The sequence below is a fragment of the Sus scrofa genome, chromosome 18, assembly GCF_054392235.1.
Source record: "Sus scrofa isolate SSC_HxYL_T2T_F1_AM1 chromosome 18, Sscrofa_HxYL_maternal_Yorkshire_Landrace_v2.0, whole genome shotgun sequence".
NCBI classification, from domain to species: domain Eukaryota; kingdom Metazoa; phylum Chordata; class Mammalia; order Artiodactyla; family Suidae; genus Sus; species Sus scrofa.
The window spans coordinates 50685160-50928952 of NC_139400.1; the positions used below are offsets into that span (position 1 = coordinate 50685160).

General features: G+C 45.0%; 3 protein-coding genes and 2 long non-coding RNA genes across 20 annotated transcripts in view; 2 read left to right on the forward strand and 3 right to left on the reverse strand.

Moving 5' to 3' along the window:
• Positions 1 to 39252, reverse strand: part of ITPRID1 (ITPR interacting domain containing 1) — a 299098-nt gene extending 259846 nt beyond the window's left edge. For 3 of the 4 annotated variants that reach the window (XM_085005890.1, XM_021079200.2, XM_021079198.2), the window contains exons 1-2: positions 39079 to 39252; positions 37206 to 37292 (exon numbers count right to left, since the gene is read on the reverse strand). The gene's annotated coding sequence lies outside the window, so the exon portion shown is untranslated. Of the gene's footprint in view, positions 1 to 28132; positions 28251 to 37205; positions 37293 to 39078 lie in introns of those variants that run through there. The other variant, XM_085005886.1, reaches the window with a different exon arrangement.
• Positions 31012 to 34303, forward strand: NEUROD6 (neuronal differentiation 6). Its single transcript, XM_021079215.2, has 2 exons — positions 31012 to 31151; positions 32471 to 34303. The coding sequence occupies exon 2, from the start codon at positions 32492 to 32494 to the stop codon at positions 33503 to 33505; it is 1014 nt and encodes a 337-aa protein (XP_020934874.1). The 5' UTR covers positions 31012 to 31151; positions 32471 to 32491; the 3' UTR covers positions 33506 to 34303.
• A 19488-nt stretch (positions 39253 to 58740) lies between the features above and the next one.
• On the forward strand, positions 58741 to 71394 carry LOC106508222 (uncharacterized). 5 transcript variants are annotated; one of them, XR_001304929.3, is made up of 3 exons: positions 58741 to 58920; positions 65801 to 65883; positions 68714 to 71394. It is a non-coding gene; the product is annotated as an uncharacterized LOC106508222 (long non-coding RNA). The 5 variants fall into 5 exon arrangements; XR_014834189.1 differs by having other exon boundaries at positions 68928 to 71394; XR_014834190.1 differs by having other exon boundaries at positions 69333 to 71394.
• A 31218-nt stretch (positions 71395 to 102612) lies between these two features.
• LOC146395035 (uncharacterized) lies at positions 102613 to 185324 on the reverse strand. Of its 4 annotated transcripts, XR_014833992.1 has the most exons (12): positions 185251 to 185324; positions 184576 to 184723; positions 160776 to 160956; positions 159520 to 159795; positions 147268 to 147362; positions 136273 to 136447; positions 133490 to 133537; positions 118200 to 118329; positions 116537 to 116643; positions 115820 to 115910; positions 115031 to 115182; positions 102613 to 103024 (listed from the first exon to the last, which is right to left on the reverse strand). It is a non-coding gene; the product is annotated as an uncharacterized LOC146395035 (long non-coding RNA). The 4 variants fall into 4 exon arrangements; XR_014833993.1 differs by lacking the exons at positions 102613 to 103024; positions 115031 to 115182; positions 115820 to 115910; positions 116537 to 116643 and adding exons at positions 147491 to 147644; positions 156222 to 156976; positions 177949 to 178036 and having other exon boundaries at positions 117869 to 118329; XR_014833994.1 differs by lacking the exons at positions 102613 to 103024; positions 115031 to 115182; positions 115820 to 115910; ... (1 more) ...; positions 184576 to 184723; positions 185251 to 185324 and adding exons at positions 147491 to 147644; positions 181209 to 181299 and having other exon boundaries at positions 117869 to 118329.
• A 2868-nt stretch (positions 185325 to 188192) lies between these two features.
• On the reverse strand, positions 188193 to 243055 carry ADCYAP1R1 (ADCYAP receptor type I). Of its 6 annotated transcripts, XM_021078469.2 has the most exons (18): positions 242816 to 242955; positions 232528 to 232666; positions 230931 to 231036; positions 219462 to 219569; positions 216936 to 216956; positions 215663 to 215704; positions 212927 to 213036; positions 212225 to 212322; positions 211652 to 211784; positions 210706 to 210859; positions 210269 to 210329; positions 209695 to 209764; positions 205091 to 205182; positions 201237 to 201320; positions 197095 to 197178; positions 193755 to 193884; positions 192348 to 192389; positions 188193 to 190806 (listed from the first exon to the last, which is right to left on the reverse strand). In XM_021078469.2, exons 2-18 carry the CDS (start codon positions 232576 to 232578, stop codon positions 190618 to 190620), a joined length of 1575 nt encoding a protein of 524 aa, XP_020934128.1. In that variant the 5' UTR covers positions 232579 to 232666; positions 242816 to 242955; the 3' UTR covers positions 188193 to 190617.
• Between the last annotated feature and the right edge of the window lie 738 nt (positions 243056 to 243793).

Here is a 243793-nt window from a genome sequence, read left to right on the forward strand (position 1 = left end):
TTTTGCTCTGTCCTGCGCAAACCAACGAGGACCCCTAGTGGCATGAATAGGATGGACATACAAGAACCAAAGGCAGTGCCTCTAAACAGCCCGACACCATTCAGAAAAGAGGTGTAAGGTCCAAATCTCCACCAAGATTCCTGGGAGAAGTTCAGCCTAGCATCTTACACAGAGGACTCAAACCATCAAGGGTGGTTCCACAACCATGGGAATGGCTCCAAAGATGACATTTCTCTCTCCCGTGGAAGACAGATGAGCATCTTGCTACCAGGTTTCCAAAGGAGGTTTCTCAGGATCTTAAACAACCCTTTACTGGTTTGGATAATTTCTCACCTTTTCTGTATTTGCTAATTACCTTATTCATCTATTTCTGTCCCCAGATGGAGCCTCAATGAGGGAGGGAAAGCAAGGGACAGAGTCATCATCAAAACGGGGGTCAGATTATTGGGCTTTAGCCAAGGATGCACCCTTCCTCGTGCTGGAGCATCCTCTCACTAGGCTGGGCACAGATGCCTACCAGCCTCCTACACTGCGGCAAATCTGAGAAGCAGGAATCTTATTCCTGCTCATTTCAGAAGCCCTTGCAGCCTACAGGCATGCATTCTGGAGATGTCCAGTGGGTGTCTGTCTTTGAAATGTGCACACCCTTCAGCCCTCGCGATGCCAACCAGACTGTTCCAGATCCTTGTATAGCAAGGTTTCTTTATTGGGTGTGCCCCGTGCCAACTGTGTCACCCTCTACTCCAGGAAGCTTGGGTATATGGAGTCATTGTTCTGGGTGGACTTGATCAAGAAACGGGAGGTTGCTCAGTGGTGAGGAAGCAGACTGAGTAGGTGGAGACTCGGTGGCAGAGCACAAACCCAAGAATAGAGATAATGAGTTCTGGACCAGCCTGGCACAGGATGAGGGAGTAAGAAGGAGGCAGAATTTGGCTTTACTGCTTTTTTTATCCCAGTTGGTAAAGCCATCCTCTTCTCCTTTACCTGCTCCTTATGTAAGGTACGACCCCAGTGTCAGGAGTCCAGGATCCCCCTAAATGCAGGGCCATCTCCCCAAGTCTTCCTCCCTGAGGACTGCCTGCTTATAAGCAAGGCTGATTATAGACAGATAACGTGGGGGAAGTGTAAAACAAAATAAGCTAAGTGCAAAGGGCAGATAGAAAACAGATTTTTTTCAGGGCTCCAACTGTGGTAGATATTATAAGCAGAACAGATTTCATATGGAAGACAGTGACAAGGAATAAACATAGCACCCAAAGCTAGTGTTTTCAAGGATTTGCTTCTTTGAATGTAAGTGTTTAACGAAAAAAAAAAATCACATTCTCATCAAACAATAGGCAGCAAAATCTCTCCCCCAAAATGGCAAAGGCAGATCAAACCTAGGTATGGGTTACCTGTATTTGCAGGACCTGCTTCAAAAATCCCATTTCAATTTGCTATGAAAGCATGTGCTGCCCTAGCTTTCTAATCTATGTTCCACGCTCAAAGGTTAAAGAGACTTGGCTGAATTTGTCTTAAGATATATCCTTTGTTCTGATTCAATCATTTATTTGAATTTAATATTTTAAAGGACACTTCAAACAGACTTCACAAAGCCCCGTTACCATCAGGACCATATTTATTATTTAATATTTAACTGGGGAGATTTGTCAAAACCCTTAAGAATTAATGGTTGCAAACTTGTGGAGTTAAAAGGTTTGTGGAGGAAACCACTTGTGAACAACAGAAGCACAATGCCCCCCATAGACTGGGGCCTCTCAGATTAGGCCTCTGTAATGTGAATAAAATTTGGGGATCGAGTGCCATATTGAGCCCATCTCCCCAGAAAAAGCAGGAAATGTAATTGCCTTTATTTTTATTATTTACTTATTTACTTATTTATTTATTGGGCCGCACCTGCAGCATATAGTTCCTAGGCTAGGGGTCAAGCTAGAGCTGCAGCTTCTGGCCTATGGCACAGCCACAGCAATGCAGGATCCTAGCCACATCTGCGACTTACACCACAGCTTACGGCAACACTGGATCCTTAACCCACTGAGTGAGGCCAGGGATTGAACCCACATCTTCGGGTACTAGTTGGGTTCGTAACCCACTGAGCCGCAACAGGAACACCCTGTAATTGCCTTTAAATAAATAGTCTAGTGTGCTTAACTTCTGAACTCTGAAGTTCAGCTTGTGCCCTAAGAAGGGAGATGAGAATGAGAGCAAAGCAACTTGAAAGGAAATTCTAAACAAAGTCTATTTTGGGTCTTCCGCCAAAACACAGGGGTTCAGCTCAATCCAACCATATTAAAATGCACCTCCGCCTGAAAGCTCTTTAGACTTGGAGGAAAATGTTTTTTGATCTTCAGGATCCATAAGTGGTATTTATGTTTTTATGATGCCGAACATCAAGAAGAAAACTGAAAGCCTGAATATCTCTATGCAGGTGAGTGGGTCACACCTTAGAGGTGATGAGCACAGTGGTTGCCGAGCTGTTGGTTCAGACACTCCTGTGCCCTAATGACCGACAAGGCTATTGAGTGGACTCTGTCTTGATGGCCTTTACTGTGATTCGATAATTTCAATTAACTGCCCCTACTATGCAAATTCCCTGAAAATAAAAATAGGTGAGTATCTGTCAGCTGCAGGCCAAGAATGTCACAGAATCCATGCCAGACAGAATCCATGCCAGACAGAATGCCAACCAGGTCCAGGCTGAGGAATGGAAAGCCCAGGCTGAACTTTCTGGCTCTTGAAGGATGTACTTTCCTGTGAAGAGGGTGAATCAGCAGCAGAGTCTCGCAAAGACCCCCAGACTGACAAGAGGAGGGTTTGGGGTAAAGGGTGGGCCACAGGAACAAACCTCACTTTTATGAATGATACCACAAAGTAGCATGGCTTACGTGCCACAAGCCTCTGCCTTAGCTTTTAGTTGGCCATTTGGAAGGCTGAGAGACACCAACTGAAATCATGATGGCGTAGGGGGCTGTACTCTAATGTGGCGCAGTCATGATCTCTAGGAGAGAGAAAGAGTGACACAGCTTCAACAGGGTGAAAAGAAAGCCCCTGCCAGTGGCTTCAGAAAGTGTGGATGGGACTGACAATGGGTGTCATTTTGCAACCTGGGCCACACATGGCCGGCCGGTACTAAATGACACAGAGAAGAAAGCCATGGGCTCCAGAATGCAATATTCTTCTGGCTATAGTTCCTACTTTCTCCTCTTAAGCATCTGGAACACTTATCTGCCAAAATAAAACTGCAGAAAATATAAGCTGTTTTGCTTTTCATCTGGAACTAAAACACATGTGATCAGGGATCTATAAAATTGCAAGGACGCCCTCATAATACTTAAAATAAACAAACATCTATCTCTGATCTACCCCCGAAGATGCAGAGTCACCAGACATATGAAAAGATTCACTTGACCAAAAGAAGCATCAGAGTCAAATCCCCAAAATGATACAAATGTATGACAAGAAACTTTTAAAAACTGTATATTCGCAGTTGTGTACTAGTATACATGACAATACATACAGTTGTAAATTCAGTATATTTCAGAGTTGCATCTCTGCAAGAAAAAAATAAGTCTGCTTCCAAGAAAGAAGGCTTTGAAATGAAAATTTTCAAATGTAAAGGTGCTAGTGAAGTGGTGAATAGCAAAATAAATAGGGCAGAAAACAGAGTCTATGAATTGGAAGACCAGCTTCAGAGCTTCTCCCAAAACTCAGTATGAGAGGATAAATATAGAACAAGCAGTAAATGGAAAGAGAAATGACATAGATGATTTATCTGCAAGATGTAGTATGATATGGTGGGAGCCTACACAAAGTAGAAATGTGTAGGAGACAAAATTTATTGAAATAACAATAGAAAGATTCCTGTGATTAAAAAAAATGCTAGATGAAATCTGGAGTTCATGGGTCCATTACACAAAATAATGAAGAAAGGCATACATACACACACACACACATACACACACACACGTTACAGTTTTCTATTTGAAATACAAAGAAAAAACATATATATAATAAGCACGTGTAATTTTTTTCTAATGTAATCCGGTGGAAAAAAAAAATCAGATTGGAACTCAAAGCCAGAAAATAATTGGGGGACTATGTAAAAAATTTTTAAGAATAACAAAAAGAAATTGCATGCCATTTATGTTTGAAAATGAAAAAGATTTTTCTCCTAATAAGCAAGGACTAATCCATTTATCACCTGTATACTTTTTATGAAAAATGTCCTCGAAAACGTATTTCAGGAGTTCCCATCATGGTGTAGCAGTATTGAACCCGAACAGTATCCAGGAGGACGAGCATTCAATCCCCGGCCTCGCTCAGTGGGCTAAAGGATCCGGCATTGCCGTGAGCTGTGGTATAGGTTGCAGATCGCAGCTTGGATCTGGCACTGATGTGGCTGTAGCGTAGGCTGGCAGGTGCAGCTCTGATTTGACCCCTAGACTGGGAACTTCCATATGCCCCAGGTGACGGCCCTAAAAATACAAAAAAAAAAAAAAAAAAAGCATTTCAGTTCATTAAGAAAGGTATCAAAGTAAAGAATTTAAATATATATCAAATATTGTTCAAAAGAAAGGGCAATGAAAGCAGTAAAGTTCAGTTAACAGCTAAACAATTGCTAATATGATTATAAAAAAATGCAAATGTCAAACATAATTCCTGAAAGAGGAGATACAAATTTTATTTCAAGAAATGAATCTAAAAACTCCAAATTATTTAAATGTCAAATGAGAACAGGAGATGGGAGGAGACAATAAAAGCAGAAATATCTCCTCTCACAGGAGCGCAGAGGTAAGGAAATTAGCACAAACTGATTAAACCCTAATGCTGATAAAGACTGATTCAAATATTTCAATAAAAAGATAATGACTATTGGAGAACAAGTGTAGAAATCTCAAACCACTACTGGAAGGAATTGTAAGCAACAAAGATAACAAAGGAAAAGGGAAGATTAACCACAAAATAGGATGACATATAAATATAAAAAAAGATCGAACTGAAAATATTTCAAAATATCCCCTAACACAGGACTAGCTGAATACACTGTGGAATAGCCATGCCACAACTGAATACTCTGCAGACATAAAAAAGATGTTGGGCATTTTGAAAGACTGACACCAACAAGTGACAGACACGTGCACACATACACACACACACACACAGCCACCAGTATGGAGGGGCTGACTCTACTTTTGTTAAACTGATACCAGGAGACACTCAAAGTATCAATCCATATAGCACTGATGATCACCAATCAGAAAACAAGCCTTAAAAACCGGTCCAGCTGCAGCATCAGTGTAAACCCCAGGAATGTTAAAGATACACTTAGAGGGATAGAGAGAAGTGTGAATGCATATAGACATGAACAGTTCTAGAGGTAGCTACAGATAAAGTCAGGTAGGGTATAACCCTAAATATTTACAGCAGTCATCTTAGGATTGCAAGATGAAGTGTGATTTTTATTGTTCTTCATGCTAAACCATGAATATAAGATATCATGTTTTAAAAGAGGAAGGATTTTACAATGCTTTTCCTGGAACCTAATGCATTTCTTTTCATGTGCACTAACACATGTTTTCAGAAAAGGTGGCTACAGTGTGGGTGAACAGAACACAAAGTTTCTTACAATAAATCAATTGGCCACTTGGGAACAAGAAATATTCAAGCTCATTAACATCATCCTTTAGCCACAAATGATCACTAAAAATGTGAGACCAAAAACAAAACCAAAACTGAATAATTTCTTATGTAAAACATGGGTAAGGAAAAGTAATCTGAAAAAAAAAAAACCCTTTTTCTTAGAAAAACATGACTCAAATACAAAACACATCTCATATGTGGCATAGGGTTTTTAATTATCTGAAGAAACATTTAGGTGTTTTCCATTTCACTATTGCACCTTCATAAAGCATTTATTAATAACATTTTTTCTTTCAAATGGAATTTTGAAGGTTTAGTTCTCCAGATTTCCGCTGTATCCTTCTGTATTCTTAAAATCTGCATTGCCATCACTTTTATCAGTCTAATTATGATCTGAGATAGTGCACTCAGGCTCTCACATTAAATAAATAATTAGCCCAGAGCTCCCCTTTGGGCCTGGGAGAGCACTGCCATATGCCCTGCAGAGTGGAAAGGCATGAATGCTCCCACACACGTAAACTCACTCGCTAAGTGTCTCACTGGCCTCTCCCGTCTTCCGAGACCAGCAGCTTGAAGGATTCTGGTGAAGAATGGCTAATCATCCAGAACGAGCCATGAAACATTCAAAAGATCGTTCCATCTTTGAGAAAGTAATCTCCAAATTATGTTCATATCAAAATAGAAAATAAGAGACGTGAGCTGTGCTGGGAAAGATGGGAGCTGTCACAAGCACGGGAAACACTTTGTATCCACCAGCCGATCAACAAGCAGTTCTTTCCTACAGACTCTTGGGCAACACTGCCCTGGCTGACAGGGTAGATACAAAGAAATACGTGAACTACAGTTTATTAACAGACATTGAAATAAAATAAGAAGGAAAAGGCATTTCAGAGAGAGGATGAGATTAGTTTCAAGAACGTTGTGCTGGAAATGAGCACGGATTATTTGAGAATGGCTTTTAAGTGTTCTGTCGGTGACTGAAAACATGGCACTAAGACGAGCAGCCAGACGGCCACTGACTGTCGGTGAAAAATTTAGGAAGTTGAAACTTCAGGAAGAGACGGAACTCAGGGAGGAACGTTTCAGGAGAGAAGAGAAAGGGATCATGAAGGAGCACAGGAATCAACTAGTGCGTGGAATGGAAAGAAGAGGCAGGAGGGAGAGCCACTGCTCTGCAAACGGTGGCAGTGTGATCCAGAAAGGTAGCCTTGTGCATGCTCTAGGCTAATCAAATGCTGGGATCGTCCATCCAGCCGTCTCCTCTGCCGGCAGCTCTCTGGGCCCTGGATCTCGGTTATACCTACTTGGAGCCCTGCGATCCATCAGTCATCTATCCTGGCTCTTTCCTGTGCCCTTCTCCTCCTCCCCGGTTCTCTTCTCCACTTACTGCCTCCCTCATCTCGTTCCTTGGTTGGTATTCTCATTTGCCATCACTCATGAGTCTTACTTTTTCCTGCGGTCTCTGTTAACCCTCAGAGTAAAGCCATGAGGTGGTGGAACTGAGAATAATAACGTCAATGCTGAGAATAAGAACAACGAATAACAATACTAAGGACTTTTCATTAACGATCTCGGGGACTCCTCACAACCACGTATGAGGGAGGCAAGACTGTCGTCTCCACTTCGTTGATGAGAAAAGTGAGGAAGTGGGATTTTTGAGAACCTGCCCAAGTAAGGAGGCTGGGAAGGAGAAGCCACAGTAGGAGTGAGAATTGGCACATCCGCTGAGGAGGAGAGGGTAGTGAGGTTTCAAAATTTAAAGGCATGTATCCTTCGATCTAGCAATTCTACATTTAGGTACCACTCTACAGATCTATCTCCATGTAGGCAAAGTGCTGTATGTACATATATGTAGTAGCTGAAAATTGGCAACAACTGAAATGTCCATAAGTTGGTGGTTAATACAAGTTAAGTTAACCTGTTCTCATACAACGGAAAATATACAGGCTTAAAAAGTACGAGGTAATTTATAAGTACCAATAGGTCAAGAGTAAAATGCAGAAGAGTATTATGGTATGCGGGCATTCATTTGTGTGGCGAAATACACACACACAAGTACAGTGACTACCTCTGGAGGGGTACATAGGAATTAGCTGTTGGCACTGGGAAAAAGACAGAGAAGCTAGGGGTCAAGGAAGAAGACCAATTTTTTATTGAACATCTGTGTACTTTTCTGAATTTTGTACCATGTACATGTGTCCTATGTTCCAATTTTTCAAAAGAACTCAAAAGTAAATAATTGTTTTAAATAATAAAAAGTAAAGTCATCCCAAGAGCCACTGAGGGGTGAGGACTGACTGCCAAGCTGGCTGACTGCAAAGCCCTGGCATCCATCGCAGTGCGGATGACGAACCCACCACTCCCATTTTCACAGACGAAGAAACGGACTCCATGAGGCTACGTGGCTTGCCCAAGGTTACAAAACCAGTAATGGGTGAGCCAGGGCTCGAATGCCAGTTGCCCAGCTGTAATGACAGCAGTTTCCCTTTTATTGCTCTATCATCAAATCCCACATACAGAAGGCACAATAGAGAGGAACAAGCATGGGAAATAGAAATTTCTTGTTGCGAAGAAGGAGGAAATGAAATGATGATTTAAATCTTAACCGCCATGGAGTGGATGGACTGGGAGTTTAGGGTTAGTAGATGCAAACTATAGCTTTTGGAGTGGATAAGCAATGAGATCCTGCTGTGTAGCCCTGGGAACTATACCTAATCACTTGTGATGCAACATGATGGAGGATAATGTGAGAAAAAGAATACACACACACAGACACACACACACATTCGGGTCACTTTACTGAAGAGCAGAAATTGACAGAACATTGTAAATCAACTCTAATAAAAATAAATAAATCTTAACCATGGGTCCCTCCTCTCATCTTTTTATTTTCTTTTTTTTTTTTTTTTTTTTTTTTTTTTTGGTTTTTAGGGCCACATCTGCTGCATATGGAGGTTTCCAGGCTAGGGGTCCAATCGGAGCTATAGCCACCGGCCTACACCACAGCCACAGCAATGCCAGATCCTTAACTTGCTAAACGAGGCCAGGGATCGAACCTGCAACCTCATGGTTCCTAGTCCGATTGGTTTCCACTGCGCCTCGATGGGAACTACCATCCTTTCATATTCTGATCAGTGAGTATCACTTGGCACCTACCTGACAGTAAAGGCAAGAATGTACATGAGTAACAGTTCTTGTCACCTTAAATAGACTTGAGGTCCTTAAAGGCTGCAGCCACTCGTTCATTCATTCAGCAAACACTAACTGAATGTTCTATCTGGGCAAAGAACAGGGAGGTAGATCAAACTCTTATTCTCAAAAGAATTCACAGGCTAATTGGGAGAGACTGGTTCCCATTTGTCACTTAATATGTCACTCTGTCTCCCACAGTGAACATAGTAGGTCACCAACAAGAATTTACTACATAAATAAGTCTGATTGTGCACAGGAGCCCTCCGATATATTGTGAGAGATAGTTTCCTCTCCTAAGAGCGCCTCCTCGCGTCATCCTGAACCCCCTTCCCCGCAATAGAGTCCTTCACTGAATCGCTAAACCTGAATGATAAAACTTTTCATTCAAGAGCATAGAATGCAAGATGGTAACTTTGGCTTCAAAAAACAATAACAACAAAGACTCTGAAAATGCTGGAGCCCAAGCTAAAGTATTTCGCAAAGAAATGTGATTCCCTCTCTATATTCTCATTTTATTTATAAGTGTTTTGCTGCAAAGTGGGTGAACTGCCGAGCTCCATGTCACAGCCTGCAGCACAGCAAACGGGCTTTTTCTGAAGCTCATAATGTGATAATTAAATTGCTAACAGGCACCTTAGTGATGGCATTTGCTGAAGATGTGAAAGCCCTCTCACAATTGCACCTTTCTGGAGGGGACTCGTCAGTGGAAGCACAGTGATCAACTCAGGGTGTCTTTTTATATATATATATATGTATATTTTCTTCCATGAGTACATTAAATTTTTATGTGGAGCGAAATGGGACAGGACTTGTTTCCCTTCCACTGCACAATGATTTATTACCCAAAAAAGACCGCAGAACTAATTAGCAGAGTAATTAATTAATATAAATTTGCATATTTGCATTTGCAATTAGTGCAGCCGACTGATTAGTCTGAAAATGAGAAGTTTGACTCATTAGATGTTAGTGTCTGCTGGACCAGAAAGCGGCTGCCAGATGAGGCGGAAAAGGGTGGAATAAGCATGTGTGTTTCTTTTGTTAGAAGAATGGAGAATATGCTCAAATATCTGGGGCCAGATATCAGGGTTCACAATTTAAAAAAAAAAAATAGTAAATTATTTGCTTCCATTTCTGCGACTCAATGTTCCTTGCCCTTTTGCCTACAGCAAGTTATTCCAACCAACCCTGGAAGCCAATGTGCCCCTCAGACCAGGCTCCTCCTATTCCCCAAAGGCAGAGGGGTCTCTGTTGTTTGTGGGTGAGCGGGAAATCTGTCCTAGTTTGATGTCCCAGGAATTTGACTCCTGCACCCAACTCACTGGTTCTGTCAAAACAGTTCTCTAGTGGTGATGAGGGCCCTCGGGGGACTGGTGCGTAGACTCCCTTCCCTTCAGGGGGTTCTGACTGCCTTCTCTTTGTTCCTCCAGCTGATAGCTGAGCTCAAAGCTCTTCTATCTAGTTGACTGAGTGAATCCATTTCTGCAGGATGACATGGAGCAAATAAACTATAAACATACACACAGACACGCAGACTTCAAATAACAGACATTAAGCACCCACAGTAAAAGGAGGGATTTGCTTAAAAAATTTCCAGAGAGGTTGGGAATTAGGGTGAATGAGAAACAGTGTCTTGATCTGACTTCACTAAATCTATTTTCCAGGTAAGGATGCACACACGCAGTAGGAGAGAACCTGACTTGGTACAAATACTTTCTTTAGCAGTAAGGGATACATTTAGTCTCAAGTCAAACCAAAAAGGAAATAAAAAATTATTTGTTTTCTTAACATTCTTTCTAAAAACGAAACGAACTGTATATACTTTCCTTGGTGTTCGTGTATAGATACCAAAAGAAATTTCTAAAAATCTGTCACATCGTCTCAATCCTATAGATTCTTTGTAGATGAAAATTACCACTGAGCTTTGTTAATTTATTAGATAACTTTCTAAACCACACAATTAGTGACGTTGTGGATCAACTCCTATCCTCAGGAGCTGGAGAGATTTTAGCGAGGAAATATACATGCGTCTTGCTCAGAGTTGTACTTTTATTCATCCCATCTCTTTCTTTCACATTACACTTTCCAAGTTCCAATATCATCAGATGCCTACCCTCACCACCACACCCTGAGCCAGTGCCTCTTCCTTGCACATGCCAGGGGACAGCAATCCCTGTCTTTCAAACTTCTTCATACCTCACCTCCCAACTCTGCCCACAGAGCAAGTTCCTTGCTCCATCTTTTATCCTCCAAAGCACTTTGTTCTTCCTCTGACATACTACTTGTCAAACGGTATTACAACCATTTCTTTAGACCTTTGCTCCACTTCTTAGACGGATCACCTTTTTTGACATAGCTGTCTTATATTTGCATCTTCATACCCCCGAGCCTGGCACACTAGCTGGTACACAGTAAAAAAAAAAAAAAAAAAAAAAAAAAAATGAAATGAATGCTTGTTAAGTCACTGCACGTATGAATTAATGAAGGCATTTATGATCTGACCACAGAGCACTATCAACAAGGGATTTGCCTACAAGTTAAAAAAACAAAACAAAACAAAACAGCTCTAAAACATACACAAGGAAACAAGTAACTTGAAATGTAGTCGAATAAAACAAAAGAAAGTAAAAATGACCAGTGGATCAGCACAGTCCCCAGATCAAACTTTTACTTGGAGTCTGTACTTCATTTGCCTTGGTTTTTCCCTCTCTTGGTGCTTAACGAAACATCTCTGGTGCTTAATTGTTTGGCATTTTAGAAAGAAAAAAGTTATTTTCACCCCTGAGATGAAAAATAAGACTTAAACAAGCAGATTGAATGTTATTTTCAACCCATACCTAAAGCTGACATGTGACCAATAGTCCTAAAGAATTGGAGCTAGTGAGTACAGTTAAGAACAAATTTAAAAAAAAAAAATTAGGGGGGAGGCAAAGGCTTAATGTGATATTTGAAGCCACAATGAAAGGAAACAAGTCTGTCTTGATCAATTACCAAATATTTTTTTGTTCGTGTGTTTGTTTTGCTGTTAGTTCCATAGTCAGGTCCTTTTCAACAACCTTCCTATCCCCAGGGCAGACTTCTATGACAATGACTATAATGTAGGGCCATGTGATCAAGAAGTGGAATTTAATAAGACTACCTGGAACTTAACCAGATATTACTTCATTACATCGACATAGATGTCATCATAGGTCCTAAGAAACACACTTAAGAGTAAATTCCTGGTTATAAGCTTTTTCTTTCCCTACGAATGTCTATACTGGTATATAAAATACTATACTGGTAGTCACGCAGTCATTTATTTGTTGGTTTGTCTGTTTTACAATTTATTTCCCACTTACCTCCAAGATTTGAAGTAGTGATTGAGTCGAACCTTTTTATATCCTTAGTAGAGCAATTCGCCATTCAAAAAGAGTCCTTGTTTCCTAACAGTGCCATAATACATATGATGAAATATATCTTTGTATTTGTTTCTATAAACTGCATGGTTTATTTTCTGGAAATGTATCATAGATATATTGAGAGGATACTAGCGACGATAATGGATGGCAATACCTTCTGTCTTTATCACTGGAATAGAGGGAAAATAAAGTCGTATCTCAGAAAATGTACGGGAGGAATAGCTATAATTGTCCATTCCATATTTGCACGTTGAGAAAATGAGGAGTAATTTTTATACTTGTTGGAAAACATAAATTAGAACTTGCTTATCCATTTAGTCATCTCCAAATGAGACATGAAAATATACTCATGCACGACTACAGTCCAAACATGGCATTTCTTTTGTGCTAAGATTTTGGTTTTTTTGTTTTTGTGTTTTAAATTTCCTATTCAGACAGTGACCAGAAACAAAAGAGTTTTAACTGTGAGGGGTGCTCCTTATATTTAGGAAGTTACAACCCCAAAGGGACACACAAAGCTCCGGTAATGGCAGAAACTTTTTTGTGTGCTCCGGTAACTTAAACTGATTTTTTGAAAAGAATCATTCCAGATCACTAGTCCATTAGGTGAATTAAACACTTTGGCTATTTCAGTAAAAGACATTGCAGGCTTTTAACATTCTTTTCAAATTCGAAAAGGGAGGCTCTGATGCCCCTTGCAAGGCCCAAGTCTTGAGAAACTGCACTTCTCTGTGGGTTTTGCCTCCCTGGAACACTCACTGAAGGGCATACTCTTCCTGACCACCGACCTTTAACTTCTAAAATAGTATTTTGTGAATTCATCCTCTCTCTATCTTTCACAAACTATAAGGTTTAATAGCGATTAACACCAGACCACAGCACTTTCAAATTAACGATAGCCCTGCCAGTTCTAATTGGTATTCTAATTAGCCCAACCGATTCAACTAATTAAGAACATTAAACTTTTTAACAAAGGCTATCTTGCTTTGTGTGTTGTAAAATGGAATCTAAGACGGGTGGAGATGGTGGAGAGAAGGGGGATAAGAACCAGCCTGGATTTCCATTATAGACCCGGAGAAGCAGCAAGGAGTTTGGAGAGCAGGGGGATGGGCTGATGCCCCTGCTGATGGAGTAGAAGTTCAGAGCGCCCTTGGTATCCAAGGGTGAAAACCAGTTCATGCAGCAATGGTACCCTCCCTGAGACTTCTCAGAAGTGGTGTCAAGGGTAAGCCCGTTCTGTGCTGCTTCACAACGAAGTGGCACCATAAACCCTGTGACCTTTGTTACCATGAAGAGTGGGGCTGCACAGCTGAATCTCTGCAATTTCGAAATGTGTTTAATTGAAATCTATTTTCAAGAGCACTCTGTGCTCCGGTAAACCTGGCAATGGAGCAGGAGGAGCAGCGCAGGCTATCCTAGGGGCTGGCGGGATGTACAGTGAGAATCAAAAATGTGGTGCCAGACTTGACTCTCCTGTTTTTCTCACATTCCATATCTAATGTGTCAGCAGATGCTGCGAGCCCTTCCTTTAAAAGAGATCCCAATTCTGGCGGCCTTTCATTTTCTGTACAGAATGGCTCTCATCCAAGCCACCAGGGCCAAAACGTAAGGGGATTCTCGCCCCCACCCCCCAGCGGGTACACCAGCGTTCACAGGACCCCAGTGGTGAGTGTCTCCTCCAGTTCGAATCCCAGATACCCCACTTGCCTCCCCTCCATCACAGCTCTGCACCCACCCCATCTTTCACCTGACGCCTGCACTTGTCCCAGGACTGCCTCCGTTATACTTGGCCCCCTTAAAGAATATTCTCCAACAGCAGCTCAAGGCCCTTCAGTGACTGCCTATCACATGTAAGAGAAAGTTTGAAACTGCAAGGCTCACCCGAGACCCACAACCAGATGCCTCTTTGGCGAATCTCCCATATTTTTCTCTCCCTTGATCATTATGTTCCAGGCATATCAGGGCTTCCTGAGGTGAACAAAAGTTGGGGTGGGGGGGGTCCACCCCAGAGGAGGTACACAGTCCGTAGAGAATTTTAAAACACTTAAAATACTGACATAGTCGATCTGCTTTCTACAGCCTTCATTTTACTAGCAATTGTAAACCATGCCAGGGAAAACACGCCTCTCAGCAAAAAACAATCTCTTGTTCTAAGTCTGTTCTGTCCAATGTCATCGCTATGGAGCACTTAAAATGTGACTGAAGTAATTGAGAAACTATGTTTTTATGTTTACATTTTAATTTAAAGTTAATTAACTGAAATTTTAAAACTCCAACTATCAGAAAACTTTTAAGAATGTTTTCTAACAACTTGTGTACGTGAGTCTGTATTTTAACTGTACCTTTTACGAAACCTAAATATAGATCGAGTATTTGTGATGAAAATTTAATATACAAAAGGAGAGGTGCTATAATGTAAAGTATGCACTAGACTTCTACCAGTACAAAAATAACATAAAACACCTCATTAATAAATTTTTATGTTAAATGCAAGTTTGGCTATATTGGAAAAAGTCAAATATCTTATTAAAATTAATTTCACCTGTTTCTTTTTTTTTACTATGTATACCAGAAATTTTTTTTTTTTTTTGGTCTTTTTGCCTTTTCTAGGGCCACTACTCTGATCAGAGCTGTAGCCACCGGCCTACGCCAGAGCCCCAGCAACTTGGGATCCAAGCCGAGTCTGCAACCTACGCCACAGCTCACAGCAACACCGGATCCTTAACCCCCTGAGTAAGGCCAGAGATCGAACCGGCAACCTCATGGTTCCTAGTCGGATTCATTAACCACTGAGCCATGATAGAAACTCCCAGATAGCAGAAAATTTTTAATTACACGTGTGGCTCATAGTATATTTCTATTGGAAAGTGCTGGTCTAAGTTCTAAACCTGGATGTACAAATTTCTGCCTATAGGCAAAACAACCTATCACCTATTTTTGTACAGGCCAATAGCTAATGGTTTTGCCTTTTTAAACAGTTGAAAAAAATCAAAAGAAGAACTGATATTTAATGACATGTGAAAACTGTATGGAATTCAAATTTCGATGTCCATAAATAGTTTTAGTGGCATATAGTCACGCTCATTTGCTTATATACTGTCTTCTTACACGTTATGACAGTAAAAGAGACCTTATGACTTGCAAGGCCTTTAAATTTTTACTGTCTAACCTTTTAGAGAAAAGTTTATACATCTCTGTTCTAAAGAACTGATTCAGTTGCTTTTGAGTTTTCATATACGTTCTAGATGGAAATAAGTTCAGAAAACCCTTAGTTACACAGTTGGCCCCAACACACACACACACACACACACACACACACACAGCTAAAAGCCAGGCACAACATGGATACAAACAAAAAAGGCATAGATATTTTATAGGATTATTGTGACAATTGTTTAATGGAATAAAGCACCCAGTAGAGCCTAACAGTAAGCACCAAATAAATGCTTTTCAGCCCAAAAACAGCCTCCAAAGGGGCTTATCACAGTCCAAGAGAAGAGAGATAAGCAAGCAGGCAGTTGCAATTCCATGTGCAACTGCAGCATTCCAGGTACTTATAAGGTAACATCTAACATAGTCTGGGGAAAAATATCAATTAACAGGCCTTCAGAAGGACGCTGGTATTATTGAGGCCACTTTGCAACATAAGCATCACTCATTTCCAGTTTTGAAATTTCTGTGCATTAAAGTTCCTCAGCACTACTTAGTGGTGACGGAAATTTAAATCAGAACTTTTTAAATGAATGTATTGTTCCTATAACTAAAAGTCTGGGGTAGATCTTGGGCTTCAGATGAGGCTTGATCCAGGTGTTCAAAAGCTCATTAGGGACCTGCTCCTCACCGTGTCTTGGGTTCTCTCCCTCTGTGTGTGCATCCTTCTCTATCAGCCTCTCCCCAGAAGTAGCCAAGATGGCACTAGCAGCTCCAGGCAGACATTCTTCCAGTTCAGCAGCCTCAGTGGAAAATAAGTGCCTTTTTCTCATAGTTCCATCAAAAGCCTGGGGCTGGTTCTCACTGGGCTCACTTGGGTCACATGCTTATCCCCAAGCAAGTTCTCCATCCAGGGAACAGAATTTGTTGACGGGCCGGGGTTGGGCCCTGGGTCTAACCTAGATCTGGAGGTGGAGTGAGCCCCGTGGGAAGCACGTGGACTGAAAGTGGAAGACGGCTCATCCGCCAAAGAAAAGAAGAACATTTTGCCAAAATATAAGGAAATGATTCTTGGCATTCAGAAACAGATGGCTACTGCAAGTAAGCAAAAATTCAAAACAATAAATCAACACTGGTCTAGAAACTTAAGAAAATAACTAAAGCTGTGATTTGTCAAATAAGAACAGCCTCTTTTGCATTATTCAGAAGTTATGATTAACCAAGTAACTGTTTTCATATAGAGAAAGGACAAAACATATAGCAGATAAATTAGCAGATAAAATATGTTTGGCCAGAACTATTTTCTAGGACTCTGCCTTCCTTAAAGCTAACACTCAAATGAAATAAGTATAATTCCAATGACAGAGAAATACATTAGTCTTACATTTTTTTTCATTTTCATTTGAAATCTCCTTAAAAATGATTCTAGATTTTGTGCCAGCTATTTCCAAGAAGCCATATTTATACATTGGGGGTGTGTGTATGTACCTATGTAATATGTATGTATGTATGTATCTCTGTGTTTGAGCTGGTAAAGCAGAAATAAATGAAGAAACTGTTTCCTTTTTAAACTATGTTTTAAAGTAGACAATGACAGAGCATCATTTTTCATCACCATTTGCCAGGCCAGGGTTAGAGGGGTACAAGTGAGCACTTGCTCCAGCACAAAATTTAAAAGGGCACCTGTTACGGACTAAATATCTATACCCCTCAAAATCCGTATGTTGAAACCCTAACTTCCAATATGATGGTTTTTGGAGATGGGGTCTTTGGGACGTAAACAGGGTTACTTAAGTCACGAGGTTGTGTCACCAAGATGGATTAGTGGCCTTATGAGAAGAAGTGACCACCTTCTCTCCCTCTCCCCCCCTCACTCCTCCAGAATGTGCTCAGAAGAAAGGTCACATGAGGACACAGTGAGAAGGCGGCTGTCTGCAGGCCAGGAAGAGTGCTCCCCTTCCCCAGAAAACCAAGTCCACCGGCCAGATAATCTTGGACCTCCAGCCTCCAGAACTGTGAGAAGTAAATTTCTGCTGTTTAAGCCACCCAGTCTAGGGGTTTTGTTTTGTTTTGTTTTTTGGTTTTTGCTTTTTTTGCTACAGCAGCCTTAGCAAACTAAGATGGCATTAAAGTCAATATAAATAAATCAATGTTTTAAAAACTCAAAAGTGGAGTTCCTGTTGTGGCGCAGTGGAGACGAGTCCGACTAGGAACCATGAAGCTGCAGGTTCCATCCCTGGCCTCGCTCAGTGGGTTGAGGATCTGGTGTTGTCATGAGCTGTGGTGTAGGTCACACATGCGGCTCAGATCTGGCGTGGCTGTGGCTGGCGGCTACAGCTCCAATTAGACCCCTAGCCTGGGAACCTCCATGTGCCGCAGGTGCGGCCCTAAAAAGACAAAAGCCAAAAACAAACAACAACAACAACAAAAAAAAACCCTCAAAAGTAATGCAAAAATCCACAATGACTAAAATACCAAAATTCTATGTCTTCTGGGGCCCAATCTAATTACTTTGCTTCTGCTTATGACTTATTAGTATCTAAAGATAGTTTTGATTATTTGCCTTTGAAAATTCTTTCTGGGATTTCCTGGGTAAGGACTCTTAGGATCTTAGCACTGAGGAAGTTGTGCCCACAGGGGTGACTTCATGGATGTGTCCCCTGTGTGGGCACTAACTCAGAAGGGCCCTGCACTAAGAAGCACCCCGTGCTTGGTTTAATAATCTGCTGTTGCCATCTTGAAATTCTTAACAATTTCTTTTTCTTTCTTTCTTTTTTAAATTTTATTATTATTATTATTATTTTGTGTTGTTTTTGTTTTTAGGGCAGCACCTGTGGCATATGGAAGTTCCCAGGCTAGGGGTTGAACTGGAGCTGCAGCTGCTGCCTACACTACAGTCACAGCAATACCACATCTGAGCCGTGTCTGTGAACTACACCACAGCTCATGGCAACAATGGATCCTTAAACCACTGAGCAAGCCCAGGAATGGAACCCACATCCTCATGGACACCAGTTGGGTTCGTTACCACTGAGCCACGACAAGAACTCCCTCTTAACAATTTCTGAACAAGGGTCCCCGTGCAAACTCAGTTTGTTCCCTGCTGCTAACTATGTAGCTGGTCCTGTGCATCTGCTTTAGGTGCCCTTCATTCAACGATAAGATAAAAAATCTATGGTTCCATAGACCCCACACTGTAAACTCCAGCTCTAACTAAGTCTACCTGAGTAGCAAAGGGAGAGTGTAAAACCCTGGATATAAGAGAAAGCTGGATTTCACCGTTCGGAGTCTACTCATCACAGAAGCCATTAAGAACAAAAGAAAAGAGAAAAGTAAAGTAAATCAGTGAGGCAGGTTCAAAACATCCATCACACTCATCATACGTAAAAGCATACTGGTTCTTAGCAAGACACTGTGTGTGTTCCATCAGAAACTTCAAGTCCTACAAGATACTCCAGGAAGAAAGCGAGCCAGCCACTCCGTGGTCTAACAAATTTGGGACATGCTTCTAACCTTTCCTGCTCTTGGAGAGTCATAATGTGCTTTAGCATGTGGAAGAATTAAGAGAGCCCCCTTGAAAGGTGGCAAACGCCTTAGACCATGCCACTCTTTTTCTTATGTTTCCTACTAACAGTCTACAGAGAATTCTTTGGGAAACACTTTATTAGTGCAGAGCATGTTAATCAGAAAGTGTATTTTATGAGGAAAAAGAAATTAGGTTCCAAGACTAAAGGAAGCATACAGAGTTGCCAGGTAAAATACAGGATGCTCAGTTAAATTTGAATTTCAGAGAAACAATGAATACTTTTCAGCAGAAGTTTGTCCCACATATAAACATGTCTGAAATTCAAATTCAACTAGGCACTCTGCATTTTTATTTGCTAAATCTGGCAATCTTAGTAGTATACCCATTCTGCCATGTCCCACAACCAGGTGTATTTCATATGGAAAGTGGGTGGCTTATGAAAACTGGAGGCTGAAGGGAGTAGAAGAGGAAGACACTTCTAAAAGGTATTCCTAAGGTCCTTGTAGGTTAGTGGGTAACTCCTGAAGCATGGAGATTCTCAATCATGTAGAGGTTTAAGAGATGCTGTTGGCCAGGTGCTATCCCCAATGACAGGTGGATTTCTCCATTAGGAACAGTACACAGGCATAAAAAATATGAATAGAGTAGAATAGTCCACTTCTTATATAGCAACATAATCACCATGTAGAATTTTTTAATTTTTACTACTTTTTACGGAGGACAGGGTCTGTGAAAGCAAAGTGTCGAAGGCCCACAAAATTCATAATTCCATGCTGCCCAGAGATTCTGCATTAAAGGCCACACCACCACATCTATACAATTATCACTTTTATTTAGCTATGACTGGAATTCCCGTAGAAAATAAAAATAAGCTTTCAGTCTCCTGAGGAATAGTTAAAAATTGAATACTCTAAGGCCTTCTGAGTTACATTTCAGAATTCCGTTTTCCATCTGCCTTTTCCTACTGTAGAAAAATTATAATTCTTCCAGGTAAGAATGTTACCCTCACCCAAACTTCCAATGGGCTAGTATGTTTCTGTTGCCATCACGACCAAAAATGTCTAGTGCCATTTTGAACCTTAAAGAGACAGATTTCTCCTACAGAGCCTTACAAAGGACACTTAGCCCACTGTTAGAGGGATGTGTCTACAAGAGTCGAAATGTCCCTAAAGATCAGGAGCCTCTTGAGGACAGGTGCCATGTTTAATTGTCTTATCACGCCAGAGATTCAGCAACTGCACATGTTAAGCACATGCCACCTTTAGGTGTCCTCTCTGGTCTTTAATTCCAAATGCATAATATATTCATTTACTTTCATTTCATTTTCTGCCTTGATTCTCTCTCAGCCCCCTCCCAACATGGACTGTTTGTAAGAGACATGCTAATCTAGAAGGCTTTCCGCTTTGAAGAGAGCGCTGTTATTAGTATCGTGGATTTCCCATTCCTTAGCAGTCCACCAAACGCATGCGCTGCCTCAGTGGCCAAGTAACCAGCAGGGCCAGATGGAGCATGACGAGGACAGTCCCTCCCCTTCTTTTTTATGTCAACCATCTCCCAAAAACGGGAACAGGGGACAAAGAAGAGCTCGCGTGCTGCAAGTTATCATTGCCACCAACAAGCCAAACTTATATCCCATGAATGGTAGAAAATCCAGCCTGGGGAATGTTGAATCTTTGAATCAAAAGGATAATGATATATTTCTTCCAGAAAAGGACACTGGCCAACAAAGGAATTCAAAGCCATGTGCCACAATCTTAGACTGGATCTTGTACCAGGATTGGTGGCCAAAAGGAACTGCAAACTGCTTAGTGAAATACTTACTTTAGCTTTTGAAAGAAATAATTAGCCCTGGAGCAGCCTTTTTGGATAAAAAGCCAGGAAAGATATAGCTAAGTGCAATCTTTACATGTAGACTGACTAAAATTATGGATCATTATTTCCACAACATAGTTTCTTGCTTTCTAAAGGATTTTTGCTGCTTAAGGAATTATATAATCTACCATCTAACTTAGGGTATGTGGTGGCATAAAGCTCTTTATCACTGACTTAGTACCTCGTTGCTTAGCCATGATGTTAATGAAGCAAAGATCACAGCTTTGATTGACAGATGGGCCTCACTGCTCTCAGGTGTTCTGCCACAAATGTGCTGTAACTGCAACTGATCAATTCAATTCTACTATCGATATTTATTGAGTCCCTACTAAGTACAAGTCAGCGTGTTGTGTGACATAGGAACTGCAAAATAGGAGGAAACAAACAGAAATCCAAGAGAGTTTTTGTCCTCACAATCTAGTTGGGGAGACAGATGCATTCACATATAGCTTCACTACAAAGCAAATTATGCTGAGCACAATAATAGAAGCACAACGGGTAGTGGGAAATCAGAGGAGAAAGATTAATTCCAACCCATGAGGATGTGAATGGATCGCCATGAATTTATTACCACCCCAGGAACAACAACTTACCACATATGTTATAATAACAGTGGGTTCGGATTGCTATTTTAAAACACAAATGAAAAATATATTGTAATTAGATGAGATTTGCCAGCCAAATAGAGCAAACCAACCAGAAGTCTAAAATACAAAAAGACAAATAATGATTTGAGCTTTTTCATTTTGTGTAGGATTAGTCTGCTGCTTATTTGCTTATTTTATTGCTATAGGTATAAATGATTTTTTTTTTTTTAGTGTGATCTAGGGGTTATAAGATCTACCTGCATATGGCAGATTTCAGGGCAAATACGTGCAGTCCTTGGAGAATGACAGGACCATGCCTGTGTGCCTTGGAATTCATGGCATTAGCAAAGTTAGCCTTTTAACTTAATGCTTTAGTTTCCAAAGTCATCTCATGGGCTTATGTCTGCAAGCATGTAAACATTAGGACTATAAATGCTTTCTGACTGTTTATCTTCTGGGTGTGCAGTGTATTCCTCCATCAAAGCCACTAAGAAATTTAAAAGTAGGTACAGACAAAGGGCAAAGGCTTCAGTGTTTCTATAGGAAAGAAATGCGGTATTCAAGTTGGGGGAGGGATGGATTGGGGGTTTGGGGCTGGCATATGCACACTGTGGTATATGGAATGATTGGCCAACAGGGACCTGCTGAATTTCACAGGGAACTCTACCCAATGTTCTGTGATAATCTATATTGGAAAATAACCTTAAAAAGAATGGATGCGTGTATATGTATCACTGAATCACTTTGTTGCACAGTAGAAATTATCACAACATTGTAAATCAACGGTACTTCAATAAAGCTTTAAAACAATTTTAAGAAAAGGAATGGACTATTCATAACAGAGAAGGTCAAGTCCAATAAATATCTGTAGTCTGACTCAACATTCACTCAGAAGTTATTTGTCTTTAACATTTTGCTGTCTTTCCTGACCCAAGATGCTAGATTGTAAGCAGAAGGACATAATATTTTCAGAATAACTGGTTTCATTAACAACATAATATATGCTCTCCATCTATACCCTGAAATGCTCGGATAACCAGAGGACATCGCCATAGACATGAGCCTTTCCTTCACAGAGAGTTGAGAAGTTACTTCACATAAATGCCTTACTTTTAAACTCCTCCCACTTTTATTTTAAAATGATCCATCCAATAATAATGCAAGGCTCACTATGTGCAGCTATTGTTCTAACCATGTACATCCAACAATCTACAAGATCAGAATATATTTATGCCCACTTGACAAATGCAAAAACTGAAGCATAGGACCTTGCTCAGAGCCAACCAGCAAGAAAGTGGCAGAACCAGGGGTTTTGGTTTCAGACACCACATACCAGTCTGCTTATGCATATGAGCTTAAGCTACTATACCACTCTGCCTATGTGTATAATCCTCAACGCTGTTGTCAGAATTATATAACACATGCAGAAAAGTTAGTACAAAAGGAAGTATTAAAAGTATTGGTCAATAGTAACATTGATCAAAATGAGTCAATAATTTAGCCATCAGGTTTTAAAACTTAAAATCAATACTTTCAGTACAAGCATTCTGAAATGTTAAAACTTTCTGCATAATCTTAAATGTGCACTATCTTCCTAAAGGATATTACATAAACATTACATATTCATTTGTTTGATACTCTGCACCACAGTCTGACCCTCATGCATCTCAATGCTTTAAGTTTGTTAGTATTACTGCCTCAACAGGACTCTTGAGTCATTGAAGGTAAGGACTGTGTCTTCTGCTGTCTTTCTCCAACATCACAGTGGCTTGTTGCATAGGATTCCTTCAATAACTACTTGTAGATCTGGTACCAGACTCCATGGCTTTGGGATAATGTTATTGATCTTGCATAATGATTTGAGAAAGTCTGTGATCGTCATGTAGTAATTAGTAAAGCTAAACTCTTTCTATATGGCCTATTCTAAATTCCTCTTAAATTTACACATGCGGAACACAGGTATGCATTTCTATTGGCTATATACCTAGGAATGGACTACACCTAACATATATATATTCATTGAATTATTTATACTGGACAGCACTACTTAATAATAGCCCCAAACTGGAAACTATCCAAACATCTGTCAACAGTAGAATAAAGAAACAAACTGTGATACAGTCACACAACTGAATATTATACAGCAATGAGAGTGAACATTATACAGTTATGTGCAACAATATAGATAAACTGCACAGACAAAATGCTGAGATAAAGAAATTGGGAGTTCCCTTCGTGGCACAGTGGAAATGATTCTGACTAGTATCCATGAGGATGGAGGTTCGATTCCTGGCCTCACTCAGTGGGTTAAAGATCCAGCACTGCCATGAGCTGTGGTGTAGGTCACAGAGGCGGCCCGGATCTGGCACTGCTGTGGCTGTGGTGTAGGTCAGCAGCTACAGCTCCAATGTGACTCCTAGCCTGGAAACCTCCATATGCCTTGAAAATGACCCTAAAAAGACAAAAGGAAGGAAGGAAAGAAGAGAGAGAGAGAAATCAGGTCCCCCAAACTGAATGACTGCATTTATACGATGTACAAAATGAACAAAATGAAGTGATGCTCTTAGAAGTAGGGCCAGTGCTTCCTCTTGGGGAGAAGCAGTTGGTACCTGAAAGGAGCAGGAAGGAGGCTCCTGCTAATGTTCTGTTTCTTGATCAAGATCTTATTACACCGATGTGTTCAGTTTATAAAAATTCACTGAACTCTGCACTTAGGTCATTTGTTGCTTTTCCGTCTCTATTATACTTCAAACAAAAACAATTATCTCCCACATATTCACAAGCTCTACTCAAAGGCTTTCTTCATTCCCCTACCAACAAGCTCTCTTGTCACAGTAAGCTCACAACTCTTTTCAATTAGAATATTGTGGATGTGTTTTGTGCTAATTCAACTCTAACCTCCTTGAGAGACGGGGCTCTCTGTTATTTAGCTTACTTCTGGGGCAACGTACAAAAGTAAGTGTTTGTTGAATGAATGAAAAAGGATGAAGGAATAAACGAGCAACTCAACCCTCGACTCTTCTGGACACAGCGGAGTTCACGGTCATAAGTATCATGACCACTGTCAGGTAACCTCATCCACGGCCGGCCACTGACCCGCCTGGCTGGGCACACTGACCTACAAGACAAACGCAGCGTAAAAAAGCTTGAGTCACCAGACACATTAATAGGGCAATTCTTCATTCTTTGAATAGATTCATGGCTGAGTTTTATATTTGATCTAATATTTATTATTTATTCAGGATTTTTGTGTACTAGAAACCGTTCTCGGCAGTTCACTGACATGCGATCATTTATTTAATTCTTAAAGGAGTAACATATACGTTGTTAAGAAACTAAGATTTGGATTCAGACAGACATAGGTCCAAATTATGATTCCCCCACGTAAAACGCTGAGCAGTCATGGACAGACGGATTAACTTCTCTGAGCCCCAGTTTCATAGAGTCTACAATGGAAATAGTCACATCTACCTCATTGCGAGACTCCCATGAGACAATGTACACTTGACCCTTAAACAACACAGCTGGAATTGCATGGACACATTTATAAATGGATTTTTTGCAATAATAAATACCATAGTACTGCATGATCCACTGTTGATTGAATCCGAGGATCTGGAACCATGGAGACTAAGGAATTGTGTCTATGGAGGGCTCACTATAAATTAATCATGGATTTTCTATGACAAGGAGGGTTGGCAGCCTTCCCCCCGCCTCCGTGTTGTTCAGCTGTATTTTAGGCCTTTAGCCTGGTTCTTGGCAGATTGCATATGAAAGAGTACTATTCTCTGGTCATCGTCGGGACCAGGGGTTAAGTAAACTTCCCACACCTAATCCATGACCATCCATCCATAAGTTCTGTTGATTCCACCTCCAAAACATATTTCCAGGCCTCCTCTCTCCATTTCCATTATCCCCACTCCAATCCGGGCCACAGCCAGCCCCCTCTTGCTCTGTCCATTCTCACAGGCTTTGCAAATTTTCTTCCTGTTTCTTCTTTTCCTCTAACTCCTCTCTTGAAAGCAACCAGAATGATCCTCAAATTGCCTTAAGCCCTCCAATGTCTTCCTTTGAAATGAATTCTAAATCCTTTACCAACACAGACTCTCCGACGATCTGATTGCATTCAGATCGTTCCAGTCTCCCCAGAACATTAGACATCTCTCATGCGCTCTTGCCTCTGCTGCTCACGCTTCATGGCTCAGCATAACAGATGACTCAGTAAAAGCTTCCTAGACACTGTAACCCAGTGGATCCTCCCATGATTTTCTATAGCCACCAACATGTAAAGTACACATTTCTGTGGTTACCTGTTTATGGTCTGCCCCCCCTCTAAACTGCAAACTTCCCAACAGCTTTGCCATGACTGTTCTACATGCCTTTGAAGAGCCATCACTAACCCAGTGCCTGGAACAAATATCTTCATTCGACAAGTATGCAATGCCTTTCATGAACACATACTAGAATTACAGATTAATACACTCAATGCATAACTAAATGTATTGTGTTAGCAAGTGAGAATTCCTATGGAGAAAAGCAAAACTGGCAGAAAGTGAATAGGGAGAGATGGATGAGTATGGGCGTAAAATATAAACTAGGCTAGTAAAGGGAGACCTCCTTGATAGGGAACATGTGAGCAGAGATTTGAAGGATGTGAGAGTGAACCAGCGGGATATTCAGGGGATTCCAGGTAGGGGTAAGTGCAATCGACCTGAGGTAGGAGTGTGCCTGACAGTGTGAGGCATGGCCGAGGGCAGGTGTGGCTGGAGCTGAGTGGGTGGAGGGGAGAGTAGTAGAAGGTGAGATCAGAAAGGCCAGAGGAGGCCTCTGTGCCTCTGTAAGGATTTGGCTTTGACTGAAGGCGAGGGGTTTTCAGCACAGAGGAATACGATCTGACTCATGTTTTAACCAGATGCCTCGGAATGCTGACTTGAGGACTGTGTAAAGAATATAAGGAGCCAAGAGTGAAGGCTGAAGGCACAGGTGCCATCTAGGCCAGGTGAGAGATGGTGGCCATTTGGACCAGGGTAAGAGCCATGGAACTGCCAGAAAGTGGTCATACAATTACTGCATATAATTTTAAGAGTTTGAGAGAATTTGCAGACATTCGGTTCTAGGGTGTGAAAAAGAGGAGTCAAGAATTACTCCAGAGTAGATATTCAATAAACCTTGTTGAATAGATGAATGGATAAATAAATGAATGACACATAGATATTAAACAGCAGGAACAGACTTAAAGCAAGGTTAAAGAGGCCATCAAAATTCTTGTTGTGATTTGTAACTTTTTACAATCTGACAGAGGGAGCATTTCTTTAGAAAAATTCACATATGTACATACACGCCTAAGATTTGCACATAATCTTAGGAAGCTCCAGAACCTCTTAAAATCCATCCAGGAATTCCCTATGTGAAGAGAGCCTGTATCATACAAGCTTCTAACATAAAACGTGACTTTCAAGATGCAGTTTGCAGAAAACTTTTGCCAAGAATCTCTTCATAAAGTACTCACTCCAATCTTACAAAATGGATTCATGTAACAGGAAAAAGACAAATTGTACTTCTGTTTTCTACATTTATAGATAACGACTACAATACATATTGTAGGAATATAACAATAATTTTGAATTCAGTATCATAAAAAAATTAATCAGGAACAAGAAAACATTGTTAATATATGTAAAAGCCTATAGGAAACTACATTTTCTTAAAGAAAGATCACGAAAGTTAATAAAACATCATTTCTTTACTAATGGCTGGAAGGAAATTAACTCAGTCTAATAATCCTGGTTTTCTCATACTGGCAGAAGTTTTCACTGGCAGACTTAGATGACTTTATTTAATAATGAATTTAATAAATGCAGTTTGGTGGGTAAAATAAAAAGTATACTCCACAGAGGGAAAATGAAAGTCATTTCTGGAAAAGACAGGGGTGTTTTGTTGCAAAGGATAAGGTCGAAGACTGTAGGTTGCCGTGTTGGAAGAGCAGCATAATAAACAATACGCTGTTTTGCATAATAATAGTACAATTCAGTCTAGTCTTCACTCTGAAGGAAATCTAAAAAGCAAAATCCAAATGTTGCTTTATTTCCAGATTATCTGTGTAGTCTAAGTTTTTACACATACAAATGAAATATTTAGACTTCTGTGTTTATATTTTTAAGCCCTCTAGAACTTCAAGGGGCATAAGGTTGCTTTGTGTTTTGCCTTATAATTTAAATACCTTTATTGAAATCCCAAAGGCTGTTTCCCAGGTCGAACGCCCTGCCACAGCCATAAAACTCAAGTCAATGGGGATCACAGAGTTAAACCTCAAGGGATTAACAATGGGCTGGCTCACAGGCTTCCAGGCTGCCCTGAAGCATTTGTCTAAGAGCTTTAAAAAAAAAAAAAAAAAAAAAAAGAAAGCAATAGAAAAAACTGTCTAAATTCTATCTCAGGAAGCACCCTACTTCTGAGGAAAAAACTCTGATCCTAAGACTTTGCTGCCTGATCCCTCGTGGGTCTGCCTCCTGCTGCCTTATACCCTTGGAGAACTGAGAAAAATGCCTGTCATGTTCCAAACTGATCTCTTAAGTAATGAAGGAATAGTGAAAAAGAGAATCAACAGAACTCCCATTCGCTGAGACACAGGTACCCAACTGGATGACCTAAAAATAACAACATTTGAGCTTTAATTTAGACTTTAAGCCTCTGCTGCCTTGCAACTGAGTCAAATTATATCTAAATTTTCTCTGGGTCTGTTTTTTAAGTAAAATATGAATACTCACCCAGTAAAAGCAAGACAGAGGCAGACGTCAGACACTGGGCACTTAAAAAAAAATCGACTATAAAATGTCATGGCCCCAGAAGCAAAGATCGCATCAGTTCAATCAATATCGAACTGAATTACAGAGGTAACTTTGCTGTGCAGTGACTGCTATAAAATGAGAAAACATGTTATAGAAATGGTGATGATACACTCCTCAGACTCTGAGTATTTGTCTATAACTCGGGATGCATTTGTGTGTGGAGCACTGGTGTTAACATGCTTTCTTAGCAGAGAGTAGAACAGCCGTTATGGTGTATGTTATGAATGCATATTAAGAGCGCAGGCATTTGCATATCTGGAACTATAGTAGAAAATGCATAACGAAATTCCTTTTTGAAAGATTATTGTACAAACACACTGAATCCTTGCTAAATCTTGACATAACAACTTTTTGTTACCACCGGCTTTTATTTGGGGGAAAAAAAAAAAAAAACTAAGATGTTCAAACAAAAGATTAATATTCAGAAAAACCTCAACACAGATTCTATGCCCCCCTCACCACATCACTACCACCACCAAAGGGTTTTATTTCACGTTCAAAGGCAGAAATAAAACAGCCCCAAATGTTTTCATGGAAAAGCCATTTCTCATCTGTCTGCACATCACAAAGATAAAATATAAAATCTATCCTTGGGATGAGCTACATCGGTGATAATTTTCTACTAACGCACTGTTATCTATTTCTTTGATTTTGATTTGCACGTTTGTGATGCCTGTAATACAATGCAGCTTCTGGAGACTTTGGAAGTTTAGAATATGATGCAATATGCAACATTCATGACAGGGCTGGCTGCTCTGTGGCTGGTGACTCTGCTACTTATGCTCCTTTACATTTAAAAAGTAAACCGTACGTGAGAACAAACAGAATTCAGCATCTCGTCTTCCTATAGAAATTCTCTGTGCTGATACAAAAAGTGTGTGTAGTTTTTGAACCAGAAGCTATATGAAATATACTCTGTGCACCCATTACCAGAACTATGCCCTTAAACATACATTTTGAAATGTTTTTGGTGTGTCTGATTTTTTAAAAAATATGAGCTAAGCCAATGTACCCACCTATTTCAAGTTATGAATTTATATAGCCTTCTTTCTATTTTAAATTTGCATTTTTTACTAGACCATTGAGAGAGAGAGAAAAAAAAATGACCCCTCCTTTACTTAGCATGATTCTCCTTTTTGCCAACTTCCCCATCCGTTCTAGCACCGTCCAGGCCAAGTCAGGTAACTTCGAGGGAGAACGGAAATGAGGGGGGTATGACAGGAGATGAACTGCATTCAGCCTGAGGCCCCCGATGCCAATTTGGAACCAAAGTGCATTAAAGCAGCAGAATTTTAAACCTCTCAAAACTGCGATTTATAAGGGGAATGCTAACACAGATTCAACAGTTACAACTCTGCCAGGGATTACTTTAATACCAAAAGCACACTGTCTCACTTTATAGAAGGAGATTACTCAGTTGTCAAACAACAAAGGTTGTGTTTACCTTTTTAAACTTTTGATTTTTTTAAAGTGCACTTTTAACTTTAGTGACAGGCAATTCTAAAGTCCAATATCCTTTTGTTTGGGGGGTAGGGTGGAGATGGTGGCAGGGGAGCCGAGAAAAGGAAAGGAAGGTAAGATTTGCCTCTGGCTTCACAGTGTGTTTTATCTGTAAGGCTTTGCCAGTTTTGCTTAACTGTTTCTACCCTGCTTTTGTTAAGAAACCAAAAGGGAAAAGCAGGGGGGAAAGATAAATATGAAATAAATCTGACAGAGAAAAACAACTGGACACTGATACAAGGAAGAGAAGATATTTAAACTGATATTGGTGGAGAGGGAAAAAAATGTGAGGGGTGAGTTTTAGGAGAAAGAAAACAATCTGAAAGCTCCAAAAGAACAAGAATGCTAACCTTCGATTAAAATACTCAGCAGAATGCCGGAGAAAGAAAGACAAAAAGCTAAGTGATAATTTTATGTTTATCGCGTATGACATGAAATGGACAGGAACAAGCCCATGAAGGCTGTAAAGAGAGGCACGATGAGAGTGAAGGTGTGACTTTTGGTAGAGGACTCAAGAATCTAGTTTGAAATCTTTCACAGTCGACTTGCAGTTGTCTCTGCATTTTATACAGATATACAAAGAATCGCTCTGAAAAGTTGCTGAAAGACACCAGCAAGTGTAGAAAGGGGAGCATGTGAGGATGGCTTTCACAGACCCCAGATGGAGAAACTGTTCTTTTATTCCAAATTCTTAAGGAGCGCAGAAGTCTTACATGTTAATAAGAGAACACACAGGCACACACCCATAAGTTACATGCCATGAAACAAAACAAGGAAATCAAGAGACCTTTGTTGATCCCCGTTCGCTTGCACACATTCTAGTTTGGTTAAGCATCTCAAGACCATTTTCCTGATTTCAGCTCCTTTTCACGGCTTGCTTTCCCTGGGTACCCAGGTGCACAAATGGGATGGTGATCTTTACAAAACATCAACAACGACAAAAACCCTCTCGCTCACACAAAAGCCCACCTTGTAAATGAATTGAATATTAACGACTCCCTAATAGTTGCACCGTTGGCAGGGCGAAACTGAACACTAACACAGCTATTTCTACAGATTGCCAGTGAAGCCGAAGCAGCTCGAGGAGAAACGCACCTACTGTATGTGAAAGGCTGGTGCAGATTTTTTTTCCTATCAGTCTAACCTTCTGTGTTGATGCATGAATGCTGGTACCCACTTACAGGGATGCCAGATGATCAGTGCAGAATGAAGGTCCCAAGAGAGAGGATCACATGGTTCTCTCTGCCCTGTGACGTCACTAGCAGATGGCATGGGTACCAGCTCTGGCAGTTGGCATCAATGTCACTTTTTAGAGATCAATGAGATAGTGCAGATATACACAGATCTAGAGACTCCAGGAGACGATGCGACACTCAGCCTGAAAAGATTTGGAAGATCCAAAATGAAAACTGATTATTGAATGAAATTAAAACCTAAGGTAATATAAATAAAGATATACTTCAGTTGATGCTGGCTTTGCATGCAAGTATTTAAAGATACAGTGTCACTATCTTATAGTATTTATATGCTCTTTGTCATCTATAACTTCTTATCATATTTCATTCTTATGATGTAATTATCACATACTTTCACTGCTATTATGTAACACTGCAAGTATGTGGACATTAGTAAGAGAGTGTGTGTGTGTGTGTGTGTGTGGTGTGTGTGTGTGTGTATGTATTGAGAGAGCTGGAGATTGTTAAATTAAAAGTCTCTGTTTTAACGTGCCTATTTGTTTGAAGACTTTAGATGAAAATACTTGCTGCTTCGCCAAAAAAGCCAAAATTGCATTTGAAACACAAATTATTTTCCCCTTTTATTTGGGATTCTGAACACACGTGCACAATTGCAGTCAGAATCCTTGGACCGTTCCTGTCAGATATTAGCTAGAGGGAGACTTCTGTGGCTCGTAGAACAAAAACACTAAGAGAGTGGTTTTTTGTCCAGGATGATTTGAACAGCAGTAAGCAGATAATTACATTTAGAAAAATGTAAAATATAAAAGCAGTCTCAACATTTTCTTTAATTAAAAAAAATGTCAGTGATTAAAATATTTATTTATAAGGTTTATTCCAAATTAATCTAATCCTTCCCCCACCTTTTTTGGGTGAAGGTTAGGAAAATAGTGCTCTTTTGAATATTTCTTTACTGACTAGAAACAAACCAGTTTTTAAATTGGCTCTGATAATTCTTTTCTTTAAATTTGTATATTCCAACTGCCACTTATCTAAATTCACAATTACATAATACAGCAAATAAAGTTTAGGCTTATTTTCTTTCTAAAAAATAAGTCTCCACAAATTTATCAGCTAATGGAGAGGTAGCACTTTTTATTTTGAAAACTGGTGTCTCTTCTCATTTTGTACTCAGGGGAATTAGAATTAATGAAATTCTGCATTGCTATATCATGTTTTGCATTTGCTTGAATTCCACAGTCCTTTTTGTGTATTAAAAAACAGTTTAAAATCAAAGAGAAATGGAGATGATAGTGGTGGCATTACAATAAATGCTTCATGTTTTATTTTCTTCTGATAATTTGCCTGTACAAATTAATCCTATTGCATGAGTCAATGTTTCTTATATTTGCTAGTCTGCACAAACTTGCACAAAAATTTTAATTAATGTGAAAAAAATTAATTCTGGAATCATTTTTTTTCCTCGTGTTTTTGTACCCGATGATTAAGTCATTAAATATGTTATAAGTGTATAAACTTTAAAAATGAAAACACTTTAAATATTGTGCTGGCATTTTTTCAGGTAATTTAAGATTAGAGAACCATGTTAACACTACCGTTTGATGAGTCTGTTGTAATGCCAGAATCCCAGATGTGCAGAAAGTTTTCTAGAGAATGCGAGGACCAGAAGCAAATTAAGAAACCCGAAAGCTTTTCCAAACAGATTGTCCTTCGAGGAAAGAGCATCAAAAGGGCCCCTGGAGAAGAGACTGAGAAAGAAGAAGAGGAGGAAGACAGGGAAGAAGAAGATGAAAATGGGTTGCCCAGAAGGAGGGGTCTTAGGAAAAAAAAGACGACCAAGCTCCGACTAGAGAGGGTCAAGTTCAGAAGACAGGAAGCGAACGCGCGGGAGAGGAACAGGATGCACGGCCTCAACGACGCTCTGGACAATTTACGAAAAGTGGTCCCCTGTTATTCTAAAACCCAAAAACTGTCCAAGATAGAAACTTTACGACTGGCCAAAAACTACATCTGGGCACTTTCTGAAATTTTGAGAATCGGCAAGAGACCTGATCTGCTCACGTTCGTCCAAAACTTATGCAAAGGTCTTTCCCAGCCAACTACAAACTTGGTGGCAGGCTGCTTGCAGCTCAATGCCAGGAGTTTCCTGATGGGTCAGGGTGGGGAGGCTGCGCACCACACAAGGTCACCCTACTCTACCTTCTACCCGCCCTACCACAGCCCTGAGCTCACCACTCCCCCAGGGCATGGAACTCTTGATAATTCCAAGTCCATGAAACCCTACAATTATTGCAGTGCGTATGAATCCTTCTATGAAAGCACTTCCCCCGAGTGTGCCAGCCCTCAGTTTGAAGGTCCCTTAAGTCCTCCCCCAATTAACTATAATGGGATATTTTCCCTGAAGCAAGAAGAAACCTTGGACTATGGCAAAAATTACAATTACGGCATGCATTACTGTGCAGTGCCACCCAGGGGTCCCCTTGGGCAGGGTGCCATGTTCAGGTTGCCCACCGACAGCCACTTCCCTTACGACTTACATCTGCGCAGCCAATCTCTCACTATGCAAGATGAATTAAATGCAGTTTTTCATAATTAATGAGGAAAATGAAAATAAACAGTGGTCATTCACCTCCCCCGTCTAATTAAGACAAAGCAGATGCTTGTGGGCTGAGTAATTGGCACAACTCTATCTAAGGTGTTTACTAGTTTCTGGAGTGTGTTTCAACTATTGTGAGAATTTTCTATGTAAAAATAAATCTCTTTTCGTATGAGAACTTCTTTTCCTTTCCTTTTGTGTGTAAAGCACTGTGATTCTGTTTCTACTGGAAGAATATTTTTTTCACATATTTTCTTTTAAATTCACTTAATTTGTTTGAAAAAGGTGTCTAAGAATATACTGTTGAATAAAGACATGCACACAGCATAATTCATGTCTACTTCAGTTGTACAGTAATTATAAAAATGCATGTTATTAAAATCAGATGAATAAAATGATGTGTTTATAATTATTAGGAATTCTATATCATGTATCTCTGAAAAATTGAACATTTAAAACACTGAGAGTAACACTAAGCTGACAATGATATTGGATGATGCATTTGAGGATATACAACAATATAAAAAGCTATGCAATTTTCTTTTTATTAAGGACAAATCTAAATACATTCAATTGGTAACTATTCCTCTTCAAGTGTTTGCAGATGGGGCAACATGATATTTGGATAGGTGGTGTCATAATTTTGGAGCAAGTATTTCAATCCTAAAGAAGAAAATTTTCAGCACTTGTTTTGTATTGTTCAGAAATTATCTGTACAGGTTTGTTATCACAATGTATAATTGTGTTTTTCCACCCACATTTTTAAAGCAATTAAACATAGATATTTCCACTCGTAAAGGACATCTATTAGCTGTGATATTTTTGCATGATACTTATTATTTCCTGGTACACAGCTGCTTTCTGTCTCCAACACTCCCTCCTCCCCATTTCAGAAATATTTCAAAACCGGACGAGATAAAACAAATTTCTTAAAACAAAATGGCCAAAGCGCTTAGAAGAATTTTCTTTTTTTTTTTTAAGTATCTTAAATGAAAGAAGAGGCGCCCGTGAGGGTTAAACATCCTGGGGAAACAATGATAAATCCTGATAACCTTCAGCTAGAGCCGAAATTCGGTGGCAAATTTCCAGCAAACACCAGAGTGCCTGTTAAAACTGGAAGGTTTTACTCTGCCGTTTAAATAAGTCTGGCTGATTACAGGCTAAATTCTGTGTGATTATAAGTTTAAACCCTACTTGAACAGCGCAAGGGAGCTCACCCTCTAAGGCAGAACTGAGTCCCTTCTAAAATAACCACCAAGGTGGCAGTGACCTCACTCCAGATGCCCTGGAGCGCAGGGTGCCTCCCTGGGGAGAAGGGGGACAGCTGTGAAAGCTGGTGAGGCTAGTAGAAATGGGTCCAGCGGTGACAGGACCGCGGCGGCCAGGTGGGCCGGAGCAGGGGGTCTGAGCTCCACGGCTGCACCCACGCTGCCCACTTGTACGCCCCATGAGCACCGCCTGTCCCAGCGCAGGTCCGACGGCACCTCGCGGGCGGTGCTGGGAGGAGGCGGCGGCGGCTTCCCAGCGCCCCCAGTCATCAGGGCGCAGGGACACGGGCTGCACTGCCCAGGTTCGGCCCGCAGTGGGCGCCCTGGGGCCCGGGGGCCGCCGCTCCCTTGCCGGCCTCACGGTTCAGGAACCCGCTGCGCCTCCGGAGGAGGGGGCCGGCCCGGAAGACCCTGCCTGGAATGCAGCAGGAGGCGACCTCTTGGTGGCCAGGCCCCGGGGGGCAAGAAAGGGATCGCCCCTTCACCCGCGCCGTCTGCCACGATGGGAGACACGTGGTGGCGGCGGCGGCGGCGGCGGCAGCGCGGTTTGCCTGAGTTTGGCGAAGAGCTGCCCGGTCCTAACCCTCCGCGACTGGCGGGGCTTTTGAGCCGAGGCCGAGAGACGGAGCGTCCCGTGTCCCTCGGCTCCCCCTCCCTTAAGCCCCCGTGCCTGTGGCGCGCACGGCCGCCGCGCTCCGAGGGGCAAGAGTGGCAGCACCTGCTGGCGCCAGGCTCGGCGGGGAGCAAACGCGCCCTTCTCAGTGGATGTATGAGCACGTGCCCATTCAAACCCCGTGAGGGCAGGAGCAAAGGGCTGCGGGAAAGACAAGGAATTGTCTCCTCCGGGAATATAGAGAAGTTTGCCTAAGGTAGAGAGCCGTCTGTCCCCTGGATATGTCTCGGATTGTCTGGCCTCCTTAAGGCCCCTCAGACTCTAAGAGTCTGATCACTGTTCACCCTGTCTGATCAAAGAGCAGCAAAGTGAGGAAGCATCTGGAACTAGAAGAATCTGTGGTGGTTTGTTTGTTTGTTTTGTTGTTTTTTGATTTTTAAAAGGCAGTTCTGTTGAGTGTTTAGCAGAATAGGTGCAGTCTCCCACCACCCTGGCTCCAAGGTGACCTGCATTGCCCCTGTTCAGTGTCTTACTGGTCCAGACAGCCTTTGAAAACCTCATAGTCTTTCCAGGGTCACAAACTCAGCTGGAACTAGAGATTGCAACAGGAGATGCATTCTCCTGCCTCCCTTCTGGCAATATGGGAGAGCTACGAAGAAAAGCAGCTGGCTGAATGTCTGGGGAAGAAGCAAACATTCAGAAGAAGCGTCTCATCTCAGAGCTTTGTTCAAAAGGATTTCAAACAAGAGTGGGATTTGGAGGCACAGACCCCAGAGATAATGAAATTTTCCCCATAATTTGGATGCACAAATCTGATGTGTGCTCTCTCCTTCAGGGGACTGAGGAGATCCAGGATACTCCACAGTGTGTGAGCAGGATGTGGGGGACTGATCCCTCTGGCTTAATCATCCTTTAGAGCCCACAGATGACCCTGGCCTGGGAATCACCCAGCTGCCCCTTTACACTCACGAAGGGCAGAGTGTCAGTTCTCTTCCCCACCAGGGTCCTCCCTGCTGCCGACTGACTGCAACCCTGAGAAATCAAACATCACAGATGCAATGCAGTGTAAAATCCTACCTTTTAAGGTATCACTCCAGTGGATGAGGAAATAATATAGAACAGAGAGTGCAGTTTAGGATCAGGAAGACTTGGAGTCAGACAGATTTGGGTCCAAATCCTGCCTCACTGCTAACCTCTTATTGCAGCCTCAGTGAGAGAGCACACAGCACCCAGAAGGCTTGAGGTCAGGATACATTAGCTTCTTGCTCTCTTCCTGGCCTCCTGCTTCCCTTACCTCCCAGCAGGAGAGGATGAGAGGTCCTTCTGTTTTCTGAACACTTTCAATAACTCTGTCTTTCAAATTGATGAGGCATCTCTTCTTTTGAGCTGAATTATGTGAATCTTATATTTAACTTCTCAAAAGCTGGTCTTTTCTCCTTTACCAGGATTAGGATATATATTTATTTATTTTATGTAAGTGGCCTCAACAAAATAAAGATGTATTTCTTTCTCACATAAAATAAGTGGTAGGTAATGTAGGACTTGCACGACTGTTCCGGGTCACCAGAGGCCTTTCTACCACTAGAGGCGCTCTTTCATCAGAGGCTCCTTCTACCTTTTTCCTCCACTAATATTAGTATGGGAGGGACTTCCATGTTCAAGTTCACCTCATGGTCCAAAATGGCCGTTGAGGTTGTAGCCATTCTGTCCTCATATCAGCTAGGAAGAAAGAAAGGGGATGGCAAAAGATGCTCCACTTACCTGATCAAACATTTTTAGAAAGTATTTGTGAAAGCCCCAGTGAATGGTTTCTACTTACATTTCAACGACCACCTCTAGATTTCAGAAAAGCTGGGCGATATATCCTTTTTATTGAGCCAGCTGCCACTGGGAATAAAACCAGGTTCTGTAAATAAGGAGAAAATGAGCGTTGGTGAGGAACCTAGCAATCTCTGCCACGCCCCCCCCCTCCTAAACTCTGAAGCCTCGAGCCTGGCCCTCACCTTATATACTGTAAGAACCACCTCTACACCTGCCTCGTGCATCACAGGTGCTCCATATAGTTCTTAATTGTTTTTAAACATCCTCATGACAGTTCAGGAGGGAAATGTCCTAAGACAGGTCTCCCATCTGTGTGCTAATGAGATACACTGCACATCAGACTTCAACTGCACCAGGGCTGCAGGACATCCACCCCTCATCCATGACCCTTGAGGGACTGTCCTGAATCACCCTGGTAATTGTCTCCCCACACCTCACTGCTCCTGGCCCGCAGCATGATACTCTCATGTTGCCCACAGCACTACCTGCCTCGCTCAGAGAGTTCAGTCTGCCAAATAAGAGACTGTCTTATTTTCCTTTCAGTAGAGCGAGCCCCATCCCTTCCCAGCTATGTGTGGCCAGGTTTGCGTACCTCTTTCCAAAATCAATGGCGTTAACTCTGCTATCCACAAATTCCTTCTCTCTGAGATCTTACACTTTCCCCAAGTATTCTTTTTTTTGTTTTTACTATCTCTTTCCTCTTTAACGACACACATTCATGTTACCAAATGCTCTCTTAGGGTCCGCCAGCCTGTAGATTCTAAATATGTTTGTTCTTAAGTCCAGTTCTCCTTCCCCCACTGCCAAATGAAAGACCTCAGGCTTCTCACTCAGTTTTGAAGGCATGGAAGGAGGGTCTCATCTACCATTCCTGGTGCCACCTGTGCCTTTTCTCAGCCATGTCCCCATGCCCAGGTTGCCTATGCTGATGCCACCTCCACTGAAGCACTGTGCAGTTGATGTTCCACTCCAGTAGCCCACCTGGTGGCACCAATGCACCTTTGACCTCCATCAAATGTCATCTGGGCATTTGTGCTCTCCCGTGGAAACTCTTTTCTCTCTCTCATCACCTGACTGTGGGTCTCTGGCATATAAGTAAATACCTGGTCTTATTTTGAAGAGAGGGCAAAGTGCTCGAGCTTCTGATAAGGGTCTCTTGCTTTAATCTCTTGGCCCCAGGGCACACAGCCACCCAGGAAGCTGAGTCAGGGAAAGTTCCAGCATAGCCTCATATTTTCTCAAAGCTACTACAGCTTGTCTTCTGCATCTGAGATGTTCTCTATTTGTGGGGTACCCTCTCTTTTCAACAGGGAACATATTCCTTAATCAGGCTTCCAATGAAAACGCAAATTAGGATAAGGTTGTTCAAGTTCGTCCTTTGATTAGGTACGTACCAGGAAGGGGAGAATCTACACCCTGTCTCATGCTGAAGAATATAACATGATGCTCCAACCTAGGCAGAAATCCATCTATGTATATTTGGCTTTCTTCCCAAACTGGAGAACCAAACCCAAACAACAAAACACCTTTCTTCATTTTGAAGCCCTCACCTAGATTTTTGCTCTCCTTCTTTCCTAGTCAAAGGTCTTCAAAGAGTATTTGACAGGGGGAGTTCCTGTGGAGGTGCAGCGGTAACAAACCGACTAGTATCCACGAGGACGCAGGGTCAGGCCCTGGCTGGATTAAGGATCCTGCGTTACGGTGAGCTGTGGTGTAGGTCACAGACATGGCTCGGGTTCTGCGTTGCCGTGGCTGCGGTGGAGGCCGGTGGCTACAGCTCCAATTCTACCCCTAGCCTGGGGAACCTCCACATGCCGCGGGTGCGGCCCTTTAAAAAAAAAAAAAAAAGTATTTGACCTGGGGCGTCTCACCTTGTTTAGCACCTGCTCTTGGATGTGTTGTAGTCCTTCCTCCACCTCTTCCATCCGAGGCTGTGTATGCTTTAATATTTACTCCTAAAATACCATTTGAACACAGAATACTGACGTTTACAAAGGAAAAACAAACGCTCTGGGCGAGCCGACAAGAACAGGGCGCTCTGGCTCAGCAGTCCCGGAACCAGCGCCGGTACGCATGCGCATGCCCTGCAGGCCTAGGAAAGGGGGAGGGGCGGGAGGAAGGGGAGGGGCTCCTCCTCCAGGGCTGGTCACGTGGTAAGGAAGGAGGCGGAGGTTCCTAGCTCAGGGAAATAGGTAGGTAGGTAGGTAGATAGATTGATTGATAAAAGAAAATACAAAGTGTGTAAAAACCACTGGTAAAAACAATGGGCGTATCAGGTTGAAATACTGACTAGCGATCTCATGCGAGGCCTTGGGTGCCAATTAAGGGAATGTGGAAGATCACCCAAGGGTGAATCCAAGTCGAAGGGCCCAACTTCCTCCAGTTCCGCACATTACTGGGCAAGTAACACGACTTTGCCGATTCTTCATTTCTACTTTCTGGTAAAATAAAGATCATGGGAAGTAATACTGTTTATTGACGTCCAGTGACTGTTATTCATCCTTATTCTCTCTCTGGCTGCCCCTACCCTCCCAAGCTATTAGCTATTGTGGGTTTCCTCACACTTTGGGGTTTTGTTGTTGTTTTGGCAGCCTCACGGCTTTCTGAGTTCCTGGGCCAGGGATGTGACCTGAGCCCCCGCAGCTTTCCTCCCAAACTGGTTAACCCTTAACCCACTGTGCCAGGCAGGGGAGCTCCAGAGACACTGCGGAGGATCCCATTGCACCACAGCAGGAACTCCTGGTTTCCTCACACTTTTAACTCCTTTCTCCTTTACAAGCTGTTACTCCTCTTACCATTCCTCAGCACTCTGCACCCCTTCCTTGTCTTGCGGACCCCACCTCTCCTCCCCCACCTCCTCCACATGAAAACTACCAGGTTTGCACTTCAGCCCACCAAACACCTTCACTTGAATAGCCATTGTCCTCTAAAACTAAAGTGTCTATGATGAAACGCTCCCCAAAACACTACCCACTACTGCCAGCCCTATCCAGAACATTCCTAAAGCTTCTTGTGAAAAAACTCTCCAAGCCTTCTTTGGTTAAATGAGCATGAATGGGAAAAACATTTTGTAGAAAAAAAAATTAAATATTTCTTATGTTTCTTGCTCATTCTGGCCATTGCCCTTTCAAGTTTGTTCCCAAGTTCTGTTCATTTCCCCTTAGGCATTCACACCTAGACCAATTTACTGACCTCCAAGCTATTCACCACTTCCACTCTTCCTCCTTCTAGTCCATTTCCCAAAGCTAGATTAATCTCCCCAAACTATTCCAATACACCAATCCCTTTCATGGCTCTCATTTTCTATCTGATAAATGATACCATTTTTCATTTGTCTAAATTCCCCATATTAAAATAAAAACAACTGCTGATGTCATAAAGGACTTTAGAGTTTGCAAAACACTTTTTCACATATTCACCTTATTTAATCCTAGGAACTTTACAATGAGGTAATAATTCCTATAACTCTTATTTTATTTTCCTGGAAATAGAATCCATAGAGTTGTGTCACTTGCCCATGGGCACAGAGCTGCTAGTCACAGGTAGACAAAGGCACTCCTCAGATTTTTGCCCCTAAGTTGGCACCAAAGGCTTATGTTTGGGATCTCTAGTCCACTTTTTCAACCTGATATCCTATTTCATTTCATCAACGGTTCTCTCACTTTTTTAAAAAGTATCAGTGCACTTTGTTTAACTGATTACTTAGGAGCCAGTGTATACAGGAAAATGTTTCTGACTTTGGTGAAGACAGATGTGGAGGGCCTAGAACCATGACACCCCACCTCTGCCCCAGATCCTGAGCTGTCTCTGAGGAACAAGGTCAGACAACTTCTGCTCCATGGAAACACATCCTTGGCTGAACCTGTTTACCACACATCCATCCATCTTTGGGTCTTGCACTGCTCCACCTGTTAGAGATCTCTCCATTTCTGTTCTTTACTATCTTAAAATTCACACGTCCTTCAAGACCACCTCCTACATGAAGCCTCCCAGGTCCCCCTAGTCTGTAGCAGCTTCATGTTGCTCTGAAGTCATACCTGTATTGTTTTAATTACATGATTTCAACTAAATTTTCACTGTGTAGATATTAAGTTATATTCCAAATCTTATTTAGGTCATGTATTGCTATTTAAGTTAGACATCTGACTAGATGGTTCACTCCATGTGAGCAGGGGCAATGCTTAATCTTCTTCGTGTCTCTACAGTGCACGCACTCATTAAGTTCTTGATTCGTTGTTCGTAATTAGGGATATAAGCTCTAGTTTTATCACAGAATAACCTCAATTCAGAGGCAAAGCAGCATGGACCTTTCATACCCAACAACTGACACTGAGCAACCACCATAAGGTTCAGATTTTCACCTCTAAAGTGAGAATAATAACACATATGTCATAGGGTTGTGAAGATAAAATGCAGTCATTTATGAAAAGTAAATTTAGCCCACTTCTTAATTCAGAGTAAGCAAGCAGCTGATGAAACCAACTATTATTTCTATAATTAATGTAGTATAAATGTATTAACTCCTGCTAAATCTGAACAACTTGAACAATATTTTTCAAAGTACAGGTTAGATCATGGCAGTATGTTGCGATACAAATTTAGTCTAGTGGACTTAACCAACATATTTTTAATAGAATAAAAATAGAGTCCCTCACACATAGTGAAAGTAAGTACTACTTCATCTGAAACTGTCTCAGATACACACACTAGGTAATATATATTTTATGACACCAAATGTCAAAAATGTTGGAAAGCCCTTGATCTGGAATATACCTATGGTGGAATAAATGTATGAAAAAGCCAGAGAACCCAAGCTTTGTAGACACCTGCACCCAAGCTTGTAAATCGTATTATATATTATGTCAGACGTCATCATGCCAGAAAGGGAAGAATTCCCTGTGTTCTCACCTGCCAATCTCCAGGGATGGCTTTTACAATGCAACGAGAATCACCAAGGTGCCACATCAGGGACCTTATTTCTGTCCATAGTTTGAAAAAGGCAGCAGAGCACTGAGAAGTCCGAGGGACAGATGCTAAAGAGCCAGGATCCTTTAAACATTAGGAAGAGGAGGAGGACCCCCGTTACGTTCAGAGAGACTTTACATTGGAGTATATAGTAAGAACCAAAAAAAAAAAAAAAAAGGCTTAAAGGACCCATCAGAATTGCCTGCAAGAATCCAATCAAATGCTGGATTCGGAGGTCAGGATTCCTAAGGTTTCCTGGGTATTAGAATCACCCTGGGGTTGAGTTTTGGAATACCAGGTCTCAGGTTCCACCTCCGCCTATTGAAACCTTTGCTACTTCTTTACCTGGTCCACATACATTCCTGGAGTGCCAACACTGGAGGTATTTCACATCACTAAACCATGAACCGCAATCTTGGGGGTGACAGATAAAAGCAAGTGAAAGGAAAGTTGAACTATCTTTTCAGCTCTCAGCAAGAGAGCTCTCTTGTTGGGAACAGACAACGGAAAAGAGCTAAGGAGGGCACGAGTCCTGAGTGCCCATTAGTGTCTGTGTTAGAGAAGAAAGAAAGTGAAGTCACGACATGAGTCACGCCAGGCTTTTTGCAGCAGCGTTGGTCAGGAATATCACAGGTGTATGATCTGCTGAGACACAAGGGCTTTGTTTTCCTTTCCAACATTTGAGCAGTCGGCACTCTATTCAAAAAGTTGGGTAACCCTGTAGAAGACCCTGAGATTTGTCATCGGAAACCAATGATCCCCAACCATTTTGGCATTCCTCTTGGTACAGTTCTGAAATACATCAGCTCTCAAATTCCTCTTGCTGAACATTCTGTATCTATTGCTTCACAAAATATAAAGGAATTAAATTAGTCATGAAGGATTTTGGTGCATTTGTTTTAAAATGTAAGTAACAGAGGACATCCTGGTGAATTCTGATCTGGGACAGTCACTCATCTTTTATGGTGGAAGAATCCAAACTTGGTGTAAGCCTGGGAGCATTAAATACAGATTTTCTTGGAGTTCTTTTCATGGCCCAGAGGTTGACGAACCCAACTAGTATCCATGAGGATGCAGGTTCAATCTCTGGCCTCACTCAGTGGGTTAAGTATCCAGCATGGCTGTGAGCTCTGGTGTAGGTCATAGATGCGACTCGGATCCTGTGTTGCTGTGCTCCGTGGCGTAGGCTGGCAGTTGCAGCTCTGATTCAACCCCTAGCCTGGGAACCTCTATATGCCACAAGTGCGGCACTAAAAGCCAAAAAAAAAAAAAAAAAAAAAAAGAAAAAAGAAAAAAAGAAAAAAAGATTTCCTTGTGACAATGTGTTAAATTAAAGGCAGTGCCATGGAGTCACAGTTAGGATTGTGGGCTTGTCATAATGGAAAAATTGATCTTTGCATATGTTCCACAAGACCCCCTCCAAGACTTGGAAAATAAAGGAGATATACCAACTTAAAATTTTTTTTTCTCCACTGCATCTGGAGACATGCAAATTCCCACTGGTGACTATCCAAGGGGATTCCATGTCACAGCAAAGAGGTTCTAGACAGGAATGCAGACAGACCGTCCAGAACCCCAGAGTTGTGGGCAAAAAGGAATATGTACCAGATTCTCATTTTCCTAGTTGGATACTTCATGGCTCTGCAGACATATTGCAATTAGTTTGTGATGTAATGGCCAGTGGAGAGACAGATAGAGATATTACCAACCTTCCTTCTAAAACACTAGGGGAATACTTGAGCAATTGCTCCAGGCCTGCAGAAACCTCAAAATGATGGGTCTTGGCCTTCATTTTTCCTGTCTCAGAAGGAAGAGAAAAGGAGAGGATTCAATGAGAGGAGATGTTCATTCAACGATTATTTATTTTGTTCCTGCTTTGTTGAGTCCTTCCCTGCTCTGGGCAGTGAGGATGCAGCGACATAGGAGGAGACCAGCACCACCGTCTCGTGGCGTTTCTAGTGTGGTGAGGATGCCTACGTGTCCTTCACCCAGGTGTTCAGTAGTGTCACCCTGCACCAGGTGCTGCAAAGAGGGTGCCAGGAAGAGGGTGGATACGGTGAGGAGCAGGCTACGTGTAGTCCATGCCCATTTGGAGTGTGAATAATCAAGGCCAAAAGAGCACCCACTCATTCTACAAAATTCTATTTCTCAACTGCTATTTTTCAGACACTGCATTAGTTGTGAAAGATAGAAAAATGAAAAAGACTGGAGTTCCCACTGTGGTACAGTACGTTAAGGATACAGCATTGTCTTTGCAGTGGCTTGGGTCACTGCTGAGGTGCAGTTTCAATCCCTGGCCTGGCACAGTGGGTTAAGGATCTGGCATTACCACGGCTGTGGCTAGGTCACAGCAACGGCTCAGACTCAGTCCCTGGCCCAGGAACTTCCATATGTCATGACTGCGGCCAAAAGAAAGAAAAAAAAAAAAAGAAAAAGACATTACTTTCCAAGAACAGGGAGTCTAAGACAGAAGACAGATGTTTAGATAAATATAAATTAATAAATCAAAAACTTTAGTGGAGAGGACAGAAATGGAGTCAGAAATGTGACAGGGCCACAGAGAGGGCCAGGAAGAAGAGTTTTCCAGAGAAGGCACTGGGCCAAGGTGAATTAGAGACATTTATTTCACAATGTGAGAAGGTATAAGGTAGTGATGCTTTTTCTTCTCCTACTGCTATATCCATCCAGATGGAGGTATGACACTCCTGGTCTCTCGTTAACCTCCTAAACCCTCTCTCCAGGGAAGGAATGTTCTAATCTGATTGGAAGATATTGGAAAAGAATATTGGGTGTGCTTGGCTCAGCATCTCCTACTTTCCAGGCAGCCTGCTCTTGCGTGTTCCCAAGAGTTCCCAGTTAAGGAACTGTGGGGGTGCAGTGGTCCAGGGTCTTCTGGGCTTATTCAGAATCATCTGTGCATTTCTAGGGTAGAATTAGCAGCTCACTTAGCTCACACTCTAACATTCTCTGACTTTAACTTTCTCAATTATAAAATTGATCTTTGGCTTCCATCTGCCTTATTTCTTATCTTATTAAGCAGCTGGATTTGAAGGGGAATGGGATATTATTTGTTGAGAAGCCCCTCCAAGACTAACGGAAGGGAGTTTCAGGCAGAAATGTTTGCCTAGAGGGGCAAATCACTTTCAAAATTGCAAGTTCAGTTTAACGGGGGTGTTTGGAGTAAGCAAGGGTTTATTCGAGGTGAGCCTGGATCGGCTGGCCCAGGCCTCACTGTGGGAAGGCTTTGCAGGTCTACGGGGGAGGCTGCTGAAGGATCTTACACAGAGGCGTACACCGGCAGATGCACATTTCAGAAGTAGCCCTGGGGATGCAAAGTGAGAGGTGCAACCAGAATTCAGGAACCCATCAGAAAAGAGCTCTAAAGAAAGATGACAGTAGGAGGGAAAGGAGGGGAGAGACCAAAAGGGAGAGGAATAGAGAAAAATCCCATGGTACTTACTGCCTGGACCTGGAAAATGAGGAAGAACTGTTATACACCTGTGGCTTGGATCAGGCAGGTTGGGATGAGGAAGTTATGAGGCTCTCAGTTTTTAAGTTGTTGAGATTAAGTGCTTCGTGGACAGTCATGGTCCAGGTATGCAGTAGGCGGTTCAGCGGCAGCTGTCTGAGTGTGGAGTTCAGGAGAGACGTTTGAGCTGCAGTTGGAGACTTAGGGGCATGAACAGGCTCAAACTCAGAGTGTTGGATCTGAAAAGAAAAGAGAAATAAGACCAGAGTGTTAATGAGTGTTTCCCTAAGTACAGCTCCTCCCCAGTGTCTCTCTAGGTACAGCCCCCCCTCCTGTGTCTCTCTAGGTACAGCCACTCTCCTGTGTTTCTCTAAGTACAGCCGCTCTCCAGTATTCCACAGGACAAGTTCTCTTTTTGTATTCAGAATTATTATCCCAGATTCCTTGCAGAATTACTGCAGGAGATGTAGCATAACTGTACCAAGCCAGGCTTTTGATTTCTGGGGAGGACCATTAAGGACCATGTAGACAAATTCAAGCAGGATTTCTAATCACAAGATAGATGTTACTGTAAAGTTTTTAAAAGGTCTCCGTTGTAAAGTTCTGTGTCATGAAATCAGATGGTAACAAGAAAGGGCCAAAACTGACCACTCTACACCGTTCTGTCACTTAAGCTGAACAATCAGTTTAGGAAGTGACCGGAGTGATTTTTTTTTTCACTTTCTAACCACGGGCATTCGTATTAGCAACTGTGAGAAGAAATAACAGTTACTCAATAGCACTTGGAAGATTTAATTAAATATTCTATGTAAATTTCTCAGCATGTTCAGCACACTACGAGGGCTCAAAAGGTAGTATCATTATTATTTGTGAAGCAGTTGAACATTTTTTTTTTGTCTTTGTTGTTGTTGTTGTTGTTGTTGTTGTTGTTGCTATTTCTTGGGCCGCTCCCGCGGCATATGGAGGTTCCCAGGCCAGGGGTCTAATCGGAGCTGTAGCCACCGGCCTACGCCAGAGCCACAGCAACGCAGGATCCAAGCCGCGTCTGCAACCTACACCACAGCTCATGGCAATGCCGGATCGTTAACCCACTGAGCAAGGGCAGGGACCGAACCCGCGACCTCATGGTTCCTAGTCAGAATCGTTAACCACTGCGCCACGACGGGAACTCCAGTTGAACATTTTTGATGATATAATTCTAATTACTTACAGGCAGATTACCTACAGTAGTATTTTTTTAAGTACCAGCTAGGTTTCTCTTTTCTGTCTCCTCCTCTCATTGCTAGTCTGTGTTATTCAGGGAAGGTGGACTAATTTTAATATTATCCCACATCGAATATAATTGAGAAGAAAAATCTGTAGCCAAAACAATACATTTTTCATGTCCTCTATAAACATTCATTATGTTATTTGTGAGTATAGATTTTTTTCATACCACTCTTCCCTATTGTCAGAAGTCCCCTTTGACATGGAGCCTAAAAACACAGGGGGGAAATTAGACCATCTGATTAGCTGTGACCCCACCCTCACCCCCACCCCAAATAACAGAGAGGAAGCTCCTCTGCATGGAAGAGGAAGGAAATGAATGTCAACGAATGCGCACTGAAACTAGTGTACGACCAGCACTGTGTTACACTTCTTGACATCTTATTACTCCTCTCAACAGTGCAGGGAGATGAGTGTGATACGAGGATTTCATTTTACAGACAAAGATGGAGGTTCAGAGCAGTGAAGCAACTTATTCAAGCAATAGATCGTGGACCTGGAAGTCAACCCACGTCTGCCTGACCAGGCTACCCAGGAACCTCGTTTTCCACTAGAGAATTACAGTAACTCTATATAAGGAGGCTTCTTCCAGGCAGGTCTCAGCTACAAGCTTCACGTGTCCTTTCTCAGTTAATCCTCCCAACAGCTTCTAAGGCACCTTCTCTTACTAGCCCCCTCAGGAAACTGAGAACAAAAATTAGCCCATGGAGTTCCCATTGTGGCTCAGTCGTTGGTTTAAGGACGTGACGTTGCCTCTTTGAGAATGTAGATCCCTGGCCTCACTCAGTGGGTTAAGGATCTGGCGTTACCGTGAGCTGCGGCATAGGTCACAGATGTGGGTCAGATCTGGTGTTGCCGTGGCTGTGAAGTAGGCTGGCAGCTGTAGCTCTTATTCAACTCCTGGCCGGGGAATTTCCATATACCTCAGGAGCTTCCATAAAAAGAAAAAACAAACAAATAAAAAACAACCAGCACAGAATCACACAGTTGAGAAGTGGTGGGAGGAAATTCTGACCCAAGGGAGCCTACCTTCAGAACCCATTCTTTCCACCAGCAAACTAAACAGTCTCACTTATGACAACCAACCATAATCTTCAAACTTTTGCACCGACACGAAAGCATGATTAGTTTCATTCCAGCAGGGGAGAGAAAGTGAAAAGCCATATATATGATAAATCACTTAAAAAATAGGAGGAAAATATCAGCAACAATTCAGTTCCTACCTGGCTGTACCAGAAGGGTGATGGCTACTGAGTATCAATACAGCCATTGTTCATCAACCACGTGGTTCGGTCTGAGCAAAAGTGCTTTCTCTCTAAAAATTTGGTATTAGCAGAAATAGTAAATGAACTCTTAAGCTTTCAAAATGATAATCTAGCATTACTTAAAAAGTCTACAAATTTGTTCCTAAATGTATTTAAATCTTACCAGCGAACATGATGCTTGGTTATTAAAAAGTAATTCTGGAGAAATTAGCTTGCAGCTACAAAATTAATATAATTCATTTATTACTTGCAACCACAAATCAAGATGCTGTTAACACTGCTACATGCAATTTAATATGCACAGTAAGTTTCCATATGGCTTCAATTTTAGGTTTCTGGTCATTCTACTGAGTCATTTACAGACTAGGCCAGCATGTCTACTCAGAGGGTGCTTGACCTAACCAGTGTGAAGCTTAGACTTTCAAGCCATGAAATTAAAGTTTTGGTTTATTTGTTATTTTTAATCATATTAAACAAATATACATTTTAAATATATAGGCTTATTATTATATTACATAGAGATTTTGTGACGGAGAAAAACTCAAAGCACACCAATATCCAGTGCAAGCCAAGACTCATCTATTTGTTTTGGTCTCCAATTTTCTTCTTCTTTTCACTGTTTTTCCTTAGAAGATTAAGGACAAGGAGAAAACACACATACACACAAACACACACTCCCCTGTTTGATTTAAGAACAGCGACAAAAGGCTTGTTTAGAGCTTAAACCTTCTTCTTCATGGTCTTGCCAGAATAATATGCCATCTATCTGGGTTTTATAGCTAGATTTCATGTCCCCACTAAAAGGAGTTTAAGTTCCCTAGCGAATGATACACAATTTGCATCATTCTCAATAAGAACTTTAAAAAATAATTGTACATCTTGTCTCACAGGCTAAAAGAGAACAAAAAGCCTGAAGAATAGGAAATATGTCTCTTGCTTGTGTTTTCCTTTTGTGTTTCATTTTCTTGGGAACATGTGACTCATGAGCCATGGCCACGGAGCACCCGCAGGGGTCTTTTGTGTGGGCCACTGCTTTCCTCCCTTCATCATTCCCACCTTGAAGACTGGTTGAATGGATCAGACAGCTCAACTACTTTTCTTCCAGCATTTGTCTGGGAAAGGGGCTCTTCCTCCATCATGATGAAGTCTGCTTATGTCACTCCACTTCACTCTAGAGTCTTGGCCAATTCCTTTTACCGCCGCTTTGAAAAGTTAAACTGAGAAGGGAAATCTACAATGCAGAAAAAAATTAGTGACAGATTCCTCAACTTTATATTTGACAATTTCACCTCTTTGCTTTTGTTATTTACAAGAAGGCTGGGTGATGGAGCGGGAGGGAAGGTGGGGGCTGAGAATACAAAGATGCAATATGTCTTGGCTCTGATTTGTACCGAACAACCATGCTTTCACTGGAAAGGGGGGCAAGGCTACATGAGGGAAACAACTCCAAAGAGTTTCTCTTCTCAAACTAATGCAAAGATGCACGCCTCTGTAAGAGACATCTGAAGTTTGGTCCTAAGCTAGAAAAAGTAGACTAATTAGAGAAGAAACATTTTATAAAGACAGGTGAAGAAAATTGGAAAGCAATGTTGATAACTGTTAGTGACTAGTGAAACAGGAACCAAACTACACCCGAGAGTTTATTTCACAGCTTGTTCTAATAGTGATGCCTTCCATCTGAATGATACCTGTAAGTGTTATTCTGCATGGATTATCACAGAAAACTCTTTGACATACTGTGGCAAATAATTGCAATTCCTGGCTTGGATAGGGAAAAGCAGAGAAGTTAGGTGACTCACCCAAATGCACATTGTTAGCAATTGGCAAAGTTTAAATGAGACCCAAGTCTTTCAAAAACCAGTCCCATGATCCTTCTATAGTATTGCTCAAAGACTCCTAAATTTCACTTTTTAGTAAAGCCATGGTGAAATCATGCTTTAAGGATGAGACCAGCATGACTTGCATGTTTGCAACAACATGTAGCATAATATTATTTGTGTTTTGTGACTTTTTTTTTTTTTTTGTCTTTTTGTCTTTTGTCTTTTGTTGTTGTTGTTGCTATTTCTTGGGCCGCTCCCGCAGCATATGGAGGTTCCCAGGCCAGGGGTTGAATGGGAGCTGTAGCCACCGGCCTACGCCAGAGCCACAGCAACGCGGGATCCGAGCCGCGTCTGCAACCTACACCACAGCTCACGGCAACGCCGGATCGTTAACCCACTGAGCAAGGGCAGGGACCGAACCCGCAACCTCATGGTTCCTAGTCGGATTCGTTAACCACTGCGCCATGACGGGAACTCCTGTTTTGTGACTTTTAAGAACTATGTTTCCTTAAAAGTTTCACTATCAACCTAAGTACTTAAGATGTTTTCAAACATTATAAACCTGTCTATCAATCTGAATACAGACTCCAGACTGTGGAAAATACTGGATCCTTACAGGAGACCTGAGGAGGCACTGGCAGGTTTGGGTGACTTATTATTGGAGCTGGGAAAAGAAATGGGTTAAGAAAACCTTAGAAGAAAGAAAATAAGAGAAAAAAATCTAAATCATGGATTCTCTTTGTCCTTCTCAATCTGAATATGTATTAACCATCTCTCCCTTGGCTTTCTGGGATATTTTCTCCATCACCCTGTAATACTGTATTTACTCATGTTACAAACTTAAGAATTCTCTATAGAGGTGGCCCTGCAAGGGCTCACTTTCTGTAGGTTCAACCAACCATGGATCAAAAATATTTGGAAAGAAATTCCAGAAAAGTCCAAAAAGCAAAACTTGAATTTGCAGCACACAGGCAACCATTTAGCCTTTACATTGTATATACAACTATTTACAAAACTTTTACATTGTATTAGGTATTAGAAGTAAACGAGAAATGATTTAAACTATACAGGAGGGTGTGCACAGTTACATGCAAATACTCGTCATTCTATGTGAAGGACTTGAGCATCCATGGATTTTGCTATCTGCAGGGGTCCTGGAACCAACCACTGGCAGTTACAGAGGGATGACGGTACATCCATGCCAAGCCATTCATTCTATCAAATTGTAAATCCTGGTCATATTATTGACCCACATGGCACTCAGACAGCACTTAATAGGGTGTCCTGCACACAGCAGGTGCTCAATAAATGTTTGTTTAACTGAATTCATTTATATCATATTCAGAAAGTACCTTATGCACTTTCCAAGTGCTAATCCTGTCACAGAAGATAAGACTGACTCTAATTTGTATTTAGTATCAGTTTGAAATGCTAATTTCTTGCCTGGTTTCTAAATACCGAGCATCAGGCCACCATGTGGAACCTGACGTATAAATAGTACAAAAAAGCACCCCACCACCTGAGTCAATGACAACTGTGTTTCATGTGTATTATTTTCTCCAGGGAACCCCAGGAAAAAAAAAAGTAGAATTATTTTTAATGTCTTTTAAATACTCTAGAAATAGCACGCACTGCCCCCTTAAGAAACCACTTATGTCAAAAGTTTGGTCTGACTGAGATCAGGCTATAAAACTACACGATTGGTATGAAGTACTAGTGAGTACACGTTCCTGGTTGATCATTAATGGAAGGAGAGACTCAGCTTCAAAGTGTGGAAAGCTAGGCAGAAAAATAATGCGGTGGAGGAAAATGACTCCCTTCTGATTAGAAAAGGACCATTAGGAAGGAGTCGCAGTGAGGGGCCCTCGTGGGGCTCTGATCTCTCCCTTGCAGCTTTTCCTAAGCAATGTGGGGCAGAGCACCACGTGGACCTGAGAGCGGAACAAATGACGGGGCCAGTTCCTCTTTTCGCAGAGAGACGGGGGCTGTGCGGTTGGATAGAGGGCACTGAAAGGCAGAGGAGAAAAAGAGACGAAAGGTGCAAGTCCATCATCTCCAAGGAGTGCTGACCTGATGGTTCCACAGCCTGGCTGTTCAGGACAACCTCTGAGAATTTAAAACTGTGGATCCCCAACTGCTTCTGTCCAAAGCTGTGTAGGACACAGAATCAAGGTTATGTTAAGAGGGGACAGAGGGCAGGTGCTTGACAACAGCTGACAAGTAGTGAGAAGGTATCTGTGTATGTGATGCTGTCCCCGGCAATGTGTCCTAATTCTATCATTCTCTAAGTATTATTTAACACAAATAACAGTGCTGAGAATTTTAAATAGCTGTGTAATAAAAATTCCCCATCCCTTTTAGTGTTACTGTTTCTCTCTTCCCAAAGAGAATAACTTTCTATCATCCAAATGTGTTTTCTTTTTACTAATATTACAGATTCTGGCTGTGTGAGCATAAGCCTATTGAGTCCGTGACCCCACCAACTGAAGGTGGCCTTACTCTGTGAGATCTTTCGTTTGCTCCATTGCTCAGGACTGGCCTGAAGGCCACAGGGTTTATTAGTCTCAGCCATGGTGATGAGGCACCCATCATGTGAGCAGCGGGGTGTGCCTCTACTTGCTAAAGCCCTGTAGTATGTGTCCTGCCTTATCAAGGCATTTTCCAGAAGCTGTGGCAGCGTTGGTTGTGCCTTCTCTGTCCCACAGGCCTGGGGATCATGGGAATTCTGAATGTGACTTCGTAAGTCCCTTCAACTTTTCTTCCCAGAGTCCAAAACTTTAGCAGACTGATGCTCCCATTCGCTTCTTTGACGCACCAAACAAAAGTTCCCAAACTGAATGTCCAGATTAGGCTTCAAAGTTTTGTTTGAATGTTTTAACATTTGAAGTTTTTTTCATATTAGTTTTGATAATACAAGGACTGCACAGGCATTGCAAAATATTTGTTATACATCTAGCTAACAAACTATTAAATAATCCAGAAAAAACTTTCCTTGAAAAAGATACATGTCCCCATATGTTCACTGCAGCACTATTCACAATAGCCAAGACACGGAAACAACCTAAATGTCCATCAACAGATGAATGAATTAAGAAGATGTGGTATATATACATGATGGAATACTACTCAGCCATAAAAAAGAACAAAACGATGACATTTGCAGCAACATGGATGGAACTAAAGACTCTCATACTCTGTGAAGTAAGTCAGAAAGAGAAAGACAATTATATGATATCGCTTATATCTGGAATCTAATATACCCACAAATGAAACTTTCCACAGATGAGTTCCTATTGTGGCTCAGGGGGAAACGAATCTGACTGGGAACCATGAGGATGCAGGTCTGATCCCTGGCCTTGCTCAGTGGGTTAAGGATCTGGCGTCGTGGTGAGCTGTGGTGTAGGTTGCAGATGAGGCTTGGATCTGGCGTTGATGTGGCTGTGGCATAGGCTGGTAGCTGTAGCTTCGATTCGACCCCTAGCCTGGGAACCTCCATATGCTGCAGGTGTAGCCCTAAAAAGACAAAAGACAAAAGACAAAAAAAAAGAAGAAGAAAGAAAGAAACTTTCCACAGAAAAGAAATGCATGGACTTGGAGAACAGACTTGTGGTTGCCAAAGGGAGGGGGAGGGAGTAGGATGGAGCTTGGGGTTAACAGATGCAAGCTATTGCATTTGGAGTGCATAAGCAATGAGATCCTGCTATATAGCACAGGGAACTATATCTAGTCACTTGTGATGGAGGATAATGTGAGAAAAAGAATGTGTGTGTATATATATATATATATATGAGTGTGACTGGGTCACTTTTCTGTACAGTAGAAAATTGACATAACACTGTAAACCAACTATAATGGAAAGAATAAAAATCACTAAAAAAAACCTATTAAATGGAATATATCTTATCCTCCTCTTTTGACAAATATGCTTGCATAATGAATGCAGAGACCTAGTTCAAATGGAGAATAGTCTGACTCCTTGGACCCTGGCAGTATAGGAAAGAGAGCTTTCGGGTGCTAACCTGCCCACCTTTTCTTCCCACCCCTGCCCGACTCTACTTGGCCATCACTTGAGCCTGAGAAAGCATGGTCCACTCTGCAAGGTCTGGCTGGCCCAGTGGGTCAGCCACCCAGGAAGCAGGCTCAGAGCCATTTAGGAACGGAATTCTGGGCCCTGGCACCTGGATCTTGGTCCAGAGTGTGAGCAAAGACTCAAGATGAGAGTCTGCCTGTGCCCCTCTGCCCTGCTCTCTGTCTCACATGGCCTCTCCTACTAGATGGAATTTTTAGGAGCTGGCTAAGGGAAGCTGACCTGGGGATACATGTAGTCCAGGGTTGCTGAGATATATTCGAGTGGCTCTCAGTCATTTCATACTATTGCTGGCCAGGTGCAGGAGTGGCTTCCTGCAATAGCCCTACTACCCAACTATGCTGACTTAATCCTAAATTGAGAAATGCAGCTGCTGCACCAGAAGTCAGGTTAACGTAGAGTATGTCCTATAGTATCTGGCCTAGTGTTAATTGGGGCGCGGTTGGGGGGGGCAGATAAGAAGCCGGAAGCTAGCAGTGAGAAGTCCTTTCAGTTGTCTTAAGTGGAGCTTTCAGTCTCATCCAGGTCTGGAAAAATGAAATTCTCTCCTGTCAGGAATGTATCTGATAAGACGGCATATTCAAGTATAAATGGGCCATACGTTTCCCCCTTTTTTGATGCAATGACACATCTGATGGAGCTAAAAAAAAAAAAAAAATACCATTTTAAATGCCTTTGTAAAGCCATTTTGAAATATTCAATAAAACAAGTGTGAAATTATAAAATCTTGATTTGAACATATGGGAAGTATATCTTCTTTGCTAATAATTACATTCATTTGTAAACACACACAATTTGGTTAAAAATGATGGGTCATTAAACAAAATGATATTGTGATCAACTCTGGTAAAGACTGGCTTAGCTTTCTACTCTATTAAAAATGCTATTAACAAACTAGTTGTTACATGATCAATGATTATGGAGTCAAAAATGCAGGGAGGGAAGGGTATTTTTTAAGTTGTCAACCAGTTAATTATTAAAAATAGTTTATGTGTGTCTGTGTACATATTTGGATCTCTTATTGTTTGTAGTATTTTCCATCTTTTTCAATAATCTGTAGTATGTTGTGACTTCTTTTCTCAACTTAAGTAAATACTCATTTTGGACCTAATTTTGTGCTTTTCATTTTGCATTCTTTATGTTAAAAATCTTCTGGCCAACCCCCACTTCAATCATATAAACCCCAGGCTCCACAAACCTAGGTCTGCCTCTGGGTTTAAGGTTGGAAGATATGAGCAAAGATGGGCAATCTCGAGCTTTGCAGGTAAGATTAAGGTCCAGAGAGACAGAGACAAGCAGAGAGTTTAAAGGGATAGGAAAGTATTCTTTAAGTCAGATTAGAAGGTATGAACATTGAGTAAAAGCCAATATATCTAGACTAATAGGAGGAAAAAGTCAATATAAACTAAGAAAATATTTGACTTACAGGTAGTTTAATATAAAGGTGCCTTATTTTCTTTCAAGTTTATAAATAAACTGAATTAATTCAATAACATATCTGGGTGTACATATCCTTTAGTTAATGAATCAGATAAAATTCATTTATTATTTGGGGGTATTTATTATATTTACATATAAATAGTAAATATACAATCCTACAAGTCTAAACAAAAACTGTCTTATTTTTTTAAAGCAAGGGCCATGCAAACATGAACTGTAGATTCGCCCCATGCAGACACCAATCCTAGATCCCTTGCTTATCATCTGTGTGATCTTGGGCAGGTGTTACTCCCTCTGGAGCTCAGTTTTTTTGTTGTTTTTGTTTTTGGTTTTGGTTTTTTTGGGCGTGGATTGCTTTGCCTAACAATAGCACCTGACTCATAGGGTTGATGCAAGGGTTAAATGAGTTAATACATGTAAAATGCTGAAAACAGTGCCTGACCCAGAATAAGTGCTGACTTCATGTTACCTCTCTCGTTAATCAAACACCTTCCTTATAGACCATGATAAAATTAATTTCAAACAATCTAGGATGAGCTATTACAAAACCAGAATCAGATGGTAGCCAAATAGGTTTGGCTGAACAAATTGTTTCATCTCTGGTCCAGTCACACTGTGGCAGAGACTTTGACAGGTCATGCGGTGTTAGGCTGATGGGAGAACATGGTAAGAAGGAGATTAAATTAGTCATAAGTGTAGCAAGGGATTGATATTATCTGTAACGCTCTAGGATTTCTCTGCATTGCCATGCTGACCAATTTAAAGCACAGCATTTATTCTCTCAGTCAGATGTCTGAATTCTAGATTTACACTGAGCGATTTCATCTATATGACAAAATAGAGAAAAGAATGACAAAAAAAGAAAAAATCTCTAAGCAGGTAATTGTCATGGCAATAAAACTAAAATAGATTTGTCATGTGATCACAGTACAAGATTCCAGGCACTATAACTGATATTCACAAATATAATATATATTTAAGAATGTTCTGCTCTAATGCAACTCTATCGCAAATTAGAAAGCTATAGTAAGAAAATATTAGCAATTCTCCTCTTTATCTTTACGACATATTCCTTCACTTGAAAATTTAGTTTTGGGTCTATAATAATGATGTTTTAGAAAGAGAAAGGATAAATGCTGGCATTAAGCAAAAGGCTCAGTATTTTTCAACCATAGACTCTGACTGTCTAGAGAATAACGTGTGATGTTCACTGCGCAAAGATTTCTTAAAAAGACTATTAGCACCATAAGCCTTCGTGGATTTTTAATAACATTTTCCTACTAAAATACAAAAGAAATTAATAGATGTAATTTAAACCATATTCAAAAAAATAAAGAAGAATTAGATAGTTCTTCTTAATGTGCTTCATACTGCATAATAAGCTTAGATAAAAAGCAGCATTTTCCTCAATGTTGAGTCAGGAAATGTGCAATGGATGGTCAGGGTCATGGGTATATATCCTAAATAAAATATATACCCACTGGAGTTCCCTGGTGGCTCAATGGGTTAAGGATTTGGCATTGTCACTGCTGTGTCTCAGATTACTACTGTGGTGAGGGTTTGATTCCTGGCATGGAAACTTTGGCGTGCTGCAGGCGCAGCCATAGATAAAATAAAATAAAATAAAATAAAATAAAATAAAATAAAATAAAATAAAATACAGCTCTCTAGTATATTTTGTGATTAATTCAATATGTTTGGAAGCCACTGGTCATAAGTGTGGGCAGTACTACAGTTAAATTCTGTTTTCCTATGTTATAGGCATAGTTATAATTAAACCAGAAGTAAGTACTGTAAAAAGAATAGACGATGACTTCTAGTTTGAGAAGGCGGAGGTCACTCTCTCCCAAAGTTCCATTTAACTGTAGCAAGAGGTCAAACAATTAAATACACAGCAGCAATCAACAGCTGGACAGTAAAGTATCAACAGATTAGAACAGAAAAAGTTTTCTTGAATATGTAACAGAGGAGGGAAAATACAGCTAAAAAACCTACAACCGCTGGAAATAAAAGAGAATTTTCTATGTCTTGGTGAGTTTCCCCAACAGAAACTCTAATAATTCCAAACTCAGAAATAGCAGAGTCTAGGAGAAGGAAAACAAGAGAGACTGTTTAGCTAACGAATTACGTGACAATAAAAAGAGCTACGGCAATAAAAGAGTTCCCACTGTGGTACAGTGGGTTAAGGGTCTGCTGTTGCCACAGCTGTGGCACAGGTTGCAGCTGTGGCTCAGATTTGATCCCTAGCCTGAGAACCTCCATATACCACGGGTGCAGCCAAAAACAAAACAAAACAAAACAAAAAAAAGCCAATCCCATAATCTTGTGCTTTTGGATTTGGCATGTGGCTATTTATTAAATCCCAGATCTCCCTCTGACTTCAGAATTCTGACAAGAGAGATTTAATAATTGGTACAGGGCAATAGAAGTATGCAGCATTCTAACAAACGTATGGTCACGAAGTAATTGGTCTCTATACCCAGAAGAAAAGCCACCTATAGACCTGAAAACAAAGCTTGACCACCACACACCTAGCATAAGCAGGGCTTTCCACATCAAACACAAATTCATGGGCACATAGGAAGTTTCGATTGAGCAGAGGAAATAACTTCCTAATAACATATAATATGAACAGACCACAAAGAATCACCAAACATCCAAGAAAAGCTCTAACATGAAAGAGATACAATATTTAGCAAACAAAAAACTATAGCCAGAAAACACAGAAGTAACACTGAAAACAAAGGAAAACTCCAAGTACACTATTCTCCAACAGATTTGTAAAGCTATCACATTCAGAAATTGAAAAAGAAATAGCAGGCTCTGAAAAAATTAGCAGTGAGAGCTCTTATCCATTAAAGCAGATTGCTAAGGGAAAAAAAATCAGTGCAAAATGTAGCCACTGAACATCCAAACAACTCTAGAGCAAAGTTCAAGTGGTGTTAGTCACCTTCTCTTCTATTAGGAAAAAAACAGCATGGGAGGGCTCGGGACATATTCAGGGCAGGGAGTCAGTTCGTTTGGCTACAAGGCAGTTATGAGCAGTGGGAGATTCTGCAGGAAGTGGGGATAAGGAGATCGCCAGGGAGAAACAAAGGTTGTCCCCGAGGTTGGCGAAGAGACAGGAAGGGAAATGTGGCAACAGAGGGAGCAGGTCCAAGGCAGCTGACTGGTTAAGCCTCAGCTGCCTTTATCTTCCTCTCACTCTGATGCGAGCTAATCCCAGGAGAGCCTACAAATGCAACGGAAAACATCTGGCTGGATATTGTGAGTGTAGGAGCAAGAACAAACTGTTTTCTAGCAGCTGCAGTTCTCTGCAGGTATGGGGTTGAGGATCCAGGGAGGCTGCCTGACCCACATTGGAAGGAATGTCTCGATCCTGGGTTCACTTACATTATAAGGTAAGGAGCTCACTAGCGACAGGCAAGAGCAATCACCTCTCTTCCAAAGGAACCCCACTCTGCAGTATTCCTGCTTCTGGGAGCAAACACCCTACCCAGCCAGAATTTAAATAACCTTATTTTTGTTAAGGTTTGATCGACATAGTGTTTCAGTGGAGGAACTTCATCCTGGGATAGAGCTGTGTAGACAACAGAGGTGGCATTTACACTAGTGTCATTGGTGAACAGGGTTAACAGTGCTGTGCCGGTAAGCGTTTAACAACAGGGACTGCAGGAAACAAGCCTAGATTGTAGCCTTTGCCAATTTTGTGTTGTAAATACTCCTACCATGGCTGATTTCAAGTTCTCAGTGTAATTGCTGCTGCATGAGGTGTTAAGAAGAGAGACAGAGCTAGATCTGGTGAATCACGGCATGTGAATCTCTCCCAAGTTGACACTGGACCTTCCAACACAAGCTCCATGACTTGCTGGGATTCTTCTGACTCCTCATGAACCATCAAAAAAAAAAAAAAAAAATCACACACACTTAAACATGATTTATCTTTCACTCTTTTGAAAATCAGCCAGCTCCTTGTCCACATACTTCAATAATTATTTGCTTAGTACTTTTTACCAGTAGACTGGAACTAAGTCCTTTAAACAGGAATTTAGACGAGAATATAGCTGTCTCAGAGAATGAGTCATAGAAAACCAACTCAGAAACCTATGAAAATGACACAAAACAAGGGAAAAAATCTTCCTCTGCTTCTAAAAAGCTGGAGACAAATCTGGACTCTATTCCACTATTTTCCCAGAGCTAGAAAGAAAGTAACTAGTTCATAAATTCCATCAGGAGCTTGGGGATTTTTGATGTAATGAGTTTTACAGTTTCAGAGGAGAATGCTTTGCTAATAATTATGTAACAGTAATTAAATCTGAAAAAGGCTGTACTCTAACTATGTTGATTTATTGCCGCTCCTACAAAGTACTCCTCGAGCGTGCATTGGAGTGTGCGCTGCCTCCCTCCAGTTTTCTTTAAATTCTCACAGAGCACTGGGTCACAGATGGTCTGAGCTGCTATATTTTCCCTATTAAATTCCTAATAATCTTTTTCTGAGGCTGAGTCATGGAAGCCTGGGGAGTTCTCATTTTAATTAGAAGGTTTAAGGAGCTAACTCTGTTTGAAATGTTCTCCTAGGAGAGATGGGTGCAGGTGATCCCATTCAGAAGAATGACACAGTACCATGGCCAGGACACATTTCCATATTAGACTGCAGCCTGCTTGGCTGTGCTCCTGTTTCTGAGGTTGCTGATGCATTGTCTGAAGCTGAAGAATAAACTTTGGAAAAGAGGATTATGTGAGGATTCTTCTTTTGGGGGGGACATTTTTTGGTATTTGGTCCCCATCCTTACTTTGCATATGGAGCAATGATTCAGGGACATGAAGTATTTATTATTCCCAACGAAGTTTTTAAATCATATCAATCTGAGCAGAAGTCACCAGGGAACATATGTGGGGACAGGTTGTCCATTTTTATTCCTGTAGTTTTCTCCCTTTGGCTCCCTTAGATCTAATTTTTATTTATTTTTTATTTCTTTTTTTAGTATTGAATTATAAACTGTTTCTTTATTATGGTCCGAAATCAAGTAAGGCATTAAATTTTTTTTTCTAAAATAATAACTACTCTTTAATAAATTCTTTTTTTTTACAAAATAAAATGCATATATTTAAACACAATTACATTCACACAGATTATTATAACATGGATCTTAAGAAACAGATTAAGTGACTCCCTCTGGAGAAGTAGAATGGAAAATATGCTGAGACAAACAGGAAATTTATTCTATACTTTATCCCATTTTGTATGGCGTTCATCTTTACTATTTAGTGTTATCTATTACATTTCAATTTTTCTTTAAAAATTAGCATTATATTAAAATTGTGTATATTATGCAACTAAAATTTATAAAGAAGAAAGCCTTATATACCATTAAATATTTTATATAGCATAATAAAAAGAATAACTTAACTGGTAAGAATAACAAAAATAATACACCCTCTGAAAATAAGTAAAATATAAAATGTGTAAATTGGTTAAAAAACAGTGTAACTATATAAATATGTCCTCACAATTTGTTACATCTTATTGATTCTTCAATAAAGGCATTACACCATTCTAGGTGATGTGATAAACAAGACATTATAGACTTTACATTGTACCATGGAGAGAAATGGTTATTAATAATACCATTGTAGAACTATATTATTTAATTGTACAGTTGCATTATTTAATTATAATTATCGTAAATTCTTTGATGGAGAGGAAATCAGAATCAGTTCTGAGAAGACTTCAGCATTCCAAGAATGATGTCAAATGACCCCCTTCATGGCGGATTAGGCACTTATTTACTATGAGATATATTTCTTTTTCAGAGATTCCTTCTTTGTGTATCAATTGTAGATTTTTGGTTTGCAGTTATTGTGAAGTTTTGATATAAGGGTCTATATATATACGAGATTGTTTTAAGTCATCGTTCTCTCTCTCTCTCTCTTTTTTTTTTTTTTTTTTTTTTTGTCTTTTTACCTTTTCTAGGGCCACTCCTGCGGCATATGGAGGTTCCCAGGCTAGGGGTCTAATTGGAGCTGTAGCCGCTGGCCCATGCCAGAGCCACTGCAACACAGGATACGAGCCACCGTCTACGACCCACACCACAGCTCATGGCAACACCAGATCCTTAACCCACTGAGCAAGGCCAGGGATCGAACCCGAAACCTCGTGGTTCCTAGTCGGATTCATTAACCACTGTGCCACAGCGGGAACTCCAAGTTGTTGTTCTCTTAATTGCAAGTTCATCTCCTGTGTCCTGCATTTGTACCCACCTCTTCTCATGATTTCTGATTTTGGTGGTATAATCGTGTGTGGATGATTTCAGATCTTTACTGTATATATACCTTTACTGGTGAGCTTTGTCATTTGTGGGATTTTTGTTTCCTGTTGCTGTCTTTTCTTTTCTGCCTAGAGAATTTCCTTTAGTATTTGTTGTAAGGCTGGTTTAGTGTTCCTGAATTCTCTCAGCTTTTGCTTATCTGTGAAGGTTTTGATTTCTCCTTCAAATCTGAAGGAGAGCCTTGCTGGGTAAAGTAATCTTGGTTGGAGGTTTTTTCCTTTCATCACATCGAGTATATCACGTCACTCCCTTCTGGCCTGCAGAGTTTCTGCTGAAAAATCTGCTGATAACCTTATTGGGGTTCCCTTGTATGTTACTTGTTTCTTTTCCCTAGCTGCTTTCAAGATTTTCTCTTTGTCTTTAATTTTGGTTAGTTTGATTAATATGTGTCTCAGTGTATTTCTCCTTGGGTTTATTTTCTATGGTACTCATTGTGCTTCCTGGATTTGAGTGAGTGGTTCCTTTCCCATGTGAAGGAAGTTTTTGGCTATCATCTCTTGGAATATTTTTTCTGTCCCTTTTTCTCTCTCTCTTCTCCTTCTGGCACCCCTATAATATGGATGTTGGTGCGCCCGTTTCACATTGTCCCAGAGTTCTCTAAGACGCTCTCCATTTGTTTTCAATCTTTTTTCTCTTTTCTGTTCTGCATGTGTAATTTCCACTAATCTGTTCTCCACCTCGCTTATTTGTTCTTCTGCCCTCTGTATTCTGCTGTTAGCTGCTTCTAGTGAATTTTTTATTTCAGTTATTGTATTTTGCATCTCTTCTTGTTTAAGTTTTATATCTTGTATCTCTTTGGTCAGTGTTTCCTGTAAGTTATCCATCTTTGCCTCCAGTTTATTTCCAATGTCTTGCAACTTGTTCAGCATCGACAGTCTAAAGTCTTTTTCCTGGAGGCTAAGAATCTCCTCATTGCTTAGCTGATTTTCTGGGGTTTTCCTTTCTCCCCTCATCTGAGTTATAGTTCTCTTTTCATTTTTATGGGTTTTTGGTGTGGTGACCTTTTTATAGATAGTAGAGTTGTAGCCTCTCTTACTTCTGGTGTCTGCCCCCCTTGTGGCTGAAGTCTGTATGGGAGCTTGCTGTAGGCTTCCTGATGGGAGGAGCTGATGCCTGCCCACTGGTAGATGGAGCTGATTCTAATCCCTCTGGTGGGTGAGGCTTAGTCTCTGGATGAGATTAGAGGCAGCTGTGTGCCTGAGGGGTCTTTAGGTGACCTGTTTATTGAGGGGTGGGACTGTGATCCCACCTGGATTGTTGTTTGCCCTGGGGCTTCTCAGCACTGACTGATGGGTGGGGCCAGATTTTCCCAAAATGGCCACTTCTAGAGAAAGGCATGCTGATGAATATTCCCAAGAGCTTTGCCTTCAATGTCCCGCCCTCACAACAAGCCACATTCACCCCTGTTTTCCCAGGATGTCCTCCAAGAACTGCAGTCAGGTTTGACCCAGATTCCTATGGAGACCTCGCTCTGCCCTGGGACCCAGTGCACGTGAAAGTCCTTGTGTACCTTTTAAGAATGGGGTCTCCGTTTCTCCCCGTCCTGTGGAGCTCCTGCACACAAGCCCCACTGGCCTTCATTGCCAGATGCTCCAGGGGCTCTTTCTCCCAGTGCCAGATCCCCATATGTGAGGGTTTGATGTGGGGCTCAGAACTCTCACTCCTGTAGGTGAGTCTCTGTGAACCAGTTTTCAGTCTGTGGAGCTTCCCACCTGGGAGGTATGGGGTTGTTTATATCACGAAATCGCCCGTCCTACCTCTTGATGTGGCCTCCTCTTTTTCTTCTGGAGTAGGGTATCTTTTTTAAGGTTTCCAGTCCATTCAGGTGGGGATTGCTTGGCTTTTAGTTGTGAATTTTGCTGTTTTTAGGAGAGAAGTTGAGCTCCAGTCCTTCTATTCTGCCATCTTAATCCTCTCTCTAGATCTAATTTTTAAATCTTCTAAGTCTGGGGACAAGCTCCTATGAAATACTACTTTTTGTGTTTAGTTTTACTAGTAAAAGAACATTAAAAATGTGTCTGAACAGGCAGGACAAGCTATTTAAAATAATACCTACAATCAACTGATAACCAGAGAGTGGCATCCAGGATGAGCCATATAACTGAAATCAGATGAACCTTGGGAGGTTACCAATGAGTTTGGCGGTTTGTAGAAAGGCTGTTCTAGAAGACAAAGCATGTGGAGCTAGGCACATTTCCCTGGATATTATAAATGTACAAAAAGAAAATGCTTCTTATAAGACAGCTATTCAAGTTTTGTCCACCCCAATTGCAAAGCTGGTTTCTCTGCTTTTGTAAAATAATGAACACTTCATGCTTTGAATGTGGCACCATCCAGAGAAGAAGTCAAACTAAACTGTCTCCACCTTTGTAGCCCCCTGTAGTTTTCATATGTGCACGTGTTCCAGAGCTGGCAGCAACTGCATTTTATAAAGTGAAAATGTCTAAGGCAAACAAATGCATCATTGAAAAAATAGATTTTTGGAAACGTAGAATACTGGCTTTTTAGTTAGTGGAGACCATGAAAAAAGATTTTTTTCCCCCTTTCACATGAAAATGGTGCTCTGCTCTTGGTCTGTATTTATTAAATTCTCTGACCCCTTCAGATTTGGCTAATTGAGTCATTTCGACATTTGAGAAGTAGCCTTACTCTGTTATTCTTAATCTCCAACGATTATTTTTTGTGTCTTCACATTTTTCATAACAATCCATTAGGATTCTCAGGATAGGTCCTAATCTTTATAGTCATAATTTTAAAATGTAAGTATATTTATATTATTTATATTTTTATTTTTATTCTGTACCTATTGAAAATAAAATTCAAAAAATAACATATAAAATATAACATATAGGAGTTCCTTTGTGATGCAGCAGGTTAAGAATCTGGCGTTACTGCAGCAGCTCAGGTCACTGCTGTGGCATGGGTTCAATCCCTGGGCCCAGGAATGTCCACATGCCACTGACATAGCCAAAAAATATACATAACATATATACATCTATATTTCCCACTGTTAGGCTATGTGTCATTTGACATGTATTATAGTCAAAATTAAATTGAGAAAGGAAATCATGGTTTCCGCTAAATTCTGGGTTATGTCTGAAGATTGAAAAAGGAAAGACATGGGCAGCTTGAGAATGTTATACTGAAAAAAAATTTTTTTGATGTCATATAAGGATTTTTTAACCTGGAAGAATACATTTTCTCTCAGATACCTCAGGGCCAAGCTGATGTTTCTAGAATGCACTGGCTAGAGCCATATGCTTAGTGATTCCATTCGTGAAATGTGTGGACAAGGAGCCTGAGAGCTGCCAGACTGCCTCTGTATGAGCAGGTTGGCCTGCGTGGTGGGTGTGGATAACATTGTAATAATAAAGAAAACGACACCCAGCACCGTCATTGCGCGAGAGATCCAACCACATTCACTTCCAAGGCCGACCATCTTTTCGCACCTCATTCATAACAGGGCTGGATAGGAAAGGAAGGTCTGCATGAAAGAGACAAATTAAAATGTGTGCGGAGAGACGGAACTGGAGAGAATTTCAAGGCGTTTATGCTTATTCACGTTCTTCATGACCAAAAGCTTCGTCTGGAAATTCCACCTCTCCTTGCACCAGACCTAACCCAGGGGAGGAGGCACGCTATCTGAGCGTTTGGCCAGGGCAGGAGTTAAGGGCACGATGCCTGCAGCCAGGATCTTGAAGGAGTTAAACAAGAACATGCTTCAGACTTCTGATTAATGGCCAGGGACATTCCGAGCTGCTTTGCCTACCTCAGCAGTACATGACTCATATGGCAGGGTGATATCTAATAACTAATCTTTGACACAAGAATTAAGTCATTTTGCAAGAAAGCAGATCATTAGAAGCCAAATTGAATTATAAGTAATACTATCTCTGTAGAGGATTGTAAATTAATTGGTTTTTAACAATAACATTTCTGTATTTTATTAAAGCAGTGCAAGAATTCGGCGAAGAAACGAATGTAGCAGATAAACAGGCCAGGTGCTGGGGATGCAAATGAAATCGATGACAGATGGTGAGTAGCACGCTCACTCACTGTGTGTGTATAATGGATAGAGGTAATCAAAGTCCTTTGTGAATTGGTGACTTTCTTTACATCAAGAACTTTAACACAGGCTTGCTTACACATCTCTCTACCCTCTGCTCTCAGCCTGCACTTGTGCGCGCATGCGTGCGCGCGCGCACACACACACACACACACACACACACACACACACACACTCCATCGTTACATACACATACATCCTAATTATAGCCTATGTTACTATCAGAAAGATGGGCTATAACTCTATTTACATAACACCACACACAAATATCATTCCACCAAATCAACCTGTATACACTAAACAACAGATTTTTTTTCTGAGAATACCACGCTAAGGAAACAAAGCAACCTGTTTTGATGAAAGAAGTTCTATTCAGTAAGCGAAGTGATACTTAGACCAAGAGCCTGGGCTTCAGTGGGAAAGAACTGCTTCTGGCTCATTACATTGCATTCCAGCAGAACCTTTAAAACATCAGTGAGCATTCCGATGGGTTTCCTTTTTACTTTCAAATAATGGTTATGAAGTCACAACACTCAAAGAAAATGCTGGCTTCAATCAACTTTTAGATTTATAGATTGTGTGCAGATCTGCCTCCTCTCCATTCTGGTACCAAGAAGGTTGCTTTATTTTACTGTGTCTTTCTAATAAAGACAAAACTCTGCACTGTTAATTCTAGGACACTCAGTTTTCTAACTTTATTCTACTTCTTTAGCATCGTATTGGCTACACCAGGTTTTTGCCTTTGCCTGTAATTTTTGTAAGTTTGCTAATATCTATAATTAGCTTGCTATAATTTTTATTTGGATCAGGTATAATCTACAGATAAAATTGGGAATAAAAGACACTTAAAAAAATTCTAGGACACAAATTCATATCCCATGTGGAATTCAGAAAATTGTTCTTCTCAGGATCATAACGTTATGAACACACAGCTCACGGAGAATTACCTTGCATGTGCTCAAATCCTATTTCCAGTCCTAGATTGTTGTCCTAGCTTTATTTCCCTCTTTCTGATGGCTTACTGGACATTTCTACTTGGATGTTTAAGTGTCACTTTAACATAAGAACACCCAAGATTCCATGCAAAGTCATTTTTTTTTTTTTCCAAAATCAAGTTCACATGGAAAGTGGTCCATTCTCCAGACTTAAAATTCTGGAACTTTTCTCAACTCTTCTCTTCTGTTCATATACAGTCGAAATACAAAACCTATTGATTTTTCCTTCTAAAATGCCCTAACATTCATCATTTCCTCCTGTCCCACCTTTGGGTTCTAAACTGGGCATTGTAGCTGGACCATTTCATCAGCCAGGCCAGCTGCATGGTTTCTTCCGTCTCTTTCTTCTCCCTCTTTCCCTAGGTCCCTCAAGACTAGCCTTCTCTTCGTGTTGCTTTCAGAGCTCTCTCTTTCCTAACTCACTCAAACCCTGGATGGCCTTCAAGCTTCTCCAGCCAGACCCAGTTCCCACTGGCTCTCACAGGGCACAGTTTGCTCCACTGGGGCCTGATTCCTGTGCATCGCCATGTTTGTTGTGGGTTAATCTCCCATGATCCATGCCTTCACCATGTTCCTTCAACCTTGGGGCCTTTGCACAGACTGTCCCTTTGTCTGGGATGCCTCCAACCCCTCTCCCTTTCCCTAAACTTAACAAGGCCTGCTTGAATTCCCTTCCCTGTGAAGATTTCCTTGACTGCCCTCCCCGAACCTCACACAGTCAGTCAGCAACCCACAATTTAGTTCGTCATCCTTTGCTTTTTTTTTTTTTTTGAATTGTTCTCTGGGAGCTTCCCATGTGATTGAGGTGGCCCACCTCCACTGGGAGTCCTTCCTTTGAGCAGAACTGCATGTTGTATATATCTGTGCCCAAGCCCCCTGGCACATACCCATGGTGCCTTGAAGCCACTGTACCTGCTTTCTTACTGAACACCTCAAGTATCCTTGCTCTTCACCAACACTTCATCATTCGACTCAGATCATCACCCCTTCTCTTTGTGCCCATGAGGTTTTATTCTAACCACAGACTCCTCCGACAAATGCCTGCTGTCTTTGACCGCTCTTCTGACTAGGTGCCCTACCTTAAGAAAGCCTCCCTCTGGCTCCCCTTGGTCCTGGGACCCTACTTTGGAATCCCTACTCTTTCTCCTTTGAGGAGTCTGCTCAGCTAATCTACCCCTATGAGTGTTGAGCAATAGTAAGTGCCTAATTAGTGTATGTTCATTAATGCATCGTTTATGGGAAAAATACACTTCTCTCCTGTGTTTTTAGACTACAGAGCCAGCCTGCCAGACCATTCTAAAGTGCACTTGACTTGCCCTGACTTTATGTAGATATATGTGCCTACCAGAACACCTCTATGCACCAGGCCTTAAATTTGATTCCAAGAAGTTAAAATGACATTTGCATTGCAGGATTCTGTGCTTAAGGCCGCAAAAAGCACTGGAGTTGGCCTGGTGGTACTAATTTTGTGTTGACTCTCCCTCAGGGAATAGTATGCTTTTGTACTGTTTCTGATTTCCTATTAGATGGCTTTAAAGGAAGTATATTATATCCTGAACCTAAAAGGATCAGCTCTTTAATAAACCAAATTGACCTTTCTGCTTTTTTCCCAAGGGGATTAGGGTCCTCCTCCGTGCCTTGAAGCCCCCTTTCTTCCCTGGAAACAAATTGATTTTGTGAATGTTTTGTTTGGATTTTTTACATGACAACCACATATACGGTGAAGAGTAATGACCAAAAGTCATACTCCTGGGCAACTGGGTATGGCCAGATGAGATGATAAATATAATTTGTTGAATTACAGAAGTAGCTCCTGTTCTGCTGGCTGTGTGTTCAGCTTCAACATCTTGGTAAAGAGATGATGTCACAGAGTCACAAAGCAAGTGGCAGACCACCTGTTAAGCACCCGGTCACAAGATAAAACCAAGAGCCCTGGGTTTATAAATGTTTCCCTTTAAGGCTCACAATTCCTATTTGAAGTTATACTATTTTCAACAAAATTTTTTTTATTACCAAAGCTCTATGTTAAGGATAATCCAACATCAGAAGACATGATGTTTCCGTACCTACCTAAGGCACTGGACTTATCGTGGTGGAAATGGGCAGTCTCACAACTCATGGATGATTGGAACATTAATAATTCTTTAGCACGATGGAACAATATTAATACTCTAAATGAAAGATGCATCAGTACACATGGCTTTTATGAGCCCATGTGAGAGTAACAGATATATTGGGAAACAGAAGTGTGATTTGATTGTTCTGACTCTAGATCATCTTTTTCACAACTCAAAACCGAGATTTTGATTCATTGCAATTGTAATGCTCAGTATTACCACCTCAAGCTCTTGCTGCAAATTAAATTTACTTATATCCCTTAAATATCCTCCCTCTCCAACAATTTTGGCCTTTCTTTTGCACAGGAGAAATTCTGCGACTGAGTTCCAAAATCTCTCCTTCCTAATGCATCTGTAAACAGCTGCAGCTCCCTGTTCAATATTGGCTGCAGCTGCCATAATGCCCCAGAAGGACAACCAAATGGAGAGAGCTCCCCTTAATTGCCTTGCCACCCCTGACTGAATTTATGTTTTGTTTTTAAGTAACATTTTGTTGCATTTGCATTACTGAAATTACCAGGTTACAGTAAACTATATTCCCAAATCAATGTCCCCCCAAAGAAAGCAGACGTGAACTTTATCACCAACAACAAATTCAATTTTCACATTACCTACTGACAAAGAGGCTTGTGCCAACAACACTTGCGGATTCCTGAAAAGTCCGCCAAACCAGAGGAAATCCACAAATCTCCGATTTTAATGTCTCATAGTTTTGCTATTTAACCATTGCTTTTCACCTCTCGGTAAAAATTAATCTTTACACTGTTTTGTTTCTGTTTCAAAATCAGATAGGGTGACACATAAAGATATTCCCAAATGGATCCCTCATGCATTGCTGGTGGGAATGTGCAGGCTCTATGGAAAACGGTTTGGCAGTTCCTCAAAGAGTTAAACATAAAATTATCATATAATCCATCAATTCCACTCCTAGGTACATACCCAAAAGAACTGTAAACAGGGACTCAGGTACTTGTACACCAAAGCTTATGGCAGCATTATTTGAAATAGATTAAAGGTGGAAACAACCTAAATGGCTATCAACAGATCAATGAATAAATGCAATATGGTTTATACAAATAATGGAATATTACTCAGCCATAAAAAGGAATGAAATTATAGTACATGCTACAACATAGATGAACCTTGAAAGTACTCTACTAGGTAAAATAAACTAGGTACAAGATGACAAATATATGATCCCACTAATATGAAGTATCTAGAATAAACAAATTCATAGAGATAGAATGTTGAATAGTAGTTATCAGAGGCTGGAGAGAGGGGGAATGGGAATTATTGGTTAATGGGCACAGAGTTTCTGTTTGGGATGATGAAAAAGTTCTAGAAATCGATGGTAATAATGGCTACAGTACTCAGTGGCATTGAAGCTTTATACACTTTAAATTAGTAACTGTTATATGTATTTTACCACAATAAAAATGTTATTTCCAAACCATCTAGAGTTGTGTTATAAATTTTAATGTGAATTCTAATAAATTAAGAAATAAGATGGGTCAAAACATAAAGTTTGAAGCAACAGGAATTTTATCTCTTAATTTTAAAAATCTTTGTTAAAGATAAAAGTAGAAGTAAGAAATGTTTTTATGTCTTTTGCTTCACTTTTCTCAATGATTTATAGAAATATATAACACATAAATAACATGACTTTGTTAAATGTTATACAACTTTGAATTTGTGACTTGTCTTTTACTTTATAGTTTATGAATTACTTTTACATTTTAATATAGAAACTATCTTTGTCATCTAAAAAGTCAAAAAAGGCATTTTTCCCTAATCTGAAGTCGAAAAGATAATACTAGGTATTTTCTTCTAAAACTTTTATTGTTGTACCTTTGATATATAAATTCAGTAATTGAGTTTTGTACATGGTATGAGGTAGGATTTAACTTCATTTTTCATGTATTAAAAACCAGTAGTTCCTCTACCCCAACATTCTAAACCACCCCTCTGTCATACATAAAAATTCAGTATACATGTATGTCTATTTCTAGATTCTCTCTTCTGTCCCATTGATCAGTTTCTCTATTCCTGCATCAATATTAATGTCTTAATTACATAGTTTTATAACAAGCCTTGACACAAAGTACTGCAAATTCTCCTACCCATCTCTTCCTCTGTAATTCTTTGGCTTTTCTTGACTCCATGGTCTTACACACAAATTTTACAAACAGCTTCTCAGGTTCCATGGAAAATACTCTTAAGAGTTTGATTGGAAATTCACTGAATTTATTTGGAAAGAATTAACATCTTTACACTGTTGGGTTATCCTATCTATAAACCCACATTACCTTACCACTTATTAGGCTGCTCTAGTGCTTTTTAACAAAGTTTTATAATTTTCTCCACAAAAGTCTGCACAGATTTTGTTAGATTTATTCTTATGTTCTTTATAGTTTATTGTCACTATTATAAATAAAAGAGTTTTTTCTTCATTTGCATTTTCTAACAATGCTTGGCATTTATTATTTTGTGTATTGATCTTAAATACAAACACTTGAATAGATTTTCCTATTATTTCTAATAGTTGGTAGACTATTTTGGGTTTAGTAGGAATAGTTCTATTGTCTACAAATGGTGACAGTTTTCTTTTTTCCTTTTTAATTTTTGTGACTTTAAGCTGTTTTCCTCATCTTATTCCTCCAACTAGAGTTTCCAGAACAAGGTAAAATAAAAACCATGAGAATAGGCGTTCTTGTCTTTTTCTGAAATAGAGACACCTCTTTTAAGGTTTTCCTATTAAAAATCATGTTGACTGAGGTTTGGGGTACATGTTCTTCATAGGTTTTTGAATATTTTCCTGGTTTATATGGGGTTTTAAGAAGATTAAAATATTGAATTTTATCAACACTGTTTTCCTCCTTCTATTGATATGATGCATATTTTTGACTTTAATATATTAATGTGAGTTTGATAATAACTTAGAATGTCTAATATTTTTAAAATAAAAATAATAATAATAATTCATGTGACTAAAACATAAAAAGAACTAAAAACAACAGCATGTAATTTAGGGAATAAAAAAACCAATACCCTGTTACTCTGAAAGTGGCCGGGATCAGAAATATTTAAGTCTCATAATGAGTTAGAAGAATTTGATCAAAAATCTAAAAATCTATATTTTAAATGGACTACTTAGGGAGTTCCCATTGTGGCTCAGAGGAAACGAATCTGACTAGTATCCACGAGGATGAAGGTTTGATCCCTGGCCTCGCTTAGTGGGTTAAGGATCTGGCATTGCCTTGAGCTCTGGTGTAGGTCTTGGAGGCGGCTCAGATCCTGCATTGCTGTGACTGTGGTGTAGGCCAGCGGCTACACCTTAGATTCAGCCTCTAGTCTGGGAACCTCCATATGCCACAGGTGAGGCCCTAAAAAACTAACTAAATAAATAAATAAAATGGAATACTTAGAGGTCATTGAATTACCTTCTATTTGAATTTCAAACTGTGTTTCTTGTTGAGGCACAGACATGTAACAATAATTTTGCACAGAAAAACAAGTTAATACAGAGCTCTAAGCAAGGATCTTCTCAGTTAAAAGAGAATTGAGGGTCACAAAAATTTGATTTGGACAAACCAACAATAAAAGACATTTGGGAACCAATTTGGAAAATTTGAAAGTTGGCTGAGTGTTACACAATATTAAGGAACTATCAATAATTTTGTCAAATGCAATCATGGTTTGGTGATTATGTACGAACATGGGCTCCTTTTTCAGACATCTATGTTTTTCTAGATGAAATGTCATCGTGTCCACAATTAACATAAAAATGCTTAAACAGAAATAAGAAAATTAATGAAGCAAATATGGCAAAATGGTGTTAGCAACTGTTAATGTTAGATGCTGGGTATATGATTGCATATTATACCTTTCTACATGCTTGCAATTTATCGTAAGAAAATAAGACAAAATTTTAGGCGTTAAGTAATAAGAGAAAATGTCCTGCTAGGCAACTCCTGAGAGAGCCTCAAAGTTCCCCGCCCTCCGATGTCTACACCCTTGTGGTCCCCTCCCCTTGAGTGTGGGTTGGACCTAGTGACTCACTTGTAATAAACAGAATAGGGCAAAAGTGATGGCCTATGGCACCTGAGATCAGATAGCATCAAGATTCTGGCTTTTGACTCTCTTGTTTCTCTCTCATTCTCTCTCTTTCTTTTCTCTCTCCCCACTCACTCTCGGAAATGCCAGCTGCCCTGTTGTGAGCTGCCCTATGGGGCCGGGGGTGAGAGTGAGGAGGGGGGCACCAATGGCAAGGAAGTGACTGGCTCCTCCAACAGCCAAGGAGGAGAGGATCTGAGGTCTGCCAGTAGCCATGAGTGAGCTTGGAAGAGGCTCTTCCCTAAGTGAAATTTCGAAAGACTGAGGCAGAGACTGGCTGAGCCGTTCTGCATTCCTGACCTGTGGAAACTATGATGGAGTAAAAGCTTGTTGTTTAAGCTGCTAAATTTGGTGGTGATTTGGCGGCAGCAATCAATAACTGACATAAATATTATGAGAAAAAATAAGCTAAACACATAACACAGCTAGAGATATTTTGAAACATAATTCAATTACTATTTTCAGGAAGGAGCTAGCTCTTCCTATTTCAGGAGTTAATCAGTTTGGTAGGAAAGGGAGGTCTATTTGGCAATAGGAAATGATCACTAAAAATTAAGAAATGCTAAGCTACCATTCTGCAAGAAAACACATCTATTGATTTAGGATTAAATCCATAAGTGTGTATAAGACACCTACAATTTGTGCAGCACTGTTGTGGATGACAGAATAAAAACAACATAATTAAAAGATAGCCCTTGCCATTTATTGAACTAGAGTCTATTGATGCATAAACTACTCATTGAGATTATGCTAGGCAGATTTTGAAGTCATTTTCATTCTTGAGGCCATCTGGACCCCTCACATGGAAACTCCAAATGGACAACACAGCTTCTAAGATTTAGTTAGCTTACTCCTAGAAATTAGTTTATATACTAGGAGGAGCTGCAATTAAGCACACACATCTGGCAATGTCTGTGTAGGATGGCGGCATAAGCATGGATGCAGAGGAATCAGTTTTCCAACTTCTCTTTTAAACAACCATGAAAACACAACAGTAGGAGAACATCTGAAATCATCATTCATTAGCAAACATTTATTGGGCACCTACTGTGTGCTAGAGACCCTGTTATATGCAGCCTAACAGAGGTGAATAAATTAGACATAGACCCTGCCCTCACTAAGTTTATCCTATAGTGGATAGTATACAAATAAATTATAACTGCTATGATGGACATTATGAGGGAAAAGTACATCAGGGGAGGACAGCTCATTGAGGAACCTGAATTTAAGCTGTGACCTGCAAAATGAAGAACCATGAGAATACTGCCAGTGAGAGCAGCAGCATTACCAAAGGCCTTGAGAAACAGCAAGAAAATCAGTGTAGCTGGAGCGGTGGAAGCATGAAGAGAGAAGATGACTAGAGAGGAAGGTGGACAGTTCTGTAGCAGGTCAAGAATTTTGCATTTCATCTGAAAGGCAGTAGAGGGGATTTAAGATAGAGGTAAACTACTCTGATTTATATTACAACTAAATCACTCTAGCTACAGTGTGGAGAAGCAGCATTTCATTTTTTTAATTTAAAAACTTTTTTTATAAAAGTATAGTTGATTCACAATGTCATACCAATTTCTGCTATACAGCAAAGTATGGCTCAGTCATACATATACATACATTCTTTTTAAAATATTATTTTCCATCATGGTCTATCCCAGGGGACTGGATATAATTCCCTGCACTATACAGTAGGAACTTATTGTCTATCCATTCTGAATGAAATGGTTTCCATCTATTAAATCCAAGCTCCTACTCCATCCCTCTCCCTTCCCCTCCCCCTAGGAAAGCACAAGTCTCTTCTCCCTGTCTGTGAATCAGAAACAGCACTTTATACATCTCGGGCTCATACTTGATATATCTTTCCTGTACTTCCATTATGTTCTTCTCCTTATTCTTTTCTTCTACATTGTGAAAGAATTTACTGAACTCATCTAATGTAATTCAATTTTCTGAAGCACCCAATTCTCTGTCTGTATTACAGTTTAGAATTTTGCAAATGCAGTTTCCATCTTCATATAGACTTTTCAAGTCTCAAAATTGCCCTTTCTTCCTGTCTCTTTTATCTAGTTCTGTGTGTACAAGATATCTTTTATCTTTTGAAAACAATTTTCTTGTGTTTTTTTCCTTATTTACAAAAGGCAAGAGATCTTCACATTAGGAAAAACTAGAAAGAACACAGGCAACAGGAAGAAAATACAGAGAGAGTTTAATAGCACACGTCAAAGATAATCAATGTAGGTCTATGGGATCATAAGTTTTGTGTCCTTTTATTGTCTATCTGTTTTCATTTAAAGCATATCACAAAAATCTTTCCATGTGAATGTTTATCTCCAATGCTTTTCAAAGCTGAGTAATATTTGCGTGTATATGCTGTCATTTTAAGCAGTAGCCTATTTTCCTATTTCCCTCTGAAATGCTGTGGTTTCCATGGGTATTTTTTTCAGCCCTTCCTTCTTTTTACTATATGTGACATATACTTTATGTTCTCAAGGAAGTGCATCTATTCTCATGACTTTAAAGATCACTTAAAACAAATGATGCAATCACAAAACTGTACCTTTAGCCCAAAACATATCTACTTAACTTCAGACCACTACGTAGCTATATGCCAGCAGATCCATACAGACATCCTACAGTATCACCTCTCAAATATGTCTCAAGTATATTAGAATCACCTGGAAGTTTGTTCAAACACAGATTTCTGGGCCCTACCACCAGGAGGTTTGACTCCTGGACATGTGAGATGGAGCCCAAAGATTTGCTTTCCTAGCAAGTTCCTTACTGAGGCTGCCTTTGCCTTGGGAACCACTCTTTGAGGACCACTGCCTCACAGACACTTCAGGCTCAGAATATGTCAAACAGGAAGCATCCTCTTCACCTCCAATGTCTTCACCCTTGCTTTGAATATTTTTTTTGCAATAAAAAATTCACATAAAAACATGTCCATATCATACAGCTCAATGTATTTATCATAAAATGAACTCGCATGTGTAACTAGCACTTAAGTCAAGAAACAGAACATTGCCAGCGGCCCCTAAGCCACTTCATGGCCCATCCTGCTACCCTTCATCTTCCAAACTGGTTTCATACACCATAAATCGGTTTTGCCTAGCACTGTGCTCATATAATCTGAATTATACAGTGTGTGCTTCTTTGTATCTGGTATCCTTAGCTCAACCTCATTATTGCATGTGGTGTCGTCTTCATCCATGTGTCGGGCACAAAACAACAAGGGTTACCACATTCTGGCCTTCCCCTTCTCCCCATTCTCACATCTCACCTATGAACAGCTCCATCAGCTGTAAGTCCGAGCTATGTTTTCACTCATTGCTATTATTAAAGCCTCAAAAAAATGTTCTAATCACTTGTCATGGGAACTATTACCATATTCTCTCAACTGGTTTCCTAGCCTCCTTTCTCTGGATCCCCCACTTGGTGCCAATTTGGTCATTTAAAATGAATGGCACTCTTCTTGACTTAAGAGTGAGACATCAGGATCCAGGATTCCAAATGTTACCACCTGTTTTCCTTTCTTCCCGCAGTTTCCCTCTTTCTCACTGCAAGTGGGAATGTTCCTCATGGGAGAAAGTGGTCAATTCCCAGCCAAAAACCTTATGGATCTTTCCTTTTACTACTCAGGAGAGCTAGCCCATTCCCCTTAGTTCCAGTTGAAAAGAAAAATCCAGGAGAAGGATGCTGATTGGTCCAGCCTGGGTCAGGTGACCAATCCTGGATTGCCAGAGTGGATCCAGGGCTGCAAGAATAGGCATAGTCATGGGAGACCCACATAAGGAGGGACATCTCCAATGCCTTTAATCACATCCTGGGACCTACTCAATCCATGTGAGTGGAGTTCTAGAAGGCTGAATTTGAAAGGACAGAGGGGAAACAAAGTTCAAAAATAGAAAGATGAAAAAAGGCTTGACTCATCAGATCTAAAAGGTCTTGGACAGGAATATTGAAAACACACGTTAGTCATATCATAATGACATTTCCAAATACCAAAGATAAATGACAAGTGAACCAGAAGAGCATTGGACTAAATACAAGAAGACGAAGAAATGTTCACAGAGTTATGAGGAAATACAAATTTTCTCTTAGAATTCTGTACTCAGAAGGTTGTGCAAACAAGAAGGGGACATATGACATTTGTGGACATTTCAAGATTGGAAAATGTGCCACCTTTGCCCATTTTCTGGAAAAAAAAATCTTTTAAGTCCTAGAGAAAATCATTTAGTCAATCACTCCAACAATAGCAATACCAGCAAAGACTCTGAGAGAGAAATAAAGATACTGAGATGAGCAATATAACCACTAACATATATAACTAAGCCTAACCAAGTGTGGTTAGTGGGGTTGTGAAGTTGAATGCTATTGTTTAGAAAAGAACCTTAAAGTCAAAGATATGAAGTCAAATTAAACTGAAACTAGAATTCTAAATTATTAAAATAAGTGGGAGAAGGGCAGGTAGAAGGTAAATAAAAGCATATTAATGTTCTTTTATTTTTTAATGGCTGGACAGTGTTACAGACAGTATTAAACTCTGGTTGTTTGAAGCTAAATTCCAATGCATGTGCTATAAAACTAAAATCAAATTGGCAAACTATAGCCCAAGACTAGCTGGATGTTTCTGTAAGTTCAGTTTTATCAGAACCCAGGCTGGAGTTAGGATAAGGCTAGTGAGAGGCAGAGTGTTCAGTGCAGATTCCTGTATTTATTTAAATTTTTGATAGTTTCTCATCATGGACTTTTTGACTTATTTTTGATTTTTTTAATATATATCATGAAAATATCCTTTGTCCTGATTACTTAGTTTTTAGTGCCCTCTTAAATTTTACATGCATGGCCTCTCTTTCTAGTCTTAGCCCTGCATCAAAACTATTTGAGAAAATAAATAAAACAGAGAAACTTGGTCAGTCCCTTAAGAAACAGCACTAAAGTTGGCACAAATGAACCTTTACACAGAAAAAAATCATGGACGTGGATATCAGACTTGTGGTTGCCAAGGGGGAGGGGGAAGGAGTGGGATGGATTGGGAATCTGGGGTTAATGCAAACTATTGCCTTTGGAATGGATAAGCAATGAGATCCAGCTGTATAGCACTGGAAAATATATCTAGTCACTTATGATGGAGCATGATAATGTGACAAAAAAGAATGTATACATGTATGAGTAACTGGGTCACCTTGCTGTACAGTAGAAAATTGAGGCGTTCCCGTCGTGGCGCAGTGGTTAACAAATCCGACTAGAAACCATGAGGTTGCATGTTCGATCCCTGCCCTTGCTCAGTGGGTTAAGGATCCGGCGTTGCCGTGAGCTGTGGTGTAGGTCGCAGATGCGGCTCGGATCCCACGTTGCTGTGGCTCTGGTGTAGGCTGGCAGCTACAGCTCCGATTGGACCCCTAGCCTGGGAACCTCCATATGCCGTGGGAGCGGCCCAAGAGATGGCAGAAAGACCAAAAAAAAAAAAAAAAAAAAAAGAAAAAAAGAAAATTGACAGAACACTGTAAACCAGCTATAACATAAAAAATAAAAATCATTACATATAAAAAAAAGCACTAAAGAGAAACAAGGGAACCACACACACACACACAATGAGGGAGAATTAATAAGCAAAATATATCATACAAAAGCTGATGACAAGAAGCAGAGGGAGTAAGAAGCTCAGAAAAAAATAAAGGGGATATTTTTCATTGATAATATATATACTAGTACTTTTCTACTTAATAAGCAATATTTATTGATATATCTATTAAAACATTACTCTGTATCAAAGAGGTACAGAGATACCATTTATCCATCAATATTGCATTGAAATTTATACATCAACATCAGTTGAAAAATAAGAAAATCCATTTAATTTTTTTTTTTTTTTGGTCTTTTTGCCATCTCTTGGGCCGCTCCCATGGCATATGGAGGTTCCCAGGCTAGGGGTCCAATCGGAGCTGTAGCTGCCAGCCTACACCAGAGCCACAGCAACGTGGGATCTGAGCCGCATCTGCGACCTATACCACAGCTCACGACAACGCCGGATCCTTAACCCACTGAGCAAGGGCAGGGATCGAACATGCAACCTCATGGTTCCTAGTTGGATTCGTTAACCACTGTGCCACAATGGGAACTCCCAGGAAATTCATTTAAAACCTTCAAGGTTTTCCATTGTTCTTAAGGTAAGATTAGAAGTTCTTTCTGCCTCTCTTAGGCTCTGCATGATCTGCTCTCAAACTCATTTTTTGAGGCCCTCTTCCATGCCAATCACACACTCTTCCTATGATCAAACATGCCAGACTACTCCCATAAGGGGTGTTTTCTGCTGAGCCATGCCCTCCGGCCACCACTGACCTTAACCCGGCTAACTGGTGATCCTTCAGGACTCAGCCAGAATCTCAGAACCTCAGTCTCAAGAAGTCTTCTTTTGTGTCCTACACTAAGATTCGTCATTCTGTTCTATGTCTTCCACCACCTTTCATCCTTCATCCCTGACATTTCTCATACATTGGTTTCTTTCCCTTTTTTTTTTTTTTTTTTTTTTTTTTTTTAGGGTTGCACCCACAGCACATGGAGTCAAATCAAAGCTAGGGGTCAAATTAGAGCTACAGCTGCCAACCCACAGCACAACCAAGCAACGCAGAATCTGAGCCATGTCTGCGACCTACACCCCAGCTCTCAGCTACACGGTATCTTTAACCCACTGAGCAAGGTCAGGGATCGAACCCGCATGCTATGGATACTAGTCAGATTTGTTACCGCCACACCACGATGGGAACGCCTCTCATACTTTTGAAATATTCAGTCTATAACGAAAGCAGTGGCTGTATACTGTTCACATCTTTTGAAGTGGTGACTAGCAGAGCCTCTGGCACATAGTACATGCCCAATAAAATGTTTGCTGTTGAAAGATTGCAATTAGGTCTTTACTATTATGTTTTCAAAATGTATTTACTATTCCTTTTCCAGTACCACAAGATTTTTACTGTAGTATTTTTGGTATCCATTTAAGGCTGATAGAGTAAATGTCTCCCTTTGGCTCTTTTTGAAAAGTCTCTTGACAACTGTCACATATTGAGAACCAGCTTGTCCAGGTCCAGAGACAAGCAAACAGAAAAGGCAACTGGGATTCTGACTGTAATTTCATTATATGTCTATATTCATCTGGGAAAGATCAACATCTGCATTATATTGTTTCAGGTCATAGCCAATGCATTTTCTCCTTCTATGGTTCCCCCCAGGGCATATGCGTAACATTCAGCTGGTTGGTGGACTTGAGGGTCTTTGGTTATGCTCATGGAAGAGGTTAGACAAAGAGAGTCAGGGAACACACCTCTCTCAGTACAATAGACAAATATCCCACAAAAAAGGGAAGAACAGTGGAGGAGTATCTCAGGAGAATTTTGACTTTCCTCGCACTTCATCCTAGGAGTTCTCCAATTTTATCCTGTCTTTGCAAGCTCTTTTTTTTTGGCTTTTTTGCCATTTCTAGGGCCGCTCCCGCGGCATGTGGAGGTTCCCAGGCTAGGGGTCGAATCGGAGCTGTAGCTGCTGGCCTATGCCAGTGGGATCCGAGCCGCGTCTGTGACCTACACCACAGCTCACGGCAACGCCAGATCCTTAACCCACTGAGCAAGGCCAGAGATCGAACCCGCAACCTCATCGTTCCTAGTCCAATTCGTTAACCACTGAGCCACCACGGGAACTCCCCTGTCTTTGTGAGCTCTTATACCTCCGTGATCTTTCCCTTCACACATACACCAAAGCACCCGAGCCATCAGCAGCATCATGGAACCCAGCCCCAGCCCCTACTATTCTACATGGACATAGAATAGCCGTGCTTCACTTTTCCCACCGGAAGTCTTATTTACAGAGGTATGTAATGGTTTGAAATCTGGCAGGCAGCCACGTTTCCTTAATCATGGAGATTTTCTAACCTAGCCAGGAAGACAAGCATTAAAGAACGGCAGATGTCTGGTAGTTCTAACGATCTGGCCTTAAGATGCCTTCAGGAATGAGTTGGGGGAGGAAGCATAGTTTGACAGTTTTCTGCTTCTGCACATTTTATTTTGATATTAGACAACCCCATATTTAATACTACTACAACCCCAGACTCTGTGTATTCTGATCTTACTTTCTGTCCTTCAGAAAACTTGCATACCACAGTGGCAACTCATCTTACACAAAGGTTGGTTTCCAAAAATCAGCACTCAAGGTGACAATAGCTTATGGTCAAAATTATCCTTGGAAAGCCTCCAAGTTGCTCCTAAAAAACAGTACACAGATGTAATATTTTATAATAAATTCAAAATAGTTGGCTTTTCTTCCAGTATTGAAACAGATTGCTGTTTCTTAGGTTGAACACCCAGTACAGGACTTGACCTATATTTGGGGTCTCCATTGCATGAAATGTACATATCTTTAAAAAAAAAAAAAAAGCATGTGTAGCACAAAGTTTAATTTGTATATAATAAACAGGCACATGATATGACTCCACAATATTCCTTTTATGTAGATTTTTTCTTATTAAATGTATTCCCAAGTAGTTTATAGTTTCTAGAGACATTATGAATGAGATCTTATTTTTTCATTTCAATTTTTTGTCGGTTATAGCTTGGAAATGGAAAAGCTATTGATTTTGTGTGTGTTTTTGTACTCCACCTGTTTGATAAATTCTTTCAGATTTATTAATAGTTTTCTAACTGGTGCTTTTACATTTTGTAGGTATACAATCATCTAACCATATCAACTGTTAGCAATAGTTTCTCTTATATTCCAATGTTTACACTGCTTATTTTATTTTCTTGTTACATTTGCTTGAATCTACAGAATGTTTAAAAAATAATGATGACAATAGATACATTATTGTTCTTAATATAATGGGGAAAACTTTTATCATTTTTCCCCAACTACAATTACTACTCATGGTTCCTGATAAACTATCTTTATAATTCTCAAGCTGTTTCCTTACACACCCAATAAATATAAATTCAATATTTATGATAAAGCATGAATGACTGCTTCTTATTTAAGAAGACTATACAACAATTGCTAGATAGGGTTTACCAAGAGGCAAAAGTATATTGATTAGGTTAGTTTAATTTGCCACGCTCTTGGGTTTTGGAAAATATACTCAGACTGTCTATAATAATAAGGACTTCCTTAAGGATATCCAAGAATATGAAGTAGCATAGACAGGGTCTCTGCAACTATGTCTTCATGCTTCCTAGACTGAGATGGAAAGTACATAGCAGAAGGACCTAGAAATATATGTCAGAGTTTCACAGATTGCAGACTAGTTTTAATTTCTTTCAAATTGCTGAGTGTCTATGCTTTTTAGAAAAAGATCTGATGCAGTGGGTTTATACTACCCAATACTTAGCAGAGTTTTACTGCAAGCCAATTCAGAGTTTATGAGCCCCCTTTATCTGACACTTAGATAAGCTTCCTTGATGCTAATATTTGAGTCACACATCCAATCATTTGTAAGCATATCTAACCCATGTTCTAATAGATATACTGACTAATGCAGAAAAAGCAACCAGTTTGGGCCCCTTTTTTAATGCACACGGCAGACTTGAGAGTTCATGAACATGGTAAGCATTCTACCCTCTGTATTAGGTTGAATTTCAGATGCTGTGTAGATGTTTAAAATAAAAGAGAATAACAAACTGGACTTTTGAAAGAAATTTTATTGTTTTATTTTAGCATGTAATTGAGAGCAACAAGCCCTATAATGACTTAAGTGTATAATGCCATGTGAGCTCTTTTTATTTTATCAGATCTTAAGGCATTAAAATAATATGAGCATTTATCATGTGGATTGACTACTACATATTGAGAAATAATTTTATTGGTATTTGGTTTATAAAATTAGCACCTTCTGATTTAGCTGAAATATATTTGATTTCTTCTGGTTCTCTATTACATTTAAATGGATTATACAGAATCAACATATTAACTGAGGTATTTGACTTAAGGCCATGTGCCTCAGTTTCTGTCCTATTTTTTTCTACCATAGTTATATATTTATCTTCTTTGAATATTTCTTTTTTTTCTTCTTTGAATATTTCTTTTTACATGCTACTTAAAGCAGCAAAAATCTCAATATTTTCCAGTATATCAAACAGCAAAATATTTAGTGTCTATACTAAAATTAATCAATGGTCATGCGTGTCATCATATAAATATTATTTGGGTATTTTAAATTGCATTCTATGTATAAAAGACTTGTTAGATCTGTTCTTGACCTCTGAGCCCTTTTGAAGGGGCTTAACTTCCTTGTAGCAGTAGAGGTGAAACCAACCTTTAAGACAGCAAGCTGCCCCAATTTCTAGACCCCCCAATCGAATTCTTAAATTAATACCCAGTCCTGAAATTTTCTTTTAATAAGTAATGGCCACCAAAAGAACTGTGGAGTGACCTGAATTCAAGAAAACACTGACTGTAATTCCATTGCTGGGAGAAACAGACACTGCAGAACCCTCGGGTTCACGTGCTTGCCTGTGCAGTAACATATCTCTTATTTGCCATCCAAGACCATCCTTCCTGCTCACCTTTGTCTTTTTCTGTTCTGAGTATCACCATCCTACCATCCACTCCCCAGACTTTTCCCCAGGACAGCAGGAAGACTTTGTGTTTCTCTATCACTAATTACCATCTCATTTATTTTAACATCACAGTCATGATTCAAGGTTCTAGAACTGAGATGATTGGAAGCAGTGTATACAAAGCTCAGGATTAGCTGCCTCTGCTCCACTGGTCTGAACAGTACCTGTGTTCTGGGCTCATATGACTCTTATAGATTGAAGAGTATAGGTACACAGCAGGCTCCTTAGCTAACCATTCTTTCCAATGTCTTCATTGAATTCATGATGACTGCTGTTATTTCCTGGTTATATGATCTTTGGCAAATTGCTTATGCTCACTGAACCTCAATTTCTTCATCAGCAAAATGGATATATAATACCACTGACACCAGAGACATTTTGTGAGAATCAGAAATAATGAACATTAAACACACAGCATGAGACTTGGCACATAATACTTGCTCAGTTTTTTTAAAGGGATGTTCCTATACAAAAATAAATACATAAAACTGACACAGGGCTTGGAATAATTCATGTCTCTAGCAGTCAGAATAGAAAATCATGTAATTCATGAGGCATTGCATAAAGTACTCAAAAGGATATTGCCTCAGTATCCTTTCAGTAATGGAAGAAAAAATAGCCCAAGATTAAATCCTGCTCTGGTACCATCTAACAAATCTTTTTTTTTTTTTTTTTTGCTTTTTTAGGGCTGCACCCTCGGGATATAGAGGTTCCCAGGCTAGGGGTTGAATAAGAGCTACAGCTGCTGGCCTGTGCCACAGCCACAGCAATGCTGGATCCAAGCCACATCTGTGGCCTACACTACAGCTCATGGCAATGCTGGATCCTTAACCAACTGATCGGTGCCAGGGATCGAACTTGCAACCTCATGGCTCCTAGTCAGATTCGTTTCTGCTGCACCACAATGGGAACTCTCCATCTAACAAATCTTAAAATCAAGCCTTGAGGAGTTCCCGTCGTGGTGCAGAGGTTAACGAATCTGACTGGGAACCATGGGGTTGCAGGTTCGATACTAGGCCTTGCCCAGTGGGTTGGGGATCCAGCATTGCCATGAGCTGTGGTATAGGTTGCAGACATGGCTTGGATCCTGCATTGCTGTGGCTCTGGTGTAGGCCAACAGCTATGGCTCTGATTTGACCCCTAGCCTGGGAACCTCTAGATGCCGCGAGAGTAGCCATAGAAAAGGCAAAAAGACAAAAATAAATAAATAAATAAATAAATAAATAAATAAATAAAATCAAGCCTTGAAAGGATAAAATGTTTTCCAAGTAACTTAACTGCATCCCAGAACAAAGCTCAAGAATATTTATGGGAACACAACAAGATCCACTACAAACCAAGGTAAAAACACAACCCAAAATTCAATAAAGAAATTACCAGGTGGAATTCCCATTGTGGCTCAATGGGCTATGAACTCAACTAGTATCCATGAGGATGCAGGCTTGATTCCTGGCCTTGTTCAGTGGGGTAAGGATCTGGCGTTGCCACGAGTTATGATATAGCTCACAGATGTGGCTTGGATCCTGCTTTGTTGTGGCTGTGGCATAGGCCTGCAATTTCAGCTCCAATTTGATTCCTAGCCTGGGAACTTCTATATGCCACAGGTGCAGCCCTAAAAAAGCAAATAAATGAATAAAATAAATTACTAGGCATGCAAAGAGGCAAAGATGGTCCATCACAATAAGAAAATTAACAAATATATTCTGAAATAATGCAGATAATAGAATTAGAAAATAATATTAAAGTGATTATTTTAACTATAGTCTATATGTAAAGAAAAATTTGAGCATTTTAAGCAGAGAATGCAAGATATAAAAAATCAAACAGAACTTCCAGAGATGAAAATTACAATGTCTAAGATGAAAAATACACTGGATAAAATTTATAGCAGTTCAGATAACATAGAAGAAGAGATGAGCAAACATGAAGACATAGGAATAGAAATTACTCACAATGAAACACAGAAAAAGACTAAAAGAAATGAACAGATAATCAGCAAGTGTGGAACAACTTCAAACACCCTAATGGATGGGAAATCGGTGTCTCAGGAGGATAGGATGAGGGGTCAGAAAAAATGTTTGAAAACAAAGGGCTGAAAATTGTCTAAATGCAAGGAAAACTACAAACCTGCAGACCCAAGCTCAACAATCCCAGGTCCAAGAAACCTGAAGCAAACTACATCAAGTAACATCATGTTTTCAAATTACTTAAAACCCCACGAAAAAGAGAAATCTAAAGAGTAGCCAGAAGAAAAAACTCACAGTATGCAGGGTAACAAAGGTAAGAATAACGAAAACCTTCTTGTTAGAAATAATGCAAGCCAGCAGTGAGTGGGACAGCATTTCTAATGTATTATAAGAAAAAAAAATTGTCCATCTAGAATTCTATATTCAGAAAGAAAAAAAAAAAAAAACTTTCCAAAAGTGAAGGCAAAAAACAAACTTTTGCAGACACACAAAAGTTGTAAGAAATCACCAGCAGCTCTGCACTACCATAAAAGTGAATTGAAATCCTCCAGGCCAAAGGAAAATGATCAGTAATAACAGGTAGAACTCTTGAGATGTACAGAGGAATAAAGAGCATCAGAAATGGTAAATGTGTGACTAAATTTAAAGCATATTTTGTTACTTATGAGATATCTTTTAAAGAGACTTGATTGTTCAAACAAAAAAAAATTAAAATAGTGTGTTGTGGAATCTGTAACATACGTACAAGAAAAGTATATGACAAAAATAGCACACAGGCCAGCAGGAAGGGATGATTGTATACAATAGTGTTTTTATGATTTTTATTTTTTCCATTGTAGTTGGTTTACAGTGTTCTGTCAATTTTCTACTGTATAGCAAAGTGACCCAGTCACACACACACACGTACATTTTTTTTCTCACACTGTCTTCCATCATGTTCCATCACAAGTGACTAGATATAGTTCCCTGTGCTATACAGCAGGATCTCATTGCTTATCCATTCCAAATGCAATAATCCGCATCTATTAACCCCAGATTCCCAGTCCACCCCACTCCCTCCCTGTTCCCCAACCCTCATCAATCCCAAGTCTGTTCTCAAGTCTCTGAGTTTCTTCTCTGTGGAAAGATTCATTTGTGCCGTATATTAGATTCCAGATATCAGTGGTGTCATATGGTATTTGTCTTTCTCTTTCTGCCTTAACTTTACTTAGTATGAGAGTCTCTAGTTCCCCATTCCGGTTGCTGCAAATACAATTGTGAAGTTTTCATTCTGTAGGTAAAGTGGTACAATGTTACTTGAAGGTAGATTCCGCTAAGTTAAAGATACATACTATCAATACTAAAGCAACAACTGAAACAGTTATAGTAAATGAGCCAATGAAGGAGATGAAATGGAATCACCAAAAAAACTTTGATCAAATGAAGGCAGAAAAGGTTGGAAACATGAAACAAAGAACAGAGGGATAATTATAATCTATTCTAAAGGAATAATCTGAAATACAAAAGTTAGAAGCCAAGGTGTTTATCATGGCACTACCCACAACACAAAACACTGGAAACGACTTGTCCCATGACTGGAAAAAGACTAGTAAACAACGTGAGGGAGTGCTATGCAGACACAGCGGAGTTTATGAGAAAGCTCAAAGCTCGCAACAGCGAGAGAAAACGTTGGTGTTATCCAGTAAAATGAACGAACGCAGAACCTAAAATTTTATAGTGAACATCACCTCAACTCTAAAAACCAGAATAGGAGAAAGGCCCGTAAAACCAGATGATGTGGCAATGGCAATTTTTTCCCCACTTTTATTTTTTCAATTTTCTCTAATAAGCTATAATCCTGTCCTAAACCAAAACAGTAACGACACACCTACACACATGCACACGCAGTAATTAAACTCAAATTTTGTCAGGTCCTGTGCTCAGTCCGCTCACATATTATTTCACGACCCCTCATAACAACCTTGCAAAAAAGGCATAATTTCTTATGTTTTTAGTTAAGGAAATTGAAGCTCAAGAGATTATATCCTTTGGTTCGTACCCTGAATGAGTGCCATATTGCTGGCAGGGACTGGTATCTTCTGCAGAGGTTTAATTCTTTCACCTGATTGTTGGAAACTAGGTACGTCTGATTCTAAAGACTGTTCTGTGTATTTGTCACAGAACAATGATAAAAAAAAATGCCAGGAGTTCCCGTCGTGGCACAGTGGTTAACGAATCCAACTAGGAACCATGAGGTTGCGGGTTCGGTCCCTGCCCTTGCTCAGTGGGTTAACGATCCGGCGTTGCCGTGAGCTGTGGTGTAGGTTGCAGACGCAGCTCAGATCCTGCGTTGCTGTGGCTCTGGCGTAGGCCGGTGGCTACAGCTCCGATTAGACCCCTGGCCTGGGAACCTCCATATGCCGCGGGAGCGGCCCAAGAAATAGCAACAACAACAACAACAACAACAACAACAACAACAAAAGCTACATAATTCTCTTTATTTTTGTACATTTAGTTTTCAATTTGGGAGATAAAAGATAAGGAAGATGAGCTGATATAACTCAACCAAGTTTTTCTTAAGGCTGCACTTTCTAAGCTCCACTTGTTAAAATAGAAAAACATAACACCTCTTACTTCCAATAAATACAAAAAAGCAAAATGATAGCTACAAAAATTGTTCAAGTTCTTATAGGCTTGAACTTTTCAAAGAAAGACATATCTCTACTGCTTAGGACCATAAATCCTTGGCCTGATGGAGTTTAAGACATTTCAGAAGACTCGATTCATACAACAAAAGAAATAAATATCACCTTGCTCTTTGGCAAGTCCCTCTGCTCTGAACTATTAACATATCGTGGATATTTTATACTGGCACTCATGTTTACTAAATACATGTATGGCCAATCATTATCCTTAATCACAGAATAATTTCTTACTGACACCAACAAAGCTGAAATTGATGCTAAGTACTTTTACTATTTATAAAGGCAGAGAAATCTAGTTAAAATACCTCCGGTATCAAACTTGAACAAATGATCTATTCCAAGATCAAATAACCTTAAGAAATCTGCACATCACTGAGATATTCACGGCTGGCCAGCATGAAGTATTTATATTGCATATACTTCAATGTCCTCAATGTGGTGAATCCTCTAGCTAAAGAAGTCTTATCTGAAGCAAAGAGAAAGCAGAATACTGTGATTTTGTTTTTGTTTTTGAATGCTGATTGCCTGGAGAGCAGACACAATGCTTCCACTCCTCCGAAAAATCTGAAGCCACAGAAACGATTTTCAAAATTAAGGGCAACTCACAGCTGAAAATTATACCTTTGGGCAAAGGGCCAATTCGGGATGCATTTCACTCTGATTTGGAGCGGTGCCAGAGTCCCTCGGTCCCATTTGCTGGGTTTTATGGCTAACGAACAAAAAGGAATCACAGAGTGTAGCTGAAATGTGGCTGCTCAAAAGCCAGTATTTAAGGTCTTGCAAAGACGCATGTTAACATGGAGAGTTGCACGGTGAGAACAAGAATCGCTGGGCATTCTCAAACAACCGAGCAGAACATGACTGTAGAAGGAACTGCTTCTCAGTGGAGCTTGCTAGTGTCCCTGGTGTACCAGTCAGCGGGCGGCGCACTGCAGAGGGGGCGCGGGAGGGGCAAGGCCGCGGGGGTGGGGGTGCGGGGACCGCAGGACCACATTCCGAGGGCAGCACGAAAGCCAGAACTTGTTCTAACAGCCTCGGAAGTTGATGAGACCCATTTCTAAAATAAATACATGGTATAATTTCACCTGATTGCCATGCTAAAATCGTTATTGACGTTCACCTTACACTTACCTAATGGCTAAAGATCAAGATAATTGGACTTGAGGGTTTTTGCAAATCAAACCCCCAGAATAACTTTATTAATACTACTATTATTTTTCAGGCTGCAGTTAAAAAAAAAATACTGACAATTGCTCATTGTGAACCTAAATTAGGGAACACATCTAGCTTCCTGCATTCTCCAACTTAAAAAGAGCTGGAGTTTAGGGTGTTTTTATTTTTGTTTTTATTTTTGTTCTTTGGAATAGTACATCTTTTAAAAGAACTGAGTGTAGAAGATACAGACGAAATGAATAAAAATTATTTTGTTAGCCATCACTAACATTTTAGAGTAATAATATCCTGCCATATATAAAAAGGATTTGTATATATATTTATGGGTTCTAATATCCTGCCATGTATGTGTGCGTGTGTATGAACATAAAAGGATATTTTTTTGTGAAAAAAAAGGATCATTCTTCTCTGCAATGTGTTTGGTTTTTTTTTTTTTCCCCTCTTAACCATGTATCATGAACAGCTTTCCATAAGACGACTATTTTAAGTAGGTAAAGAAAGACTTTGAATATCTCTTTTTGAATAGTCTTTAAATGGAATGTGAGTAACACTATTTAGTGGAAACTGCTTCTTCCTCAATAGGCTAGACATGATTCATAACTTAAATGGCTGTTGCTCTTGCAATATATAACATGGGTGTTAAAATGTTCAGTTTCTGGAATAAGGCCTTCAGACCCGTGTTGGAATCCCAATTCCTCCCAGCTGTGTAACTCTTGGAAAACTACCTAATCTTTCTGAGCCTAAGTTTGGACTTAAAATTTCATGAGACTCAAGTGAGATAAGGCATAGCAAGTGCTGAACCCAGAAATGCTATTGACAGGTAGCCCTTATTTATTTCTCTATGCTGTCTTAAAAATCATTTCATTGATCCTACCCAGCTTTCACTCCCCCAAAGCTCACAGTGATTTTCATTCGGGGTTGCAGTAAACTTACACCTGGATGCAAGAGATTTTCCATCTTCTAACATTCAGGCTTTTCTAATTGTTACGAGAAGTCCTTCTTATACCTCAGAAACATAGATTCAATTCAGGTAGGTTTTTTCCAATATAAGTATTAAACATTTTTGTTAGTATTTTCCCCAGGTAATCTGTATTTCCACTATTTTATCTATTTATTTATTTATTTATTATTTATTTATTATTTAGTCTTTTTGCAGCTGCACCCATGGCACGTGGAAGTTCCCAGGCTACAGGTCAAATTGGAGCTGCAGCTGCTGGTCTACACCACAGTCACAATGATGACGATGCAAGCTGCATCTGCGACCTACACCATAGCTCACAGCAACGCCGGATCCTTAACCCACTTAGTGAGGACAGGGATCAAATCCAAGTCCTCATGGGTACTACTCAGGTTTGTTACCACTGAGTCACGATGGGAACTCCTGTATTTCCACTATTTTAAATGTGACCATTATTCCAATATATTTTCACTGACAATTGATGGCACAGAGAAAAAAAGTTACTGTATATATTTTTTTCATATTACATGTATTGATTGATGGCAACACAGGATCCAAGCTTCATCATATACCTTACAGCTTTCAGCAATGCAGGATCCTTAACCCTCTGAGGGAAGCCAGGGATCGAACCAGCATCTTCATGGAAACCACGTCACATCCTCAACCCGATGAGCCACAACAGGAACTCTGATGATTGTCACTTCTGAGCCAGGCTTTAATTGTCCATGGGAGACCCTCCAGAATTCTGCTCTTTCTTCTGCTTCTGTAATCAGCAACGGTGGCTGCTCCGTCAGCCTGGCTGCCAGTGACCACGACGGTCAGAGGCCTTCATTGATTCAGGAAGGATAGTCATGTGATCCAGAAAGAAAGTCTGTGGCTTTAAGCTGCTGACATTCTGAAGCTGTTTGTTATTGCCACACACCCTAGCCTATCCTGACTGCTACCGAGTCTATAGCAGCTTTTGACACAAAAAGTAACTTCTCTTATTTGAAAAGGCTGTAAAATACTCATTTTGGGAGTAGCTGATGGCCATCATAACCTCTGGAATTCTAGGACCTAGAATGATCCAGAGCCTATCCACGCTCCTTGGATCTACACTTATCCCATTCAACAAACACGACTGTAAATTTTTAAGAGCATCAGAGGGTCTTATATTTTGCTTAGATCTTCCTCCTCACCCCTTGTGACTGTTATAGCAACCAGCTCGTATACATGCTCTAAAATTTTACTGGGCTTTTTATAATTTGTTTCTTGCCCTAAAAGCTTTGAATTACTAAATAACTAAAATCACTAACAAAAAAGTAAATAAAAAGGAAGATAAAATTAAGATTATATAGACAAAAGGAAACTGCAAATACACTGATATGCATAAATTCACAAACTCTAAACTCAACATGCTAATTTTTTTTTTTTTTTTTTTAGGGCCCCACCTGCAGCACATGGAGGTTCCCAGGCTAAGGGTCAAATCAGAGCTATAGCTGCCAGTCTACACCACAGCCACAGGAATGCGGGATCAGAGCTGTGTCTGTGACCTACACCGCAGCTCACAGCAACCCTGGATCTTTAACCCACTGAGCGAGGCCAGGGATCAAACCTACGTTCTCATGGATGCTAGTCAGATTCATTTCTGCTGAGCCAGGACGGGAACTCCTCAACACACTAATTCTCAAATGCCAGCCATGACAGAAAGAGAGATGGGACATTGCTAGTAACTTTTCTCATTGAAAAGGAGTCAGTATTCCAGGTTTTTGGAGGGAAGTACAGGGGATGATGGAGGAGTAGGAAAGCACATCCTAAATTAGAAGAAGAAATAAGGTTAAGCTAAAGGGAGCTCCACTTTGAATTTTTGGCCTGCAGAGGGAACTACATGTTCAATGCGGAGACTATCCTGGGCTGCCAAGCCCAAGTGCTGGATCTTTCGGAGAAAGCCACCGACCACATGAAAAAAATTCAATTTGATTTAAATGTCTAATTTTTATATAAGTCAAAATTGGATCTCATTCTTCTTTTTCCTTATCTAATCCTAAACTGACAAAGTAAATCAGGAAACCCTTATGTTAATGATAGCTGAGCATTAAAAAAAAATAAAGCTCTGATCACAGGGGATTGTTATTTCCCTGGCACAAACTACAATGAGAATTGCTATAAAACCGCCGTGCATAGCTTGTTGTTAGTGTGTGTGTGCGTGTATTTTAATGAAGCTGGTTCGGCTACAAACAACATCAGAAGATAATTTAAACACGTTTTTAGGTAACAGCTCTTTTCTTTCCAACAACAGAGAAGCTAAGAACACTATGAGAAATGAATACGAAAGAGAAAAAAAAACTAAAATCTTGTAGAGAAATGAGCAAAATGTATCAAATGGAATAATATAAACTTATTGAATACAGCGAAGTATTAAATAAAAAGCACAGAGGTTCAACCTACCTTCCTTTATTTATGCAATAAATCTTTACCAGGTGTTCTGCCAGGCACAGTTCTAGGATACAACAGTGAGGAAAAAGGGACAGAAAGCCCTGCCCTGGTGGAATTTACATTCTGGGAGATGAGGAAGGATGCAGGGATGAAACATAAAATACATCGGAAAACTACAGCAGAGATGGGGGGACAGGGGTAGGAGTGCACTTTGCTCCCAGCGTCCTGAGTAGGTCAGCAGTCAAAAGTTCAGCGCCTTTCTCACAAGGTGCGTCCAGCATCTGAAACTGTAAAGGCTTATTGTGTCCTGACTATTTCAATTAACGCCTTAGGGGGGCTGACCAAGCGTAAAGAAGGTGAGACTGCCACCTTGGAATTAGGTTTTCTTTTACTTGTACCGGATTCCTGTCAGAGAGGACTTCTGGAAGCTAAGAGGTGACTGCATAGCAAAGATTTGGTTTTGCTTGCTTGCTCTTCTTTCTTCATCCAGTCACGGGGCACGTAGTGTACTCTCTTGCTTTTAACTTCCTGTCATCCTTTTATCCATCTTCTAGTATCAGCATCCTGATTTTTCTTTGAAGAACTGCCCTTCTTCATTCTTGGTTCACATGGCTTGAGTGAACAAACCCCATCCAAACGCCAGGAGGGGACCAAAAGTCCAGAGTCTGGCCAATTGCCAGTATCACGATACCTGTGTTACCATAATGTTACCAGTGTTAGGGTAACATTTCAACTTCTTGGCCAAAACATTTGGTTCAGGGGTGTTGCTCAGTAGAGCCCAGGAGAGCCCTGAAATCCTGCCAGTGCTACAGGGAAAGAGGCATGCCCTCATCTCTGGATGTTTTAACCTGGTTTTCTGTAAGCTGTGGGTTGCCAGGGGCCATCATGAGGAAAGAGTCTGCCAGAGAATGAAGCCAACAAGGAGGAAAGCCAAGCTAAGGGACAGAGAGAGAGTCCCGGTAACCATGTAGGAATGTATGATCTACTACTTACATGTGACAAGATTTCCTTCATTCCAGTGAGCCAATAAGGTCTTTTTTTTTTCTTAAATAGCTTTCCCATCAGTTTATCTGTTAATTCATTTATTCAGAAACTATTTCCTAAGGACCTAACAAGCGGGCAAGGCACTGTTTTAAGTGTTGGTGATCTAGCAATTCACAAGACAAAGTTGTGCTGTCATAAAAGTGATATTGGTGAACCGATAACAAACAAATAGATCAATAAACATCTCACGTATGGCCAAGAATCAAAAACCGTAAAGAAAAAATGCACAGGTAGTGGGAAAATAAGTTTGGGGAGATAGCTCAGAAAGGGGCATTAGGGAAGATCTCTCTGAACAGATACCTAAATAAATAAGGGGTAAAAACCCTCTAAGTATTTGGGGAATGTGATTTTAGGTAAGCAGAGAGATGGAAAGTTCAAACTAACGTGAGAAAGTACTTTGAACCTCTGAGGAAGGAGGTAGAGAGCCATGTGGAGAAGCTGACATGAGGAATGACAATCTTTCTTTCAGGGACTCTGTGACCACCATTTACTCAACTTTCACCATATGCAAAACCAGTCCCTGTTTCCTTAGGCCTATCCATTAAGGATCTGGTGTTTTTCATTGCTGTGGCTGCACCCCTGGTCCGGGGGAACTCCGCATGCACTGGGTGTGGCCAAAAAAAACCCCAGAAGGAGATAGGACCTATGCAAAGACACGACAAAAACTGAGCCATCCATGAAACATACAACACCTTCTTTGACATGAGTCCTATGACTAAATCCTGAAAGTAGTGACCTTCATCTGGTTTCATCCTCAAGACCAGAAGGTTCTAAGGAGGCTAGTTTGAGTCCAGCCGTGCTGACACTACTGTTTGATTATTTAGTCACTGCCAGTTTTTGCTGCTTGCTTATCTAACTTCTGCCAATTGTACAACAACTCTGATTTTGCAGCCAATTCGTTTATTCATCATTTCCTGGCCTTCGTCAGAGTTACCTGCAAAGTGTAAGAAGGGTAATGTATTCAGATGATGGAAGTTTGGCAGAGTCTTGTCAGGGATTTTTTGAGAGAAAGCATGCATGTGGAGATTGGGGTGCTTGGTGAAAAATGAATGAACAGTGATCAGAGAGAAGAACATACAATCAAGACATTTTTGGCCAGAGAAGATACTCAGTGTCTTCAAATTAACCTCACACCTTTCTCCCTAAGTGCAAATCACAAAACTTTCAGCTGTTAATTGTTTCTGCTGAGTTCCCTCAACTGCCAACAATACAACACCACAGAGCACCAAGCCAAGTGTATGAGGGTTCTCCCTCTATTAACAGGGCCACAAAGAGCTCCTTTTTGCATTTTAATTAGTAGCCACATCCTGGTTCATTGCTTGGAAAAAGTAAAATTTTTGTTTTGTGAATTGATCTGAAGTATAGAGAGGAGTTGAGGATCTGAAGTATAGAGAGGAGATCAGATAAAATGGTGGAGTCAAAATGTTGGAATTAAAAATGGAAATCTAATTGCCATGTGTTTCTCTGAGCACCAGAACTTCTTTTATACTAGTTGTCAGATATTGTAGACTCATTCCAGGTATTAATTTCTCAGTAAAAGTATTTCCCAATACAAATAGCTTATTCCTCAGTCAAATACAGATAGAGAACCTTGGGTCAAAACAAAGTGAAATGGACCATGTTCAATGGTTGAAAGCTCTTTCCCCACGATTGGAAACAGCCAAGAATGCCTTCTTTATGGAGACAAATTGTTAGAATTCGTAAGTGAACTCAGCTAGGTCACTGGTTACAAGTCAGTATCAAAATCAATCATTCATATATATATATATATATAATCTAATGAATAACTAATCATGAAAATTACATAAATTTCTTAAACATTTTTCAAAATCAGAATAAATGAAAGAACAGAACATAATTATGAATTCGAAGCCTCAATATTGTTAAAGTGTCGGTCCTTCCCAAATGATCAAAAGAGTCAATGCACTCCTAGCCAACACCCAAACAGGACTTTTATTTGTGTATATGTAAAGCCCAGATGAAAATACAATGGCCAAGAATTGCAAAGACAGTTTTGAATATGAAGAACAAAACTGGAGCACTTAATTTCCTGTGTATCTTAAATTATTGGAAAGTCACAATACTTTAAGACACCATGGTATTTAATTGAATAAGTAATGGAACAGAAGAGAGAATCCAGAAACACATGCAACTTTACGCAAACACTCAATTTATGACAAAGATAAAACTATAGTGTGACACTGAAAGGATGTTCTTTTCAGTAAACAGTGCTGAGTAAACTGGATATCCATATAGAAAAAGAAAACTTCACTTCCTACTTCATTCCATACCAAAAAAAATCAATTGAAAAAGATAGGTGATCTAAAGGCAAAAGACAAAAAAATTACACTTCTAGAAAATAACATATAAAAATATCTTTGTAGCAACATGGATGGAACTAGAGACTCTCATGCGAAGTGAAGTAAGTCAGAAAGAAAAAGACAAATATCATCTGATATCACTTATATCTGGAATCTAATATATGAAACAAATGAACCTTTCCACAAAAAAGAAAATCATGGACTTGGAGAATAGACTTGTGGTGGCCAAGGATGGGGGGAGGGAGTGAGATGGATGGGGAGCTTGGGGTTAATAGATGCAGACTATTGCCTTTGGAATGGATAAACAATGAGATCCTGCTGTGTCGCACTGGGAACTATGTCTGGTCACTTACGATGGAGCATGATAACGTGAGAAAAAAGAATGTATACATGTATGTGTAACTGGGTCACCATGCTGTACAGTAGGGAAAAAAATAATGTATTGGGGAAACAAAAAAAAATAATAAAGTAGTGAAAAAAATAAAAATATCTTCATGACAGTAGGCAACATATAAAAATACCTTCATAACATTAAGCTAGACAAAAATTTCTTACAATGAAGCCAAGAATCACTACCCATCCAGGAGAAGACTGGTAAACTGGACTGATTAAAATATTACAACTTCCAATTATAAAAAAGGACACTAGTAAGAGAGTCAAAAGACAGGATTGGGAGAATATATTTGTAATACACATAGCTATCAAAGGATTCATATCAAATATCTATAAATAACTCATAAATCAATGTTTAAGACACCAATAACTGAAGAGAAAAATAGGCAAAAGTCTTGAATAGGCACTTCACAAAAGAGAACATCGAGATAGCCAATAAACATGTGAAAAGAAGCTCTACATCATTATTATCAAGGAAATGAAAATTAAACAATGAGCTCTAAGTACACACCTTTTTTTTTTCTTTTTCTTCCTTTTTTTTTTTTTTTTTTTTTTTTGTCTTTTTGCCTTTTTTGGGGCTGCTCCCGCAGTATATGGAGGTTCCCAGGCTAGGGGTCTAATCGGAGCTGTAGCCACCGGCCTACGCCAGAGCCACAGCAACGCAGGATCCAAGCTGTGTCTGCGACCTATACCACAGCTCATGGCAACGCCGGATCATTAACCCACTGAGCAAGGCCAGGGATTGAACCTGCAACCTCATGGTTCCTAGTTGGATTCGTTAACCACTGTGCCACGACGGGAACTCCCTAAGTACACACCTTTGAGAAGAGTCAAATTAAAAACACTGGTAATATGTGATAATAAGTTTAGGCAAGAATGTGTATCAATCAAAATTCTCATAAATGGCTGGTGGGATGGTAAATTGTCACAACAACATTGGGAAAACTATTTGGCAATATTTGCTAAATTTGAATATTTATATACATTGTGATCTAAAATTTTCATTTCTAGATTTGCATACCAAACAGATATGTGCACATGTGTTCACCAAAAGACATGGACAAAACATTATATTTGTATGATTCATAATAGGTAATATAGGTAAATACACCAAATGTCCACCAATAGTAGAATGGATAAACTACAGCGCATTTCTATGAAAATACCACATAGCAATAAAAAAAGAGCAAATTAATGCTACACGCAACAGTAGACAATGTTAAATGAAAATAAAACACAAAAAACTAGTACATGATACACAATTTCATTTAAATAAAATTCAAAAACAATAAAAAAATTAACTGTGATTTTGATTGATTATAAAAATGATCACAATATTTTGGTGCCCCTTGCATTGAGGTAGCATCTCCACTCTTGAAACCAGGCTGCCCTCCTGACTTGCACCAACAAATAAAATGTGACAAAGGGATATATTTATTACTTCTCAGCCTAGGCCCTAAGAAGATTTGCGACTTCTATTCCTGCTACAGTTGCAATTCTGCCACTAGAACAAGCTTCAGTCGGCTTGCTGGAGGGATTCAGAGGAGAACCTTGACACTCCAGTCATAAGTCAACCAGCCCGCAGGCAATCCATGTGCTGATTGCAGAGGGAGCACCCACCCCTCACCCCCAGGTTAGCTAAGCCTTGTCCACATCAACAGAACTTCCTAGCCAAGGTGAACCCAAATTGCCAACCCACAGAATTGTAAATGACTGTTGTTTGCAGCCACTGAATTTGGGGATATATCTAACAGATACAGTGTAGAAGAGCCCTGGTCGTAAGGGCTTCCAGGATATTTATAATATTCTACCTCCTGATCCAAATTTTGAGGACACATTTGCATTCACGCTAAGATTCATCAAGCTGGATAATTATGATATGTGTGCAGAAAGATATAAAGCATATATGTGCTTACTTCAATTTTAAAAGTAGAAATAAAATCTTCATGTGCTGATGTGGGACACTTTTTGGATTTAAGGAAGAAAAAAGCTCAGAAAAGGGTATATGGAATCTATAATTTGTGTTTTAAAAAGTCAAAGAATAGGTGTACATGCATATGTGTGTATGTGTGTATGATTTCTTTTCTTGTATACGCATCATTTACATCTTTACATATACATAAGAAACTCAGTAATACTGCCTCCAGGAGGGAAATAGGTAACTAGGGGATGGCATGGGAATAGAAACACATTTTACTGCTGATTATTTTATACTTTTTGAATTTTGAACCACACGAGCTTATTACCTATGCTTTAAAATTCAATAATAAAATTATAATTCCAAAAGACCATTCTCTCAGGTACCCTATTGTAAAAGACCACATAAAAATTCAGAGGAAGCAAATATCAAGAGAAATGCTAAACAAATACCCTACATGAGGTCAAGAGGTAGGATTTGGTATGAGAAATAAATGATTACATCTCTTTCACAGTTACAACTTGTCACCCAAGTCTAAATCAAGAAAAGTCACTCATTGGATCTTAATTGTTTTACATGACAGTTATATGGGCTTACCCTCAACAGAGTAGAATAAAAAGGCAAGAATTCTGAGTCCAGAGAATTGAGCAAAGTATTGGAAAAGACATAAGGAAGAGAAAAATTCAAGATTCCACATTAGGAGAAGTGGAGTATATTCAAAGGAATATACTAATGGTGTGCTCGTTCATAAGATTTTGAAACACAGTATAATTGAAATCCTTGAGGGTTACTGGAAAAGTCACCAATTTTTTTCAAGAGGTTTGAGAAAATGCTGTCTTTCTTAAGAAAAACAAAACCATTTATTTCTGTTGTTAATTCTGGACAGAGAATTTTGTTGGCTAGGGAGACCAAGAGATACCACTATTGCTGCCTTGAGTTTATTTTCTTTTAAAATGGACTGAATGCTTGTCTCTCCCACCCCCCACTCCATCACAAGGAAATCCTAAATCCCAATGTGATATGGTTATAAGTGTGGACCCCTCATGAATGAGATTACAGTTGACCCTTGAACAGTGAGAGTTTAGGGGCACCAACTCTCCACACACTTTGAAACATCCACATATAACTTTACAGACATCCCTCTGTATCAACAAGTTTCCCATCCAAGGATTCAACCAATGGCAGATCATATAGTACTACATTATGTATTTACCGGAAAAAAAAATGTATATAAGTGATTTGAACCCATACTGTTGGAGTTCCGTGATGGCTCAATGGGTTAAGGATCCAGCATTGTCAGTGCTGTGGCATGGGTTCTATCCCTGGCCAACAAACTTCCAAATGCTTCACATGCAGCCCCCTCCAAAATTTTTTTTAAAAACATACTGTTCAAAGGTCAACTACAGTTTGCTCCTAAAAGAGATTCTAGAGAGCTCTTTTGACTCTTCTGCTATGTGAGGACACAGCAAAAAGGCACCATCTATGAACCAGAAAATGGGCTCTCACCAGAACTGGAATCTGCAACCACCTTGATCTTGGTCCTCCCAGTATTCAGAACTGTGAGAAATAAATTTCTGTTGTTTATAACCCACCCAGTCTATGGTTCTCTGTAATAACAGCCCACCCAAATGGACTAAGACACCTTTCCTTTCATTGTTTTCTTTTTTAAAAAATAATTACTTCTTTGCTCCCATGGTATTGGCCCGTAGCCTTTGTTGGGGTCTTTCCTTCCTAGAAATCTGAACTGTTGCCAAGGGTGCAGACCACTTATATTGCAATTCCCAACTTTTTACTGCCTTTTGGACACCTAGATCTTTCCCTTACCAAGAATAAATGATCAAGAACAAAAGTTTTCACACCTTCAGGCTCTTTTTGGTCCCTATGTCCTGAAAGAAAAGCACATCTCTTTTCTGGATAATTGGCACCAGAACTTCTTCAGGTGAGTCTGTGTCTCTAATTACGTAGATTAGCCTGATACCCACCAGAGATGAAAGACAGAAACCTAATTTGATGAAAAATCATAAAAGTAATATAATAAACATTAAATATACAAGTTTATTTCTTGAAGCGTTTCACTTTCCTAAGGTAAATTTTCAGCTTCCCAATAATGGGCATAGCTGGGGTTCTGCACTGGGCTGTAGGTACCATGGCAAACCCAGGCTGCCATCTGGCTCCAAGTTCACGGGGAACTAGGAACGGGAGGTAGCCTTTCCTCCGGGGCAGACGATCAGACCTCTCCCATGGGTGAGCCTTGAGTCTAGATCCATTTCCCTCATCTTTCATCCTGTCTACAGCTCACTAATGGTGGTGATGAGTAGCTAAAGGAGAAATCCTCCTCCTACCTTTTATATTCTAATCGGGAAAGTGTTTTACTGATTTCTCCGCAATCCATCATGATGGCAGCTTTCTTGCCATCTCATGCTTGCACTTAATCCTGCCACCTTCTCCTGACACTGCATGTGAATCCTAGGTAGCGATGGAAACTATTTGTCTTCTGCTCACCACTGGGAGATCAAACTGTGTGCATTCAAATATGTGTGACTTCCATAATAGAAATTGCTTTACCATATATTATATTTTAAATTGGCTTTCATTCTTAAACAATAAAGAAAGCACAGTTTAATTATTTCAGCAAGGAATTCATTCTCTTTTCCAAATGTAATGTATTTTCTTGCTTCAAACTAGAATATATTTTCTTATTCAACCTAGACTTATGTGATTTGCTCATTAAATAATATTTATGAAGCATCTATCATGTGTCAGGACCGAATGTTTCAAGAGCCCAGAGCTTAAAATGGTAAAAAGTCACGCTTCCTGGCTCCGGGAATTTTACAGTCTACCAGGGAGACCATTATAATACATTAAGGCAATTGCTGTAAGTGGAATGTAGACAGCATGACAAAAAAAGTTTTTTGGTGAATCGAGAAAAAACTTTTCTGAAGAAAATCTCTAGCCAAGTCTTGAAGAACAGTGTGACAAGAGAGAGGGGCAGTGAAGAAGAGCTGTGAAAGGGGTCTTGACAGATAGAATGACAATTTCCGGGACAGAGCAAGGCAGGAATGAGGATGCGGAGATGGAGCTCCCGTCCCTGGTTCTCAGCACAGCCTTTGCCAATTTCTTAGATCTTCGAGAAACTTTGGTTGAGGAATTCTTACAGATCTTTGATTTCCACAGATTTGAATAAAGTTTTTGCTTCAGAAAGAACCACAGATTTTGAGAACCGAGTGCATTGCAAAAATCCCAGCTGAGGTATCACAATGATAGAAACACCTGTTCTAGACATGAAAATAGTTTTGTTGCTGTTGTTGATTCACTAGGCTGAGTATACCAAAACTTACTTCTTCATTTAAAAAATTCACAAATAGGAGTTCCCGTTGTGGCGCATGGTTAACGAATCCGACTAGGAACCATGAGGTTGCGGGTTCGGTCCCTGCCCTTGCTCAGTGGGTTAACGATCCGGCGTTGCCATGAGCTGTGGTGTAGGTTGCAGACGCGGCTCGGATCCCGCGTTGCTGTGGCTCTGGCGTAGGCCGGTGGCTACAGCTCCGATTCAACCCCTAGCCTGGGAACCTCCATATGCCGCGGGAGCGGCCCAAGAAATAGCAACAACAACAACAACAACAACAACAAAAGACAAAAGACAAAAAAAAATAAAAATAAAAAATTCACAAATAAATAATAATCCTCGCTTCAATTCCACCTCCTTAAAAATCTAAAAACCGTTTGGTTTGAAAAAGCTATGAATTTTTGTAGTCCCAGAAAAATCTCACAGAGAGCGCTGACTCAAACTGTTTACTGCAAAAGTACCACTTTTTTCAAATATTGCAGTAGATCATGCTAAATCAGTAAATTCAGATTTATAAATAAAACATGGCCATACCATCGACAATCATGGACTAAATTGTACATGTAGTAAAAAGGATACATTTTAAAATATGGGGTGGGTGGCATAAAAAATGGAAAATTATTAATTATGTAAGGCCTTGATGATAATTAAACACACGTACACACAAAACAAATACTCTCTATTTTGTATGCTACATGGTGTCTACACAGACATATCGAATGGAGACACGAAGGCTAAATAGTAAATATTCTCGAGTGGTTGGCAAGGAAAGGAGGGGAATTAAGAGCGGAAATAGGGAAGGAACAGCACTGAACAGCCACTGTCACTGTCACTGTCCCAGGTCAGAGCCTGTGGGAAGTGCTGCTGATCACATCTCATCAGGCAGGGCCATTGTACATGTCGCTCCGAGGCTCCAGCACTTCGTAGGTTTAGGTGGCCTCTTCTTCATCTGAATAAATCCAGAGCTTAGTGTGCCCTTCTGTCATCTCATGTATGAGTGAGAGACAACACTAAAGTCTCTGGGTTGCTAGTGCAATTCTCTGGAAGCAGCAGGGTTAGCCTAGGAACAAGGTACTGTCAAGAGGAAAGGGACATGCTAAATTCCGATTTTTAAGGTGGCTCTCTCGTGGGCTTCCCTTTTCTTGGTAATCAGGGAGATGCTGCAGGGAAGTTCAGACAGGCTCTGGTGGGTACTGGTTACATGCATTAATTTGCTCCTTGTGATTTTCAATGAACTGGACGCATGCCCGCTTGCCATTTCACATAAGATAATGCAGCCTTCCACAAGGACCCCCAAGCACTCCAACCAATATTTAACCTCTCTAGTGAATACCTGTACCCCACCTCCCTCTCCACACTCCCGAGGCCCAGACTCTGCTCTGAAAATGCAGCATAACCATTGTTAGTTTCTAACATACTCTGTAATTTAAGCATTTATCAGGTTTCATTCTGTTTGCTGCCCCTTTGCCCCTCAAAGGCAAGGATGTATGTCTGCTGTGTTTTCTGATGTAACAAAAGCATGGAGAACAGTGCACACCCAGAAGTATGAATCTTTGACAAAGAATGGATGAATGGAGTTCCTGTTGTGGCTCAGTGGAAATGAATCTGGCTAGCATCCATGAGGATGCAGGTTCAATCCCTGGCCTTGCTCAGTGGGTTAAGGATCCAGCATTGCCGAGAGCTGTGGTGTAGGTCAGCAGCTACAGCTCTGACTGGACCCCTAGCCTGGGATCCTCCATATGCCATGGGTGTGGCCCTAAAGAGACGAAAAGACAAAAAAAAAAAAAAAAAAAAAAAAAGAATGAATGAATGACCTCCTCTGTGCTCCCCGCCTTTAAATGGTCGCTTCCCTGGGATGCTTTCTTAAATCCTGAAGACAGTTCTTCCCTGGAGACATTGGCCTTGAGCTCCCTCAATTCTCCTACACATGGCCCCTTATAGAAACCTCCTCAGTGCTAGCAAATGGAAGGTCTCTTTCTGCCAAAGTCTCTTGATCCATCTGGAAGGAAGCCTTCCTGAGTGGAACTCATTTTCAAATAACCTGCAGGTCTGGTTCCTGCCATGGGACCCATGTCTGATCCATGAGAAACAGGCCCGTCTGTCCTGCCTTCCAGGGAGGCACAGCTTGTTTTCAATGCTGGCTGCTAGGCAGATGGCCCCTGCCAGTCTTTCATTTCAGTCTTCCAGGCGTGTACCATCACCAGCTCCCTCCATCTCCAGGCTGCAAGTTCTCCAGGCCCTTCTCAGGAGCGGTTCATAGAAGGTAGCACACCTCCCTCTTCCTCATGAGAGGATGCAATGGGAATGATGCCAAATTCTGTCACCTGGACGCCTTAGCCTCTACAATTTGATATATTCAAGATGTCACTAAAAATGTTCAGACACTGCCTTTTGCAAGTCCTGGGCATTTGGGATATACTCATACTAAAAAAAATCATGTTTATCTGAAAGGCAAATTTAACTGAGCAAAAGCTCTATTTTATTTTGCAACCTTATTTATAGTCGGTATGATTTCCAGTTTTCATAAGGGCTCTTTATGTCTATTGGTTTTTTTTGGCCTTTAGCCTCAAAATAAAAAGCAATGATGCCAAATAAGTCCACCCACAGAACAACATGCTAAACCATACAGCACTTCCCATGTGTCATGCATCTCATTCATATTATCTTTTGTTCCCTCCTATCACCCTGTATCCATACAACCAGACTTTTTGTTCATTTTTGTGTTTCCGCCTACTACAATGGATTCATCAAGGTTCAATTTCTCTAAAGCCCATACCTTAAAGAGAAGCCGAATTAAAATTTTTAGATGGTGGAGGTGGGCATTAATAATGTCAGACTCCAGAAACTCTCAGGCATATTTTTCTCTTTCATTGAGAATCACCTACTCAAATATTTGAATGAATTTCAAGCCTACTATACTTTGAGAAGTAGCCTGGCCTGGCCCTGGCCTGTAGACATCCCTTGAAGACTTTTCCATGCAGTGATCACTGCTCCTCCAGGGCAAGAAATGAAACTGTGCCTTCTTAAATAAGTGGATCAGCTTTAATAAGTGGATTGGCCTTTCTCAAGGTCTCATTAAAATATCTCTGAAGACACACAGAGATGAAAATTCATAACATCAGTGAAAACTAGAACAATGAGTTTGTTTCCAAGCACTAGGAGAATCTGATTTTAATGCCACTACAATTGGGCTCATAAGCACCATGCCACAGCAAGGGATACCATGTGCCTTGCTTCTAAAGGAAAAAAAAAAAAGTACACATGAAAGAAGGAAGAAAAATCCTGTTTATCCTTCACTGTATGATGCTTAGTTGAGAAATATATGAACTACAGCCACCAAAAACTAGCCTTCTAGTCCTTCACCGAGCTCACGTTATTTTTTAGGACAGCCAGATGGCAATTTCTCATTTCCCTCACCCCCACTTCACCCCTATCTAGATCCAGAGACTTCAACTCTTCAGAAAACACCTGGGCAAGACTTAGGTTGTGGGCTACCAGCATAGTAGTCTCCATAAATAAAACAAAATAGGCCTGACAGAGGATAGAAATAGAAGCAGTAAAACCAGGGCTATAGTTTTCCATGCGGTCCATCTGTTTCATGTGCTTGAGAGCCAGCGATGGACGTAGGAGGGGATCCCATTTCTGTCTGAGGGAGCAGAACTAGACAGGAAACGTGTGAGGCGCTGGGCTCACCAACCTACCTTCCATCTGTGACTCCAGGAAGGAGATTTAGCCCCTGCAGGAGTGGTCGGAACACAGGGGCTGGGATACCCTCCCATCGCTTCCAGGGTAAGGATGGAGCAACCCAGCTTTCTCTCTGGGTTAAGAGAAAGGTAATACCTTCTGAAAGACTCAGAAAAAAGATACCTCTAGACATTTTTGATCAAAGAAGCAAAAAAAAAATTGAGTTGTTTATAGTTCAATAGATAATGAGATAAAACAGAAAAAGAAGGTTAATGATAAAACAGATCTGTAAGCAATAAGGTGAGAGGAAAGTAGGGCTCACTGAACTAAGACACGGCTATAAGGAAACAAAAAAAAATTCAAAAAGCAAAATTAAGCCCTTACTTAAGGCAGAAATAGCAGAATTGGCATGGACATACTGAATAAGTAATATAGAGGACAAACTTGAGAATTCATTATAGAATAAAGAGGGAAAAGACAAAAATGGAAATGGGGAGAGAAAAAATGATGGATACAGAAATGCAAAGATCTGAGTGATGATCTCAGTGATGTTCTACATGGCAATACTGGTGAGTCAATTAAAACCTGAAGGATCACATTCAAGAATTTCCTCTACAGAGGACAGCACAGCAATGTTCATAGGAAGGGCATGGGTTGAGAGAAAAAATATTGAATGAGAAAAAGTTTAGATGATTAGAAAAAAATTGTCTAATCTTACCAGAGATTGCCACCAGAACACCAAGGAATGTCTCTAAGTCAGCAAGAACAAAGGAAGGAACAAACGAACAAGCAAAAGAATGAATGAACAACCCACCCAGAAAATGGGCAAAAAAGTTGTAAATTGAATTCGCAGAAAGGGAAGCCTGAATAATTAACAGCAACAGGAAAAGAAGTTCCACCTCACTGAAAATCACAGAAAAGCAATTCAAAATAAGACAGAACTCTTCATCCACACAAACAGCAAAAACAGGAAAGTCAGATTATACATATAAAGTCCTGATGAGGATGACGATAAAGAGTGAAATTACAGATGCCTTTCTGGAGTGTAATCTGGCAGTGAGTAAAATTTGTGACCACCCTTTGACTCATGAGCATCAGAAGCAGCAGCAGAAGGTGGAAGAGGAGACAGAAGCAGGAAGAGAGGAACGAAGGGAGGAACAAAGAAACGAGACCAGTGATAACTGAGCTGGAGGAAGACAGTAAAACAACAAATACAATGAGGAGAAATAAGCCAAACTGTATTGATTTTCTTTTTACTTGTCTGTAATTTTCACTTTTAATAATGTATTTTATAATATATATGGATTATGCATGAATTTCATAATGCATTATACATAAATATCAAAAAGAAGTTATTTTTAAGCCTCCATAATCCCCCCACCCAAGGTTTATAACTACTACTAACATTTGGTATATTTCTTTTGGAACATTTTCTATGCATAAGCACTTTCCCAAATCATTAAATATTCTTCAAAAAAAATGATTCCATCATTTTAAAAGATGGCATAGCATTGCATTAATTGAACACCCCATAATTTCTAATTTTGTCCCCATTAGAGCAAACAGAGCTATTTCCCAATTTAAACATTACAATTAAATAATTTTATGCCAATTTTGTCAGCAGCTCTGATTACTTTATTCCTGCGCATTTAGATATGGAATAACCCTGTTTAAATATTGTTAAGACTCCCTATTACCCTTTTCCTTCAAGAATGATGACAGAGATCAAAACTTTTTCCTACTGTGCGAAATCTCCCCATAACATCACCAATGCTGTATTTTTAAAAACGTATGCCAATTTAGTGAGTGAGATAGAACGTTCTTTGAATTTGCCTTTTTTATTAGTAGGAAGTTTAAATAATTTTTTTTTTTAACATTCACAGGCTATCTGTACTGACCTCCATCAAATCTGGGCATAAGCACCATCCTCTTGAGGGCTTCTGACACCCTGTGCAGAACTGCCACCTGCTGCTTTATGTCACCAGACCCCACACTCCCGATTCCCTTCTCTGCTCTCTTTAATACTTTTCCATAGCAACTACCACCTTCTTGGATACTTTAACATTTATCTATTTGGTTTTTTTTTTTAATTTTTATTTTCTGTGTGTTTGTCTCTTCCTACTTTCATGCAGTCTTCCTAAGAGCAAAGACCATTGCCTATATTGCTCATTGATATATCACAACACTTAGCCCATGGTAGGCTCTCAATCAACATTTAATTTTGTTTTAAAGAATATTACAAAATTTTCTTAGAAAATACCTACTCCTTCAATAGGTAAATGGAAAAATAAAGTACAGTACAGCCATGCAATGGAATATCATTCAGTGGTAAAAAGAAATGAGCTATTAAATTGCAAAAAGACACGGAGAAACCTCAAATATGTGTTGCTAAGTGAAAGAAGTCAGTCTGACAAGGCTACATACTGTGTAATTCCAACAAAATGTCACTCTGGAAAAGGCAATTCTATGGAGATGTTAAAAAAAATCACTTGTTTTGAGGGGCTCAAGGTGGGGTAGGGGGAGAGATAAATAGATGGCACTTAGAATTTTTGTCATGATACTGTAATGGTGGATACAAGACATAATGCACTTGTTGAAATCCTGATAACAATATGACACAAAGAGTGAATCTTAATGTAAACTGTGGACTTAGTTAATAATAAGGTATCAATACTGGTTCATCAGTGATGACAAATGTACCAATGCAAAGTGTTAAGTAAAGGAGAAACTGTGACGGGAGGAAGGTAGAGGGGCACAGGGGAACCCTATACTTTCTGCACAATATTTCTGTAAAACTAAAATTCTAAAAACTAAAGAAAATAACAGCTACTAATTTAAAAGCAGACAAAGTATCTTTACTTTTTCCTAATTCTCTTGTGTTTTGCTTCTTTACATTTAAATTCTTACTCCATCTGTAAAGTTGTATACAGCATGAAATGAGAAACTAAATATCATTTAAAAGTTATCCAATTTCTGCAGCAGCATCACCCACTCTTACATTTACGTATGATTCAAACTTTATTTTATATTGTTCTTTGGTATAAACATGCCTTTTCATAGTCTAGTATCTCTTTTGGATTATTCTTGCATGATACAGTAAGCTTTTAAGACCTATAGCTTTTATATACTTAAGTAATGGACATAATTGCATTGCTACTTCTTCCTAGTTGTTCTTCATTACCTTTTTTTTTTTTTTTTTTGGCTACTTTTACCCATTTATCTTCCAGCTGGACTTCAGAAACACTTTATAAAGTTTAAAAAGCATCGTGTTTAATCAATATCTTGATATGTCCTACAGTACTGAACGATTTTATTCAGAGATACATTAAATGTCTTAATTTATGGATCACCTATATATTAATTTTTTAAATTTGGGTTATTTAATTCATGTATATTTGTGAGGTTTATTCCTAGGTCGTTATTTTTTTTTTGTTGGTATAGTAAATAAGGGCTCTTTTCTTTCTCTGTAATATTTCCTAAGATTGCTCATACTCTTCATGTAGCACATTTAGTCATCTTCAATATACTTCTTTTTTAACCTCACTTATATTTCTCGTTAGTTGAATAGACTTGCCTGGTTGATTTTCTTGTATTTTCATAGTTGATCCATATTATCTAAAAAGTAGTTATGTTGTCTTTTTATACTGCTGCTTCTTTTTTCTTCTTCTTCTTTCTTTTTTCCTTTGTGGTCTTATTGCATTGGCTCTGCATTTATAGGATGATGTAAGTAATCATGGAGACAAATGCATCTTTGTTTCATTTGCTAATCTTAAGTAAACTCCTATAGGGCAACTAGTATTGCTGCATGGGATTAGCTCCAACAGGTACTGTGCACACACAACATACCTCAAAAAGTGTGAAACACATTTAGCAAGTGTTTTAATTGAAAAACATACCAGGACCTTTAACATTCTAATTAAAACAGTGAATTTTTCTGAGATAAAATATACAGTATTTTGTACTTCCTTAGCCATAGAATGGTTCAGAACACTTACTAATATTTCTCAGAAGCAGTATTCTGTGAAAGCCAATTTAGGAAAATGTCCATTGGTTATCACCTTAACATTGACTGTTGGTTTGAAAATGAGCTTCTATCAAGTCATACATTTATTTAGTTATCAAGTATGTATTAAGTCCCTATTATGTGCCAGGGCTGTGCTAACACTAAAGGCTCCCTGAAGTTCTGACATGACTTACAGACCTTCAGTCTAATGGGAGATAGAGATGAATAAATACAAATAACAACAGTAGGTAGTAGAGCGCCCAAGGAACCCAGAGAAGGGGAAACTAATTCAGGAAAGGGAGGCCAAAGTTGTCAAGGAAGTTTTTCTACAAACAGCGATGTCCGAGCTGACTCCTAATGGATGAGTATTAGAAATTTGGCGCATGGGGAGGAATGGAGTTTGCTAACAGAAATGGCTATTCTAGACAAAGAGGAATGTACAAAGGGCATGGATATGGCATATTTGAGAAACCGAAGGAATTTAGGAATAGCCTATAGAAAGAATTTAAAGCCAGGGAGTGACACAATGAGAGCCATGTTTTGGAAATACTTCGTGGAGCTGCAGTAGAGAGAAAAGAGCCAAGTGGTCAAGATTGCAGCCAAGGAGATCTGCTGAGAAGCTGATTCAATATCAAGGAAAACCCATGACACCTCATACTGGAAAATGATTAGAGAAAGGACATTAACCAAACAATTTCTCTAGTTCCTTTAGGTTGTATTGCTGCATTTATTCAGTTTATTGGAAAACAGACATCTGAGATGTCTTCTCTCTGTAGAGTGCCTTTAAGGAACTTTCAACACAACCCTATATTCACAGCTTTTCATTTGCAGTCAGAAGAAGAAAAACAGTATAGAGGCCCTTCCTTCATCTACTATAAAATTTTTACTGTGTATTTCGTGGTCTCGGATAGAGCCATGTAATAATCCATATTATAATTAACACAAAACAATATTCCTTACCTTCTAGGACTTTATATTTTATTTTACTGGAGTAGGGTATGACTATGGTGTTTTGCTTTTGTTCCAAGAAGCTGCCTACTCAAGTTTTAGCTCAATTACAATAGGCTTTTTTTTAGCTTATCTCTTCTCCTTTTAGCATATTTTTGTTCTTATTCTTTTCCTTTTTTATTAGATTTTATTTTTTTAATATGACAAACCTCAAGCTTTTTTAGACTATATTTGAGGGTGGAGAGAAAGAACTTCACACATCTTATTGTGGGATAATAATAACAATAATACTGACAAAATTGCTGTAAAAGATAAATATCCTTATTCAAGATTCAGAGATGCTAAGTAACTTTCTTATGAGCACATCTGTAGTAAATATCAGGGCCAAGAGTTAAATCTGTATCTTTCTTTCCCCCAATTTCACACTCTTCTATCTCCTTTCCCCAATGCCTATTAGTCAGGAGGACTTGAAGGGCTGAATTAAATATATGAACTTTTAAATTAAGTTTTGAATAAAACTATTATTAAATTGGAAAAATCCACAATGCCCACATATATAAAATTATCACGTTATAGACTATAAATATCTTATAATTTTATTTGATAATTGTGTATCAATCAAGGAGAAAAAATTAAGTAAACAAATAAACCAATTCTAAAAGTCAACATGACAGAACGAGAAAGAACTTGGCAAATGAAACCTATCCAAAAAAATTTTGGCAAAAATTAAAAAATACTGATGGAATTTAAATGATTTAGCCTAAGTTAGAAAGATGAGAAGCAATTTCAAACACATAAAATACACATTGGTCTGATAGATGGGGACACCCAGATTTCTTCAATTAACTGGGTTTCTTATAAGGCTATATGAGGGAACTGAAGAATTCAGAAAACTGTCCGGCAGCCTCACTCAGACACTGGATTGACTTTTGAGACACAAGCCAAGTGGAGCCACCTGTCTCTTTCCTCGCCATGGCAGGCCAACCTTGCTTCTCATTCCAGCGATCCATCATCATGCCATGCAGCTCCACACAGCTGCTCTGTATTTGCTGATACTGTGCTACCACGAGCAGACTCTCAGGGGAATCCAAACTGAGACACCCAGTGTTACCTATGCCCCTTGTATTTCACTCAGTGATGGAGATGTTTGTTTGTTGCTTTTTGATTGTACAGAAAGTTCCCTTGCACTTGGGGTGACCAGTCCTGGTCCTGTATGCCTAGGACTGTGGTGGTTACCAGACTTGGGACTTTCAGCACTAAAGCCAAAGAAGTCATGGACAAACTGGGATGAGAGGTTCGTCCCATCAGCACATTGCCTGGCTACACTGGTGAATGTGTGCAGCTACTTCCTTCTTATAGACAGGAGGCAAACAGCTGGGGGTTGCTCTGAATTAACCAGGGACGGAACAGTATCATTAGCACATGGGTTAATTAACTGGAAAAGAAGCAACATTCTTCACCCATGCTGCATGACAAGCTTGCTGAAGAAGGAGAATAAAGGGCCCGAGAGCCTGAGTGGACCATATGATGAGCCATCACTGCCTTGAGATGCTGACAAGTGGTTATCGCTCACAGTTATTAATATTTCCTAGCAATGCCTCACACGAGGATCTCACTATTTGCCAAAAATGCTGCCTTACTTCATGGGATGTGAAGAAAATTAAGACGTTCATTAAACCAAGAGTCACTCAGTCTAATGTTTAAGTCTTCAACATATTAAGGTATGGTAAGGTCTCTTGTGGCATTGACTAGCAGATTTTCTCCCTAGGTTCTGAAATGGGCTCTCGAGCATACCCTCTCTAAAGGAAAAGCAAAAGCACAAGCGATATTTTCATGATCTATCAAGACTCCATCATCAGGAACATCAGTCTAAATCTGAATGTTAGGTTATACCTGGAACGTCCCAGTGCTTCCACAGGATCCTTGGGTTGTAATGACGTATGAAAACACTTTGTAAGCCATAAAGCATCATGTAAGTTGATTAACCCATAATTCATCCATCACACATCATTGGAACGATTAAAATGATAACATTTTATATTAATGTGCTGGAGTCATTTTAATTTGGACTATGAGTAGGGATTTTTTTTTCTTTTTATCACTCATTCCCAGCCCTAGGAACACAAATGGCACAAATCAGGTAATCAGCAAATGTTTGCCTCATTAATACATAACCAAATAGACTAATCTGTGCTGCCTTCGGTACCCAGATCTGGCATCAGGGCCTAGTGGTTTTCTCACTTTCACTAGTAGTGCTTTGGTAGGCATGTTTTCTCCATTCTAGGTTTAAAGGAAAGGATATATTTCATTGTAGTTCTTATATTTTACTATAATCCACTCCATTACAAATACCTTAAACCGTGCCTTTCTTCCTTCAAAGGTGAAATCTATGTTAAATTACTTTCAGAATTTGTGTCTTGGGTAATACTTTTTCTCCCTAACAATGTGGTTTTTTTGCTTTTTTTTTTTTTTGTCTTTTTAGGGCTGCATCATATGCTACAAGCATATGCAAGTTTCCAGGCTAGGGGTCGAATCAGAGATGTAGCTTCCAGCCTACACCACGTCAAGCTATGTCTGCAACCTACACCACAGCTCACGACAACATTGGACGGATCCTTAACCCACCAAGTGAGGCCAGGGATCGAACCCACATCCTCATGGATACTAGTTGGATTTGTTACCGCTGAGCTATGACAGGACCTTCTGATAATGAAAAATTATGCAGTTTTCCATGTTTCCCATATGATGTCTACAGAATCTAATAACTTCACTTTAAGGTTCATGAAATCAACTAAACGTGCATGTTTCAACCAAATCATAAACCAATGGTGTGGACTTACTTAAACAATAGGAAAATTGTTTGAAATACGCTCTCCAGGATATAAACAGTATCAGTGGTATGCAGATAAGAGGCCTAGCTCCCTCTACTACCCGATAGTTTGGATTAGGTTTTCCTTACTGGTTGAGAAGCTGAAGCTCCAAACCCCACATGGCCAGTTGATCAGCCAAATCTGTATTCTGGTACCCAGTGTGTTTGTGACCAGCATTTTGGCTTCCCCAACAGTAACTTCAATACTGACAACAGAGCAACATGATCAAGAACATAGTTTGGTTTCACACAATCTAGACTCTGCCTCTTTTAGAGCATCCTTGGGCAAGTCTCCAAGGTGTTGATCACTCCCAGTGTAAGCCCTCCACGGATGGTTGTTGTTACTCTCTTCGTGTCTTTTCTGGACTAAAATACCTAATGTTACAGCTCATTTTCTCCAGAAAGATTTCCCGGTCCCTCTACACTGGGTCGGTTGTTCCTAGCAGGTACTCTCCTAATCTTTTACATTTCTCATAAAGTCGTTTTTGTTTGCCTCATCTCCCCTCTCCACTGCCAGACTGGAAGCCTTGGAAAGGCAGGGAATGCTTCTGTTTGTTTCATTCACCATTGTATCTCCAACATGGGGCGCCATCCCAGGCATACTGTAGGTCCTGGATAAATCTGATAAAGAAATGAATGGATGGATGGATGAAAAAATGAGTGAGTGAATAGTGAATGAAAGACCTCAGAAGTCTTCTGACACAGACTCTTTATTTTCCAGAAGTATTTTAAATTCAGGCTATAGGAAAGTAATTTCCACCTAGCTCCTAACTCATGACAATTTCAACATTTTTAACTCCTACCCAAGCACGCTTGAATTCACTAATAACTGAGTCAGCACAATTCATGTGTTCATATGGGATCCATTTGAGCTTTACGATGGTCTTGGTCTATTTCTTCAGTGTTGGCCTCTCCAAGGCCAAGCCCCAAATAAACCAAACCTTCTCCAGTAAAGATGGGACTAGCTTCTGATGGTTATCACAACTACACTATCACTAGGGTTGGAACCATTTCAATATCTGTCTTCCAATAAACCCTTCCAGAGGCCAGAAAGAAGAGACCTGCCCACACAGTTCTCAGACATGTCAACCCAAGAGGTACACCTGCCAGGAATGGTGAATCACAGCTGGGAAATTCAAGGCCTGGCCACTAGTTTGATGGGACACATCTAACTGCCTTCATCCTTGTGATTCCTCTTCCTGATTAGAGTCCATGGCCACCAACTTGGTCATGCAGCCAAGTCCCCCAACCCTACCTCAATGCTGGGGCTGCTGCCTCTGCTACTGCTGGGGGTCTCACCACCCCCAGCACTCCTCAGAGGAGGCCTGTGACCAGCTGGGCACAGACTCTCACTGGACATGGCTCTAGCCCCAACCATAGGTCCTAGTCCACCAACAACCAGATGGCCCAAAGGTATGCGTGGTACCAATAGGTATTTGCCCAACCCCAGTCTCCCCAGTTACTAGAGCTTAGGGAAGTAGGAAGTTCTAACACATTGATTCAGATAAAATTTCCCATCAGGTTGATGATTGGTGAAACAATCAACAGGATCAATGGGTACCACGAGATTTCTCACCTACACTCTTGCTCAGACCCAAAGTTTCTTTTCATTAGCTCTTCCAGGAAGAAGTTATCTTGCTGGTCCTCCTTGGTGACTGACTCCCAGGCTGAAGAAAAAGTCCATTCCATAAAGATGTGGTACACATATACAATGGAACACTACTCAGCCTTAAAAAAAGAACAAAATAATGCCATTTGTAGCAATATGGATGCACCTAGAGATTATCATACTAAGTGAAGCAAGTCAGAAAGAGAAAGACAAATACCATACAATATCACTTATATGTGGAATCTAAAATATGACACAAATGAACCTATCTATAAAACAGAAACAGATTCATAGCAGTAGCTGCCAAGGGTGGGGGGTTAGGGGGGAAATGTGATGGACTGGGAGTTTGGGGTTAGTAGATGCAGACTATTACATATGGAAGGTATAAACAACAAGGTCCTACTGCATAGCATAGTGAACTATATGCAATCTCCTGAAATAAATTATAATGAAAAATATGAAAAAATAAAGGATATAGATATATAGATACATAGATATGTATATATCACTGAATCATTTTGCTGTACAGCAGAAACTAACACAATATTGTAAATCAACTGCACTTCAGTAATCAAGAACCCCCCCAAAAAGTGTCTAGTCAACTGATAAGAACCCTCCCCCAAAATGTCTATTCTCTCTGATCCCTGTATCAATATACCTACCTCATTACAATATACATATTTTATTATGCGTACTATAATTATACTTTTAATTTTTATTATAATTTTAATAATTTAATATTATAATTATAGATACCTGTGTCTGTCTCCCATCTTAGACTATGAGCTTCTTGAGCGCAGGGAATACATATGGTTCATTTCTGCCCCTCCACTGGCTAGCACAGTGCCTGACAGATAGGAAGCAGGCAATTAATGTGGGCTGAACTGTTCCGATTTCATAAGGAAGAACAAAACTATAAAACTTCCAAGGGGGATTTGTTCATTGTCAAGGCCTAAACAAATGTTTAACATCAGAAATACAGTTTTCACGGGACGGTGGGATTGTCTAATGGTTCTGTTTCAGGTAGGTCCCCCTGACCCCCCCAAATACCTTTGAAAAATTATTTTATAATTAAAATAATTAAAAGAAAACTTTCATATTTCTTCATGTAATGTTACACTATTTGGAAAGGCATGTCAAAGACCCATAGCACCTTCACAATGGGATTCTAGTAGATAACCCTTCTCGATTCTAAACCACATCCTTTTCATCTTCAGGTAAAAAAAAAAGAAAGAAAAGAAAACAAACAAACAAACAAAAAAAATGAGGTGAAAAGTTAAAGTAGAATAACATTGCTGTGTACACAGGTTTTTTTTTTTTTTTTTTTTTTTTTCCTTCCCGGTGTTTTTCTCTTCAATGTGCGCAATTGTTAATTAAATATATTTCTGCTGGTCTTGTGGCCATATGCCTACAATATGTAAAAATACATTTGCGCTTTTTTTCCCCTCCATTCCTTTTGTTCCCAGTGCTGACTGCTGTCAGAGCGAGCGGTCCAGATTCCCGTGTGCTGGTATCCATGGGCTCTGCCTTGCCAAGCTGCCAGTCTGGAGCGTCACACCTTACTGCCTTTAAAGATTGCCCTGCAGAGATAGAGGGAAATGGCAATTTTTACATGATGCAGTCTGGCGACCCAGGAGATTTGAAGTCAGAACTGGTGCCAAGATTTACCCAGGAGAGCAAGCAGAGGCAAAAACAGAGAACCTGGGCCAAAAGGGGGGAAAAAAGAGAAGAAAGAAGAGGAAGGGTGGGGGCTGGGGAAACCAGAGTCAACTCTCCTGGGGAGAGGGGGTTCTCTCAAAAGGCTGGAACTCAGGTCCACTGAGCGGGTGATGGCCCTGTTATGAGGAGTCTGTGGGTTCTAAAGAAAGTCAAAGGGAAGAGGTCGGCTTTTTTTGCATGCCCTAAATTGTAGTAGATTGCAGAATGTAAATGAGACAATTATTACACCAACGCTCATCAAGCTGGGCTGGAAAGACTTCAATAGCCTGATGAATATGCATGCAAATTTGTTAATTAAGTTAATTATTCTGCTGAAAATTCATTTGTCTTCCAAGGACATTTTCCCAATGATTTTAACATGCTAGCGCCATTAGTCATGCTCCATGCTATTTAACATTCCTTTTTGTCCACTTTCTTTTCCCCCCACCTTTTTTTTTTTGTTATAATATTTTAAAGTTTTAAAAATAGTTGATGGGTTCTTTTAATTGACCCCTGCCACGCTGGAAGATGCCTAGAGCCAGCTCAGTAGGCAATCTCAGAAGCACGTTTCAATTAAATATTTCCTTGATATATAAAATGTCTGCAAAATGTCACATTGGTGGGGAGGAGAAGGGCTCTATCTGGGATCATTAAAGCTAGAATTCGAATGGTTCTCCATAGTGACTGTAAGAGCTAATGGGTCCCTGCTGTGGGCGATGTCCCCAGCTCTGAGCGTGGTTTGATCCATGGATTTACCTTGGTGTGGGAAGTACAGGGAGTCCAGCCTCCTCCATCCTCCTGCTGCAAAGCAAGACCCAGTGAACATGTGTGTTCAAACAGGAACCAGTCCTGTGATACTTTTCTGTCACCCATGAGGGCCCAAACCTGTTACCATGGCAACCAAGGGGACGAGTGTGTTTAAAATCACATCTAAATGGCAAATTGAGATATTTCAAAGAAACAGTCGAGTTTAATTTTGTTAGCCAACAGTGGCCCCCCAAAAAGGTAATAGAGTGTTTTGTTATTTTAACTGCATGTTCGTTTGCTGGGTAAAGCAGGTGTATGTAATTGAGGCCTTCACTGTGGGCCTTAAAATGAGAATCTTGGAGGGTTGGGGTGAGCTTTATTCAACCGGATTCTTGATCTTCAGGCACAGAGACTAGAAGCAGTCTGTACAAATCCCTCCCAAAATCTACGTAGAGAGATTATAGTTTCCCATCTCAACTCAAACATCTAAACGTGAGGTCTGACAGGTGCAAGTGTTCTTAGTGGGATAGTATAATAGGAAATTTGAAATCAAGGCTATTCCAGAGAAATCAGAGGAATGTGATTGCCAGCATACATGAGGGAACCATATTTTAAAAAGAAAGATTAATCTGTGCAACATGCCAGGGGGCTGCCACACGCAGGCTTAAAGGCTTCCCTTAAAGTCATTTACTTTCTTTAGAAGGAAGGTAAATTCAGATTCTCTCCAGCCTTCAGTCATCCCAAAAGAAACTCTCCAATATGGTTCAGGTTACAACCTGCATCTTCACGGTCAGGGGTGATGAGACTTGCTTGGAGCCAGGCTAATGGAAAAGGGATTAAATAACAAAGACAACACGATTTAATTGAAAGAGTTAAAGAAAAATTAATTGGCGTGTTATCTCTTTTGAGCCATTCGTATATATTTTATACAGTATGAATGGCACTGTGTGTCACATAGATCGTAAACCAATTAAAATGATACTTCAAACCCTCTAATTTCTATAATTCCATCTGTTTTAGAAGGTTTAATTAGCGAAGTTACAAAAGCCAAATATATTTGAATATTTTGAAAGCAGGCTGAACAGCAAAACCTGAAAAGTTCCCATAAACATTTAACCACACAACCATGTACATTTCATGGGCATGTACTTCAGATTAAAATATGAATTTTTCTAAATTTTGCCAACAATAAACACATCCAAAGAAAATTATGATCATATGTTAGGCTGTATAAATTAATTCAGGTGGTTTTTTTTCCCCTGTTTTTCATCAAACTTCCAGAGTGATTTCTTCTGATGAAAATCCCATGCCTGTCATTTAATCTCAATTGTGGGCCCAAAGGAGCAACAGCTTCATAAAATGAACATTATTGAACATTCTTCCTTAAAAATTTTCCTTCCATAGGCTTATAAGAGAGGCTTGACATTCTGCAAATAGAAGGGAATCTTTTTCAGAGAGATTCCAAAACGGTAACCTATTTTTGAGAAAGTATAAGGAAGTTATGTCATCTTTAAATATTGAACACAAAACCTAAAGCTACACAGTAAAGAATTCAACCCATGTCTCCACTCTTAAAAGAAAACATTGTTTTGAATTTTTTTAAATAACGGGGCAACATATAAGATCTTGCTGTATCCTCTGGTTTGGATGCTGGACTGCGCAGCTGTGTCTGATCTGGGGCCTCATATGGCTGTAGCCTCCAGTGACTGACAGAGTGACGGGGACAACGTGATGTACATACACTCTCTTATCAAAATGCTCGCTTTAATGTGATTGTGACTCAGTGGGTGTCCAGCTCTGTCTTTCCTTTCTACTGGATTTCTGACATATAACAAGGGGTAATTAATTTTCTTATATGCTTGTCTTTTTCATTACCAGAAATATGGTGAGCACCATTTATTAATTCTGCTCCTCGTTCGGACGACCCACACAGACTATCTTTGTTTGCACTGCTATTGTATACTGTTGACTCGGGGGAGGGGATGGCTGATAGAAGGAAAGGGGAATCAAACTTGACTATGGGAACAAACTTGAGTGGTAACTTGACCATACATCATGCCAGAAAACAACCATTTATTGAGGATATACTACACAAAGTGTGTTTGATGTGCATCATCTCTTTAATCCTTGCATCATCAACCATCCAATAAAAGCTTAATTAGCCTCATTTGACAAGTGAACAAAGCAAAATCCACCAGAAATGAAGTCCCTTGCTCAAGTCGTGAAAAAGAAAGAAATAAAAATTTCCAATAAGCAAGCAGCAGGGTGCAAGATGTGGAGCCAAAAAACATATCCAGATTGTTTGTTTTATCCCAAAGCATTTACGTGTTCTACTGTGCCTGGCTACCACTACCACTGTCTAGAAGCTCACCTTGCAAGTCCGGAATACGTCCAACACTTACTATTTTTATTTGTGGCAGCATCTACTTTAATCACAAGATACTCTCCGGACATCTTATCTTTATTTCATGTTCTTGAATTAATTTTTACTCTATGATGGACTTCGCATCTTTAAAGGAATTGTCTTCCACTTTGATGTATTCCGAGTTTTAAATTTTAAAAAAAAATGGGAATTTTCCCAAGAAAGAGGTTAAGTAGATTTTGTTTGTAAATAGTTCAGCAGTTGCAGGAGGCATCTGTTACTTTTTTGCCTCACCTGTGCTTCTCTTTCTTTGGATTCGTACTTCCTCCCCACCTGCCATGGGACTGTCATCAGGAGACCTAGCACCCCACCCTGCCCCTGTCAGAGTGGCGAACCCTGTAGGATTCACCCTTCACAGACGGAGGGAGGACCCTGCCTTTTCATATTAAGAGTAAGTTCGGAAATGTGTGGTAGGTACACACAAAAAGAGTGAGAGACAGTGCAAAGCTTAGGTGTTGGGGGCTGAACTGTGTTCCCCTAAAAGTCACATGTTGAAGTCCCGCCCCCTAGTACCTCAGAATTTGACTCTATTTGGACATAGGTTTGTTAAAGAGGTGAGTCATAAAATAAGGTTATTAGGCTGGACCCTAATCAATATGACTGATACTCTTTGAGGAGGAGGCAATCAGGACACTGACACACACAGAGGGAAGACCAGGTGAGGACGCAGCGGAGACGGCCACCTCTTTGCCAAGGAGGGAGACCTCAGAAGAAGCCAAGCCTGTGGACACGGTGATCTCAGCCTTCAAAGCCTCCAGGTTTGTGAGAAAATAAATCACTGTTGGTTAAGTCCCCCAGTCTCAGGACTTCATTTTGGCAGCTCTAGTAAACTAATAGGATAGGTAAAAGAAAACCAAAACTTTGACAATTCAGTGAACTGAAGTACCCCTTCCAGCTGGGGCCTGGGAAAGAGCTCATCTGGGCGGCTTCGGTAGTAGCCTTTGGAATAGAAAACGGCCACATGGAGCTAGAGGACCTGGATGTTTTCCCAGTGGGAGAAGCGTGTCAAGCCCACGGCTGCAGGAAGACAGAGGAGCCAGCGCTTTCCTTGGGCAGAGTGGAGAAAAGACCAAAAGTGGAGGTTAGGGCCAAAGGGGCATGCTTGGATTTCAGGCTGAATGCAAAGGAAAGCCACGGAAATTCCTTGGGGGGGCTGTAGCAAAATCGTTGCTGTGCGTGAAAAAGATTAATCTGGAAGTTAGGTAATAATTAGCTGGAAGAGGGAGGCATTTTGAGTTGGGGCAGAACAGCTGGCAACACAGTGCCATAGAGAAGAGAGAGGGAGTAAAGAAGAAGACTCCAAAAAGACAGGCACTGCAAGGGCAAGGTCAGTGGGACCCAGCAGATGGCTTTGCCACGGGAAGCAGGGGAAAGAAAAAGAACTGAAGAGCTGAGAGACAGCCAGAAGGTTCTGATTGGGATCTGGGAAGACGGGATGATGGAATTAACTACAGAAATAGGAAGAGAGTAGAAAAACGGGGCTGGAAAGAATGATGACCGATATAGGTCTAGAGCCACTGGGGACTGACAGTTCTAAAGTGGTTGGAAATACAGAACTCTAAGTATGTAAGTCAGGATGTATATGTGCTCATAAAAATATATATTATATATGTTATATATATTATATATATATATATATAATACACACAATCTTTATTTGGAAATGTATAATATACTGACTTTTAGAAAAGTTTGCTCATACATGCTTGGGACATTTACAGTCTTAGAAGTAAGGCTGAATTATCATTTTTGGATCATCATTGAAGCTGCAAGAAGGGATTTAATTGCTAAGAGAAATAATAGAAAAACAGAAGAGAGTTCTGGGCAAAGGACATGGGAATACTTAAGGAACAAGAGTCAATAGAGAAGTAAATGGAACATTTTCGGAGAGGTAGAAGAAGAGTTTTACTTGTTGAAAAATCTCTACTCAGCCACTGTAGTTGTTCTAGAACCTTGAAAAAAATTCTCTCCAAGTGTGTCCATTTAAATAATTAAAATTTGCAAGAACAGAAGAAAGGATTCCCCCTGTTTTAGACAACAGCATAGATCCATTTTAATCTGATTATCAGAAGAGAAAATAGGAATCTTAATTTCTTCTTGGTGATAGTAAATCTAAATTAAAGTATCAAAAATCAAAGGACTCAGTGTCTAGTAGCTTTTGCTAGCCCCTAAGTTTCCTTTAAGGGAAATAAATGTACCTTGATAAAATTTGAAGGAAAAATTCAAATATAGCTACGTAGAGTACTGGTCCTAAAAGCAATCCAATCTAACGCCCCCCCACCCCCACCCCAGGAAGCAGTAGAGTTTAAACCAAAGTAATCAATGGAGGTTATATTACTAAACATTGGTTTTTCATATGTTCATCCCATCAATGATAGAACATTGATACAAATATCAAAGCTATAAAACTACTCTCTTTCGGGCCATTGCCTGTCTCTTCTTTCTGCTTCTCTCTGCACAAGGCTGACCTTTGGCACTTGTGTTTAGATATTCTCAGTTATAACCACATGCAAGGACTGCCCAGTACCAACCTGATCTGCTGAGGGCAGAAGGGCAGAATCTGTCTCAACCTACAAACATGGTTACCAGGGTCTCATGGTTGTGACCCCATAGGAGCTGATGCTGAGGGGCCCCCCAAAGATAACTTCCTCATTGACTAGAGAAAGGCCTTTAAATTCTTTCTTTTCATTCCCAAAACCCCTGAGCTTGAAAGAGATAATGACATTTTATATAAGTGGGTTTATGAGCAGTTGTAACCTATAAAGAGAACTCAATGAACCTTCTGTCCATTTTTGGCTATTGTAGAATAGAGGCGCTCTCATATATTCCTAAGTGTCTGTATGATATCCAGAAATAATTGACCAATGTGAAATCAAGTTAATAAATTGAGTTTACTATTCCTATTGCAACATCTTTACCATTAATATCTATCAATCATTTGCTGACAACTACTTCACTGGCATTTTGAATAAACTTTTAAAGCAGTTATAAAATATGGGTTTAAAGAAAACACAGACCATATAATGCAGTTGAAGAAAAATGATCATTATTCCTCTTTGGCAAATGGGAAATCAATGGTTAGGAAAAATCAAAGGTTTTGTTTGCTTGGTCAAATCAATTCCCAATCACTGACCTGAGAGTCTCTGTAGAGGAGAATAGGATTTGAGAGCTACATCAACAAATACATACTGTCAATAAGTTTTTTATAGAAATAGAAAATCAGAGTCATGACTAGTAAAACAAAGGAAATGTGAAACTGATAAAATTCTACAGCAAAAACAGAAAGCTGGCCTTTCTTCTATGTTTCAGTAAATGCAAACACACTACCCCCAAATATGGTATTTTGACATATTGAATATTTTAAGTGGGTGGAGTCACTGAGACTTTCCTCCCACCCTGTGTGCCTGAAACAGGTCCTAAACCCTCATGGGAGACGTGCCTTCCCTACACCTGGAGGAAAAGAGAGCACCCTTATTGTTGAAGACAAAGGAACCCTGTTCTAACCAAGGAGCCTTGCTAAGTTTCCCCCAGTTTTCTATGCTTTCCTAATACCCCTTAACCTATCATATCTCTGCATGGCTGCCCAATCCGCATCAAAATCCAGCAAAAAAATTCTTCGGTCTAACTGTTTCTTCAGGTCTTCACCTCCTTATGAAGGTTTCCATGACATACAAAACTTACGTTTAATAAATTTGTATTCTTTGCTCCTGTCCATCAGTCTTTGTTAATTTAATGTTCAGACCGAGTCAGGGACCCTAAGATGGTTGAGAAAAACATTTTCCTCCCCTACAAAACCACCAAGAGAAGTAAGTTTCAAAATACACTTGCTAGTGCTCAATTATATAACTATGCTGACCATCGCAGGGATCTGGTTAAATGAGTCTGAAAGGATTGCCTTTCCACCTCCTTCCTAAAGTATAATACTAGTGCCCCTGGGGCTTACAGCAGCCTTCTTCTCTTAAAAAGTATAAATTATTAGATCAAACATCATAATCATAGTAACATGTTTCATTGCAACATTTCTTCCCATATAAAGCCTTTCTGCATGTTTCATGTCAAGAAGGGATTATTTCGAGCAATAATATATTTTAAATGGAAGGTGTTTGAAACCTATTATCTTTTTAAGCTATGTAAAGGCTGTATAGTGTTCCTGATAGTAAATTATATTATATTCCTTTTAAATAATATCAACTTTGAACTTGAGTATGTGTCTACAAGCATTGGTGACTCAAAGACAGCGGTACAAAGAATTAATATGCATCTGTTCTACGAAGACTAATTTTAGTTAAATTTCTTATCACAAGTGCATTGACAATGTTGCAAGAATAAAATGGTGAAAAGGCTGCTGCAGATGCTATTTGCATTGGGGCTGGAGGTGGATAACTGGGTCAGTCGAGTTCACATATTAAAGAATTGTCCGCCGGCTACTGGGTTGGCTGTCACAGTCTGTCTCAATCAAGTATAACTGTAGATCTCCAGAAAGCTGTTAGTGATCAAAATAAGAAATCTACATTTTATTTAGATTCAAAGAGCCAGTGCTAACATCAACTACATTTGATCACCAAGTGTGTGATAGGTGAGCATTCGGTTTTACTGTACCGCAGCTTGCTATGAAAACAAAAAGAAAAAAGAGAAAAAAAAGTCTTGGTCTCTTTGGAAATACAGATAGGTCTGATTATTTGTCTCAGTTTGAGAACAAAAGTGATGTCTATCAAAGGAACAAATGTTTCTCTGATGATGTTCCATCTCCAAATAAAAGGAAAAAAACAACAAACAAGCAGCAGCCAATATAAAAAAACAGTTGAACTCCATCACAAAAATTTCTGACTTCCATAATCAATACACATTTCCTGAAGACACACATGTTTTTCCTCATTGTCTATCTAAATGGCTCAAAAAATAGCATTACCATGGACAGACTTCCTTGTTAGAGGAAACAATTACTTGGTAGTACAGGTTATTTTAATGGACATAGCACTTTAAACGAAGCCATCACATCTGTTCCGCCTTCTAATTACAAATGCAAAAGAAATACAATTCACCAATGCATCATAAAAAAGTAAAACATAAGTGATTTCAATGCATATGTATGTTCCTTAGTCAATGCAGCATGCAATCTGCTATGTTTTTTACATGTTCTGGGCACAAATCAGATGGAAAACCTGTTCTCTGACGAAATGTGATTTCTTCTCCCTGGATAAGTTTGGTGCTTTATGGAAGCAATGGTTTGCACAAACCATTTGCAGAGTACACAGCAGCCCTAGCAAGTACTCCTAGCTAAACTCCTCCTGGGGATTCATATTTTTTGATCCATAGGATGGGTCACACCACTCTGCTGCAGGTCGAGTAACTAAACTGGATTAATCGAAAGCATAGGGGAGAATTTCCTTGATAGGTTAAGAAATAATTCCTTTTCCTCTCTTTCTTCCTTAAAAGAGGAAATACCAGAAGCATTTTATGGTGTCACCCAACTGTCCTTGCTCAAGGGGGCAACCAAATGACATTTTCTGCTCCCCAGTGACTGTTTAACGTATTATGTGAGCTCGCATATTAATGGCAGAATAGGCGTTGGTAACTGCCAATATTATGTTTTTTCAAAGATAACTTGTTTCTAGTAGAAGATGGTCCCATTGAAAGAAAACGTTTGACTGGGGTTAAGTTTGTGGACTTCTGAGTGGAGCAGAAAGGCAAGAATTTGTTTAGAGGTTGGGAAAGGCAGCATTCCCTACTCAATAAGGACAAAGCGTAATCAGAGGCCCATGCAATAAGCGAAAATTGAATTAACAATACAATCTTAAATGTTAGGAAAATGTTAGTCATTGTTTCTCTTCTTCAGTCAAGGTTGGATTCTAGACCAGTTTCTTTCACCTACTTTTCACCAGGGGAGGAAGTGTTGGGAGCAAGTATTTGGGCCTCAGTTCTTCCCCTGCTAAGAAGTAGGCATCTCAAAAGCAGAGACTATGTTTTATCCATCCACAGGTTCCATTACTGAAAACAGACCTATTACTGAGAAAAGAACTTGACAAATATTAGCCGGCAGTATTTTTGAATGAATGAATGAACATGAAAGTATGGGTAACTGACTTGTCTGACTCAATTCTCCTTCCAAAGGGCCATTTTATGTGGAAATATTAAAAACAAGTGTTAATACAGCTTTCTAGTCTGAGGGCAATTTCTCCACCTCGTTACTGCTAAATTTCAGAAGACTCTATGAGCGTCTCCCTCCCAGAATTGCAGAAGGATAAAATGAGATGGTATGTGTAAAGGATTTAAAACAGGGCCTAGGCCAAAGTAAGCGCTTGGTAAACAGCAGCTATAATTCTCCTGTTCACTTTTTTTTTTTTTTTTTTTTTTTTTTTTTTTTTTTTTTGTCCTTTCAGGGACACACCTGCAGCATGTGGAGGTTCCCAGGCTAGGGGTCTAATCAGAGCTGTAGCCGCCGGCCTACACCACAGCCACAGCAACGCCGGATCCTTAACGCACTGAGGGAGGCCAGGGATCCAACCCGCAACCTCATAGTTCCTAGTCAGATTTGTTTCCACTGTGCCACAAAGGGAACTCCTCTCCTGTTCACTTCTACCTATGCCCAAATAATGCAGCCAAAGCCTACTTATTTCTCATTTGATAGAAAATTAATCATTAATTATCAATATACTTAAAATCCTGATTTTATTGGCAGCACTGGATAAAGCTGAAGTTTCAGATACACTGAGTACACACATACACAGCATACATAATTAATAGGTGACAGATAATCATCAACAGCATAAATTTTATTGAGATACAACAGGGAATAAAAAAGTCTGGCCTTTAGAGCTGGCCAGCTCTGCCTTAGAGAATCCACTTGGTCTCTTCCTCTCTGTGTGAGCTTAAACTTGTCTAAGTCTCTGGGGATAATAAAGAATTCCATCTCATGGGCTTGTTGCCAGTGATTTGTTTATAGCACAAAGCACACTGTTCGGATCATTGTAAGCACTCAATAAATATTAGCTATTATTGGGAGTTCCTGTTGTGGCTCAGAGGGTGAAGAATCCGACCTGTATCCATGAAGATGCAGGTTCGACCTCTAGCCTGAGAACTTCCATATGCTGCAGGTATGGTCCTAAGAAGACAAATATATATATTGGCTATTATTATTTATCATGTAAATATATATTAAATATATTTAATATGTTCTGATTATTATAAATAAATATATATTTATAGAATATATACATATATTGTTATTTATTATATATATTATTATTATTGTCACAACCACCTGGCATCAAGTTTCATCACACACTGTCAAAGTTTTTAAAGTGAATTCTGCCACTTTCATGAGCAAGAAGAAAATCCTGATGGAGGTTGACAGATAAGGACACCAAAATAAACTATTTTCTCCTTTGTATACACAACTGGCTTCCTTTGATGTTAATATGAAATCTCCATGTGCATAGAAATGGGAAGAGACCAAATGCTCTTCACATCTATTTAGCCTTCTAACTTCAAAAGCAGAACTCCGAGGCAATCTGCTGCAGTGCGCTGTCCTCACAGCCTCCTGACTGGGTTCACTAATACAGCACTGGAGAAAAACTCTTGTCTTCAAACAGCAACAGTCTATTACTTCGTTGGCATAAAAGACATGTACACACCGAATATTGTTCTTCCAAGCTTCTTCGCATCCTCTCCATTCCCACTGCAACACCTTCATGTCATGAACATGCAGACTGTTGGTCTCCCGGAAGATGCCCTTTCTCTAAATGACCCAAACCTCAACTTACATGCCACCATCACCCTAAAACATAGTCCAATAGAATTAAGTCTCAAAAAATGTCATGATTTCCCAAGGACTCCAGAATGCAGAAACACATCCTTAAACTAAGGACTGGGTCTTCTCCATCTGCCCCTCCAGATCCACTCTCCGCTCTTCCCCACTCTGCTCTGCCCAGTAGGCTCATCTCCATAGCTGAAAACTAAGAGCCCTTGTTCTTTGGCTTCTAGCTGGGTTTAACCCAAAAGAAAAGCTTAAAGGTCCTGATGAGGACCTTGACTGAAGTACGGTAGGAGGGATCCACCTTATCCTTTCCTGACCAGAATATGGTTTTGGGAGGGGCCACATTTCTCTACTTAAGGTCACAGTTCTTGCCAGGCATCCTTTTCCTAGGCAGCACTTTCCATGTTCTGATAACAACTTCCTTCTCTTGACCGTTCAAGTCTAAAAGTGAAGATCACCTCCCTTATTAAACTCTTCTGCTTTATCCCATTAAAGTATGATATATGTTTCTTGCTAGGATCCAGACAGATAGAAAATAGTTCTAGACAACAGATCTTCAAAATGGGATTCTGGGAATGAGTTGTCCACACATTTCATGGAAGCACCAACTTCTTTCCAGGGAAAAAATAAGACACTGGCAGTCCATGACATGTGCTACCACCATGAACATTCAAATTATCACCATCTCCCAACTATTCCCCTAAGAGGACCTGGACAATGCTTTATCAAGATGTTTAGAAATGCATTGGCAAGAGAAGCACCAGCATCCTTGAAATTCCCTGAAACAGTGATGCAGAAGATAAAGATGGCATTGAACTTCCTGATTTCAAAGGAAATGATGGGGTCTCAGGGTAATAAAAAAACAGATGGAAAGGCTTAATCATCATATGTAATTACCCCAATAAACCGAGGAAGGGTTTAGAAACTATATGTAGAAATAGGTTGTCTTTGAGTGGAAGGAACAACTGTATACTTTATAAGGATTCTGTCTAGTCTCTTGCTCTCTATCCGAAGATAATCCAGAAGGATCTTGATTGACTTGGTATCCCACAGAATACTTCACTGGTCCAATTCATCATTGACATCGTCCTAATCTGCTCTGGAGAACAAAGACTAGCAAGATCTTTAGATGTCTTAGGAAGACGTCACATCAGTGAAGGTTCCAAGGGTCCAGTAGTAGGGATGCACAGCAGGCTGTCTCTTCCAAGTATGAGAAAAGTGGTTTATCTCGACTCACCTTCCTGAGAGAGCATAAAGTTTGATGGGCCTCTTTGGATTCTAGAAACCACATAGGTGTTCTACTCTGACTCAAGCTCTGGATCGCCTGTGAAGCTGTCAGTTTTTATTAAAAATGAGGCTGCCATTCAAACTGCTTAGGCCCTTGGACCTTCTGACCAATCATATCCAACTGGACTGGGAGTGTCTATGGCAGGTAGGAATGGATTTTTCTGGCAAGCCCCAGTAGACGTGTAGAACACCTCCCTTGGGGCTTGAAGTATGGTCATGCCCACTTCTACCAACAGCAATTCTCCATTAGAAAGCCAGATCCAAACTCTCTACCAGGCCTCATAGAGTCTGAACGCCTGATCAGGGAACATCAAGTGGAACAGTGACTGGAAGGACTAAAGCAGGAAACTGGATGTACACAGCAGCATCCCATTGTCAAATGGAGAAGGGTTGCTTGAGACCTGGCTCGAGCAAGTCTGGAAGGGACTATATGGAGCACAGATAGTGGCTCAGACTCCCACAGGACTAGCACCTCATTCTGGGCTCTCTTCTCAGCCAGAGCCAACAATACCCTGGAGATTTTTCTCTATTACTAGTTTACGGGGGAATGGAATTCATGGGCAGGTCTAGTGATGTGTTTTCTAGTCTACTGGCACAAGCCAGAGGTGAACGATGGTTACATTCCAGCCTGTTTAGGGGTAACCCCAAAGTCAGTGAAGGAGAAAAGTTCTTTTATGGAACCAAATTGTGGGCAGTACATCTAGTCGTCTACTTTATATGCAAGGGGAGAAGGCATCATTTGTGAGTCTATACTCATTCATGAGCAATGCTCCAAGGGTTTTCCAGAGGTCAACTTTCGGGAAAAAACAATATTGGAAAAGTGGTGGCAAGTAGGTCTGAAGAAAGAGGTGGGTAGGTAATTTCTAGGAATGGGAACAATGTGTGAAGTATTTGTGACCAACATAAATTTCTACCATTGAACATCCACTGAGGAGGAGGACTTCGATAATATCCTGGACAATGTGACCTGTGTGATGGTCAGCTTATTTTTCCAGCCACCTCAGTACTTGTCTGATGGTCCCATGTATAAAGTGGTCATGGCGGCAGAGAAGGTCATGCAGGGGTACAGGGATGGGGACGTTCCCTCCCAGCACTGATTTGGCCACCTCCATTGCTGGATGCCCAAATAGCCATCAGCAAAGACAACTCAGCCTCCACCTGAGTGGATTTTTCATAAAGCTAAACAGATCCACTTCAAAAGATCATTCTCTATTCTGAGATTAGGTCCTTCTGCCTTTTGGTGTAAAAATATTTTTATTTGATTGCATAATGATGGTAAGGTTTGTTTCTTTTATTATTTGTTTGTTATTCAATGTTTATACTAGGCAAAATAAAATATGACTACCTTATGTTGGTTTTTGGAAATTGTAGTAGCTGGTGAAATGCAAAGGTCTAGAAACCACTGATGTATTTATTGGTTAAGAACACTGGGGCCCTTGGCCATAGATGCCCAACCCCAAGTGCACTACTAACCTCTGGAGGAAATGTACTTAGCCTTTGCAGAGCTCTGTTTCCTTCTTAACTTACTAGGGTTTGAGAACAAGTTAAATAAGGCATGGGACAGAAAGTGTGGTTTTCACTCAGTATTTGGCACCCAATAAGAGCTCACAAATTTACATTATGATCAGTTTATTATTCCTATTGCTATTATTTTTGCTATTACTATTACCACATGGATCCGAAGCATAGCAGAAAAGAAGCTACTGAAAACTTTCTGCACCACATTGGGTATGTTATGTACCTCAGATCGCTGCATCACCTATTCCCAGGATGCAGTGGGACTTCTTGGCTTAGACACTGACCTAAGAATCAAGCAACTTGGATACCAGGCTGGTCCTCTCCCTAACTTCCTATGAACTATTGCATCCTTTCTCATCTGCGAAATGAGAGAATGGGAGGAGATGGTTTCTCAGATCCTTTAAAGCATTGACCTATCCGAAATATTTCCAAAATGGACCTAAACTCTCAATTATCTAAGCACTGACCTTGTTTGACTATTGGAAACATTTCCAGAATGGACCTAAACTCTCAATTATCTCTTTATCAGGAAAAGGGAATGCATGTGGAAGTAGCATGACTCAAACAGTCTGCTTTCTAGTCATTTTTAAAAGATAAAATTTACATAAAATTAGCCATTTTAAAGTGTACAATTTAGTGGCATTTAATACACTCGTAATGTTATGCAACTGCCATTTGTATGTAGTTCCAAAATATTTTCCTCACCCTAAAAGAAAGCCTTATACTACTGAGCATCACTTCCCATTTCCCCTCCCCCTACTCCCTGGTTCTATAAATAGGATTAACCCATTTTGGATATTTTATACAAATGCAATCATACAATCTGCAACTCCTTGTGTCTAGCTCTTTTCACTGAGCATGTTTTTGAGATTCATCTATATTGTAGAAAGTTTCAGCACATCATTCCTTTTTCTGGCTAATATCCTATCAGCACACATAGAATACAATTTGCTCATTCGTTCATCCATTGATGGACACTTGGGTTATTTTAGCCACTTCCTATTCACCCTCTGTCATTAATGATTTCCAGTGTGATTACTCCTTTTTTGTTTTAAATTTCTTCTATTATTTTGTAGTAAAAAACATTCAAGACCATTTGCCACATCAGTTAATGTTAAAAGACCCATATTCCAAAAATGTCTTATTTCAACAGATATTTGTTGGTACAACAGCATCCTCCGAGACACAAATCATCAAGCCTGAGTACCTCAGTGAAAACTTTGGAGGGTAAACAATCACATAAAGAGAGAACTTTGGTTCAGCCAATAAGATGGCAAATGGTCCATCTTCACGACACTAGCCCCCTCACCGGTGTGAGCTATTATGAGAGACATTTTCCCTGGGTGTGGAAGGGCTCTGTCACCTCTTCTATTTCTGGCTAGTCACTCGGTGCCCTCATAGCAGACCAATGGTGTGAGGACACTCCCCTAATTAGATAACCAACCCCCAAGAAGAATGAAGAGTATGGTCCCATACCAGAGATGATGGGACTGCTGATCGATTATGTGATTAGGAAGTAAACTAAGTCTGGGACCTCTCACACAGATTATCCAAATATAAGGATGACATCATCACTTGCTTTGTGGTGCGTTTCCCCTCCCCTTAGATTCTGCTGCTTCACATGAATCTTGTCTCTGATAAAACTGCCTCACCCAAAAAGTTGAGTTGAGTTGAGTTGTTCCCACACCTCACTGAATGGAATGGCGATCTGGCAATGATCCAGTTCATTTGATCAACAGAGCTGGTGGAACCAGATAATTTAAGCTCCAAATTTCCCCATTAATCAAAATAGTCTGATGACAGATACATCTGCTTTTACTTTGGGTAGTATAGACACAGCCTAATTGTGCATTTCCTAAAAACAGAATTGTATCATCTGTAATATTCATGGAGCTCTTCCTGCCCACATTTCTTTCCCTGCCTGTTTGACTGAACAGATAAGCTCAGTAATTAAAATTCATAATCAACACATGTTGAGTATTTTTCCTCTTTTCTTCTGTTTTTACAATCCTTTCCCCTGACTTCTGGGTGGTCTGCCAACTGTTCCACTTTTCAGGAGTAAACACTAGAGGTTATCCTTCCATGGCGCCACCATATTGGCCATCTTTCTTAACCCTTTCCTCCTGCCTCAACCCACCACCCCATCACCTCTGGAGGTAGAAACTTCAGAAACACTGACAACTCTCACTAAACCTCAAAGGCTTGTTGCAGCATAAAGTAGTAAGTAGTCAGAGAAACACAAAAATGGAGACAACAGAGAGAGTCAGATTTGAAGCAAATACACCGCTGGGTTTACGGCCATGATCTCCCTTTTCAAAAGATCGGGTAAGTCCTAGACAACTCATTAGGCTTGTGTCACTGGAATGCAACTTGGCCAAGTCAACCTTGCACCAAACAAGGTGGAAGGAAGAACTGGTAGGCAGCTAAGGTTGCAGTTAAGAGGAGGCAAGAGAGTCCTTTGTAAAATGTTTGCCTAGGGGCACAAAACAGATGCCTTCACAAGAGGAAGACCGAGCCTAAGAACCTTCATTTCTTTGGAAACTGACCATGCAAGGGCCATGCTCAGCTTGAGAAAACAAAACTCACATGACTTCTAAAGTAAACCTAAAGTAAGATTATCACCAACTTCCTTAACTGGAAACCAACTCCCAGAGACAGGTCTTCTCACAGAATCCTCGCATCCTTCCCTTCAACATGCTGTAGTTGTGTTTCTTCTCAGCACATAGGGAAGCTGTCCCCACAAACGGGTCTCTTGCACCCCCACAATAATCCTGCTGCTCCATCTTCCAGATGCAGCCATCACCAAAGTCACACACGGATGGAGCTGCCTGCCTCTCCCCCCTCTAGAAGCCCTAAAACCTTGCTCTGGACCATGCTTTGGCGCTCCAAGAAGTTGCTGGTTCTTTGAAATATGAAGCATTGAGTTTCAAAAGCCATCATTGCATAATCCAATTAGACAACCACTTTTCACTGGCTTGTGCATTTCTTCCAGACTTACCTTCACTGGAGCACATAAATGAAGATGCCTCCTCGCAGTTCCAGAAATCTGTGAAGGCGAGATGGTATTTTTAACACACTCGTTTTAAACAATGTCTGTGCCGTACCACTTTTGCTTTTGCTGTTGGCGCAGGTGAGGGGCTGCCTAACAGCTGAGCTCCGGATTCGACATGTGTGGCCCGGGGCGGGCCTTGGATTTTGCAAAGGGTAACGTTTTCACACGTGGCAAAACCCTCCAGTGTTTTCAGTATTGGTGGCTCAGTATAGCTCCTTCATGCGTATTTCACAGACAAACAAGAGGCTTCTAACAATGGAAACTCTATCACCTTATCTGTTTTACCTTCCTTCCATCTGGAAAGCCCTCACGCGCACGCGCACACGCGTACACACACACCTGGGAAGTTCACTTTCTTCTTAAACTCCGAAAAACTTTTAGGATTGTACAGAGAATCTTCCCGGAGTGGCTAGAAGCACTCTGCACACTCCTGAAGCCCTGAAGAAAATGAGGTCTGGAATCCTCTACTACAGCACAACCTGCCTCAAAGCAGCACAACTTCCTGAAACCCCCAGGTAGACAGGACAGGGACTTCCTAGCAAGAGAAGGCCGCGTGCCCACATCCTATGGGCTCCGTGGAGATGCGAGTGCAGTGCCCTCAGTCGCACTGCAGACAAACCTGAGATGGGGCAAGTCAGCACCTCCTCAAAGAAGGGCCACCTGCTTAGCTCTCTGGATAGTGGAAAATGGGACATTCGCCTCTCCCTGTGGTCCCAGACCATGCTACCTTTGGTGGGAAAGGGTTCCAGAACACACTTCTGTGGCATAAAGCCTATTTTGAACAGAAGCATTCACCTTTCTGAAATCCCTCTGCCTACAAGCAGAGCCTCCCAAAAGAATTCAGTTGTCATAAATTCTCTCCCAGGGCTTGCAGTGGGGAAGACTCTTACCACAGAGATGAGACACTGTCAATAAACACATCATATCTCCCATTTTTTCTTCTAAAGATCCACCTCGCCACCTATCTTTCCAAAACGTCATCTATTTTCCCAAAAGTGCCCTTCTCCCCTTTCCAGTCACCTATTTAGATGGTATATAAAAGCCCCAATTTCTAACCACTTCCTTGAGTTACAACTTGTGAAACTCCCTTTTAAAATCTGTCTTCTCACTTCCTAATCAGTCTTGTCAGTCTAATTTGCAGGTCCTCAAGTTCCGAACCTAAGAGGGTAGAGGGAAGGCTTTTCCTCCTCGGCAGTGGGATCGGTGTGTGTCTTCCATTTGCCCCTTCGGACCCACCTTCTCCTCTGCCCTTTGCTTCGCCCTAGGAGACTTAATGTATGCACTGCTTCAAGAGGCAGCCTTGGTCCTCTGGGTGCCAGCTGGGTCTGGCCAATAGGGAGTGTCAGGAATTGCTCAGAGAAAGAAGAATGAGGTCATGGCGTTTATTCCCCCCGTTTCCTCAGTGCTGTGGGGTCACCATCACTATGTCCCTCAACTGAAAGTCCAGCTCCTGCAAGGGAGCCCACTCAACTTCTCTGGCTGCCTCCTCTTCCTCCTGTGGGCCTGGGATGAGAGAGTTCTAACTGGCCCCTGGATTCCATTGTACCCCTTGCAGTTTCCTGCACCGCCCTCTACCTTTGTACATGGCTTCATATGAGCTCCTTCCAATTACCCGATCTGGATGTGCTTTCCTTGCCAGAACCCTCACTGATACATCGGGAAGATGGAAGACGATGCTGAATTTGGAGGCGAGCTTTCTCATTACTTTTAGGGGTTTTTTGGTGGCAGTGGTGGTGTGTTTTTGTTTTTGTTTTTTTTTTGTTTTTAGATTACTCTACAATGTCCCATTGTATGGATGTACAAGAACTTATTATCTATTTATTTATTTGCTTTTTCGGGTCACACCCATGGCATATGGAAGTTCCCCAGGTAGGGGTTCAATCCGAGCTACAGTTGCTGGCCTATACCACAGCCACAGCAACGCAGGATCCAACCCATGTCTGTGACCTACACCACAGCTCATGGCAACAATGAATCCTTAACCCACTGAGAGAGAGCAGGGATTGAACCCATGTCCTCATGGATGCTAGTCAGATTCATTTCCACTGCACCACAATGGGAGCTCCTCTCTCATTACTTTTGAACCTAAGCTCCACCTCTGGGGAGTTGCTGAACTGCTCCTGCTCCAGGTCCTCTCTCCTGATTTGGCAGCAGGGTCCCAGCCAACTTTTTCATGTCCCTTTGGAGCCCTGAAGCACCTTCCCTGCTCTTGCCACTCTGGCCACTGTCCTTGTGCTTATCACCAGGATGAGGGGAGTAACCAGGCAACACCACCAGCATTTCAGCACCTGGAACTAAAGAGCAGACTGACCTTCTCTAGCTGTTAGCAGAGAGCTGGTTACCTCTCCCCAGGACTGGGTGACAAGACAGTTGAGCCAGCACCCAGTGTGTGCTCAGAAGAGTCCTGCACAGTGACTTTGCCCGGGGTCCCAGCACAAAGCTATACTCTCTTTACATCCTCCCTGCAGAAGCCAAAGTCCCACCTAACAGGTAAAAGGAAGGCTTTCTCTTCTCTCATCACAAAACTCTCACCCAGCCGTCTTAGCCAGGATTCCCCCTGCTCCTCTCTCCAGCAGACCTCCCAGGAAGGGGGTGTCCCACCTAGGACACTACATGTTAGCCACCAATGCAGGAAGGAGACTCCTTGCTTCTGCTCAGGTGTTATCAGAAGAGGATGATAAGGCACACCTCTGGCCACAACACACTCACTTGCAATGTTTTCCTCTTACCTGAAGGATTCCATCTAAGCTCCTCAACCCGGCATTCAAGGTCCATCAGGATCTGGCCTCAATCTGACCTTCCAAGTATAGCTGAAACTCTTCATCAGGTGGTCGGTCAGATGATTGAAGACCTTATAGGCCAAGTCATGGGTCTTCATTCTCCTTGTAGGTGATGGGCCCTGGGCTGTGGGAGAGATACGATGATTGCAACAAAGGGTCACACAGAGCCCAGTGCAGTGGAAAACCAGAACAGAAGTAGCCTGAGTGGAGGTGGGATGGGGAGATTGGGAGGAGGGAGAACCAGGGCTTCCTTGGAAAGTGGTGCTCTTCCACAAGGTCAGGAGAGGTCATGAGTGAGCCTGCCCTCCCTTGAGAGGAGCATGTGGTGTGTAAGGAACAAGCTGCTGGCAGCTCCCAGGGGGAATCAGGGGTCAGAGTCTCAGCTGCTGCAGCCTCGTTACAGTGCATCCAGCCTTTTGCACAAGGGCAACCAGAAAACAGAGGGGAGAGAGGTGCAAAAGGGAAAGGAAGATAAAAGAGGGGCCAGCTCTCAAAAGTGAAAGACTCTGGGTTCTCCCAATGTCCTGAGCTTATTCTCACATCCTCCCTAACCTTCCTTGGCATTCCAGAAACCTGATCACACCCTGGAACTCAGTGAGTCAAAAGGACATTCAGAGGTCAGTGCTGGGTGGCAGGAATTCCAGGAGGTGCTGCATTGCTGGCATCCCCCTGCCCTTCTGCCAGCCCACGTGCAGACATGCTGGCAGGGCTGCCAGGGGGCGTCAGGAAGATGACACTGAGAGCCTTGTGTCCTGACCTGGAGAAACACAGCCACCTCCTTAAAGATATCCCCGTCAAAGAGGCAACTCACAAAAGAAGAACCAAAGGGTCAACAGCACAAGTAGTGCTGGACAACCTGACTACTGGCCAAAACATGCAAATTACAAGATATCATTCTCACCTATTAAACTACCACACTACTGGGGAGAGTTTAAAGAAACACATCCTGTTACAAATCACTGATGCTCACGTAAAGTGGAACTGTCCTCCTGGTACTTTCTAGTAAGTATCAAAATCCTGAAAAGTGGCATCCCTCCTGTCACCAGCCATCCCTCCTAGTGGCTCTAACCCAAATGACTAATGAAGAATGTGACCAAGGTACTAGCTCTCATCAGATGACTGTCTTGGGTTCTCAATCCTCCACATCAGAGGACTCAAAGTGCTATTTCCTCTTACCTCATTAATTACCAGCTGAGTGAAAAGAATATTGACTTTTTTTTTTTCTTTAAGGCCACACCCGGGCTAAAGGTAGAATCGGAGCTGCAGCTGCAGGCCTAGCCACAGCTACAGCAACAACCGATCTGAGGCAACGGTGGATCCTTAACCCACTGAGCGAGACCAGGGATCAATCCTGCATTCTCATGGATACTGGTCGGGTTTGTTTCCACTGGACTACAATGGGAACTCCCAGAACACTGATTTTTAAGAGGAAAAAAAAAACCTTAGTGGCCATCTAAACAAACGGAAGTCCCACTTTGGCTGACTTTCTGTACTAGGCCTTAGCGTCTGGCTTTGTTTTTACTGTTCCTTTCCAGAAACAGTGCAACTCTTCAGATTCTTTATTTTACTGAAAAGCTTTACATAATGTATATGACTAATAGTTTAATATGGATTTGGCCCATGCTGGGTCAAGTCAAGAGAGATTATTAGTAACAAAAATTCCACAATTTCGTGTGGCTTGTTACCACAAAGCTTGACTTCTTGCTCTTCCTACACATCCATATGGTTAAGAGGAGGGTCTGCTCCACCTGTCCTTATTCAGGGAGCCAGCATCCTGGTGTCTCCACATCTGGAGCATTACTGGCTGCCCAGGCAGGGGAGGGGAACTTGAGTGGGTACCACACCAGTAATTCAGTTCTCTGGCCGGGGAGAGACACCTATCACTTCTGCTCCTGAGTCTTAAACAAAGCAAGTCACATGGTCGTACAAATAATTGCAAGGGTGTGGGAATTGCCCTTCTAGCATATCTGGAAGGAAGAGAAGCAGCAATGCGTGAATCATCTTCACGTCTGCCACACAGGCCAAGGCCAGGGAGTTTGTCTCTAGGACATCAGACTTAGTATCGGACTGTATCATTCTCTCCTGAGATTTTCTGAGTGCATTAGGAAAAAAGAGGAAACAGGACCAGTTCCATGAACCGATGACTATTCAGTGATTACTGATGATTCAGTTCAGCACTGTACTAGGAATTCAGAAAATACAAAGAACTGTAATATTTCCGGGTGTTTAAATCTAACGGAAGAGGTAATACTTGGCATACAAAATAGAAGGGCTCCATAATAACTCCTGACAACGATACCAGACAGTGGTTTTTGAGCCTGTTTCAGATTTCAGAATCACTCAGAGGGTCATTTCAAATGACACATAATCAAGCTCCAGTGCCAGAAATATTGAATCAGCAAATAAAGACCAGGCACAAGAATTTCGATAAAATTCCCTGAATGACTCTGGGCTCATCCCAGTTTAAGAACCCTTGAAATATGAGAATCCAACACTCATGCTTTTAAGGGTATTAGAGACACTACAGAGAGGTTTAGAAGAAAAGGAACTTGCAGCCTAGAGTCTTATGGTCGGGAAGTTTTCAAGGAGAAGATAGCCCTGGGCCCATGAAGGAGGCATAGGATTGGGCTAAGAGGATAAAAGAGGTGAGGCCTGGCTAGTTCTGGGGTAGGTGTACACATATATAAATTGTGCTAGAGGGATAAAGAACATTTTAATCAAGTGAGAACTTAAGTCGCAATGATGATTGGAATCAAACTTTTCTGGAAAGTGAGTACTTCGTTTAGACCAAAACCCAACTCTCTAGAAAGCCTTTGAATCAGCATAGTTCCTCAGCACTTTGGACAATGACAGGCAAGTGATAAGCGCTTCATTAATATGTGCTGAATTAATTAAATTATTAATTAATCAATTCTGAATCGAGTAACTGAAGATCAAACCTCAAAAGTCTAAGAAGGTAATTAAATGGCTGTTTATGAATAATTGATATCTAACTTCTTGGGTTTTTCTTCTCCCAGAGATTAAAACAAGAAGTAATATGGCCCTTTCATTCTTTTTAATAATATATAAGCTGCTCCTGCTTCCATAAAGCATTCTCCAAGCTCACTGAATGAGCTGAAGAGGCCATCGAGATCTCCTAAAAGGTAGGAGCATGTTAGGGAGAAGCTGGTATAATAAAACGCTAAAAACCATGGCTGTTGAAGTGGAACAGGCCTTGCTTTGTCACTTATGAGCTGCGTGGCCTTGGATAGTTCAGTGAACCTCTTTGGAAGGTTGCTATCATAATGTCTAACTCATACCTAACTCACTCACTGAGAATTAAAGAACATCAAGAACATAAAGACAATTTTTAAAAATCTAGAACCATGACACGGCGAGGACCAAAACATCTGAACAATTACCTGCAACCATCCCCTGGGACACATGAGGACATCAAGACCTGCATTCATCTAAAGCAACAGAAAGACCCACATGATAAAACTCAAACGATCAAACCACACAGAGGTAAGGGGCCACACCCCAGTTGACAGTAGAGTTTAGATTTTATTAATGTATACAACTGCGCTAAAAATGCTGGATGTTTTGCCATATGCTTAAACTATCCTGCTGATAGATGGAGAAAACGCTCTGCATTTTGTTTTCACAAATCACTGAAACACAAATGATGTAGCCAACAAACTTTCTTTGCATTGGCCTGACCCGTATTTACAAGGTTCTCTGTTGGCCATACCTACCTCGTTCTCTTCCCAGCCCTGTGCCACTGGCTTAAACAAACACGTGCATCTGCTCATAAGAAACACACTCAGGTCTTTGTCTCTTCCAGGCAAAGAAACAAAACAAACAAGTAAACAAAAAAGGTTGATATGATAAAAACTGAGCCAACCATGGTTTTTGGCGATAGAACACCGAACTAGCTAAACTAATTTAAAAAATCGAAACAGACCTGATTGCATGAATGCACAATTTATTGGATACTAATCCAATTGAGTGGGTTCCTAGCTGGCCAAATAAAAGCAATAATAAGAATAGTTAGCATTTTTCAAGCCTTACACTATATGCCAGGAAATATGCTAAATGCTTCATATGGATTACTGTGCTGGCCACACGGCAGGCTAATAACATGGTTGCTTTATGCCCATTTCTCATAGGAGGCAATAATAACATTGAGAAGGTAAGGATTTTGCCTAAGGAAACAGCAAATCACTAGGACTCCAGTTACACTACATGGACCTCTTTTCCAATGCTTGGTTATTTCATTTGAATATCAGGATTGTCATGGGTATAACACACCTTGATTTAAAAACGGCCTTCGACAAATCTTCTGAAATCTTTCTGCTCAGTATCTGGACATTTTAGTTGGGTATGAGCAAAATGAAATAAATATATGGTACACTGATTAACCCTAGCCAAGAAGTGTTAATTACTATATTAGTATTCTTATTAAAGTTTATGAAGGACGGTGTCTAGTTAGGTCCTATATAGCTCTGTCTTAATCAAAATATGACTGACTTGGGATGAAAACACTGAAGAACACTTAACATATTGACATGTAACATATTTACATGCTAAAAATAATACTGTACATAATTATGAATAAGAAATTGAGAGCCAAAGACTCTCCAAAGGCTCATTCTTTTGTCCCACAAACATGTGCTCAACGCCTATAAAATGCCAGGCACTGTGATGAGTACTAGAAACAAGGCTGAGAGATGGTCTCTGTCCTCAAGAAATTCATAACCTGGCCAAAGACACTAATAGTCTGCAAAAGGAACAAGTTGATACTGATGAGACAAAGACAGAAGCTAGTTTCTGGACTCAAATAATGAGCCAAGTAAGTACAGGATGGGGAGTGGGGAATTAAGCAGCTCCCTGGCTCTTGAAGTGAAAAAAAATTTGTAGTTTATTTTGCTACCTGGTCCAGGATTCAAGAACCAGCTGTTGCTCTGAGAGGCACTCAAGTAGTCCTGGAAGTGTTCATGACAGGGACAGTGTTTAGAATAGAGCAGGTGATAGACCGGCATTCTGAGCAGACCCGATCTAATCTGAAGTTCCAGGTTCATTCTGGATGCCGAAACCGAAGAGGTGACGAGAGACATTTACAAACTGGAGAAGATCTAGAAACCAGCGGTGACTGGGATATTGATTATGTTCCCTGAAAAACGGCTGGAGGCCCGTGAAAGAGAATCCGGAGCTTTGGTAGCCGTCTTTGAACATCTCCAGACCCGACAGGTGAAAAAAAGATTCGATGTCAGCCTTTCTCTGGAGGGCAGACAAAGTACTAACAGGAGGAAAGTCACATGGCAAGAGCTTCAAACATCACAAATGTAGCAAAGTCTATAGGGAAAAAAAGGCAGAAAAGCCTAAAGGCGTGGTCTGCTGTTGGATTACCTTTCTCACTACTTGTTTATGGTGTTTGCAGAGAGAGAATGGTACCCAAGACAGTTCATGAGGAGGAGATGGCAGTGAGCCTCTTGTCAGCAGTTCACACCACAGGAAGCATTTTCATAAGCATGAAGCTGTGACTGGATGACCTGCGTGTGAATAGCACACAGCTAGCAGAACCACAGAGCGAGAAATGAAAGTCCCCATGAGAAAGTCCTGTTCCCTTGAACTTGAAAGAGTTACGAAATCCTGAGGATTCTGCCTTGAAAATGTGTCCAGGGGCAGACTCTTCCTCTCCAACACCTGCCACCTGGTCGTTACCACCCTACTCCTGACTCCTTCACCTGATTCCCCAGGGACCCTCCTTCCGCTTTAGTTAGACATTGTGAGGTTTTTGTACGGGGATGAGGAAAGCCACTCACAAAATACATTTAAGGAAGAGCACTCTGGCAGGCATGTGGGGGACAAACTGGAAGCAGTAAAATAGGGCACCCCAAGAGGAACCAGGGCTTTCCCACCCCGTCATGCAAATTCAGAGACTACCTTTGGAATGTTTCCAATGGTGATAATTAACGCCAACCAACATTCTCCAGATGCTTACCAAATTTTTAAAAAGTGCATCCTCTCAATTCACCACCATTTTACAGATGCATAAACTGAGGCCGGGCGAGGTGAAGGACTTAGGCCTCACCAATTGTTAGTGGTAACCCTTCACATCCCCAGCCCACTCCCCAGAACACAGATCATCCGCCTCCAAAGTCCACCAGGTTAACCCCTGCTAGTTTGCCATTTAACCACCTAACAACTGCGTCTGATGGCATTTCATGGCCTTTAAAGTTGACAGTCATTCATAAGATTTTTTCCTAATAATGAGTAAGATCACACGGAGTGGAAATAACCCTCGGTTGAGCCTTCAAGGGGGATAACAGGAGCTGTGGGTTTCTCTTCTCCGGGCCTCAGTGTCTGTAGATGGGGAGTTCAAGCAATGGGTATCGGAGGCTTCTCACAGCTCTGACATCTTATGGCCCCTGGATGCCAGGTGAATGCAGCACAGGCAAAAATTAGAGTTTATTAGAAAACATTGCTGAGCCGTCTCATCTGGATCTATCTTTTCTCCTTTGTTGTTGTTGTTGTTGTTGTTGTTTTGGGGGTTTTTTTTAGCTATTAAGAAATGAGGCTAACCCTAGTTATTCAAGAAGTTGGAGAAAAATTCGACCTTTTCTGCCCAGAAAAAACGCGTCTTCTGGAGAAGGTTGGGAGGGCACGGCGGGCTTGGGTGAGGCGGCGGCGCGCGGGACGACCGGGGGCTCTCGCTCCGCGCGCCCGGCAGGCGCTGGGAAGCCGTGTGGACCCGGCGCCGGGCTCTGCACGCGGCCAGAGCGGCGCGGATCCGCACAATCCCTGGATCAGACTGACCCCTAGGGGCAGCGCTGCGATCCGCAGCCAGGCTCCCGCGCACACAAAAGGAGCCGCCGGCGCTTCCAGCTGGAGCCGGCCAAAAAATCTGCAGCGAGTGCTCTCAGATGCAGACACCACAAAGCCAAAACATTAACATTTTGCTTGCTATTTATTCAGCTTCTCCGTCGTTAATTCCCCCTCGCCAAGTAGCCTCCAAATGTGTCTCTTTGAGTATCAAATTGATCACTTTGGATTAAAGTATTCCTTCTCAAAAGATACCTTAATTAAAATGTGTGTGGTAGAGGGGGGAGGGTGGGAAGAGACCTCGGTGCTTCTAATTCCTCTATGAAAAACTAGCTAAAGAAAAGGGGGATGGCTTTTTTCACAACACAAGGTACCAAGTAAGTTGTTTTCAAGTTCTTGTTTCTTTCTACTAATTGTTCAAAGGCTTTGGGTAATGATGACAATGATGATGACAATGGCAGGTTCCACTTACTGAGTGCTTACTATATGCTAGGCACCATTCTAATTGCCTTCATTTAGTGTACACATTGTATTGGGAGGCAAGGAATGCACAGAGAGGTTAAGTGATTTACCTAAGGTCACACAGCTGGCAAGTGGCAAAGTTAGGATTCCAGCCCATAGCCTCCTCTCCTAATTGCTGCACTGCAGTGCTGCAGCTCTCAAGGCACCTTTCAGACCTGAATTTACACACTCAACGACTTCAGCCATTAATAGCAAAATTTTATCAACACCTAGGTAACCTAGCACTCCAGGTTCACAAGGAAAAGTCAAGGATTTCTTTTACAGGATGAAAAGAAGTGGGATTATCTACAGGGCTAGATCACTGCCATGGGTAAGGACCCAACACTGGAGAATGATTCCAGTTATTTAGGGCATCATTTAAAGGTTTCTTTGGCAGTTCCTGTTGTGGCTCGGTGGGTAAAGGGTGTGTCTTTGTGAGGATGTGGGTTCAATCCCTGGTCTCACTCAGTGGGTTAAGAATCCAGCGTTGCTGCAAACTGTGGCTAGGCTGCAGCTGCAGCTCTGATTCAACCCCTGGCTGGGCAAATTCCACATGCTGTAGGTGCAACCATAAAAAGAAAAGAAAAACGTTTCTTTGGAGGAGATTCTTGGAGTTCCCATGTGGCTCAGCGGGTTAAGTATCCAGTATTGACACTGCAGTGCCTTGGGTCCTGTTGTGGTGTAGGCTCCATCCCTGGCCCAGAAACTTCCACATATTGTGGGTGTGGGAAAAAAAAAAAAAAGTTTTCTTTGGAGGAGATTCTTAAACTCTCCCTGGGTATCCTCATTTCTAGAATGAGAATTTTTACTAAAACACTTTCATCGTAAGATTCTTGTGAAGTTATGTGAGATGACTCATGTTAAGGGTCCAGCGCAGTGCCTGGTTCAGGAACCTGATTTTTCAGTGCAGTTGTTATTGTTTTTTAGTGAAAGCCTGGCTATGCAGGTTCAGAGTGTGGGAGAAAAAGATGTTTATGAAATTGGTTTCTACATGCAGGGTTCTCTTGGGAAGCCCACTACAGAGAAAGGAAAGGGAAGGTACATACCTCAAAAGCTCTAATACCAGGCAAAAATTTATTGGCAAGAGGTATCAGTGAGGTGGACCCTGAAGGAGCATGCGTGCTGAGGTGGGAAACAGACCCCTCCCCCTGAAGTCCTGCTATCATGCCCAGGGCTCGGTGCCGAAGAAATGGTTCTTGACATTGCCTGTGATGCATTCTTAACCCAAATTTCTTTTTTTTTTTTTTTGATGGTTTTTTAAAAATGATTTTTTATTTTTTCCATTATAGTTGGTTTATAGTGTTCTGTCAATTTTCTCCTATACAGCAAAGCAACCCAGTCACACATACATATGTACATTCTTTTTCTCACATTATCCTCCATCATGTTCCATCACAGGTGACTAGATATAGTTCCCTGTGCCATACAACACGATCTCATTGCTTATCCACTCCAAACGCAATAGTTTGCATCTATTAACCCCAGATTCCCAGTCCATCCCACTCCCTCTCCCTCCCCCTTGGCAACCACAAGTTGGTTCTCCAAGTCCATGAGTTTCTTTTCTGTGGAAAGGTTTCCTTGTGCCGTATATTAGACTCCAGATATAAGTGATAGCATATGGTATTTGTCCTTCTCTTTCTGACTTACTTCACTTAGTATGAGAGTCTCTAGTTCCAAGCATGTTGCTGCAAATTTGATCCAAATTTCAAACCTAACTTTGATCAGGCTTGTAGAACTCACTATCCACTTATGGATATACAGAAGAAAATATTAAACCATGCTATAGGAATGCAATCAGCAAAAAGCAGAAGGTGGGAAATTCCATAGGACAAATGATCTAGTTTCTTTCACTAATAAGTTGCAAGGCAAAAAAGAAGGAAAGTTGGAGTTCTCTTGTGGCAGAGCAGGTTAAGGTCCTGGTGCTGTCACTGCAGTGGCTCGGGTCACTGCTGTGGTGCAAGTTGGATCCCTGGCCGAGGAACTTCCATGTGCCACGAGCATGGCCAAGAACAAAAAAAAGAGGGTAGGTAAATATTAAAAGAGATTTAAGAGACATCTCAATGAAATACAATGGGTGGACCTTGCTGGAATCCTGACTTGAATAACCAACTATTTTAAAAAGTATTTAAATATTTGAGACCACTGGAGAAATTTAAACATTGATTATATTCTTGATATTAAAGAACGTCTGTAGATATGATCATAGTATTATGGTTATGCTTTTTTGAAAGAGTCCTTATCTTTTAGAGATATTTACTATCTTTTAGAGATATTTATACTTATGGATGAAACAGTATGGCATCTGGGATCTGCTGAAAATAATCTATTGAGGGTGAAGTTGAAACGCGATCAGCCATGTATGTATTGGTTATTGTTGAAGCTGGGTGTCAGGTATGTGAAAGCTCATTTTATTATTCTATTTAGTGTATACAGCTGGCCAGGAACAACACGAGAACTGCTTAGGTCCACTTTTACACTATTTTTTTCAATAAATGTACTCCACAATCCATGGTTGGTTGACTCCACAGATGCAAGCCTGAAAATACAGAGGAATCTTGGGTACGGAGGGCTGGCTGTAAAGTTAGATTCAGATTTTCCACTGCATGGAGGTCAGTGCTCCAAAGCCCTGAGCTGTTCAAGGATCAGCGGTATATGTGAAAACCTCCATAATATATTTTGTGAATGACTGATCTAACCACAGATAAAGAAGGAGCCAGGTGAAAGGACAAACATGGGCTCAAGAGCAGAGGTGGGAGCATCCAGGTAGCTGTAAGGAACAGTGAGCAAGGTAGACTAACAGAGATTAGCGAAAGCAAGGTGGTGCCACACAGGTTTGGGCAGAAACGACAAGAACTGATTAGGAAGAACCATGGATACCTACGTGAAAAGAGCAGCTTTTGACAATTACTATGTGCCAAGCATCTCGTTTCCCTAACACTCCTTTGTGTTAGATGAATAATTAATTCATCTTCCAGAAGAAGAAAGTGAAGCTTACAGAAAGGATGTGACTTATGCCAGCGCACAGAGTCAGCAAGCTGAGGAGCCAAGATCCAAACCAAAGAGCCTGACAGAAAAATCCACCGTCTTAACCATGACAGGGGAGCAGCGTGCACCCAACACGGGGTCTGGGCTGGACTTCCTGAGCTGTGTTTGGGGCAGATTCATCTGCAGGCAGCACACGAGATGGCTCGGAAAGAAAAGAGACTGGAGATGGGAAACCAAAAGATACTGTGGTTGTCTAAGTGAGAGACGGAGGAGGCTTGAACGAGGACACGAGAGAGAAAGCAAAGAGACTGATTACAGAAATGAAGGGAGGAAGGGCACGGCAAGGTCAAAGAGCCCACTGGATTCAAAGGACAGAGAAAGGAAACCACCAAAGCCAGCTCTGAACTTGGAAGAATATGAAGAAAGACTAATTCCTTCCTACTTCAGGTGCTGAGGAGAGAAGGACACGCGTACTGTTCCCCCTGATGCTCCCGTGCTTGGGTGCGCGATACTTGCGGTGGAGAACATTCGGATATCTCTTTACACACTGATGCTTTGTCTCGTGATTTATACACCATTATCTATTTAATTTCAGCTATGAAATTAAAAGACCTATCTTTTCAAGAAAAAAAAAAAAAGCCAACTTTGACGTACCTTTGGGTCTCACAATTCCAGGGTTGCCCTTGGCTTCCAGTCTTTCCTGGTGCCTTCTTGACAGATCCGGACGAAACAGCCAAACAGCCTAGAATCTGGTGAGAGAGAGGTTAAAATGGCCTCAAGTGAGAGGAAGAAGCTTCTCTGCGGACAGAAGATTGAAACTCTGATGCTCCAAGCATCTCTCCATCTTTGATGTATTAGACATGGAAGGAACACTCACTTGCTGTCAGCGTTAAGCCCAGAAGGGTGAGGTGATGAGTCCAAAGTCACACAGCTGGTTGCTGGCAGAGACAGGCCTAGAAATCTGGGTTCCTGCTGCCCTGTCTTATGTACTGCGTGTACCACTGGGCCTTGAGGATTCTAAGACACCGCACCTTAGGAGCAATAAAAACATTCCTAATAGCTCCTCCAGTGAGCTAAACAATTTCTCATATTTTTCAGATTAAGAAATCAAAAAGCAAAGATCAGCTTAGCTGTCAAGGCAGCAGTCGACTGAGTTGGTTGGTAAATGTTTGGACTTTACAGAGGTTCAGTCCCCAATTTTAATAGGGATGAAAATGATTAATTGGCATTACCCTGGGGAGGGCACCTTAGCCCCTTAATCCCATGCACAACACCAGCTCATCATGGATATAGTTTATGCCTACTTGGTGAACATATGAACTTGACTCAGTTATGAACTTGACCCAATTATGTCTCCAATCCATGACAAGATGAGCTTATCGAGGTTTTGTTAGTGTATTTTATTTTATTTTATTTTATTTTATTTTATTTTATTTTATTTTATTTTATTTTATTTGTCTTTTATCCTTTTAGGGCCGCACCCATGACATGTGGAGGTTCTCAGGCTAGGGGTCTAATCAGAGCTGTTACTGCCGGCCTACGCCACAGCCACAGCAACGCCAGATCCTTAACCCAATGAGCAAGGCCAGGGATCGAATCCGCAATCTCATGGTTCCTAGTCGGATTCGTTTTCACTGCACCACAACGGGAACTCCATTAGTGTATTTTAAAGGCCCGTTGATAAATTAACAAGTAGAGATTGACTAGGCCCTAGGCAGGCATCTAAGAACTCAGACAGTGTTAGCAAAGTCGCCAGACTCAGGGCAGGGAGGATGGCCTGCTCCAGCTACTGGGCCTGGCCTCCTGATGGAGGTACACTGGGAGAGACGGCAGTGTTTTCTGGTGCCAAGCCTGCCAGAGGCACACAGAGACATCTGGTCACTTTGGAGAAGGCAGAGACTCCAAACAGCAGGGAAAATTAATTTAATGGAGCAGGATGAGCAGCACCGGGCTGCTAATAGTTGATCTCAGGAGAATGCGTGTGTCATCAAAGACAGGCAGAGAGCACCAAGGAATGGATCCAAGCTTCCTGCAAAACCATGGTTCTGCATCTGGGACAGGTTGAAGAGTAAGCCTTTGGGGTCTGCTGGGAAGTCGCCAAAATGGGAAGGACAAGCACAGCAGTGCACCTAGTAGCAATGGTCAGTTGTACCTGCAGGAGTCAGTGTGGTCTCAGGGCACTGGTTGCTCCATGCAGTTTGATCCCAGAGATCTGAGGACAACTTCTTGCACTGCACTGACCCCACCCGTGTGCAGAGGGCAGCATCAGAAATTAGCACTTCATGCCGTGGAAGAATCTTGTCATAAAACTGGAGTGGTGGTTGGTCAATATACATAGTAGACGACTAGCCTCACTCATTTATGCACTTTCTGGGCCAGCCGCTGTACTAAAGAGCAAAGACCCAAGAATGAAGAAAATGGGAGTCCCCATTGTGGCTCAGAGGTAACGAACCCAACTAGTATCCATGAGAATTCGCATTCAATCCCTGGCCTCTCTCAGTGGGTGATGGATCCAGTGTTGCCATGAGCTGTAGTGTAGGTTGCAGAAGCAGCTCAGATCCCATGTTGCTGTGGCTGTGGTGTAGACAGGCAACGGCAGCTCCGATCCACTCCCTAACTTGGGAACATCCATATGCCACTGGTGCAGCCCTTAAAAGCGCAGGCACGTGCGCACACAAACACACACACACACACACACACACACACACACACAAAGAGGCAGAGAGAGAGAATGAAGAAGAGTAGACCACTTCCCTTGGTGACTTAATGATCTAGTGATAAAAAGAAAAACACTCGGTGATAATATGTGGCAGGGTCCACAACAGAGCCATGAAGAAACGTGTTGTGGGGACTTAGAGGAGAAAGGAATTAACTCCACCTGGGGGAACAATGGGCAGGGAAGCTGCACAATGGAAGTGAAGTCTGAGCAGACTTCACACGAGATTCGTTTACCGAGATGGGAGAAATGCCCCTGCCAAGAGTAGAAACAGCCCGTGCAAAGATGCCGCAAGCTTGAAAACACAAGGAATAGCATCGTCAGCCTCTTGCGATGACTTTACAACTTTCTACATCAGATGACTTCCAGCTCCCTCCCAAATGTGTGCTTTAGGTCACTCATGAGATTGGTTTGGTTGGTGCCCACTTTGATAACTGTTCAGTCGGGGCCAGTGATGGAACAAGCAAGATGTGAAAAGGCCTCCCTCACAAAACTTACAAAAGAAAAAGGAAATAAACTTTGAAAGAATGGAGTTAAAATAGCCACTATTAAACAAGTCCCTTCCACTCAGCCCTAAATACATCAGAATATAAGAAGCACTTGGGGTCAAGTCCATACCCTGCTGACCTTCTCTCCTGGCGTTACTGCAAGAGGAAAGAGGTTATCAGTAGCCAGGGTTTTCTTGTTTCCCACAAATTTCCAATCACCTTGGACAACCACCCTGGATGGTTTTGTCATGCCATTTTTCAGGAAAGGCTCATTGCTTGCTTATTTCTTCTTGCAATGAAAGGTGCTCTGCTCCCTGAAAAATTCTATTTTTATTTTAAATGCTCAGTTGGGAACTTTAAACTTTGTTTTGCTAACTCATTTGTAACTGAAGCTGAAAAACAGCATATGATCTGAATTCTATAAATTTTCCTCCTAGCTTCAAAGACTTCCACTCCCAAGAGCTTGAACTCTGGCACTTTACACAGCCACGTGGTTGGAATGTGTAGGAGGACTAAGGGTAAAACTTTCCATCAGAATAGCAATGGGGGCTAAAATAGTCCCACGGTCACAATTGGGGCATCCCCGGCCTTCTGTCTGGATTTTTGCTGCCCTCACGCAGCCATTCTGGTTCCCACAGTGACCCCAGCAAAAAAAGCGCTAAAAATAGAAGTGGAATATAAAAAGACCATGGATGGTCTCTAGTGGTATCCATGCATAGAATCTGCCAAATAATAGCATTTATTGATCCTTCACAGGGTGTCAAGCGCTAGGAATGCCTTGTTATAAAACAAAGTCCAGGCATCGTGGTGCATGCATTCCTATAAGGAAGGCAGAAAACATACACCCTCGTGCCAGTTACATAATGAATGTAAAGCTGGCTAAGTGGGCAGAAAGTGAGGGTGTAGGTGGAACCTATTTTTGGTCAGATAATCAGGGACAGCTTCTTTTAGGAGACAATATTTGAGAGGAGATCTGTCTAAAGGGAGGAAGAATCCAAGGAAGTTGCTCGACCCCCTCCTGGGCAAGCCGTGTCTAAGCACCTAGGCCCAGAATCGAGGGTGAAGGTGATTTCTGGTTCCCATCAGCGACCTGCCCAAGCACTCCTGGGGGTCTGCTTTCTGTAAGAACTCTCAGTCTGCACTGCTGAAGTGCTTTGTCTGTGGCAGGGCAAAGGCAGGACTTACGAACAGGCTTCAGGAACGCCCAAGAGTCTTAAGGGAAAGGAGTGATTCTGGGATTCTAAAACCAATCATCTGCCCAGAGGAGGGTGGATTGTTCAAATATGCATTCAAATTCAAAATAAGATGGACAAGATGGTCCCTCCCTTAACTATCCCCGAGCCTGTCAAGGGACAATCGGGCTGATATTCAAATGGAAACACCGAGTTGGCAGTTAGCTGTGAGTTTGGGGTAAAATATGAATAGGCATATATACCGGAAGGCATTAATCTGGGTGTGTATTCACAGCCGGGGCGGGGGGGGGGGGGAACGCACCCCGTGCCCTGCACGTAAACAGGGAAGAGAAGGGCTCCTCTGCTCCCAGGGCAGATCTCTGGGGCTGCCCCCCTCAGAGGTCAGCAAGAGGCAAAGGAGAACGGAGAGATGTGGCCAGTGGAGAAGGAGGAAAACCGTCTAGTTTAATGGAACCAAAATGAAAAGGAATTCAAAAAGGAGGGCAGCAATAATTTTGACAAACGTTATTGAGAGATCACTTAGAAGGGACATTGTAATTCAGCAGCATGATCATTGGTGATCCTGCTGACAACGTGGCAGAACTTAGTGAAAGTAGGCGTACACACACAGTACGTCAAGCAGCTCCACTTACAGCACTCAACCCAGAGAAGCTCTCTCCTGGTCACTTGGGGACATTTATTAGGACTTTCATTGTAGCAGCATTTACGGGAACTAGGAATTAGATGTAACAAAAGGAAAATGGATAAATAATATAGGCGTTTGAGCAGGACAGAATACAATGTGGCAATTAGAAATAATGGACTAAATTATGTATAGCACTTTGGATAGATGTCAAAAACGAAGTGAGTGAAACGAAGAAAAAGTTTTAGGTGATACATACTAAGATTTAGAGCACGACGCTACTATTACATAAATTTTAAAATGACAAACTCAAAACAACACTTAGCTCTTCTTTAAAGACATTAGGAAAGTAGACTTAAAGGACGCAGCTTGGATATCCCAGAGACGGCACCTCTGAGAGAGGTGATGAATGGGTAGAAAAAATTAAATGAAATCAAACCAAAGAGACGCCGCACGTGGACCAGGGATGCTCATAGTCGTGAACGGAGGAGTATGATTAACTTAGTGCTATTCACCTGAAACTCCTCACATCCTTGCAACAACCAGAAACAAAGCCGAGAGCCAGACGGCAGTGTGAGAGTGAGGGTGACCTGTCACATGCTCTTCCCTCCACAGGCCTCACCATCGCTGTCATCTCCTCCGGTCCTCCTCCTCCTCCTTCTGAGCTTTTAAAAAGCACTTCTGGTCAACCACCACTGCAGGCTGTGTCTCCACCTCTGCCCCCCTAGGGCCTCCTGAGATGTTCCCTGGGGAACTTCCTCTCTCCCTGGGGCCCCCACAGCACACGCTGTACCCTGTCTCGGATCATCAGTCTTCACCATAGCATATGTGCTTATCTGTTTCTACCTTGACCTGCCTATTCGGGGCTGCCCCAGGCGTTTCAGATCCCATGCAGAAATTTTTGCCAGGGATTCATCTAACATTTCTCCTCGAATTGAGAACCACATGTACTGGTTTATCCTTTAGCTTTTTTGCACAATGCCTGGCACATCTGTGGCCATAGCTGAATTTTAGGTTTATGGAATGAATGAATCAAAATACATGCCTCACGTGAACAGATTAATGACTTTATGGAGAAGTGATGCCAAATCTTTCCTTTAAGAGCTTTTATAACTGTTGTCTTTAATAACTTTTGAAAAGTGACTTCTGTGGGGGAAGAGAGAAATTTCTCATACAGAAAAATTCCAAATCATTTAGGCAACAACTCTGCCCTCAGGGAGGGGACTATAACTCTCTGCTCCTTAGCTAAGGACTGGCATGGCGAGTTTGGGAAAAAGCCTACCTTTGCAGGGATGAAATCTGACAGCGACTACCTCATCCAGGTTCTCAAGGTCAACATTAACAGGCATAGATCACTTTGGAGAACGTACCTCTGCGTTGACGTAATGGAAATGGCACTTTCCTTCTGCGAGCGTCCTTCCAAAGCCCATAACCCCAGTCTAACCACAAGGAAAACATCAGATGAATCCCAGGTGGGGCTTTCTACAAAGCACCTCACAACAGTCAAGGTCACGAAAACCCAGGGAAGTCTGAGAAGTGGTCACAGCAAAGAGGAGCCTAAAGAGCCAGGCTACCTAAAAGTACCGTGGTATTCTAGATGGGATCCTGGAGCAGAACAAGGACAAGAGCTAAAAACTAAGGCAATCTGAATAAACTGTGGACTTTAGTCAATAGTGAGATCTTCGTATTTGTTCATTACTGAGCATACTAAATATATTTACATGTAACAAACGAAGCATTCTGATGTAAGGTCTTGCCAACAGGGGAACCCGGATGTGGGGTGTATGGGGACTCTCTGTACTATAGTGTCAGTTTTCCCACAAATCCAACACGGCTCTAATAAACAAAGTTTAGCAAAGAACAAATTGGATTTTTAATTGAGTGCCAGTACTGCAAGAGCAACAGCTCTGTGGTTTCCATTGTTGTCAGCGTTGTGAGCCCATGGAGCAACCCACAGGCTACCCCCCCCCATCCCTCATTAAACTAGTTAAGCCCACATGTAATGAACATGGTCACACATCGATAAAGCTGACACAACCAAGAAAAGAGTCGAGAAATAGGTGCGGGGGAGACAAGTGGACCCTCTGGCTCTTAGCGAGTAGAGTAGGATCAGGACTAGGAAGTCCCGCAAGCCATGAGTGTGTGAGGTGGATGTTTCTTCAGTGGAAAAGAGGGCTCTTGCTACTTTACTGCACTAGTAGCAAGAGAGATGCCATCCCAGAGAGGAGCTATGAGAGCCAGAGACTGGGAGAGAGAGAGACAGACAGAGATGATATATTAGTCAAGCTTCTCAGGAGAAAAAGAACCAGCAGAATATATATGTATGCATGTGTATGTGTATATATGTCTATGTGTGTGTATTCTATTTGAGTGTGTGTGTGTATATATATATATATATATATATACACATATAGACACTTTTTGTACATTTTTCAAGACAATCGCCTGATGCAATACTTTCCCGAGAAAACAAGATTTTCTTTTCTGAGCAGACACATGTTGCATTAGGATTAGAGGACATCTGAATATGAAAGCAGTTTATAAACTTCAATACCATACACTGTTCATATATGAGTTATATTATTCTACCTTATTAGCATCTTAAGATAATCAAGAGAACCAATACACACTGACCTACAGGCTCATAGCTAACATAAACGACGATTGCTGATACCAACCAAGAAACCTCCATTTGCAAAAGCCATGCTGGGAAGCCCACGCAGGTTACATAAGGGAGATTTCAGCAAGTTAATGCGGAGTGGCCATGGACACTTAGGCAAAGAGGCCATCCTTCCGAAGTGGATGTGAGAGTCAAGCAAGGGGAAAAAAAGCTGAGTCAGAAGAGAAGTGATCTTTTTCATTAGTTGAAAGCATTTGATTTTATTTCTTTTTTCTGGGTCGTTTCCTGCCAGAGAATGGACTGTTAATAAAAAAGCAAGATGGTAGTGGTATTTTATGTAGTGTTAACAGAAATATGGAAATGTAATCATTAAATGCTTAATGTGAGACTAGTTAATAAAACAGAACCCTCTCTTCTCCCAATAGCTTTTCAAGATTTTTCTGCCAAAACAACAATCACAACAGCTAGCACAAATGAGGCTGTGGTTATTATGCAAAGACAACTCCTGCAGTTAACTGACATCAAAAGTGTTCAGCAAGAATGGGGAGAGAGAGCATCTTTGGGTGCTTAGGAACAGAGATGAATTTTTCTGCTTGGAAATCTGACTGCTTTTCGTCTGTACGGTTTCCATCTTGTTGCCTATGTTTCTGCTGCTGGGCCATGTCTGATGGTGTTCGGCCAGGATCCAAGGTGGGAAAAATGAAGCTTAGTGGAAACAAAATGATCACTTAGAGACTTCGCTGCTGAATATTGCAAAACCTTAGGGGAGGGGTGCTTAAGAAAAGCCAGTGAGGAATCCTCATTCCGCCATCCCAGTCAGTTCCTGTGTTCCTCCTGCGTTCCCAAATTACTTTTGGGAAAAAGAAGCATCTACTCAGGGCCTCCTCACAGAGTCTGAGGCACCTAGTAAAGCGAATCCCAACAGCTTAAGTCTAGATGGTTCCTACTATCAGAACGAATTGGTTTAATAACATCGATTGCTTTTTGTTTTGTTTTTCTTTCTTAAACTAGCTAATTCCTGTTTGCGAATGAAAGTTTCCATCTGGTCAGGTTTTCTTCTCTGCACAGAAGCTGGAGATAGTATTTCTTAAACTTTTGTGCAGGACTGCATCAGCATCATCCTTCTGAGAACCTGGTTTAAGCTATAGGATCTCTCCATAGAGTGGCACCCGTGCATACACACCGCACACACACACACACACACAAAACCATGGACTTCATGTTAAAAAAACACCCTTGCTGTAAACGATGCACCACCGTTCCTCATATTGCCATAGTTTCCTACGTCTAGTATGCATTCCTATAAGCATATACAAGTTGTAGCAAAATCAAACACATCCCCAGAAGCCTTGCAGATGTTCTTGCAGGCGCACAGGGAAGGTGTGAGGAAGCCAGGCAGCACAGCCCAGAGGCTAAAGCATGCGTCTTGGTGCCCATACTCGTGGACCTGCTGTGGCTCCTCGAGCAAGTTACTTTGGCTGTTTCCTCAGTGTTAAAAAAGATAAAATAGCCCTGCCTCGTGGGCCAGGTGCTGCCCAACCCTGCAAGCACTTGGTAAGCTCTCAATGAAAGTTAGCAATTATTGTTCATGCTTTATTTAACTCAAACTATGCTCCCTTGATGACTTGGGTACTCTATCCTCTCTCTTCTTGAAAATTCTTAAGATTCAGAAACAGATTCGTGAGAAATGGAAGGGACTGGAGAATCCAGTCCGAGGACAGGTTATCCGGTCTCTACCTAATGCTTCCTCTAGGGCGACTAAGTCCCTTCTCATGCTAACCTACCATGAGCACCCGCAACTGGAACGCTTGCTCTCTCTTAAGCAGCCCTTTCTAACTAGGGACAGGCATGTTCATAAAGGCCCCTCTCCTGTCATTAAACTGAAATCTTCTTGTCTTAGGGCCTCCACCGTCATCCCAGTTTGCTCTTTAGAAGCACACAGAATCAGACTCATTTTGATCGTTCTTGCCTGAGAAGTGTCCAGAAGGCAGGACTCGTCCATATTCATTGTACATCCCAGGCTCCATGCACAGGGCTGGCTTTGAGCTGGTGCTCAGGTTTTGATTTAATTCACTAAGGCTTTAAATTTTTGGAAGCAGCTATGAGGTACCTCCACGACCTTAAATGTCCCCTCTTGAAGTCCAGTGTTCCTGTTTCTTCAAAATTCCTCAAATAACATGATTCCCAGACCATCACCATCTCAGTGGTCCTTCAGTTTGAGTACAATATTCCAGGCGGAGTCTGGCCAGGTCAGACTCCTTGTCTTCATCAGTTCATTCACTTATGCAGCAAATGGCACCTTCTAGCCTTGTTCCTAGGAAACTCTTAGAGTTCTCACAATGGGAATCGTAGCCAATACACAGCTCAACAGACTCGACTATCAATGTATGACTATGTTACCCTTCACGTAAGAGCCCTGCTAGTTCTTTCGAAGTCTGTCGTGGCACTGATTTCAGCTCACCTGGACCATCAGATTATACATGGCTCCTTACTTTGGACACCGAGCTTCCTGAACTTTCCTGATTGACCCAACATTTCTCCAAAATAAATTTTAAGAAAATAAGGTTTGATTTATCTTCCTTTCACAGTTGATTCTTATTCCTTCTTACTTCTGATTCCTGCTGATTGTCCAGTCATTCTGTCTCTGCCTTCACTCAGTAGCCAACATACATCTCTTCCCTCCTTTTGATCTAGGGAGTGGCAGAGGAACTTGGCCTTCAGATACTAATCACCAGGAACCACAGGGGCGGGGGAGATCAGAGGAGAAGTATTTTGCTAAGTAGAGATTAAAAAAACCAAAAAAATCCCAAAACCCCCCACAACATCCTGCATCCATACTTCTGCAGGCAAGTCAGCTACACAAATGTCTACAGTTTGTGATTCTCCGTGGAAACAGCCGACAGGTTTAATTTTAGCACAATTCTTGAAAGAGCTGAGGGAGCTCAGGATAACTGTTTGCTCTAAACCCCTGACGCAACAGGACAGGAGGGCTATGCACCCCCTGATAAATATTGATACTGGCCCTCAGATTTTCACATGATGACTGTTTTCAAAGAGAAAGTCTTTTAACTGGAGGATCAGATTGACAGGTAATGTTTTAGAAGCTCTTTCATCCACAAAATGGGTGGAGAAACATTAGCATAATTCACTCTTTTAGCTGCTGCTCTTTTTTTAAAGAGCTGTGATTCCGCCACTCTCCGTTCACTATTCTCTTTCTGAAGTAAGTTCCATTTCCCAGGGGGTCAAGGAAGGTCTACCAACTTCTTCAAGGTCAAACTACAAACCAGGGGAAGATGCGCCATCAGGCCGCCTCTGCGCAGCTGTGGTTGGGTCGGAGAGGAGCCCAGGGGTGTGAGCTGCATGGGGAGAGTGAAGGTCTCAGGGAGGCACATGAAGGGGCTGCTGTGAGGACCCCGAGGAGGTGAAAAGGGCTGTCCTACAGCATGTGTGTACCCACTCGGGAGGAAAAGCTACCCAAATCCCTCCAACCCATGGACCACCCCCGCTTATGTAATTTCCCAGAGAACAAGTACAGAGCCAGGAGAAACCCTGAACACAACCCCAGGGAATCAGAGTCAAGAACAGAAGGGAATTCAGGTGGCGTTTTCATCTCCTCTTCCCTAGAAAGTTTTGATTCTGGAAGAGAAAGGGGACTGAGGTAAGTAACTAGCTGGACTGGATCAGAAGGTGCCTCTTAGAATGGCGACCTGAAGACTACTCGCCTGAGAGCCTCCAGTGGGAGCAGAGAAGACAGCTCCGGCAAGGGAATTCTGAACAAAGAGGGTTTGAAATCAGGCGAGAGGGAAGCATGCCCAGGTAACATGGCAAAAACAGAGTACGACGGGAGTTCCCGTCGTGGCTCAGTGGTTAATGAATCCAACTAGAAACCACGAGGTTGTGGGTTTGATCCCTGGCCTTGCTCAGTGGGTTAAGGATCCGGCATTGCCAAGAGCTGTGGTGTAGGTTGCAGATGCGACTTGGATCCCGCATTGCTGTGGCTGTGGTGTAGGCCGGCAGCTGCAGCTCTGATTAGACCCCTAGCCTGGGAACCTCCATATGCCGCGGCAGCGGCCCAAGAAATGGCAAAAAGACAAAAAAAAAAAACAAAAAAAAAAAACCAGAGTACGATGGAACACAGAGCAACATTCATACATGAAAAAGAACATTTGGCTTCTTCAGAGAACATAAAAATCCTAAGCCTTAATACTCTTCTTCTTCTTAAATTTTTGTGTAAACAGTTGATGGGGTGACGAACTCAGCAGTGGAACAGCGTGTACACTGTCCCTATCAAATGAACTTCGTTTTTATTTTAACAAACCAAATGAGGCAAACGAAGGGCCCGTCAGTTAAAACTCATTCATTTATGGATTCTGTGAAGATTTACTGCTTAGCAACTCCACGTCAGTTACTTGAGAAGGTAAAGATAATGATGACTCATTGCTCTCAGAAAGCTTATTGGCTGGTAAGGTCCCCAGAGCACATGTCATGTCAGAAAGAGATATAACTGAAGTCAAAGGGAGGAGAGGACTCTAATGAAGATCACGTGGAGCAAAGACCTTCATGGATAGAGCCAAAGCGAGTGAACCAAGTCAACGATGCAAGAATTAAAGGCGGTCCAGCGCAGTGATTAAGAGAATGATTTTTTTTTTACCTTCTGGAAAGATGATGTAATCTGTGTGCCTCATTTCAGTTATACACAAAAAAAGGATAATAATGGCCATTTATAGAGTTGTTGCAAGAAAGGAATGAGGGCATGTGTACGACATAGAAGGGACATGGTAAGTACCCAACAAAGAGTAATTTTTTTTAAATGAAAGAAACTTTCACTTTCTGTCATAAATTCTGCATTATTTGCATTTTTACAATAAGACTGTATTACGATAATAGAAAAAAAGGATGGCAAAGGGCCCTAGCAAACTACAAGGAGGTATGCAAATTAATCTTCATTAGAGTTGGGTTTTGTTTTAAACATGAGGAAATATATTGGTAAAATGCTGATCCCTAAAACAAGAAGAGACTTATCCAAAGCCAGCTTCTTTCTCCCAGAGGTCATGCTATGGATTCAGGCACCAACCCAATCAGCATCAGCATCACACTTGAAGAGGAACCCCATCTTCATTTTTGCTCCTCTACTGGTTTGGACTCGTCACTCCTATTTATATTTATATTTTAATTCCCTTTTCTTAAACTCCATAAACTAAACATTAATATTTATTTAAATAATATTTGCTTAGATTTATAAATTTAAATATGTATGTATTTCTTACCTTTCCTTCTTGCATCTTAGATCAAGGACCTTCTGTGATCATTGTTCTTCTACATGAACCAATGTTCCTTTAAAGAATGTCTTTTAAAGGTAATTTACTTCTGTTTTGGTTTACTTGAAAATGTCTTGCACGATAATTTTCTAAGTTCATCATTATTTTCTGTCAACCAACTAAAAACATTATTCCATTGTCTTCTGTCTTCGATGATTGCTGCTAACACCTCCTATCAATGGGATTGTCTTTCTTTTGTTAAGTCATGTCTTCTCTTTATAGCTGCTGTAACAGTAACAGAAACAGAAAAAGCCCCTGAGCTCATGTAAATCACTGCCTAAATCTACTAGGGACACATTGGAAATGAGCAAAAAGTATATTTATTGCAAGATGTTAAGTGTTATGGAAAAAGATCATAAAGCTCTGTAAAGAAACACAAGAGACAGTGAGTTCTGTGTTCCATGTGCTGGTCAGAAAAGGCTTCTTTGGCAAGGAGCTCTCTGGACAGGGACCTTGCAAGCAGGGAGGGAACTAGCTATGGGGCCCTCTGCAGGCAAAGCATCCCAGGGACTGAGCATCACTGCTCGAAGGCCTTGACCAGGGGTATGCTTGGTGTCAGAGATACAGTAGGAGGATCAGTGTGGCTGGAGGGGAACATACCAAGGTGAGGAGTGTTAGGAGAAAACGTTCGAGAGGCAACACTGAACCGGACTGTACTGGGGGGTGGGGGGAGCTTTTAGGCCATTTTAAGGCCTTTGAAGACTTTTAAAGAGAGAAGTGTTATAGACTGAATCATGTCCCCTCCCAAATTTACATGTTGAAACAACAAACGTGACTGTATGTAGAAATAGGGTTCTTTAAAGAGGTAATTAATACTAACTGAAATAACGGTGAGACCCTAATCCAAGATGACTGGTGTCCTTACAAGAAGAGCAAGAGCTCCCTGAGATGGACACACACACAGAAAACGCCAGGTGAGGACACAGGCAGAGGCAGCTCTCTGCAAGCCAAGGAGAGGTCTCAGGAGAAAGCAGCCCTGCTGGTACTCAATCTTGGACTTTCAGCCTCCAGAACTCTGAGAAAATCCATCTCTGCTGTCTGAGCCACACACTCTGTGCTACTGTGTTGTGGAGGACCAGGTAAACCAACCCAAGGAGGAATATGACCCAACTTCCCCGTTACCTGCTGGCAATCCGCCCCCCCCCCACCTCTCCCCTTCAACTAGGACACCTTACGACCACTGGGCCAGCATCTTCAGCTCGTACCTCTGATGGGCTTGGGTTTCTTGGAATCGTCCTGACTGACTCTCTGTTGTCTTCTTTCAATCTGCCATTTAAATCTCATGTGACGTTCCTTCAGTCCGGCACCGGAAAGCATCTTCCTTAGTCTCCAGTACTGTCATATTTTAGCCCTATCTTATATTCAAAGAGCCGTTTCACTGAGAATCTGCAAATATGGTATTACATACACATACTTACTTCAGCTCTGCAGGAAGGCTGATGAACAGCCTACCTAAATGAATATTGGCTATAGTAACAGATTTGTTAAAGATTTCTTGATGTAGCAGGGTTATGAATTTAATAGTCTTTCTAGTTTATTAAAATCTTCTAACCTACCTGGTAATGAAGCGGCAGACAAACAACATCTGGGCAGATATTTATCTTGTTAAGTTAAACATGCACCTGGCCCCTTAATTATCAACTGTAATTGACAACTTCATCATCGCAGAGCACTCTTCTGTCCATGCCACAGTGGTGCAAGTAATTAGGTAATAATTAATGATTCTTTAAGTGCATTATTTCCTATGAGTTCAATTTTCACCGTATGTATATTTAAAGAGCAACAACTGTTTGTTTTACCCGTATAGACAAATGTTAGAATGAATGAAAATCACTGTGCTTATCCTGGGCATCTCAAAGAATCATCTACAACCATTTCTGACCTTTTCTCTACTCCATGTAATGCTTATTTTATTTTCATGTAGCCTTACCAAATAACCACAAAGCATTAGAGCTGATTATAGATACCAAAATGGATATACATTCACAAAGACACTCACCACTATGTTACACATAATAAGGAAATATGTAAATATATAAATGACCAACATTGGAGAAAAGATAAGAAAATTCTGGTACATGAACTAAACAAAATACTATGAAAAACTTTTTAAATAGTTTTGAAGACGACAGGGACGTGAAAAGGTTATCTTAATAAGAAATTCTCTTATTATAATTACATAAAATATGTATAACGTACAAATAATGAAAGGAAATAAGTAGTTCAATAATGCCACAAATGAAAAAAAAAAAGATTTTTTTTGGTCTTTTTAGAGCTGCACCTGTGGAACATGAAGGTTCCCAGGCTAGGGGCCAAATGTGAGCTGTAGCTGCCAGCCTACACCACAGCCACAGCAACATCAGATCCAAGCCGAGTCTGCAACCTACACCACAGCTCACAGCAACACCAGATCCTTAACCCACTGTGCAAGGCCAGAGATTGAACCTGTGTCCTCATGGATGCTAGTCAGATTTGCTTCCACTGAGCCATGATGAGAACTCCACAAATGAAAAATTTTTGACTGGAGTATGGTAAAATGCATATTTTCTTTTTAAAAAATTTTTCACTTACTTTGAGTAGGTAACAGATGCCCACAGTTCAACATCCAAAAGATACACAAGGATATACATTGAAAACTTAATGTCCAACTTGAACCCGTCCCTCAGTGACCTTGTTCTATTCCGCAGCAGTAACTTTTGTAGAAAGTAGATGCCTTTACTAGTTTGTTATATATTCTAGACAGTTTATGCATTTATAAAAATATGTATATGGAGTTCCCATTGTGGTGCAGTGGAAACAAATCCGACTAGGAACCATGAGGTTGCGGGTTCAATCTCTGGCCTCAGTGGATTAAGGATCCGGCGTTGCTGTGAGCTGTGGTGTAGGTCGCAGACGCGGCTTGGATCTGGCGTTGCTGCGGCTGTGGCTTAGGCCGGCAGCTACAGGTCCAATTGGACCCCTAGCCTGGGAACCTCCATATGCCGTGGGTGCGGCCCTAAAAAGACAAAAGACCCCCCCCCCAAAAAAAAAAGAAAGAAAGAAAGAGAAGAAAAGTATATGTATTTTTCCACACAAATTGTAACAATAATATCATACACATTATTCCACACTTTTGATATTCTCATTCAATACCCCTTAGAATAAACAGTTCCGTGTCATTACATAGAAAGCTACCTAATTATTTCTAATGGCTATTACGTTTATTATATGAATTTATTATAATTTATTTAACCATTCTGTATCTATATATATTTAGGTTTATTCCTATCTTTTGCTATTTGAATAATATTCCAGACAAAATCCAGAGTGATTCATCTAAAATTAAAATGAGATCAGACTTCTAATTTGAAGATAGCATTATAGAGTTAGAATTTTTCCTTTCATCTCCCCAGAAGTCTTTGTAAAGTAAAAAGAACAGGAAATAGGAGTTCCCGTCGTGGCGTAGTGGTTAACGAATCCGACTAGGAACCATGAGGTTGCGGGTTCGGTCCCTGCCCTTGCTCAGTGGGTTAACGATCCGGCGTTGCCGTGAGCTGTGGTGTAGGTTGCAGACGCGCCTCAGATCCCGCGTGGCTGTGGCTCTGGCGTAGGCCGGTGGCTACAGCTCCGATTCAACCCCTAGCCTGGGAACCTCCATATGCCGCGGGAGCGGCCCAAGAAATAGCAACAATAACAACACAACAAAAAAAAAAAGACAAAAGACAAAAAAAAAAAAAAAAAAAAGAACAGGAAATATAAACACAGAAATCATAAACATTTTCTTTGTAGCAATGGGTACAGAGAAAAATCCCACAGACATCTATCTAGTTCATAGGAAACAAGATAAAAGTGATATGAATTTATATGCTAAATCCTGGATCATAAAAAGTTTACCTTGATACAGAGCCCTTACTATTCTTCTACAAGAAACCTCTTATAGAAAGCTCATCCAGGAAAATTATATATACTTCAATTATTTTTTTTTCTTTTGTCTTTTTAGGGCTGCACCCACAGCACATGGAGGTTCCCAGGCTAGGGGTCTAATCAGAGCTGTAGCCACTGGCCTACGCCAGAACCACAGCAACGCCAGATCTGAGCCACATCTGCGACCCATACCACAGCTCATGGCAACCCGGGATCCTTAACCCACTGAGAGAGGCCAAGGACTGAACCTGCAACCTCATGGTTCCTACTCGGATTTGTTTCCGCTGCACCATGACAGGAGCTCCACTTCAAATATTAATAACCAAAGATTTATGCTTTTGACAATGACAGAGTAGCTAGTTTTGAATCAACTTTACCGCTAAAATCAAGTAGAAATACTTGGAATTTTTTATTTTTTAGGGCTGCACCTACAGCATATGGAAGTTCCCAGGCTAGGGGTCAAATTGGAGCTACAACTGCCAGCCTGCACCACAGCCATAGCAACACCTGATCCTTAACCCAGTGAGCAAGGCCAGGGATCAAACCCACATCCTCACAGATCCTGGTCAGGTTCGTTAGCTGCTGAGCCATGACAGGAACTCTGGAAATATGTTTTTCAAATATGTATTTCAGAGTTCCCTGGTGACTCAGTGAATTGAGGATCCGGCATTGTCCCTGCTGTGGCGCAGGTTCAATCCCTGGACCTGGAACGTCTGTATAATGCAGACCCAGACAAAAAAACTAAAAAATTTAAAAAAATGAATACGTATTTGCAGTTATTGGAGAGCTACAAAACAGTGAGGACTTAAGGAAATAAGACAGTGGAGAGAATTAGTTTACAATGAGGTGAACTCGGCATTAATTTCGTACTGCTTTTCTGATCAAGGAACTTGATGATTCACAAGTGGTGGCCAGGAGACAGAGAGACTCAGCAAGGACTACCTACACTTTATACAACTTGGAGAAAATAACTGGAGGAGGGCCCCTAGGAAACATCCTAGGATTTCAGCTGAGAGCCCTAAAGGGCCTGTATTGTAGGAACAGAGATGAACCGGAAATAGACTATCCCTGCAAAGACTGATGGCTAGCTTCAACTTAACTCAATATCTGATTCAATTAAAATAACTGAACCCTCCCCTAAATGCCTACCAAGGGCAGAATAAACCATCTCTAAACACAGACGACACCATCCAGAGCATCTCTAAAATGCCTTTATATTCAACATAGGGATTTAGTCAAAACTACCGTAACATCAAGAAATAAAACCAGATGATTGAAGTTACGAGGAAAAAAATAGATAAAAAGACATAGAGCTGCAGGTGATTTGATATTGGTTTTTAGTAGATACTGTTTTCAAAATAAGTGATTGTTCTATTCGAGAAATTAGGTAATAAGATGATAGATTTCATTAGAGAACTGGAAACAGTATAATCGAAACAGAATTTTAATTGCAAAACAAATTAAATACTCAAAAAATGTCTAACAGCAATATAAATATAATGTATGTACATTATATATGTACATATATATGTATCTATATCTATCCATCTATTAGGAGAGAAAGGGATGGAGTTCCTGTCATGGCTCAGTGGTTAACGAATCCGACTAAGAACCATGAGGTTTCAGGTTCGATCCCTGGCCTTGCTCAGTGGGTTAAGGATCTGGCGTTGCCATGAGCTGTGGTGTAGGTCGCAGACGTGGCTCAGATCCCGCGTTGCTATGGCTCTGGTGTAGGCTGGCAGCTACAGCTCCGATTTCACCCCTAGCCTGGGAACCTCCATATGGCGCGGGAAGTGGTCCTAGTAAAGGCAAAAAAAAAAAAAAAAAAAAAAAAAAAGAGAGAGAGAGAGAGAGAGAAGGGGAAAAAGAGTTAACTAGGAATAGGTCAGAAGAAAATACCAAAATCAAAGCATAAAAAGTATAAAGAATGGAATAAGAGACATATAAGACCTAGCAAAATGGTCTAAAACATATAATTGTAATCCAGGAGAGAATGCAGAGGAAGAATGGGACTGAAGCAATATTTGAAATGATACTGGATAGAAATTCTCTAAAACTAATAAAAGACTTATAAAGCCACAGGTTTAAGAAACACTATGGACCCCAAACAGGAAAATATAAAGAAAAAACACACCAATGTTTACCGCAGTAAAACTGCGAAAAAAAAAATGTATAAACAAGAAAAATGGCATAAACGAGAAGAGGCAAAGAATGGAGTTTCCCTTAGAACTTCCGGAGAGAATAGAGCCCTATTGATTTCAGCTTGGTGACAACGACTTTGGATTTCTGGCCTCCAGAACGGTCAGAGCATAATTTCTCCCTCAGTGCCTTAGGTCACTGAGTTTGTGGAAATGTGTTCTAGGAGCCACATGAAACAAATGCAGCGGCACCATGGAACACTGGGGAAAGAAAGGATGCCTTGTCAATAACTGGTGCTGGGTCAACTAGTCATGTGGAAAAACAATGAACATTGGCCTTGACTCACATTATACACAGACATGAACTTGAGATGGATCAAAAACTTAAATGTGAATCACTTTTAAAAGAATATCAGGAGTTCCTGTCGTGGCACAGTGGAAACGAATCTGACTAGGAACCATGAGGTTTCAGGTTTGATCCCTGGCCTCATTCAGTGGGTCAAGGGTCCGGCATTGATGTGAGCTGTGGTGTAGGTTGCAGATGCGTTGCTGGGGCTGTGGCGTAGGCCGGCAACTACAGCTCTGATTCGACCCCTACCCTGGGAACCTTCATATGCCATGGGTGCGGCCCTAAAGAAAAAAAACAAAAACGAAAAAACATACAGACCGTCAATTCAGTAGCAAACAGCAAAATAGGTAAGAGATTCGAGCAGGCACTTGAAAAAAGATGATATCCAATTGTCCAAATAAACATAAAAATACATTCAATGTCATTATTTTACAGAGGAATGACTATTAAAACCACAATAAAATACGATGTTACATATCCACAAGAATAACTAAAATTTAAAAGATTGATAATACCTTGTGTTGGTGAGGAAATAAAGCAATTTTAAATTCCATATACTGCTGCTGAGAGTGTAAAGCCGTACAATCAGCCACTTTGGAAAAGTATTTGGCAGGATCTCCTAAAGTTTAACACATACCTATCTTATGACCAACTGTCTGGGGTCATAAGGTCCAGCCAAGTTGACCTATAATTAATCATTATGCTTCCTAATAGGGAAAATCCTAACATTATTAGAATAAACACTCATTAGTTGGGAAATATTTGCATTGCTCTGCTACTGAATTCAGCTGCCTATTTTTACGTCAATATTCAAAATAAAGATCGGTATATATATATTTTTTATTTTCTCATTAATCTCTGGCAGGCTTGATATTAACATGTTTTTCACATCATAAAATATATGTGGACATTTTTCTTTTTTCCTTTTCTATGCTTTGAAAGTTTCAAATGACATTCGAGTTGAGAACTTATCAAAGATATGGTAAAATATTTTTGTGAAACCTTCTCGGTCTGGTGCCTTTTGTGGTTACTAACGGTACCTCTTTGGGAAGTTTCTCTGTTTCTTCTATTGCACGTCTTTTCTAGAATTGGTTTTGTTACTTCCTATTTTCCTAGACTATCAACCAATTTCATATAACTGCTCAAATTTATCTGCGTAAGATTTAGCAATAATAGTGTTTTTCTGATTCTTTTAATTTCCTCTGGTTTTGCAATTAGTCTTCTCTTATTCCTAATATGTGATTTTGTTTTCCTTTTTTAAAAATTAGATTATGCCATAGTTTATCTCTCAAATTTTTCAAACAACTGACTCATGGACTTATTTAGAAGTTTTATAAATTTTTGTTTTCCAAGTTATTAATTTACGCTTTTAATTCTTTTTTCTGCTTGTCTCAGATTAATTTTATTTTCACCTAACTTTTGAAACATGCTTAATTGTTTTCAGTACTTATTTTTTGTGACCATAAGTGCTCAAAGTGTGTGTATTTTTTTCTAATTCTTTCAAAAGATTACTGGATTATACTATTTAAAGTTTCTATAAACGTTTCTGTTTTCCAATCTATTAATATCTGCCTTTAACTTTTTTCTGCTTTTCTTGGGTTAATTTTGTTATTTTTTCTAACTTGAATTCATTTTTTTTTTCATTTTTTTAAAATGAACTGAAGTACTTGAGGTATGGAGTATTTTTTCAGATTCTTTCAAAATATTATTGGATTACACTATTTAAGAAGAAATACACTGCAAAGCTGTCCAAGAAATTACATGAAACCCATGTTCTATTTTCAAAGCTACTAAAAATTTATAAAAAGTGGATAATTATTGACTTCCCATTACTCTTTGGAAATATGGCAAAATAGTACAATGACAGTGGACCTTATGGTTAACTACTTGGGTTCCGTGTCTAAATCTTGACCTTATTACTTCCTTGCTGTGTGATATTTGGGAGATTGACTCTTTCAGTTTCTGTGCCCTCGTCCTAAAAGAACAAGGATTTAAAACAAAAACAAAACAAAAAGATTCCTATTATATAAGGATTGTTGGGCAGATGAAAAGTTAAAATCTTTTTTTTTTTTTTTTTTTTTTTTTTTTTGCTTTTCATGGTTACATCTGCGGCATATGGAAGTTCCCAGGCTAGGGGTTGAATCAGAGCTGCAGCTACTGGCCACAGCCACAGCAGCCAGATCTGAGCTGCATCATCAACCTATACTAGAGCTCACAGCAACGGCAGATCCTTAATCCACTGAGCAAGGCCAGGGATCAAACCTGCATCCCCAGTTGGGTTCTTAATTCACTGAGCTACAACAGGAACTCCCGAAAAGTTAAAATCGTTATGAAAAGCTTAGACAGTGCTTTGGTATGTTGGTTATCTGTTTATTTGTTTAAGAAATGAATGACTATGATTATTCTAGCTTATTTCAGAAGGATCAGTGCATACCAGCATTCTTACTCCACGAGGTCTGGACAAGAAGGCCTGGTTCAAACTTGTGATTGACACTGTGCCTATTCATTCACTCAATGTGGTGGCTCCAGAGCTCCCACCAGCGGCTCTCGGTGACCCTGAGAATAAAGTCTGCAGGAGCCTCTCCATCAGCCTTGGGAAGAGTCTAAACTCCTGAGTGCACATCTGTGTACTCTGGTATCTAGTCACATCTCCCCACCACCACCCCTTCCTATCACATAAAACTCTTCCAATCCCTCACAAAAGTCAGGTTCTCTCACCCCACTGTTGCTTCTTGTGTCACAGGGTTTCTCAGCCTCAGCACTATTGTCATCTGGAGGCTGAATAACTTTTGACTGTGGGGATGGTTCTGTGCACTACAAGATGTTTAGAAGCATCCTTGACCCCTACCTGCCAGAGAGATGCCAGGACCACCTCCCCTCCCCCCAGATGTAACAACCAAAACTGTCTATAGACACATGGACAGAAATCCCTTGTGGGGGCAAAACTACCCCTAGTTCCCAGGTGGGGTCCACTCTTCTATTGAGAAGGCTTTTACCCCCATTTCCCTGGCTAACGTCAACTCATCCTCAAGATTTCAGGTAAGATGTCACCGTTGCATCTGCAGTGTCAACACCACTGCTGTATCCAAGCACAAAGGTGATCAGACAAACAGCAGCATCACCCAGTGCACATGGAGAGGACTGGGAGGACCGCGGAGGCAGCCGTGAAGGGGAGCCGCACTGCTGGCTGGAGGTGGCACAAGAGGGTGAGAGTCGAGTAAGGAAATAGGGTGGCTTCAAGGTCCCTGAAATGAGGGAGTTACGAGGGGGTGAAGAAACAGGAGGGAGCTGGAAAGAGGAGGTTGCGTGGAAGAGGAAGGAAGGAAGAAAATGATGAGTCCAGCTTTTGAAGGGATACTTCCAGGCGCCTGTGAAAGGGCTCACCACCCCCGATGACGAGCGAGGCGAGGGCTCAAGATGGGAGAGGAGGGAGAAGCTGCTGTACCTTCTTTCTCGCCCAGAGTTAAATCTGCGTCCTTAGAGGGCCCATCCAAAATTGCCTGGAACCCGCAAACGCCCTTTTCCTCTCCGCCACACCATCCATCCCGCCTCTCTCTCTCGCACACACCCACCCCCATCTCCTCTGCCGTCAAAATCATGCAAGACCTGCTGCTGCAAGTAACCTCATTTTTTAAATGGGGTTGGCACGGGGTGAGAAGATGGAGAGAAAAGTGGGAGAATAACTGTGCTGGAGAGGGGAAGCTCTCTTCAGAGCCCGGCTTCACTCTCAGAGGAAGGCCCTACAAGCTCGGGCACGAGAGTGCTTTAATCTGAACTGCGGGTACCATCTAGTGGCTGATTCTTATAACTAGTGGAACTGATAGCTGCTGTGGAGACCAAAGTTGGCAAAGGCAGCTGGAGGGCAGGGGCTGGGGGGTTAGGGAATCAGGAAAGGAGGCGGGTGGGGATTGGCTGGGCAGACAAGAGCTGTCCTTCTGGGTCCCAGGATTCACCACCCAACCAGCCTGGAAGAGGGTTCCTGAACTGCCATCAGGCTGCCATCTGCAGCTGGCCCTCTCCGGGCAGGCTGGCTTCTCACCGCCACACCACTGCCCTAGAATCTTCCCCAGACCCCTGGGCCCACTTCTTTGCCTGATCCGAAGATTTCTCATGTTCGGTTGAGGCTGCCCCTTTCTGGTGTTTTCCTCCTGATTATTAGCAGTCTTTATTACCAGTGCCTGACACAGTATTTCTTGTTTGGATATCCAACAAGCTTTTAATTAGAGAAGCAACAGGAAGAGATATGAAGCTGCATTAATGCAACTGAAAACCCAGCACAGCTAAAAGAAAGATAATCTCATAGATAACAGCATTGTTGAAAATGACAGGAACAGCTTCCAGTAAATAACTAAATGGATAAATCCCAGAGCGGGTCAATTGTTGTTAGTTAATATTTGAAGCAAAGTACAGCACTTAATAATGCGGCTGTTTCTTATCCTTGTGGGAGACAAATAACAAGAATTGGGATTTCCACTTTAGAGCGTAATTCTGGTTCATTTTTAAGGGCCCCGGATCCTATAATTATGAGCATAATGAAAGTTTGTCTTAGAAAAAATCCTTTCACCATCAACTTCCAGAAAAGCGATCTCTAAAATGCTATTCATCCCAAGGAATGTCACGAACTGACCTTACATCAGCTCATGAGACAGACACTGAAATAAATCATTTGCAAAAATGGTCACAATTACTCCCCTCCTATATTTATTCTCTGAGTCTGGGCTGGCTTTGATGTTATGTCCACCCCCTCCCACCGCCCCTGCAAATGCGTTGGAAGACACTTGCCAATGCTGAGCCTGGGGCTCATGAGGCCTTGCATGTTTCAATTCAAGCTCGAGGAACCCTACCAGCTGCCAAGCAAACAACTCCAGACAGCCTGGTGGAGCTTGCAGGAGGACACAGAGCAGAGACAACCATCCCAGCAACACACAGCAACATGGGGGAGAGCCCAGCAGAGATGAGCAAAGCCATTCACAGATGCATGGGTGGGTCCAGGAGAAACCAGAGGCACCACCCAGCTGATCCCAGCCGGAGCTGCCAGCCTTCAGAATCATGGGCTAAATAAATGCTGATTTGCTTTAAAACTCTCTTGGGGTGATTTATGACATGGCGATCGCTAAGTCTCATAAGCACTGTGGCTAAGTCACATCTTAGAAACTTTATTTTCCTGACTGAATAGGAAATCATGACTCAAAAAAAAAAAAAAAAAAAAGAGACATCTGAGGGATAGGCCAGATGGAATGAAGGAAGCTGAGCCTTTTCATGTTGCCCATCTGAGACTCCTGACTTCCCTCTGGAGTCATCCAGCCATGGCTGTAAGTAACCCTTGTAATCATTAGTACCTCTTAGTGAAGCAGAGAGATGAAAGGTTAAGAAATGAAAATGCAGGTTCTTTTCACACCTACCTAAGTTGTTATTTATTTCATACCTAATTTATTATAGTAGTTGATTTTCCTCACTAGGGATTTATTTCTACTTCAATTTATAGCATTGTCTAAAATCAGATCAATTTTTGTTTTAATGTCTCTTTCAAGACATTGTTCCCCTGCTCAAAATTCTGCAAAATCTCTCTATTTCCTACTGCATAACATGCCTCTGAAAACAAAATTAGCAAAATAGATTTAAAAATTGATAAACTGGACTTTATATAAAATTTTAGATAGTTCTTCTAAAGACACGGTTAAGAAAATATTTTTAAATCACTTATCTGATGAAGGTTGTATTTGAAGAATATGTATTTTTTTGAACTCTCACAAATAGTAAGAAAACAAACAGCTCAATTTCTAGGGGGAAAAGGATATAAACAGACATTTAACCAAAGGAAAGGGGAGTAGCAAATAAACACACGCAAAGCTGTTCATCAGAATAATCCATTAGTGAAATACAGACTAAAACTACAATGGATATCACTATACACCTATTAGAATGACTTAAAAATAAAACTAATATTCAAAAAAATACACGTATCCCAATGTTCATAGCAGCATTATTTACAATTGCCAAGATATGGAAGCAATCTAAGTGTCCAAATATGGTATACACACACACACACACACACACACACACACACAGAAAATGGAATACTACTCAGCCATAAAAAGAATGAAATTTTATCATTTGCAACAACAGACGAATGGACTTGGAGGATATTACGCTAGGTGAAATAAATCAGACAGAGAAAGACAAATACAGTATGATATCACTTATATGTGGAATCTAAAAAATACAACAAACTTATGAATATAACCAAAAAAGAAACAGGCACAGATATAGAGAACAAATTAGTCGTTACCAGTGGGGAGACGGAAGAGGGAGGGGCAATACAGTGGTAGGGGATTAAGAGGTACAAACTATAATGCATAAAATAAGCCAACAGGATACATTGTACAACACAAGGAATATAGCCAATATTTTTTTTTTGTCTTTTGTCTTTTTAGGGCCGCACCCACAGCACATGGAAGTTCCCAGGCTAGGGGTCCAACTGGAGTTGTAGCTGGCGGCCTACACCACAGTCACAGTAATGCAGGATGGGAGCATTGCTCGTGGCAACGCTGGATCCTTAACCCAATGATCAAGGCCAGGGATCGAACCGCATCCTCATAGATAATAGTCAGGTTTGTCAACCACTAAGCCATGATGGGTACGCCTAGTTAATACTTTATAAGAACTCTAAATGGAGCATAATCTTTAAATATTGTCAATCACTTACTGTCCACATATAACTTATATAATATTGTACATCAAATACACTTCAGTTAAAAAAATTTTAATAAAATAAAATATAAATAAAATCAAGTGGAGTATTGTAGTCTCCGACTATTTGTATTGAATTGTCTGTTTCTCCCTGCAGCCTATCAATTTTGTTTCATTAGATGCATGTGTTTATTTTTGTTATATCTTCCTGATTGACTGACCCATTTTGTCTACCATCAGTATAACCACTCCAGAATTCTTATGGTTGCTGTTTGTATGATGTATCTTTTCTTTCTTCTACTTTCAGTCTGTTTGTTTCTTAGGCTCTAAAGTGTGTCTCCCCATTGGCAGAGTATAGTTGGATCACGTGTTTTAATCCAGCCTGACAATCTCTGCATTTTAATTGGGTTGTTTAATCCAATTTCTATGGCAAGATAAATACAGGTATAGAAACTATAGTGCCCAAAATGTAGAGCTTTAATAAATTATGAGAAGGTAATTACCCTGTAGCCAGCACCAAAATTGATGAAATTTTCCTAATTCATTTCCAGAAGCCCACCCTGCAGAACTGCAATCACAGCCCTGTCTCTGCCTCCAAATTAACGGCCACTCTGACTTTTAAAGTAATCACTTCCTTGGTTTCTTTAAAGCCTTATTCCACCAGTGTATGTCCTTAGATACTATAGTTTCGCCTCTCATTTCTTTTTACTCCAGCAAGTTTCTTTATGAAAGCTATACAGTGTGGTTCAAGCTGGCCTGTCTGAGATGGGAACAGAAACAGGATCCAGCCTTGCTAAGGTTTGGAACAAATACGGTATGATTTCACTCATATATGGAATATTAAAAAAATAAGTAAATAACCAAGCAAACACATAGGAAGAGAAACAAATTGGTGATTACCAGAGGGGATGCAGTGGGACAGGGAGTATGACATGGGAAAGGCAGGGGTGGGTTTCGACTTTAAGGTGATGCACAGAAACTAGACTTCTGGGGGTGACCACACTGTATTGTACCCAGAAGTCAAATTATAAGGTTGTACACATGACACTTATAAAATGTTATACATCAGTGTTACCATAATAAAAAAAATAAATTCAATGATTAAAAATTTTAGTTAAAAGAAGGAGGTCTGGGAATTCAAGAATCAGAGAATCAACCATCTTGCAGAACTACCATGTACTGCCAATGTCTGCATTATACTAAAACCTGTATGAACAGAGTCACAGAGTGAAAGCATGGCAGGAGATAAGATCTGGGCCAGAGAGGAGTCAAAGACATGGGGGGAGAGGATACCCCAGTCCCTTCCTACCCCTGCTGTCTGCCGGGGATAACACTTGTTGCCACCAGGGAGGGCTGGCCGGCAATGGTGTCTGGAGGCAGCAAACAGATGAGTGGTGCCTCCCGCCACCCATTAAACACCACTTTAACTTTCAGAAGCAGAGGACAAGAAAGTAGCCACCTTGCTGAGACCTAGGACAGAGTCATAGTCTGCTGCTAAGAGACAGGAACGAGAGGGCGGGATGCTGATGTGAAGGCCACAATAAAGCATGATTTGTGAAGGTGGAGAACAGAGCACAGAGCTTTCAAGAATCAGGCTGTCAATCAGCCTTTTAGAGAATTGCAATACTAGCCCATTGGCTAATGGGGCAGGAAATAATTATCCCTAAGAGCATACCCCGATTCCCCAAACAACCCAAACAAGAAGTGAGCTGCGGAAGCACAGCAGCACCTGGAGGAGGGAAGCCTCCTGAATCTTACCCTCAAATGTAGTTGGAAAATAGGGTATAAGGGCAATTCCTCCAGGGTGAAGCCTGATATCAGCCGGGATGGTGAATGATGGGCTGGAAAGGAGGAGGGCACAGAGGGCCACAAGGATCTGGGAGAACCATCCTTTCCAGACGTAGCTAAGAACATGTGCTGCTGCAATGCGCTCCTGTTCCCCACAGGCAGCTAGTCTCAGCGGACACAGCCCAACCCAAGGACCCAGCCCAACCCTGAACCAAGTCTGGCCATCTGAAACTGCAATAACGGGAAGGTAGTCAGGTGGGGTGGGAACCCCAGAGACGGTCCTGGAGCATTCGGGTAAAGACCTGTGTGATGAGCTCTAACAACCAAATGAGGAAAGTTAGGGATGCTCAGGAAATATCCACGGCATTTGAGGGCATCTGCATACCCAGCCCTTGGGGTACCACTGAGCTGCCCTGTATCACAGGTCCTAGTGCCACCATCAGAGATAGAGCCCTGGAGGATCAGACCACAGGAGCCATCATCCAGCATGTGTTGATGAGAAAAAGTCAGCTTATCAGAATCCGGTTGAAAAAATCAGCTTGACAGATTTTTAAAAGAAAGCTACTTTTAACCATATTCGGCGCTGGCTGGTGTTTGGGATTCCAAAGAAGTATGGAGGAGCATTCTTCAGAAACACTTCGGTGCTTCTCAAGGAGGGAAAAGCCAGCCTCTGTGGGCCATTCTGGAAATGTGCTGCAGGTGGGGGGAATTTTTCATCATCACAGCATTGGAGTTCGGGTGCAACTGGCTTTTGCTGGGCAGGGGCCAGGGACAGCAGACATTCTGCAATATACAGGGCAGGTGCACACCACAAAGAATTGTCCCACGTCCCACAGAACTTTCCAACATCCTAACAGACCTTTTGCCTTCTGTTATGTAGGCAAAAACATTTAGGTTTTTACTTCAAACCTGGGCCAACTGTAGGTTACATTTAAACCTGGACCAGGAACACAATTCTTGTTTATACTTAAACACAAAGTATTTGGAGCAGAGTTTCAAAATACATCGCATTTTCCCGGGAAGCCAACTGCTTTGTTAATCAAGGGAGGGTTAAATGCTCATCAGAAACTTCACCAAGATTTGTCCCTATTTTTAGATAATCATGTCAGTGACAATAGCACTGCCAGTGGTGTGTGAGTCACTAACAGCTCTAAGGGTCTGTATTTGCAGCTGTTGTATTCCAAATGCTCAGATGTACAGGGACAAGTGTCTTCTTTATGTCACCGGTGTTGTCAGCTGAGAGCATGTATTATTCAATATATAGTATTACAATTTAATGCTCCCTTTCTGTTCCCTTTATATTGCGATTAGACCATATCACTTTTTAAAGTAAATATATATGCACAGTGTACATATGCATAGGTGCATATATACTATATATGTATACAGACATATATATTCATATTGACACACTGATACACACACACATATATACTATGAATTTCATTTTCGGAGGATAAAATGGATGCTTCGATCATAACGAGCTACATTCTGCGTGTGGCAGAAATTAACAACTCTGGGTTAATCCCTGCGACTTAAAAAGGCCAAAGTTTATTTCCAATGCAAACTGCATAGCCACACCATTCTTTGCTCCAGCAGCAAGAACAGGAACGTGATGGCTCTTACATGGCTCCTTAATGCTTCAGTGGCCAAGTGGCCCAGCTCACTTCTACAGTTGATTGGCCAGTGCGTGTCACATGCCTCTGCCTGACTTCGAGGACCTTGGCCTTCCAACACCATTCCCAGAAGGAGAAGGATCAGGGTATTCAGAAAAGCCCTAATGTCAACCCAAAGTGTTACGTAAAAGGAGTGTTAAATTTCATAGGATTGTTCACCACCGCATCAGGAAGATCCTACCCCACTCAAACCAGAGAAAAATGACGTGTTCTAAGGTCAGTCTGTGTCACAGGGATCATGGGAGTCTTTACGGAGAACGTGACTTTGAAAGGCGGACGCTATTTAGTTATGAAACTAGAGGATATTTTAAAAGCAGACTGGGTGGAAGACGGGAAAGCTGGAGAATGACACACGTGGAGTGCCTACTATGTACCGGCGGGATCTGACCACCCACCGTAGGCGAGATTTCCCTATAGAAGCTGACTGCCATAAGTCACACACTTTTGGGGTTCCAGAGCTGGCCTGGCTCTCCTGGAAGCCCAGGGATTTCTTTCAATTACCCAGGCAGCCCCTGAGCAGGAGAGCGAGCACTGAGCAAAGGCACAGTGGCTGGAAAGGCCATGAGGCTTGTCAAATGGAGAGAGGATGATGGCCTGGCTATTTGGGACCATGGGAGGAAGACAGACACATAGGGATTAAAGAGGGACCTGGGATTCGCTTATTTCACAAATGTCACACATGGAGTGCCTACTATGCAACAGGATTTGCTTTGTGCCCTTGGGGCACAGGAAGATGAATAAAACAGTCTCTGCCAGGGTTCCGTTGTGGCTCAGCGGTTAACGAATCCGACTAGGAACTATGAGGTTGCGGGTTCAACCCGTGGCCTCGCTCAGTGGGTGAAGGATCCGGCATTGCCCTGAGCTGTGGTGTAGGTTGCAGATGCGGCTCGGATCCCGCGTTGCTGTGGCTGTGGTGTAGGCCGGCAGCTACAGCTCCGATTAGACCCCTAGCCTGGGAACCTCCATATGCCTCAAGTGCGGCTCTAAAAAGGCAAAAAGACCAAAAAAAGCAAAAAACAAAAACAAAAACAGTCTCTGCCTAGGAAACCTCTTGGGCCAGAAAGAAGCGGTATCAGCTCCTAAGGCCACAGGCCTTGGCTTGAAGGCATATTGGATCTAGAACAGTGTGGTCCTGGGACACTGGAGAATGGAAGGCATAGCCATGCAGGACAAGTCAAGCCTGAACTCCAGAAAAGCCAACTGTTTCTTGTCCCCAAAATCACCTACCAGGCAGCCACAAGTCTTCACTGCCGGTGATGGCAGGGACCTGCCCGCTACCCGTTTACAGCGTTCCTGGTCCTCTAGGGAGACCCTACTCTGAATCTAGACTGAAAGAGACTCTTCAATGCTTTAGATGTCGGAAGCCTACAGAATGTTCCAAGACCCCAAATTCAGGCTTTGGAAGTGTTTTTGAAAATGTTTGGGGTCAACACCCTGGTTTAAAATAACCGTCCTCACCAGGAACTCAGTGGGAGTTGACACTGATTGAAATCTGCACCACTGGATGTAAAGAATCAGAACGCTTGGAAGAAGCTGAACTGAATTTCCTGTCCCCATGGCTAAGTGTTTGTAGAATTGTAGGAGAGAGGGCTGGTAACATTAACTAGTTACCATGTTTTGTTTTTACCATAGAACTTATCTCATCATCCCTTGTTTCCCTCCTTCCTCCTCTTCCCACCAGAATGTAAGTGCCTGTGACAACAAGACTGTCCTACTTACTGCTGTGTCCCCGAGGCCTGGAACAGATCCCGGATCACAGAAGACACTTTTCAATGCGTGTCAGTGTGTGTGGGGAATGAATGCATCTCTCCAATGTGCTCAAATCTAAACTAACCTTCAAGGCACATTTTCCCTGGTCTTGAAACTGGAGCTCAGCTTTCCCGGCCTCTTCGATAGCACATGTTTGCGTCTAGAAGTAGAGCCTGCAGTGGAGATTCGTGAGCAAATAGCTTGTGGAGGGGGGGGCCTTGGGGAGAAACCGCAGAGGCAAAGATGTCAATTCAGCAGGATCAGCCTCCTCCTGAGCCCACGGGGAGCTCTGGAGTGTACACTGCACCACAGGAACTGTCCCCCCATAGAGGCCAGGGGGCTGGGCTGGGGGACCCCCCTGCCTTAGTCACCCTCTGGCCACAGGCGACACAAGATGGGAAATGGGGAGCAGGGGTAGCGCTACCCCTCAGCAAGCCTCAGGAGAAGGGGCACTAGTACCCTGTTAGCGGTCCACACCTGCAGCCGCCAGACTGGCCCAGGAGCCCTGGGCGGTACCAACAGCATCTGGACACATCTCCCTGTTTGCCTCCTTTTAGTCTAGGTATTAACTTCCCTACAAACAAGGTCCTTGAGACCAGGATCCTTCTCTCTTTCATTTCTGGATCCCCGAAGCAGGGGAAGGGAGGACATGGCAAACAGCTCGTTAAAATCTGAGGAAGAAAGGAGTGGACAAAAGAGAACACTCACGCTGGTAAGTGAGTGTGAAAATTCTTAGTCACCTAGTCACTTCCTAAACATGTGGTTCTTATATTTATGTGACCTTCAGAAATAAATTTCCTGTATAATTAGAAAAACTTTTTTCTGTATGCTTCATCGACAGGAAACGCCGGGGTGGGGGGTGGGGTTATACCCACTGCAAAACCCTCTCCAGGCCACAGTCTTTCCACAAGTGATTTAAGACATAAGTTTTTCCACCCGATGTTAATTATAGTAAATATTTTAACTTGCTCTTGCCCCTCATTATCTCATTTTATGAGTCACTGTGTGGAAACAAGCCTGGCTGGCAGAAAACTCCCTGCTCGGGAGAGCTCCTGCGATTTCCAGAGGGAGTGCTGCGCGGCCCACGTTGATAACCAAGTGACCGACAGAGGGCAGTGCAGCCTCGTGGAAATCAAGAAGGGAGACCCTGCCCACAGACAGTTTGGTTGGGAGAGGAACTGGCTCTAGGCAACCAGGTTTGTTTTGTTTTTTTTGTTTGTTTGTTTGTTTGTTTTTTGTCTTTTGTCTTTTTAGGGCTGCACCATGGCATATGGAGGTTCCCAGGCTAGGGGTCTAATCAGAGCTGTTGCTGCCAGCCTACGCCAGAGCCAGAGCAACACGAGATCCGACCTACACCACAGCCCGTGGCAACACCAGATCCTTAACCCACTGAGCGAGGCCAGGGATCGAACCCACAACCTCATGGTTCCTAGTCAGATTTGTTTCCGCTGAGCCACAACGGGAACGCCAAGGCTCCCAGCCTTTTTATATGTGCTGCTGTCTCACCTGCTTCAGTTTAAATGACTGGTTGTGTCAAGATCTGTTTTCAGTCTTTCTTTGCTGGTGATACAAACAAATGACAAGGCAGGACCACTCAGCAGGCCTGTCTTCAGCCTTCTACGTACTTCCATGTCTCCTGCCTGCCCGCGGGGCCAGTGCAGCCTGGGCATCACGCAGACCCACAGAGCAGTTAGACTTCTCATCAGTGTGCTTCTACTCGGGGAGGAGGCTCCAGCGAGTGCTGAGTGGTCCAGTCAAAGCTGAGGATGCAGACGCGCTGGGACTCAGGGCTGAGTCTGGCATTTTGATGGCTTGAGTGGCCCTGGAAAGCAGCGTCTCCTTAAACTTGCCGAAAGATAGAACCTACGCCATCATCAATGCCTCCCTTTCCCTGAATCCTTTTCACTCCAGTGAAAGGACTGCTTTCCAGCAAAGTTCCTTCCTGGGGCACATAAGGACTGGAGAACGATGGGTCCCTTTGCCCTTTGCCAGGCAGGGCCTTTACACACTTATCCACACTGTCTCCAGGGCCTGGTTCTCACAACTGGCAGTGCCCCCACTTCCTCTTGCAGGCTCATTACTCACAAGCGAACTCTCCATGGTTCCTACCAATGCTGGGCCTGACCCAACCCATCCTGAAGGGAGACAAGACTCCCAGCCGAGCCCGCTCTCCGAGCCTGCTACCAGTTCTTCCTGCCAAGCCCTTTCTGCAGCCTGGACTCAGCTTTGGAACCCTGAGGCAGGCTGGGGTGAGGCCTGGATTTTGGTCAGAGAGGCCTGTGGTTCCTAAAGGTGCTGAGACCTGTCCCAATAACTGGGTCAATAAGGACTGCAAAGTGACCAAACCCCTTTTGAGTCAGCAGCCTGTCCTGCCACCATCACGTGAATTTTGGGTCTCAAACTCCTGGGAGGCTGGCATGAGCCCTGGGCTCTCATGGGTTGGGGGGAAGGGCACTGTGGTTCCTACAAGCACTGCCACCTGCCCCTATGGAGCCTGGGGTAAGGGGTGCTTCCTAAAAGACCCCCCTCCTCCCAGCCAACCCCTGGTTTCTGTCCCAAACTGCATAAATCAGTAATAGTCCACGGATGTATTTGTTTGCCTATGTATTTTCTGCTTTCTTGAGTAAGAGGTATTCCTTATAGGAAAAAAATTCTTATGCTTAACTCACAGTTTTAGTCCCTGGCATCTAAAGCACATGGAACTTAATACATTTGCCATTAATATTTCTTGGGTAAGTGCTCAAAAGTCAGTGTGGCTTTTGCACAGAATTTTATGAGAAAACAGCAAAGAGGCATTAACCATATCTGGACTCATGGAAAGCTTTTCAGGAAAAAGTGAAGAAGTCTTTGCTATAATTTCTCTGCTTCTATGTCTTTACCTTTCCTCTCTTCCAAACTATCAGTAATAAAACATACATTATGATTAATCATGTGACTGAATTAATTTGAATTATCCATCTAGAAAATGATATAAAAAGTGTCCAATAAAGATGGGGTCAAGGAATATACAGCCAAAAAAGTAGGTTAAAAGTATCCTAATTAATAGAAATATTCTGTTATTTTTCTGAGTTTTGTACTATGTGTGAGAGTTGCCAACTTTTTCTCATGCTAAAAAAAATCGTTTGTACACCTTTTAAATTTGTTTTGAATTTAAAATTTTGCATTTTTTGTTGAAGAGGACCTCCCTCCAAATTGCATGTTTCTGGCCCCATAAAACCTAGATCTGCCTTTGTTCACATCAGATAAGTTGGCCCTGCAAACATTCAGCTCTCTAGTAGGTACAGTGTCTTGGAACTGTCTGTGGTGCTGGAGCCAAGTTCACTCGGCCCTCTCCATGGTACTTACTGCACACAGATTGTACCCGGGGAAGAAGAGTCACAGTTACCAACAGAGATCATGGTTGACGCACAGGAATGGATGCCTCGCCCTATAAAGTCTAAAGAGAAGGTTGGAGGGAAAGCTGCAGGCAATTCCCAAGTGTCAGGGAAACTCAAAAGCGTCCCCCCCCCCCACCAAAAAACACTCAAATCCTAACTCCAGGTACCTATCAATGTGACCTTATTTGGAAATAGGGGTTTTGAAAATATACTTAGTAAATATGAGGTCATACTGGATTAGGGTAGATCCTAAATCCAATATGACTTGTGTCCTAATAAGAAAATAGAAGACACAGAGACACAGACCGAGGTGTAGTGAGAACGCCGTGGGTGACTGAGGAGAAGACTGGAGTGATGCATCTGTGAGCCCAGGAAGGCCAAGAATGGCCAGCAACACTGGAAGCTAAGAGAGAGGCATGGGACAGATTCACCGCTAGGGCCTTCAAGAAAGCACTGCCTTGCTTACACCTTCATACCAGGCTCCTGCTTCCTGAACAGGGGAAGGACTCATTTCTGTTGTTTGGAGGTGCCCAGTTTATGGCGATTTGTTACGGCAGCCCCGGGAAAGCAGTGCACCTGTCCTTGAACATGTGTGTATATTTCAATTCTCTTCTACATTCACCCTTGCTGGTCCCCCTACGAGGAAGGCTCCCCCTGTAGGTGTCTGCAGGTTGATGGGCTAATGAGGGGGGCGGGGCCGAATGTCCAGGTGCTTAAGTGAGCAGTGAGCATCTCAGACAGGCCTCCCCTGGCTGCGTATCAAAAACAGCCCACCCAACTCCCGGTACTTTCCACTTATCAACTGCTTTAACTTTCTTCATAACATCTCCCTCTATCTGAAATCGCCTCATTTTTCTTCTTAGAAAGTAAGCTCCTGAGAGCAGAGCCCTTACCTGCTACGCTCCCCAGTGAATGGACAGTTCCTAGAACACAGTAGGCACTCGAGAAATAATTATTAAATGAAGAGTTAGAGGCTCAATGAATATCTGAGTCTCCTCCTAAAAAGGTTGACACTCCTAAGCCTGCCCTATATCGAAATTTAGGAAACAATTATTTCAGAGGTCAAGAAAAGCTGTCTTTACATGGGCATTTACAAGGTCATATTCTAAAAGTTAGAAGTGCTCCTGGCGGCTGAGTTTCACATGGGGAATTCTTACTTTTGCATCCAGGACAGGGGGGAAAGGCCATCTCCATGTTCAGACCAGAAGAATGGCTCTGACAGGCATCCACCAGGGGGCAGTCTAAGATAGTTGGGAGGCTCAGAAGCACTAAATTCGGGTCACCTGAGGACAACCAACAGAAATGAAGAGACCCAAAAAAAAGTGAACTATGTAACTACATCACCACTCTGATGATCCCCCAAATTAAAAAGAGATTAAATAATGTAGAAGCCACGAGGGAGCAGAATCCACTCAGGAAACACAGTCATGAGAGAACAAGAATGGAGGAAACCGGAAGTGATGCAAACACGCCCTCACACGTCACACCTCACGCTGGAGTAGGTTCCTGTGAGTGGGCACAAGCAGCTCCCTCAATTCTTCTGGGACCCTCTCGAGTAATTCCTCAGTCCAGGTTGGGGACGGCATGCTCCAATTTGTTCCCAGTGTTGCAGAGTGGGGCTTCAACGGGATCCCTTAGCCTCTGGTTTTTCCCAAGGGTGCATGATCTCAGTGACCACCACCTAAACCCCTCAAGATTCAGGGTATGGAGACTATGGCACAAACTACTGTTTGCCAGCTGGTATCTAATCTCTCTTCCAGCTTTACTAGGGGTGCACAATAGTGCCCACCTTGCAGTGTGGCCATGTGCGGCATCTTCTAAAAAGACAGCGAATAAACGAGGAGGGGTCTAGTGTCTTCTCTCACTTCCCCCGAGTCTAGGAACATCCAGACCTCCAGGAGCCTTCTTGGCCCAGGCCCTGACCTTGAGACTGGAAGTTACGTACTGAGGATAGAGGAGCAGAAAGGGAGAAGCTTGAGTCCTTAGAGGGACTGAAAGGCCACCAGACCAATTCCAAGGTGCCGACCTCTGGACTCCTTTCATGTGAGAAAATTTAACTTCTATCTCCTTTAAGTCACTTTTCATTGTGGTTATTCTTTTCTAGCCCATTGAACTTGATTGATTCAGAGATGGTCTTAAACTCACTTTGATTGAAAATAAATGGACATTCAAGGGCTGCTTCTTCTCTTAGACCTTTCTGCTTCCTGTCCCTTAAACAGTGACCTCCAGAAAAGTCAACTAAAGTTCATGCTGATGTCCCTGCTTGTCCTCCCCATCCTGTGAGGTTAATCACTGTCAAGCCCTAAGCTTCCCAAAAGGGACTGCGAGGCCCAGCCAGGGGTCCTCACAGCAGTGGTTCCTAAAGCGCTGATCAGCAGCAGAAGCACCTTGGAACTTCTTAGAAATACAAATGACCAGTCTCTACCTCAGACCTGGATCTGGGGGTGGGCCCAGCAAGATGTATTTTATCAGCCCCTCAGGTGATTCTGATGCATGCTAAAGCTTGAGAACCACTGGGTACCCAAGAGGAACGGCTCACACTACGAGGAGCAAAGACCAAGGTTGAAGGCATTCTTTTATGGGCCTTGGGAGAAAAGAGGGCTGGAGCTAATTGATCAGTTGAAGGGGCTGGATGGAGGAAACAGTATTTAATAAGTGCTCACACAGACGAGCTTTTTGGAGGAACTTCACAGTTGTCAAGAAATGCAAACCTAAGGTGGAATTCGAACCTTTCCTTTTCCTTTTGGTTCTTTCTCTTTTCTTTTTACGGCCACACCTCCAGCATATGGAAGTTGCCAGGCTAAGGGTGGAATTGGGGCTGCAGCTGCCGGCCTACGTCATAGCCATAGCAGGGCCAGACTGGAGCCACATCTGTGGCCTATGCTGCAGCTTGTGGCAACTCTGGAACCTTAATCACTGAGCAAGCCAGGGATCAAACCCGCATCCTCACAGAGACTATGTCAGGTTCTCACTGGCTCAGTCACCGTGGGATCTCCTTACTTTTCGTTCTTTGCTTCTTGAGAGTGACCTCTCTCTGTCCATGAAACATATGGAACCCCAATGTACCATGGTCACGCCCGTGAGAGTATTTTTCTAAGCACGTGGGAAGTCATCCGTGTGGGTGGCCAGCACAGTCTGACACACGAGAGACTAATTTTCGCCTTTTCAGGGTAGGTTCCATTTCAGAAGTGGCTCAAAGTATCTGCCAAGTCAGTTGTATGGTGGAGCCTGATCATTTCTCTTGGGATCGAAGGAGAGGTGGAGCTGAGAAGAACAGGGATCTCAGGGAGCAGACCCAGCCAGCCTCCCAGTTGGGGAACACCCCCACCAGATACCTGGGCGCTCTCGGCCGAGTGGTCCGTCTCGTGGGAGGGATCACATGCAGTTGGGTTGGGATTCGTCTTTCCACTGACTTGACTTCCTTGGAGTGGCTCCCCTGGAACACCAGAGGGAGCTGGCCCTGCAACTGCTTAGCCCTCAGGCCTGTGGCGGCAGACATTTATGATTTCAGGACTTTTTAATACTATTGTTAAATCTGGAAACTCTCCCGACATATGAGCCCGACCTCCCCAAGGAAGAATCCAGAAAAGTCAAATTTGCAGCCTCATCCCAACTAAAACCTAGCCAATCGGATGGACTCGTGAGAAACACAGATTCAGAAGTGAGCAACTGGAGGAAAGAGGCTGCGGGTGGAATCGGACTTGCTGGGGACAGCAAAACCATTTGCTTTCAAAGATGGTAATCAGGAGGCTGGGACCCTGGCAGAGAAGACATCACTGGGCTGGCAGCCGCAGCCAGCTACAGCTTTGTCACCAATTCCGTGACATGATACGGCTGGAGACACATTTTCTGGTTTCTCCAGCCTCAAAAGAAGCATCTTTTTTTCCTAAACTCCTTTTCTGACTTATCAGCCCAAATTATCTTGTGCTGTTGGCAAACAAAACTTCTAATATAAGTACAGGCATCGGAAATTGTGAAAATCAACAGAACCTCACGGAAATGGGGGTTACCTGGAACTGGTCTGGCAGGGGCTGATGGCTCTGAATATCCAGAAGGGGGTGGGACTCTGGCAGCCTGTGGTTACCTGTGGAATGAAATTCTCACTGCAGGTGGGCGTTGAGGATGTCCCACGGCCACTCTTACAAACCCCTATTTCGAAGGCCATGGGGCCACAAGGACCATGAGGTGAGTTGCCTCCATTTCTAAGAACCCAAAACATCCAAGGGACCTTGACTCCGCTCAGGCTGCACGATCCTTGCAGGTCCCTGTGAAGCCAGGACTTCACCTCTCCAAGTCCATTCCAAGCTCACTCAGGCCCATTCTCATGCTTTTCCCTTGGACTTGAAAAGGCCACAAGACCGTGAAGGCTGGTCACTCTGGGGGACCAGATTTCCTCCCCTTCCCCCTCCTCTCCTCCCCACCCTCCACTTCTGCCAAGTTATAGTCACCAAGAAAAATGCGAAGACATTTATTGAGTCGTCTACAGCAGTTTGACGTCCTTAAAATCCAGGACGAGGTTGTGCGCACAGCATTGACGGCGGCAGCGGTAGCAGTGAGGCGTGTGGGGCTTGGCTTTATTGTGGGAGATGAGACCCAGGCGGGCCCGGCTCCCACCGTGAGCCTGGAGCCACGTCTGGGATGCCAGTGGCATCCCCACTCCAGTCCTCACAGGGGCTAAGCTACAGAAGACGGACAGAAGACCAGACACACGTGGCCAAGCACAGACACATCCCGGGATGCCGACTTCAGGGAAGGGAGAAAGACAGGCCCACAGCCCACTTGAAGGACGTCCCAGGTGCCCTGGAAACCCTGACATCCCCCACGCGGAAGTCACCCCATTCTATCCCACAAGCAACCAGCTGATGGGAATAAGAGACCACGGAATCCCACGTCCATCAGAGACCATGGGCCTCCCCCTCCCCCCCCAAGTGCTGGTGGTTTTACAAATGGGGCAGAGGTTAACCCAGGAGGGCTCAAAGCACTTGACAACCAGCATAGGGTTCCCCTTTCGAGGGTCTTCAGCACAGTAGTAAAGCCCTTTCACCCACCAAGGCGTCCCACCTCAACCTCACCCCTGGCCTGTGACAGACTATAAATCATGTCCTCCCATTTCTCAGATTGGGATGTGGAGACCCAGAGAGGTTTGGTCTTAGGGCACAGAGCAGGTGGTGAAGCCGGGCTAGAACGCAGGTCTCCCTGTCCACACAGACCCCACTGCTCCTCCGACAGTCTGGAGTCCTGACAACTTCCCGAGCCAGAGCCCCTCCCCTGTGCAAGGCTGAAGGTTTCTGTTCAGAAGCTTTGCTGAGTGTCTCGTTCCAACTCACGTGCAGGCCTGGGCACACACCAGCAGGCAGGCCCATTTCCTCGTTCCAGTCTGCAAAGCACACTGGATGCCAACGTGGCGCAGGCCCCGTGCTAAGCCCACCTGTGTTTTCTCGTCAGCCCCTCGGTGAAGCTTAACCTGCAGATCTCCAGGTTTCCTCCCAGCTCTAGGACTTGGTGTGTCTCCCCAGAGCTACATGAGGAAGGATCCAGGTCAAATAGCAGATCAGTGGCAAAGCTGGGAGATACCCAGGTCCCCAGAGATGCTCAGGGCTCTTCCAGCAGGCGTCCAGGGTCACCGGGCCCAGGCAGGAACTGAGGATGAGGAAGGGGCCCCTGCTTTCACTCTAGAGTGTCCTTGAGGGAGTCAAGGGTCAAGGGTACTCGCAGAATTACAAAGAAAGCCTCTTCCAGCTTTCCTTCGAGGACGAAGGGGATGAGGCAGGACCCTTGGTGGGTGATGATGGGGGTATTTCCAGCCTTGGGCTGGGCTCCAGCGCTCTGGCTCTATTCCCCAGAGAAGCCAGGCCGGGGAGGGGTGGGGGGTAGCGAAGGAATCACTGCAGGTGACTGGATGTGTCAAAGAGGGTCGCGGAGCTGCCCACTGAGACAGGGACTGTGGCCTAGCCGAGGGCATGCCAGGGACTACCAGAGCGCCCCTGCGTCCCCTAGTTCCCGCACTCTGACCCCTCCCTGGCTCCCTGACAGTCTCAGCATCCCTGACTTGGAGTCCTATCTCTCCCGGAGCCGGAGCTTCTCTCCTGACCCCGCCTGCTCCTGGACAGGACAGTCATGAGACAGGGTGAGAGATTCCTTCATCCCAAGGGAAACGCGGGGCGAGTTTCGTCCTTTAGGACTGCACAGAACCAAAACAAGCCCTTTCCAGAGACCTGGAGTTGGAGAACTCTGCTCGTCTCCAGCCTAACCACTCCCAGGCCCTCTAAGCCCTCCTCCCTCAACTTGACTCCTCACCCATCCCGGTCCAAGCACACGCCACAGTCCCTGCCTGGGACCCACTCCCAGTGGACGGCTGGTGTTTAGGCAAGAATTTCAGAGATGCAGTGGGCGATGAAAACTACCTAGTCGTATTGCCCATTTTACAGACTTGAAAACAAAGGGTCGGAGAGGGAAGGATTTTACCCAGACTTCATTCTGTCCCCCTGCTGCCTGTGACCCTGAAGGACAGCTGCCTAATCTCCTGGAGCAGGCAAAATACACCAGGTGCCTCTGCTCACAAGGCTGGTGGTAATTCATTCAGAAAGGAAAACCAACCAATAGGAACCTGGAACCTCTACGAGGATGCAGGCCCAGGGCTCAGGTGGCAGCACGGCATGGGGAACTCGGCAGATTTTTTTTCTTTTTTTTTTTTTTGCTATTTCATGATGATATATGTATAAAAGCAGAGCCTCCTCCTCCATGGTGAGGCAGACCTGCTGGTAGGGACAAGGACAAAGAAACAGGGTCCATAGTCAGGGGACCACCCCCTCACGGCACCGTGTCCTGGGCAGAGGACAGCTGGGTGTGCACATGGTGCCCGGTGCACGGGTCCAACTGTCCCTGGCCTGATCCTTCCCTCCAGCCCGCCAGCCTCCACTGCGGTGTCCAAATGGAAGAGACAGACGTTCTATTTCCAAAAAAGGGAAAATAAGCATTCTCGCCTCCCTCCATGTGCACACAAACACAGACTCTTCCGAGCCTTAGATGACACAGGTAACAAGGCCTTTTACCCGCCTTGGTTTTGAACCGGACAATTACTGAAGCACAGCCTGGAGCAGCATTGGACACCACCTCATCTCACAAATGGGGAGACTGAGGCCCAGAATGGGGAGCTCGAGGTCGGCCGTCTCAGCAGTCTGAGCCCAACTAGGGCAGATTTTCCATCTCTGACCCCGAGCCCAAGGCTCCCTCCAAGCAAGTCAAGCCCCCTCAACAGGGCCCAAGGCGCAAGGGCCAGGGGACACCCCCTCAGGTAATACACGTGGCTCCCAGCCAGAGGGAAGGGCATCGTGAGGCAGGTGCAGGATGCAAGGACCGTCGCACACCCCATGGCCAGCCCGAGTCACCAAATGTGGCCAGGGAAGGGCAAACAGGTCCTGTTGTCCCTCTGGTTTAGCCAAGACCGGGGTTCACAGTGTTTCTCTAAACCAAGCTCTAGGCGCTTCTCCAGTCACTCACAAGGCCTCCCCATGAACAGGAACCCAATGGCCCTGGGCCTCCCTCTTTACAAAACCAAAAAGCAACACACACACACACACACACACACACACACACACACACACACACACACACACACACACACACACACACACGGCCGAGCTCTCCCAATGGCCCTGGGCCTCCCTCTTTACAAAACCAAAAAGCAACACACACACACACACACACACACACACACACACACACACACACACACACACACACACACACACGGCCGAGCTCTCCCAATGGCCCTGGGCCTCCCTCTTTACAAAACCAAAAAGCAACACACACACACACACACACACACACACACACACACACACACACACACACACACACACACGGCCGAGCTCTCCACGCTTTCTAGAACATGACCATAAAATACACTTGGACAAGACCACCACAGGCTGACGTGAAAGAGGCGGGCCCCACAGACAGGCCACGGGTCTCTAGCACTTTCCTTCACCTTCTCTGAACCTGGTTCTGCTCCGTTTTAAGTTCTTAGTCTGCAGTCTGGAAAGTCATGGCTGGGCAGCCAGGACAGAAGTTGGGGTGCAGTCACTCCTCCCATCAGCAGTTTCTGCTCACAAGGAAGGGGGGCATGGCTTCCCCTCCCCGCCCCAGGACACCCTGGCTCCCATGGTGACTCAATGTCAAGAGCACACAGAGGGAAGTCTTTGCAGAGGTCTGCGATATCTCAGCAGCTGAGTCCAAGCTGGAGGAGCTGGTGGCTGGGATGCCTCATGGTCCAGGGGAGTGGGGGGGGGGGGTGAAAGGGAGCCCTGGGCCCTGGTCTTGGGCACAGGGAGGTGTCAGGTGCTTCAGGATTCACTGATATCACAGGACAGCGGCTGGTGCATCCAAATCATGGCTTTGACTTCAGAGGAGGCGGGAGAGGGGAGCCTTAGGGGCTGTCCGTGGTAGGCGCGGCGGGGGAGCAGTTTCTCTGAGGCCTCTGTCTCTCAACCTTCTGCAGCTGATGCCAGGGGACAGGAGGGGTGGAAGGCAGGCTACCAGATGAACTCGGCCTACCTTGAGTCAGGGGCAAAATAAAGGAGGTGGCCAGTGGCTTCTTCCATGACTCTCTCCAACCTCTGTCCGGCTCCATTCCAATCACACACATTTTTCTGGCTCTTGGCAATTCTTCTTGGGCCAAATGAAAAGCACCAGAACTATCTCTGACCTGAGCCCCACACCCAAACTGAAGTCTCTGCGGAGAAGAGCCCTGGAGCTGTCCCGCTGCCCTGATACCCAGGCGCTGGGCACCTGGAGGGCATCAAGATGTCGGGTGAGCGCAGGTCTGGCCTGCGCTGAAAAGCCCTCTGGCCATCCAAGCTGGATCCCCGGCAGCCTCAGGGACCGGGCCAGCCTGAAAAGGGCCACAGAGTGCTGAGTAGACTCAATGAGTCCACACAGAGGGTCAGACACTACAGGAGGGCTGTCAGGCAGACCGTACCCCAAATCCCCGAAGCAAGTTCTTCGGCCTCCGCTCACAGGGCCTCCCACACAGGGGCAGGCAGTCACTGCGGCTGCTGGAGACCGGGTGGGGTGAAGCTGGGGCCCTGCCTGAGGAGAGCAGGGACTCTGGAGAAAGAGGTAGGGGTGGGACGACTTTTCCAAAACTTGGGGAGTATTTACACGTCCGGGGTCAGGGCCCAGAGGCCCAAGGTGGGTGAGGCCAGGGCCAAAACAGAGAAGGGAAATACCTGTCTGCACCCTGCACCCTCCTCCCCGCTCGGGGAGCCGGGCTCCCAGCCCAGGGCCTGCCCGAAGGGAGAGAAGAGGCACAACCTGCGTGGGCCGGCGCCCGCCCGCGACCCTCGCCTATGTCCGGAGAGGAGGGGACAGGGGGGTGCTCAGGTGGCCAGGTTGTCGGCCGGGAGGCCGGACATGCGGATCTGGGAACTGCTCTTGCTGAGGATGGAGAGCTGCGTGCCCCCGTTCACCCCGCTGCTGGCCAGGGACGGGTGCCGGTGCTTGAAGTCCATGGTGAAGTAGCGGTTCACCTTCCAGCTGCGCCATTTCCGCTTGATCTCCGCCTGCACCTGCGGGGCGGGGGGCAGGGGGCTCAGACGGCCACTTGTGGGGAGTCACCCTCTCACACCTCACCCACGACCCCCATGCCCTGGGGCCCCACCCAGGCGGGCCCTGCCACCTCCTGCAGCACACTCCCCCCCCACCAACCAACTCCCAGTCTGCAGCTTGCAGCCCTCGAGGTCGCCCTCTGAGGAGCTGACCTTGGCCCCTTCCCAAGTCACTGTCTGAGCAAGACCTCTAATGACTTCCTGGGGCCTGGGGCCTCTGCCTCTGGTTCCCGGTGTGGTGATCCGCAGGCAGAGACAAGCTCCTGTGGCCTTTCAGGAAATCTCTAAAAAGTAGGCCCTCGGGGCAGACAGATCCGGGCTGGAAGCCCTACTCTTGCTGACCTGACCGTTACTCGTGGCTGCAGATGGGAGCCGCCTGGAGAGAGCTTTGAAACCCGGAGGCCCAGACCAGACCCAGAACAGCGACACCCAAATCTCTGGGGTAGGGCACCCATACGTTTTAAAGCTTTCCAGGGGATTCCAATATGCTGTTAGGTTGGAGAATCACTAAAGAAAGCATCCTCCTGGGCAAACACCCACCCCCTGAGTTGCTCTCAGGGTGATGCACGCGGGACCTGCCCAGTTTCTGCGTCCACACCCACCCCTCAGCCGAGCACGTCCGTGTATTGCAGTTCCAACCCACACATCGGCTGAGGGCCTGACAAGCTCCTCACACTCCTACTTCTTGTCCCTCCAGCCAGTCCCTGCGGGGCCCTGTCTGCCTCTCCTTATCTATCCTTACCTGACCCTTCTGCAGGTTACCTGAGCCAATCTTATTTCTCAGATGGAAAATGTGGGGGCGGAGGGGGGAGCAGCCCACCACCATGGTCATGCAGCGAAGACCCACTGGTGCAATGACTTCTGCCCACTCTCTAAAGCCACCCACCCATTCAGTCCCCCCACCCCCACCTCAGCACCTGTTTTCTGGGCTCTACTCAAAAGCATCACCCTAACGGGCTAAGTAGGAGGCTCTAAGACCACAGCTCTGGAAATGCAGAATCACTAGAAGGTTCCAGGACTCTCCCCAGGGTCTCTCAAGCCCCCACTCTACAGGGGATGGGCCTGGCAGGCAGGCTGGCCTGCTGGGGGCAGTGCTGAACTGTGAGCAGCTCCCTACTCAGCACCTATGCCCTTCGACAGCCTCATGAACTGCAGGCACCATTTCCTGTGCCTTGTCCTCTCTCCCTTTCACTTCGTCCTGACTACAGTGTGACCCGGGGTGAGAGCGCTCCCAGGTGGGTCTCTGCTCAGTGGCTGATGTCTTTGTTGGGGGTGGGGTGCACTAGGTACTGGGCCTCAGCTGCACAGCAAGCAAAGTGAGAGCGACTCTGGCCCAGGGTGGAGGCTGTCAGCGAGCCCAGCACAGTTGCCACCCCTCTCCTGGAGGTGCTGGGAGTCCGGCAGAGCCCTGGCCTGGAGGATTGAGCCTGTGTGGCCGGTAGGCGGCACCCTGTCTGTTCCCCACTAAGCCACCTCCGCTGCTAAGAAGGGCAGCTTCTTACCTCCCCGTTCAGAAAGCAGTAGAGAACAGCCACCACGAAGCCCTAGGAGAGAGAATGAACAAAACCTGAGAGTGTTAGCCAGGAACCTCCCCCACGGGGAGTGTGGGAGGCAGAAGGAAGGGGCAGTGACAGCAGGAAGCAGAACAATAAGATGATCTGCATGCGGGCCCCTGTCTGGAAACCTGGGGTAAGAAGGAGAAGTTCTGCTCCACCAAGAACGCCGCACCCCTGGAACCAAGTGGCCGGCGGGGAAGCTCCCTCCCACCAACAACCCTGACCTTGGATCTCACGTTCCCTGGTCAAATCCTTCCCATGCCCAAGGGCCAGATCTATCCTGCTTTCTAGAAAAGGCATAACCTGCAGGCTTAGAATGTTCTCTGGGCTCTACAACTCGCCTACAGTCCTCCTGAGGGCAGTGCTCCCCCAGGACAGAACAGACCTGTCTTTATCCACCACCGCCCCACCTCTGCATCCTTGTACACAGCACACAACACCACGAAAGTGCCCCGTACAGGCTGGGTGTTCAGCTCTTCTCTACATATTCTTGACTTATATCGTGTGCGCTTAGAATTCTTGGGCTGAGGCAAGAACCCCGGGCTGGGATTTTAACGCCGGGGCTTTGTCCATAATCCTCCCAGCCTTGCCAGGTGACACCCTAACAGGCACGAGGGCTTTGAATGAAATGGGGGGAGGGAGAGAGTCGGGTCAGGTACACAGAGTAACTTTCCAGCCGTCAAGGTCAAATGCTTCTCTGTGCAGCTGAGTGAGGGAGAGGCACTCTCTCCTGGGGACACGCAAGGGAACCTCCCCTGCCGCTGCTGCCCCACTCATGTGCCATCTGTTCGTTTACTCACTGTGTGTCCTTGCGCTGACTCATCCACTCCTTCACAGACTCATTCACAACCCTGTCTATTGATTCTTTCCTGCACAGAGTCACCGGCCCTTCAGAGCTCTCGTTCCCTGGATCATTTATTTACGCATCCGTTTGCTCATGCCCCTGTTCAGCTCGCTCAGTTCCTTGTGCCCAGGACCTATGCTGGGGACTTTGAGTAAGACAGAGCTCCAGGACTCATGGGTGCATGGTCTACAGGCTGAAGTCAGGGTGTGGACAGAGAGGTCTCGAGGGTACCCCGCCCACTCCAGGGCCCAGTCTCAGATCGGCCCGGGGGAGACCTGGCTCAGGACACCCAGATGCAGCAGCCAGAAGACCTCAGGGCACCTTCTCATGGGAGCCCAGAGGGTAGACCGCAGACAGGGCTCCCCCAGCTCCCTTTGAATCTAATACCATCACTCCAGAGCCGGAAACACGGAGCCGAGTCTGGTGAAAGATGTCTCCAGCACCGCCACCAAGGTGGAAGCCAGGGCCCCGGCTGCCCGAGTGCTGCCCTCCGCCCCCACCACACTTACCTGGAAAGAGCCCAGCCCGAGCTCAAACACCAGCCTCTCCCTCTTGCTGACATTCTCTGGGGAGAAGGCGAAGACCGTGTAGTGGATTCCAAACAGTGGGATGAGCAGCAGCGTGGAGCGGGCGAGCCGTCTGTCGGGAGAGAGCAAGGCGTCTGCTCCAGGAGCCGCAGGGTATGGGGCTGGAGCCGTGGAGGACAGAGAGGGACAGCTGGGCCCCGTGGACCCCCTCAAGATTCTCTCCCGGTGCGGGGAGTCTGGGGGAGATGGCTGCCCACAGAGCTCAGGCTCCCCAAACTCCCTGGGAAGTTCTGAGGAGACACCCCTCCCGCCCCCTCTGCAGGTGCCCAGAGCTCTCGGCCACGCTGCCATCCTGTGGAACCACCAAAGGTGGGCAGGTGGGTGTGTGATTTACAGCAACTTTGGGGAGGTGCAAAGCTCTCGGGGAAAGTGGGATCAGGGCAAAACACGGCGATGGGATTTGGAAGGACAACACAAGCAAAGCAAACATTCTTCTGCCCTGCAAGGAAGCTCCCCGTGCCACAGAGACAGTCGGCTTTCCTGAGTCTGGGGCCGCCAGGGACGCTCGCAGAGCGTGATGGGGAGGCGCTGATGACAGGGAGGCGGTCGGGGGGTGCAGTGGGTGGACTGCAGAAGGAGAGACCTGGGAGGGATCCTAGGACGGATTTACCGACTCAGGACATGATTACCACCCAGCAGGAGGAAGCTGGGTCAGAGGGAGAGAAGGCTGTCTGCTCGGGTGGGGGTGGGATGGGCAGGGGAGAAATAGCTCCAGGGACCTGGGCTCCCCAAGGCCAGCTCCTCTGGGGTTCCTCCGCCTGCACCTGGTTCTTGGGCCCAGTGGAGTGGGGCTCTGGTCTGAGGAGGGGGGTGCAGCAGCCATGGGAAGACAGCAAGCGTAGGCACCGTGGCAGGTGCTCTTGTGGGTCCTGCTCTGTCGGGGCAGAGGGGCTCCCAGAGGGTCTCCAAGAGTAGGATCCTGTAACCGTGGACCCCAGCACACTGGCTCCCTTTTGATCTCCGTGGAAGAGCCAGTCATGCCCCGCAGGTGCACTCCGCCCCCTGGACCCTTCCCGGAGGGAAGGTACAGCCTCGCCCTCCCCTGGCAGAGCTCAGTCCAGGGTGGTGGACGGCTGGGTATGGGGGCAGCCCTTTGATTTGGGGCAGTTACACCGAGTGCCCCCTCCCTCTTCCCCATCTCAGCTCTTCTGGATTTCAGAAGAAGCAGAATCCATGGAGTCTGAGTGAGACCCTTGGCCTCCCTAACTCTGCTGGGGTAGGGGCGGCGGGGGGGGGGGGGGGAAGAAGTGGGGGAGAGGACCTGAGGAAGGGGAGGGAATAGCCTGGCGAGACCTTCAGGTGGACCAAGGCACAGCCCTGGAAGAAAAAAGTTCCTCGAATGCCTGGCGCCCCCTGATCCTCCCTGAGCTCGCAGGCAGCCCATTCTCCAGGATTTGGGGGTCCCTGGACCACAGCAGGGGTCAATTGCACCTGAGCAGGTCCCAGTCAGAGCCAAGGTGCGGGGCTGGGGTGGTCTAACCTCTCATCCTTCCTCTCATCTGCCCATCCTCCCTCGGATGTGGCTCTCTGAGAGCAGGCGCGCTGCCTGGCTTATTTCCGTCACCTGCCCTGGCCAGCACATGCCAGGCACAGGGCTCACACTCAGAAAGTGTGTGTCCACAAAGAGACAACTGGAGCACAGGACCCAGGATGAACCCCTCGGAGCCCTGAACACTGAGCATGACCTGGGAGCTGTCATCTCTGGGCACCCAGAGCCTCGCACCGGAAGGCAGTGGCGGATGCTAGCTGAAGAATGAAAGTCCAAAAAAAGAGGCAAGCGGCCTGGAAAGGTAGGCCCAGGGCATTGCGTGGGCTCCTCTGGGACCTGCCTAAAGGGGTTACTTGTTATTTATTTATTTATTTGTTTGTTTGTCTTTTGCCTTTTTAGGGCCACACCCGCGGCATATGGAGGTTCCCAGGGGTCTAATCAGAGCTGTAGCCGCCAGCCTACACCACAGCCACAGCAACACGGGATCTGAGCCGCCTCTGTGACCTACACCACAGCTCATGGCAATGCCGGATCCTTAACCCCCTGAGCAAGGCCAGGGATCGAACCCGGAACCTCATGGTTCCTAGTCAGATTTGTTTCTGTTGCACCACTTGACGAGAACTCCTAAAGGGGTTACTTTAGAAGCGCGGCTTCGTTGAAAAAGCTGAGGAGGGAAGGCAGCCCTGGGACGGGCCTGCGGTCCCTGTCCTCCTCCCTGCCTCTCTAGCAAATGGGCCTGTTTCAGGGACCTGTCCCTACAGTTTGAAAAGTGCCCCGGAAACCAAAAAGCCACACCTTCCCGGCTTTCATGGTGGCAGTGGATGGGATGGTTCCACATATGGGAGGCTCAGCCTTGCAGGCAGTTCCCAGCCCCGGGTAGAAGGGAACGCTGGGCATGCACGGGGGTGCCCCGAGTGCAGCCCAAGGGCAGGTGTGGGGCACCCCAGTGACTCCAATGGGGCAGCGGAGGCAGCTGAGGAAGTCCCTGGGGCTCAGAGTTCTGGGAGCCCACCCAAGCCTTGGAACAGGGACACAGGGTGTGAACTTTGGGCCCCCTCCTTGAGGCATCACAGAATCACCCTATGATGTGCTTAACCCAGAGGCAGTGACACTGGGCCTTAGCCTCTGTCCTCCTGCTCGAGGAGGCGTCAGTGGTCAGCAGGGGCCTACAGAACACCAAGAAGATCCCCGCAAGGGGATGTTGGAAAAGGCTGGAGATGCCCCAGGCTTAGGACTCCCTGGGTTCAAATCCTCACCAGCTACATGGCCTTGGGTGAGTCATTTTACCCCTCTGGGCTTCAGTTTTCTCCCCTGTAAAAAGGAAAATACAAGTGCCCACCTCAGAGCTTTGCTGTGGGAAGTAAGTGGCTCAGCACTTGAAGTGTGAGGGAGGGGCCGGCCCCACCCAGGGGACAATCCAAATGAACTCGTTGGAAACAAGGTGGCGGTTGTAAAAATGGACACCCCGAGAGGTGGAAGCCCACAGAGGCTTCAAAGCTGCTTCCTGCTCAGCACTGGCCAAGCCCCGGCTGCTCCCACAATGGCCACAGCCCCTCCCCTGCAACTTCCCCCGCCCCAGGCCACGAGGTTGCAGAGAACTCACAAGACACACAGATGTCAACATGCAGCAGCCGGGAAAGGGCTCGGTGCTGGGGGCACAGGCTCGCTCCCCGCGCTCCTCCAGCCTCGGAGGACGCAAGCTCCAGGCGGTGGCCGCATGCGCCCCCCCTCCCGTCCAGGCCACGCGGCCACAGCCCCGCCACGCACACTTACAGAGTAATGGTGGACAGTTCTGACATCTTGCAAGAGTGCTGCTGCGCCCGCTGTGGCTTGCAGTAGCATTTCTGCACGCAGCTGCTGGATGTGACAAGATCAGCATGTCTGTCAGCTGGGGGCACCGAGGAAACTGAGGGGGAGTCAGAGCGACACGGCTCACGGGGTGGGCAGAGAGGCCCAGGGGTGCAGACGGGGCCAGGTGTCCCGTGGAGGAGGAGAAGGAGGAAGCCGAGGGCCAAGACACGGTCAGCTCTAGACATAGACACACGCCCCTGCGGACACATGTGTGCGCGTGAACACACTTCCACACACGCGGGCGCTCACACTGGGAACGCGGCAGGTGGTGGAGTTGGCAGGGAGGGGCCTGGCTAGGGGCCTCAGGCAGGGACCAGGAGCCGGCTCCAGGGTCAGCTCCAGGCTCAGAGCAGGGCCTGGCCAGAGGCTACTCAGCAAGATGGGCCACAAGACAGAGACTCGTGCCATGGGCCTCACGCTGGCCCAGCCCGGGGCCCAACAGGCCAAGAATCAGGCCAGTCTGGGCTTGCTTGGGAGAACCAGCTGGCAGGTCCACGGGTCTCCCCCAACCCCTCCTTCCTCTGCCCGCCCCTTCCTCTCTCAGAGCTGCCAGCCACCTCAGGGTGGGCCTAAGGGGTGCAGAGGTTGGATGGATGGAGCAGATGGTTCATTAGTCTAGACCTAGACCTAGGCTCGTGCCAACCCCTGTGACAGGCACTGTGCATTCACCACGTGACTTCGAATTAGATGAAAAATCCACTTCCTTGGCTGCCCGAGCCACACTGCAAGGGCTCCACGGCTACGGGTAGCTAGGGGTTCCCATGCTGAGCACAGGTCTGGGGCAGTTCCTTCGCTGCTGAGAGTTCTACTGCATGGCGCTGCCAGACTTCCTGATACAAGCTCAAGGGGCAGGAGTCGAGGGCTGAGAGAGCACCTCTCGGGCCCTGCCCCACTCTCCACAAAAACGAGTCATCTTAAGGAACCATCCAAGGTGGGCCCAGGATGCCCATCCAGCTCTGCCTGTCACTGGGTGAAGCACAGGGCTTCCACCTCCTCACAGAGGCCTCAGGCTCGATTCCCACCCCTTCTAGCTCCTCATGGTCAGGCTATGACTGCACTGGCACGAGCCATTTTTTTTTTCCTTTCCTGACAAGCATGTACAAGATGGAGTAAGAGCTGTGTCATCTGTCAGACTGCAAAAGAGGTACCCACTTCATACCCTCTCCTCAGGCACCATGTGGCACTGAGCTCCTGGTACCTGCTGGTGAACTCATGGACCGGAGGGGGGGTCCGATGCAAATGAGAACAGATTTGCACCAACAGAATCTTTGGCGTTCATGGATTTGTAATTTGTGATCCCAACTCTTTAAAGATCTGAAGGTCCTTGACATGCAGTGACATGTCCTTTTGCTGAGGCAAACGTCTGAATCACACACTTCAAAGATAGGGGAAGCTGAGCTCCACCCAGCATCCTTGCCTCAGTCAGGTCTGTGGCTCTCATTCCATAAACAGCATCTTCCATTCACACCAGACTATGAGGTAGGCGCTACTGGACCATTTTACAGGCAGGGGATGTGAGACATGTTAAGATGCTCTGCTCCCCAGCGTGGGGTCCCCAGACCAGCAGCAGCACCACCACCCGAGAGCTTGTTAGAAATGCAGAACCTCGGATGCTACCTCGGACCTGCCGGCTCAGAACTTGCATTTTAACAAAATCCCTAGGGAGATCCACATAGAAATGAAAGTTCCAGAAGCACTGCTGTAAGGAAGCCAAGTGTTAGAGAAGTTTCTTCATGTGTCTCAATGACTGCCAAAGGTCTGTTTTGTATATATACAAAGAGAAAGATGGACACATATGTTTTTGTCTATAACTGAAAGAGCTGAATTGGGTATTCAGGAATGAAAGCCATTCTCATCTTCTCATTTATTCTCTATTTTGTCCAGGTCGAGAGGTTGACGACTCTCTCCTCTAGCCTGTGGCCTGATTCCTCAGCCCTGGCCTGGGTGAGCCATAGAAGTCAGGGTCCAGGAGCCCGAGAGCCCAAATCTCAGATGTTACTTCCTACACAAGAGGCTTAAACTCTCACCCTGAGTTTTAAGGCTTCAGCTGTTCTCCTCTGAGACATCTCCTGGAGTTTCCAAATTGTCCCTGCTCTTCCTGGGCGCTGGATACCATAAATATAGACTCCTCTGGCTTCTCCAAAGTCGGCTAAAGGCCATTTGGTGGCAAGTTAGCTGGAAAATCAGACCCCAGGAAAGACATGCACCTCTGAGGGGGGAGGCGGGGAGGGCACATCAAAGCGGGACCTGCTGCCCGGGAGCGCTCTCGGGAGAAGGATCCAGGGTCAAAGGTAAGGGTCCTTCTTTCCAATTACTCCCCTTCCCCTAAACCTCCAACAACTGTTCCAGAGGGTCCGATGAAAAGAACCAAAAATGGAAGAGAGCAGCAGAAAAGCCAGAGACAGGATGAGAAAGGAAAATGTTAGAATCTTTGAGAAGTCACCGAAATTAGTGAAAAAAAAAGGAAAAGAAATGCAATCGAAAGGAAGGGATAAGCCGAAGCTGGCTGATCAACTGAGGTCTGAATTGGACCCAAGGGAGGATAAGGAGCCCAGGCAGGGGCACCAGGCAGCGGGTGCCTGGGGAGCAGCATCAGCATGAATCAGAAGGCAGGAGACCTGGCAGCAGGCGCGCGGCTCGCACCCACATCTGGAAGTCAGGGAGCCCTGGGTCCCAAGCCTGGTTCTGCCACGGGCTCTGCTCTGTGTCTGCAGGAAGGTCAAAGCCTTTCCAGGTATCAGCACTGCCATCTAAAACCAGGGATGCAGCCCTTGGTTTCTTTGGGCCCTGCTTTGGTCTCAAGCTAAACTCCATGAATGTTTTAGAGTCTTTGGTGTGCAAGGCTGCCTGAGCCGTAGCTCCAGGATTAGCACCAGAGGTGCCAGCAGGGGAACCCTTTGAGGGCAGCACCCTGTCTATGTCACCCTGATCCTAGCATTCAGCATGGCGCTGGACACCACGCAGGCTCACAGAATGTCCCGATCTGAGCTAAACATTCTCCCCAGGGTCTCTGATGCTAAGGTGCTGTGCACCCCCAGAACCCCAGCCCCGTCTGCAGGGAGGCATTCTGCACCACCCCAGGACTTCAGCCAGAAGCCCAGCTCAGCAGATCTTGAAGCTGCCTGCCCATTCCTCTCCTCCGCCACCACTGAGGCTGCGCCAGCCCTCTGTGCCCGCAGCCCGACCTGGACGGTCAGGGTACCTGAGCTCAAAGCTTTGTCTGGCCACTGACTTGCTGATCTTAGGTACTGCCACTTTCTTTCTCTGGGCCTCAGTTTCTCCATCTGCAAAGCGGGGGCAACCATTCCCTACTGCCAATCCCCAACAGGAACTGTCAGGATAGGCTGCTCCTAGACAGGCGAGGGGGTGCTTTGGAAGGGGAAGAGGGAGTGCCATGCCAACTGGGAGCCTCCGGCTGTGGGCCGAGCTCCTGGGCCAGGAGCTCCCCGGCTGCCTCGCCACACCGTGGCCTGTCTTCAGGGTGAGCGTCATCTTTTCTGCTCTGGGGAGGCCACAAGGCTGCTGAGCTTTATAGGACATCATGTGTCTGTTCTCCTTCCTTTACCCCAAGGGGCCTGGTAGACTTGCTGGTGGGGTCCCCCAGGGAAACACAGATGGGCTGTCCCTCCCCAACCCCACACCCAAGAGCCAGCTCCCAGCACCCATCTTGCGGGGGGCAGGCCGCTGGGAACAAAGCCGCATCGTGCAAGGCCAGGAAGAGAGGCTCTCTGTGCAGGTGATGTCTGCCTTGAAACCTCACCCTCCACTGTCTGAGCCAGTTGGCTTCTCACACAGGTAAGCTCCGGTCTCCAAGAAAAGGCAGGCTAACCCTAACCCAAGGATGGGGCCGAGCCCCAACCCCTTCCCCCAAACACATGTTTAGCCCAACCCAGGCCCACACTCCATGCCTGGCCCAAATCCTGCACAAGCCTTGAGCCCAGCCAGGGTAGCTCAGGGCCAGCACGCCCAGCCCCACACATCCTTCTGAGGCTGGGTCGGGAGCGCTACCTTGGGCTAGAGAGGAGGGCAAACCCTTATCATCTGAGCCGCTGGAACCAACCTACAGGAAAGGGAATGAATGCTGGTCTGAGGGCACAGGCGGGGGCTCCTCTTGGGCTTTCTTGGGGACTTCTGGGCTTAGATTTGTTCTGGAAATGGAAAAAACCAGAAAGCTATTGCGGGCAGAGCAGAAGAGGCTTCTCAGCCCAACACATAACTCTGGGGACCCAAGGGGCCTTGGACACAGCCCGGAAGTGCCCCCGCCCACCATGTCCTAGTCCCTTTTAATTCCCCCCAGAGCTTCCCTGTCTCCCCACCGCGCAGCAGCAGACACCTCCCAGCTCAGAGCACTCCAGGCGGGGCAGGATTGCACAAGGTGGGAACCCACTGGGAGCTCTGCTTCCAGAAAGCCTTGTTTCACAGCATCTTCTTGCCTGTACATTCCTCGAGGCCAGGAATGATGGCCCAGTCAAGCCGGACTCAAGGGCCTACCTGCTCTGTCGCTCTGGCTTTACTCTGTCCTACTGGATCCATCTCACTTCACTGATAACTAGTTCCCTCAGCTGTAACATGGGGATTATACTTAAGCCAGATTTGCAAGGTGTCCCTGAGCGCTCACTGTGCATGGACTGAATGGCAATTTTTTAAATGCTCTGCAGTTCTTAGCAGCGAGGCCAGTTGGATTATTTCTCACTTTCACCCCTGGGGTCTCCCTGACCCTGGAAACACTCAAACATGTTTCTGCACAGCACGGCATCAAGCTGCTCCCTTGCCCCACATCAGCCCTCCAACCCGGCGTGCAGACCACACATCCACCTGACGTTTAATCACCGGGGCCTGAGACAAAGGCAAGTTCAGATTTCTCTAAAAAACAGAATCTGCTGAGACTTCAAGGGAATTTTTTACACGAGAAAAGCAAACCAACCACAGGCAGACCTCGGAGATATGGGTTCGGTTCCAGACCAGCCCAATACAGCAAACACCGCAATATGCGAGTCACATGAATTCTGTGGTTTCGCAGTGCATATAAAGGTTAGGTATACACCATCCTACAGTCTGCTGAGTGTTCCATGGCATTATGTCTTTAAAAAAACAATTTACATATCTTGATTAAAAAATACTTATCGCAGAGTTCCCGTCGTGGCGCAGTGGTTAACGAATCTGACTAGGAACCATGAGGTTGCGGGTTCGGTCCCTGCCCTTGCTCAGTGGGTTAAGGATCCGGCGTTGCCGTGAGCTGTGGTGTAGGTTGCAGACGTGGCTTGGATCCCGCGTTGCTGTGGCTCTGGCGTAGGCTGGTGGCTACAGCTCCGATTAGACCCCTAGCCTGGGAACCTCCATATGCCGCGGGAGTGGCCCAAGAAATGGCAAAAAGACAAAAAAAAAAAAAAAAAATACTTATCGCTAAAAAAACCCTGATCATCTTTGAGTCACAGTCGTAACAAAGATCGCTGACTGGGAGTTCCTCTTGTGGCTGAGCAGTAATGAATCCAACTAGGACCTGTGAGTAGGCAGGTTCAATCCCTGGCCAAAGCTGCTCAGTGGGTTGAGGATCCGGTGTTGCTGTGAGCTGTGGTGTGGGTCGCAGATGCAGCCTGGATGCCGCATTGCAGTGGCTGTGGTGTAGGCTGGCAGCTGCAGATCCTATTCAGCCCCTAGCCTGGGAACCTCCATATGCCGCACATGCAGCCCTTAAAAGAAAAAAAAAAAAAAAAACCTTTTTAATTAAAAAAAGATCACTGATTACAGAGTACAACAAATATAATAATGAAAAAAGATGAAATATTTTGAGAATTACCAAAATGGGACACAGAGACATGAAGTGAGACAATGCTATTGGAGAAATGGGGCCGACAGACTTGCTCAGCTCACGGTTGCTGCAAAACTTTCATTTGTCATAAAGACAATATCTGCAAAGCACAGTAAAGCAAAGTGTGATAAAACAAGGTATGCCTGTAGCTGGTTCTTTCAACATTTGTACTTAAGCGTATGAATGCCATGCTAATTACAGCTGGTTCTCAGCCGTGTGTTGGAAGGCTGGCAGGACTCCACAGCCCCTAGCCTAAGATTCCTTGAAAACTCCGGCACCACCCCTCTCCCACTCCAGACCCCAGGGCTCCTGCCGCCTGGAGCAGGATGGCCAAAGCGTGTTCTGGGGTCAGTAGAGCATCCTGATTCCGGCTGCGGCTGAGCCCCTGTGTGTGTCCCTTCCTGCACAGGCACAGTGAGAGGAAGCTAGGAAAGCCCCCGGAGACCTCAGAAAAAGAAAGATCCTACCAGGAAGCAAGGCAGCAGGACGGGGGTGAGGAACCAAGGCTACTTAGAGCTCTAAGGAGAAACAAGGCTGGCTTTGCTACCTGCCGGCTGCGGAGGCCCCAGACACTGGTTAGTGTGAGAGGCAAGCTGGCCTCAAGCGGGACAAACAAGCCGGCACAAGGACAAGGTTTGTGACACTGGACAGGAAGATGAGGGGAGCAGTGGGGCCCCGTTGTGTGGCTCTTGGAGCCCAAGGCAGGAGTGATTTCTCCAGGGCAGTTTGTTGCCGAAAGCCGGGCCCACTGGCCCCTCAGTGCAGGGCCTCCGAGACACTGTGGCTTATGTGGACGAACAATTTCCACATACATAACTGAGACATATTAGCAAAAGTTGGTACAAAATTGCAAAAATATTAAAAAATAAAAGAAGGTGAATGCATAGCCGTAAAAAGGAGGGGAGGAGGTGGCCACTGCCATCAGCCCGCATGCAGGGAAGACAAGCCTGACCAAGCCGGGCCCACTGCCCATCGTCCCCCCACCCCCCTGCCCCCAGCACCCGGGGCAAGGGCTTCCACAACAACGGGGACCCAGGCCGAGCACGGGGACCAGGGAAAGTTCCATCGACCTGGGGAAGCCTCAGGGAGCCTGAGAGAAAGATCTGGGACTGCTCCCCAAGCGGTCCCTGCCTCTCGCTCTCTCCAAGAGAATGGCCAGGTAGAGGAGCCCTCTGCCGAGTCTCTCTGCGGTCTCATTTGTCCCCTGGGCAGCCATCAAAGTTCCGAGCCCCAGGCTGGGGTCTCTGACAAAGGCAGGACCAGCCCCCCACTAATGACACCTTCTAACCTGTTCTCTTTTTAAACTGAGAAAGCAACACTCATGGCTTCTGCTCCAGGGAATTGTCCTCAGACTCCTTGCGCCTATCTGGCCCCTTCAGCCAACCATGGGGGACCCAACCCCTCCCCAGCCTCGGACATGTCCTGACAGCCCTCACACCCGGCTGCTCAAGCTCCCGATCATAAGGCAAGAAGGGCGAGATGGGAGACGCTCAGTGGGAACCAGAACGAGGGGAGGGCTGGGAGCGGGGTGGGACAGAGCAAGCAGGAGCAGGCTGTGAGGGACACGGCTGCAGAAACCCACCAAGTGGCCAGGAAGGGGGAGAAACCCTACGCTCAACGATCTCAACACGCCAGATGTTCCTCTGCTCAGGGAGGAGGGAGCTGCAGGAGACGACCGGACCCAGAAGCAGAGCTGTGCTAGTGGGGCCTGAGCAACATGCACACACTGGGCTGGGGTGGGACATCCAGCAACACTTTCCCCAGGGGCTTTCACGAGCTTCCACAGAACCCAGATTCCCAATGGAAATCCAACTTCTAAACAACCAAGACCCTACCTCCCCTAGGGAATGTGGCATTTTCCATCTTGATTCCCTAGTGAGACATGGGATCTGTCATCTCTTCCTCTCTCTTTTCTCTCCATGTTATCACCATGCAGATTAGGGGCTCCTGGACTGGCTGAAGGATAGGTGGGCAACTCCATTTTAAAGGCACCTTCATCTGAAAGAAGTCTTGCCAATGCCCGAGCTAAGGTTCCCTGCCAGCAAAGCCCAGGCCTTCTCCTCCGGGACCCGAGGCAGGGCCCACACAGCTTCCCACAGGGGTACTTACAAGTAGATGCTGGACTCATTGCCTCCCATGTCTGGCGACTGAAGTTTCTGCACCAGGATGACAATGATGCCGATGAAGAGGACAAAGTTAACCTGAGAATCAAAGAAAAATACCGATGGAACCGATTCTGAGTAAAGCCTTTCTTTCCACACCCTGCCTCTGCACGGGCGGTATCCCCCCGACAGAGCCCTCTCCGCATCCAGCGAAGACCCCATCTAGACGTCTCATCTCAGAGGGCGAGTATGAGAACACTCATTGATCTCCTCAGCCTCCCACAATATCATTGAAATGACAGAACAGGGCGCTGAAAAAGAATCCCCTGAGAAACAGCAAAGATTACATGAGCGAGCCAGAAAAGCAAGCGGCTCCTGGAAGAGAAAGAACAACTGGGGCGAGGGTGATGGAAAAACAACAACGCCAAGCAGATAGAGAAGAGGCTGTTGCAGAGGGAAGAGCTGTCCTCTGGAGAAACTCCAAGTTCAGAGTCACTGAATACGGAGAACCAGAATGGACAGCCATAAATATTATTCATTAAAGGGCTGCCTGGGAACGGCAAGAGCACTGACCTTCAGACAGAGGTCGAGGACAAAAGCTCTCCTATCAAAGTGGGACGCTTGTGGATGGTGAGAAAGGAGGTGGGAAGGGAGCAAAGGAATACAAACAAGGCATGAGAGGGGACGACGCGGCAACATCCTCCAGCTGCGGCGCAGCAGTGCTCAAAGAAAATGAATGTGCCTCCGAACACTTAGTAAAAGATAATGAACACTTAAAATGAAAACATTAAACATTCAAATCAAAATCTAGAGAAAGAGTACCCCGAATTTAACTTCTATAAGAAGGAAATTAAAGTAAAAATTCATTAAGGAATAGGAAAAAAGGGAGACTTGATCAATAAAAATAATTTTTTTTTTGGTTTTGTTTTCTTGGTTTTCACAGATCAAGTAGAAAACCCAGGAGAGCTAGGTTCTGTCAGTCTTGCTTTCTTTTTTTTTTTTTTTTTGCTTTTTTTTGGGGCGGGGGGCATACCCATGGCATATGGAGGTGCCCAGGCTAGGGGTTGAATGGGAGCTATAGCTGCCGGCTTACACCACAGCCACAGCAACACCAGATGCCTGACCCACCAAACTAGGCATCTGCATGGATCCTAGTTAGATTCATTTCCACTGTGCCACAATAGGAACTCCCAAGTTTGCTCTCTACTATATGCCCAGTGTCTAATCAGTACCTGAAATTTAGCATAGTGAATACTATTAACTTCATATATTAGTCCAAAATGAGAAAATGCAATTAAACCAACATAGGTATGAAAAAGAGGACAAGACAACAGATGTATAGAATATTTTAAATCGTCACAAGGAAGGGAGTTCCTGCCCTGGTGCAGTGGGTTAAGGATCCAGCATTGCAGCAACTATGGGATAGGTCACAGCTGCAGCTTGGATTTGATCTCTGGCCTGGGAACTTTCATATGCCACAAGTGTGGCGCAAAAAAAAAAAAAAAAAAAAAATCATCGCAAGCAAAAAAAGAACAACATGGGGAAATATAAATCAGCAAAAATTAAATCAAGAAGATATAGAAAGTCAGAATGCAGCAATGGCCTCAGGGGAAATTTAAAAAATAATCAAGAATGCAAGCAGTGAAAGACACCAGCTCAGAAAATTTTACCAGCCAGTTTCATAATACCTTTAGGAAGATGTAATTTACATACTACTCATTATTTAAAAGCAACTAAAAAGAAAACTCCTCAAGTTACCTATGAGGTTAACAAAACCCTGCTACAAAACCCAGACAAAGACAGAAAGTGTACACACACACACACTTAAAACCAGAAAACTTATAAAGCGCAATGTAGAAACTATAAACAAAGTATTAACAGAGAGAATTCTGCAAGGCATTAAAAGAACAAACAGATCATGGCCATTAAGGTTTTATGCCGGGAATACAAAATATCTACTGCCGTATGTTACATTAATAAATTAAAAACAATGAGCTACCTTTAACCCCCAAGAAGACTGGCAAATAGTTCTGTGATTGAAACATCAGCAAAGACATGATGTTGCTCTCTGCTTGCGGAGAGCAATTTGTCATTCACAGAAATGTTAAATGCATACGCCCTTTGTCGCAGAAATGCCACTCCTGGAGATTTACTCTAAAGACATATTGTGGATAAGTAATGAGATCCTGCTGGTACAGCACAGGGAACTATATCCAGTCACTTGTGATGGACCATGACAATGTGAGACGATAATGTGAGAAAAAGAATATACATATTCTAGATATACATAGAATGACTGGGTCACTTTGCTGTACAGTAGAAGCTGACAGAATGCTGTAAATCAACCACAATGGGGAAGAAACATGAAAGACAGTCCTAAAGACACATTCACTCATACGCAAAGATACACACAAATACAGCCACTGCAGCATTGTTCATCATGAAGATAAACTGAACTGTTACAAACATTCATTGCCAAGGAAATGATCACCTCAACCGATATCTCCAAAAAGGCTTTGATAAAATTTGACACAAATGCCTGATTTGTAAAAAAAAAATGCACAATGAAACAAGCCAGGCATAGAAACTTTCCTAATTCAGTGAAGGGTAACTGACCAAAACTATAGCAAACATCCCCCTCAACAAAACCAAGAAATAAATGGTATAAATTTTGGAAATGAAGAGTAAAAGCATTTTCATTTATAGGTTATATATTTTTCCATAGGAGCCAATTGAAAAGAGATAAGAACCAATGAAAGAACGTCAAAAGGTAACCAAGAAAAGAAAAAAATACATAGAAACCAAAAGCTTCCCTAAACACTAGCACAAATACACCCACTAGAAAATATAATGAAAGAATGATTCCTAGACCTGGTACGAGCACAAACTGAAAGACACCATAAAAGCAAACTAAATAAGACAACCAAAAAAAAACTGTCCAAAATGACTGAATACATGGAGAATCACACCACGTTCTCAGAAGGGAAAACTCAGTATTTTAAGAACATCACTCTCCAAATTTGTTTATAAAGTCAGTGGAGTTCCTACAAAAATCTCAACCTGATTTTTTTTTTATTTTTTTGCAACTTGACAAATTTGCAAGTCCATCTGAACAAATAAATGTGCAAGAAAATTCTAAAAGGAAAACAAATAAGGAAGGGGAGATTAGCATGCCAGAGTATCAAAATATGCTCCCAGGTTCCAGTAAGTAGCACAATGGGTTATTCAACACAGGAATGGCCAGATAGATTAGCAACATGGAGTAGGAAGTCTGTAACTAATAAACACAAGCAGAGTACATCAAGTGTTTATGATAAAGTAACATTTCGACATCATGGAGAAAGAGTGACCAATTCAATAAAAAGAATTGAGAGGGTGGAATGCCTATTCATTGGGGAGAAATACCAGGTAAAATTAGGTATCATTTCAGATCAAACAGAAATAAAATTTCAGCTAAAGACATGCTAGTAATAATTCAATCTACAAAATTATTACAAAACAATTAAGGATGTTTTTTACATCTTATGACTGGGAAAGGCCTCCATAAACAAGAAATAAGGCTCAGAATTATGACGAGAAAGCCTGATGGTTTGACTATATAAAATTATGCAATCTTTGAAGTATACTGACAACATGTATAACAGATAAAGTGTTATTATCTATCAAACAGTAAGGATAAAAGCTGGGCTAGGAAGAAAAAAAAAAAGAAAAAAAAAAAAAAAAAACCTGGGCTAGGGGAGTTCCCATCATGGCACAGTGGAAATGAATCCGACTAAGAACCATGAAGTTGCGGGTTCAATATCTGGCCTCGCTCAGTGGGTTAAGGATCCGGTGTTGCCGTGAGCTGTGGTGTAGGTTGTAGATGCGGCTCGGATCTGGCATTGCTGTGGCTCTGGCGTAGTCCGGCGGCTACAGCTCCAATTCAGCCCCTAGCCTGGGAACCTCCATATGCTGCAGGTGTAGCCATAAAAAGACAAAAGGGGGGGGGGTGTCCCGTTGTGGTGCAGTGGAAATGAATGCAATTAGTATACATGAGGATGCAGGTTCAATCCCTGTCCTGGCCTCACTGAGGTGCAGTGGATCTGGTGTTTCGGTGAGCTGAGGTATAGGTCGCAGATGCAGCTCAGACCCCATGTTGCTGTGGCTGTGGTGTAGGCTGGCAGCTGCAGCTCTGATTTGACCCCTAGCCTGGAAACTTTCATGTGCCACGGGTGCAGCCCTAAAAAAAGAAAAAAAAAAAAAAAAAGCTGTGCGAAAATTTAAATGATTGATTTTGCAAATGCAGTCAATGATATGGGATACCCTTTCCAATCCATGAATTCTACGTCTAGAATTTAGTTCTAAAGATATATTCCTTCACATGTGCTCAAAACCATACATGGAACTATTCCTAGCAGCATCTTTCATAATGAGGAACAATGGGAGAAATAAGATAAATGCCCAATACTAGGGGAACAGCTAAATAACTTGCGTATCCATGTGGCCGAACAGAACATAGCCATGGAAAGGGAAGAAGCTGGTTTGTGTGGCGACCTCCTTCTTCCTCCTCCTTCCCCACCTGCCCACCAAGTCCCCTGTCTCTTCCCAGCTCTTTATCCCAAGGACACTCACCATTATGGAGCCAACCACAGGGCCTTTGATCACCCACCACAGAACTGTGTTGTCATTCATATCCCAGCAGCTGCCAAACAGACGGAGGAAAAGAAGGGAGATTACCCTTGGGGGTCGGGACCCTTGCAGGACAATGCCTCTGGCTCCGTGGGTGCCACCTCCTCCCCTGAGCTGAGGAGGGCTGGCTGGAAGGGGAGCTCTCGGGCAGCCTGCACAGGCAGCCCAGCCCTGATTCAAATGCCTTGATCCTTCCCTCTGCTCCCCAACAAGGTAGGAGTTGGAGCCCCAGGCTATGTTCCTCCTTCAGGCTCGGGGCCCTTGGGGATGCGACCTCACCCTTAACACTCTCCCTCTGAGAACAGACTCTGAGCTGGGCCCAGAAGTGGAGCAGGGCTTCGAAGCCTTGCACGTTCTAGGTCTTGGTTGAGGTGTGGCTGGGTGGGCCCATCTGCACAGCGGGTGCCAGGCCCGACCCTGGAAGGTTTGTCTGAGACAGCTGTCATGGAGTCAGGGTCGAGAACCACCTGGAAGAGCGCACTTGGGGCTCCAGCCCTGGCTCTCAGCCGGTACTCACCCTGTATCATCGAAGTAGAGCCGCAGCACTGTCCACACAGACACACACACAGTTGGGGTCCCTGGAGAGCAAGAAAAGGAGCCCTGTGATAACAGGAAAACCAACAGGCCCAGCGTCCCCATCAGACTTGGGGTCCTCTCCCTCTCGGACCTGGAGTCCTGGGGACCCTAACACACATCCAGGCCTCCCGGGGGTCCGTGTCTCCCCCAGACCCTGGGCTTCTCGTCTCTCAGAAGGACTCTGGAGCACACCCCTCCCAGGAGGTGGGCTTTCTCCAAGGAGAAGAGCAAGAAAGGGTCCAGGAACCAGGAGTGTGCGTGCCATCAGCTGCCGGCGCGGCAGCGCCTCCCTCTGATCTGATGCTCCCGGGGCAGCGGGACCACGGACATCCCGGGCCATGAGGCCTGAGCCTGCCCAGGCCCCAGCCAGTGACCTACCCCAGCCAATGATGATGTACCAGTAGAAGTATCTCCTCTCGGGAAAGAAGGTCTCCACCAGCAGGGTGAAGAGATACAGGCCCTCGATGAACAGCCAGAAGTAGTTGGATACAACACAGTAGTGGAAGAAAACCATCACCGCCTTGCACTCCAACTGCAGGGAGAATGGGGAGGGGAACAGATGTGAGAGCCCCCACCCCCGCCAGCCCCCACCAAACCCTGAAAATCCAGCCCAGCAGAACCGGGGGAATCCTGAGGACGCTCCAGCTTTGGCATGCTCAGGCTCAAACACCCCATGGATTCAGTTCAAAATTGCAGCATCCTATGAGTCTGAGTTGGCCAGCGTGTCCAGGCTCATTCTTCCCACCCCTTCTGCCCCCTCCCGCTCCCCCACAGGAGAGGTGAGCAAGAAGGACCCTGCAGGAAGCGACTTGATAAAATAAAGGTCTTGGTTTCAGACATGGCATAGGTGGGGGGATACCCCTGGGCCCTCAGAAATCTCACAGAGACGGCCTCCGGGGTGCCCTTCCCAGTCAAGGTTTGTGCTCTTGGCTGTTCTCATCCTGCCCCATCAAAGCCCATCTTTCCTGCTTACCTCTAAAGGTATGAGGACTGGGGAGCTGATCTGGAGAGAACCCTAGCCAATCAGTCCCTTGGCGCCGACTTAACATGACCGAGGGCCAGGCCAGCCCTCTCCCCGAGCCCGGTTTCCTCCTCAGCCAAATGGGACTGGGCATTTCCACCCGACCCTCTTTAACTGCTCTGCCAAGTACACGCACAGGCTGGCCGAGGGACAGGAGGTGAGGCCACGCTGGGGGCTCACTGGCTACGAGGAACCTCAAGGTCATTCCTGGACTGCTGTGTTCCCTGCGGTCGACGCCCTAACCTGCAGGAGCACGCCCAGACGGCGGCCAGGGCCAGGCCTGGCGGGGCCCGGGGCACTCACAGTGGAGACGAAGCAGTGGTTGCTGTCCTGCTCGGCGTAGAGGATCCAGTCTTTGATGAAGACGGAGATGGCCCTCAGCATGAACGACACGAACAGGTTCATGTGGATGAAGTTGCGGGTGCAGTGCAGCTTCCTACACCAGCGGGGAGGAAGCGGGTGAGGAAGCCCACAGCGTTCCACCTCCACTCGGGGGTCCGCGGACGGAGGGCCGACCCACGTCCCTCCACCCGCACGGCCCCCCTCTTCCCACCCTCCCTCATCACCAGGGCCCCGCTGCCTGACCCCGAACTCCAGCAGGCCAGAGCCCTCCCTCCCTCCCGGGACGGCTCCTTATCCAGATCAGGACGATAAAGAGGAACACAGGTCTCCTGCCCAGAGTCTGCCTTGCTGTGTGGCCCTGGACAAGTCAGTTGCCCTCTCTGAGGTCGTTTGCCATCTCCTATCCTAGAGGTGGGGCGATGCCTTCTAAGGGGCCTCCAGGGCTGACCCCCCGGGGAGGAGTGGGGGTGGGAGGGGTGGGGCAAGGGCTCCGAGCTGGGGCGGCTGTGCTGGCTGGAGGGGCGGGGGGCTCACCGGAAACGGCACAGGATGACCATGGCAGTGGTGAGGGTGACAAGCGACGTGCTGTAGCCAACCGTGTACAAGGCCTTCACCGACAGGTAGTAATAGTCCTGGAGCAGAGCACAGGACATGCGGGGCTCCACCTAAGGCCCGCCCGGGCCCCCCCCCCACCAGCCTCCCGGGCCAGGGCCTGCCCACCAGCTCCTGCCTCTTCTCTTCCCCTCTTGCCGATCTCGATCTTCCACTCCGCATCACCCCTCCCCACGCCCCATCCCCTTCTCTCCGCTGCAGTGTCGTCAGCACAGTGCAGAAGCTCTGCTTGCTGAGGGCAAGAGCACGGACTGGTCATACCAGGCAGCAGCCTGAGCCTGGAGACAGACCCGGAGGGCCCCTGCTGGGCCCAGCTTGACCTCCTTCAATTGTGGGCCTGTGAAAGGCTGAGGGTCCTGGAAGAGCAGCCAAGGAGGTGGGCGACATGTGGTGGGGGCTGGGGGAGCTCAGGCAGCAAACCAGTCGCTTCTCTGCCCAGAATGAGCGAATGAAAGTCTTGCTCTTTGCCCATCTGGCTTGGCTACAGGGCAGGTGCTCATGAATGCTGCCGAGGGACCCAAGCTTCCTGCAGGTTCATCAAGAGTCCAGGCCCCTGGCAGAAACACCCTTCCACCTGCCTCCTCAGCCTCACCCTCTCCACCTCTAGGCGGGCCAGACACTCACCTGGTCCCCAGTCTCAGATTCGTACTCATCAAAACCACAGGCATCAAAATAATGAGGGAACGGCTCTGACCATCCATCCTCCGTGCAATTCCGGCTCACCACCCTCATGTCTGCAGCAGAACAAAGACTCAGAGAGGCACAGCCATGATTTAAGAGTGCCCTGAAATTCTTAATCAGAAATGACTTCTTGGAGTTCCCGTCGTGGCGCAGTGGTTAACGAATCCGACTAGGAACCATGAGGTTGCGGGTTCAGTCCCTGCCCTTGCTCAGTGGGTTAACGATCCAGCGTTGCCGTGAGCTGTGGTGTAGGTTGCAGACGCGGCTCGGATCCCGCGTTGCTGTGGCTCTGGCGTAGGCCGGTGGCTACAGCTCCGATTTGACCCCTAGCCTGGGAACCTCCATATGCCGCGGGAGCAGCCCAAGAAATAGCAACAACAACAACAACAACAAAAAAAAATGACTTCTTAAGTGGGCATGCCTGGAAGTCCACGTGCCCATCCGAGCAGCATGGCAACTGACACTTCATGAGATCCTCCACTGTCCCAGGGGAAACAGGGGTGGCTCGGCCTTTGTACAAAGGACATGGGGGGACAGCAGGGGGCGGGGGCAGGGGGCAGACAAGGTGCAAACTGATCTCTTAACAAAGGGTGAGGGGACTGGGCCGGGATGAATCCAGCCTCTCTCCCCACCGGGGAAAGGCCGGAGCCCCTCCCCTGCGCCCTGGGGCAGCACTTGTCAAACGTTGGTGAGCAGAAGGGACCTAGGATCACAGGTGCAGATTCCAGGCCCAGAGAGTTGCTTCCAGTGAATATGGAGCAGGCGTCTCTGACTCACCCCGAAAACTCAGCTCAAGGTGATGCTCTCCCCAGGAGCTCCAGGCCTCCCAGCGGCCGCCATCCCCCACGTCGAGGGGCCGCGAGGCTTTTGCTTAATTAACAAGGACCAGACCTCCATTAACCCAGCGCCAGATCTTATTAAGATACATATTTAGGCTTAAACAAAAAAACACTTTTGTCTTTTCAGGTTTAGAGGTCTGTTTCCTGTCACTAATGTCCTTTAAATTTCTTTTGCTCGACTTTAAAAGCCATTTGGTAGGACCCCAGAGCAGGCAGGAGTCATCTGCTGGCTGGAGAGTGGAGTCCAGTCTGGTTTCCGCCCCGCCTGCGGCCTCTTAGCCTTTAATGATGGCTCACTTCACCTTCCCCGCTCCTGACTGTCCCCCCAGGGTGGACCCTGTGTGCCCGGGGAGGGCAGAAAGGAGCAGCCCTTCGGCCTCCGGCCCAGCCCGAGTGGGGCCCCAGCCTGCGCCCTCTTCCCAGACTGGCTTCCCGGGAGGTGACCTGGCAAGTTAGGACACACGGGGATGGCTCTTCCTTTCACAGGATTCAGAGGCCTCGGAACTGTATACAAGCGGCATCTGGAGAAAAGGGGCTCCAGCATCTGTGCCGCTGGAAGAATCCCCCCTTCACGGCCACGACCTCTGGGGAGCTCAGGGACAGGGGGCAAGGGCAGAGGCCGGGATAGGAGACCCCCTCCGCTTTGCCAACCTCGTGTCCTTGTTGGTCGTGTTGGACCATCTAAGGCCAGTTTTTGTGTTTTGGTTTGGTTTTTTCAGCCAAGAGTCAGAAATGCATTTCCTGGGACTTTGGGAAGCAGCAGGGGCGGGGGTGTCCCTGCCATAAAGAGCCCTGCCCAGAGCAGGGACGCTGGTCTCCAGCGCAGCTCAGATTGAGTCCCACGGCCCAGGGTAAGGAGGACGCCAGGCAGGCCCAGGGAGAGAAGGGTCACTGCTGTCCCACAGTTTGATGCCGAACAGTTCTTCCTTCCAGCAAATGCATTTCAAGCTGTTCTGCAACCTCCTTCCAAGTTCCTCCAAGCGTTTCTTTCAGAAAGTCTGCTCGTCCTAGGGGATCACGGCCCAGGGCAAGCCGCTTCCCCTCCCCAGGGCTCCCCCGCTTTGCCCACATCAGGGTGGCAGGAAGAGAAAAGGGAAGCTGTTTTGAAAAACAATTTTTTTAAAGAAGTATCCTAGATAAAAGCCATTTCCTTTCTTTTATTGTCTTTCTCCCTCTCTCTTTTTGTTCCTTTTATAATGCGGTGTGGGCTCAGAAAAGGATAAACCTCTTTGTTCAGAACTACTTCACGAGTCCGCCACTCTACTGCTCTGACAGAAGTCTCCGGAAGGTGGAGGACTCTGCAGATTGTCAACACCCTGCAGTGGCTGCACCTCCTTCCCCCGGCTGTTTCGCCTGAGCAGCTTCGGAGAAGCACAGAATCCCAGGGGCAGCGGTTCTCGAGGTGGGGGCCCTCGCCAGACCAGCCCATCAACGAACCCTGGGAGACTGGCCAGAAATGCACATTCCCAGGCCACCCCCAGACCTACTAAATCAGAGACCCTGGGGCTGGGGTCCTTGTTTGAAGCAGCCCACTAGGCGACTCTGCTCCCAATGAAAGTCTGGGACCCGCTGTTCTACACGTGGGAGTTAAAGCTCACGAAGGCCATTCAGTCCGAGTCGTTGACTAAGAGCTGCCCTCCCCTGAAATGACACGCACAGGGTTTTGTCCGAGCACTTGAGGACAAGGTGCCAAGGAGAAAATTCATGGCTTTCTCAGAGAAGGAAAGCGACCTGCCAAGGATCACACAGCCAGGGAGCGGCAGCGCCTGGCCCAAGCTCACATGTTCGCAGACGCCCTCCCTCCAGCCAGCCCATGGCCAACCCCAGCTCATCCCCTTACCTGAGAGATCCAAGGAGTTACTATCAGCGAAACCCAACTCTCCTGCAAAACAGACAGGGCATGAGTCAGAACACCCCGCCGGCCATCAGCTTGGCAGGCTGCTCTGCCGTTTCCTCTGCACCCTGGGAGGCCAAGGCTGCCCCTGGTCTGGGGGATGGAGGCTGGGGGGGAGACGGGGTCTCAGCCAAGAGGGAGCCGCGCACACCGCAGCCGCACACACCTGTCTGACACCCTGCACCTTCCAGCGACAGTCTTACTTGCTCTGTATTTCTGTGATGCTAACGATGGCCCATGACTCGGTTCTCCCCAGTGGACCACGGAAGAGGAAACGGTCATTGTCAGGAGGGGGGCCCTCTAGAGGGGGCGAGGAGGGGAAGAGGACAACTGGGCCTTTCCCTTTTGTTGTAGGCCCTGTTGTTTATCTATTTCATACACACATAAATGTGCATATGCTAATTCCAAACTCCTAATTTATCTCCCCCGCCTCACCATCCCCTTCGGTAACCGTACGTTTGTTTTCTACATCTGTGAGTCTATTTCTTTCTTGTAAATAAGTTCATTAACTAGGCCTTTTCAAGAAAGGGACATAGAACAGCAAAGTGGGTCCTGAGCCTGGGTTTCTGGGGTGCTCAACCCTTGATCTCGGCCGCTCTCATCAAAGGGAACCCAGAGCTCCAAACACTTGCCTCTCAGACATTTTTTCTCTTCCTCTCCTGACTCTTTATCCCACCTCCACGCTTTTCTTAGGCTGAACCCCCTACTGGCAATGAATCCCCATTCCCCCTCTGCTTCTCAAAATCCCGTTTCTGGAGTCTAGCTGGCTTGTCTTCCTCCAGGAAGTACCCCTCCCCCCAGCCCCCGCATCTCCTCGTTATTCTGCCTGTGAGCCGCCCGATTTGGTCTCTGCTACTCTGGAGTTTGCTGTACCTTCCAACTCCAAGGCCCTGGGGATGTGAGTGTCTGTGTGGGCCCACACACGTGATCAGGCCTGCACACGTACACACCCACGTGCCTATGCACACGTGGGCTTGTTGGCTAACCCGTCCATAGGTGAGCCCCATCTTCCCAAACAAGCTCGTGAGCATCCTGAGGCCTAGGGCTGCATCTTCCACCTTCTGTGTCCCCCCACCTCCAGATGGCCAAGGGGGGAGGGGAGGGATGACGGATGAAAGAGCCTGGCCCCCACCCACTCCCAGTAGTCAGAGCTGGGCTCCCGCTGGATGGACAGATGGACAGATGATCAGCAGTCTGTCCCCTCCAAGGCTTCTCTTACCGATGGTTCCCGTCTCCCAGACTGAAAGAGAGAGAGAGAGAGAGAGAGAGAACAGAGCGGTGAGCAAAGGGGCTAAAAAGGAGTCTGCTCCCCAGGCCCTGATTATTTCTCCCTCCTTCCCACTCCCAGACTCTGGAGAGAGGCTCGGCTGGGGGGCCAGAGGCGGAGAACAAGCTGCGGAGGGGCCAGATGCTGGAGGCTTCTATTCCAAGAATGGAACCCAGTTCAAGAGAACTATCAGAGGCATTTGAAAGGGGGAGCGAGATCGTGTTCCTGCACCTCCAGCAACCTGCAGAGCAACGACCATTACAACAAGCACGACATTCAGGCCTGGAAACCAAGAAATAAAACCAAAAATGCCGTTCTCAACTTTTCAAGTCATTAAGGCGAGTCTCGCTGGATTACCAGCTTTGTGAATGGAGATGCTAAAAGGCCCTGCCTTAATGAACCATTAAGGAGCAGGTGTAAATAACACATGCATTGTGCAATTGCCAAAGGGATCGAAAGTCTGAAAGAAAGTTCATTTTAGGAAAATCTTATTTTACTGCTGATTCATTTTGCCCTTTTTCTGTGGCTAAAAAGAAGTGGTCTTGCCCTGGTACCTGACCCAGAGTAGATGATCCATAAACTTAAATAAATGAATAAAAGGGGTGCAAGAACGGAGGAAGGGATTAAGTTGGCTTCTATAGGAATGAATTAGAAATTCAGCGGACTCACCTGCTGCCATATCTCCTGCCATCCCACCATTCACGCTGCATCTCTCCCTTCAGCACTTCCCACCCTGCACTGGGTCACAGCCTGTCCCCATGCCATCAGCATGGGAGAGTTTGACTGCCACCCTCCTGCGAGGCTGGCAGGTCTGGAGGGGTGTGTGTGGCTAAAGGCCCCAGAAGGGAAGCTGGGGAAGGCTAGAGGGGGGACAGTATAGCTAATCCCTGCCTCCTCTGGTCTTAGAAGGGGAGCCAGAGACAGGGCCTGCCCCCTCTCCTCCCCGAGATGCTGCCATATTCTCCCTCTGCCACCTCCCGCAAGCACCCTCTCCTCCAGGCAGCGTCAAGGCTGTTTCAGGACTTCCGGTGTGAGAGCATTTGCTCTACCCACAGTCGGGCTCGGGGACAGGAGCAGGCAGGATTCTGCAGGGCAGTGGAGCTTGCAAACTGTCTACTTCTAGAAGGACTCTGGCTGAAGCCTTAAACAGGTGAAGGAGGAAGCAGAGGCCTAGGTCTCAAGGGACCTGTGCATGGCCATACATGTGTTTCAGACCTTCTACTCCCCTCGAGAGCCCCCGCCCTCTGTCCCCCTCAAACCAAGGCGCCAGGTCAGGGCTCAGCAGTCGGGGGTTGGGAGGACAGTTCTCAGAGCCCTGCCCATGACCCCTGCCAGTCCAGCCTAACGACGTGCCCCCGGCTTGTCCCCCTGCCTCCCTGACACCAACAGGGCGGGTGGCCCGGGGCCGGCTCCAGGCCCCTCCCAGTGTCAGTGTGGACTGCTCAGCCGCCAGCCCTCCGGGAGGAAGGCCAAGGCAGGTACAGGCACAGGACGCCAAGCAGCCTCACATCCAAACCCCGGGAACGCCTTCCCTTCAGAGCCCTCCCCGTGGAGGGGCAGTCACTCAGTGCCTGTAGGCAAAGCACTGCCCTCTCTCTGCTGCCCCACACCCCTGTACCCTGAAGCTCAGCCACCGCCCGCCCCAAAGACTCCCAAATAGGCGTGGGGCCCCTGAGGCTCTCCAGGACACTTCAGTGGCCCCTGGGACAGCAAATCCGGCACACTCCAAACTTAGCTCTTCCCTTCCCAGCAGAGTGGGTGCCCTCACACTACCACCCGAGTCAGCACCCCCAAGCCACTGACCACCAGCTTTCGCGTTGCCGCGTCCTCTCCATGGGCCACCCCGGGGGACCCCCACTCCTTCTCTCCGGAGCCCTCTCAGCTGCCTAAGAGCAGCAAGGAAATGAACACACGTTGCTCAACAAACACAAGGGTCTGCTGAGCAAGTGTGGGGGTCTGGAGCCCTGGGCCCACATCTCAGCGGGCGTGCCAGTGTGGATGCGGGCGAGGGTCTCGTGTCCAGTCCCCCGAGGGCCTCTGAGAGTCTCTGTTTGAGGCTGAAGGGGAATAACATCAGCTGACACTCACCACTGACCATGAACACGAGCCCGGTGGTGCTAAGGCACTTCCACCGGCACCTTCTCCTTGGTTTCCCACAGTCACCACACCACATTCCCCTCTGACAGACCTCAGACTGGGAAGCGGGGGTGGGGTGGGGACAGAGGGGTGAATGCCCTGCTCGAGGTCCCCAGCTGGGTAGGTGATGGTCCACACTGGGGAGCCCAGGAAGCCACATCTGTGGCCCTGTGGGCACGAGGGTCTGTAACTGCATCTCCAGCACGTGAGCTCTGGGACGGGAAACATCTGCCTGAGAAGCACCTGTGTCCTGGGTGTCTGTCTCCCAGGAAAGCCGGGGGTCCGAGTGTGGGGAGCAGGCTGGACCGAGCATGGCCTGAAGATGCCCCGGCAGAAACCCACCTTGGTCTGGGTTGAAGATTCGGAAGAGTTCCGGGCAGTTGACGAGGACCACCTCACCCACGTGGGCTGGCTTCCAACACGTGATGTTGTCCCACATCCCAGGGCAGCCTGTGGGAAGGGAGCCATGGTGACAGGGCGTCCAGCACCCCACCCCCAGCCCCACCCACACGCACAGGCTCGCTGCACCAGCTTCCCCACGTCCCCAGGTTCCGCATCACTGTGGCAACAGCTTTAGACGGGCCTCCTCAGTGGGTGCTCCCCCCTGGAGGAGGGGCAGGAACAGGCTGGCCTGAGGATGCTGCTCCGCCCCCCACCCCCAGCCCCGTCTTTCAAGGCAGGTCAGGAGCAGGGAGATGGCACGGAGCTGGGACCTGAAGGAGGAGCACAAATTGGCCGCATGGAGAGCCAGGCAGAGGTCTGCACAGCCAAGGCCCCGAACTATGAAAGGATTCAGAGCATGAAGTGGTAGGAGGCTGGGACCGCCTCAGAGGCCACTGCAGTGGAGCGGGGGGCACGTCGGATCAGCTGAGCACTGAGGGATGGAGAGGCACCAGGACAAACTGAGAGCTGTTTAGGAATCAGCTTTACAGCAGAAATTGGCATGACATTGTAAATCAACTATAACAAAAAATTAAAAATCTATTTAAAAAACAATTATTAAGACTGGTGACTCCTTGGATATGAACTGTGAGATAGACGAAGGGGTAAAGCTTGACAATCAGATTTTCAGATGTAAGGGGGCTTGGCGGCCCCTCTGACTCCTCTTTCCAGCCCCTGCCGCTCCTCTGCGGTGGGAGTTCTCTACGCTCCTGTTGCCACCTCCTCCCCTCCCCTCCCCTCGTCGGACGCCACCTGACTCCACTGAGATGCCTCTCGCCTCCCCATCAGCAACCTCTTCTTCCTTACTGGCTGGGCCCTGCCCTGCCCACCCTGACGGAACGCGGGTGCTGGCATCTGCCCTGCCCTTGGCCCCTTGCCCCACTCACCTCCGATGGGATCGCTGGGGTCATGGACTTGAGGACAGAATTACACAGGCAACTCCCAACCCCGTCTCCTGCACAACCTGAGGGCTGCCTCCCATAGCCAGTGCCCGCTGGAGAGCCCTGCCTTAAAAGGCCCAAGACAACCCATGCGCGGCGTGCCCAAGGCTCAGCTCGGCATCTTCTACAAACCCAATCTCCTGTCTCGGTCCCCCCCAGAGCCCTGGAGTCATCCTTGCTTTGTCTGCTTCTTCTTCACGCTCCATACCCAGTCGGTGAGCAAGTCCTGCTGTTTGCCCTCCAAGTATTTGTGGAATCTGTGCCCTGGTTTCCCTCCCTGATGCCCCACTGGCTAAAGGCTAACCACCTTCCCCCCGGGCTGTGGTTACAGCTGCACCCCGCCCCACACCTGGGACTGTGAGTCCCCGCAAAGGACGACCTGGCAGGGTCACGCAGCCACCACTAGGATCTGGCAGTGCTATCACCTCAGCTCCCTAACACAGAACCTAAAGCCTGGCACAGGGGCTGCAGGTGAGGCTGGGGGATGAGCGTTCACCCAAGAGAAGGACGTGAGAGGAGCACAGAGCAGGGAACCCCACATCTTCCAGGAACGTCGAGGACGTGCGTAGTGATGTAACCACGAGCGGGGAAAGGCAGAGAAGGGAGGCAGCCGCGGGGCGGGCCCGGGAGCAGAGGCTCAGGAAAGGGACCACGTTCTGCTGGGCGGTCTTATACATGAGGGCTTTGGAGAAGGATTCTCTGTCAGGCAAGGGACAGCCAGAGCGGGTCCCAGCCCACGGGCCTCTGGGAGGATTCCCGAGTTTACACGTGCAAAGCTCTCAGGAGAGCGGTGGGAAGGCTCAGTGCAGGTGCCCTTGTTCTTAGCATTAACTTCATTACTTCAATTAGGTGCAAACCATTCCCCCGAGAGAGCCCCAGGCAGAGAGATGAAACAGAGCCCTAAAGGTGAGGAGAGAGGCCAGCGGAGGACCAGAGACAGACCCAGAGGAAGCCCGGGCAGGCGCTGGGCAGGGATGGGGGCCGGGGGCGGGCCTCGTGAGCCCACAGCCTCTCTGCTGGGGCCCGTTTTGGATGCTGTGTGGACCCGCAGGCACCCAGAGCGCCCAGGGGCAGAACTCCCTCCCTCTCTCAGAGCTCGGCCCTGGCTACTTCAGAGTTCACATGCGGTCACATCAGCCTAGAGAACCCTGCTCCCGAGTGAGTCTGGGAGCCAGAAGTGCCACAGGAGGCTCGGAGGACCAGGAACCAAGATGACAAAGACGCTGGGGGGCCACATGGAGGGGGCTGGGTCCCCGGCCTGTCACTGATGATTCCTGTCCACCCGTGACGGCAGGACTCTAACTGGCCTGCGGATGATCACGACAACGTGTCCTTGAAAGGGACCTAACAGGACATCTTTGGCCGCCGTGGCCCATGCTGACCATGGAATGGCTGTGGAGCGCGGCCGTGCCTGGCCCATGCCCTGAGAGCCCCAGCCAACAGATGTTCCCTTAATGTGGAACACTAGGCCCTGGCACAGCCAGCTGCTAGTGCCAGCTGACGTTCCTGAGGCCCAGGACACCTTAGATGGCGCGAGCACAGTCAGGAGGGCTGAGGGGCAGGGAGGGATGCGGGGCTCAGGTGGGGATGACGCAGTGGGGGAAGGGCTCCAGGTTGAAGGTCAGGGGTGTGGAGGCAGGGCAGGGATCCATCCTCTTAACGACTATTTACTGAGCATCCACCATGTGCCAGGGCCCGTCGAGCCCAGGGCCAGGAGTGGAGAAAACACACGTAAGATGTTGGTGCTGGAAAGCAGCGGGAGGGAAAGGCTGAGGGCCCCTCCACGTCGGCAAGGCAGCCACAGACCCGAGCCCTGCCAAGGGCTCGCTGCATGGTTCTGGCAGGTTCCAGCCCCTCTGGCCTGACTCGGTTTCCCTCTGTGCACAGGGAGGGCTGGGTGTCTCTGAGGGTGCTCGCAACTCTGAGTGACTAGAGCTCAAATCTGGGAGAGATTCACCAGGGACCTGCTGGCACCCAGAAGGATGGCTGGGAGGCTAGGGTTGTCTTCCCTGCCCCACTGCTGGGACCAGCTTCCTGCAGGGGCATCTGCCAAGGTCCCATCACCCCGCCCCACGGCCTGCCACACTCTGGAGGTCCTCCTGGTTCCCAGCTCGAGTCCCCTTCATAGACAAAGGTCCCAGGAGCAATTCCTGGAGCACCAGGGCAGGTAGGAAGCCTAAATCCAGGACCCAAAACTCCAGGGCCCGATTCCAGTGTCTGGGTTTAGGAGACTGTGATATTGTGATATAATCAAAGCTATGTAGTCAGTCTTCATCCCAGATTCCTAAAACCCTGGGCACATCCTGAGCGATGGTGTCAGAGGCCTTTTGTTATTCATAACGCCCTTTTGGCCACACCTCGGTTTCTGCTAATGAAGTGACTCTTGGAGGACAGATAGGGGCTGGTCCCCTGCCCAACGGTCTAAGTGACTAGGGAACTGGAACTTGCAGCCCCACCTCTCAACCCTGAAGGAGCAGAGAGGGGGCTGGAATTGCAGTTACTCACCAAGGGCCAATGCTTTAATCAATCATGCACACCTAATGGAACCTCCATAAAACTCCTAAGCAAGGGTTTTGGAGAGCTTCGGGGGCTGGCAAACACACCCATGTGGCAGGAGGGTGGTGCCATCCCAACTCCATAGAGACTTGGAGAGTCTCTGGACCTCACCCTCTGTTCCTCTTCATCTGGGCATCTGTAACCTTTAAAATCTTCTATAGGAAACTGGGAAAGGAGTTCCCCTGAACTTTGTGAGCCACCAGAGCAAATTATTGAGCCTGAGGAGGAGGCCAGGGGAACCCCTGATTTGTACCCACATCAGACTGAAGTGTCGGTACCTGGGCAGCCATGAGGTGCAACTGGCCTCTGTAATGGGAGACCAGTCTGGTGAAACTGACCCTTAACTTGCAGTGTCTGCACTAATAACTCCTGATGGTTCGTGTCAGCACTGAATTAAATGATGGGGACTGCAGTGGGGGCCGCAGCGAATGAGAATTACTCGGTGTGGTGCACCCACACATTCACCGTCAGAAATGTGAGCAGAGGAGTAGTTTTGCTTTGGGGACAAGGTCCCTGACCCCATCGGGAGCTCTCAGCCATTCACCCACTCCCTCTGGCCTGTATCCATGGGGTCACAGGAGACTCGGGGCCCCTCCTGGGGGCTTCCCAGGACACCCTGTGCTCCTCTGTCCTGCAGTTATCACCCCCAGCCTGGCCCAGTTGGGAAGAGACATGGGGTGTCTCCTCTCCCCTCCTGGTAGGGTCTGCTCTGGTCTTCAGAGCCTTGGAGCTGAATCCCCCCAGGATCGCCTTCTAGGGAGACAAGGACAGGATGTAGGTTCTGAGAGCGCACCCTGGGTTTTTCTAAGGACAGCGATTCACTTTCCTTCCACGCCCACAGGACACCTGCAGCCCCTCTGTCCCCATCTGTTTCCGACACCAGTCCCAACAGCGCTTTGCTCGGCTGGGGCTGGAAGATGTCAAGCAGCCTTTCTCCCCTCCCCATCCCTCCTTTACCTTTATTCTCCTTCCCCATCTCCTCCTCTTCTTCACTCATTTAGTCAAGAAATATCAAGGGCCTATTATGAGGCAGACCCCGAAGCGCAACCCTGGCGTGAATAAGCCCTGGTCTCTGCCCGCAAAGAGCTTAGAGTCTGGACTGAGTCTGGATTTAACGTCAAACGCTAAGAGAAGACCTCGCAGGGGGTACTACGTTCCTGCTGCAGCTAAAACAAAGCAAACGTCGGGGCTTAACATGACCCAATTTCTTATCATTCTGGAGGTCAGAAACCTGCAGTGGGTCTCCCTGGGCCAAAATCAAGGTGTCAGCATTTCTTCTGGAGGCAGGAGGAGAGAATCTGAATCTTTTCCGGATTCGGGAGACCCCCCCCCCTCCGCCTCCCCACAGCCCCCTTCTCCATCCTCCAAGCCAGTAGCACCACCTCCTCAAATCTCTCTTGTTCTCTGGCTCCTGCCACCTCCTTTCACTTGTAAGGATGGTTGTGACTACACTGGAGCCATCAGAATGATCCCGCATACTCTCCGCATCTTAAGAATCTTAATTATACCTCCTAAGGCCCTTTTACCACTTAAGGCCACACATTCACCGGCTCTGGGGATGAGGACGTGGGCATCTTTGTGGGGACATCGTTCGGCCTCCCACACACCGGTTTTAAGACAAGGTGTCCTATGATCAGATTCCGCTGTGGGGGAAGGTCACATATTTCAAGAGCAGGAAGGCAAACATGGAGACACGTCGCCGGGATGTGGCCGGCGTCCAGGGGAAGGTGGAGGGGCTCAACGTGGAGCCCGTGGCAGACGAGATGGAGAGGCGTCTGTGAAGGAGAGTCTGGAGGCAGGACTGAGAGGGCTTGGGGACAGACGGGCGAGTGTGCCCGAGAGCGCCGGTGCTCACCCCTCTCCCGTGACTGAACACTCGCCCACGGAAAGTGGGAGGAAGTGACAACCTGGACGCAGACATCCGTCACAGACCCGGCGCTGCTCTCCCCCCTCCTCCGCAGCAGCCTTGGAGGCCTCACGTCAGGAGCGGCAGTGCTTCTAGGTGAAAGGAGCCTGGGGCTCGGAGAACAGGACGGACTCAAACCCCACCTCTCACCTCCGCCAGCCACACTGGCCTGGGACGTGTGTTAAGAGACAAAGGTTACGGCGCCAAGTCTCTGAGACGATAAGGCCCATTTGTTACCGCAGCACGCTCGAGGCTGCCCTGACTAGTGATGGGGACCCAGGCACCAGGGATGGCACCTGGGTCTGAGGGGCTGAGCCATTCGCCAGCGCGGGGACGTCGGGGTGAGAAGCACGTGGCAGAGGGAATGCGGCGTGATGGAACTCAAGCGTGTCCTCTGGGGTATGTTCCGTCTGAGATGATGCAAAGAGCCAAGCGGAGCTGGATTTCACACGCGCAGCTGGAGGAAAGTCTGGCACTCGGAAGGGATGTGAAAACTAGGGAAGGAGAATGTGGGGTGCTCAGTACAGGGGTGCTATGTTGGGCCGTGACCGTGATGCTACCGCCCGTGAGAGGGATCTCAGAAGAGGAGCCAGCAGAGAAGACTGAGGAGGGCTGCCCAGAAAGGCAGGGAAAGCCAGGAGAGGTGGGTGACACGGCAGCAGGAAAGCCTGCTTCAAGGAAGAAACGATCAAGTGCATCGGACGCTGCCGCGAGGTCAGGAAGGTTCCCCCGTGCAGAGCAACTCGGAATGGGTCCCCTCCCGGGGAGACCTCTCCACTCTGACACCCCCCAAGCCCCCCCAGTCACCTCCTCTTGTGGCCCAATTCCACAAGAAGCCTGCCTGGCCCTCCTGGCTCAGCCAGTCCCTCCCGGAGGCCTCAATGGAACTTAGGAATTCAGGCCCCGGGGGTGGCGGGGGTGCTGCCGGGCAGAGGGCTGGGCCGGGGCTGCTCCCGCTGAGACACTTAGCCACAAAGCAGCCAAGGAGAGGCAGTGCCTTGTGACAGCAGGAGGGGCAAAGCCCACTCTGGCAGGTTGAACGGACAGAGGATGCAAGAGCCATTAGCCTCGAATGGAACAAAATCAGGAGCTAATCTCGGGTTGTCATGGTGATGATTCTGTCCAGCTCCACACAGTGTTCAAAACCCATGAGACCAGGGGCGCTAAGGGGACTCAGACAAAGGCGCAGTCCTCCCTCTGAGAAGCTGCCCGAGAACGCCTGGGTACTGTTAGAACACGCCTCACCTTTCAGCATGCAGTTCAAGGGTAAAAAATGATTCCATTTACTGAAATTTACTTTATGGCCAATGTTTCTGACCCATAAAATGAGAGCCAGCTGTGACTTCGGTGCGAGGCGGGCAGAGAGAGGACTAAAGAGGCAGCCCTCCCTTTGGACGTCAGTGGTTCTCAAGGCACAGACCCCAGAGCGGGACGCCCGCCCCTGGGAGCCGGCCAGGGATGCAGATGCTCAGGCTGCACCTGGACCACAAAAATCAGAAACTCAGGGGCTGCGTCCAGCAGTCTGGGTTTTACCAAGCCTTCCGGAAGGTTCCCATGCAGGCTCAAGTCTGAGAATTACAGAACTAAAGGGAAACAGGTTTGGACAGAAACAGTACCCTTTGTCAGATCTGGGAAATGAGTTGCTCAGAGCCAGGGTTCCCGCAGGCCCCTCTCCTTCCCCACGCTGGGGTTCTGTTCCGTCTCAGGGCAGCTGGGAGGTGTAGACAAGAAGCCGATCTCCCTTCAAGGATGGGGAGCCTGGGCCCAGCCTCGCAGCGGTCCCCCTCCCTCCTCCAGGCCTCTTCTGATGAGGGTGGAGGTGGGGGCTGGGACACGCACTCTGTACCCAGGGCCGGCCCCGGAGGCTGGGTCAGAATTGCAATGAGCAGGCTTTCTTGTCTTCCCTCCTGCCCCTGCCAAGGCCGCAGCAGGCCTTCCTCTCCCGTCTTCTCCAGAGTATGAGGCGGGGACCTACTGTGGGAGTCACTAGCCCACTTAAATGCAGGGAAGCCTCCAGGCTGAAGCAAGCCCACAGCCCCACAAATAGGAGGTGCTTGGCCGGGCTTACCCTGGGCAGGCTGGCCGCCTGGGCTGAGCCAAGAGCACAAAGCATCCCAGCAGGCAGTCCTGTGCCCTGCGTGGGCCCCAGGATGCTCCAGAGTGGAGATGCCATCTCCCACGCACAGAAATCCCTTCTCCCTGTCTCTGGGCATAAGAGCACCGTGGCACAAAGGACACTCCCTGGATGGGACAGCAGACCAGAGCTGGCTCCGGTCCTCGGTGGGACTTGGCTAGTGCCGGCCACCCCTGGCCTCAGCCTCTCCGTGCGTCACATGACGGAGCCGGCCTTGGTGCTGTCTCAAGTTTCACTGAGCATTCAGGGGTCTGGAATGAGGGACAAAACCGCTAAATGTATTGCCTCAGCCACAGTCCCAATCAACATCTTTAAAACCTGCCAAGGATACTGTGGCCAAAACCACGCAGACAGAAAGCTGGCTTTCACTGTCCATTATTTTACCTGTATTTTCTTAGTTGGTTAGTTAGTTAAACCTATATTTTCTACCCCCTTCAGCTGCCTACGGAGCTCCGGTGACACTCCCCAGCTTCTGTCTGTGCCTTGGCTTCCATCCCTTGTTCTTTTTTCGGGGTGGAGGTCCCAGGACCAGTGAGGGATAAGGATTTGGGGGGACGCAGGTGCCCTCTTGGAAGACACCCCTCCACCCCAACTATACACACATGCCACAGACACAACTCCCCTCTGACCGATCACTGTCCTCATTCCAATGCACTCGCTTTACTGGATTTAAAAGCTCATGGGGACAGATAAGGACTATATGTATGTGTACACACACACACACACACACACACACACACACACACACACACAAAGAGCATTGCTGTAAATTCACACTCAGTCCCTGGAACAAGCTGACAGATTTTCTTTTGTGTTTCAGCGACAATGGCTGACCCCTGGCTAGTGTTCTGTGCATGGCACATGTGCTTGGGACAGAAGGGCAGGGCAGGTGCAGAGAAGGGTGTGCAGCAGGAGGGCTGGCCTCTCTCAATTCACCCCAGCTCAGACACTAAGACCATAATGCACAGCTTCTGATTCTCAGTTGTAGTTGGATTGGACTCCTGGCTCCCAGCCAGGTTTGCCTGGACCCTGGGGGCTTCTCTCCCACCGAGTTGACATGAGTTCCCTGGCGGATGCTAGTCTCTGGCCAAATCAGTGTCTCTCAAAGTTGGATACACTTTAGAATCGTCTGGAGGCTCTTAATACATACAAGCCCCCCGCCACCGCCACCGCCCCTGCCCCTGCCACCCAGCCACCCAAATACCGATCACATTGGTGTGGGGAGGGCCCAACCACCTGCATTTTCAAACACCCCCAGAGGCTCTCAGAGCCATGGGACCAGATCGCTGCCCATACGTCACAAGCCTTTTGAATCTGAAGCCGAGGATGCCCATGGACCCAGCCTTAGGCCAGTGTTGGGGCCCAGCCACCCTCCCCTGACAGCTGAGAGCACAGCCAACATCCCCCAGAACTTCTGCGCTGGAGGGCCCCCAGATGCCCCCTGCTCTCAAGTCCCCTCACCATGAGGCTCCTCTAACCTCAGCCTGTGGGAAAGAGCCCCTGCCACCTGCAGGCCTGAAGTAAGCCCCCCAGACCCTCCTCAACCTCCCCTCTCCTTCTACAAAGCTGGAGCTGGGCCTGGGGCCACGAGGCTCAGCAGGTTACTGGAGGCTAAGGCCTCAAGCCACCCCAGGCCCTTAGAAACACAAATGCCCTCTGGCCTTTTGTAGCCAAGAAAAGTGCAGGCCTCTGGGGGCATGTGGAAGGCCCTTCCCTCCCAAATCCTCTCTCTCCAGCCTCGTTTCAACTTCCTCTGCCCTGTGACCTTTCACTGCAGCCAGGGCGAAAGCGGGGCTGGCGTGGGGGGTGGAGGCTATCTCCTTCCTTCGTTCTGAGCCGCAATGCAGTCTAGTGGTTAAGAGCAAAAATCTGGAACCATCAAAGGCACATCCAGGCTCCACCCTTCCTGGCAGTGACTTACTAGCAACTTAACCTCCTACCTCCAACTCCAGTGGCAGTGGACACCCAACACCCAGATACGTGCTCCTGGGCCCTACGCTGCACCTCCCTCTGGCCCAGCCCTGCCAACGCCAATTCAGGGTCTAGACACGGAGACACTCGCTCCCCTCCCCCACCAGCCTCTTGCTGCTGTGGTTCCCTCAGCCTAGAATGTTCTCCCCAGTCACCCATCCCTCAGCTCTTAGCTGCTGCCAAGGGCCTGCTCCATCCGAGAGCCTAACCCAGGGGTTCTCAGCCTAGCTTCTCATCAGAATCGCCGAGGAGCCTTTAAAAATCACGGAGCCTATGATGGACTGAGGTTTTGGGGTAACTGGTTTGGACTGTGCATTGGGTAGATTTTTCTAAAAGTTCCCTGATGATTCTGACATTGAGCCAAGTTTGAGGACCGAGGATCTAATTTAAACAGCACCTTCGCCATGAGACCCTTCCTCAGAGAATTCCCTTCGTCCCCTCCGAGGCACGCTGAGGGTGACAGCCCCTCCCAGCGCTGGCCTGCCCCTTCCGGGGTGGCATCCAGCTGCTTCACTCAGGCTTTCAAGCTCAGCTTCTGCCAGGATGCCCCTGTGGGCGGGGCTTCTTGTCTCTCCCACCCCGGGTTCCACAGGTACAATTCACCTGCACATGGCTCACCTGCAGGTCCGGTCTCAGGGTTCCACTTCCAGCCCCAAGACGAGAGGCCTGGACCAGCTACTCTCTCAGTCTCCTGCAACCTGGACCCCAGTCTTGGTCTCAATGGCTGGTGAGACCTAGAATCCACTTTTGGCCTCAGTTAGGGCTGAGCAAGAGCTGGGCTGGAGGGAAAGGCCAGCGTGGCCGGGAGGGATGCCATTGACAGGTAATGGTCGCCGAGCTGACTGGCTGGGGAGCCTGGTCCAGAGGGACCGTTACATTTAACTGGGCTGCAGACTAATCAAGTATTTAAACCGATGGTGCTCAGAAGAGCTCTCTGTAAATGGGGAATACTGGAGGGAAAAGTGGATCCCCCTGGGCTGGGCAGGGAGCCCCACCCTCCAGTGACCAAGGGATGAGAGAGTCTGGCGAGTCCTTCAGTGAGGCCCACTCCCCCCAAATCCCCACTTCCCCCGCAGACCCCCAGCCCTGGAGAGTCAGGAAGCTGAGGGGCCTCAGCAGCATCCATCCACACAGGGGGAGTCAGGAGGAAAGGGGTTACACGGGACCACTGAAATGGCCAGGCCACTCCCCTAAGACATCTGGAAATGCTGTGAAGCATTTGGGGCTGTCACCGAGATCAGGGGGCGTGATGGGCATCTAATGGGAGAGCTGAGGCCGCTGTTAAATGCCCTGCAGTGCACAGCCCCTCCCAACACAGGGAAACAGCATTCCCAGCCCCACCCCGCCCACCGTGCTAACAACAGTCCTGGGAGAAGCCCTGCACCTGTCTGCACAGGACGGGTTCCTGCTGCTGCCTCGGTCTCTGCCTCCCGAGGGAGTGAGAAGAGGTAGGAACGATCCCACAGCTCATGCCCTGGGTTGACCAGGTGCTCTCCAGCTCAGCCACCAGCAACAGCTGTGTCCCTGCTGCCACCAGGCCCAGGCTGCCTACTAACAAGCTCTCTGACAGCCACTGCCCAGACACCAGCTCTATCCCAGCCCCCAAGGGAATGGAGGCAGCTGCTTCCGTCACCCAGAGTAGCCCATTCCAGAGGGAGGCACCAGGCTGTCCCCAAGGAAGGCAAACTCTGAGTCACTGCCCAGAGCAAAACCAGGGCTATCTCATCCCAAAGGGCCTTCTGAAGGACCCAGGGACCTGCACCCTCCAGCACTTTCTACAGGAGGCCAGAGACTGGACCCCAGTTCTAAAGACTGGACGGGATGTGCTGGGGATTCTGTGAGCTTCCCGCCACTCTCCTTACCTGGGGAAGAGTCGTTCAAGCCCATCAGGTCATTTGCCCGCTGGATCTTCTCCAGGCACATGGCTTGTTCCTTCTTGAAGATGCAGTCAGAGTGCATGGCGGCGGCCTGCGGGGGGACATGCAGAATGGATGGTGGGAGAGGGCAGAGAGGTTCATCCATAAGCCCTGCTACCTGAGCCCCGGGGACAGTGGGGTGGAGGAAGAAGCAGGAAGAGGATAGTGACAGAGGTCTCGGAGCCAGCAGAGTCCTGCAGCCACTTTGTCCCAGATGTCATGAGGGCTCTGCCCCTTCACTAACTCAATGTGTGAGCTGGGCAGATCCCACCTACTCCCGGGTCAGTTTCCACATCTTAAAATAACATTAGGAAACATATATAATACAGTGCTACATGCACACATTACCGTCGTGCACATGCGTGCATGTGTGTGTGTGCGTGTATCGAGAGTACCACAAAGCAGGCACTATTTTTACCATTTCCCAGTCTACAGGTGTGAAACCTAAGCACAGAGATGTTAAGTAACTTGCCTAGAGTTGCACAGCTTAGAGACTGTGCAGCCAGGATTCAAACCCAGGCAGTCCAGCTCCAGAGACCACGAGACTATGACTGCATTTTGGGGGGGGAGGTGGGGGGGCGGGGGGGCTGAGAGCATACATCCTCTCTCTCCTCCAGGGCCCAGGAGCCGCAGGCAAAGGAGCTGTGGCAGCCCTGCAGGGGGCCTACTAGCCCTTCCCATTTACTCCTGCCCTGTTTTACAAAAGAGGAACCCGAGGCTCAGAGAAGTTAAACAACTCCTGTCCAAGGTCACATAGCCAGTTAGTGGCAGATACTGGATGTAAGTGTAGGACCAAGTAACTCCAAAGCCCAGACATGCTATCGTGACAACTGTGTCCTAATGCTGTCACATCAACTCAAAACTCCAGGGCAGGTTGGCTCCGTAGGATATGCTGGCAGGCACAAAGCATCTGAGCAGTGCTCAGAGATCCAGCCTAGCTCTGATTGTTCACAGATGTGCAGGAAGATTCCAGGGAAAGGGACAGGGACAGGCTGGCCGGTGGTCACACAGTAAGGCAGGACAGAGGCAGGACTGGCTTCCAGGGCTCTGAAGACTGCTGCATCCCCTGCTGGTGGGAATTCCCTGATTAAGGAGCAGGGGCCGGGGAACCCTCCACCCGCCTCCGCCTTGCTCAGCAAGAGACATGAGCAGAGAGCAGGTTTCTGAGCTCTAACCTGGCAGAAGCTAGTGTGCTGGGGACCAGGATCAAAAGAGCCTTCTGCAGCCCTGACCAGGGCCCCTGCATACAGTTGAGCAGGTTGTATACTGCACACCTCTAAAGGCTGCCACACATGTTACTATCATAATAGGTGTGTAAATTGTGTAGGTCAAATCAGGGTCAAGCACAGAGTCTTGGGGAAGGAGAACCCTTTCTGATTCACACAAAGGCTCTGGATGGTCCAGTGGGGATGCTGGCAGAGACACCAGCCATGTGCACTGGGCTTGGCTGAGAGTACACAAAAGACACGGGTTGTCTGGGATGGGAGCTCAGGTGAGCCTGGGGCTCCAGCTGGTTGTGGAGGGGAGGGTCCTGGGCCCTTACCATAGGCAGCAGGAGGAGAGCAGCCAGGGAGGCCTGCACGATGCTGGCCATGACGCTTCTCAGCCCAGGAGGAAGGCTCAGGCTCGTGCCACCCGCCTCTCACTGGAGCAGCCGCTGCTCAGCCCCAGGTGTCCACAGACTGGAAAGAAAGGAAAGGTATGAATCCTGTGGGCCTAGCAGCAGAGGAGGGGCAGCCCCCTCGCTGCAGCAAAGCCTCTAAGGGTAACCCCCCCGCCCTTCTGCGCCTTTGTCTGTGCTGTTCTTTATCCTTCTACCCCACAAGCATCTGCCGAGCACCTACTCAGTGCCAGGCACTGGGGATATAGCAGGGAACACACTGGCTCAGGCCTCCATCAGACCACTGAGAGAATGATCTAGAAGGCTTTCTCCTCTGTACCAGACTGTCTCCCCAGATCTCGTTCCACAACAGCAGAGTTTTAGTGGTAGCTGGTGAGGACATTTCCAGGTCCCTCCTGCTCTCAGGTGTGGGCATGTGATGCAGTTCCCACCTATGGAATGCGAGTGACAGTGACATGTGCCACCTCTGCATCACGTACCACCCCTGCTGCTCTCCCCTCACCACCACACCCTGCTCATTTGATCCCTAATAGAAGCAGCTGCCCTTCTAACTCAATTCCTCATCGAGGGCCACTTTGTTCCAGCCGCAGAGCCTGGTCCCCAGCAAACAGCCTCATTCCCCCTTTCTCAGTCCACTGGCCTTCCAGATAAAGCCTTTACCAACGAGACAACAAAAACAGGGACTGCTGCAGAAGACGTGCGTGGAGCCACAGGAGCCCCAAGTGGGGAGGTCCTGGAGGACTGGGGTGGCTTCTGGGACCGGGCAGGGCTCAGGGAGGCAGGGGAGGAGGCTGCGGGAGCCCCGGCACATGCCCAGAAGAAGAGTCCGGTCTGCTTCTAATGTTGATCCTTAATGCACGTTCCCTTCAAGCCAGCAATTCCGCATTGAGGAAGCCGTCCCAGCGAGATGTTTGCACTTGTACCAAAAGAAGCACATGCAGGGATGTTCACTGCAGCATCATTTAAAATAGCATCCACTGCAAAAAATGGGGCAGCCAACCATCCATCAGGCAGGCACCGTTCATAGGCCCCTGTGTAGCCATACAATGAAATACGACACAGTAATTAAAAAATTATTACTACTCTTAGGTTATTATTTACAAGATTGAGTAGGCCCATGTCGAGGCCACCACTAGCCCACAGATGCCTAGTTCAAGAGGCCCATGGGGACTGCATCCCAACCATGAGTCTCTGTGCAGCCCCCACTGAGAACAGGCCCACCATTATTCCAGGCCCTGTGTGCCCCAGACCTCTGCCTCCCCACGCCTCCCTCCCTCTCTCCCTGCTTCTCCAGGCTCCATCTGGTGACAAACAAGTACTCGAAAAAGGAGAAAGAAGATCAGCTGCAGGAAAGGGGGTCCTGTTTTATCTACCCCCTGCTTAGGACCCTTGGAGATGCTAAGATGCCTCGGTACCCCTGAGAGATGTTCTGAGAAGCCCAGGGGCCCATGGGGATGCTGGCCCACCTCTCCCCTGATGCTCAGGAAGGAATGGGCAGGCTGGGGAAGCACCGGCCCCAGCACCCCAAGCATAGGCTCCAGCCTCTGCACCGCCTCCCAGGACCCTCCACACCCCTGTGGCCACCAGCTGCCTCTGGCATGACCTGGCACCGATGGTCCCCAGGGTGGTCAGTCATCTCCATTATCCTTGGGGAGGCCAAGGCCCTGTGTGCAGAGCTGATGCTCCCTCCCTAGAGAGGCGTGCCTGACCCACGGCTCCCCAGCAGATGCTAGAGGCTGAAGAATAGAGAAGTGACCACGAGGCAGAAGGCCTCTGAGATCTGGGCTGACTCCTCTGAACGCAGGACAAGGTCAAGCTCAAGGCTAGTGTGGTCAGAGGTCAGGGAGGCCATGACAATGCTGGGGGGCCCCCGCACCTCCTCCAACCCTCCGGGCAAGGGCGCAAGCAGCTGCAGCCTGCGGCCTGGGTCCGGGCTCCGTCCCCAGCGCTCGGTCGCAGTCGAGACCTTTGCTTCAGCGGTTCTCAGCTTTCATAGAAAAGGTGACCATCTCCTCATCTCGGCTCCCTCCCTGGCACGCCTCCTGGCCGGCCGGGCCCAGACCAAGCCAGAGGAGGGAAAGGGGGCATGGCCTGTGTCACTAAGTGGACACGCAGTGCTCCCTCCTGGGGGCTGTCTCCCTGGGCTCCCAGCAAGGGGCCACCACGAATGTCAGCCAGCCACTGTCTGTGTCTCTTAGAAGAGACCTCTGCCCTGGGGCACAAAGCAAGCTCCCTGGAGGAAGAGGCCTGGGAAGGGCACTCAGAGAGGACATCAGAGCCCGTCGGGCTCAGGACACCACCGTCCTTCAGGACCGGGCCTCCGCCAATGGAGACTCCCCGGAGCCCTGACTCAGGACCCAAAACACCCTCTGACCTCCTAGCCCCGTCCTCAACCTGGGCTGGAAGCACTGGTGGCCTGCCCAGCTGCCAGGGCTCTGGAGGGCAAGCAGAGGAAGACCGGAGCACACGTGCACTCTCTCATACTTACACACACACACACACACACTCACAGATGTGGAATACACAGAGGTGGAAAGGCCTTCAGGGACCAAAGACAACCACCCCCGCTCCCGGACTCCTGCACAGAAGGCAGAGGCGGGCTCACAGAGCACAGGCACGTGCAGGTGCGTCACGCGGCGAGTTAGATCTTCAGGTGTGTTTATGAGATGATGGGTGCACGTCACTGTACACACACCCCTCCTGCAGAGGCACTCGGATGTTTAGAGGCCATTAGATCTCTGTGGATTCAGATGAGGATGCAGGTCCACACACACACACACACACACACACGAGCTCACGCATACACACACGCGCACAAGCAGGCGCGCGCGCACACACACACACACACAGTCTTTCCAAATGTTTATCCCCAAAGTGGATTAAAATGAGCTGGAGCAGAGGCCCCAGCCTGACCACCCCCCAGCTCTCTGCTTTGTCACCGGGTTGCTCAAACAATGATGTGAACCAGGAGAGAAGTGACCCCCGAGCCCAGAGCCACCGGGGGAGAGGCCGGGGCACTCTCAGCACGAGGCCTCCTCCAGAGCCAGACCCAGGTTCCTTTTGCTTCTCTCATTCACCTTCCTCAACTACAGCCCGGCCTCTGCCCAATGAGCCACAGACACCTACTCGCCAAGAGGTCCCGGCCGCGACCTGCCCACCCTGACCTCAGTTGGGAACCTCAGGGACCACCTCCTGCAGCCTTTCCAGGACCTCAGCCCCCAACATCGACCCTCCCCCACCCCCACTCTTCCCCCCACCCCTGCCCGGAGGCCACCATGCACCACCCCTGCTAGAAAAAGCTCAGAGTTTACCGTCTGAGGCCACCCGCCCCAAACCTCACACACCTCTCGACCAGTTGTGTGGCTCCTCTGTCCCAGGACAGCCCTCTGAGATGTGTCCCCTGGGCCTGCCCCTCCAGCCTTGTCCACGGCTCCCAGGCCCAGGCGCCTCCCTCCTCCGGCTTCCCCAAGGTGCCAGTGACCCTCCTGAGGGTCAGGCGGCCTGGGGGCGGACTCTCCCCTCCCCAAGGAGGGACTGCGGCTCAGGAGGACCTTGTCACCCATATTCCCAGGGGTGAGCTCCCTCCCCGCCCCTGCACCCCCAGTCCAAGCTTTGCTGAGAGAAACTGGCTTTTGCAAGGGATCTGAGAACAATCAAACTCTATCTCCTGGCATCTGGCGTGGTAGACTCAGGGACCATTTTGCTAGAATTTCAAGCTAAAGGCCTCAGGCAAGCCCTTTAACTCTTCTGGGCCTCAGTGTGATTACACGAACAATGGACTAGGAGCAACACACACGTACTTCAAAGACATCACCGTGAGGCATCAAGCAGTTTACGAAGTAAACTCTAGAGTGTCGAGTACAGCCTGGCTCCCAATACCGGCGACACGTGTGTTAACAATTAGTATTCTCTTACCACTTTGTGTTCAGCTTTCTTCTTCCTGTCACCTCCACCCCCATAAGCCTTCTGTCATATGCAAAGTGGGGACACCAGGCCTGCTGCCCTTTTATTTGCTAATGGTGGACATTTATTAACCACTTGATATGTGCCATGTACTCCTTCAAACAGTAAACATGTATTGACTTCAGCTGCCCAAAACCTATGCAGGTGTTACTAGCATTATCCTCAGGCTATAGCTGAAATGACAGGGGCACAGAGAGGCTAAGCAACTTCCCCAAGGTCACACAGCAAGCAAGCATGTAGTAGAGCTGGGAAGGGAACCCAAGGAGTCTGGCTCCAAAGCCGGTGCTCATCACCCCCGTGCTCCTGCACTTCTGTTCCTGATAAAAGGAAGACCAGCTCAGAGTCCACTGGTGCCCTGTTAGTAATCCTGCTGACATCCCTAGCGACAGGTCAGGCCCTCTGCTACCCCTCCACCCACGTGTCTCTGGGGCACCCGCCTCAGGAAGAGTTAATTACAGACATAGCATTTCAGATGTGAAAGGAGCTTTAAAGGCCACCTCCCCACAGTCCCGAGTTTCCAGTGGAGAAACTGAGGCAGAGTTGGGGAGATGCTTCCTAAGGTCACACGGGGACAGTCCTGGAGCCCTGCGTGGCAGGAATGGATCTGTGACAGATACCTGGACTACAGGGGAGTCTGATCTCCCTGGCAGACTCCGGAGGGCTTGCCCTCCTCAGGCCCTATAAGCCCGGCGACTGGCCCCGAGCAGGAATGCAAAGAGCAGCGGTGTCCTCCAGTGAGCCACCGCTCCAGGCACACAGGAAGACAGCGTCATCAGTCAGCACACCGGAGCCAGTGGTGACTCACCGCACGGAGTGGGAGGGGACTCGGAGACCCTGCGGCCACCTCCCTCACTGCCCCACACGCTGCAGGACCCTTTCGGCAGCACCCCAGCTGACAGGCGCCCAGCTCCTGGGTGGGGGGCTCACCTCCCCCCCGCCCCCCGTGACTAGTCCAGGGCCCTTGGGGGAAGCTTTGAGGTCTTTTTACCACCTCCTCTTTCCAGGCTGGCTCTGAGCAAAACAGGTTCCTTTGGCTCCTGGAAGCCCCCACAGTGGGAGGGCAGCACCTTACCCTGTCTCTCCATGGGCCCCTCTTCTGCCCTCGTGGAGCTGGGGGCATCTCCTGCTGGCCTCCTTTGGCCGCCCAGCATCCCTCCCCATCAGGGAGCAGTGGCCAGCTAGACACCAAACCAAAGACGACCCAGGGAAAGTGGATCATTCACCTCCCTGGCTCTACACATGCTCCCTTTATTAATGAAACCCGAGCACCCCACCCCCCTGCTTCCTCCTCCCTGTCACAGGAGGAGCAGAGGGAAGGCTGGAAGATGAAACACCGCCCCCTCCACTCTCCCCTCAAAGGTAGGGAACCTTCCTGTTTCTGGGAGAGAAGAGGAACCTCCAGCAACTCTTTCCTCCTCAATAAGATCAGAGCTTACAAAGGTCACAGCCTGATGCTGAAGCGAGGGGTGTCCTGGCAATGGATGGGTTAAGAATTAATGCTGCTGCTCTTCTCGAGAGTTTAAAGGTTCCCCTTTCAGAGCCTGACCACCAGAGTCCTGTGCACAGCAGGTGACAGAAGCCAGGGCTCCAGAAGGGTCCCCCTCTGACGACTCCCCCCAGGCCCTGCATTTTACACACAGGGAACCCGGGCTCAGGGCAGGGAAAGGCTGGGCACACACACACCTCGGCAGCAATGGCCCATTTCACAGTGGAGGGTTTGAGGCCCAAAGAGACCTGGAGCCTTTCCCAAGGTCACAGCCAATGTCCTCCCACACTGGCTAGTCCAGGCACATCTCCTACCCTGTAGGGGTCCTGGGAGTCCTTTGTCAGGGCCAGGCCGCCAGGACCAGGAAAAGGAAGAGGAGAGAAGAATGGGAAGGAAGAAAAAGAAGCAACAAGAAAGGAAAAGCGTGAGGAAGACAGGCAGTGATGGCAGGCAGGGAGGTGGGGGAACAGGAAGCAGGCACAGGCATGTGGAGGGTTGAGCGAGCACCTCGTAGGTGGAGGCTGAGGCTCAGGGTGAGATGGGAGGGAGGGCATCTCGCCCCACCTGACCCTGGTTAAGCAGCCGGCCCGCTCTCCGGAGCAGGTGTGAGTCCCAGGAAGTGCGGGTCAGCTCTGATCACAGGCATCCCAACACCTGGCACAGGCAGGGTGGTGCGGGTCAGCTCTGATCACAGGCATCCCAACACCTGGCACAGGCAGGGCGGCGGTGGGGCCCAAAACCCTCTGAGGAATGCATGGCGGGTGACTCCGGGATGTCCAGAGATCCAGAAGGATATCGGGAGGCGGGCATGGACCAGAGGGTGGAGGCTGGTGCTGGTCTGCACGTGCCAGGGACCCAGGGGCTCTGAGGAGTTTTAAGCAGCGGGGAGACGTGATGAGCTTCCCTTTCAGGGGAACCATCCTCATAAGGCTGAGTGGAAGGAGAACAGTACAGGCAGAAGACCCACAGTGAGGCCATCTCCTGGGTTCAAGGTAGAGGGACGGGGGCCTGGGTGGGGCAGCAGAGCTGGAATGGAAGGAGGGGGACAGAATCCAGAGACTTGGGGAGACAGGAAAGGACAGTTGCCCTGGCCCAGCCCTCGGGGAAACGGCAGGAAGGGGAACACACTGAAAGCAGGACCTGGTTCACCACAGCCTTAACTCAGAGCTGGGACGTTTGGAGGTGCCCACAAAGGAGTGTATGGCTTTGGTCTCAGCCACCCCCTGTGGTGCCCATCTATCTGTCAAAGGGGTGAGGTGAGAACAGCTAAGGCAATGCATGGAGCTGGGGTGAGAGCACCCGGGTATCCCTCAAAGCCAACCTGACCTCCTACAACCACCTCCAGGAAGCCCACCCTGGTTGCACCCACTTCCCCTGTCTTTACACCTCTGAGAACTATCAGCCCTAGACGAGAAGCCCCTCACTCCTGCCTGAGCTATTTCAGGCCCCATCTTGCTCTTTGTGAGTCTGAAGTCTCATCTAGAAACCAGGGGACCTGTCCAGGTTTCCCCGCAGCTGCCCTCCTGGTAGAGGCGGGCATACACCTGGGCAAAAGGAACGGGGCTCAGAACCTGCCTGGTGAGCTCAGCGATGTGATGGCCTTTCATTCTCAGGCATGGGTTTTGTCTCCAGGTGTCCTTAGCTGGGACATTTATCACAGCAACACAGCAGAGGCCTGGCCCGGGGTGGGGTGCTGAGGCCGGGCATTTCAGATGGGCGCCCTGAGCTCTAAGCAGGGTGGAGGGAAGCACCCCAGGGCCCCCAGGGCAGCTTGGGTCCCCAGGACTAAGCCCCTCCCTGCTGCCACCTCTTGAACCACTCTCTTCGCTAACCTGCGGCCCGAGGGTTGACGTCCAGCAGGTCCGATCGAGCCCGTCACCTATTTTTGTACAGCCAGCGAGCCAAAAATGGTTTTTACATTTTGAAATGGTCCAGAAAAAAATGAAAAGACTCATATTTCATGACACAGGGAAATTGTAGGAAATTCAAATTTGTGTCCATAAATAAAGTTGATCAGAACACAGCCCTGCTTCTTTGCGGAAGCACCATCTACGGCTGCTTTTACGCTACGACAGCAGAACGAAGCAGTTGCAACCGAGTGGACGGCCAGCAGAGCCTCAAATATTTACTCTCTGGCCCTTTTCAGAAAAAGCCTGCCAACCCTCGTTCCTGCCTCACGCAGCACACACACACTGTGTCCATTCGGCGCCATGTGCCTCTGGACACTCATTAAGGACGACTCTGTGCCCCTCACTGGGCAGACGTCTGAGCACCCAGGGGTTTCCAGATCTGCGTGAGAGGGTCCCCAGGTCCGTACGCCTCTCTGCCGTCGCATGTTTGCCCCAGCTCTCTGGCAGGTGTCATGGACGCCTTTATGCCTCCCCAGCAGTGTGTCACTCCCTGTGTGTCACTGTGGGGGAGGCTGTCACCATGTGCCTCTGACGGCATCCAGGACTCAGTACAAACACGCCGCAGCTGAAGAGTTTCCAGCCTGCGTGTTGCCAGGCAGCTGGACCATTAGGCCCAGCCCATTCAGCCCCAGGCTCTTCGATTCCTTCATTCAGAGGTGGCCGCGGCTTCCCGGGCCTCTAGCCGCATCCGTATGGGAAGGTGGCAGGGGCCCGGGACCTCCACTCATATACCTCCCACCGGACAGGAAACCTGCCATCACCCCAGGTGTCAGCACCACACTGGGCGGCTCTTGGGAAACCAAGGCCTTCCTGGCACTGAGCTGAGCTCGTGCTCTGTGCTTGGCACACTGTGGCTCTGCCCTCTGGCAGGCAGCACAAGGTGTCCTCTGCTTAACAGGGCCAGCCCGGAGTCAATGAAGTCCTCATCCCTGGGAGGCTAGCGACCTGGGATACTGAACCTGAGGCCACATCACCAGGAAGAAAGCCTCCTTGTGGCCTCAGTGCTTGTCTTGCCTGGCCTCTGAGGTGCATATACTGATCTGTAAACACCCATTCTGCCTTGTTTAGGCAACAAACACTGAGGCAGTGTCCCAAAGTAGGAGCATGGCACAGAGAGGTGGCTTCATGAAAAAGAATGGCTTGCAGAGTGTTTCTCTAATCAACCCCCTGCCAGCCTGAACCTTACACAAAACTGGACCTTAATGCATCCTCTAGCTTGATTAGTCCTTAGCATGTAGGAAAGTGTCCTTCAAGAGGCTTCCTGCAGATTCCCCCCTCACTGCCGCAGGGGCAGAGTCATAGGGTCTTGGCCCAGACACGGAATCACGGATGAACTACCCATGGAGGGAGAGGGGAGGCACCGGGTCTGCCTCCCTGGTCGCCACACACACACTTGTTGATGGATTGGCTGGAAGATCTGGCCAGGGCCCGGCCCAGTGTGTTCTAATCTGTACATTCAAATGCTGGCTTGTGTTCAGACTGGCACCTCTGCTTGTCCTCCCCAAGGTCAGACTCGCCTGGGGACTGGGGGTTCTGCCAACCCAGCACCAAGACAGCCCGGCCTTCTGAGAAAATCCGGGTGCTGCTGTGCCCTCGCCAAGGCTCATACATAGTTTTTCATCCCCTTCGGAAGCCCGCAGCCAGTCAAAAGCCTCTAGCCTACCTTCAGGATGTCTGCCTGCCTCTGCCCAAGAGGGTCCCAAGGCAGGCTGCCCTCCACAGACTGTCACCCCCATGCAGGACTGCTCACCAAATACTATGTCTTTTCTTCGGAGTGAGAGGGAGGCTAGGGGAGCAAAGAAAAGGAGACGGATTCACCTGCACTAAAAAGCACAGAAGGGGTCTGGAGAATTAGCAAGGGTCCCCCATCCCTCCCCCAGCAGCTTTCAAAGGGGGTCTGAGCCCCTCCGGGGATGAGCGTCCACGCCCAGCTCCACATCAAATGCAGTTTGGGCTGAGCTCCCTCCTGACAGTGTAACTTCATCCACTGGCACCCTGGTCCCTTCTGGCATTCCCCCTGCAAAAGTCCTGCCCACCGAGGATGTGGGCCCCTGTCTCCCACAGCTGCCCTGGAAGCCTGTGCCTTTAAAGGCAGCGGGCAGGGGTCTCGGTCGGACCCACTTCAGGCCCGGGAAACCCGCGCGTTTCTCCCACCCGCCCCCGTGGGGCATTTCCTCGCGGGACCACCAAAGCCCAGGCATTCTGACCCAAGCCCCTCTGCTCCTCGGGAAACCGAGAGACGAACCTCTTCTGAACAATCCAGAAGGTGTCACTACAGGGGAACATGCTACGCTGGCCTATACTCCCACCCTCTACCCAGCACTTCGCTTACCCAACACACCGCTTGGCCATGCCTCAAACCCCGTGTGGACTGCGGTACTCAGCCCCCTGGGGACCCTCCAGCGTCGCCTTCCGGATCCGCGTAGGCGCGTCCGTCTACCTTGGGAGCCGGGAGACTGGTCCCTCTGGGTCTCTCCGGCCCGCAGTGCCTTCCCTGCCCCCTGGTCCTCGCTTATGGCACCGGGAAGGGCTCCAGGGAGCTAGGCGACCCCACCCCCTGAGGGCTGCCGGGACCCGCCGGCCGGAGCACGATCCCAGATATTGGGAGGGTTGGGGGGGCGGTAGGTGCCGGAGGGAGAATGTCAGACTGTCGCGCAGGACCCGAGCAGCGGCGGGAGAGGGCTTCATTTCACATTCTCGGGAGGATGGCCCCGCTCTTAGCGGAGGACGCAGCTTGCGGAGACCGCGAGCTGGAGGAGGGGGTCCGCGGTCCCCCGAGGGGCGAAGGTTCTGGATTCGGGGGAGGGCGCACCGGGCGTAGAAGGGGAAGGGGCAGCCTGGCGGCCGTTACCTGCTTCCAGCGGGGCCTCGCCTCGGGGCCGCGGGTCGGCCGGGGGCAGATGCCGCGAAGAAGGTGCTCGGGGGCGAGTCCGTGCCCCGCGCCGGCCGGGGATGGAGAGCGTGTGCTCCCAGCCGCTCGCAGAGCCCGGGTCTCGGCGGCCGTGGGTCCCTGCGCGGCGGCGTGTGCGTGTGCGCACGCGGGAACCGCGCTCGCCTGGAGCCGCCGCCGCCGCCGCCGGCAGTCTCCGCCCGGGGCCCGAGCGCGGCGCCCCCCGCCTGCCCTCGGCCGCCCCGCGCCGCGCGCCCGCCCAGCCGGGTCGGCCCTGCGGGAGAGGCGCCGCCGCCGCCGCGAAGCCAGGCCGGGGGCGGGAGGGAGGCGACGGACCACCGCCTCCCTCCGCTCGCTTCGCAGGCTGGGGGCTGGGGGCTGGGGTGCAGGCCAATGGGCGCCCGGGGGAGGGGTTAGGCCGGGACCCCGCCCGCCGCAGACACGAGCGGGAGCCGCGGTGCGGAGACCTGGGGCCGAGGCTGCGGAGGCGACAATCCCCTGCTTCCCGGGCTCAAGCTCGGAGTCGGGCCTTCCCCGGGGCTCGCCGCAGTCCTTTCAACCGTCCCCAGGATGCCCAGAGCGAGAAACCCTCTTCCTTCTCCCTCCAACATCCTCCTGACTCGGTCAGAACCTGAAGGCTCTGAATTGTCTTGATTCCCTGCCGGTCAGAGCCAGGTCCTCCTCCTCCAGGAAGCCTTCCTTACGGAGCAAGTCCCAGACTCCCCCGTTGGGATTTTCTTTGTCCCCACAGCCCTGGCCTGGGCAGGTCAGCTAGCTTTAGAGTGCTTGCTTGGACGTCCTTAAATGTGATCCCCTAGAAAATGCCTCTATGAGAAGGGAGAAAAGGGAGGAGGGGGTGCCTTAGCCTGGGCCTCAAGCAGCTTCGAATGATACTGCGCTGGAGTCAGACTGCCTGGGCTCCAATCCCTGCTGTGCCAG

What these genes read in the sequence shown, in the direction of transcription:
- NEUROD6 (XM_021079215.2), top strand. Translation starts at nt 32,492, where the DNA reads ATGTTAACACTACCGTTTGATGAGTCTGTTGTAATGCCAGAATCCCAG.
- ADCYAP1R1 (XM_021078469.2), bottom strand. Translation starts at nt 232,578, where the DNA reads ATGGCCAGCATCGTGCAGGCCTCCCTGGCTGCTCTCCTCCTGCTGCCT. An exon ending in CTCTCCTCCTGCTGCCTATG is followed by an intron (nt 231,037 to 232,527) that starts GTAAGGGCCCAG and finishes GTCCCCCCGCAG; the next exon opens with GCCGCCGCCATGCACTCTGA. An exon ending in CAGCATTCATTCCCTTTCCT is followed by an intron (nt 197,179 to 201,236) that starts GTAGGTTGGTTC and finishes TGTCACATCCAG; the next exon opens with CAGCTGCGTGCAGAAATGCT.